Source organism: Dromiciops gliroides, chromosome 3 (assembly GCF_019393635.1).
Source record: "Dromiciops gliroides isolate mDroGli1 chromosome 3, mDroGli1.pri, whole genome shotgun sequence".
Classification (NCBI taxonomy): domain Eukaryota; kingdom Metazoa; phylum Chordata; class Mammalia; order Microbiotheria; family Microbiotheriidae; genus Dromiciops; species Dromiciops gliroides.
In genome coordinates, this window is record NC_057863.1 from 450885935 (window position 1) to 451174010 (window position 288076).

At 36.5% G+C, this 288076-nt stretch overlaps 1 protein-coding gene across 3 annotated transcripts; it reads left to right on the plus strand.

Moving 5' to 3' along the window:
- The first annotated feature begins 26582 nt into the window (after positions 1-26582).
- Positions 26583-212195, plus strand: COBLL1 (cordon-bleu WH2 repeat protein like 1). Of its 3 annotated transcripts, none has more exons than XM_043996060.1 (15): positions 26583-26685; positions 27632-27746; positions 139644-139829; positions 150191-150392; positions 155232-155460; positions 156296-156334; positions 160188-160285; positions 160427-160663; positions 170989-171142; positions 172531-172605; positions 183527-183761; positions 185296-185381; positions 191659-193247; positions 203318-203494; positions 210878-212195. In XM_043996060.1, exons 2-15 carry the CDS (start codon positions 27676-27678, stop codon positions 210962-210964), a joined length of 3465 nt encoding a protein of 1154 aa, XP_043851995.1. In that variant the 5' UTR covers positions 26583-26685; positions 27632-27675; the 3' UTR covers positions 210965-212195. The 3 variants fall into 3 exon arrangements, with proteins under 3 accessions (XP_043851995.1, XP_043851994.1, XP_043851996.1); XM_043996059.1 differs by lacking the exon at positions 26583-26685 and adding an exon at positions 26765-26832; XM_043996061.1 differs by lacking the exons at positions 26583-26685; positions 27632-27746 and adding an exon at positions 27989-28213.
- The last annotated feature ends 75881 nt before the right edge of the window (positions 212196-288076 follow it).

Here is a 288076-nt window from a genome sequence, read left to right on the forward strand (position 1 = left end):
AATTGAAACTGATGTGTTTCTCACCCCCAAATCTTTCTCCTAGAGACACTGTAAATGAATGAGTTGTGTCAGCATCTAATATATTCATGCTATTGCCTGTCTTAGCCTCAAGCTCAATTCGGTTTCAAGCCAGAAAAGCCTACAGATTTTGGCTGGTTTTTAACCTCATCTAGAAAAGCAGATGGTGTGGCTGCCTGAAGTCTAAAGAAAGTCTTTTTTAATAGTTTCCTCAGTTAGCATGAAATAGCACTTGAGAGGAACAAATTCTATGACTCAAACATTTCAGAAAAAAAAGTATGCCTATTTTATAATATTTTTGCTTGTACTTTTCATTTCAATCTATAAGAATATTAAAATGGTTAGCAATTAAAGTTGATCAATAAATTGATCAACAAGCTTTTATTAAGCACTTAGCAGTGCTGTATCCTGAGGATACAGCTAAAAAGGCAAGATAGTCCCTCACTACAATCTGTTGGGTGCCATTCTGAGCTTGTTTGGTGAAATGTGAGAGATTATCAGTGTGAAATACTTCATGTGTGTATGTGTGTAAACACATACACATATATAAGTATATATACACATATATGTATACACACATATCCATCCATCCATCCATATACTGTCAGGATAGTTTTCCAATTTCCTTTTTAATATTTATTATAAAAGATGACTACCTGGGTAAGAGACTGGGCAAAAATACATTTGGAAATTCATGTGATATTTTTAAAAGTATAACTAAAAATAAGATAAATTCTTTTTGGTGGCTATAGTGCTGGTCCTGAAGTCAGAAGAACTAAGTTAAAACCCAGTTTTCATCATTTATTAGCTTCTAACTTCCTCAGCTTCCTTATTTGTAAAATAGGTCTAATAATAGCACTTATCTTCCAGAGTTGCATTGAAGATCAAATAAGATATTTGTAAACTACTTTGCAAACTTTAAAGCATTCCATAAATACTATCATTATTTATAATTAGGAAGAAGAAGAAGAAGAAGAAGAAGAAGGAGGAGGAGGAGGAGGAGGAGGAGGAGGAGAAATCTGTGTGCCTGAGGAATAGTAAAGAGAGTATCTTCTCACCTCATCCATAATCAGAGAAGAGAGGAATATTTCTCCTTGTCTCATCTTAAAAGGACATGGAATCTTGTCCTTATTCTCTATGCAATTACTTACTTCCTATACACAGAATTAAGGTATCCTCCATATAAGATACATGAGCCTCATGCTGTAATTCAAGGTCGTTCATAACATGACCCCTTATTCACCCACATTTTATATCCCTCTGCTGCCCAAAGTAAAAGCAAATCCATTTGGAATGATCTCCTCTCTGTCCTTCAAACCTACCTCCATGCGATTGCTTAGACTACTTCCCCCAGTCATAAATGCCCTCCCCATTATGTCCTATCTATTTGAATTCTATCATTTGGGTTCTAGCTTAGCTTCTACCTTTGCCATGAAGCATTCCCTGAAGTATTACAACCTAGATAGATATCTCCTTTCTCAGACTACCTCTAGCATTTATGGTGTATGCCTCATTTTATCCAATTATATAGCCCAATTATAGCATCTTGTCTAATGTTCCACTTTACAAATGTTTAGCTTGTAATACCCTTAAGATTATAGGCTCCTTAATAATGTCTTACATCACTTTCATAGACCTAATGGCACCTAGCACAGTGCTAGGCATATGGTAGATGCTAAATAAATACTTGTTGAAATGAATATGTCTGCTTAAAGACCAAATGCTAGTTAATAGCAACAGTGAAAGTCAACAAATAAATGTATTAACTCAATCAACAAGCATTTATTAAGCAACTACTATATGCCAGATGTTGTGCTAGACGTTAAGGTCCTCTTTGTAGCTCTATTGGCAAAGTTTAACTATCAGGTTTTGTTAAAGCTCTTAGTATCTCCCATTTTCAATACTTTTGTGATTTCTAATCTGGGAATGCTTTCTGGAATTTCACTGGGGTAGGTACTTCTACCAACAACAAAGATTGCAATATCTCTATGACTTAGTATAAGGTCTTTATGAGTTGCGGTTGAAAAATCCATCATACTTTATCCAATCTAAGGATGAGTCTCTCTACTACCAGGCCTAAGTGCCAAGCCTTTCTACCTTGGTAGGACCTGTCAAAGTTTGTGTTCTGTTGACATAGCCTTTTTCCAACCTTAATGAGGCATCAGAGTGGGACTCTTTTTGGAAGTTGTTGATAATGATAAATAAAAATTTTTAATTCACAAAGTTTGCATTTCATAGTAGGACCAGATTCAATCAGTACTACTCTAATCAGCATTAATTAAAGCAGTATAACTTGAACTCACAAATTCCTTAAAGAAAACTTTAAATAGAAGCCCAATTAGTTAATTTACTAATTGTTCTAATCCACTAATAGTGGATTTTAGTCAATCTTCAGTTTCTAGTGCCTTTTACATCTTCACCTTAAAACATAAAATAAAGGTCTAATGTATATCAAAATATTCATAGTAGTGCTTTTTGTGACAGCCAAGAACCAGACACAACATTCTCCATCAATTGAAAATGGGTGAAAAAAGCAACCCCAAAACTGTAGTGTGAGAACATAAGAGAATATTATTATGTAGTATGAAATGACAAACATCAGGGATTCAGGGAGCGATAAGAAGATGAATATGAACTGATACAGAGTAAAATAAGTAGAACTGGAAGAACAATACACGAGTACATCAATATAAATAAAAATATCACTTAAAGCATTGGTGTCAAACTCAAACAGAAATGACTACCACTAAAGCCACATATAAGTCCCTGTGGGTTGCATATTAACCTAGTTTTAAAATGTAATATTATCTATGTTTTATTATATTTTTATTTATTTTGTTAAATATTTCCTAATTATATTTTAATTTGGTTCCAGTTACACTCAAGACACATGTTTCCCACCTCTAAAAAAGGAAGTCAAATTGTGATTAACATTCCCAGAGAACAGAAAATGAAACCTACCTGTCTTCTCTCAGCCAAATGATATCAGATTGTCAGATGGGGTAAGTGTTTTAAATGTTTTTGCTAAATTGTTTTTCTTTGTTCCAAGGCAAATTTCAGTGGCAGTATTTAGTCATTAATATCTATGATAGTGATATCAAATTAAAAAATCAATACATTGTATTCTTTTAAATAATTCATATATCTGTATTACATGTATTATTATATGTGTGTTGGCTGTTTTTATTTTTATTATTATCATTTCTATCAATGAGTATTTATCAAGTTCATATGTGGTACCTCTTACTATACTAAATGGTATAGTATTTTTTAAATTGGATATGTTGAAATTTAATGACATGCAGTATGGTTCACAATCCTTCTAACACTCATGCCAATCAATGATCTATTTCCCTAAACTGAACTTTTCCCTTTTTACTTAACAAAAGCAAATGATTCAACAATCTGTGAGTTTACAAAGGTAAGATTAGCACTAATGTTTAGAAGAAAACAGAAAACTCAAGTTATTTTTTGAAGATATAGGCTACTATAATGACCATGATGAATAGATGTTTGTGATGTAGTATGTCCTATTTTTTGGGGGGGTGGGGCAATGAGGGTTAAGTGACTTGCCCAGGATCATACAGCTAGAGTCAAGTGTCTGAGGCTGGATTTGAACTCAGGTCCTCCTGAATCCAGGGTGGGTGCTTTATCTCCTGTGCCACTTAGCTGCCCCTTTAGTCTGTCCTAATAATCATGACTCTACCAGTTGAAGAAATTTTCCTTGGGGTTTCCAGAATAACCATTTAAATTTTTAATAGAATCACGCTATTGAATGTACTAGCAAGGGGTTTGTACATTTCTCATTTTATAATGTAGGTTATCTGTGCATGTCTTTTTTTGTACATTCTCCCTTTGGAAACTTATTTCACTAAGATAATTGGCTATTGTGATGACAACATTTTTGATAACACATCATATGCCATGTGATAATCAATAAATAATAAATCAATAATGGTCAATGTTGAACATGCTAAATGTATTATTGTCTGTTTTCAGTTGACTTTACAATTAATTTGCCCTATTAAAATACCACAAATTGCATAATATTCCTAAAAACCAGTAAGAAAATGTTCTGACATAATTGCTGGTACTATATAGTACATAACAAGTGTTTGGAGTGCTCGAATGGAATTCAGAAGACTTTGATTCTCCTCCTCCACTAACCTGTGTGTCCTTGGGCAAAGCATTTCATTTCCATGAGCTTCATTTTTTTCATCTGTAAAACGGAGATAATGATACCTTCTCTTTGCATTGTATGTGTTGCAAGGATTAATTAGATCTTAAAAATCCATAAAGCTCTTTAGAACCTTACAAATAGATAGAGTGAATACGCAGACTATTATTACTTTAGGATTTTTTTTATCAGATATTCTTTATGACTTGCTGGAAGGCACCATATGTCTTAGTATTTCTAATAAAAGTGTCTGTTAGAGCATATAAATGTCCTGGATTTTTTCATGTAAAATTTCTTATTTTGTAGGTTTGAGGAATGTTTTAGGCTGAAGGAAAGTGATCAATTGGAGTTTTCTTTGGTTGATTCTGACCCTGATATAACAGGACCCTTTTATAAACTCAACAAAGCTTAGAGGTAGAAAGGATCTTAGAAATTATTTAGTTCAGTCTTTTCCCCAATCTTGTCAATGAAATCCCTGAGAGCTAGTTACTTGGCCCCTTCTTGAAAATGTTTAGTATTTAGGATGCATACTATCTTACAGGGCAATCTGTTTCATAGATCTAATTTTTGGGAAAGTTTGTTCTTATACAGGCATATCCCAAGATTATTAATTGGTTTTATTAATGCATCACATTACATGAAATATGATGATAAATGGCATCATGTGCCACAAGAACACAACTGAGAAAAACAGAGTTAAAGCCTCCACCCCAGAGGGGAGAGAAGAATGAGGTACAGAAGATAGAACCATCATTTCAGGGGGTGGGGTGGGGTAGGAACCAGAGATGCTTCAGAAGGGAGTTTAACAGTATCATCATGAAGTATATTTATAATGTTCTAACAGATATATTGCAAAATGCTAATGGTTATGAAAAGTTTCATGTTAAAACACCCTTCTTTCATCTGAATTAAGAAAAAGAAAATCATAAATGAGGAATATTACATCCTCTGTCCTTTGCAATTAATGTATTAGTCAGTCAATACACATTTGTTAAGTATCTAATCTGTGGCAGACACTGTACAAAGTACTAGAGATACGAAGAAAAGCACAAACGTAGTCCCTGACCTCAAGAAGCTCACATTTTAAATGGTGGAGACAACAAGCAAATAACAGGCAGACAAGTTACATACAGTGTAAATGGAAAAAGTAATCTCAGAGGGAAGGCACTAGCAGCGAGAGTAATGGGGAAAAGTCTCTTGTAGAAGGTAGGATGCATGCAGGTATCAAACATTAAGTGCCTATTTTCACCAGGAACTATGCTAAGAGCTGGGGGTACAAATACAAGCAAAAAGAAAGTCCATTCTATCAGGAGTTTACATTCTTATGGGAGAAGACAAGACAAAAAAGGGAGAAAGGAATGAAAGTATTCTTATGAGTTGAAGTCTAGAAAGTCAGGAGGGGAATGAAATTTGGTTGGCCTGAGTCCCTGCCCAAAATGGTAGCTCCCAGAGGATCTCAGCATTTGAAAAAAGGGAACATCATGGCAAAATATACATTCCAGGGTGGCAGAGGTCTTAGATGCTAAAAGAGTTTTTAGGGACACCCTGCAGCTGAGGCATGATCTTGAAGTCTGGGAAGTCAGAACAACCAGCAAAAGGGGAAGTCTTGAAGAACTTCCAGTGGAGGAGATATAGATGGAGAACATTCCAAGGATAGAGAACAGCCAGTGAAGAGGCACAGAATTGGAAAATGGAGTGTAGGATGAAGCAACAGCATGTGGGCCAGTGTCATTGGACAGTATAAGGAAAAGAATTGAAGAAGATGGGAAAGGTAGGAAAGGGTCAGGTTGTGAATGCCAAGCAGAGCGTTTTATATTTGACCCTAGAAGTAATAGGAAGCCATTGTTGTTTATTGGGGGTGGGGGTTAGTGGCATAATTAGTCCTGCACTTTAGGAAAACCACTTTGGGAGATGAATGGAGAATGGATTGGAAAAGTGAGAGACTTGGAGTAAAGAGTTCAACCAGAAGACTATTGCAATAGGCCAGTAGTAAAGTGATGAAGACTAAAATAAGGGTAGTAGCTTGTGAGAGTAGAGAGAAAGAAACATATTTCTGAGATTCTATAAAGTTAGAATTGATGAGAATTAGCAACAAATTGGATTTATTGTTTGAATGTGAGTGAAGAGTTGAGGATCACACCAAATATATGAATGTGGGTGACTAGCAGAATGATGGTATACCAGACAGTAACAGGAAGAGTTGTGAAGAAGTGATGTTCTGGGTTAGATGGTATTGCTTAACTTTCTTTTTAATGTAAGCTACAGTTCAGTTTTTGGATTATTTGTTGTCTTAAACACAATGACTCAATAAAATAGTTTTTAAATGTCATTATTTAGAGCAATGTTATGTATGTCTTTACTGAGATGAAAGTAATATTCCCAAAACTCTCATCTACTACTTCCGTTTCTTGTCTTGTCTTCCAGGTGATAGCCCTTTGAACATTTGATGATTGTTATGGTGTCTCCAAGAAATATTCTCTTTTCACATATAAAGTATTACGATGTTAGATCTTTCCATGGTTTCCATATAATATTAGCCTGTAAAGTAGCTATTAGAAACATTGTGGTATAGTAGAAAGAGCTCTTAATTCAGGGGTAGAAAAAGTGGGCTCACTAACTTCATATGTGAACTCAAATACTTACTAACTGTGTGACCCTAGGTAAGTCACTTAACCCTGTTTGCCTCAAGTGTCTTCATCTGTAAAATAAGCTAGAGAAGGAAATGGCAAATAATTCCATTATTTTTGTCAAGAAAACCATGGGGTCATGAAAAGTTGGGCACAACTGAAACAACTGAACAACAATAACAAATATATATTTAAACTTAACTTAGAAGTCAAACAATTAACTTCTATGATCCTCAGTACCATTTTTTGTAAAAAAAAAAAAAAAAGAAAGAAAGAAAGAAAGAAAAGAAAAAGAAAAGAAAAAAAAAAGGTGGGGCTGTGGATAAAGCACCTGCCCTGAATTCAAGAGGACCTGAGTTCAAATATGGCCTCAGATGCTTGACACTTACTAGCTGTGTGACCCTGGGCGAGTCACTTAATCCTCATTGCCCCACCAAAAAAAACCAAACAAACAAAAAATGGAAGGAAGAATGAAACAAATGGAAGCAGTAATATTCAAATTACCTTCTTCACAGGGCTCTTTGGAGGAGGAAGTGAGATAATGCATATAAAGTACTCTGTATTTACATTAATGAGTTTGTTATTATTAGTAATGTTATTCACTTAATTTCTTTGGGCCTCAGGTTCTTCATGTGCAAAATTATTAGAGTTGGACCAGAAGATTTCTAAGGTTTCTTCCCACTCTAAATACTCTTTTTATTCCTATCTCCTAATACAGGTGTTTTGAAGAGGTTCCACTAAACATGTATAACAAGTTTCCCACTTAATTCTGGAATTAAACTGCTATTTGAATTTGATTTTTGAGCTTAGTAATATAGCATCTAATTTCATTTAAAAACACAGCATTTAATCAGAACAAAATGGCAAAGTAAATAGCAGAGAAAGTCAAGTAATAGAACAATTCTTAGGTGTCCCATACCTTCGTAAATAGATGCCTACACAGACTCTCATGATGATAGCCCAGGAAACTCACTGCGTATAGGGGTTCTTAACCTAGGATTTCTGAAATTGTTTTAAAAAATATTTTGGTAGGCATATTTCAATATAATTGATTTCTTTTGTAATTCTATATAATTTATGCATTTAAAAGCATTAGTTTGAGAAGGGCTACATAGCTTTCATCCAAAAACAAAAGCAGTGCATGACTCAAAACAGAACCCCTAGTCTAAGTTTTTTGTTTGTTTGTTTGTTTGGGGTTTTTTTGCGGGGCAGTGAGGGTTAAGTGACTTGCCCAGGGTCACACAGCTAGGGTCAAGTGTCTGAGGTCAAATTTGAACTGGGGTCCTCCTGAATCCAGGGCCGGTGCTTTATCCACTGCGCCACCTACCTGCCCCCTAGTCTAAGATTAAAAAAAAAAAAGATTTTCATTGCTCAAGCAAGCTGAGTTCTCAAGATTCCATCTCCTAGTCATCAGTTATGTCTGAATGATTCTTGACTGCCTCACTTGGCCTCCTTATATATTTCTTTAGCACTTTACATTTGTAATAAGGCTTAGTATCCTCATCCATTATTATAATAATTAAATAACAATGATAGATTGGATTTATTTTTAGGACCTTTCCTTCCCACAGCACAAAGCTTCCATTTTAATACTAAATGCACTAAATTTACTTAATCTGGGTATTATTCTTGACTGCCACTAGCTAGCTGTTTAACATCTGGCAAGTGGTTTAGTCTCTGGGCTTTGGTTTTCTCTTTTATAAAATTAAAGTATTTTACTAAATGATTGCTACAATCTTTACTAGTTCTAACATGCTAGAAAGTCTATGGGAAAAAAAGTTAATTTACCATGCCTAAAGCAGGGGAAGTAATACAGAATTTAACAGTACTATTTTGTTCCTAAAGACTTGAAATCCAAAATGGTACAATAAGTATAGGTTTAACATATTTAACTCATGTAGATAAATAAATGAAACTCATTTTAAAGGGTATATTAGAATATAATCCAAAGCTGTCAAGTTTATAGAGAAAAAAGACTTGCAAGTTGAATCTGAATGATTCTGATTCTGGTTTTAATATACTAACACTTGGTTAAAATGTTACTATTGCCAAAAAAAAAATGGTTTTAATTTGACTAAAACAAGCTTGAAGGCATGCTCTAGGGATTGGCTGTTCTGCTATTAAATTTTGTAACAATGATGCCCAGTTGAGCAATATATGTTTTGGCTCCAATAGAAGCTAGAATCAGTAAATGACTAAACCTTCCAATTGCATTGAGGCTAAAAGCAATTCAAGATTTAGTAATATGATTCCAAACCTTTCACGTGAATGTGGTGAACTGAGGTTGGAGATTTCATCAGTTTTATGGGGAAATGACCCTTCATTTTTTTCTTAAAGGTGCTTTGACTCCTGCAGAAGTGAACTATAAACTCACTGTGCTGTAGACACTAGGCATTGGATTGATTCCATTCTTGCCTCTTCCACTAACTAGTTGTATTCACTTCAACAAATAACCTCATCTCTGTGGGCCTCAGTCGCCTTATGTATAAAATGAGAGACTTGAACTAGATGATCCTTAAGTTGTCTTAGAGTTCTAGAATTCATGATCTTATGACTCTATAAGGAGGAAAAATAATCTTTGTCCTATACAGTCCCATGTGGTGATTGTTCTTTATTCCAAATCTTAGAAGTAGATCAATTGAGTAATATATTCTACAGATTATTATTTTGTAGATAAAGAAAAGGAGGCAGAAACTTTAGCTTCCTAAGTCATACAACACACATATTTCAAACTTGGAATTAGGAGTCTTAGCCCTTGTCAGTAAGAGACTTACCTAGTTACACATAACTGAAATGTCTCTGAAATTTAATAGGCAAAGTAATGATGAAATCCATTGATATTTATTGTTTTTGACTAGGATCCCAAAACCAGTGTCAGTACAAACATGGAACCCATGTTCAGAGGAACTGTATTCCAAAACCACTACCATCATGTTCCACCAACTTACATCCTAAATTCCTTCACTTCCGCCAACACTGAAAAGCCGGAATGTGTGCAGTGCTTCATAAAGTGTTTAAAGGAACATGCCAACTGTTGTTGAAATATTATTTGCCATATATAGCTCCAGAGCACTAAACAGCTGGCAGTATTTATAATGTTTCCATGTAAGATTCACTTCGGATGCCATGTGGCAGTATCTGACTGAACTCAGTGAAGAGGACTAAGGAGAGAATGGCCACAACCCTTTCCTAGATAAGGGCAAATTTTCTTCAACCTTTTATGTAAACAGTCACCAGTCATTAGAAATTATTCAATGATTTTAAAAAAAGACATTATATGGCCTGAGAAAGTGCTCCTACTCTGGCATATTTCTTTCTACCTACTCTCTCCATTGTCCTGGATCAAAGCTCAAGGAAATTCCATTTTGATTATTCTCTCAAAGCTAAGTGTACTATTTATCAGGGTGATACAGAGGGGCAGCTTGAACTCATTCCCAGGGATCTTTGCTTCCTAAGACAGGTAAATACTTCAATGACCAAAGTTGATTTTAATAATTCATTATACATATAGATATATTATTTGATAGTATATGTTATTTAATATATTCACAGACTATTAAGTAGTTAGCATATATGCCCATTATGATAGTTCCTATGAACATATATATTCTTGTTTGTGGGGCAATGAGGGTTAAGTGACTTGCCCAGGGTCACACAGCTAGTAAGTGTCAAGTGTCTGAGGCCAGATTTGAACTCAGGTCCTCCTGAATCCAAGGCCAGTGCTTTATCCACTGTGCCACCTAGCTTCCCCCTAAACATATATATTCTTGTGAAAACATGTTTAATAGGGGGGGAACTCACCCAGGAAGAAATTTCAGCTTCCTACCTATCTTTTGATATCTAAGGAATATTGAATAATAAGAAGTAAATATCTCTTGAGGACCTGAGTTCAAATTCAGCCTCAGACATTTGACACTTACTAGCTGTGTGACCCTAGGCAAGTCACTTAACACTCATTGCCCCACCAAAAAAACAAAAAGGTAAATATTTCAACCAATAATGCTTTGTCCCTCCTTCTCTAGAATTCAGTACAGTTTTGAAGCAGTGCTGTATTGATAGGGGCAGAGTAAGCCCCAGAGAACTACCTAGTTTCACCCAACTGAAAAGTAAAGATTGGAAGCTCTATTTGCCAGTATTAAAGAAGACATAAGTTTGATATATACATATAGTTGCTGTTGTTAATGGTGATGATGACGATGACAACGTCAACAATGATTATGCTGACTGTACTGGTAAAGTGTAGGACCTGAGTACAAATCCAGCTTCAGATACCTACTAGCTGTGTAACCCTGAGGAAGTCACATAACCTCTGTTTCTCCTTGGTTCCTCATCTGTAAAATGGACTAGCAATTCCCAAAGACTCATAGAATGTCAGAGCTAGAAGAAATCCTGGAAGTCATCTAGCCCAACAGCTATTTTAAAGATGAGAAAACTTGGGCCTTAAGTAGATAAGTGACTTTCCCAAGGTCACATAGTTAATACAGGGTTAGGATTAGAATTAAATTATTCTAATTTCCAGTCCAAGGTCTTTTTTTTTTTTGGTGAGGCAATTGGGGTTAAGTGACTTGTCCAAGGTCACACAGCTAGTTAAGTGTCAAGTGTCTGAGGCCGGATTTGAACTCAGGTCCTCCTGAATCCAGGGTCAGTGCTCTATCCACTGTGCCACCTAGCTGCCTCTGAGATTCTTTTTTATGTTTTATTTTCTCCTACTAGATTGTGATATCCTAAAGGATAGGGGCTTCCTTTTGCCTTTCTTTGTATCCCTAGCATTTAGTACAGTGCCTGGCACATAGTATGTGTTTATTAAATGTTTATTTGATAGACTGTCCAAACAGTTTTCCTCTAATAGTGAGTTCTTGCCTCAGTAGCTGGGGTATTTGGATTTGTCAAACACTAGGTTTGTTTATGTTTGCTTATTTATGTGGTGTACCAAATCTGTTCCTACCACCTTCCTATTAATTAAAATGACATTTTTTAAAAGTAGGAATCAAAGGGGGCTGCATATATGTGCCACAGTGTCTTTTGAAATTTATTCAGATACCAAAAAAGTTTGAGAATCCATGATTTTTTTTCTAATTCCAGACCACTAAATCTTTCTACTCCTTGCCACTTATAGATATAAACAACAATTCAGCCATTTCAATTTACTTTCAATTTTATTTCTACTTTGGAGGTGTTAAATATGTTAGAATATGTCAGAACATTAGGACATTAGAATATATACATATACACATATATACACATGCACATATACATATATACATATAAACATGTTGCCAATGAAATTGACCTTGAAATTTCAATTCCCATGTGAGTCAGTTTCGAGTTGCTTCACAAAAATCTCTATCAGAAAATAAGAAAACAAGCCTTGAGATATATTCTTTGATAATGGTAATCACACATGACCATCACATATGATGGACAGCACACTTCTGAAAATATTCTCTTCTATATGATCAAAGAATAGCATGCTTTGCATCTGTATGTTTGGAAGGAAGTATGTTGACAGGATCATGGAACTAAAGAGCCAATGCTAACTTGTCTCCTCCAATTCTATTACTGATTTAAAATTTTTATTTATATTACCCAAATAATTCCACAGAAACATTTGCAGTATAGTTATAATCTCTGTGTCAGTCATCATTAAATTTTTCAAAATGTGTCTTAATTATATTGTACACCATCAGAATTCAGGTAGTCATTCAAAATGTACAAATGCAGACTAATGAGAGGCCAATATGAATTAGTAAAAAGTCTGAATCACAAAACATTTTTGAAAGAATGTGATTTTTGATAATATATAGTCTTACCTTTTCATTTGTAATGAACACATCACAGCATCAGCTTGGGAATTAACCTTTGCTTGTGTTGCAATCTATTATTAAATTTCATAAGTATATATGTAGCACATAGAAAGTACAAAGTACTGTGACAGGTGGCATGGGGGATTTGGGAAAGTAAGATGTAGGTTGGTATAGTGGAAAATGAACTTGGCTCTAAGTTAAGATAAAAGCCAGGTGAGGGAGTAGAGATGCAGATGGAGATATTTTCAGATATAACCAATGTGTTGGTTTGTTTTGTTTGACCACACATTACATAAAAGGAAGAATTTTTATTGGAGAAGAGGCTAGTTAGTGAGAATATTGGGGGAAAATAAGGGAAAAGGCATCAATAAAATATTAAAACTTTAAAAAATACACAGAAGAAAATTAAAAGTTCAGAAGGGGAAGCAGGGGTCAATTTTTTTGTAACCTTATTAAATTTAATATATATTTATTTTAAAACCATGTAAAATGCATAGTTTCATATTTTTTGTTCTTTGTAAAGTGAAATTTTTGTATTTGTTGATGATTAAATTGATAACAAAAGAATAGTAAAGATAACATTTGTTAGGAGATATGTGTTTTGATTCCTTTCTGACACTTGCTCTGTAACTGTAGACATCACTTAGTATCTTGGAGTCTCATTTCCTTATCTGTCAAATTGTGATGATGCCTAGAGCACCTACTTTACAAGGTTGTTGTGAGGATCAAATGAAACATTATAGTTTAAAAAGAACTTTGTAAACTCTAATGGGCTATATAAGTTTCAGCTCCTTTATTTATTCAAGATATAGTCCTTACTTTTGTAAGATCATTGATTCAGGGCTGAAAAAGACCTGTAAGTTCACCTGGTCCACCCGCATGAGGAAACTGAGGCCCTAAAATGTTAAGTGATTTGCCCAAGGTCATAAAGGTGGTATGTGGCAGAGCTGAGATTTGGATTTACATGTCCTCTAACTCCAAATTAATTTCACTTTCCTCTATTGTTGTTTAGTCATGTCAGACTCTGTGACCACATTTGGGGTTTTCTTGGCAAAGATAGAGTGGTTTGTCATTTCCTTCTCCAGCTCATTTGACAGGTTGAGGAACTGAGGCAAACAGAGTTAAATGACTTGCCCAGGATCACAGAACTAGCAAGTTTCTGAGGCTGGATTTGAACTCATAAAGATGAGTCTTCCTGATTCTAAGCCCCATGCTCTATCCACTTGCTGCCCAGTTCTCTCTATACTCAACTATCTGAAAGAACTTAGATTTCAGTTTTACTGTTCATACTTAAAATAGTTACTTGAAGCAGTTCAACTTTCCTGAAGATTGATCATTATTAACTTAAATCTCCTTACAGTGAAGCTCTGACTGTGCATTTTTTGTCTCCTGAATAGAGCTTGCTATTACAGAATAAGCAAGGACAGATTAAGTTCAAATACCAGCTAGTGGTGAAGTTCAGTTAAATTATAGAATTAATGAAGGGGAATAACATGATGGCTGAAAATGTAGGTTGGAGTCAAATTGCAGGGAATTTGTCACATATGGAATTTGCAGAAGCAAGTTATCCCAGAAACAATACTGAAATTGCTGAAGTTTTTTTGAGAAAAGTAATATTATGCTCAGGCCTTAGGATGATGATGGTGGCAGCTGCATGAAGGATAGATTGAACCTTGGAGAGACTGGAAGCAGGGAGATAAAGTCCCAACTTCTCCCCTCTGAGCTTGGTATTCAGCCCCTCACGGGCCTGAAAACCTAACCTCTCCTCCAGCAGGCATGGATGGGTTGGGATCTTCACTGCAAATTACCCCTCTTCAAAACTTCCTATTTCTGTTGAGGGCACCAACATGCATCTAATTATCTAGGTTCATAACCTCAGGGTCATCCCTGAGTCCTCTCTCTCTCTCTCTCTCTCTCTCTCTCTCTCTATATATATATATATATATATATATATATATATATATATATATATACACACACACACACACACACACACATATATATATATATATATATATATATGTCCAAGCAATTGTCAAATGTTATCTTTTCTACTTCCACAATATCTCTCAAGTCTGTACCTGTTTCTTTACTTACACAGCCCCTATGCTATTTCAGGCCCTCATTATCTCTTGACTGGATAATTTAAATAGTTTTTAACTGCTTTTACCTTAATCCAATTCATTCTCTATAAAGTTGTTAAAAATGATTTTCCTAAAGCACAGGTCTGATGAAGTCTGTAACCCACTCACTAAATTCGAATTACTTCCCATTGAATTTAGGCTTGGATATTATACTAGCTTTTTCTCATCTTTTGTTAATTTCTATTTTTGTGTTTGATAATTATATATAATTATTAGTACTTGCAGATAATTCATAAATAAGTAAATAAACATATATTGGGGGGTGTGCTAACTTTCTTTCTTTTTTTTTCTGATGGATGCACAATCAAAAAAGTTTAGAGACCATTAAGAACCTTAGAGACTTTGGGACACACAGCCCTTACGTGTCAGTTACAGCACTTGGACCCAGGTCTTCCTGGTTCTGAAGCTAGTTCTCTATTCAATATATAACACATTACCTCGTACAAGTAGAATGGCTCCTAGATTAAAATGGGGCATGCCTCTTCTACAAGTCTTCTGTTATCCTTAGGGGATAGTCCAGGAGCCTAAACCCAAGGGCCTTGGGAATAACAATGCTTCCAGCAACCTCAGACATCATCCTAGGAAACAACCCCAGTGGAAATGCCACTTGGCAATTGTTCCTGCAGGTGTTAAAGGCACAACTACCGAAGATCCAATAAAGAAAGTCCTTGCCGTCAAAGTTCTTGGAACTGTCAAATCATTTAACATCAGAAACTGATAGGATTTTATCTGAAGAAATGGCATTGTCATTTGCTTGGGTGCTACACCCTAAGGTGGAACTTTTCCATTTGACTTTCATATATGTTGTCTCCCTTCATTAGAATATGAGCTCCTTGAGAGCAGAGATTGTTTTACTTTTCTACTTAATAATAATAATAGCTAACATTTATATAGAACCTATTTTGTGCCAGGTGCTATGCCAAGCACTTTACAATTCTTATCTCATTTGCTCCTCACAACAAGCTGGAGAGGTAGATGCTGTTATTATCCCTGTTTTACAGATGAGGAAACTGGGAGAAATAGAGGTTAAATGACTTGCCTAAGGTAACACAGTTAGTAAATGTCTGAGTTTATATTTGAACTTAGGTCTTCCTGACTCCAGGACCTGCACCCCTATTCACTGTTATACCTTGTTGTTGTTTAGTCATTTTCAGTTGTGCCCATTATTTTATGACCCCTTTGGGGGGTTTTCTTTGGCAAAGATACTGGAGTGGTTTGCCATTTCCTTCTTCAGCTCATTTGACAGGTGAGGAAACTGAAATGAACAGGGTTAAGTGAGTTGTCCAGGGTCACATAGCCAGTGAGTGTCTGAGCCCAGATTTGAACTCAAGAAGATGAGTCTTCCTGACTCTAGGCCTGGCACTCTATCTACTGTGTCACCTAGTTGCCCAATATATGACATTTGTATCTCCAGTGCTTAGCACAGTGTTTTGCACACAGGAAGCATTTAATAAATGTGTCTTTCGTTCTTTCACTCATTCATTCTACATGTGGTTACTGAGAGCTGTATTCTCCTGATCCATCACTTCAGGAAAGAGATAAACTTTTATCTTCTCAAGATGACTCATCATGTCATGTGTGTATTAAGTACTGAAGGAAGAACAAGTTTTATAGTAGAGGTGAATTATTATTTAGTGTATAATGAAGCCATAATTATCAAATCTCCTAGGAATAAAGTTCCTTTTTTATATTACTCTGTTAGATCATCTGAGAACTGCCAGACTAAATCAAAACTAAATCGCCTTCTTTGGACACCTAGTTACTAATATGGAATTGGCTGATTTAACAAGTACCCATCCTTTGTTTCTTATCTAACATTGTATTTCTGCTATCTGTCAAATTTGAAGATGACACCACTGGTGATACTCACTACTAATATGGGCTAAAAGAGTCCATGTGAAGAGCAGTTCTTTTTAAAAAGTGCTCTTGAGGATGCTGTATGATTTGTGCTTTTTGAAAACCCATTGGCAACTGCAATCCATAGCTGACCCAAAGCCTGAATTTAAAGACAACATGCCCATTCTTGATGATTGCATGCCAGATTAATTGAGTACTGGCCACTCCAAGAAGGAACTTGGTGAAATAATATACCATTAAAAAGTTATTGGGGCATCCCTATACATGTTCAATCTAGCAGAGTTGTGTCATTGATCATTATTTTGACGATGTAGATACTTTACAGTACATTATTCTTAGTCACCTCATCTTTTTGTTAATGTTCAGATACTTCTAGAATGATCAGGAACCTGAATTTTGCATCTTTGGTAGAGCCCAGATTTAGTGGAAAGGGCTGAATTAAGAAATTTGAATTTTAATTCCAGCATGGCTGTGTACAATTGACCTCTCTGGCCTCAGTTTCCTCCTCTATAGATGAACGCTCAGATTTCTTTCAGCTCCAAAGTTCTATTATTTTATGACTCTCTGAAGATTCCAGCATGGAAAATATAGATCAATGGAACAGAATAAAAATCCAAAATGAGAATCAAAGGCACATGTCGCATACTAATAATATTACATGTATTGGTTTTTCTGTTTGTAGTGTCTCTCCTTTTTAACCTCTCCTCACAGCTGCCATAATAATCTTTCCCTGTTACTTCACTATAACAAAGGACAAATATGAAGAATACAGGAAAACTTAAATGAACTGATGCAAAACTGAAAATAATATATGCAATGACAGCAACTTAAATGGAGAGAAGACACTAAAACAACTCAAACAGAATATTGTGACCAAACTTGTCCCCCTCCCCCCCAAAAAAGAGAAGTGAGTGTGTACATTACTCTCTAATTTGCTGAGGGAGTAGAATACTATTTATAATGTCAGATTTGATGTGTTGTTTTGTTTGGTCAATATGCTTTTATTTTCTTCTTTTTTTGTTTGAAATGATGTCTCTCTGGGAAGGGATGAGAGGAGGGATATACTGAATATAGGTGATGCTAAAATAAAAGATATCAATAACATTTTAAAAGAAAAAAATATATGTTTAATGCTATAAACAAAACCAAAAATAATGCAAAAACTACAGTGGTTCCCTCTTACCACTCGAATAAAATACAAATTCAGCATAGTATTTAAGGCTCTCTGAAATCTGGCTCTAATCTACCTTGCAGACCTAATTAATATTACCTTCATGAAGTCCATCAAAAATTGGACAAAAACCATTTCATCAAAACTGGACTACTAGTTGAAGCCCAAACTTGACATGCAATTTCCCTCTCATTCCATTGGAATAGGCTATCTCTCAATGTCTGAAGTATATTTTTTCAGAAGCCTCTTCATCTTTGAAGGTTCAGCTCAGTAGGGCTGGAGCCAGCTCTAACCCATTCCCAAGAGTGAGCATTTTACCTCAGAAACTGACAAACTGTTTAATTTAAAGTTGTTTGGGATGGTTACTGTCTAGGTTATCAAACAACAACAAACTAAAAAAAGAAAAAAAAAGTAAAAACCCCAACATGACAGTAAGTTCGGCTAGTTTCTTAAGAACTTTATGTATATATTAAAATAAGTTGTTGTTTATTCATTTCAGTATTGAATGACCCTTCATGACTCCATTTGGGGTTTTCTTGGCAGAGATACTTGAATGGTTTGCCATTGCCTTCTCCAGCTCATTTTACAGATGGGGAACTGAGGCAAATTTAGTTGAGTGACTTGAGGGTCACACAGCTATTAACTACCTAAGGCCAGATTTGAACTCAGGAAGATGTCTTCCTGAGTCTAGGCCTAGCACTTTACTCCATCATCAAGCTGCCCTTTTCTTGACACATTTACATACAATAGAATTTAGTTTAGATGAGCAAGCTTTTTGTTATTTTTTAAAAAATCTTGTTAGAGAGCAAGCTGCTCAGTTTTTGCAGGGTTGTTGATTTACTTTCAAATCCCTAGGGTTCTTTCTAACACAATTGTGTTAAAACAGGCTCTAGGGGCCTATAAGGACCTATTCACTTCCAAAAATGGAATGTTGTTATCAATTTGGTACAGTGCTCTGGGGTTACCATTTATTCATTGAATTAGCTTTCTTTTTTTAAAATAGTATTTTATTTTTTTCCAATTATATGTAAAGATGGGTTTCAACATTCATTTTTGTAAGATTTTGAGTTCCACATTTTTCTCCCTTCCTTCCTTCCCTCCCCCATTCCCAAGCAATCTGATATAGGTTATACAGTACAATCATGTTGAACATATTTCCACATTAGTCATGTTGTGAGAGAAGACTCAGAACAAAAGGGAAAAACCACAAGAAAGAAAAAATAAGAAAACTTAAAAAAAAAAAGTAAAAATAGCATGCTTTGATCTGCATTCAGACTCCATAGTTCTTTTTCTGGATGTGGAGAGCATTTTTCATCATGAATCTTTTGGAATTGTCTTGGATCATTGTATTTTTGAGAAAAGCTAAGTCTATCATAGTCGATCATCATACAATGTTGCTGTTACTGTGTACAATGTTCTCCTGCTTCTACTCATTGAATTTTCAAAAATCTTTTAAGGAAGCAATTCAAACAAGTAGATTTCTTAATTTTTTTGTACTGCTATAGCTAATTATTAGGTAAAAGTCTGGAATCCTAGGGCAAGTATTATGAATTTCGATGGGTCTAAAAACTTTGCCCTCATGCCCACAGTAATAAATCCTGCAGCTGTGTACATGCAGGTACATGCTCCCCCAAGCCTCACCTACACTCTGGAATGCAAGGTTTTTGTTTTTTTTTAAAGTCTTTGAATAGGATGATACTTAAGCTTTTTGATTTTGTTCAAATATGACTTAATTTGTAGGATGCTTCTTAAAGGGTTAGAGAATATTTCATCCACCCACTTTTATCTTTAATTTAGATAGAATACCAAATATTTTTGTACAGCAAAAGAATTACAAATTCTACAGTGATAAATATACAAGACCTTTTGATCTCAGATTTAACTGGGAAAAAGAAATGTCACAGCATCTTTTCTTGAATATTCCACTCCAAGAAGGAACCTAGTGAAATAATATGTCAGAATATGTATAATATAATGAGTAAAAAGGCTTATTGAGGGAGCAGCTAGGTGGCACAGTGGATAAAGTACCAGCCCTGGATTCAGGAGGACCTGAGTTCAAATCTAGCCTCAGACACTTGACACCTACTAGCTGTGTGACCCTGGGCAAGTCACTTAACCCTCATTGCCCCACCCCCCAAAAAAGGCATATTGAAACACTATAACTCAACACATCCTATCTAGGCCGTTTTATTTTCTAGGATACACTGTTTTCTTTCTTTCTTTCTTTCTTTCTTTTTGGTGGGGCAATGAGGGTTAAGTGACCTGCCCAGGGTCACACGGCTAGTAAGTGTCAAGTGTCCGAGGCCTGGATTTGACCCCAGGTCCTCCTGAATCCAGGGCTGGTGCTTTATCCACTGTACCACCTAGCTGCCCCTTAGGATACACTGTTTTACATGACTGAAAAGGAATAAAACATTTTCACAAATCAGGAAAAGTAAACCAATGAAGATATTTGAAAGAAAAAAATGTAATTTACATTTTCCCTTCAAATAGGATTATGTTTACTCTTCCCAAACTTTTGTAAATATCTAACATTAAGCTTTGTAAAAGAAAGGAAAATTCTGTTAAGGTTTAGGTCACAAAGCATTAACTCATTCCTCTATTCAATAGTAGAGAAGGGAGTGATTTATTTAAAAAAAAAAAACCATATATTTTTTCAAGCATCTTCCTGTTCATAGAGTACAAACATTGGGTTCTAGGAAATACTAGAAGCTTAAATAGGGAAGATAAAATAGGACCCTTTACCCTCATGGATGATAACTATATAAGAGTTAATAAACAAAATGCCTAATAATGGGGGAAACCATTACTGACCAGGGGATCAGGGAAGGCTTTGTAGAGTGGGCAGTATTTGAATAGGACTTTAAATGAATGGTCGAAATTCAACAGGCAAATTGAGGAAGGGATAATGTTCCATGCCTAGGGACCATAGCAAATTCACTGAGGTGTAAGAGAATATGACATGTCTGGGGTGGGGCTGAGCAAGGCACAGAGATAGTTGCAGGATTTATAGCTAGAAGGGACTTAAGGATCATCATCTAGATCAGTGTTTCCCAAGTAACCAATCAATGAACTTTTATTTAATGCCTACTATGTGCCAGGCACTGTGCTAAGAGGAAAAAGGCAGTCCCTGTCCTCAAGGAGTTTACTCTGAATGGGGAGACAACATACAAACAAATATATAGAATCATATATAAAGCAAGATATACAAATATATACAAAGTAAGCTAAATACAGGATAAATAGGAAATAATTAAAAGAGGGAAAGCAGACAGCTAGATGGCGCAGTGGTTAAAGCACTGGCCCTGGATTCAGTAGTACCTGAGTTCAAATCCGGCCTCAGACACTTGACACTTACTAGCTGTGTGACCCTGGGCAAGTCACTTAACCCCCATTGCCTTAAAAAAAAAAAGAGGGAAAGCACTGGAATTAAAAGGGGTTAGGGAAGGCTTCTTGTAGAAGGTGGAATTTTAAGTTGGGACTTGAAGGAAGCCAGGGAGGGGTATGGGGGACAGCTAGAAAAAACGCCTGGAGTGAACAGATTCAGTGTTTTGTTTGAGCCTGGAGTCCTGTGTCACTGGATGGGAGAGTACCCATAGGGGAATAAGGTATAAGAAGATTGAAAAGGTAAGATGAAATGTCAAACAGAACATTTTGTCTTTGCTCCTGAAGGCAATAGGAAACCATTATTATTTTTTCTTTCTTTCTTTGGAATGACGCCACCTACTGGAGACTTACTGTAGGAAAGCTCCGCCATGAGGAGAAGGCGGCTAAGGGCAAGACATGTAGCTTTTCTTTGGCATCAGGAAGTGACATTTGTTCGTGGGAGGAAGAGGGGGTGAGGCTGGCACTCTCGCTTTTTTTTCCCGCCAGAACTCTCATGGAGAGCCGAGCAGAAGTGTAGCTCCCCGCGATAGATAGCTGAATCTAGGCCTCTTTCTCTTTCTCTTCACCAAATTCTTATTCTCCTTAATAAATGCTTAAAAGTCTAACTCTTGCTAAAGCTTATAATTTATTGGCGACCACTCATTAGATATTTTAGACAGATTAGCTAGAATTTTAGCCCCTTACACATTTTAAGGAGAAAATGATTTGTTAATTATGACTGATTCTGGAATAAACTCCTGTCTTTACTCTTGGTTCCTTGCTGTGATCATTGGATTTAGTCTTTAAGTCACAAAAAAATGTAAACAGAAAGCAAGTTTTGGCTGAAATTATGTTGCTTCTAAGAAAAATAAATCCAAAGTCCAAAATAAGGCTTTTATTAAAAACTGGGTGCTTCCCTAAGATTTTGTTTTTTACTGTTTAATAAAACAACACTTTCCTTATTCTCAAAACAAAAAGTAACTTGATAAGAGTCTTTCAATACTTAAAAAAAATGAATTGGTTGGTACCTATTGTTGACCTTTTAGATTACCAGGATATCTGTGTTTCTTTTACCTTAACTTCCATTTAAATGACTTTTTTTGACTCTTTTCTTCTGCTTTTTAAACCAAACAGAAAGTTTCACAGATTTAGAGCTGAGACTTCAGAATTCTGCCTAGTCCAACCTCAAGGTAATAGGTTTTTTAGTTAACCAGCATAACAACATTGTTAGGAACATTTTTTGAGAACTAAGAGGATAAATAAACAAGCAAACAAATATATAAATAAATGTGTGTGTACACACACATATATATACATTTCTAGTTAGTTTATAACAACTGAGTAAACAAAAAAATTAGATTTCTTCATTTATATTCATATTGGTCTCTTCCACATTTCCCTCCCTAGCTAGCACACGTACTATTCATATAACCTTCTTTACCAAATCATAAACTAAATAAGGATTTTGAAGTTTAGGTGAGTTTCATTTTATTTTGTTTCATAAATTTTTATTAAATTCATACTATGTACAAGATATTGTGATAATTAATGGGATTACAAAGATAAAAATTTCCATTTACAGACCCTACCAAGATTGAGCAGTATTATGAAGTATCTGAATTCCAATACCACTTCTGAGGAATAATAGATGTGTGACCCTGGGCAAATGACTAAATATCTCAGTTCCCAGGCAATTTTCTAAAACTGTAAGCCACAAAATGATTACAGATCTGAACTAAGTGGGAGTTTCCCCACTGGTAGTTCTTTGTATATAAGGGCTTAAACTTTTTCCACTCACAACCCCAAGCTATACATAACCTTTTACTTGTTGACACCCCCCAACCCCATATTCAGTTATGGACCCCATATGTGGGTCTTGACCTACAGTTTAAGAAGTTTTGTTTTACATCAATGAAATCACAGATCAGGACCAAAAGAACAACAAACCAAGATTCAGTAAGATATTAGCTGACCTAAAACTTCCCCAGATATTCTGGAATTCAAGTCCTACCCAATACAGGTCTTTTCCTTAATGGGATAATCTCTACCTTCTCTTTGGATATAAATAAATCTGGAGGATGAGACACACCCCTCTTGAGGTGGGGCTGAAAACTCCTCTTGGTAAGTAAGGCCTTTCTTAGCTAAAGGCTTCCAGCCAATTAGGTTTTTCCTACATCTGGAGGTTCTTCAATTTTTCTGTTTAAACAGCTAATAGTTTCTTTGGGTTGATCAATTCGGAAAGCCTTTGGGCAACTCCCATAGGAGAGTGGGATACCTTGATGGTTACTCTTATTTAACATCTTTAGAAAGCAGCTTACAACAATGTCCTCCTTGTGCCCTCTAATGCCATCTTTGTCAATGGATTTTTTTTTTTTAAGAACACTAACTTGGTTCAAAGCTCTCTAGACTTGTTTTAGGGAAACAAACCTATGTAGCATAACACAGTGTGTGCCACACCTTGCTACCTCCTCAACTTTCTTCAACTATTTTCCCCGTAGACATTACATTCTCTGAGGGAGTATAGGGGGAAGACATTCCCATTAGAGTTAAATTCAGTTATCTCAGAGGAAATTTCTCTCACTTAGAACACCTTCATGCTTGCCTAAGATGCAGACTACTTTTTCCCTTGCATATTGAAACATTCCTGCAGAATGGAAGCTTTGAGAGCAAAGATGGTTTGAGAACAAGGAGAGCAAAGAGCCTTGGAAACAGTAGCTGCCTGATCCATGTTTTGCCATATTAAATTGAATAATAAAACTATTATCTCAGGATATATCAGTTTAGAACTTAAAAAAATAAGTTAAACATTAATTCTGTTGAATTAATGGCTATAGGGAAAGGCTATAGGGAAAACAATTTCAAAAGGTTGTTTAAACTATATCATCAAGTAGTTTTAAAATACTTTTTACATAGAAACACTTGAGAGGGTAAGTAGAAATCATTCTTATTAGTTCATTTGCACACTCTCCCAAGGTATTGTATTTTTTAAATCCTCTTTCAAAAAATTTGGACCTTTGATTTTTGAACTAACTGAACTCCCAAAGAGGAAATTCAGGAAGAATTTAGGGATATTAGGAAAAACTAAATTTCCAGGCCTTAATTGTTTTTGGCTAAGGAACATCTCAATATGAGATCTCTACTGAGTACTTTGTAATTTATACTTTTAGAAAGTTATCTGGGTCACTTATTTGTCAGACCTGGGACTTCCTGGCTCTAAGGTCAGATCTCCATCCTCTAGTCTTATGCTGCCAAGAAATACTTAGCCCTATGTAATTGAAAGTAATAAAAGTACATACTTAATACTTCCAGGAGATATAATTTCCTAGGTGTGGGCATTCCCTCCATGAAAGGAGCTTGAAACCTTTCCTATGACTTAGGCTGATAGTTTTTGAGACAGACCATAGACACAAAAGTTTACTCAAGCTACAGACAAAGGAATGGTAAACCTTGATGAATATGACCAACCTCTTCTTTGAACAGCCTATTGCTGGCTAGGACACAAACCCTTTGCAGCTTGTTAGGATTTGCCAGGTCTTGTGTTCCTTAAAAAAAAAAAAATCTTTTTTTTGCTTGTGCTCCATTTTCATAGCCTTTGAGAACCTTGGATCACATACACCACGAAAAGTGATATCTGAACAGGCCTTTGGTGGAGGAAAGATACAAGAACCCTACAATTCTTAAAAAATATATATTCTATAACTCATGCCTCTCAACAATTAAGATTAACCTTTTTCTAAATTAGTACAAATTAGGTTATTTTTAAATTTAATTTAATTTTTTTTGGTGAGGCAATTAGGGTTAAGTGACTTGCCCAGGGTCACACAGCTATTGTTAAGTGTCTGAGGCCAAATTTGAACTCAGGTCCTCCTGAATCCAGGGCCAGTGCTCTAACCACTGTGCCACCTAGCTGCCCCAAATTAGGTTATTTTTTTAAAATATTTTTTTCACCTTAATGCAAAGAGAACAAAATGCAAACACACTGATTTCTACTGTCATATTTTACAAGCTTAATATAATGGGGGGGGTGGTTTAGTAGAGAAAAAGACTAGATTCTCCTGGTGACTCAGAAAGTTCTTACTTGAGTTATGAAAGTTCCATATGAAACACAGGTCTGTCTTACCACTTGTGGCCATTAAGGCCTATAATAATACTAGTATGACATAAATTAAAGGCAGAAACTAATTAAGTGTTTAATCTTGATCTTGTGATTGAAACAGTTAGGAACTTTAAGTAGTTTCACTGTTACTCAATATTTTGTTTCAATGTCTATGCAGGCAAATTTACAAACTAGTTATTTGGAGAAATGACTGATTCATTCTATTACTTTTTATGCTGAACTAAAGGATTTAAACATGAAAACCCAGACATTTAAATAAAATCAAATTGATTACCATTGAAAATATAATAGAATGATCTTAAAAATCCCTGTTTAAAAATAGGTATTGCCCAAACACTATGGTTTAAATGGGCCACTCCTACTTCAGGTTGGGAGATGGTTATCAGAAAATACTTATTGTCACAATGGGTGGAAGGGCTGGCTCATTATTCACGTGGTGGGATAATCTAAGAACGCATCAGTTTATTAGGTTTTGTTTTTAAATAGCAATTTTATTTTCAGATGTCACTATAGCAATTATAAAACGACATCTATCAGGGTTGAGTTGGTTGTTATGGGCCAAATCCAGTTCTTTCCTCTACTACCTTCATTGGGAACTGTTTTCCTGTTTTTTATACTGCGAACTGCTGTCAAATTAATTTTGCAGGTGAGTTAATCTTCATGTTCATCAAAACAGGTACCATATTAAAACATGATATGGTTTAGCATTTCTATTAAAAAAAGATAGGTCTTTTTCTATTTGTCAGCTGTGAAGATTTACTGGTAAAAGGACCAGTGAGGATACCGAAGCAAACGAAGAAAACACTCCGGAATTTAAAATATAACAACCTAAGTGCTAAATTCTTAAGAGTTTTTTTTTTTAAGCTGGGTGAAACTTTCAAGGCAGATAATTCCTTTGTACTCCGAAGAACTTTCGCTGCATTTTTCCATTGGCCTTATTTCCATGGCTCTGTCGTCCCTGATGTGGAGGCGGGTCTTCCCATCCTGCCTAATTGAAGAAACAAATTGGGATCCACTCCCAACCGGGAGAAACCGGGAAAAGGAAAACCTGTAACACCACTGGAAAGGTCACACTGACACTCAGGTACACTGGTCTCAGGCAGTCAGGGGAAAAGGACTTCGCTAAAAGCTGGGGTCCAGGGGAAGAGAGGCACACTGCATGCTACTAAATGACTCGCCTCGCCTTACTTCCGAGGGGCCGGCCTCCTCCTCCTCCTCCTCCTCCTTCTTTCTCTCTCTGGCTCTCCCACCTGTCGGGCTCTGGGGCTGGTAGAGGCTGCCTCGGTGACTCCCCTAGTGGTGGGAATGGGAACGCCTCGCCCTAGAGCCGCTCTCGATTAAAGCTTCCCCCCCCACCAGACCCCGAAAGGCAAGAAGCCCCGGGGGGAAGGAAATTCCTCCTCGGTACGCACCCACCCGTGCCTTGGCTCGTGCTCCTCTTTTCTTTTCTTTCTCCCTCCCTCCCACATTCCCTCAGCTGCCTGGGAGGCACCCGGAGCCAGAAGAGCTGGCTGCGACTTTTCGTGCTCTAGGATAGGGGCATGGGGCAGGGTGGGTGAGCCGAGAAGGAAGGCGCGCGCGCTGCGCCTACTCCGCGTCTGGGGAAGAGTCCATCCTGGAGGGGGCGGGAGGGGGTCGTCCCTGTAGAAAAAGCTGCGGCTTTTCCCTTCAGGTCAAGTCTGGGCTCGAGAGCCCAAACTACAGCCAGAGTGGGATTGGAGGGGGGGAGGGGAGACTGGGAGACCGAGCCTGGGGAAAGAACAGGGCAACCTCTGTCTCCCTTTGAAAAGGCGGCGGGAGCCTTGGGGAAAAAAAGGACGGGACAGATTGCTAATTTCCCCTCACCCCCCCCCCTTTTTTTTTGTAAAGAGAGAAAAGTTTCATTTATTTATTTTGCTAGGTGGTGGTGGGCTTAAACCACTCCAGCTATGCTTACATGAGGGAGGGGGTGTGCATGCATTGCTAACGCAGCAGCTGCACCTCCTAGAGCTGCTCACGTCGCAGTCCCCTCCTCCCAGCCGCGGCAGCCCCGGGCAGCTAGTCTCCCCGCGCGCCGCCATATGGCTACAGTGTAAACCCCACGGGGTGGGAGGCGCAGCGCCGCCTCTCGTCGTTGCTCGCTCCAGCCTGGGGGAAAAAAACCTGCCTCCAGTTGCAACGACCGTTCTTTGCAGCCTGGGCGGTGAGAGCTGGTTTTCCCCACAGGTGAAAAGAGGAAAAAAAAAGAAAGAAAAGGGGAGGCGGCGGGTGTATGGCTCTCCCGGTGCCCATGCCCATCTGCGCGTAAACCTCGGGGCAAGCCTTCCCAGGCTGCTTTGACCCAGCTTGGATTTCCCACTCCCCGCAACAGCTTGCAGAGTTGGACGTGGAGCGGGCGCCACCAGCTGCGGGACGATGGACGGTCGAACCCGGAGAGCCGAGGAACCCCCGGCGGCAGCACCCCAGCCTATTCCCGCCTCCTCCGGGTAAGCCCCGACCAACCCACCCGGCTCAGGGAAGGAGCGCAACTGGGGAAGGGCGAGTTCAGCGAGGCCTAACTAAACTCGTTTACCTGCCTAGCCTAACGATTGCCCTGCCAGCTGTGCCAGGGTGAGTCACTGGCCAGCCAGGGGGACCAACCCAGAGAATACTTTCTTTTCTTTCTTTCTTTTCTTTTTGTTTTTTCTTTTTCTTTCGGTCTCTCTGGATTCTGGCCGGTGGTGATGGTTTTGTAGCTTTGCTTTGTTTTAAACTGGGGCTGCGCTGGTAACTTGAAGCTCGGTTCAATGCCAGGGATTGGGACTGAGGAGTCCGGCGGGCGTAAAGATCAACAAAGGGCCCTTGTCAGGGTTCTGGAGAAACAGCGGGCAATACCTGTAAGCGAGCTCCCGGGGGGAAAAAAGTTTTCCTTGGCAGAGCCGAGTGGCTCAGGGAGGAGGAGACCCGGGTCAAGGTGACTCTGGGTTGGGGGCAGGGGCTTGGAGTGAGCGTTTGGAGGGCGAGGGAATGCCTGCTGTCAGACCGCTTGACAGCTGGGGATTGATGGGGGTGGGGTGGGAGAACCTGCTGCTTGTCTCGGGAAAGGTGCAGTGATTTGGGGTTGGGGTGTGGCGTGCCAACCGGCCTTCTGTGCCAACTAGCTCTTGACGAAAGCGATTCTTTGGGGCCAGAGGAGTGCAAAAGCAAACGGAAAATACCTATAATTTTCTTTGCATCCACGTGTGCTTGGTGGAGAGATGGGAAGGGGGTAGACGTCACATGATGAGTTAATATTAAGGGAAGAATGTTTTCCTACCAGATATGCAAATGGTGACTGTTCTCAGCGTTTGTGTAAACAGACCTGAGAACAGGTAGTTCTGCTAAAGATGACAAGAACTTTTAAAATAACTTAGGGGTTTTAGTAGCTAAAGTTTTAGTAACAGAACGCTCCTTGGGTCCTTGAAATAGAATACTACCTGTATGTAGTTCAGTGCTTCTCGGACGGTTTTTTCCCCCTTCCTCCCCGCCCCCCTTCCCTCCCCCCCCCCCCCCCGCCCCCCGCCAATTTTTCTTTTCCTCATTCATAACCAGTCTGTTGCACAGAAATGCCTAAAAGAGAATGAGAATATGGTGAAAATAGGAAAGTTAAGGAAAATTTATAGTATGAGTTGGTGAATGAGAGTTGTAAGGCTTTTTCCCTCTTCATTTTAATGGATGCACAAGTCATTTTTTCCCTGGAACATGACAGGAGTTTCCTTAGAAGCAAGTCACAGCATGTTTATTCATCACACTGGCCATGTGAACATTGGCAGTTGAATAGGGGAAACATGGAAAATTCTCAAAACAATATGACTAATCTGAAAGATATTTAGTATGATGCTTACATTTAGGGAATATGTAGTATGTGAATTAATGCTTTCATTTTGCTTCAGATAACTGCCAGATTTTCAAACAGTTGTACTTTTCAGTTTATTCCTTTTCTCCTCCCTTTTTTCTGTTCACTTCAACATTTAGTGTCTGCTAATATGGATAGCCCTAGAGAGGAGCTTATGAAGATGAATCAGACTAAGTCCCCAGCCTTTAGGAGTTTGCAGGATAGTTGGGAGGTAAAATGTAGACAAATAATATAAAGACGATAAGTGCCATAGAAAAAGTAATAACAACAGCTAGCATTTAGTTGGTGTTTTGTGGCTTTGCAAAAACCCCCCACAAAAACACAAACTTCAATTCAGTAACAGCAAAACATTGGACTATACATTGTTTCTTACCTTTTGCAAAGATTATTCCTCATACCTGGAATAGTCTTTCTGCACATCTGTTTATGGAAATCCTCTTTCTTCAGAATGATTGCTGTACCTTGGCAAAATTTGTTGTCATTAGCATTTGCCCCCTTTTCTTCTGCTCATACTCGGTAATACTAACTCATCTCTCTCAAATTTTTTGGTCTCCTATTCTGATTTAAAGTTATTTGTCTTCTCCCCATTCCCCTAGTTGTAAACTCCTTGTAGTCAGGGATCTGTAACCAGTTTTTTTTTTTAATCTTTGTATCATCTTTGTAGCATATTACCTTCAATCTACTAGGCAATTTAGGAATCTATGCTGTTGAATTATACTTGTAGTACACAGTTACACATCACTACCGTTTACAAAGCACTTTTCATACCATAAGAGTTATTGTAAATAATACAAGTATTATTATATCCATTTTATAGATGAGATCTGAGGCTTAGAAAGTTAAAATGATTTGCTCAGAATCATACAGCTAGCAGGAATGAAGGAAACATTTATTAAGCACCTATCATGTGCCAGGCACTGTGCTAGGCAGCTAATTGAATAGTCAGGGAAACTGAGGCAGTGGTTAAATGATTAGTTACACAGCTAGTAAGTATCTGAGGCCAGATTTGAACTTAGTACTTCCTGACTCCAGGTCCAGTACTATCCATCCTCCTCTTAGCTACCTAGTAAGTAGTTGAGCCAAATCCGGTGGTTTTTCCAATATACCAGAGTGCCTAGTATGTGCTAATTGGTGGGTGAGAGTATGAGAAAGAAAAATTACTTTTATTGTTTGGGGGTTAGCACTTCTGTGACTCCTGTAATGATAAAATTTTGGCAGAAATGGGTCACTCCATGTGGTGTAAACAAAAGGTACAGAGGACAGAGAATGTAAAGTAGTCCAGTTTTGTTGGAGAATAGGATCTCTGGGAATAAAGACTTTAAAAAATACATTAAGGGCCTCAGCAGACAGTATAGTCTGTGTGTGTGTGTGTGTGTAGGAAACAAGGTAAATTTTAAAATGTAATTATGCTAGATTAATGAAGAAAGTATTAATTTATAGTTGTAATTATGCATAAGGAAGGCTTGCTTATTAGCAACTGGAGTAAAAACCATTCAAATTCTCCAAAACCTCAATACCTTTATTGTCTGAAACCTAACACAGGGCTTAGTATAATATGTTGACTGATTTAATTTACGTTGGGTGACCTAGAAGTGAATGATCATAAATCCTTTTATATGTATGTTCCCATTTTGTTCTTTGCATAGAGCAAACGAGTTAGAAAATAATCCCCAAAATTGTATTTTAGTCAGAATTGGGGTTGTGCTTCATTTTGCTAATTAGTATCCTACCCTGCTTGCCTCTGATAACTGGTTTTGTTTTTACTTTATACCTAATCAGTTTTGCAGTTTTTTGGTGTACTTTCTTTGTAAAGAAGATTTTTTTAAAAATTTGACATCAGAAGAAATGTATTTGCCCCACAATTAAGGGCCTCTAATATTTTGTTTATAAATCGGTTTTTCAAAGGAAACTGTATTTACATTGAAGTTACAGAACTGAAAAACTTGGTATACTTTTACCTTGAATTAGACAGCAGGACTCATATCTGTCCAGTTAGTGCTTTACTAACTAGTACTGAGTTCTGTTGCACTTAGATGGACTAGGCAACCTAGATGTCTATCACTCATTGAGATGGTGATGTAGCCTGGAAAGGAAAGTTGGACAACAGTCTAGTCACTCTTTTCACTGGACAGCTATATCGTACTGTCTCATTGCTATTTTATTTTCTCTCTTAAGAGTGTGGCCAAAGAATACTTTTATCTATGCAAGAACAGCTGTTTATAATGTTTCTGTAGGTAGCTACAGATTTCACTTAAATATCAAGCATTTATTTAACCCTTGATATGTGTCAGACAGTGCTAGGGACTGGGAGTACAGAGACAAAAATGAAAGAGGATTTAAAATCATTGTTAATTTTTATGCGGATTATTTCATCAGTTAAGAGTTTTTGGGGATTTAAATTAATTTAGTGTGTGTTTTTTTAAGTTTAGATTCATCAATTAAAATTTTCTTTAAAGTAAAACATGGACCACATATGACAATGTATAACAAATTACTTGGACTTAGTGTTGCGACATTAAGATCTTATCTGTAATATGCTTTTTTAAAAAGTAGGAATTTGGGTTACCAGAGATGATTGAATTAAATGGTTAATGTAATTCCCACAGACTTCCTACTTGTAAAATGAGATTGTAGGAAAAGTTGTGCAATCCATAAAGCATAACATCTGAATTAGTTATTTCCTCTGAATGAGTTATGGAATAATTGAATAACAGCATTATGGCCTTTCTTATGCTTGTAGCACCAGGTGTGGTTGATAATGCTATTTCCCTTGTTGATCTGGAAAACAGCCTCATTCAAGTAAAATGTTTTATTTAGACAATCAACAGAATCTGTTGACCCCTACTGTAGGCTGAAATCGTTTCTACTGGGTCCTGTGCATACCTGTATGTTCTTTGCTCTCAGAAAGAAAATAGGCTATGTCAGAAAAGGGTAAATGAATAACATTAGTCAAGATAAGAGAGGCTTAGAAGAACACTTAATATCATGCATATTCTTAAAGCACACACATGCCTTGCTTAAGTAAGATATGGCCAAACTTATAAACCATGTTAATTGTGTAGTGATGGATGAATGAATGAATGAATAAGTGAATGGATGGATGAATGAATGAAAGAAAGAAAGAGAAAGAAAAAAGCATTTATTTTGTGTTCACTATGTGCAAAAAGTATGGTGCTAAATGTTGGGGAGACAAAATAGAGATACTTCCTGCCCTCGAGATGCTCATACTCTAAATAGGAAGAACACATATCGGAAGTTTTAGCTGCAGGACAGATGGAAACGCCTAATGATTCTTAGCTTGTAACAGCAAGGCAGTTCAGAATACATCTTCTTTGGTGTTATTTTCCATTTTTTTTTTCTAGTGAGGCAATTGGGGTTAAGTGACTTGCCCAGGGTGACACAGCTAGTAAGTGTTAAGTGTCTGAGGCTGGATTTGAACTCAGGTACTCCTGACTCCAGGGCTGGTGCTCTATCCACTGTGCCACCTAGCTGCCCCCTATTTTCCATTTGTTAAAAACATTTCTGATGTTGAACCATTTGGTGGTAAGAACGTTCATTTTGAGGTCTTCAGTTGTGTTGCTAAGAAGGAAGGGGCAGCAGACCCTGCAAAGAAAGTTTGCCAGGTAGGATCTCAACAGGAGTTGCTTTATAAAAGAGTTCACTTTTACAAAATGATTTGTTGTAGGGTTCTTTTAAATGTTGAGTTCTTGGATTTTAAAACACATTTAAAACAATATTTCGTTAAAAGAAAGATTTAGGGGGCCTCAGACTTACTAGCTGTGTAAACCTGGGCAAGTCACTTAACCCCCATTGCCTCACCAAAAAAAAAAAAAAGATTTATACACTCTTTCAAGAGGACATCAATTACATAAAGCATATGCATATGGAGGACTATAGGGAAATATTTAGGGAAGGATAACCAGCAAACTGGGTTAGTGAGAGGCAATTGTACCTAGCGGCAGGGGATGACCTTGCAAGGATAATTGTATATCAGGATGTACTCTGTGTGTGTGTGTGTGTGTGTGTGTGTGTGTGTGTGTGTGTGTGAAATTTAAAATTATTTTGGGCTGTTTTTGTGAGCTCTAGAAAGTACTCAAAGATGTATTTTCATTGTTGCTATTGGACTTTGCTATGACTTTTTTGTGGAATTTTTCCCCCCATCTGTTATACTAAAAACAAACTTTAAAGGGTGGGAGAGAAAAGTTTCCCATGATTATTTCCCAAGGGTCAAATGTCTACAGTCTCATATAAGGACTTCAGCTTATCTAAGGAAAATTAATCCCTTGATAGACTACCAAAGATTAATATAGTTGGTTTTGGTAACATTAGAAAAATGCAGGGTGAGTTTGATTGCTTTCCATTTCACTCAGAGTAAATACATAGTGCTACGTTTGTAAATTTTAAAACCAGATGAACAAATCCTTATTGTTTTCTAGACAAGAATGTGCTATGTAGTTGAGTTGTTTTTCTTTTGACACAGAACAGCAAGCATATAATTTTTGTTACAGTAAGAAAAATAGAAAATTAATTTAAAAGTACTATTATAGCCAAAGGAATTTTTAAAAAGTAGGATTAGAATCTTTTAACAATTGTGGGAAAAGAATTAGTTCATCAACATTTGCTCTGTGTCAGGCACTATGCTAGGGGCTGGAGATAACACAAAAGACAAAGATTTTTTAACTACTTAACTTTATAGGTGTAGATCATCACATTTGAGTGTCTGCTGTGGACTACTGAATGTACTAAGTGATGTAAGCTATAGGCTTGCCAATTCTCATTTGACCAATTCTTTGACCCTAGTTCAAGGCTGAGAGAGAGAGAGAGAGAGAGAGAGAGAGAGAGAGAGAGAGAGAGAGAGAGAGGTGTAAGCTAAGAAAGAACTTAGTACCTTATCTAGGTTGGAGTGAGTGATACTTAGTTTCTTAACTTTCTGTTCATCAACACAAAAGTAGGGTCTATTAAGGGAACTATGAGTCCAAGGCAGTAACTCTTTGCCTCCCTCATTAATGCCCAGCTCCCTATCAGAGACTCTAGATTTAATTGAACAATTCAATAAATATTTATTAAATACTAACCATTTACATTCTGAATAAAATTGGAAGTTTAGTTCTTTGTGTCATGAATAAATAGCTAGTATTTCCATAGCACCTTAAAGGTTTGCAGAGCACTTTACACATCTTATTTGGTCCCCACAACAGTTCTGTAAGAAGGTAGGTACTCTTATTATCCATTTTCCAGATAAGGAAACAGGCTGAGACACTTGGGTGTCTTGCCCGGGATCACATAGCTAGTAATAGTCTGCAACAGGATTTGAACTCAGATCTTCCTGATCCTAAGTCTAGCTCTCTATCCACTGCACAACCACCTACACAGGATGGATCTTATGTTTAGTCTAGCTATTAAAGTAATCATTTTTTATGATACCATTATATGGATAAGGAGAGTAGTATGTGTGTGCACTGGTGTTGATAAGGGTGGTCATTGAGGTATAAATAAGGGGTCCTTTTTGTACTCTACCTCTTATACACCACAAACTGGATATACCCAAATTAAAGTTTGATTCCTTCCCTTTTATCTTCTTCCTACTACTGTTTCTGAAGAAATTGGAAATCAGATAAATTCAAGGCACATATTGGTAGTGGCAGCAACAGTTTAAGCTGCTGTTGTTTCCACCATTTATTGCTTCAGATGAGTTTAAAAAGCAATTAATTTTTTAGCTGATGTAGAAGTGGTGGTTATTGCTCCTGATTTCTGGCTTAACCTGCATCAAAATTGGACACTTAAAACTGGATTTTAGGCTTCTCATATGTGGCTTAGGTAGACACTGAAGCCCCGTGTATGTGTAGTATTCTGCTATATCATAGGAGCACTCTCCTATCTTTTCTCCTCGAGCTCTCTCCTCCAGTGCCCCATTGTAACATCCATTTTCTATCCGGCAAGATACTTGTAGGGCCTTTCAAAGGACCTTGGGCTATTTCCTCCCTCCCTGGTTGTTTGGCTTGCTTGCCTCAGAATCCTGGGGCTCAGCCCTGCCTGGCATTTCCTACTGGCTCTCTGCATGTTTCCTGGGCCAAGGCACTGGAGGAAGTTAGGTGCCACCAGTTGCCAGTCCTTCCCTGGTTTCTTGGAGCGGCATGATTTATTCTCCATCTTTCCTGGCATTGTCACTTAGTCTTTACCTTATTGTTGAGTGAATGCGGGGAGAGCCTCTACATATAAAATACCCCTCTTGGCTTAAAAACAACTTCTTTCCTCCATCCCAAGCACAAATCTGATTATTCTAGGCCTTTCACGGCACTTAAAAAGTCTGTATGCCTATGTTTATTGGCATGTTTATATCTGTGTTGATACATGTATACACACACATATTTATTATTTTTTTAAAGGGTCCCTTCCTAGGGGGGAAATTCATTTGCTTACTCCCATTAAAGCTAGCTTTAGAAAGACAGAAAAATTTCTATAGACAGCTTAGTTCAGCTGGAAAGAAACTGACCTCAAATGAATCACTTTCCCTTCTGTCTTTTTTTTGGTGAGGCAACTGGGGTTAAGTGACTTGCCCAGGGTCACACAGCTAGTAAGTGTTAAGTGTCTGAGGCTGAATTTGAACTTAGGTCCTCCTGAATCCAGGACCGGTGCTCTATTCCACTGTGCCGCCTAGCTGCCCCTGTCTATTTTCTCTTCTTCAGCTTTAGTCAGGGAGAAAGTCAACTTGTTTCCTATCCTCTTTTAATCAGAGGTTAAAACCTATAGTGGAAAGAGTTCTAAATTTGAAATCAGATGGCCTGGGTTTAAATTCTGGCCAGAATGTCTTTACTAATTCATACTATCATTGGAGTTGAGCTACATAATCTCTAAAATCATTTCCACATATAAGTAGAGGATGATACATTTATTCTTTTAGACCAGGCCCTTCCTTATGCTGTGCCTGTATCTTAGCTTGTGGTAGAGTAGAAAAGAACACTAATCTCATTGGCTAAGACACTTACTCAAGATCTTTAGATATCATTTGCATCATCTTTAAGTCTGGGAAGTTTTTGGAGTCAAATAATCTAGGTTCAAATTCCACCCTTGATACATGCTGTAAGTGTGGCCTTGGGCAAGTCACTTAAATCCTCTGAGGTAATCTGTGGAATAAAGATTGAATTAAGTGATCACTAAAACCCCATCCAGCTTTAATTAGTGAACCTATTATGTTTGGTAGAATTGTGAGGAAGGGGGGCAGCTAGGTGGTGCAGTGGATAGAGCACTGGCCCTGGAGTCAGGAGTACCTGAGTTCAAATCTGGCCTCAGACACTTAACACTTACTAGCTGTGTGACCCTGGGCAAGTCACTTAACCCCAATTGCCTCACTAAAAAAAAAAAAAAAAAAAAAAAAAAGAATTGTGAGGAAGGCAGGCATTCTATAAATTTTGGTGTTACAGAAATGTGAGTTGCCTTAAAAAAAAGTTCTATAGTATAAAACCAGCTATCATGTATAAATATCATGTATTTGTGATTATAAATGCTTATATATGTTCTTTTTTCTCAGTAAATATCCCTTTATTTAAAGTTTTGAATTCCAAATTCTATCCCTTCTTCCCTCCCTCCCTTCCACCTTCCCTGAGGCTCTAAGCAATCAGATACAGGTTATACATGTTCAATTATGTAAAATATTGCCATATTAGTCATTTTGTACAAGAAAACTTGAATAAAATTTTAAAAATGAAAGTGACCAACAGCCTGCTTCAGTCTGTGTTCAATCAATATCAGTTCTTTCTTTGGAGGTGGATAGTACACTTCCTCATTAGGCCTTTGTGATTGTTTTGGATCATTGTATTGCTGAGAATAGTTAAGTCATTCAGAGTTCTTTATCAAACAATATTGTTGTCGCTGTGCACAATGTTCTCCTGGTTCTGCTTACTTCACTATAAATCAGTTCATACAAGTCTTTCCGGGTCTTTCTGAAATCATCCTGCTTGTCATTTCTTATATCACAATAATATTCCATCACCATCATATACCACAGCTTGTTTAGCCATTCCCTAATTGATAGGCATTCCTTTGATTTCCAATTCTTAGCCACAACAGAAAGAGCTGCTATAAATATTCACTGTTCTTATAGCCCTTTGGGCATAATTTCAAATTGCTCTCCAGAATGATTGGATTTTTTTAGAACTTCACCTGTTGTGGATTAATGTCCCACTTTTCCTACATCCCCTCCATCCAATATTTTCCTTTTTTTTTTTTTTAAATATTTGCCACTCTGAGGTATTACATATATGTTCATTGTGGTTACTTTTCCATATCTTTCCAGATTGGAAAAACAGGTGTGATTTTTTTTTTAGTATGAATAGTATTTAACTTATTTGTACAGAATTGAGAACATTTACCAGATTAGTGGTTTTCTGGAAAATTTTCCACTCTGGCACTTTATGCCAATTTAATCAATCTGATCTGTAATCTATATCAAGTTACTACAAAGCTTTATCAAAGTACGATTTGGTCCAAACAAAGTGGAACAGATGTTCAGCAGTACAATCATGGTTAGAGCTTTATTGTAATTAGACAAAACTTTATATGGCATATAAAATAATCCAGCTTCTGTATTAAAAGGATGGAAGATCAAACTTGCCTGATCCTAAGAGGAAAGTTTTTCGGAACTCTTGTTTTTAATTAAATGTTTGTGCTGAAATTTGGAAGTTCTGAACTTATGTCAAAACAAGTAATGTGTGAATTTTCCATTTTCATGGATTTAAAATATTTTGGCTACTGACTGGTGTGTATAAACAGATGGTAAACTAGAAGAATATGGGACTTTGAGTATAAAATTTGTCTCAGACACTTGGCAGTTGTATGATTGTCAGTTTCCTCATGTGTAAAATGGGGATAATATCACCTACCTCACTGGGTTGTTGTGAGAGTCAAGTGAGATTACATATGTAAAGCCATTTGAGGATCTTAAAATGCTAGTAAATGTTGGTATTCAATCTTTTCAGTTGTGTTTGACTCTTCTTGACCCAATTTGAGTTTTTTATTGGCAAAGTTATGGGAGTGGTTTGCTATTTCCTTCTCTAGCTCATTTTACTGATGAAGAAGCTGAAGCAAACAGGGTTAAGGGACTTGCCGTGGGTCACACAGCTGAGACTGGATTTGAACTCAGATCCTCCTGAACTCCAGGCTTGGCACTTTATCCCCTACACTACCTAGCTGCCCAAATAGCTAGTAAGTGCTAGATTATCATCATCACAATATACCATGTAACTAGTGAAGTTATCTCAAAGGGCATTGTGAATCTGTATTGTGATTATGGATTATTACCGCAATCCATGTTGTTTTTTCCCTACTTCTCAGAGTGTTATAGACACTAAGGAAAAGGTTGTCAACTGGATTTTTAAATGGGTGGAATTGCATTCTGGTGCAATGCAGAAAAACTATCTAAATTACCCTTCTAGAAATTTCAATTAAAAAAAAAATGGTTGTGAAATTCCAAGGGCCAAATTCAAGACCTGTAAGAGAATTTATGAGAAATAGGATAAAAAAGAAAGTGATAGAGATGATGGTTGCAACAGATTTTTTTGGAAAAGATAGTAGCTGCAAGGATAACTGGGATTAGAAGCAGTGAAGTTGAACAGAAGATACTTGAACAATGGAGAAAAGAGATACAAGATAGACTGAATACCTGCGCATTATGCAAGGTTGGATAGCAACCTCCATCTCTAGTGGCATAGGAGCAATAAAATTCTGGTGGGGAGGGTATCTACAAGTGAAGTAAATTGGATACTTCAGGGCATTATCTACACTCCCCCCCCCCTCCAATATCCATTTAACAAAGTCATTAAGTGTTTGCTGTGTATTGAGAGAGGCTGTTTGGTATGGCATCTAGAGGCAACTTTGGATTCAGTCAGGTTCTACCTCTGATAGAAGCTGACAGGTAGCTCTGAACAGATTCTTCAAGTCACAGATGAGTTGCTGGTCTGCAGAGGGAATTTACATACTGGAAGTCCCCCTACAATCCACCAGTGAAATCAAAGGTCTGAACAAAAAGCAGTCTAAAACAAAACCTCACTGTGCAAGGAAGCATGGTCCATAGAGACTGTGTTGGACAAATGGGGTCTTACAATTTGCCCTTGGTGCCCAGAAGTTCTAGGTACATAATTTGTATCTTGGCATTTTGTGGAGAATTTTGGCAGAGCATTAGTCTGATTATATAATCACTATTTTGATAAGAAAAGCAGTATGGAAGGGCTAGGATAATTACCCAAAAAACTACCCTTCAATTTTTATTTACCATGTTCAATTATATCTTTTCCCATTATCTCCCCATTGCCTTTCCATTGATAGTTTCATTTTTAGGTTAATCTTTAAGCAGGGTTAGTTCTTAAAGATGGCTTGTTAATTCAGTCCCAGTTTACTGCTCCAGCACCCTCACAATTCAGTTTTCATGCATGGATCTTTTTCTTGTTCCCCCTCAGTGGCATGTATCATAGGTAACAATTTGCCAAGAGTAGCGCTATGCCTGACCTGGGGGGAGAAGGGAGAGACAGACAGACAGACAGAGACAGAGAGAGAGAGACAGAGAGAGAGACAGAGACAGAGAGAGAGACACACACACACACACACACAGAGACAGAGACAGAGGATGAATGAATATAAGGGGCATCGAAGAGGAAGATAGTGCTAGACTTCTGATTATCCTAGGAAGTTTACCCTGCATTTTAATTTTTCTTTTGGGGGTGGGGGATGGGCAATGAAGGTTAAGTGACTTGCACAGGGTTACACAGCTAGTAAGTGTCAAGTGTCTGAGATTGGATTTGAACTCAGGTCATCCTGAATCCAGGGCTGGTGCTTTATCCACTGCACCACCTAGCTGCCCCCTGCATTTTTTTTTTTTTTTTAGTGAGGCAATTGGGGTCAAGTGACTTGCCCAGGGTCACACAGCTAGTAAGTGTTAAGTGTCTGAGGCCGGATTTGAACCCAGGTACTCCTGACTCCAGGGCCGGTGCTCCATCCACTGTGCCACCCAGCTGCCCCTACCCCCTGCATTTTAATTCTTTATCTGACAAGAACAAAATACATTCCATTGATGCTTTTAAAGCTCTGGTGACCTTTGGCAGCTGTGTATTTTTTTTTTATTTTTGTTTTGGGGTCCCTACCCCTCAAAGCAGGTAAAAACTATAGGGGAAATTTCTTCTTTTTTAATTTTCAAAAGAGTAAGAAATGGGATTATTTTTAAGCTTCCATTTTTAATTTCTGATGTAAACATATCGCTATTCTATATGCAGTATATATTTTTCTTTTCTGAGGGCTTCTTTATTACTTCAAACAAAAGGATGGAAATGTGTCAGAATATCCGTGGTGTTCTGAAGAGGATGTTGTAATATCTTTTCCTTCTGCATTAATGGACATTTTTATATTATAGAAATAATGATATAAAATAATGATTGTATTTGGGGACCAAAATGGGGAAAGGATCAGGAGGAATGGACACAATCAACAGGAAAAGTCATGATAAGAGATTAATTCAAGGTCACCTCCCAAACACCCATCTCTGGTCATCTTTACAACTTTTGTGTCTTCAGTTTGAGATACATTCTCTCTGCCACCAACTTCTGGTGCTTATATGTTTAGTAAACATAAACTTGTCCTAATAATGTTTTTTATATTCTTTATTTTACTTTATATTTACAGAAGGAACAAATGTTTGGCATTTACAGAATAGTGATTTAGTAATGTTGAATAGAAAAAGCAGTGTGGTTGATTAGAAGTAATCTTATCCAGTCAGAAATAGCAAGTTGGCCATTAGTTAAGTTTGATTTCACTGTTATTCAGCTCATTGAATGTACTGTGAATTTACTTCCTTGCATGATTCTGTACTGAAACGAGCTTTTTTTTCTTTGGAGGTCTATCAGCCAGTTGGCAGATGTGCAGATTCATTTGGAAAGGCTCATGTCTGTATATATGTATTCATTTTTGTGCCTTTAGAGATAAATCTGATCATTAGTAAACTTCAAGATGTAAACCTTCTGGATTGAACTAATTACAATAAATGGTTCATTAATTTAATATGGAAACAGCTATATGCAGGCCTTAAAAAAACCACCTATAAATGTATTCATGTAGGGTACACTTTATCAGAGCATTGTTGCTATGAAACTGGCATATGACATTTATTTAAAAGTTTCAGAGGTTATAGTTAATCTGAGAATGCTCAATTATGAAATTTCTCCGTTGGCATAAGATCATTTTACAAGCAATGTTCTCTGCAGGGGTATTTATGAAAGAAATGTAAAATTCATTAGTGCTGTAAGTGAAAATTCTAGGAATACATGCTTTCATTTTATTTGCACAGAAAACAGAAACGTTGAGTTATATGTAAACTGTTTGATTAATAGCCTCTAAATATTACATATAGTCAGAGCATGAGTACCTGAACCTTTTTAACAGCATGTCATTTGGATTACTAAACAGGTTATGCTTTCTGAGGTAGAAAAAGGGAATTAGGCATTGATCTAAAACAATGAACAGGCACTGCATAAGAATTCTTTCCATTTCTTCTCACAGTACCCTGAAATCTTGACTGTCAACACTTTTGTCATAGTTCAGGTCTCTAATAAGACATTGTGCACTTGAGAGTAGGGCAAAACTACACAAGTTAGTTCCTCTCACTGATAAAAGAAGAGACTTGGTTTTTAGAAATGTCTGAAATGAAACACTGTTAGAGAATCAAATAGGTACTTTAAAGAAGAATAGAATATATGCTCCTTTAGATTTAGTGGATGAGATACTGTCCTATTATAAATTTCAAATGGGAAATTTATGAAAATATAATTGTAAATTGATATGTTTTCTTGCCTCATTGGAGTTTTTATTTGCATAAGAATAAAATGAAATTCTAATACAGAATTTATTAAGAATCATTTCAGTGTAATGATAACTCACTATATGAATGGTGGAACTGATTTAAATCACAGTAATTCCAGGAAGTGTTTTTCATGGACTTTCTGTGGACCCACTTAAACTTGAAGAGTATCTTATAGTCTGGCATAGTGAGCCACTATCCTTAATAAATTTGCATTTACAGATTTGATTTTGGTTTTCAGCAAAATTTATTGGGCCACAGATCAACAACTATGGGATGTTAAAAATAATTAGAAGTGATGATTTGGCTCATATTCATTGAAAAAGGGATGCAGTATACATCAAGGGAAATTTCTTGGTTGGAAAATATGTATAGTATGGTCAAAGAAAAATGAGAGGATCATATGTAAATAATGAACAAATCTAGATTAGATTCTTATTTCCTTTCACATGATGAGATCAGCATTAAAAGTGTTATTTTCAAAGGAAAGTAGTGTTAATAGTAGACTAATTTGGAGGGATTTTAAAAAAGGTATAAACAGTTTATTTTGAATTTTTAAAATACTATACTATATTAAGACAAGTTCAAAGAGTAGGGGAGACCAAGGCTAGTTTCATGTGAAGATAGGTGAGAATAAATATTATAGCTACAGTGTGCCAGCTGCAATTAACTATTTCTGATTGCAAAACATTAATAAACCTTAATGAAAATTACATGGCCTTTTAAAGGATAAAAATGAACTTTGAGAATCCAGAATAGGAGAATAGGGTCTGTTGTAATTCTAATAAAAAATGATCATATCTCATCATAATTCTATAAAAATGCCTCACCTTTTGTCTACCCCAATTGTCTCATCTGTAAAATGGGTATAAATGCTACATTTCCAATTCTTCCTTATGAAGACAAACAATGCATAGAAAGCAGTTTGCAGATTGACTGTTTATTAATGTTCACTGTTTCACATATAATCCCTTCGTGTTATACAGGAGATGCTATTTTTATTTGATATTTAAGTGCAAATAAATAATTAGAAATACATTAGAAGAATAATAAATTGAATATATTCACCAGAACCAAATTAAAAAGAGAACAAGTGATAGTGCTTGAGATTTATTTTAATTAAGGTTAATTGAGAAGAAATGATACTTGAAATGTTGAAGAAGTTTTAGGTACCTTATACTGATGGATTTTAAATCCCCCAAACATTTTATTATATCCACTGATTGATTTCCCCTGTATAGCAGAAATGAAAAAAGATGTGTGTGTGTGTATGTATATACGTATGTATAATTTTTTTCTCTATACCAAAAATGAAAAATGAGTTTATTGCTCTTGAAACTTAAACATTATTCCTTATTGCATATGTCCTACTGTGGCCATAAACCACTATAGAATTTGGTGGGAATCTAATGGTTGAAATTAAGGCATCAGTGAATGAAGAAGAGTTTAAATAATTACTCCTCAATCCCTTCCTTCTCTGGACATAAGACCAGCAATAAAGACCTTAAAGAAAACATTGCTTGAAACTGTCCCCTGAAGATTTTAAAGCTGTAATCATTTGGGTTGAGTTCTTTGTGGTATCTGAAGCATAGTCTGACATTAACCCTGTACCTATAGTTTGCTAAGACCCTTAAGTAATGTAGCTCAATATATTGAATTGTTCATTGATACTTTCAGAATTAGTCTCAGAAGCAATGGGATGTTCTTTTCCCTTTAACTTTTGCATGAAAAAGTGGAAAAAAATGAAATGTTTTGATAATAGTAACAAATATATAGTATCTTTACTATCAATATAATATCAAAAGTGGAAAGTGACATTTTTGCCAACCTATAAATTATGCTGCACTGTTCATTCAGTAAACATTTATTAAATGTCTTTTGTGTGAAAAGTATCCTGTGGAAGATGAAGCTAACAGTCTAGTAAAGTACAGGATTTAGTAAGCTATGTAAGTGAAGGCTTTTGAGCATTTGTATTTTAGTACAAATATTTATATTTGAATAAATATAGCCCTAGTAAGCCACCCTGGGATGCTGAAGGCGGCCAGGTGTTTTATGTGGAGGGATGGCATTTCTGTCAGGTGCATCTGGTTTTCTATCTCTGCTATCCCAAGTAGTGAAACACCAATTATTGAGTTTGCATCAGGCATGGAAATACCCATATGGGAGTGAGGTGGGGAAAGAGTGTTCTAGAGAAAGGGCATTGTACACTAGGAAGGAAGAGGGGGTGTTTCTTGAGTAGAGAGAGCCTATTTTGAGAATGGCTAGATACTCCCCGATCCCAAACCAGAGATTTTTTAGGTTACCACTTGCCTTAGTGCTTTGTCAGCATAGATTGGTGGAAGTTCATCACCATTGGGTAACAGAAGTGATGAATTGAACAAATACTTTAAATATTTGCAAATATAGCTAGCTCTTATTTGTTGGAATGCAAAAGTTGTGAATTGCCATTGCAACAGTTGTGAACAGAGAGCACTTAAAAACAGTAGAAGTTCCAAGGATACATTATTTAGCCAGAAGCTAAAACTACAACTTTAGATTTAGCTGGCATTTTGGCTGGGAAATCTGGTCTTTGGCTTCGGTGAATATGATTCTCTGGCTTGTTTTGCAGCTGACTGTGAACCTGGGTGGGGTGGGGTGGGATGGGATGGGGTTGGGGAGTGGAAGGAGCAGTTTACCGATTGGCTATGAAGCTAATGAACTGTGGTATTCTTTGGGTTATATCTGAGTTCTGTGTGACTCTCAGAATGACCATTTGAGAAGGTGCAGGAACTGTTTTGGAAAGGGGCATTTTGATTTAGAGATGGAACAACAAAGTTACCAGAATTCTCTATTATATAAAGTTGTGTCCTAGTCCCAGGTAATTGTGAGCCACCTCTTTCCTTAAACATGGTGACTTGATTTTTGACATCCATCTGAATCCAAGAAGCTTGGCAGTGTAATGAGCCTTTGTTACTGCCTAGTAAGGCATGAGGGCTGAGGATAATCAGGGATCTTAGGCCACTGGATCACTGTACTTTGGATCCATATTTTGAAAAAGGGGTCTTTGGGGACTGAAATTAGTTGTCAAGGTCTTTATTATATTGTAATGCATCATTTGCCAGCAGCTCATCTGTAGTTAGTTATTGAAAAAAAATTAATATATGGTACATGGAAATTCTATCTATTCTAAGAATATAATTGTTTTTCTTAGAGTGGAAATCGTATTGTCTTCCTAAAAAGAAATCTTTGAACAACTTCCAAAGCAACACACACACACACACACACACACACACACACACACACACACAGAGCTTCACAACTTGCTGGTAGAATAAGGAAAGTAATGATCTCAAAATTTCCAAAATTCCTTTGATGATAGGTTTTAATCTTTGTGTCCTATCTTGTTTGAGTAACATTTTAACTGAACTTTGAAAAACTGTGAAGTTCAAGTAAGGCACCACATGACTGGAGAACAGACCTCTTAGTATTTCCCCAAAAGAGAAGAGAGTGGAATGTGCAAACTATAAGCCTACATTCATAGGTTTTTTTTTTTTACCTGAAACTGAAATCCAGGGAGTTTAAATGGTGGAACTAAAATTTGGATCCTGCTTCCATGAATTCAAACTTAGTTTACAGTTTAACTTTGATTTCTTGAAAATTTTCTGAGACATACACTGAAGGGAGGGAAAAATGTATGGGAAAAAAAATGGTGATCACAAAGAGCCAATAGTTCATTTAGAAACAGGTTGCACTAGACTAAATCTTATTTCCTTTTGACTGATACTTCAGATATTTTGTCTTAAATGAAAACTTTTAGAAACTTGCTAAATATACTTTCTTGACCATTCCTCAGTTAAGAACCTCGCCCCATATTTCACTAAAAAAAAAATTAAAGCCATTGGCTGAGAGCTTCCTCTTCTCCCTTTCTGTTTAGCTTATATCTCAGATGCTGTCACTTACCTTTTTCACTCCTGAAGAGGTGGATTTTTTTTCCTTGCCAATGCAAAACCTACTTGCACACGTGATTCCATTCTATCCCATATTCTCCAGCAGATTCCTCCCTCTATCATCCTGACTCATTTATTTTCAGTCTCTCCTTCTATACCAGCCACTTCTCTTCTGCCTACAAAATATGTCTTGTTTCTCCATCTTCAAAAAATCCTCACTTGATCCATTCCCACTAGGAGTCATCTCATAGATCTCCCTGTGGCTAAATTCCTTGAGAAAACTCTATTACAATAGATGTTCCACTTCTTTCCTTTCATTAACTCTCATCTTAACTCTATAGTCTGGCTTCTGATTTCATCTTTCAACCAAAACTGCTCTCTACAAAGTTAACAATGATCTCAAATCGTTGTCAAATCCAATGGCCCTATTTCAATCCTCATCTGAAGTTGTTGATTGTCCTTTTCTCCTAGCTAGAAATATCTAGAGTTTCATGACATTACTACCCACTTCTGGTTCTCCTCCTACCTATCTGATGCTTCTTTTCAATCTTTTTTGATGGATCTCCATTCAGGTCACAGCCCCTAATCTTGGGTGTCCCACAAGACTCTATCCTGGGTCTTCTCTTCCTTCTATACTATTTCACTTGGTGATTTTTATCAGTTCTCATGGATTCAAGTATCTCCACACTGATCTTTCTCAAATCTCTTTATCTTGGCTGAACTCCATCTGTCATCTCCATTTACCTTTCAGAAGTATTGAACTGATAATCCAGTAGTCATCTTAAACTCACCATCTTCAAAACTGAACTTATTATCTTTCTCCCTTACTTGACTTCTTTCTAAATTTAATACTTCGGCCCCAGTAGTATTTTCCCTTCATGGAATCACAAAATTTGATCATGGAAGAGACCTCAGTGGCCATCAAGTCCAACCTATTCCTGAAAGGAATCTTTATTTACCCAACAAGTAAGTCATCTTCTGCCTTAAGACCTCCAAGCATCAGGAAATCACCATTGCCCAAGACTGCCCATTGCATTTTGGGGTAGTTCTAATTATTAGTAACTTTTTTTTCTGATATCTAATCTTAATTTTCTTTGCAACTTGTACTTATACAGAATATACCTAATTCTTCCATGTATTTTTGGTTTCCCAGGCTAAATATGTCCAGTTGCTGCAGTTGATTCTTATATGACATGAACCCAAGACTCTTTCCTATCTTGGTTGCTCTCCTTTGGACACTCCAGTTTATCAGTGTCCTTTTTAAATTGAGGTGCCTAGAATTGAATGCAATACATCAGGTGATGTCCAATGAAGAGAAAATATAATGGGGCTATTGACCACTTATTCCTGGAAGTTCTTCCCCCTTTGATGCACCCCAAGATCATATTAGTTTTTTTGCTTCCACATTACACTACTGATTGATGTGAAGCTTGCCATGTAGTTAAACCCCCCATATCTTCCCCCACCCCACTCAAAACAACTGTTATGTAACTATGTCTTCCCCATACTGTATTGGCAAAAATGAATTTTTTTATACTTGTGTCAGACATTATTATTTATCCTGATTTAATTTAATTTTTTGAGTTTCAGCCCAGTTCTTTATACTGTCAGTATTCTTTTAGAATATTGTTATCTATCCTTCCCAGCCAGTGACATCTGCAGATGGGATGAGTATGTGATGAATATACCATCCATGCCTTTAATTCAGGTCACTGATAAAAATGTTGAATAGCACATGGCCCTTCATAGATCTCTGGGGTACTCCACTGGTGACCTGCTGCAACATTGATATTGAGCCATTAAGGAGGGAAGGGAATAAGTATTTATATAATGCCTATTATGTGTGAGGCATTGTGCTAGTCACTTTACAAATATTAGCTCATTTGATCTTCACAGCCCTATGATGAAGGTGCTGTTCTTGTTTCCATTTTATAGTTGAAGAAACGGAGGCAGTCAGAGGTTAAATGACTTGCATAGGCTCACATAGGTAATAATTACTTGAGACCAGATTTGAACTCGGGTCTTCCTGACTCCAGGTCTAGTGCTCTATTCATTGGTCATTCTTTAAATCTGGCTATCCAGCCACTTCTCAATCCACCTAATTGTATTATTATCTAATCTGAATTTCTCCAACATCTTCTCTGCATGGTGAAGAAGAGATACTTAATTAAAAAATCACGTTGCTGAAATTTAGTTAAATTATAGGGTGTTCCCATAAGCTTGGTGTAGTTTTAAGTTTTAATAATTTTTAAAATGGCCCTAAGACTTTTGGGACACCCTGTATATCCACAGCATTCCCCTTAGCTGCTTTTTTAGCAATCCTGTCAAAAAAGGAAATGAAGTTAATCTGGCATGAACAATTATTCTTTTTATTTAAAATTTTTTTTTAATTTAAAATTTTTTAAAATGACCAATTATTCTTCATAAAGCCATGGTTGGTTATTTGTCATCACCCATTCCTTTTCTAGGCATTTAGTCTTTTTGAGCATTTTCCTAACAATTGAAGCAAGCTTATGCCTGATTTTCAAAAAAGTAATGTGATTTCCTTTTCTACAATTTTAAGGTACCCCTCTCATTTTCCATAATTTTTCGGGTATCACTGACTGGATTCATAATCATGCCTTCTAGGTCTCTTGGAACTTGAGGATGTAGTTCATTTAGGCCAAGTGACTCGGATCCATCATAGGCAACTGCATCTTGTTTTACTATTTCCTTACTTATTATCATGGTTAATCATGCCTTGTTAATCATTTTTGTCATTTCTAGTGCATTGCCCTTGTCAGAGAAAATAGAAGCAAAATAAGAAATGACCAATTCTGCCTGTTTTCTGTTGGTTATCATTTTTCTACCCACAATAATCCTTTTGCTCCCAATTTAATTTAGAGGAGAGTTTTTTTTTTTTTTTTTTTTTTTTTTTTTTTTTTTTTTTTTTTTTAGGCAATGGGGGTTAAGTGACTTGCCCAGAGTCACACAGCTAGTAAGTGTCAAGTGTCTGAGGCCGGATTTGAACTCAGGTACTCCTGAATCCAGGGCCGGTGCTTTAACCACTGCGCCATCTAGCTGCCCCCCCCCCAATTTAATTTAACAAACAAAACTCAGCTTCATTTGACATCCTCAGCTCAGATCTTCTTTTTTTTTTTTTTTTAAAGTGAGGCAACTGGGGTTAAGTGACTTGCCCAGGGTCACACAGCTAGTAAGTGTTAAGTGTCTGAGGTCAGATTTGAACTTAGGTCCTCCTGACTCCAGGGCCGGTGCTTTATCCACTGCACCACCTAGCTGCCCCTCAGATCTTCTTAGAGTTAGAATAAAGAAGTAACATTCCTCAAATCCCAATTTATTGTAGCTGCTTATCCACAGGATAAACAAGTTAACTAATAATACCTAGCACTCGTGTATTGCTTTGAGGTAGGCAAAATGCTTTACCCATGTTTTCTCATTTGATCCTTACAACAACACTGTAAGGTAGGTTTTGTTATTATCCTCGTTTTTCAGTTGAGGCATAGAGACTTTAAATGACTTGACCAGGCTCACAGAGTTAGTAAAAGTAGCTATGGCAGGATCCAAACTCGGGTCTTCCTGATTCCAAGTCCAATATTCTATCTACTGTGCCACTCTGCTGCCCAATGATACTTAAAATGATAAACCTTATTTGGGGGTGGGGTAAGGGAGTGGGAGTAGACAGCAGGAGGAATGAGTAGGAGGGAGAAAGGAAGGGGTTGGGGTTGGATGATATAAGACCAGAATAAATCTGTATCATAATCACTTAAGAGAAGGATACAAACAGATCTTTGGATGGGCCATATTCCTCAGAGTACCATCATGGCAATCTAAGCCTTGGTTGAAATGATATTCAGGCCACGATGGGAGGAAAACAGGGAAAGTTGATCAAGTGAGAGGCCTAGCAACCATGTTATTCCTGGCTTTCTACATTCTTTCCATTTCCAACCCATATCTGTGTTGACTGACAGCTGCTGTATTCAGAGATGCTGAAGAAGGCCAGGTGTTTTATGGGGAGGGGGAGGAGGGGAGTGGTCTCCATCAGGTGTGCTTGGTTTCTTATCTCTGATGTCACAGGCAGAGAGCAATTTTTGAGTTTGCATCAGGTATGGAAGTTTCCATATGTGGGAGAAGTGGTTCAGAGGGAGCAGGATGGGTATACAGGGCAAGGGGTTGAAAAGGCCTATGTAGAGTAGAGAAAGCTGTCCCAACAGTGGCTATGCAGATATCTTCCCACTTCCTTTGCAATCAAACTAGAGGTTTTTCAGACTACTACTCTTAGCCCTGTTCTCTGTCAGAATAGACCTGAGCATGTTCTTTTACATTGAGTTGTAGAAGAGATGTGAGGGAAGGTCAAGAGAGATTTTGAGAGGAATTAGGGAGGCATGTGTTTACTGGCTATGGGGTGTTCCTTTCTGGCTCTGTTCGTGCCCAGAGCATATACAGAGTTAGATGGGGCAGCTAGGTAGCACAGTGGATAGAGCACTGGCTCTGAAGTTGGGAGGACCTGAGTTCAAATGTCACCTCAGACACTAACTGTGTGACCCAAGGTAAGTCACTTAACCCTAATTGCCTTAAATATCTGAGGCCATCTCCAGTAGTCCTGATGTATATCTTGCCATTGGAGCCAGGTGGCTCTGGAGGAGAGAGTGACGCTGGTGACTTTGCATATCCCTCCTTAACTTAAATTCAATTCACTACAAGTCATAACATCACCCCCATGTCATGGTCCTCTTTGATAACGAAGGACAAACAAGAACAAAGTTAGACACATTAACTGGGATAATTCTTTACCCTTCCTTCTCACTTCCAATTCTACTTCATCATAAAAATATTTATGCAGTCTACTTATCCCTAGGTGAGATGAGACTTGAATTCAATAACTTTAGTTATAGCTAACAGTATCTTCACATGAAAAAGACAAAACAGCCATCTCATTTTTGTAGTTAGGAACGCGAAGAAAAATCTTTATTTTAGTTCTTATTACTACTTATAATTTTTTGGATAAACTAATGAATTTCTAAAGACTTGTTTACTTTGGCAAATGGAAATGTATCATTATTAAAAATTATTCCATTAATGTTTAGTGATTTTGGCTTATAGTATAATTGTTCATTAAACAGTCAAATAATTACAGTTAAGCTATAGTTGTGCTGTTTTGTTTAAAGGAAGGAAAATTAGCTAGATGCATTCTGCAATAAACTGTAATTCCTATTAGCTTACTTGCTAATTCATGGAATGTGATTTTTGGTACCAGGTTTTCTGGCCATTAACAATGATTAGAAAAGTTCCTATTGGGTAAGATTAGAGACATTGAGAGTACAATGTGTATATTGTAAACCTTTATTTCTGCTTCCTCAATAAAAGCAAAATAATCAGTTAGTCAAATATGTTCTTTTATTGGAGTTTATTGTTAGCATAGGAACCTAATGGAAAGACCTTATCTCTGAGCTTACATGACAGTCTCCTCTTTTATAAAATCGTCTAGATTATGTTTTGTGCTGCCTTTATCCATGGCTCTGTTTCCATCTTTTGACCAGAGTGTTGCAATAGTTAGAGTAAAAAAAGAGATTTTGGAAATCACTAGAAGACCTTTGATTAATACTTGATTTCCACACTTGCCTCTTCTAGATCATATGACTTAAGGTGAAAAGCATCAAATCAACTACTGCTTATTACTGATAAAATTAGTAACGTGAAAAAGATGTACTATCAGATTTATGTAAATTATTCTTTTTCTTTATATTGAGATATTTATGAGATGCTCTTATGCATAGAGGAGAGGCCTGGGTTAGTGGAAAAAGTACTAGATTTGGAGTCAGGGAACCTGGGTTCAAATTCTTCCTTTGCCACTTAGTCTCTGTGTGATCTGGAACAAATAATTTAATCCCTATGAGCCTCACTTTTCTTAGCTAGAAAATAAGGAGTTTGGACTAGATAACCTTTAGGGTTCCTTCCTTTTTAATCTAGGATACTGTGGTCCCAGTTGGGAGTGACAATGATGACAACATTTTTTGCTAAAGTGACAGACATTTTATGTGGATATATTCACACTCCTAAACACCAACAAACAAGCCCAGCTGTTGGAACACTTCTGTAGGAGGGCAAATAGTTAAATGGACAACTCAGAAGGCTTCATTGTGTTTCTAAATCACTGAGTTATCGATGTTTACCCCTGCTGGCCATAACCTGTCAGAAATGGATAAAGAACAAGGAGGACATTCAAGAGGTCATTCAGGAAAACTCTGAGGGCAAGGCAATCGGTATGTTTAGATCTTAGAATTGGGTAATTTTAATGCTTCTGCAGGGATCACTGGGTTAGTGTGATTATGTCATTTTGCATGTGATATAAAAATACTAGTATTTTTATTATGGCACAAAATAATCTGTTAAAAATAATGTTATTTTTTTTAAGAGCTTAATAGTTTAGGGGGAAAAAAACCCAACCAAGTGCCAAAGCTGGCAGTAGCCTTTTTTTTCCTTCCTCCAAACCAAACAAAAACCTTTTCAAATCTGCCAGCCTTTCAAGACAAGGACACATTTTAAGTGAAAGTCAATGGAAACCTGGCTTCAGTGTTATAAGCAATAGAGGCATATCTGGTTTCTCACCAATTGTTTCCTTCTTCATTTTATTATTCACTTTGTCTGATATTTGGGCAGATTTCCTGGCACCAACTGTATTCTTAAGTCTTCATAGCTCCCTTTCATGTTTAAATTTGATTTTATGGGGACAGATTCTGTCCCCACCTTTTGTATAATACCGATTTAGCTGTTTGTCACTGTTAAGGGGACACTTTGCAGAAACACAGCTGGTCCCTGAAAGAAGATATTTTAAAATCCCATTTATTCAAGGGTCAGTCTTTGAACCACCCCATTCTTTTAGAACCTAGTCCTAAAGAGTAAGCATAGAAGATCACCTGAGTACCCAAAGTAATTGTAACAAAGCCTCTGTACTATTTTGGCATGTGTTTTAGTTCTTGGGCAAGGGTCCTCTAAATATAGTTATAGAGAATATCATCGAGAAGCTTAGTGTAAATGGTTGATTAGGAGCTACCAGACAGCGGGCTGGCATTTACTTTTCTGATTAATGAAATAGTGGCAACCAACTGTGCTGTTCTCTTCAGTGGGAATTCTTAAGATGCACAGATATAGAACTGTAAGATTTAGAGCTTGAAGGAGCCTTTGGGATTAATGAATCCATCCCTCACATTTTATAAATGGGGAAATTGAAGTCCAGAGAGAGAAATGAAAAACTAGTAGATAAATTTAAAAATTAGCAGAGAAATAATTCAAACCCATACTAATTTGAAATCATTACTACATCCACTTAGGGAGGTGGGGTGAAGCGGTGCAACCAATAGCAGTGTTGCTTTCCATTGGGAATCTTTACAATTTAGCAAATGTATATAAAGGGTTACTATGAGTAAAGGCACTGTCCTAAGGACTATAAGAAGATAAATATAATTGAGACCCCATTCCTAAGTAAGTTAATGGGACAGTTTAAAAGAGGAGAAATGTCATGGACACAAATAATAATGAAATGTAACAAGTTGGGGAGAGGTCAAGGAATAACCTTCTTGGTGAGGAAGTGAAGGTAACAAACATAGATTTACACTTTCTCCTTGTTTGATATTGATGAAGAGGAGAGAGGATAACTTGATGATAATATCCAGATCAAGGGAAGGCTGCTTCAGGTCAAAGGAGACCTGAATATGTTTTTAAATATGAAAGAGGGAGTATAGCAAGGGCAATCAGCTTAGAGATCTGTTAGATAAAACTTCAAAGTCTACTTTTACATCATGATTTGTTGGTTTGGATTCTGCCTTTGGCTCTCTCCCAGAGTCTTATTTAGCAATTTATAAGAAACCCAATGAATTATTTTGCAAGCCCACAGCATCTAAAAGTAGCAAATGGTTAAAAAAAATTTTAAAAAAAGGAAAAGAAAGAAAGAAAAGAAAAAAAAGTGCTATTAGTGACAGATACCATGATAGGAGAAATGGCAGCTTGATAGCCTGACTTTGAGAAAGGAAAACAGAAAATTGTTGAAGTCCAAACATTGTCATTGCATAGTTCCTTAATATATGTTCTTGCAATGGCCAAGAAAAATTCTAGAAGGCTGATGGTAAAGCATGTTACCCACCTTCTGATAGAAGCGATGAAATCAGTGCAAAATGAGACCTTTTTTGGACATAGCTAATGGGGCAATTTGTTTTGCTTGGCTTTGCATATTTCTTTTTGCAAGATGATTTTTTTTTCTTGTTTTCCCCTGAAGTGAGGAATTATAAGAGAGAGAAAAAAAATTTGTTATTTGAAAAAATTAAATTTATAATAGAAAAATAATACATATTACTTGGTCATCTGTCAAAATTAAATTATATTTATTGTTCTATTTTTAAGAGGTCATTTTGAGAAGTCACATTTTGAAAAAAGTTTTTTAAAATAGTTTTGGCTCATTCTTGAAATGGGTAAATTTAGAGTTATATGTAAAAATTATGTGGAATTCCTCATTTTACAATGATAATAGGTAAATGAAATGTTGCTGTAGGATATTTGTTCAGTGTGCCAGCAAGTGAAATCATGACCTATGATGCTGTTTTTGTAGTTATCACTTTGCAGTCATAGCTTCTTTTCTCTCAAGGAACTTATACATATTTTAACAGAGCAACTCTTTGCATATAATATGAATACAAGAGGATTCTTTTATGAATACCATAGAAAGAAAACAAAATGCTATAATTTCTTTTTTTTTTTGGTGAAGCAATTGGGGTTAAGTGACTTGCCCAGGGTCACACAGCTAGTAAGTGTTAAGTGTCTGAGGCCGGATTTGAACTCAAATCCTTCTGAATCCAGTGCTGATGCTCTATCCACTGTGCCACCTAGCTTCTGCTGTCATTTCTTAATAATCCATGATAACCGAGAAATCAAAAAAGTTCTCACACCTTATTTCAGTCAGAAGTTAATCTACTCTATTGCATGTGTATGTACATACACAATTCATTACTTCAATGGATTGAGCTCTCTTCAGTGTGATGACAAATGCAGCCCATAACCCACGTATGCCTTATGGTTGGGAGGAAAATACATTGGATTTGGATTTATGAGAAACCCAGGTCTGATTCTTCATGGAGAAGTCACTCAATCTCTTGAAGCTTCAGTTTCCTCAATTGTAAAATGGCTATAATTGTAATGCTTACCTCAGGGTTGTGGAGATCAAATATGATAATGTTCAAAAAGTACTCTAACCTCAAAATGTTATATGCCAGCTATTATTGCCATTTTAGTATTATCATCCTGTGCTATTCTTGTTTCTTTTCCTATGAGCCTAAGTCTTATAACATTTTGTGGGTACCAGGACCACACTCAGGGCCCATCTGTGTATCCTCCTTTCTTGCTTACATGTCCAACCTGCCTCCGTTTCTGATCATATATTTTCTACTTTTCTACTGGCTTTTATTTTACTTCTTTCACTGTACTTGAATTTTATGAACACCATAAAAAACCCCAACAAGCTTGTAATTATTTTAAGGGCTGATTTTTTTTCTATGCTGATTTGCAGACTGATATTCCCATTTCCAACATACTAGAAAGACTTCCCTTTCAGAATGTCTACCCATGCCTGCAATTTAACCACTAGAGATTCATTACTTTGACTGAACGTTTTATATTACTAGGTTTTTTTCCATTAAAATGCAAACTTCCTATAGGAATTTCCCATTAAATTTTTATTATCATTGACTAGTTTTCTAGCTGGTAACTTAGTTTCTCTTTAAGAAAATAAATGCAGAAGTGCTGAATCTTGAGTTGGAGGACATGGATGCAAATCCTGGATTTGCTGTTGTATATCCCAGTTACCTTGGCAAATTATGTAACCTAACTGGGTCTTAGATCCCTCATCTGTTCAGTGAGAGCATTGGGCTAGGCAGCCTTTTGGCTTTAGATTCTATGCTAGGTGAGAGGGAATGGGACACATCACCAGCAAGTTTGGCTAAATAGTAGAGCAATGAGGGAAAGGTCTAGCATAGGATGTTGGCCTAACAAATGAAATGTCATAGCCGGTGGTTCTAGCCAGCTAGATTTGGTTCTAGGAGAATAAGAGTTAAGAAGGGTAAGAGTAACCTTGAAAAGGAAGGTGAGAGGGTGACACAACTTCGTATTATTGCCCAGCCTTGGTACTGAGCCTGTGCGCTCACCAACAAAACAACCTACCATGTCATAACTGATATCCTTGAAGGCAGTCTTCCAGGTAGAACCAGAATTATATTGCTTCATAGTATTTTTTTTTGCTTTTTTCTAATTTTGGTTCTTGCTTGTTTTAAGGCCAATAGCATGCTCTTCAAAGAAATATTAAGCTATAAACTTTAGCAAATACCATGAAGATCAATCACTCTATCAGAGTTATTCAGATATCTCAAATGAAACAGTAGCTTTATTGATGACAGGTAATTTATCTGTGGCTCTTCAGGGTAGTGTGGTCTGGTATAGTTTTTATGTCAGTATTCAAGGCTGTATGGAATGACTCTTGTAGCTTTTGGGGGAGTGTGAGGGCATTGTATTCTTGAGATCTATCTAATAAGGTCATTTGTTCGAAAACTGCTTGATTATACAGAGTGAGAGGACAATCTTTTGAGACACATTTGACCAGCCCTGTGCAAATATACTTGTGACCTTTTTGACTATTTCATATGTATAAGTATGAGTTTTTATGTTGGGAGAATTCTTATGGAAGCTTCTGTGCCTTAAAGTTTTTTAGGAATATTAATCAGAAATTTTAAGAAATGTGGTAGATATTTGCCATGTTTCTGAAATGAAGTGGCTATTGAAAAGTTACAATTTTACATGGTCTATTAACTAGGAAAAAAAAGAGCTGGTGATCAGTTGGACAAATAAGGAAAATGTACATTTTACCAGTTATCTTAATGAAACTGTTATCGAGAAACTTTGTCTTCTATTTTCCTGACTAAAGAGGAAATCAATAAAAGCCTTATGTTTTAGCCATCAAAATTATAACACAGTTTTATATTATCTGGTTCTGAACTCTTGTAATTCTAGAGAAAAAATATTTCCTCACTAAACTTCACTATGAGAACATAATTTATTAAACATTTATATTAATAGGAATGCCTTCCTTAACAAAGAGGATGAATTCAATTAGTCAGTCAACAAGCATTTCACTGTCTGCCATGTGTCAGACCCTGTGCTAAATGCTGGTAGAATATAAAGTAAAGTAGAAAATAACCCTTGTTCCTAAGGCACTCACAGTCTAATGGGGGAGACAACATATAAACAAATGTATACAAACAAGATTCATAGAGGATAAATTGGATATAATCCATAGAGGAAAACTACCAGCATTAAGGAATATTGCAAAAAGCTTCTTGTAGAAGGCGAGACTACAGCTGATATTTGAAGGAAGCTAGGAGTTGGAGAAGAGGGGGAAGAGAATTCCAGGCATGGAGGACAGTCAGTGAAAATGCCTGGAGTTAGGAGGTGTGGAGTATTTTTGTCAGAAGTTTCAATTAAAGGGAAGAATAAAAGAAAAGCTAGGAGGGCAAATTGAACAATTTTACCTAGGTTCAGTTTGTTTATCTTCTTCTAGGCAATTTTTTTTTTTTGGCAGGGCAATGAGGGTTAAATGACTTGCCCAAGGTCACACGGCTAGTAAGTTTCATGTGTCTGAGGTCAGATTTGAACTTAGGTCCTCCTGAATCCAGGGACAGTTCTCTATCCACTGTGCCACCTCTAGGCAAAATTTAAAAACAGTTATATGTGGAATATTTCCATTGAGACATGAGTGTGGGACTCTGATTTGCATGATTTCTGGAGGTTTTTTTTTTTTAAACATGGCCAATTTTGTTATAAAAGGGCTTTGTTTCCACAAGATTTGTTAATCAAGGTATTACTGTACTGAAAGGTAAGGAAAGAGGAACCTTAGTATCTTATTGCAGAGCTGAGTGTAAAGTAGCAGAAGGTTAAAGTGAACCTCTGATCCGATAACCCAGTATTACGTGAAAATCTAATCACACTCAAATAGAAAAATAAATTTATCTGTAAGAGAGTTCCCATTCATTAACTGTAGAACATAAAAGCAAAGACTTCTCTTTAAGTTGCCTTTCTTACTTTGGATGTTGCTGTTTTGTTTTATTTTGGTGTCTTATTAGTGCTATTATTAAATAAATGTAAATTACTGTGATAAATAGTAAATATTAAGGGGAACAATGTTAAATAGTAAATGATAATGATATTTTATCATGCATTATTTGGCTTTTAATCAACTCACCATTAAAAAAAAACCTAAAATCATTATTTTTACTCTAAAAATTTAATATTTTAGCCAGGAAAAATAGGATGAAATTAACAGGATGTGATTATGTAATAATACATCACACTAAATTTCTTTTTTTTGGGAGTAAGGCAATTGGGGTTAAGTTACTTGCCCAGGGTCACACAGCTAGTAAGTGTCAAATGTCTGAGGCCGGATTTGAACTCAGGTATTCCTGACTCCAGGGCCAGTGATCTATCCACCGTGCCATCTAGCTGCCCACACTAAATTTTTAAGTGGTTTAAAACATTCCTTTCTGTAGGCCCCTTAATTGATAAAGCAATAGATTTATATGAAATGCTTCAGACCTCAGCAGCAAGATCTCTGTAATTTCAGGTGTTTCTTTTTACCACCATTAAAAGAAAGAAACATATGAGTGTATTATTGGTTAGGTTGTCTTCCTGTGAGAATCAGAATAAATGCCTGAGTTGGAAGGGGCCTCAGAATGTCTTGTCCAACCCCCCTGCCACCATTTCAAAGATGAGGAAATCAAGTTTTCAGGTGGTGAAGTTAGCCCAAGGTTGGAAATCTGGGACTCTAACTAGGTTTGCCAATTCCAGTGTTCTTTTCATGACATTATCACTCTGCCTTTGCATATCAAATGATTTCAAGATGAATAACACATTTCAAGAACATTTCTTTTTCTTTTCTTTTTCTTTCTTTCTTTTTTTTTGTGTGGGGTAGTGAAGGTTAAGTGACTTGCCCAGGGTCACACAGCTAGTACTTGTCAAGTGCCTGAGGCTGGATTTGAACTCATGTCCTCTAGAATCCAGGGCTGGTGAGAGCATTTCTATTAATTGTATCAGGGACTGCTTTCTTGACATTTAGAAAGGCCACCAACTCTGTTGTCAGTCAAGCAGAAGTTACCATTTATGTCTGTCTATAGCTTTAAATATTGAAAATCAGGTTGTGTACGGCTAGAGGAACCAAAGCCTTCGTTTTCTTGGGATGTGATGAATATTAAGTTCTGATTGTTGACCAAGTCCTTGACTTAGTAGTAGGTTTTTTCAGTTCTTGGTTTCACTTTGTAACATTTTAACTACTCCACAAAGCCTTTTGAAGGGTATATGTGTGTTTATTTAGTGGCTAAAGTAATTGTATGCATGTGAGATTTTTGTTGTTGTTGATTAAACAAAGATGTCATGTTCATATGCATTTTTCCACATTGCCTTGCTGTGTTACCCACAATCATTACCTAGATTTAGAAAGCTAAGTACCAATTGAATATTCATTATTTTTCTTAGTTCCAAAAAGGTAAAAAAAGTGGCACGTTAATGCAAAATTTTATTAAAATTTTCATTTATTTATGATTATACCTTAGTATTCAATAGATCTACTCCAGGGCAGCTAGGTGGTGCAGTGGATAGAGCACCAGCCCTGGAGTCAGGAGTACCTGAGTTCAAATCCAGCCTCAGACACTTAACACTTGCTGCTAGCTGTGTGACCCTGGGCAAGTCATTTAACCCCAATTGCTTCACTAAAAACTAAAAAAAACCAAAAACAATAGATCTACTCCAGGAAAACTACATTTTAGAAATCAAATCCTAGTAGAGCTTTGTTGTAGAATTTTGGCATATAAAATTAATTTTGTAAGATGCACATTCTAATTTTTATGTCCAGATTTTCATAAATTTAGTAAAAACTATATCTGTGGAGAGGTGGACTATTGAAACCCCCCAAATATTTGGGGATTACTTTGAGTCATACATATGGAATATAACTTCATGTGAAATTATATTTGAAATAAAAAATGACTTCTAAAAATCATAAGTAATTTATTGAATGGAATCCTTAATGTTTGACAAATATAATGACTGCAGTTTCTATTTTGCTGCAGCCTCAAAAAAAAAAAAAGCCTATTTATTGTCTCATGAAGATTTAAAAAAAAAAACTTGTGAAAATGGGATGGTTATTCTGTGCTGTTTTGGCTCCATATTTTGAAGGAATAAAGAAAAGGGCGGAATTGGTAATATCATTAGGTTCTCACATGACCAATATTAGTCTTTTCTATTTATCTTACAAGGGGGACAATGGGGGAAATGTCTTGATTTTCTTATTTGATTCATCGATTTTATTGATTTACAGATTTTGTTTGTATGTGAATTAAAGCAAGCTACATATTTAAGCAGGTGTGCAGCCTTACCCAACACAGGGAAAACTTTTTGCAGAATGACCAGGGTGGATGCCTAGGTGGGATGGTGGGAAGTACATGACCTGTCTTGGTTGTCCAAGACTAGCTTAATGTTTTGGCCTGTGAGTTTAAGCTTATTAACTCGCCAATCAAGACAGCTCATCCTGAGGTACAAAGTGGAATGAAATAATTATTTCTGGGATTGTTGAAGTTCTGGTCTATATTGTTTTCCTGGTTCCTTTTTATCCTGTATCAATTCATTTACATCTTCCCCTTGATCTGTTTGTTTGGAGTTTGTTTTGGTAGCATTTGGTAGTAATATTCCATTCTGTTTATTTGCAACAGTAGTAATGCCCTTTTAATGACTAGCACGATTCCTTGGATGTTCCCATTTTTCTATGAATAGTATATTTTGTAGTGGATAGAGGACTGCTGGTTTTGCAATCCAGATCTGGATTCAAGCCCTGTCTCTAGCAGTTTGATTGCTGGCAGATCATTTAACCTCTTAGGGCCAGAAGCAAATCTCTAAAACTCTTAAGTTATAAATGGAGTGAGTTTCCACACTTGGAGTTCTTTTTTCTTCAAGGTCTGAACCCACTCCCTCCAAAACCCCCCCAAAAAAAACAAAAAGAAGTACACATTTTCTAAAGATTGTGCTTAAGTACCTACTTGTAAGTGAAATGTAAAATGTATTACTCTTTGTTCTTAGATGCCTGTGACTTAGGAACCTGATAAAAGATTAGATTCCAGCATTACCTGCATTTTCCAGATTTTTTCAGCTGCTGTGGAATTTTTGCTTTTGTGAAAATCAGCTGAGGGCAATAGCTTTTTTGTCATGTGTTCATGTCCAATAATTATTTGGGGCTTTTATTGTTAATTTTTATTGTGACCAAAACCCAATTAAATGTTTCCCCTCATGTAGTTCTTTGAGAGGTCAGCTTTTTAAAAATATTAAAATAACTTGATATCACTGTATTTCTAATGTAGAATTAAAAAGACACTTTTGTTTCTTTATGATTATAGTTATTATTTCTAGCTTAAATTGAGTCTGTTATAGGAATTGTCTACTGCAAAGAGAGATCCTTTTTTTGTGTCTTGCTCCTCTTTGGTGAACCTTGTTGGACCCCTTCTCAGAATGTTTGTTGCCTGGAGGAAATGCTAAAAGTTAATGAAAATAAAGTAACCTTTCTCATCCATATTCATGAACACTGTGAAATAGATTACATGGACTTGGACCCCAAGTTAGAAATCCTTGCTCTGCTTTCGTTTTGTGAAGTAAAGAAATTATTTTGAGGCAACAGGATTTATTCATTTATCCTGAATAAAAAAATTTACAAATTATTTTCTACATATCCGAAATAATTTACTTATTTTTCCATTAAAAGATAGTATAATTTTGGAATTATTTATATATACATACACATGTATATGTATATATACACATGTGCACATATGGATATGTACATTGAAATATACATCTTTGGAGGGAGAGGTGGGAAGAGAGAATGAAGGAGTTTGGAACTTCATAGTACAGGGTGGGCCAAAAGTCATGGTGTTGTAACGACTTTTTGAAAATTATTTTTTCTTTTGTTTTTTGCCATTTATGAGATTTGATTTTTCACATATAATATAAATTCATTTCTTATATATACTGCATTTGATACTATGTATTGTAAATTAAAAAAACAAAAAATAAAGGAATTATGAAATATTGAAACCCCTTTGTGACTTTTGGCCCACCCTGTACATTGCACAGTGGATTGAGTGATGGACTTGGAGTCAGGAATACTTAAGCTTAAATCTTTTCTGACATAATTTGTGTGACCATGGGCAAGTCATAACCATTGAGAACCTCAGGTAATTCCTAAGACTAAGTTTTATGTGAGCTGCTTTCTGCATTGATGAGAAGGTGGTTATTCATATTGGTAAGATAACATGTCCTTGAATTATTTTCCATTTCTAGCTAAATATAAACATTAAAGTTTAAAACATTATAACTTGATACCTATTATTTTACCCACTTTCATGCCACACTTATATGATCTAAGACTTTCACTTGTTGTTTGTACTTTATGTAAAAAAATGTTTGGCAGATGGATAATTGGATCATTTATTGCTGTTGAATCATTTCAGGTGAGTATTTGTGACCTCATTTGGGGTTTTGTTGGCAAAGCTAGTGGAGTGATTTGCCATTTCCTTCTCCATCTCAATTTTTTTTGGGGTGGGTGGGTAGGGCAATGGGGGTTAAGTGACTTGCCCAAGGTCACACGGCCAGTAAGTGTAAAGTGTCTGAGGTCGGATTTGAACTCAGGTCCTCCTGAATCCAGGGCCTGTGCTTTATCCACTCTGCCACCTAGCTGCCCCCCAGTTCAATTTTTACAGGTGAGGAACTGAGATAAGCAGAGTTAAGTGACTTTCCCAGGGTCACACAGCTAGTAAGTTTCTGAGGCTGAATTTGAATGTTAGGTCTTCCTGACTCCAGGGATAGTGTTCTATCCATTGGATCATAGGGTCCTATAGATTGAGGAGGGACCTTAGAGGTCATTTAGTACAACCCCTTCATTCTAGAGAGAACTGAGACCTAGGAAGACCGTGTCTTATCCAAGGTCACACAGTTAAAGTAAGTGTCAGAGTTGGGATTTGAACCAGTCCTCTTTTTCCTAAACCATACTCATGGCTTCCATGTCTTATTACTTTTCATAAACTAGTTTCTCTTAAGAACAGAGACTCCAGACACTGATGCTGGTAGCAAGGGATAGGAAAACAGGAAGAGGAAATGAATTGTATCATATTGGTCCTGTAGATCAGAGGTGTTAAACAGGTAACTGGAAACACTTGAGTAAGGCAGGAACCAGATTGAGGAATATTTAACGAAATAAATAAAAAAACATAGATAATGTTTATTTGTGTGTGTGTGTGTGTGTGTGTGTGTGTGTGTTTAAGTCAACATGCAGGGCCCTGAGGATCCTTGTGTACATTTTAGTGGCTCCCTGTTTCTAATTTGAGTTTGGCACCACTGCTGTCAGCTCTACTTTGACTATAATGCTGGTTCCATATAGTCAGCAGGAGGGACAGTGTTGTGCATTTAAGAATGAATGATGGGGAAGATAAACCACCTGAATAGCTGGGCTTAGGAACTGATTATCAGGCTATGCTTAGTTTCCTTTCTTTTCTGCTTTTCACCTTCCTGTCACCTCTTGATCTTTTGTTCATGCTGTTTTTCACTCATTGTGATTGCCACCCTAAAATAATTCAATAGGGGCTCAGTTGGAAGTGTTGTTACCATTACAGCCAATCTGAAGAGGACTAAAAGAAGATACAGGCCAGTGAAAGATAAAGTGGTTCTCCATGTATATCACTTCAGGATGGAATGAAAAGACAATGATCCTTCTCTTCCTTTCCTAAAATTCAGGACCAAATGATCTGAAAGTGCTGCAAATCACTTAGTATAAAAAAGGTTTCCAAGTTCAAAGTAGATGTATAAAAAATGTAGCATTCTTTTTAGCAGTATTTCCTACATCAATCTAGCTATACACTACTGGTTTGTAATAGTGTCCCCAAAGTGTTAGTGCAGTTTTAAACTATTCAAGATTAATAGCAGCATTTCCCAAATTAATTTGACTATAGAATTCTGGCTTTTTTTTTGGGTGAGGCAATTGGGGTTAAGTGACTTGCCCAGGGTCACACAGCTAGTAAGTGTTAAGTGTCTGACTCCAGGGCCAGTGCTCTACCCACTGCGCCACCTAGCTGCCCCCTCTAATGCACTTTTAAGCCATTAACCTACAGTAAGATTTTTGGGACACCTTCTGTATATTGGTGGAAACCATAAATACTGGTCTGAAACTTCTATAGATGTAGAACACACTGGGAAATAAAAGATAGATCAGGGAAATTTTGGAACAAAAAATAGAGGAACTGAAGCTTGTTTTCATGCTGAAAAGTTGCTGTATATAATAAATGTTTTGATACTTAATATAGATTTACAATTAATAAACACAGTAGAATCTTATATTCTCTTCAACTTTTGGGGTTTTGTTTTGTTTTTTTTAATTTTAGTGAGGCAATTGGGGCTAAGCGACTTGCCCAGGGTCACACAGCTAGTAAGTCTTAAGTGTCTGAGGCCAGATTTGAACTCAGGTGCTCCTGAATCCAGGGCCAGTGCTCTATGCACTGTGCCACCTAGCTGCCCCAACTTTCAGGTTTTTAAAAAAGCACTTTAATGTTGAATTTTTAAATAGTATTTATAGGTATTATAAAATAAGTAAGGGAACTCTGATTTTGTCAGGGCAGGGAAACTCCCTCCTCCAAGTCAGCCCATCTATAATTTCTAGTTTTAAAGAGTTACCTGAACATTTACTTAACCTATCCCATGATCATCCATATTTCCCTCTCAGATATTTCAAAAATGGATCCCTGAAGGCTTTCAGATTTTGTTGCTTCTATCTAGTTAACATTTTTCTCTGTGTCCTTGGAAAGGATATTAAAAATGTCATCAGGAAATGTATATTAGAAAAGGGTTTGGTCTGGTCATGGGGATAACAAATGGGTAGCACAGGTACCTATAGAATGTTGAAAGACTTAGAGAATGACCTTCAGAGAGTTGGGAGATCCTTTGTGGATGATTTATAGGAAGACATAGACAAAAATGGCACAGGTTGGGAATGTGTGGCTGTATCATTAGATGCAGTGCCCATGTGTAGATAATAGATCCATTGAAAGTTAATTTTGTATTTAAAACTTAGTATCTAGCTATGTCTAGCTAGCATTTACTTTCAGGAAACTTTGACAAATGCTACATTGTCCTGTAGGGGAGAATATGCTTTAATGGCTGTACTTTATCTTATTTAGGTTTGGGAAGAGGTTATTAATTACCAAGTCTAACTGGGAAGTCATTGGCATTATAACAAAACTCTAGGATATTTCCTAGTGAGGGCTAAGTAATTTATTCTTTTGCTTGTCTTATTTTTATTTTTATAAAGGAAAGTATCTGTGATCCTGGAATAGTAATCATTTATATAAACAGTAACCAGTGGTCTGATAAAGCTATTTCTTCTCTTGCGTCAAATGGGGTTGTTATATCTTATGAACCTACAGAAATACAAATACAGTGGATTGTAGAGAGCTTTGGGTAGAATTAATTGGTTGGCCCAATTGAAAATGTTAGCAGAAACAATAAAAAGATAAACAAAAAAAGTGGAGACTGCCAAGAGTAATTGTAAATTTAAGCTATAAATCTCACAGCTAGTAGTTGAATGACCTCATATTATTGATCAGCACTGATTTGGGAGAAGAAGAGAAAAATATTCTTCTGAATGTATAGTTGTTAGGATCTGGGCACACTCATTAGCCTTTTGGATAATATATGCCTGGATTTTGTTTAGGCCCTTCTCCACCCCCCCTCCCCCTTGTTAACTTGCTTTGATGGAATGGCTAAATTTCATTGTAAAATGAGTAATTCTGATATAGAGAGTTTTCTAGTTATCATACAGGCTAAAATTGAATGCTTTCATAATTATAGAATCATAGAGCTAAGAGAGAGTGATCAAAAATCAGTTTGGTCCATAGCTTTGTCTTTAGACAGATAATTATCCAGGACGAACAGATAGTAATGATTTTTGAAACTACAACTAACATATTTCAGGGGAAGCTTTGAATCAGAAAAAAAAATCCTGTTTTTAAAAATGCATAAATTTAGTTGGTTCTAAGGTTGCCTTTTGTTTATGCCAAGGAACTAAGGATAAATTGAGATTTATTTTACGTAGCCTGGAGGCAGTTTTTATCACTCAAGTCTGCTAAATCTAGGAATTTGAAATCTGAAAGGGGATGTTATTTTCCTTTAGTTTACTATAATCTGATTAACAGCATCACAGTCTCAGAGTTGGAAGTTACTGTGGAGGCCATCTACTTCAATTGGTATTACGATGAGACTCTGCAAAATAACCTTCAAAGTGTTATCCAGATTTTGCTTGAATACCAGAAATGGGAAGGAACCCATTCTGTACCTCCTGAACCAGCCCATTCTCTTTTGTTGGTGGCTCTGTTGGGAAGGATTTTCTTACGTACAGCCTAAATTTGCAGCTAGGTGGCGCAGTACATAGAGCACCAGCCCTGGATTCAGGAGGACCTGAGTTCAAATGTGACCTCAGACACTTGACACTAGCTGTGTGACCTTGGGGAAGTCACTTAACCCTCATTGCCCCGCCCCCCCCAATTCTATGCATTGCTATCTGTTTTGTCCTCTGAGACCATGTAGGATTAGTTTATTCCCTCTTCCCCATGGTAGCTCTTTAGATATTTAAAATCAGTTACACATCCTTCCTTAGGTCTTCTCTTCTCTCAGCTAAACACATCAGTTTCCTACATAGAATACTTTCATTCAGCATATACTTAAGGTCTTTCACCTTTCTTGTTGCCTTTGCTATCTGGATATCTTCAAATTTGTAATATCCTTTTTGGCAGCCCAAACTGAACACAATTCTTCCAGATGTGATTGCACAGGGCAGGGTACTGAGGCACAATCATTTCCTCATTTCTAGAAGTTTACATTTATTTTCTTGGCTACTCTTTGAATTTGTTGGCTCATCCCAAATTTGGACACTAAAATACCCAATTCTTTTTCATAAAAACTGCTGTCTAGCCATACTCTCCACACCTCCCCCTCATTTATGAAGCTGATTTTTTTTTTTTGCATCTGTATGTTAGATTGTACACTTTTCCCCATTAAATTTCATGTTAGCCCAGTGGTTGTAGTTTATCAAGGTCTCTTTGAATCCTGACTTTCATTTACTGTGTCAGCTCTGCCTTCCAGCCTTGTGTTCTGTGCTCATTTGATAAGCAAATCAGCTATGTCTTCATCCTAGGCACTGATAATCTTTAACCAGCCTAGGGTCAAATACAGACCCCTGAAGATTCCATTGGAAGTGGCCTTTCAAGACCCCTTAATGATTACTTGGTAAGTATAGCCTTTCAGTGAATTCCAAAGCCACTGTAATGTTATCTTTCCCATTTATCACAAGAAGAACATGAGATTTTATCAAATGCTTTACTCCCTGGCATATAATCTATATCTAAAGCAGTCTTCTGATCTAACCTTGTTAAAAAAAAAAAAGGAGGAAAGTGAAAGAAAGAAAAGGAAGAAAACAAGGAAGGGAGGGAAGAAGGAAAGGAATTTAGTCTAATACAGCCTACCTTGATGATACCGTGCTGGCTCTTTGTAATAGTTACTTTTTCAGTAACCACTTTTTAATAAAATGTGATTCGATTTAAACTGTCATCATGCTGACCTACGCTTTGTAGAGTCCTTTGTCTTCTCCATCCTACTCCTTTTTAAAAAAATTGACACTTGCCTTACTCCAATCCTGTAGTACTCCTATCCAGTGACCCTTCAAGGATAACTGAAGATGCCCGTGCAGTCACATCTCTTAATTCCTCCAGTACCTAAGGATGCAGTTCATCTAAGCCTGGGGACCTGAAATCATCACGGGCAGCTTGGTGACCTCTTACTATCTCTTTTCGCAGCTTGGGGACAAGTTCCCTATTCTCCATTCTTTTGCTATTTCTAGTTCCCAGATCTTTCATTTTGGAAGGAAAAACAAACAAACAAAATAGGAATAGCTTTGCCTAGTATCTGTGATCATTTATCTTGCTCCTATTCACCCTGAGCCTGTAGTCCCATACCTCCCTCCTCCCCCAGCTCCTTTGTTATTCTTAGCTTTTTTTCACCATCAGCTAATTCTGAGCTTTTGCATTTTTGGCTCTTCTTTTTTTTTTCCTATAGAATGTTATCATTTATGTATTCATCCTACCTTAGCTGCTTTTCTTCCCATCTTCTATGCATGCCAATATGCCTTTTAAAAATATGTTAAATGGTGATTACCCTTTGTCTTTCTCATTGATTAGAATTATTACTGATTGTGTTCTCAGAATTTTATTCTTGTGGGGTAGGGGGGTTAATACTTTTCCAGCTAACTTGCCTTGTACACATGTAGCTGTGTGAGATCCTTTTAATCTTTTTGAATATTGAAACATTATTTCCCCAGATTTAGGGTATATGTTGACTATTACTCTGCTTTCATCTCCTCGATTACAAATTTGAAGATAGTCACTTCATCTCAAGGTCCTCTTCATTTCCATTTGTTAGCACCTCTGTACACTTGAGAATCCAATCCCAAATAGATTTTCCTTTTGTTGGTGCTTCCACCTTTTGAAGGATGATAGTTTTGTGGAGGAATGCCAAGAATGAGCAACTACTTGGTTTTAGTAGAAAGAGCTCCTGAAGATAACTGGATTTTCAAAGCCCTACTTTTCTGACCCATGTTCCAGTCATTGGTCTCATTCTACCAAGTCTGTGGTTTCTATGACATAAAATGTCTCCCTTTGCATTGCTTTAAAATTTCTAGTTCATCTTGCTTGTTACACATGTTTTATGCACTGCTGGTGTTCTTTTTGTTGTTTCTACCACAGAATTCGCTCCTTAATTTATGGAATCAGAGAATCAATTTAATTTCATAGAGATTGGAATTTAGAGATTAGTTAGTGTTATTATTCATTCATTTTAGTCGTGTTTGAGTCTCTGATTCCATTTGGGATTTTCTTGGCAAAGATACTTACTTGAGTGGTTTGCCATTTCTTTCTCCAGCTCATTTTATAGATGAAGAGACTAAGGCAAACAGTGCTAAATGATTTACCCATGGTCACACAGCTAGTGAGTATCTGAGGCCAGATTTGAACTTAGATCTTCCAGATGCCAGGCCTGGCACTCTATCCAGTGTGACACTTGGCTAGCATAGATCAATTAGTACATACTCCTTATTTTTTAGATGAGGATAAAATAACTGAAAGAAATTTAGTAGCTTGACCTAGGTTATACACATAATTTATGCCTGAATCAGAATATAGACTCCTGGGTCTTCTTACCTTTCTAGTCAAGTTCTTTCTACTTTACCATGCTCTAGGAGATTTATTATTTTGTCTTCAATTTTTTATGTCAGATTTAAAGATAGTGTCAAACACAGGTCCATAGATACTCACTTTAACTGAAACTTTCAAGAACAACATAGATTTAGAGCTAGCAGGAAACTAAAAAAAAATCATCTAGTTCAATCTTCTCATTTTGCAAATAAGGAAACAGATTCAGAGAGATCAGGTAACTCTGTCAGGGTTGTACAAGTGGCCAACATGAGATTTGAAGCCAGGTTCCCTGGCTCAAAATCTTTCTACTATACCATGTTGCTTCTGATTCAGGTCTTTAACCATCTTCTTGCCATTCTCTTATCCTCCTGCCATAGCAAGGCAGAATGAAAGGGCCAGCCACCTGTTTGACTGCCAGTATAGATTGTAGCCTCATTTTTTTCTCTTTACTTCCTTTACTTCCATCTAATTATCATATATATATATCTGTTGTTGTTGGTGGTAGTAGTAGTAGTAGTAGTAGTAGTGGTAGTGGTAGTGGTAGTAGTAATCATTTGCTTTACTCTTTAAAAAAAGTAAGGACTTTTCAAAGGACTCTAAAAAGAGTTAGCAGCACTTATAAAGAGAAGAAAGAAACCATAGATTCATAGATTAGGTGGAGTTCACAACTTGTGCCAGACCTCTGGCATTTAAAATCCTCTCTTAAGTAGTCAGAAGAAACTCTCAAAAGTTAGGGTTTTGAGCTTTTGTCTCTTCTCTGAATCTTGAAAGGTTCAGAAATTAAGCTTCAGAAAAAGTATGTCTCCTAATAGGCATTTTCTCTGAAAAGTAGTTTATGAGAAAACCTTTTACTTTTTATCTCTAATTGCCATTGGGAAATTGAGTATTATAAACACTTAGTTGGTTCCCCCTCCTTCTATTCTTTCCTAAATCTTTTTTTTTTTCAGAGTAAGTCTATACTATTGGATAAATATAACACTTCAAAAAAGAAAAGTCTTCTTCAGGCAAATACTCCAAAATATGGATCTTTCTTTAGTCAGAAATTTATATGTCAAAGGTCTTGAAAGGTTATAAGAATTTCAATAAAATCTTAGATTATAAAGCATGCTTTTTCATCATTATTTACAATTTTTGTTACTTTTTATATTATCTAAGCTAATTATGCTTAATAGTGGATACTTAGATATTTTCTCCTAAATTGATTTCCATTTTCTGTTGTTTTTTAAAAAAAGAACAGAAGTGATTGTAAAAATGGAATTATTCAACTTGAAATTTAAAAGCTTTTGCTTAAACTGTATCTTTAATAGAAATTTAAATGGTTGTGAATATATTTCTATAACCATTAATAATTGCTAATTTAAACTAATCTTTTGGTTTTAGGAAAACTAGGTGATCCTTAACAAAAGGAGAAGTAATAAGAAATACATTTTAATGGAGAAAATTACTTAATAAAGCTCCTATCTTTTATTTACACATGGAAAGATCACAAAATCTTGTGAATTAGATTTTGAGCACTAATAGGATAATTTGGATTAGCTCCATGTACGAACTTTCTTAATCAAATTCAAGGAAGAAGACATTTATTCCTTAACCTAATTTTCTCTAAGGTTAGTTATTCATAACATTTTGATGGCAGCTGAAAAAGTCATTTGGTGAGCTTTTCCTCAGTAGTTAATGTTCATTTGAGGATTCTGAGGAAAGACCAAAATTTGCTATAATTGAGCTACTCAGAGGCAGAAAAGAGAAAGTATTAACTAAGTTAAATTTTCCTTAGCAGAAATTCCTATTTCCTCCACCATTAGTTCAATAGATCAATAAGTATATATTAACTTCTTACTTATACAATCAATTGTATAGTTGATTTAATTGAACAAGTCACACACATCCAGCGAGAGAGAGAGAGAGAGAGAGAGAGAGAGAGAGAGAGAGAGACAGACAGACAGACAGACAGACAGACAGACAGACAGACAGACAGACAGACAGACAGACACAGACACACAGACACACACACAATTTGAAACAGTGAAGGCACCACTGTTTCATTCAATGATTGTCTCCCCAGAGTGAGTGAGATGAGAGATGGGAATCTGTTTTTCCCTCATTTGGTCTCAGTTACTTGTGCCTCTCATAGTATCAATATTTCACTGGGTGAGTGTGATTCTTGAGTCTCCTTTTTGTCGTAACCACAAATGCTCTATTCATTCTGTTTAGACTGAGATAGATACAACCTTAGTTGGCCTTCTTAGCATTCCTGGGCAGCTCAAGGCCCCTGCTGTGTTTCCTTTGACTTGCTTGTGTCCTCATGTCCCATGGTGATGCAGGAAGAAATCATAGTTATGTGGAATTGTAATCACTCTCAAATATAATCACCCTTATGTGTGAAGCCCTTTCAAGAATATTGTTTTCTCTAATCATCAGCTTTCCTGCCCAGCTGAGTTTTTTTACCTGTTTTCTGTTCTCTTCTACTTAAGACTTGATTCCTGGCTGTCTTTTGATCAGCAGCACTCCTTGTAAGAGTTGTTTTCTTCATTGTGTTTGTATCTCCAGAACCTAGAATTTGGCTTTTAATAAATGCTTGTGGATTAACTGGATAGATTAAAGATAAAATGTACATTCAATTGTTTACATAGTAATCTTCTCAAATCTATCATACTATCCTGCCTTCTTTTAAAGAGACCATAACCCCTTTCCAAATGTGAGCAATTTGAAGAATTTTCAAGGGTAATTTTTGACTGTATATTATTTTTCACTTGTGTACTGATGTTAGAATTTACACCGATTCATGTGATTCACTTTATTACTTCAAGTTTTGAGTATGGTATATTTAATAGGCTATTGTACTTTGCACTGTACTCAGTAAACTCTTAGTTTTCTATAGCTTGTAGAATCCAATGCAGTTTGCTGTCTTTCCAGCCTAATCGTTTATTATTCCCCCATCCACACTGTCCGTATCAGCCAAACTGGCCTTCTCTCTCATTTCACAGGACACATCCCATCTCCTCTCTTTCTGCCTTTGCACTGGAAGGTCACCATGCTAGGACACTACCTCTTTACCTTTGCTTCATAGAATCTGACCTTTTCCTTCAAGACACTATTTATGCCTGGGTTTTGTTTTTTTTTTTAAACTCGAAGCCTTTCCTGATCTCAACTGCTAGTGTTCTCTCTGTCTCAAACTACTTTGATTTAACTGCTTAAAAAAAAAAAAGTTTATGTATATTTATTCTGTGTGCTTTATATGTCCTTGTCTCCTTTGTTGGGATATTAGCTGCATATATGTAGGGCTTGTTTCATTCTTTATATTTGTATTCTCAGAACCTATTACAGTGCCTGTTACATAACAGGTGCTTGATAAATACTTAAAGCTTGACTGAACTGAGTGGAAGAAAATACATGATTTAGGTATTTCAAATCAAATATAGGGTTTTGTGATAATTTAACAGAAAATAGCCGATAATTCTAGTTAGAGAATTTAGGGATTTATCACCTTGTTCTTATTAAATTGTTCAGTTGTATTCCACACTTTTGTGGCCCCCAGGGGATTTTCTTGACAAAAATACTGGAGTAGTTTGCCATTTCCTTCTTTAGTGGATTAAGGCAAACAGAGGTTAAGTGACTTGCCCAGAGGCACCCAGCTAGTTAATGTCTGAGGCTGGATTTGAACTCAGGTCTTCCTGACTCCAGACCCAACACAATATCCACTGAGTTACCTAGCTGCCTCTGTTATCACTGAAGTGTATGTAAAAGAGAAAACGGAATGCTAATTATCTACACAGTAGAAACAAAAAAGTTGTATTAAATATGAAAAGTTGATATTGCTCTTTGAATACCTATGCATCCAGTAAACTAATTCCATATCTTAAAGGATCTCTGTTTAAATCTGTTAGAAATTCCTAAATTAAAGAATTCTTAAATTTGTTTTGTGGCTGCCATATTTTGTAGAACGAGAGATACTGACTAAACTTGTGAAACATCTTAATAACAAAAAGAAATCTTTATAGTTATACATTCACTATGAAGTTTAGCGCTCCCAAATATAATTTTAGTTAACATTATATTGTTCTTTCCTAAAGACTATCAATTAATGATCAATTAATTGCATATTTCAGCCCTTTTAATCTTTTAGATTTAGAATTGTAGAATTTTGGATTTAGAAGATAACTTAGAGACCACCCATGTTTAGGCTCACGTATTACAGATGAAGAAATTGGGTTGAATTCTTTCATAGTGATATTTTTCTTCTGTAGGCAACATGGTGATGTAGATACAGTGCTGACCTTAAAGTTGGAAAGACTTAGGTTTAATTCCTACTTCTGATATTTACTGGCTGTGTGGTCCTGGGCTGGTCACTTAACTCTCTTAGTGCTATATATAGACTACTCTCTAAGACAGAGGTTCTTAACCTTTTTTGTGTCACAGACCCCTTTGGCAGCCTGAAGCCTGTGGATCTCTTTTCATAATCATGTTTTTAGATAATTGGAGGAAATATGAAATCTCATTTAGAGGCTAGCAAAAATAGTTTTTTCCCAAACCAAGTTCATGGACTTCCTAAATGCTGATGCTTTATTAAAGTATGTAGAAGACGGGGGCAGCTAGATAGCACAGTGGATAAAGCACCGGCCCTGGATTCAGGAGTACCTGAGTTCAAATCCAGCCTCAGACACTTGACACTTACTAGCTGTGTGATCCTGGGCAAGTCACTTAACCCCCATTGCCCTGCAAAAAACAAAAAAACAAAAAACAAAAAACCCCAAAACAAAAAAACCTATTAAAAAAAAAGTATGTAGAAGACTATGGATTCTTGAAGTCCATGTCAGCAGAATAAAAATCCTAAAAGTTCCTGCAAGCCTTGACATCTGGCAAGTCTTTGAGAATGGGCCTTAATGGGATATATGTGTATCTTCTGCAGACAAACCTTGTTGAGTTCAGAGAGGCTCATCGAAGATTTAGCTATGCTATGATGAGCTTTTCAACTCATGAAGATGTTAGAGGGATTGTGATCTGTTTTGGTGAAGGGAATACCCACACTGATGAGATCATTGAGTCAACCGGTCACCAAATTGTGATAGGCATTGTAAACACTGAGGGATACCAAGAAAAAGCAAATAAGACGAAACAAAAAATAAACAGAAAAGCAACCCGAAACCAAGCTAAACTTAGCAGGAAGGTATTAATAGCTGCAGCATTGAAGTACATGTGTGAATATGCACACATATATACATATACATGTACATACATATATAAGTGCATATACTTTAAAAACATTTTATGACTGTGCTTGTATAATTCACATAGTTTCTTTCATATGTTAACATATATACATGTTTATAAATAATGTAATACATTTAAATATTATGTTACACATGAAGTACTTCCTAAAATAAAGAATTATTCAAAGATATAATGATCTACTTTATAAAACAATTACTTCCCTATAACTGGAGATGTTTAAATATTTTGGGTTATTGTATAAAAAAATCTTGTTACTTTAATATTGTTTTCCTAAAGTACAGGTCTGGGCTTGTCATCCTTCAACTTAGTAAACTCCAGAGGTTCCCTGTTATTTTTTGGGTCAGTTATAAACTCCTCTGGCTAACATTTAAAGCTTTTTACTACCTGGCCTCACCCAATATTAAAAGTTACTCCCCTACATTTGCTCTACATGCCAGCCAAAGCAGGGCTTCTTCAACTTTTTCTACTTGTGACTCATTTTTGCAAGAAGTTTTTGTGACCCCTGGTATATAGGTATATAAAATAGGTACACATAATCTTTTACTATTATTTTTTTATATAACCTTTTACTATTGCCAAATTTTTTACAACCCCCACATTCAGTTACAGGACCCCATATGGGGTGGCAACCCACAGTTTAAGAAGCTTTGAGCCAAAGTAACCTTATTGCAATTCCTCATTCTTGACACTCCATCTCACATCCCTTTGCCTTTATCCTAGCTCTTATCCTCCATGCCTAAAATGTACTTCTTCCTCATCTTCACCTCTTTATCCTGATTTCCAGTTTCTTGCTCCCTTCTGCCTGGATTTCATACTCTAAGGATTTTAGATTTTTGTCAGAATTTCATAATCTAGGTGGTACCACTATTGTTAATCTCCTATGATTTGGGCATGGTGGGAAAGCCTACATGAGCAAGTGGCTAAAATGAATGACCTGAAAGATGCCTTCTAATTTTTAAGATTGTGGTTCTAATAAAAATTTAACCTTCTCCCTTAAACTTAGAATATATTATGCTATTTTAAATAGTTATGGATAAATAAATGCAAAGTCTATACAGTGTGTGTGAGTACTAATAACTGGGGTGATCATGAAAGCCTTATGTAGAAGATAGCCAGGTTAGGAGGGGAAGAACATTCGAGGAATGAGGAAGGCCTATGCAAAGGTGAGGCATCAAAAGTTATACATGAAAAAAAAAAGTTACGTATGGTAAATAGGAAATTTGGCTGAAAAATAGAGGGGAAATAATATGAAATCAACTTGGAAAGATAGCATACAGCTAGATTTTGAAGGGCTTTAAATGCCAAAGAGAGGACCTTATATTTTATTGTAGAGTAATGAGTCACTGAAGAACAGGGACTGACATAGACATACCTGTGCAAGACATATCACTCTGTGTAGAAGATACATGGACAAGAAGATGAGACTGGAAATAGTCAATCCAATTAGAACAAAGTTGCAATAATCCAATTGGGAGAGGTGATAAGGGATTGAACAGTGGTGGTGAATAGAGAGAATTAGAAGTAAGAAAGATTGTGAAGGCAGAATCCACAAAACTTGTCAACTGGTTATATGTGGATAGATCATTGGATCTTGAATTTTGAGCTGGAAGGGTGTTCTGAGTTGAGCTGGACCGGTGTTCTGAGCTGAGCTCTACTCATCTTATATGTTTGATATTGGAGGGAAATGAGACACTCAGATCATTTAAGAGTTAACAGAAGAAGATTTACTTAGCTGTAGCAGTAAAAGGATATTCAATAAGGATGTGCACTGAGGAAACCCTGAGCTGATTCAGCTGAGCAAAGTTCATCTGCTGCCCCTAAGCTGATGGTTGGGGCATGCCAGGCAAGCATTCAAGCACAGCTGGAGTGCCTTGGGACTGTTTTGTACTCCCGTGACTACTGACTACTATGAAGTGTTGCCAGTAACTTGACCCTTTAGTTCTCTGATCCAATCAAGTCTCAAGGATAGTTTTAATACCTTTTAAGGAAATACTAGTCTAACTTGCGTGGGACATAGGGTGAAAATGTTCTCACCACAGATTCATAAATTATTATCTTATAGTTATTAAAGAGAGTCTAAAAGGTCATATAACTCAACTGTCTTATTGTACAGATGAGGAAACAGAAGCCTGTAGAGTTTCAGTTTGTCTTATCCAAGGTCAAAAAGGAATTAAGTGATAGACTTGGGATTTTGATCCCAGAGTGGGGGTGGGGAAGAAGGTTAAAGTCGGGAATGATTTCAAACTTGTGAGCTTGGAAAGTCAGGACATAGGGCAAGTTTAGAGAGAAAGATGAGTTTTAATTTGGACATTTTGAGTTTGGAATGTCATTTAGAAGGCAGTTGGTGATTCAGGACAAATGAGGATTGGCTTTATTAATTTTGAAGTCCACTGTATAGCTGAACTTAGGGGTTTCATGACAAAGTATAGAGAGAGGACAGAAAACCCCAAGTTACACCTGTGGTTGAGGGATGGTGGTATAGAATTATAGAGAAAGGGGAAGTTATGAAAGATGACAAGAATGAGGAAAGATGGAAATAGGTATTTATTAAGTACCTACTATGTACCACCCACTATGCTAATCACATTACAAATATTATCTCATTTGATCCTCACAATAGCCCTAGGATGTAGGGGCTTTTATTATCTTCAAATCCCAGTTGAAGAAATTGAGGCAGATAGGGGTTAAGTGATTTATACAGGGTCACACAGCTAGTAAGTCTCAGAGGCTAGACTTGAACTAAGGTCTTCCTAATTCCAGGCCCAGCACTTCTATCTAGAGGTTTCCTGCTGACTAAAAGGAGGTAGTGATATAGGTATATTTGGAAGAGATAAGGAGTTTTGGAATAACTTCTGTGCAGAGTGCATAGGGAGTCAGTCAGGGAAGAGCAAGAGCAAAAGGATTGGTTGAGTACTGAGGACCCAGTTGAGATCACATAACATAAAGAAATAATAAACCTAATCAGTATTGTCCCATAACTTCCTACAGCCATGGTCAACAGCACACAGGAGTGGAGAAGGCAGATAGTGAGATTAATGTAGTATTGAAGCTTGGTAATAGACAAGGGGCAAAACATCTGAAGGAAAAGAATGATGTCATGTTGAACTAGTTAACCAATGTCAAGGGCCAAAAATGAGGTGAGAACAGAGGTGATGGGCACTGGGAAAGCCCCAAGGAGTAGAGCTACTAGAGGTCAGATGAGGTCTGAGAACAATTTTAAAAGGAATGAGGTGTGCATGTGGGTAGAACCTTTCATTAATGGTAATATCAAGTGTGTGTGTGTGTGTGTGTGTGTGTGTGTCTGTATTTTAGTCTGTTCTCAGTGCCTTAGTCTTCTGGCAAGCTTTCGCCTTGACTTGTTGAAATAGCTCATTAGAGTGTTGGTCTCAATGCTATTTTGTAATGTATGCCATGGGAATGTTTAGTGACTGATAATGAAAGTGATACATTGTTCAAATAGAAAAAGAAACATTGTTCATACCACTTAAAAATATTTGAGTGGGTTACAAAACCAATGGATTCGATTTTTAAAAATAACTTCTTTTTGAGAAAAGTACTTACGTTGCATATATTGTTGATCTTGACCTACCTTTGGGTTTACTAGTGAATACCAGCAATTTTACCTGGTGGTTTTCTTTGCAGACTACTAGAAGCAAGTCTCCATTAAAAGTACTTATTAGGGGGCAGCTAGGTGGTGCAGTGGATAGAGCACCAGCCCTGGATTCAGGAGGACCTGAGTTCAAATCCAGCCTCAGACACTTGACACTTACTAGCTCTGTGACCCTGGGCAAGTCACTTAACCCCAATTGCCTCACCACGCATGCACAAAAAAGGACTTATTAGTAATTAAAAAAAAAGTAGTTAGTATTTTCTTTGAAGCTATAGAGCAAGATTTCCCTTTTAATTTTTTTGCTTTCTTTTCTGTCACCTTAGTGGCAGATACTTTTTGAAAGATTCTAGGTATATTTTAATTCCACTCGTTTAGAACTGACAGAAGATCCAGAAGAGAAAAATCAGTCAATAAACATTTATTAGGTGCCTACTAAAGTACTAGGCACTCCTTTCCTCTTTTGATAGAGAAGATAGGAAGACTGTACTTCAATCACAGGAGGCCTGCTCAGTCTCTTAGGGTATTTTATTCTTATTTTCAATGAATTTGGTAGTCTAGTTTCTATAGGCAGCTACATTCATTATAGCGAGAATTGACAGCTGATAGCAAGGGGTGGGGGTGTTTGATTATAAAGTGCTAAAAATTAAGAGAATCCTCAGCTTTCCATGGAACTTGGGTATGCTAAATCACTTAGTTCACTAGGGTTCCAAAGAGTCAAATTTTTAGCTATAATTATTTAAGGAGGAATATTCATGTTGTATACTTTGAATATAAATTGTATTTTAAGCATAATATTTGCAAATGTGTACAACATAGGTCAAGCTTCATACACATTAATCTTATAAAATTATTTTACGTGTACTTACAAATGAAATATCCATTAATGTGTTGTAAGCATTGAAAAAGAGGCTATTCATCACTGACACAATCTTTTTTTTGTGTTCTTCCCCTCCAGTTTTGTCAGGAAGGGCAATTTCATGAAAAGGTCTTTGTTGTTTAAGTCATCTGCTCTTTTCTGTCCTTCCTCATTTGATACCATTATTCTGTTTGTGACATGGTGGTAATATGCTCAGCAGTTTGTTATAGTATCGAGAGCAAGGTAACGTCAAAGGAAGATTAAATGGTCCGGTTGGGATTTCTTAAACATCCTTTCCTGTTTTCATGTAAACATCATTATTAAAACCACTGGAACAAAGTATGCTCCTTGGGCATCTATCAATTGTGATCAGAAGGCAGAAGTCCATTTGGTGTGAGATTTTACACAAATCTTATTTTGGGCTGCTCTTTGGTCTCTATACCAGTAAAGGAAGCTCGGTAGCATAGTCAAAGGCCAAAAAGACCACTTGAGTTGAGATTTGATCCCAAACTCCAGAATTCCAAATTCTATCTCAATCTTTGAGGCACGTTAATTTTGACAGTCCTTTATTCTTTAAATTCTGCCTAATTCTTGGTCATCTATTCTTACTGCCTGAGAGGTAAGGTCCTATATAGGCATACCTCATTTTATTGCTTTTTGCAGATAATTGTGTTTTTTACAAGTTGATGGTTTGTGGCAACCCTGCTTGAGCATGTGCTCACATTGTGTCTGTTTCATACATTTTTGTAATTCTCACAATATTTCAAACTTTTTCATCATTATCTTTTTTATGGTGGTCTGTGATTAGTAATCTTTTTTCTTAATAAATGTTTATTGATTTATTGGTTGCATGAAATATGTACACCATCAATGTGATGAGAGACAAAACGCAACACATGTGGAGGAGGGGCACACAAATAGTGAATACATATGACCAAGGCTCACACATGGGAGGGTAAATCATGATTTCAGTGATTCCAGACAGCTGAAGTGCTTCTTCTTCCTCATAGGAAGAGAATAGGTTCTTCTGTTACTTTTGTTGGTTGAAGGGCAGAGGGTTGTTGTTGTTTTAGGCTCCAGCTCTGTTGATGGGGCAGCTAGGTGGCACAGTGGATAGCACTGGCCCCTACGTTGACAGGACCTGAGTTCAAAATGACCCCAGACACGTACCAGTTGTGTGATCCCAGTCAAGTCATTTAACTCCAATCGTCTTAAACATCCAGGGCCATCTCTAGATGTCCTGATCTATATCTTGCCACTGGACCCATATGGCTCTGGAGGAGAGAGTGAGGCTGGTGACTTTGCACAGCCCTCCCTCACTTAAACCCAATTCAGATCAGTGATCTTTGATGTTACTGCTGTAATGGGGCACCATGAACTGTGTCCATATAAGATAGTGAACTTAATTGATAAATGTGTTCTGACTGCTCCACTGACCAATGGTTTCCAGTCCCTTTCCCTTTTTCCTATTCTCTGAGACACAGCATATTGAAATTAGGCCAGTTAATAACCCTACTATGGCCTCAAAGTATTCAAGTGAAAGGCAGAGTCAATCCCCGTGGCAAACTCCTTTGTTGTCTCATTTTAAGAAATTGCCACAACCATCCCAAACTTAAGCAAGCAACCACCACCATGATCATTTAGCAGTTGTCAACATTTAGCAAAACCTCATCCTCCCCTCTCTTGCAAGAAGCAAAAAGATTATGACTCGCCCAGTTGATGATTAGCATAGTTACATGATACTATTGTACACTTAATATACTATGGTATAGTGTAAATATAACTTTTATATGTACCAGGAAATAAAAAAAAATTCATGTGACTTGCTTTATTGTAATATCTGCTTCATTGTGGTGGTCCAAACCCACAATATTTACAAGGTCTGCCATCTCTTGCACCCTTCTGAAAAGCCCCTTATTTTTCTTTAAGACCATTACATTCTGGATTGACTCTACTAGCCCATTCTTGAGCGTTCTGTGGACTGCTTCCTCTGTTCTTAACAAACTTGCCAACATTCCTGATCCTTTCAATCAAAAACTTTCTTTTTCTTTCTATAATAGAAATGAGGATTTGCCCTGAGGTTACCATATTCATTGAATCCCTTTTTACTAAAGACCACTCCTCCTACTCTCCCAAACTCTTTTTTTTTCTCCCAAAGTCTTAACAAAAAAGGGCTGGGGTGGGAGTGGGGTTTATGAGGTCATAATTCTAGAGCTGGAAAGGACCTAAGGGGCCATCTAGTCTAACCCTTTCAGTTTCTAGGTGAGAAAACAGGTCTGAGACATTAGGTGACTTGTACAAAATCAAAGGAAGTAACTTACAATGAACTCAGGTCTTCTGACTCCAAAGCCAACATTCTTTCTACTGTACCAGACTAGGGAGGTTTTAGCATCCTCCAGTTTTCATTGCTACTTCTATACCATCCTTCTAATTTCTTTCTGGAAGTATTTGCATTTAAGCCACGTTGTTGCATCTCTTTTTGATTCATAACTTTACTTGACTCAGTGTTGTTGTTTTTTGTCTGACCCAACCCCAAACTTTATCCATATTGACAGTCCTGTCAACAACTGAGCCACATAATTTGTCAGCCTCTTCAGCTCCAGTAACTTCCTTCATTCCATTTCAGTGATATACCCTTAATTTAATTCATGACAACCCTATCATTTCCTAGTATTGTTTAATCTTCAAGATTTTGAATGTTATAATTTTGTTCTGATTGCCTCTCCCTGTCACTTACTCATTTGAAATCTAATTCTTTTTCTTCATTGTTATTTCCATTTAGTTATTCTACTGGTACTTCAGATTCATGGGGTCCTAAACCAAGTGTATCTTTTGACCTAAACTATCTTCTCCTGCTGATTTAATACTTCTTTCAGTTGTACTACCATTCCCTTGGTTTTCCTTGTTTGAAACTATGGTAATATCTTTGATTATTTCCTCTACCTATCCTCTCATCCTAGCTTTCACCAATTCCTATTCATTCTCTTGTTATAGCATCCTCCAGAATTGAACATTAATTTCAATATTCAACCATTCTCTAATGGTACATGGTTTAAGACTAGTAAATGATCTTATTAGCAACTACTCAACGTCCTAAGTTGAAGCAGGTTTCCCACTTTAGTTTTCTTCCCTTCTATCTATCCTTCATAATGTTTCTACATGAATAATCTTCCTTATAATGTCATCACTTCTTGGCTCAAAAATATTTGTTGTTGTTTAGTTGTTTTCAGTTGTGTCCAACTTCGTGACCCTTTTTGGGGCTTTCTTGCAAAGTACTGGAATGGTTCATCATTTCCTTTTCCAGCTCGTTTTATAGATGAGGAAACCGAAGCAAACAGCATTAAGTGATTTTGAGGTCCCAAATCCAGGTCCAGCAATTCACAGGGCCATCTTGCTACCCCAAAATATTTATTAACCCTTTTGTCTACTGAGTAAAATTCACACTTTTCCTTGACATTTAGGGCTCTCCACAGTTAAGCATGTCAGGGTCTGTGATGTTTGTGTCTGGGCATGGTGATTTCACTATCCTTGATACAGAAAACAGTTTGTTGTAGTAAAGCAGATTGAGATATTGGGGGAAGGTTAATTGGATCATTGATTTTGAGCTGAAGGGAAACTTAGAGGCCATCAAATCTGTAATCCTCTTTGTGTGGATGGGGAAAGTGAGGTCCAGAGAAGTGAAGGTAATTTCTCAGAACAGGTAACTAGTATGTGTCTAAGGTAGAATTCAAGCCCAGGTTTTTCTTCTTGACTTGAAATCCAGTTCTCTAGCCAGTCTACTACTCTGCATCTCTAGAGAGAAAACATGGCTGCAAAAGTGTGTTGTTGTTGTTGTTGTTGTTGTAGTTGTTGTATTAGTTTTCCGTTCACATTTAAAAAGTTCAAATGGTTTTAACTTACCCTACATTATTGTAGCTTTTGAGATATACTCTGTGATTATAAATGAATCAATGCAATTCAACAACTAATACTTATTAAACATCTGTTTTATTTTGACCATTGTGCTGGGTAAGTACTGGGAGATATAAAGATGAAAAGCAGTACAATCTCTGTCATCAGGTAGCTCACAAAATAATAGGGGATATACATAAATAAAGGAAGAAGGAAAGCAAAGGAGCTCTTGTGGAGGGTGTGGATTGGAATTCAGGGAGACTTCAGAGGAGGAAGAAGAGCAGATAACATGTCTTGAAGGAAGGGATGAATTGCAAATGGTGCAATGGAGAGGGAAGGTATCCTAGGCATGGGAGTTACAGCCCCTGTTAATACATAGACCAGAATGTAATAGGGAAAGAGCTAGTCCAATTTGATAAGGAGACACAAAGCATGAAGAGTAGAAAAGAGAAAAAAATTCAGGCTCAAAAGATGGGTAGGAGCCCAATTGAAGAAGGCCTTGGATTCTGGGCTTAGTTGTATTTTATCAGATAATTAGTTGGATCCTGTGAAGGTTTTTGAATGACATGGCCATCGTGTCTTAGTTTATTTTGGTGGTTCTGTGAAATAGATTGGACAGGGGAGACAGACTTTTTGGAGGAAGAGATTTCACCTAAGTTTGAAAAAAATATAACTAGAGCCTAATGAACTAGAGAATCCCAGGTCTGAGGAACAAGGGTCACATTCTTTTCCCATAGAATTAGATACTTTGAGATGTTCCAGATTTTTTTTTTTTGAGTAGGGCAATTGAAATGAACTCTTTAGTTGAGTGCCCCGGTACAGTTGCTTATTAACATGTTCTTGGCTTCAGTAGAAGATACTTCCTGTGTCAGTGTATTTTTCCATGTGGGAAATCCTCAGCCCTGGTTAAATTTTTTTCAGGGTTCTGTTGACTGCTAGTTTGACATCCAACAAGACTTAGCAACTACTGTTTTGAACAGAAGCACCTGCAGAGGTCCTTGATCTCTTGCTGCTTTTCATGTGACATAGATCCCTAATCAATTGCACCTGAGATTCTCAGAGGCTGCTTGCTATGATCCAAACACTCTTAGCATCATAGTTTTAGAGTTGGAGGGAACCTTAGAGGTCTTCTAGACCAGAGGGATCAAAAATAGCCTGTGGGCTGCATGCAGCCACAAATACTCACCAGTGTGACTTGAACCAGATTAAAATGTAATTGAGAAAATATTAACAAAATGAATAAAAATACAATAAAATATGGATCATTACATTTTAAAACTGTCAGTATGTGACCCAGAAGAATCCTTATGTATGGTTTAGTGGTCCTGACTTCTATTTGAGTTTGACATCCCTGATCTAGATTAATCCCTCTTATGTTATAGATAATGAAGCTAAGAAATTGGAGATAAAGTGACTTGCTCAGGTTCTCACAGGTACTTTTGGCAGAGTCAGATTTGCAACTCAGGTCCTGTTTAAATTAAAGTGGCTTTTTGCCTTTACTCCATCCTGCCTCCTCACATCAGTTTGTCTCCAAATGGTTAAAAAAAAAAAGCAGTAGGAATCCCTTAAAGATGGCTACAATGCCATTTTCAATTGAAATTGTATTTTAAAATTTCATTTGTGAGAGTGAACTCCCCAATTTAAGAGTGTTTCCCTCATAGTTCACATACTTTATATTTCTAGATATTTATATCAATAACTGAAGTACAAATTTGCATGTAATAAAGGCATAAAAGAGTTCAGAGAGAGGTAGGAGAGACTGGGAAGTGGGGGGGGGGCGGAGAATCACTTCTGTATGGGCAGGTATTAGGGAAAGCTACATGAAAATAGGGACAGAGAGAAGGATTTCAATAAGTAGATTCGAGGATGGCTGGGCATTATATAGTCGAGGGAGATGGCCCGGGCAACTTCAGGGAGGTAAGAGAAGGGAGGATGACATCAAGCAATAGCTAGTAATTCAGCTTGGCCGGCACATGAAGTGTGTGAAGGGAAGTAAGTGAAATAAGGTGGGCTGTGGAGAGCCTTTAATTCCAGACTGGAATTTCTGTTGTGCCTCTGAAGGACTTCAGCCCTCTGAGGTACTATAGTATAGAAAAGTGGGGAGGTCTGTCATCTTGCTTCTTATCTCATCCCTCTGAGCTACTCAGAAAATGGATTAGATAGCAGCAGGATCTCCCTGAAGAGGAGGCCAAGGCAATTTGAGGAGCACCTGCCATGCTTTTCTCTTCCTGTGTCTTTTTTTGATTGGACATTGAATCTTTGAAGAGTCCTTTCTTTGGTTTTTAAAAGACTCAACATGATCTTGAGAGTTCTTTATTAAAATATGATTATCTATGACAGTGGCAATATCTTAAGCCTTTACAAAGTACTTATTAGTTATGGGAAGACAGACGTTTAACTGGCATCAAGGCACTAAATAGAATAGAGCACAGAATAAGAAATGCCGTTAGGAAATGGGGTGTTCTAAGGGGAATGATGGTTCCCAAAGAGGTCATGTGAAGGAATAAAGATAAATTTTTTCATAGTTTTGCTTCATGTTCTGGCTAGGATAGGTTTTTAACACAGCTTTTGCATTATATTGTGTAGTCTCAGGTGTAATTTATGATTTGTAGCCCCACCCTCACCCACAACCTCTATTCTTATCTGGAGACCTAATAATTTGGGGAGGAAGAGGATGGAAAATAGGTTACTGAATTTGGATTCAAGTCAATTCAAACATTTATAAAACCCTTCTTATTTGTTGGGCAATTTGCTAAACACTGGGCATAAGAAGAAGGACAAAAAGCAGACCTTCCTCTCAAGGAGTTCACAGTCTAATGGGGAAAGAGACACAAGATTTAGGTTTTAGTCCTTTTTGTGCTTTTGCTATTTTGTTCATTTGTGTCTGATTCCTCGTGACCTCATTTGGGATTTTCTTGGCAAAGGTACTGGTTTGATATTTCCTTCTCTATCTTATTTTACAGATGAGGAAACTGAGGCAAACAAGGTTAAATGATTTGCCCAGGGTCACACAGTTATTTAGTAAGTGTATTTGTTCTTGGGTTTTTTGGGTAAACCAGTTAACCTCTGTTTCCTCAATTGTAAAATAGAATGGTCAAAAGCATTAGGCTATAGTGAAGGAGAGTAGTCTTGAGGGACAAAGAAGGAACTTAAGAGTAGGGCTTTGGACTTGTGGTCACATATTGAAATTTTTGTCTGTGCTTTGTGCTCTGTTTGAGGTGAGGGCCTTAGGCATTACACATGTTTTTGTATTTCCGCGATTCGTTGTACACCATTTGAAGTTAACATTTGGTTCACATTTATACATTTTTAAACAATCATCTGTTCAGAGTAGTGATGAAAATAACAGTAACATTTTTTGAAACTCCAGAATGTGAGAAGATTATTTAGTTATAATAACCATCATTTAAATATGTTACCCAACATATTAAAATACTAGACCATGTAATAGACAAAATAGAATCTATATATGTACACATTTAAAATTGTTAGATTTTTCTTTCTCTTTTAAGAGTTAATTGGGGTCAAGTGGCTTGCCCAGGGCCACACAGCTAATTGTTACCTTTTTCACAATATTTCCTGACCCTGTGTAAAACTGGACTGCTTTATCTTTCTGCCTCCTCTTTGAGCTGCTGAAAAGATGGGATAGCAGCACTACATCCATTCTTAGACAGCTGATATCAATATATCAGAGGTGGCAGCTAAAGAGCTAGTCTGGGAGTCAGGTCAGTTTGACAACTACTGGCTGGCCTAGGCAAATCACTTAGGTTCTCTGTGAATCTGGCAACTAAAACTGTAAGTTGTAGAGGGAGCTTCATACATGAGTGAAGTCACAGGTCTCATAAAAACAAATGAATTAAAAATGCTCTGTTTGATACTTAGTCTGTCATTGAGTGAAAAAAACAATTACTGTCTTTTAAACCATATTTTCCTAGTAAAGACTTCTTTTTTTTCTGTTGTGTTTAAATTTGGTTTGTACCAAAGTGAAAATGTCATATATGTGTAGGTATGCAATCTGGAACAGCCTAGTTGCTTGGAACCTACATTTGAAGTTCAGTTGGAAATGGATTAATTGTACATTACTACTTTCCTTGAAATAAAAAGGTCAAAGTACATCATGTATATTACATAACAACACCTTTGGGCAAAGTATTGAAGCCTATCTCCATTAGGCCAAGGTAAACATTCTCAGGGAACAGAGAGAGAGGTTCAAAGGGCTAGGCTCTGCTAATGTGCACATAGTCAAGGGACCTTTAGACAGAAAAAATTTGTAGGTTTGTGATGGAATGTGGAAAGAAAAGTGCTCCCCAGAATTCCAGTGGATCTGTATGGATCAATATGGAAATTCCCTTCTGACAATGCAGGTGATGACCCATCTGTGCTTGACCATTTTGTGCCACTTTCATCTCCTTTCCCATAGGTTGACCCTCCTCTCTTGACAGTGATGGGATACTAGTGGAGCATGTGGACAACCCACTGATTATCCTTCACTTTCACTAGCTACATGATGAGCCCAAGTATTTTAGCTATGCACTTTTTGGACATCCTTTATACCATTGCTTTTGCATATTTCCTTTTTTATGATAATAGCTAACGTTTGCCGAGCATTGTGTGTAAGCATATATTATGTATATCAACCCACACACGTATATCTCAATACCTGATTTGAACCTCACAACATGGTAAGAGGTAGGTACTATTATTATCTCCATTTTATAGATAAGGAAATTCAAGCTTAGAGAGTTTAAGTGACTTGTCCATTGTCACACATTTATTAAGTATTTGAGGTAGGATTGAAATTCAGATCTTCTGAGTTCAAGTGCTGTACTCTTTGTAATGTGTTACAACCTGTTCATCCCACCATATACCTCTTCATTTTCCTTTTGGTGATCCTCAACTCTATTTGGAGACCACAATGTCCCTTGACTCAGATTGATATATCATTGGAACAGTACCGGTATTCAATAAATGACCCTTTGACAAGGCATGTCATAAAGAGATTTGCTCATGAGATGTGTTTACCAGAATCATATGAGATGTCCAAGTTGAAGAAAGATTCCCTAGAGATGTTGATGTTCTCCAGCTGCTGCTTTTTGAGGATCAAGTCCCAGAACATTGCAGAGCTTTCTGAAGGAGATCCATAACTATTCAAGAGTTTGACCTAACCATCCAAAACATAGGGGGAAAAAAAGAGAAATAAAAGAAGTGAATGAAGAATGCCTTTCATACTTTCCATCAGACTACATATAATAATCTGTAGAGCTCAGTGATCAGCATTTTGTGTAACATATTTTTGAAATTACCATCTCACTTGTAGCCTATGTGGGTGCTGGTACATCTCTCATCCTGCTTCTTGACTCATTCCTTACTTTATTAATTCTCTACCTCAGTGCAAGGTGCTCAGTATCAGAATAGAGCTGATAGTTCCTCATTAATGAATTATCTCTATATAAGGATCTGATTCAAATTAATAAGAACAAGAGTTATTCCTCAGAAGATAAACAAAGGATATAAAAAAGGAATTCTCAATGAAGAAAAGTAGAGGCTATCAGCAGTCATTTAAAAATGCTCAAAATCACTAATAATTAGGGAAATGCAAACTAAAACAACTGAGGTTCCCCCTCATATCCATCATATTGGCAAAGGTGACAAAAGAAAATAACAATTATTAATAGAGCTACACCAAAACTGGAACACAAGACCTTCACCACTTATATAACTTTTGGCTTCTTAAGCCTTTCTCTCTTGTACTATTCTCAAACCAGGGATCACATGCCCCCTGCATCACTGTCCATTCCCTGCTTCAGTAAGTCCTGCCACAGTACCATCTTCAATTGCCCCTACATTCTCTGGGGACAAGACCTATTATACCTCCTGCAGGCAAGACACCTAAGTTTCCTGACCATGCATCCTTCTGCTCTGAGGCAATTCTCATGGAGCCTCACGGGATAAAACATGACCATATAGTGCCAGGTTGAACCTCAGGTCAGGATCTACACAACCTAATCTTGTACCTCCCTCAACTGACTTCTCTCCAACTGTTGATAGATCCTCTGCCTGGGCTCACTCCTCAATGGTAACCTCTTTCCCCTTATACCTACCCCATTCCAGTGATTCTGAAACTCTGGCTATCATAGTAGAAATCTCATTCCCCATTTGCAATTTGCCTGCCCACCTGAACCCTGCCCCCTTCCCCCACCCCCAAGCTCCTACTGACTGCCCTTTCTATTATATCTTCCCTTTCCCTCCCCTTCTCTGCATCTTCACTATATCATGAAAAAGTAAGTAATGCCCACTAGCATGTTTGATGGAACCCATGTGGCTAATTTATGGCACAGCATGCACAATATTGGCCCAAATGGATCAGTGAGAGAGAAGTAATGACCTGCATCATTGGGGGAAATATTCTTCTTGACTAAATCGCAGATTTATTTCTGTATAGAATATAGTCTACATTGGAGACACATTTATATTGTAGAGGAAGAAATGCATGTGGGTATACATACATTTATTTATGTACCTTTTTTCCCCTTTTCAGTCTTTTTCGTGTTCCATTAAGTACTCTGAGCAATGTACTCCACTAGAATTAAAGATAATACTCTTTTCAAGGAGCTGGGTGACATCAAAGAGATAGATATAACTTGGAAGAAGTCAGTAGATTTATTTATTCAACTGCACTAGTAGTTTACGGTCTTATTAGAAAATTGAAGTTCATGTCATGCACATTTTAGTTTCAACTCCCATTTCTTGGCAATGAAAACTTTGCCTGTTGTTTTTTCTCATCTTGCTCATATTGGCAGTACTTTTAAAGGAAGGCATTTATGATCTAAAAACAATAAACAGAGAACAGATGCAAAGCTCTACACCCAAATGACCCAGAGAACATTATTTCCCATGTTCATTTGTTTTCTTTTCATATGTGACAGATCATAAATTTTACTTTTATCCTTTATTTCAAGGGAAACTGTGGTTGGATATTTAACATTGAACCTGAAGCCAGTCAGTAAGTGCTACTTCCTACTAACAGGGAGATGTTCCTGCAGTTTTTCTACTTCATTAAATAAAATAAACCTGATTTTATTTTATTTTACAACTTCTTGAGAAGAGTTTCTTGTGTAAAGAAGTTCTGTTTAGTGAGAAGTTAATGGCTCAAGTTGGTAATTTGGTGTTTCAGATGCTTTTGGGTTATGGACAGAAAAATTAAGAATTTTTGTTAATATTATTAAAATATTATTGTTTGTTTTTTATCTTAAAGAATGTTCAGGAGGCAGAATTGATTCCCATATGGATAATTAATTATGATGATATAAGTAACACAAGCCAATGGACTAGATGTTCCAGCTAAAAGTCTTCATATTTCAGTGCATCTAAGGATAGCTATCTGGATTCCTCCTATCAGTAACTTTCTCACTGGCCTTGAATTGTGCTGATTATTTTTCTGGATCTCTTTGCAAAAAAGGAGATGAGCAATGAAGATAATATTTATACTATGTTTGATAAATTAACTCATTCCCTTATTGCATAAGCTGAGCTTTGTAGGATTGTACAGAAGCAAAAGTACAGCTGGCTCCCTTACTGGAATTCACAAGAACATGCCATTATGTAACTGATTAAGCCATCCCTATGCATTTATACAGTAAGAGAATTGGGTTTGTTACGTCCTATATAAAACTCGTGAAATTATGCATTCCTACTTGCCAAGTCAGTTGGACTTATATAAGTGAAAATTTTGAAATATTAAAAAAAATTCACTTTAATTTTTTTTGGTTCATTTTCAGATGTTTGTTTAATCGTCTCAATTTCTTTGCTTTGCTATAAGTACTGGAATTTATTCACCACCAAGTGAGAAACCTCATGTATCTTGAGTGTTTCATTTGAGATCTGCTATATCACTTTGTGTGACATTGGCTAAGTGAGATTATTTTTCTTACCTTTGGTAACAACTATTCATTCAACAAATACTTGAGTATCTTGCATGTCTTAAGCAGTCTTCTAAGCATTTTTGTCAATATTATGTAGAAGATAATAATTACAGTACAAGGCAATGCACGGCAATTGTTCAGAGGAGAAAGGAGATCTGTTATGGCTAGGGTTTTCAGGGAAGAGGTAACATTTGAGAGGGACCTTGAAAAACAGGTAGAATGTCAATATATGGAGATAAGGTGGATGACATTGTAGCCATAGGGAAATAGCATATAGGAAAGCATGCAGATGGGAGATATATATTCAGTGGATGATAAGTTGAGAATTATGGATAACATTTTTTCTTGTAGAATAAAATTCAAAACTCATTGATAATTGTACATTTTTGGAAATGGAATTAGGAAGGTTCCTGTTTGTCCTTGTTTTACATATGATTCATGGAGTGGTATATCCATATATGTGATACTTCAACACCATAGAAATATTCATAGGTTTAGTGGTCATCTGGTCCAATCTTTTTTTTTTAAACAGCTAAATTATCTAAGGACCAGAGAAGGGAAAAATGGTGCTCTTTCTTCTGTACAATATTTCCTTCCAAATTTTTTTATCATGTGTATATATATATAATGTATATACAGATATAACATATATATGTATGTGTACAAATACACATGTATATGCCATCATCTAAAGGGATGAATTAGAAAAACATTTTATTTACCAAAAAACTAAGGCATGATGATTTGGTAATATAAATAAATAGTAGCAGTATCATTTTGAAATCAAATATACACAGTATCATCTCACAGATTTATTTATATTTTTTTCATTTTAGAACTTTTTCAACTGACTGGTCTTAGGAAAGTAAAATTAACTTACAGCTTGTGTTGGTTTCTTTAAAAGATTGAAGAATATAGTTGTATCATATTTAATTTACAAGTATATAATTGCATTAGACTAAGCATGCAAAAAAGTCCCATTTTATTTTCCTTTTTTAAAAAAGGAACTTTAATTGTCACATTGTATATTTCCAAGTTCTTCTTGCATGACAGGTATTCCTTGTTTGATACTGACAGCACAAAAAATTTGGAAAATGTGCAATTGTTATGGTTTTTTTGGTTGTTGTTTTTAAACTGATTGAATAGTCAGTGACACAAATGAATAGGTCTAACTGTAGGAAGTTTCTGTAACTTTGTCTTTAACTGATGAAGTTTTTCTTCCTGTTAGAATTGTATATTGTGCTTTGATAATGAATACTATATTTACTTGCATAATTTCTCAAGTCTTTTCTGACACTCTCACTTCAGAATGGGGGGAATGGCTTATGAAATATTAGGGGGGTGATCTTAGTCTCTTGAGATCACTCTTCATGATTTGCATTTCTCATCTCTATTCCACTCTTCTTGTTTTTAAGCAGTAGCCCAAGTCAATCAAGTATTTAACTTGTATCCTTGAGAAGCAGTATAGCCTAATGGATCTGGAGCTGGCCTCTGAGCCTGGAAGGCCTGGGATCAAGTTTTGCCTCTAATCCATATGGGGCTTTTAAAGTTTGGACAAGTCATTAACTTATATTATTGCTTGAGGCATTTGTTTAAGACTGTAAGTCACAGAGAAGGTACTGACCTGCATTGGGTAGAGAGAATTTCCTTACCAGAAAATCCCATATACCAGTCCAACCCATATCTGGTCTAGTTCCTACACCCTCTTCCCTATTTACTGTACAGGGTGTCCCAAAAGTCTTAGTGCTCATTTAAGTTTAATAACTTTGGAAGTATAAATGCTAAAAGACATTCAGAAAACAACATCTGAAAGATTAGTTATTTAAATTGTTAAATATTGATGTTTTAATTAAAATTTAACACAACTACCCTCTTGTGTTATATCTCAGTCTAGTCAATTTTTGAACTTGGCAAAAATTTTCATCACCTGTTAATGGAAAGGATTACATTTGAAATTCTAGCCTTAAGATCATCCAAAGGTTTTGATACATACATGACAGTTCATTGTGATCTCATAAGAAAAATTCTGATGTAGATTCTTCTCACCAATCCAATCGTACAAGAAAGTTCCAAAGGACTCATGATGGATAAGGCTCTCCAAATCCAGGAAAAAAAAAAAGAAACTGTGGAATATGGATGCTGATTGTACCATACTATTTCTTTTGTTTTTGGTGCTCTTGCTTTTCTTTTTTGAGGTTTTTCCTTTTTGCTCTGATTCTTCTCTTATAACATGACTAATGCAGAAATATGTTTAATGTTTTATATATATATAACCTATATCAGATTACGTGCTGTCTAGGGGAGGGGGGAGGGAGGGAGAAAAATTTGAACTTGGAAATCTTATATAAACAAATGTTGAAAACTATCTCTACATGTAACTGGAAAATAATAAAATACTTTTATTTAAAAAAAAGAAAAAGTCTAATGGAGGGAGATCAGGCCATGGAGGCCTAGCAACAGCCCCCAACCCCATACCAAGGTATGGGTTTGAGAAATTGTTATCTAGAAACTATCACACATGTGATATAATGTGACAAAGTACTTCATCTTGTTTAAATTTAAATTGTTCAATATTCACAAAAATAAATATGTTTTAAAAAATTTAAATAACGTTTCTAATGATGTTTTATAAGTTCATAGTATTTCTACTTCTGGAGTTATTAAAGCTTAAAAGTGCATTAAAATTTTGGTTCATTACTAGTCAAAGACTTTTCTCCCAGTCAAAAACTCTTTAGCTGTTTCACTGGGTTTTATTTATAAAGTTGCCTGCCTTGGAAGAAATAACTTTTTATGAGGAAAGAAAATGGCATAACCTTTAACTGAAATGGTTGTATTTCAGTATATGATATTTTTACCCGCTATTTTTTTATTATATGTCCTATTAAGTCTAGGAAAAGGATTTCATCACAACATGATCTAAAGGCATCCAAGATCATTGTTGCTAGTAACCACTGAAAATTATAAAACATATTGGTTTTTGAAAAAAAGAAAAATGTATGGGAATTAATGGGATTAAGCATTTTTCTTGTGAAATGCCTAAAAATGGTTGGCAATATTAAATAAAGGATGGTTACAAATATATGGCTGACTTTGGATCTACCTCTCTTGACTACATACATAAAGTTAGGGATAAAGAGCCATTAAAATTTAAAAAGCCCATGCTATGTAAATAATGATTTATCTAGAGTGCCACCATGTGGCATATTTTGTCTTTTGGTGTCATAAGAAGACCTGTTTTATCTTTTACCAGAGTTTCTGCTTTGGCAACATTGGAAGTATCAGTAATGAAACTAGGCCAAATACTTTTCTCTAAAGGTTATCAGTCAGTTTTACATTCGAGGACAAGTGTGCCCAATACTAGCCTGCATTGCTATTTCTTGCTCTGTAGTTGGCAATAATAAGAGGTTTTCAGCTTATGCTTTAATAATGTCCTTAGTTCAGCATAGAAATTCAGTTGTAGCTGGAGCCTCAGCTGTCACTAGGTTTTAGAAGCTACTGGAAAGTTATTCTCTTGGCACGATGAACATTCTCTGTTACTCAGACTTTTAAAAATCCACAAAACATTCATTAAGTACTATGTGCAAACCATTGTGCTGGGGTTATAAAAGCTGATATAACACAGATCTTGTTCTCAAAGAGCTTTTAGTATAACAAGGGAAAGGACATATACACAAAAAGTTATGATACAAGAGGGAATGCAGTAACAAGTGTGTTAAGAAGAGGTCCTGGCAAAGTATTATTAGAAACTTAAGGAAGGTGGCATTACTTTGAGCTGGATATAGAAAATGATGTCTATAAAGCATCATGGAAATGCATTATATTATAAATACAGAGATGCAAATTTGAAATTAAAAAAACCCATTTTTATTTATAGTTTTGGGTTCCAATTTTTATCCTTTTCCTCCCTTCCCTTCCCTTCCCCCTCCCCGAGGTGGCAATCAGATTTGGGTTATACATGTGCAAATTTGAATCTTGACCAGTGGACCTCAGTATGATGGTGAAGGTTGGTGGGGAGGCAAAGAGCCCTGGGAAAGAACCAGGGAAAGAGAATCATGTAGTTTAGTTAGGATGTCCCAAAAATCTTAGTGCAGTTTTAAGCTTCAATAGTTTATAACTATTAAAATGATATAGAACCAAAACCTTGTTCTTTGTGAAGGGGAATCATATGAGTGAGGCTGGTGGCAACCAAATGATAGAAAATCCTTGAGTGCCACACTCAGGAGTTTATAATTTAATTGGTAGACCATGAGGAGCCTTGGAATTTAATTTTTCTTTTAAGTGCGAAGGGAAAATAATTGTAATGTCACATTGGACAGTTTGTTGAAATATGGAATGAAGAGGGGATATATTGGTCAGGAGGAGGGTTATACACAGATTTAGGTGAATGGTAATGAAAGTCTACATTAGGGTATAGAGGTTGCAGTTTTGGGAAGGAGAGATTACGTATAAAAGATCTTGCCAATATAACTCAATTTAGAAACTTGGGTGGCTGAGCAGATGATTATATCATGTTGCTCTCCTGCTCAAGAAGCTTCAGAGGCTACCTTTTGCCTTTACAGTAACTTTACACTCCTCCATTTGGCATTTCACATTCTGACTCAAACTTATCTTTCCAGATTGCTTATAGATTACTCCTCCCTCCCTATCCTTATGCACTTTATTTTTCAGCCAATATGATCTACGTGCTCCTCTTTTCTCTGACATTCCATCCACCTACCTTCATGCCTTTGAACAGCCTGTTCACTGTGCCTGGAATGCTATCCTTTACCTCAGTCTCTTGGAACCCCCTTTTCTCTTCAAGATTTGACTAATGGCACCTCCTCTAAATGGCCTTTCCAGATTGCTCCAGTTGTTTGTCATCCTCCCCCTGCCCCCAATTTCTTTGTATTTATTTCATATATGACTTACATATACTTAATCTCTGAACACATTTTACTTGTTCTTGTCCCTGTAGCCCCATGATCTATTGCCTGCTTTTTGATTAATAAGGATACCATCAAAGGAAATAAATTAGTTAAAGGCACGGGGCAGGATTTGGTGCTGTTGTTGTTTTAAAGTGAAATGTTTGATTTTAACATTCTTGGATTGCTGGGAGACTATGTGGAATTATGTAATTGGCAGCTGTAAATATGGGACTGAGCTCTGGGTAAAAGTTTTAGGGGTGGGGATACAGAAACAATCTTGTGAGTTGTTCCTCTAAGTGCATATCAGCTAGTGGTGGTGTAATGGATAGTGTGTCATGCCTGGAGTCATAAAGTTGTTGTTCAGTCATTTCAGTCGTTATCTGACTCTTCGTGACCCAATTTGGGATTTTCTTGGCAAAGACACTAGAGTGGTTTGCTGTTTCTTTCTCCAGTTCATTTTACAGATGAGGAAACTGAGGCAAACAGATAGGTGACTTGCCCAGTATCACACAAGTAATTAGTGTCTGAAGCTAGATTTGAACTCATGTCTTCTTGACTACAGACCTAGCACTCTATTCACTGTACTACTTATCTACCTCTAGGAAGGATAGTTCCCACATTCCCTCCCCAATTACCATTTGTTTTGTATGGGGGCATCTCCCCTCACTCCCTTCCCCACCCCTCCCCCCCATGTAAACTTGGTAGGAGAGTTACTACTGTAGCCTTTTTAGAAAAGAGAGTTACTTCTATGCTGTAATAAGACATGACCATCATACGACTTTAGTAGCTTAACTTGTAGATAAAATATTTAGGAGAAACTGGCTTCTAGGAAGTTTTTAGAAGGATGATGGTCTTTTGTATATATGAATTACACTATTTTTTTATTCCTTCCTTCCTTCCTACGTTTATTCATTCATTTATTTATTTTTGTATGTGTATGAATATAGAGTGAGGTAATTGACATAGATGTTCTAGTCTCTTATTCTTATTCATTCTAGTGTAAGTCATAGGCAGAGCTGTAACCTGTAGTTCTGACTCCCAGGGCAAATTCAGCTTAGTAGAGGCCAGATTTCAGGAATCTACCTGTCAGGTCAGATACCAGTAGTACTGGGAGAGAGGAACACTCATCATCACCTAGAAAGGTCTGTCTGTGATCTCCATAGCAGGGCCAGACATCAATTCCCCAACAAGCCCAGGGAGATATGTGAGAATAGTCAGCCAACAGGTAATGGTGACAATATATATAGCATAGCTGAGGCTGTCAGAAGATCAAAAGACTAGGGCAGGAGAGTATAATGGGTAGATAACTGTTACAGGGAGTCAGCACAGGCTCCCTCCTCTCCTGCTGAAGTTCTTTCCTTTTTCTTTTTTTTTTTTTTTTTTTGGTGAGGCAATTGGGGTTAAGTGACTTTCCTAGGGTCACACAGCTAGTAAGTATTAAGTGTCTGAGGACGGATTTGAACTCAGGTCCTCATAACTCCAGGGCCGGTGTTCTATCTACTGCACCACCTAGCTGCCCCCCCGCCCCCACTTAAGTTCTTTGACAAATTTATGGTCCCCTTCCTGCTCTGGTCATATGAATAGTGTTATAAACTTAGAAGAATTAGCGGAAGGGAAAAGGGGAAACTTTGGAACTAACTCAATTATTTTTTAATGTATATATGTGTCATTTTTCTTCAAAATATTGAGATAATAGGTAAGGTAAGTCATTAAAATTCCCCTTTGAAGAACTGTGGAAATTTGGTCAGTTAAGATATAGTCTTGATAAAATGGGATATCAAAGTATTGGGTAAAGACAAGCATCCCAATTATAAATTACTATTGGTATCCAGTGAAAATGTTGATACCATTAATCATGGTAGTATCCCTCATTTTGAATGTTTGGAGAGGAAAAAAAAAACTGTGATAAGGCAGTTGGTTTAAATGTAGCTGAAAGGAGCCTTAACAATTGACTTTCTGTGATTCTATAATGTTAGCATGAAAGGCCCAGAAATAGTTTGTCAGCTTTGTAACTGACCCCTAGCCTCTTAAAATGTTGTATAGCATTTAATTTAACTGATATTTGAATTTAAAAGACTAATAAAATGTAGTTGAAATTGAACACATAGTTGTGAATGGATACCTTTTAGTAGTATATCAGGGGGCAGCTAGGTGGGGCAGTGGATAGAGGACTGGCCCTGGATTCAGGAGGACCGGAGTTCAAAACCAGCCTCAGACACTTGACACTTACTAGCTGTGTGACCCTGGGCAAGTCACTTAACCCCAACTGGCTCACAAAAAAAACCCCAAAACACACACACACACACACACACAAACCAAACAAACAAAAAGTATATTAGAATTGTGAGAGCCAAATTGGATATATAGAGCATTAATCTCCCCCTTTAAATTTTCCCATATATATATAACATCTCACAGACCAATAAGAAAAAGGAGCTATTGAGCTTTAATCTTTGAGGGATCAGTTTTTTTGTTTGTTTTGTTTTGTTTTTTATTGCTTGGGAATTAATTAGACAACAAGAGCTGAAACCAGTTAGGGAAATAAGGAAGGAGAAATACAAATGAAAAATCTTAGATCTAAGCTTAGTCTATTCCTTTATAAAGCTCACCGAATCCCAAACTGCCCACCAGAGCGCAAACCCCTGAAAAGACCGAACACCAAAACAGTGCACTCCTTTCAATCCCACTCTGTTGCTGCTAATTTCGCCGCCAGAGAGAGCGAACTTCCATTCCTGCCTTCACTTTTAAGTTGGTGTCCCGGAAGTTCCTCGTGTTCTCCTCCCCAAAAGGGAGGTCCTTCAAAAGCCGCTTCAGTAGCATGCGCAGTCTCTCAAATGATTCAGCTAAAACTTCCGATATTAATTTTTACCACATTCCCCCCTTTGTTTCATTTGAAAGATGAATGAGTTTGTTCAACGAAACAGCCAAAAATGATATCCTATGCTAACAATATGTTAATATCAATATAGAAAAGAGAGAGAAAAATTTTGTCCAGAGGAGCAGTCCCTCATGAACGCGACACTTTGACATTGGTCTTGCAGAGGGAGGGCCTCTGCAGAAAGCACATGTTACAGATGGTATATAATAACAGAAGGAAATAACAAAAACCAACAAAGCAAAACTGTTCATATAAAGTCTCTGAATTCTCCTGTCTTCTTGAAGTGGTAAGATGTCATCAGGAGGAAGCTAGATTCTGGTCTGGAAAACTGGGCTCTGGACTCTGGACTGGAAAGCTGGATTCTCTTCTTTAACTGTTTGAATTGCTAGATTTTTTACTAAACCTTAGCATAGCATTGTCAGTGATCAAATTAATAAATTACATTACAGAATGGATTTGATTTTCAGATGATGGTTCAAAGTTAAAGTCCCTGTGATGACAAACCCAGTATGTATAGCAATGGATAGGGCTATAGTTTAAGGGAAGTGACTGCACTCATACCTGCCTGCATCCCTATTTCTGCTACTCCCTTCTCTCCTACGCAGGGTTTCCTTCCAGCAGAAAAATACACCACCACTCACCACTGAACTTTGATAATGCCCATCATTGAAAGATCTTGAACTTTTCTACTTCCTGTTGAATCTTAGGTGACATGAATAAAATTCCTCAATTCTGGTGTCTTGTTTTCATTTCTCCCGAACAACAGCGTTAACAACTGTTCTGACTTTATGGTGATTATCTCAAGTAAGATACACTTTCATTTTTCATTTCCAGAAAGAAAATTTCATTAATGCAAGTGCCCTTTTCCCCCTTTCTCAGAAAGCTGTCAACCCTACCTGAGATTATTACCATAATGAGACTTTCTAAGAGTTAGGTCAGCTGGCCAAGCTACTTCCTTCAAGTTTAATGCCAAAGCTGTTCTATGAGTCTGCCAAACTCTCCTCTTTCTTCAGAGGTTTTGTATCAGTGACAGTTGGCAGACTCCTACATTTTGAATCTGAGAAATGATCATTTTAATGAAAAATCATTTATCTTTTAAGTTGGATTTGTGTCTCTCCACTGAACCTCTGAACTATGATGAGAAAACTTCATTTCCTGAGACATAATATGACAAGAATTTTGTATTTTAAAAATTGCCTACATAGCAATAGTTTATTGGGACTCTGCCCAGTGAACAAAGTAGTTAAGAAATGAGTAAAGATCAGGTGTTTAATACTTAAACTTCATAATTCTAGGCCCTTGGCCTCAAGAAAATAATAAAACATCTTGGGTGAGACAGTTTGGAACTAATTTTAAGGTGACCTTTAAAAATCATGAATAGGCCCCCAAATCTTGAAAAGGCCGTGATAACGCTTTTATGCTGTTATATTTAGTGGTAACCAAGGCAAGAAACATTTATCAAGAACTTACTATGTGCCAGGCACCATGCTAAGTGCAGGAGATACAAATATAAACAAAAAGTCAGCATTTAACCTCAAGTTGTTTCATAAAAAGGAGCTGAAAAGGGAGGTTAGATAGGGATGGCTTCATACTCAGAAAATCAGAAGTAGAGCCAGGAGGAAAAGACAGGTTGGTCAGCCTGGGACTAACCCCCCCTTCCCCTCCTCAAAAAAAAAAAAAAAAGTTTGAGGCCCTAGGAGTGACTTGCTAATGGGAGAAGGGGGTCAGCATAACAGAAGGATTCTGATAAATGTTCCAGGAGTAAGTGAGAAGTCCCCAGGCTTTGAGAGAAGTTTCAGGGTGAGATGACTCTTGAAGCATGTTAGCAAAAAATTAGAAAAAGCCAGTTGTGGGGTGGTGAGGAGAGGGGAATAGCTTTTGAGATTATCACAGGATAGAAGAACCACTCCAGAAAAAGAGATGTCATGAATAAATGTGAAGGAATACTGGTAGAGCTATTAAAGACAAGGTAATATTTACAACTTTAAGTTTTATGAACTTTTGAGAGTTCCCATATATTAATAATATTTGTAGGTGTGCCTAGTGTCATACTCAAATGTATATATAAAAATAAAATCAAGTTTGCTTAAGTTGTTGATAATAATTGATGACCCATAGAGTGATTTGAATAGTATATGCACTTAATAAATGTTTGACTGGAGCTAGCTTGAAATGAGCAGTTTCAATCCTTGCTATTGGATGCTTGGGCAATTTTACTTTTTTGTTGGGTGGTTGGTTGCAAATGAAATCTATGTTCATGGCCCAGTATTGTGTTTGGAACACAATTCAAAGTTTTTGGGATAAAAATAATAATGTAGCCCAGCTTTTTGAACTTCTGTATTATCTTTTTGGAAGTTGTTTAGATAGATAGTTGTGTGTGTGTGTACACACACACACACACACACACACACACACATAATTGTATTTATACTGCAAGCATAGATGAGAAAAATGTTTGGGGGTAGTTTCCCTTTCAAAATAAACATATTTGATTACTTGATTGTGGAGCCAAGGTTTTCCTACAGATGAGAAGATGAGAACAGTTGTAGAAGGAAGTGAACTTGGAGAGGAGAAAGGCAACTGTGACAAGTATTCCTCACAATTCACTTTTGTTTGTGTTGGCCTTAGACATTAGCATTGATTTAAAAGCTTTTAAAGTACATATTCTTTTTTTTTTTTAAACAATACCAAGTCCCATATTAATTCCTATAGGAAGGGGGGGAAACCTGTGAACTTATTAAACTATTACTTTTTGTTTTGGTAGGAAATGAACTTGATCACTTTTCTAAGAGCTTGGTACAGAGGATTTGTGTTGCTCTTGACCTACAAACTTTTATGTTTGACTTCAAGTAACTTAGCCACACACTCATATTGTCCTATCCTCTTTCCTCTGTCCTATCCTTTTTCCTCCTTCCTTTTTAACCTGTTCTTTCAGAAAGGGTGTGTGTGTTGGCTACATGGGAATATACCATACATGAAATGGAGTGTTTATGCAAAGAGGGCTGAACTTGAGTCTCAGGATCTGAGTTCAAGTTCCAGGTCTGATGACCTCAAGCAAGTTACTCAACCTCCTTGGGCTTCTTAGGATCATAGCTTTAGTGCTGAGAAGTACTTCAGAAGTCATCCAATCCAACCTACTCATTTTATGGGTAAGGAACTAGCTGAAGGTCCAGAGACTTGTGACTTGCCCATGGTTACACAGGTAGAGGTGGCTGAGTCAGAATTTGAACCTAAATCCTCCAACTCCAAAGCCAGTGGTCTTTCCATCATGTGGAACTGCCTTTAGTTTTTGTTCTCAAGGACACACTCAGAAAATCAGACTCTGGAACATGCTACTGTATAATAAATCATCTCGGGTTTCTACATTTGCCCTTAAATTTTTTTAAAACACAGAATTTTCCCTTTCAGAGGGTGTGTACTTTTAAAATCTGGGCAGGTTTCTTGTTGGTTCTCCCTCTCCCCCAGTCTTTCATCCAATCAGTGAATCTTATGCTGTTGCTTCTTTCTGGCATTTTTCAAGTACATGAAGCCATATATTTGTAAATAGCATTTATGACCTTGTAGAAGTATGGCCCTAATCACTGTTAAGTCATTAAACTTTGTAATAACCTTGTATGCTTTAGCCTTCTGGCAGCAGTGCATTTTAAAATGTGAATTTAAAATGTGAATTTAAAAATAACTCTGGAACATAATTGAAGATTACTTTCTGAGAAGATTGCCCCAATAATTTTCATACCTAATAAAAGTTTACTCTGGAATATCCCACTGCTTATTAGTTTTACTATTATACAATATGACAATTTTCCTTAGTGCTACTTGCCACTAAATAGATACTTAATCATGCTTTTTAATTTCTAAGAATCCCTAATAAAGGGCTCTTTTACCAAAAGTTTAATGGAATAAAACATGGTTTTACATTTCATAGCACAGACTTGCAGTCATAATATTTAGAAGAGTAATTCACACCTTGAATTGTACTGTCATGAAGCAGGTGAAAACATGACAAGAAGTCTCAAAATGAGTAGACTTTTATCTAAACATTTAGTGTACCTCTTACCACCTGTGATAGTTAGGAGGTTCAAAAACATGGCTAAATAAGGATTTAAAGTGAAAACTACAAAAGGATCCCATTTGCCCCCATATTTTTAAAAGGGAAAAAGTGTCAAGAATGGAAAATCCATTCAATATTATAAAAAACAAAACAAAAAAAACCCCAAATCTCTTTTTTGATAGTAAATATTTGGTATTACATCTTGTAAAGAAAATTAGCTATAACCTACTAAAAAGAAGGAAAAGATTAGAAGTTATTATTTGAAATTCGATAAGATGTAGCAGTATGCCATTCTGTTTTGTTGGGGAAAGTGGGATGTGAAGAGGGGGACACAGGACCCGAAGCTATCACATCATCCTTGAGCTCCTTTGGAATTTAGGTTCATGGGGGTGAGTTATTTTTGATATTATCTCCCTGGGTGGTGTAGTTGAGAAAGAAACATGTTCATAGAAAGAAGGAGAGGATCAAGTGTAATCATGGCCTGTGTTGGAATGTCCATTCCAAGGATACTTTGAACATCATAGATGACTATGCAAGGAATGGGATTTTCTCTGGGATGGAATTGTATCCCCAGGCATTGATAGTAGGACAGGGTCTAGAAGTGGCATTGTACCTATAGATAAGAATATATTTAGGGGACAGTTAGGTGGTGCAGTGGATAAAGCACCGACCCTGGATTCAGGAGGACCTGAGTTCAAATGTGGCCTCAGACACTTGACACGTACTAGTTGTGTGACCTTGGGCAAGTCACTTAACCCTCATTGCCCTGAAAAAAAAAAGAATATATTTAGGAGGCAAAAGCGATCTTATGGTAATATTTTTTTTTCCCCTGGAGTTTTCCTGGAGTTCCTGGATTCCAAGAAGGATCTTGTTCTGTGGACTGCTCCCTTCCAACATTATTTCCCATTCATAATAGTTATGCTTCTCTCTTCTAGATTTTCATTCATTGATTGATATGCAGCAGGTGTTCAGTTCTATGGATTTATAAAGAAGTTGAATTTTTTCATCCCCTCCCACTGCTTCTGTATATTGCTCATTTTTTCTAATGTGCCCAAGAAAATACCTATCTTTTCTATATACCAACAGATGGAAGTTAGAACTTAATGACAAAGATTTCTACAGGAACTTCCTCATTAATGTAAGGAGTTTACGTTAATTGTAAAGCCTTTCTGCATTTTATAGTTTATGCTAAATTTGGGCCTGATGCTAAATTAAACATTTTTATCTTAACCTTCATCATTCACCTTTGTGTGCATTTAAGTTTGCAAAAGATATTGACCTTAAATCAAAGAGCAGCTGGCTGTTCTGGAAATCTTAGCAGTGAGGTAATGGGGCCCTTCTGTGTTAGACAGTCATCGAGTTAAGAATATTTATGGTTCTGTACTTTAGTTGAACACTAACATTACTATGCAATACATCTGGCATATTCCTATAATCCTTTTGCTTATTTTACATAGTGTTAAGAAAAAAGGTAATTGTGGACAGAAAAATAGCTTAGAATCTACAGCCATGGTCTTCTATTTAGAAGCCAGATAGAAGTTTTTAGGAGAATTGATATTTAAAATACAAATGGAGTTATTATTTCTTTTTTTACCTAGTCTTAGAACTAAAAAAAATGTTGCAGCTCCTAGGAAAGTAAACAATTAGCCAAATATCACTTTTTATAATTATTTTCTTCATAGTCTTTTGTTTATTCTTTTATTGGGGGGGGCAATGAGCGTTAAGTGACTTTTCCAGGGTCACACAGCTAGTGTCTGAGGCCAGATTTGAACTTAGGTCCTCCTGAATCCAGGGCCGGTGCTTTATCCACTGTGCCACCTAGCTGCCCCCTCTTTTGTTTATTCTCACTATAAGCTAACTATAAGTAAAATGTCCTTATGCCCTATACATTTGTTTCTTATTGCCTATGGTTCCATGATGAAACCAATTTTCTAGAATAGGGTCAGGAAGAAGGAATTGGATACAGTGAGTGCTGAACAGCATCACTAAAAAATTGTCATTATCTTTACAAACAAATATTTGGTTGCCTATGTGGTTGTTGTTTCAGAATTAGCTCAGGTGCAATTATATTATCTACTAGTTAGAGCAGGGGTTCTTAACTTGGAATCCATGAATGTGATGTTTTTGTTGTTGCCATTAGTGGTGCTGGTTTTAACTATATGCAATATAATTGGCTTCCTTTATAATCTCATGTCTTTCATTTTATGCATTTGAAAACATTTTGGTAAGGGGTCCACAGGCTTTACTAAACTGTAACAAGTTGTCTGTGACACACACCAAAAAGAGTAAGAACCCTTGAATTAAAGTAATCAACAAGATTTTTATTGTTAGGAAAATGGCAACTATATAACTGCACAATCTGGCCATCCCAACCTATTTAAGCTGTTGATTTTGAAACCTGGCAAGTGGATATGATTAAAGACACACTTATTCTGGTTATTGCCATTTTTAAAAGAAAAGGGTAACCAATATAAAACAATTACAATAATGAGTACAAAAGGAGGCCAGAAATTGCTAGGACAACAAAATACTTGATCACCTTGCCAAGTGGCAAGAGATGGCAGCTGTCACCCTTGCTCACTAATGGACCCTGAACTAGCATCATAGTGTAACTAATGATTTAGTTTTTTCTTTGAAAGACTGGGACTCAGGTGATGGGGCTTTTTTTCTTGCTCTGGCTCAAATTTCAGTAAATCTTCCTCTCCCCCACTCCAACACTGAAGAAAGAATGGGAATGCATGCTGATGCAGTCAGTCAGAGAAAGCTTGCTTTTTTTGCTTACCATAGCAACTACTGCTAACTATTTTGTCACTGACTTGAAGCTCTTTGCTAGTGTGAAAGTCACTTTGTATAGTTTCCTGTTAATTAGACTAATAATAGCTAGCATTTATATAATGCATACAATGTGGCAGGCACAGTGTAAGCACATTACAAATATGATCTCATTTGATCCTCACAAGAATCCTGGGAGGTAGGTGTTATTCCTATTTTACAGTTGAGGAAAAGAGTACAAATAGGTTATGTGACTTGTCCAAGGTCACACAACTAGCAAATGTCTAAGGCTGAATTTGAACTTTCTGACTTCAGGTGCCAGTGCTCTATCTACTGCACAAGCTTGTTTTCAGCTGCCTCTAAGCCTTGGTCTTTTTGCACAAGCTTGATTTCAGCTCCCTCTAAGCCTTGGTATTTTTTTTTTCTTCTTTTTCTTCTTCTTTGGAAGTCCTTATTTTGGGTATAGTACAGAAACTTCTTGAGAATGTATCCCTTTGCAAGGATATCCTGTGTATAGCTATAGGTATAGGCATATATGTTTCATAGAATCATAGAACTGAAAAGAACCCAGAATTTCATGTAGTCCCTACTTGTTCATTTTACAGTGAGACACCTGAAGTTCAGAATCGTTAATACTAGAAATGCAATTTAAGATCAAATGACCAGTTTGCACATATTGGTTCAACGCATTCTTTATGGAAAAGAAAATGGGTATAAAGGTTAATTTCAAGGGAAAAAACCTATCTATTGATATGAGTGTTTCTTCTAGTGTTAAGGTAATAGAGACTATGAGGTCTGACTAGGCAAATGGACATATACAGTATTTAGAGAAGGAAACATAAACAATTGACTCTGCCCCCTGACTCTATTTTCTAATTAAACATAGTGGAAGGAGGGCCAGATTTGGAGTCCAAATACATTACCTCCACCACCTATTACCAGTGTAACTGCGGCGTGCTATTTAGCCTATCTTGAGCTTCAGCTTCTTCATTTGTGAAATGTTGGCATTGAACTGGATGACCTCTAAATTCCCTTCCCAGTGTGCTCAGCTCTGTGCCGGCTACATTGGGGGCCAGAGACAATCTATTCTCATTGGAACAGATTAGATTTTAGGCTTGTCAAACTCCCCTCCTTACCCCTTATAAGATAGAGATTAATGGAAAATGAGGCATCATCACTACCATCATCATCACCACCACCATCATCATCATCAACAACAACCCAGGTTTCTGATTTCAAATGTCAACCAGAAGAAACACAAAGGAAAATAACCTTTTCAAAATATTCAAATTTTTTCAAATAATATGATGCATCATTTTCCAGATCTCCTATAATCAGCATTAGTTTTTATTACTTGCTTGTTAGATAAAGAAAGATTTTTTTAAAGCCTCTTTGTGATTTGGAAATGACATTCATTATACCAGATGGAAGGGATGGCAATTGGAGAAGAAAACACAAAGATGGGGGAAGATACAAAGTGAAAACTGGGAGCTGATCAGAGGCTCATGGATTTAAAGTCAGATGGGACCTTAAAGTTCCACCAAGTCTAAGCCCATGATTTTAATCAAGACTTTCTGTGCATAGGAAGTTTATAATCTAGTTAGGAAGACAAAATTGATACGTATAAATGATAAATCAAGACATAAGTGCAAAAGGAATGTTGCAGATGGACACACATATATTTAAAATTATTTTATATCTTTTAAGCCTTTAATTACCATGGCTGCCAGAATAACCTTTTTCCTTTTATAATTTTTGCCTGGGGGTACTTCCTTCTTTAAATTCATATGCTACCTTTTATCACAATCGTTCCCTTAACTTTCACAATGTTCTTTTCCTGCCTTGGCTTCTATGGACTCTTGTCTTGATCTGCCCAGACCTGTTCCTTGTATTTTCACTTTTTCTTCATTGATTGTATGATCTATTACTCTGTGAATCAAGATTGGTTATTACAATTACTTTTCTTTTCTTTTTTTTGGGGGGGCGGTCAGGGCAATGAGGGTTAAGTGACTTGCCCAGGGTCACACAACTAGTAAGTGTCAAGTGTCTGAGGCTGGATTTGAACTCAGGTCCTCCTGAATTCAGGGCTGGTGCTTTATCCACTGTGCCATCTAGCTGCCCCCTATTACAATTACTTTTCATTTGGCTTCCTTTCGGGGTTATTTTCATTTATGTTATTGTAATCATCATACATATATTGTTCTCCTAGTTGAGGTAATTTTAACTTTTCTCCAGCTAGATCCTGCCTCTAATTCTTTTATCCCTAGATCTGTAGTATGGTATAGATAAATGGACATTATTTGACATGTGGCAGTTTTTTTGCCAGATTCTTCCTCAGGCCCGAAGCTGGAATAGGATGACAATTCCTCAAAATCAGTTGTATCTCTGTACTTCAAGCACCTAAGCATGGTGCCAAAATGCATGCTGAATTGTGTTGAACTATATTCTTAAACTCTCTTATGCTATGAGGATCTGTGCTTTTGTAGGTTACTCATTAGGTCAGCAAGCATTTATTTAAAACTTTGTTATGTGCCAGGAACTATGCTAGGTTGATAAAGACACCCCCCCCCCCAATGAAGCCATCTGTGCTCTCAAGGAGCTTATAGTTCACAGAAAAAGAAATTGTACACATATAAATGAAAAATGAAATTCTTGGAGGGAGGGTGATGGCATTTTAAGTTGATTTTTTTCAAGAAACTAAGGTTTTTCAGAGGCAGAGTTGAGAAGGGATTGAATTCAAGACTTGACCAAAGGCAGGGGTTTAATAAGAGATGGCTCTCCCTCCAACAAAGCAAGTTACAAGTCCTTTAAAAGTTAGTAAATAGTTTTTGTTGTTGTTGTTTTGTTTTTGTAGGGCAATGGGGGTTAAGTGACTTGCCCAGGGTCACGCAGCTAGTAAGTGTCAAGTGTCTGAGGCTGGATTTGAACTCAGGTACTCCTGAACCCAAGGCCAATGCTTTATCCACTGTGCCACCTAGATGCCCTCTTAGTAAATAGTTTTTAGGAATTATTGAAAAAAATCCATCACATTGCAGAAAACCTAATGATTTTCATCTTTGAATCTGGCCAGATTGTTTCTCAGAGGATGGATTTCCTCTATGGGCTATTGGCAAAAGAGACTATTGTGAAGAATTCATCTATTAGACAATAGGTGATTGCCAATCAGTATCAGTTAGGCAATAAATGTTTATTAAGTGCCTACTGTGTGCCAGGAACTTATCAGCTTGGATACTCCTTCCACTTCAGAAGACCTTTCCTATTTACTAGATCCTTCCAGCTACTAGTCTACCCCCAACCCCCCAATATGGTTACTTCCATCTGTTCTATATATTTTTTGTATGTACCTGTTTATACACATGTTGTCTCCCTTAGACTGTAAGATTCTTGAGGTCAGAGTCTGGTTTTGCCTTTTATTTATCAACAGAGTTTAGCACTGTGCCAGACACAAAGTAAGTGTTTAATGAATGGTAGTTGATTGATTTATCATAAGGACTATTAATCATACTGTAGTTGGCACAGAATAGTCGAAGAATAGACCTTCTTTACTCAGTTAAAAGGGAACATGTGGCAATAAGGTTTTTTCTATATCTTGCTAGACTAATGTGTAATAGATTTTTTTTTGTTTAAAAGTTGAAATCATTAGAATATCAAATAGTAAAATTAAATGTAAGCATATTGTATTTACATACACAGATACACTTTAACTAAAGTTAGATTGCCATTTAAAACATGAAAACTTTTACCATGAAAGTGAATAAGATGCATAGAATTATACATAAACAATAGTAAAGTAAGATTATGATATTTTCTCAGGTCTTTAATTATTCATTTAACTACCTGACCTTACCTAAATGTTTTTCTAGCTTTTATAATATGTGAAAATAGAAAAATACAAAACATAAACCAAAAGCATTGAGATATGATGAACATTATTTTTAAATTCCCATGGTAAACAAACAAACATACTTTAGAGACTTTCTTTGCTAGGTTTTGAGTCATTATGTAGTGGGTTTTTTTTTCCCTTCACTATTAATGGTAGATTACTTAATTGAGAATACCATAACAGGGGGAAAAACATTCCTCATTGCTGCAGAAATCTTTTCTTTTCTTTTCTTTTTTTTTTTTTTGCAGGACAATGTGGGTTAAGTGACTTGCCCAGGGTCACCCAGCTAGTAAGTATCAAGTGTCTGAGGCTGAATTCGAACTCAGGTCCTCATGAATCCAGGGCCGGTGCTTTATCCACTGCGCCACCTAGCTGCCTCATTGCTGCAGAAATCTTAAAGCTTTTCATTTTCTTTCCCCAAAGCTGAGCAAGAAATATCCAGGGATAAATGTGTAGTTTTAAGGTAAAATTATTTTTAAAGTGTGTTCTGTTCTCTAGGTGAAGTAAATGGTAGAGCAGATTATTGACTCAGAATATTAATAGCTTGTCCAGAAACCTCACAAGGCGACAGCATGTCTCCTTTGGAAACACAGCATGTCCAGTGTCTGTTTGCCTTCTCCTGCCCACTCATACTAAAGGCATAATATTCCCAAGCCATTGGAAATATCACCCCATGTATATTGCACCAATTGCTTTATAGATAAGCTCAGAAGCTTAAAAACAGATTTCAAGACAGAATTCAAGCAGAATATTTGTGGCAGAATTAATAAGGAATGCTTACTGTCTATAAGTTATTGATTCTAAATAAAGCAGTTAAATAAATTCCTAAGAGGGGAAAAATGAAAATAAGATTCAGGTGCTTCATATACCTCATTCAGCCACCTAGAAGCCTTGGACTTCACAAGTTCACATTAAAACAAAATGTCTTTAAGGCTGTCTTGACATAGGACCCAGTTGAGTGAACCAGTATATTCAATTTTTCACTGTTGAATTTACTGGCTTTTAAAAAAAGTATTTTGTAGAAACAGCTTCCCTTTCAGAGAATTAGAGAAGTGTTGGGTCTCACTCACTCTCCAAGCTGCACTGCTGAGCCACAGGACTTTCTCTACCATGTCCCTAGTCTAAATTTTCCTTTGCCTTCTCTTTTCAGCTCCCTTTTCATGTGTTGCTTTCTCTCAATTAGAAGGTATTCAGTATTTTTATCTCTGGTGCTTAGTGTGATGCCTGGCTCATAGTAAGTGCATCATAAATCCTTATTGACTGAGAAATTTTGAAGTAGTAAGAAGGAGGGAGTAATATGCTAGATTAAAAAAAAATAACCTGCTAAGAAAATAAAAACAAAAAAGGAAGATTATAGGTAACCTGGAATGAAGAGCTTTTAATTATTTTACCTTTTAACTTATAAAGGCTTGAAGCAAGCCTTCACACTTCCTGTACTTCAAATACTATATGAAAATTCACCAGGGGAGCAATTAAGGTGTGGCCCAGCTTATGTCCCCCACTGATACATCTTTTATTTTCCCCTTTCCCTTCTTAATTTCTCAACTAGCTCATCTTCTCTCTCTTCAACTATAATTTTTTGTCCTGGAAGAAAATGTTGGGACCATATCTAGTTTGGAAAGATGTGAAGGAAAGTGCTAACCTCTGCCAGTCTTTAATTGGGAGAATGAATGAAGAACCTTGATTATATAGAGGGTTTATATGAGATCTTTTTCTTCCTCTAACCAAACACACCTGTCTGAACATGAGTGTGTGAGATTGTGCAAAGCAGTATTGTAATAGGCTGTGTGCCTCTGGGAAGTGGCACAGGTGGGGTGGATCAGCTCATTAAGAGCTATAAAGAAAAAACCTGCTTTTATTGAGTTTGATTCCATTCCCTGTTGAGTATATATTGGTTTTTCTTTTAAGGGGGACTTGTACACATAGTATTGTGACTCTCAGTATTGGAAGAGAGATTATCAAACATTGTTCCTCAAGCTAAAGGGGGAAAAAGAGACATTCTGATTCTTACTCTTATTGGAAAACAGAAGATTGGAAAAATATTGTAATGTATAAAGTTTTGCCTAGGCAATTGATGCAGTGAAGTCCTGTTGAAGATAGAGAGGGTAAATATTTTGACTTTGTATGTCACTTTTTCATTCCTATTTAAGCTTTCCTTTAGAAATGTTAAGCAATGACAAATTTGGGGATTTTTTTTTTTTGGTATGGAGTAAAGCTAGTTAAAACAGTTAGCAATTTGCAATTGTTTCTAGTACTTTTTTTATATATGGATTTAATCTATATCCATCTCTGGAATGGTCATTGTGATAAGATACCTTCATCCAATAAGCCTATAAAATCCTATTAATATTAAAAATGTTTATTATTCAATTTGTTAGGTATGTTACATAAAAAACAATGTTACATAAAAAAAATGTTGATGCTTTGACCTGGATGATGATTCAAGCTAGCGATAAATGGGGGAACCAGAGACTCCCCCCCCCCCCCCCCCCGCCAAACCCCAGTTGTGCTTAGAAGAGATTAGCTGAATATTTAAAACCTATATGCCAGTGGAAAGTGTGATCTTCAAAAGAAATAAGATTATCAAAAACAAACTGAGCATGTTTTAGATTGCCTAATGAGTTCTTGTTGTCACCTAGTCTTTAGCTATATGAAGGTAAATATCCTAGTACTGCTAGAGAAAATACATATTTTTTAAAGTATCAATATGAATGAATGTGTTCTGAAGTATACCTGTGGTTAAAGTAGTGTCATCTTTATTGGGATTTTTGATTCAGTTTCTCTTCTGGTGGCAATGGAGTAAAGTAGGAATTGTCGCACCAGTAGTCATATTTATGCCAGTTACCTTCCATTATCAATTCCTGTAAAGGCCAGGTCTATAGATTTGATACTGCTTGGTTTAATATTTATCCAGAGCTGAGCAGGCAATGTTGTTGTTGTTTTTTTGTCCTTTGTTCTCGAAGAGAACCATGACAGATGTTGTGATTTGCAATGAATTGGATTTAAGTGTGTTTCATTGAGCAAACTCATTCGTTTTGCAAATGAAACAAAGGGGGGAATGTGACAAAAATGGAAGTTTTAGCTGAATCATTTGAGAGTTGAGTGCATGCTACTGAAGTGGCTTTTGAAGGACCTCCATTTTGGGGTGGAGACTGCGACGAACTTCCAACTTCCAGGACGCCAGCTTAAAACTGAGGGAGGAACAGAAGTTTGCTTGCTCTCTGGCTTTTCAACTTAGCCATGGCGGAGCATGTGTTTTGTGTTCAGCTTTTGGGTGTGCTGGTTCTCGGCCTGGCAGGCAGTTTGGGATTCAGTGAGTTTTATAAAGAAATATAGACTAAGCTTAGATATAAGATTACTCATTTGTATTTCTACTTTCCTATTTCCCTAATTGGTATCACCTTTTGTTGTCTAATTAATTCCCAAGCAGTAAAAAACTAATCCCTCACTGATTAAATTTCAGAGGCTTCTTTTTCTTAGTGGTCTGGGAGATATATGAGGGAAAAGTTAAAAGGGGGAGTTTAATGGTCTTATATCCAATTTTAAATCTCACAAGTGAGAAAGGGCTCTGCAAAGTCACCAACATCACTCCTCCAGAGCCACCTGGGTCCAGTGACAAGACAAACAACAGGACAGCTGGAAATGACTTTCGATGTTTGAGGCAATGAGATTAAGTGACTTGCTCAGGGTCACAGAGCTAGTAAGTGTCAAGTGTCTGAGGCCAGATTTGAACTCGGGTCCTCCCGACTTCAGGGCCAGTCTCTAGATTTAGCTTTCTTCTTTTACTACTAAATTACTCTAGTGGTAGAAACTGGTTGGGTCCTGGCTACTGCCTAGTAGATTTTGGGAGTGCAGACTGAAGTGGGGCATTAGTCTTGACTTTCAATTTCCTTTGTGTAGGGAGTTTCACTTGGTCTATAAACATATATTATGTACCTGCTATGTGTCAGGCACTGTGCTATGCTTCAGGAAGGAAACTTCCTTTACTTAATATAGACATTACAGTATTGCCTGGGGCACTGAGACTTTAAGTGACTGGAGAATGATTTTACCACAAATATATAACCTAAGCCATCTCTGATCCTCTATCTACTCTACCAGTGGTTCTTAAAGAATGATGTCTGGACTTCCTGGGGGTCCCTGAGGTAAAAACTATTTTCGTAGTAATACCAAGAAAGTATTTGACTATTCAATCACATGTCTGTGGGAGTCAGGATTTTCTTTATACATTTCAACCAAACTAATATATTGAAACATTAAATGCAGAAGCAAATATAAGCAAATATAATAATCAGCTTAGCCAGGATTCAGAGATTTGCAAAAATATGTAAAGTACATATAACTCTTCTTGGTAATTTTTTTTTTTTGGAAAATAGTTGTTGGTTTTGTTTTGTTTTCTTTACAAAAAATGGGTTTATTATTTTAAAATGAATTAAATATTTTAAAATGTATCCACTTAAATTTCTAATATAGTACATATTAACATATATGTGTGTATATACATATATACATTTATATATAGATATATATAAATATAATATATCTATATATAAATTTACATTTATATATAAATTTACATCAACAAAAGCTGTTTGGGATCCTCATTAATTAAGAGTATAAATGTATCTTGAGACCAAAAAACTTTGAGAACCACTGTATTACATCATTTTGCCTCTATTTTTTGCTTAAAGTTAGAGGCTACAAAATAATGTTTACAACAGGATTTTTGTTCTTGACTTTTAAAAATGTTAACAACTGATGCTATTTCCTTTATTTTTCCTCCAAGTTTTAAATAAATAAATACATGGGTTACTTTCTTGTAAGGTACACAATAATATCATTTGAGAAATGAGGAAACTGAGGCCCTAAGAGGTAAAGTGACTTGCTAGAGGTTATATAGGCAGCAAATAGGAAGAGCCAGAATTCAAACTGATATCTATTCCTTTATTACTCTCTAGTTGATTTTAAAATATTTTCCCCTTAAGGAATGTATTACATGTAATCTTAAATACTGTTTAAGTATTTTGGTACTTATTTTAAAAAATCCGTTTTCTGGGTAGATAGTAGAAATTTTTTTTTTTTAGTGAGGCAACTGGGGTTAAGTGACTTGCCCAAGGTCACACAGCTAGTAAGTGTTAAGTTTCTGAGGCTGGATTTGAACTCAGGTCCTCCTGCTTCCAGGGCCAGTGCTCTATCCACTGCACCACCTAGCTGCTCCGATAGTAGAATTTTGAAATTATACAAACACGAGGTAAAATAAGATCATAAAAGCAACAAAATTATATCTTCTATGCAATTCAAATAATTTATCTGGTGGAAGGGTTTTTTTTTTTTGGATTACTATGGGGAATATATTACTTTTTTAAAAAAAATGCTTGTGAAAGTATTACTTCCAAGAAGAATTTTGTAAGATCATTAAATTCCTTTAAAAAAAAAAAGATATCTGCTAGTGTTAGGAAGTGCCTGGCACTTACTAATGCTGCTGTTTATCATAACAGAAGCAGACAGTTGGTCTTGCAATCTCATATGCTGGGAATATCCAAGTGAATGATACCTTTTTTACGAAGACTTGTAGGTAATTCTGTAAGTATATAGAGAAATATATAGAGAGTTAATAAGGTTTATCAAGTTCAGGAATTTCATTTTATAATTTGTTGTTTAATTTCATTCTAATATGTGTTTTTAAATGAAAAAGAAAATTTTAAGTGAAAGGGGAAATTTGACATTGTTATTAGTTCAACTGTAGGAAAGACTAGAAAAATATCTGCTGTTGTTTTTTATTTCTTTTTGGTATTTAAGGAGGTTCCATGTAATCTCCTTTATTTTTGGTTAACATTCTCACAGTGGAAGAGAAGAAAGAGGAAGAATCTCCATCTCTTTGAATCAGTATGTTTGAGACTTAATTGTTTGTGTTATCTATTGTTCCTTTACAACATAGAAAAGTCATGCACTGCCCCAGACTTCATTTATATTGTTGGGGAGTGTAAAAGGCTATTTCTAAATGTCCGCCTTGTTCTCTGAATTACATCCAAGAACAACAATTCCCTCCCCCCCCCAATTGAATTAATGTTATCTCTTAGACTTCTTTCAGAAACTATTTTAAGAGGCTTTCAGAGGTAGAGCCATGGTACAGTTCTTTATAAAGGGCAGCAGCAATGTTTATAAATATAATACTCTTGTTTGGAACTTTTCCACTTAAAGTATGCTTTTACTTTTATGTATGTCGTAGAGTTTTTAGAACTGGAATAAACTATATGATCACAATAATCCTGTGACATAAGGATTGTGCTCCTATTATCCATGTTACAAATGAAAAACAACAACAACGAGATTCCTAGGAGTTTAATAACACACCCAGGATCATTGATTGGTTGGTGCTGAAAATGGCATGAGAATTTTGGTCTTTTGACTTCCTCCAGCTCTCCTTTCATCTTACCTTGCTTTCATTATGACATGGTGCCCAAAGTTATTCTCCTGAATAAATCTTATAAAGCAGCATTTATTCAGAGCTCTTTTAATCTTTTAAAATATGTGAATATCTTTTGATTGGAGCAGAAAAAACATTAAGTTTAGTGTCAGGAGATCACTTTTTTTTTTTTTTTGCGGGGCAATGAAGGTTAAGTGACTTGCCCAGGGTCTCACACAGCTATTGTCAAGTGTCTGAGGTTAGATTTGAACTCAGGTCTTCCTGAATCGAGGGCTGGTGTTTTATCCATTGCACCACCTAGCTGCCCCCAGGAGATCACTTTTAATAGGGGAGCAGACAGTGACATTTTTGCGTTGCTTTGTCCTGGCTTTTAGAACTTCATCTGGGAACACATCCTACTTTGCTAACTGACTGAATCTAAAGAACACAACATGACTTGTCTTTCCAGCTAGAATTATGGTATTTCTATTTGTGCAGAGTTGTATGGTAGAGATTCTATTCTATTACAAACCATACCAATGCTACTTCATAAGTATATGCCTGGTTTGATATAAATGTCAGATGAAACCTGAAATTATAGTGAAAATAAATGCCTTCGCAGATGCTAATATTATTTGAGTGAAATAGTTGTGGGTAGTCAAAAGATTGCCTTAGTTAAAACCCCAGCTTATTTTGGTTGGAGGTTCTTGCACCTCAAGAAGAAAGGAGAAAAACAGAGAAAATATTAGTATTTTTTGGTGGAATTTTTCTCTCAGAATCCATTTTCGGATTGTGGGGAATACCAGAGTTCCAGGGAACTCAGTTTGTGGAACACTGATCTAAGTATTCATTATTGCATAGCTGACTTGTATTTAGCAAAAAGAAGAGGTTTCTTTAGAAGTAGGAAGATAATGAAAACCTGACAGGGTGGAGCCAAAATGGCAATGGTCAATGTATCTGAAAAAGTATAGCCTTGTGATTTATTCTGAAATGACAATGTAAAATCAGTTGGCTATGGCAATATAAAAAAAATACAATTTCATGTTTTTTATCTAAATATTTAAGTTCAGAATTAGCAGAAGGAGGCATAAGTTACTCACAATCACATTAATTACTTTAAACAGATACTGTCAGGATTAACAACAGTACAAATCCAGTGATATATGTGGGTTGTGAGTTCAGACAGTGAGATTATAAATAGATTTAATGATGTCATTAGTGTGGAAGAGGAGGGGGGTGCATCTGGAAAGCCTTGTTTCCTCCCTCTGATTCATATGTCTTTTGGAAGAAAATCACTAGCTTTGATAAATGAAGAGGGGAAAAAAGAAATCTTGGACATATGAAGAAATTTACCCTTTTGAGCATGTAATATAAAAACAAAAATAAAACTCGCTCTTTGGAAGTCATAGGTAGTAGCTTTATTGTTAAATCGATTCAACTTAGATGTTGTAAAAAGAATATATTTATGTATATAATCCACTTGGGGTCTTACTTGAGAGTTTTTAAACAATGATGTTGACATTTGAAATTTTATTGGATAGTAGCCATAATGTGCAGTTTGAGATTATCCAAATGTCTTTATTCCTACGGTCTTGAATGTTCCATTATGACTTGTTTAAAAGTATGTCCTCCAAGCATGCCCATTCTAGTGGACAGAAGAAAGGTTTAGATAATCAAAAATTTTATTTATACTTGGCTCCTGAATACAGATTGCATTGAAGTAGAAATTTACATTCACACACATAAACACAAACTACATCTAATTCTGACCACATTCCTCAGTTGATCATGTTGTACTGTGGTGCAGAGAAGACTCAAGTCATTTCGGAATTAAGAGTTGACATTATTGTTAGACTATTTAGCAACTAAGGGGCTATTCTGAACTTGAATTCTTTTACATATGTCTTGAATATATACCCAAGAAAAGAATTGTCGTACTCAAAGCATATTGCAAATTTATACATATATACACAAAATTGAACACTTTAAATACTTTTGTAGAAGGTGCTTCTGTGATGAATGAATTGCAGCTGGATTTGAATTTTCTTTTACTTCTTCAAACAGAAACTCTAGAATACAAATTAAGGGGGCCAGTTGGTATGTGTGTGTGTGTGTGTGTGTGTGTGTGTGTGTGTGTGTGTGTGTGTGTGTGTGTATATATATATATATATATATATATATATATATATATATATATATTGTTAAGGGCTAAAATTCTAGCTAGTCTGTCTAAAATATTTAATGAGTGGTCGCCAATAAATTATAAGCTTTAGCAAGAGTTAGACTTTTAAGCGTTTATTAAGGAGAATAAGAATTTGATAAAGAGAGAAGAAAAGGCCTAGATTCCTATCTATTAAAGGGAGAGCACATTTCTAGCTCCCTTCTCCGCCAGCGTCCTCAGGAAAGAGCCCCAGAGTCAGCGCCAGTCTCTTCCTTCCTCCTCCCACTAGCCCGCGTCACTTCCTGACTCCTGGTCTTGCCCTCAAAGACCTTCGCTTCATGGGCAGAACTCTTCTACAGTAAGTCTCCAGCAGGTGGCGTCATTCCAATCGTTACTATATATATATATATATATATATATATATATATATATATATATATATATATATATATATATATATATATATATGTAGTGTGTGTGTGGGGGGGGGGCAATTGAGGTTAAGTGACTTGCCCAGGGTTACACAGCTAGTAAGTGTCAAGTGTCTATTTAATGGAATCCATATGAGATTTGGTATTTGTGCCACCTTTTTTTAAAAAAAAAAACCACAACCACAACAACTTAAGGTTCCTTAAGTTTCACATTGAAGAGAAATGGTTAAACATCTAAAATTGGCTAACTACTGGACATATGCATATGGTAATGAAATATTCAAGTGGATCTGTGATCACATAAATGGGGCTATTCCCTCCAATGACACTGCCATTTATTGCTTACTGGTTCTAGTTGCTCCTTCTAAATTAACATTTTGCTTGATTCATAAAATGAGGGGAACCTAGGTGGTACAGTGGATAGAGTACTGGCCCTGAAATCAGGAGGATGTGAGTTCAAATCTGGCCTCAGACACTTGAAACTTAATAACTATATGACCCTGGGAAAGTCATTTAACCCCAATTATCTCAAATATCTGGGCCCATCTCGTCATCCTGATGTATATCTTGCTACTGGACCTAGATGGCTCTAGAGGAGAGAGTGAGGCTAGTGACTTTGCACAGCCCTCCCTCACTTAAATGCAGTTCACTGAGAGTCATGACATCACCCACTGAGGCCATGTTACTCTTCAGTAACAAAGGACAAACAAAAACAGCTAGAATGATGGTTTTTCTGTTTGTTTGGAGTGGTATTGTAGAAATACTGGGCAAATGCTGTGAGGAGATAGCAATCCAAAAGTCAAGAATTTAACAGAAGTAAAGAAGGAAAATTAGGTTCTGGACTTAGCCTAGCACTGAAAGTAATCTAACATACTTTGTCTCTTCCTTCCAGTTCCTTCTTAGTTTGTGAAGGAAATCTAGTTTACAGTGTGTTAGGAAACAGTGGAAAAAATACTGGGTTTAAAGTCAGAGGATTAAGGTTTGAATCTCTAGTCTTTTATTACCTGTGTAACTTTGGATAAATTAATTCTCTGGGCCCCATTTTCCTCAACTGTCTAAGTAGGAGGTTGGCTTTATGATCACTGAAATGCCTTCTTAATGAACTTAAGATAGGATAAAAATATAAAGGTAATCCATATGAATAGTACCTAGGAAATTTTGTGGGACAGGTAGGTTACTTAGTAGAATTATTTTTTGTGTGCAAGATTGCTATTGGAAGTATTTTAAATATTTCTAGTTAATTTTTATCATGAGGGCAAATGAATAAGTTTTTTTTGCTTTTCATTATTGGAAATTGTTAATTTATAATAATATAGCAAGATCTATTATTTGAAAGACTGAGAGAATAAAGAAAAATGTTTAGAATATTCAGTAGCTATTTCTGAACAAAGCCTCTTGCTAAGAATCTGAATATGGTCCTTTCTTGAGCAGGGGTATTTGGCATAGCATATAGGTCTTTGTTTCTAGACCCACCTATTTCCTCATACATATTCTCTTATCATTGTGAATACTGTATATTTCTTTGTCACTTCCTTCTGTTGTTTCTAGGCCAAAAATAAAGCCAATGGATTTTAGAATAGTTCTAAGCTTAATATAAATTAACTCACTTTCTCTTGGGACTGTAAGAATGGGGAAGGAAAAAAATTATATATATATATATATAATTCATAATAAAATACTTAATCATTTCTTTGGTCTTTTGTTATATATACATGCACGTATGTGTATATATGTATGTGTATAGATAGATATATGTATATATCTATCTATACACACAGATATATGTATACACACGTAACAAAAGACCAAACAAATGATTAAGTATTTTACTTATGTGACAGATTGTTGATGGTTTCTGTTCTAAAGGAGTCAATATAAAGTTTTAATTCAAGAAAGGAAGTTTTCCAGAATATGAGATGTTAGTATTCCAGTGTGTCATGGTTTCCTTGAGTTTAGTTTTTTCTAATGTGATACTTCAGAAAATATTAGTGCTAAATTTTGCTAGGTGAAAAAATATTGTCACAGGTCATGTTGTATGTCATGTAGTAATGCTGTCTTAAATGCAAATTAGATCTGTTACCAAATCAGAGACAATGTAGGCCTTAATAAATGCTTGTTGATTGATTAAAGACATTTCAATATAAAGGGGGCAAGAAGTAGATGTATTTTTAAATTATTTTTAAATTTTTATTCTAAACAAACATTAAATAGGATGGACATTTGCATCTATCTAATAGAAGGGAAAAAAGAAAATTGCAGGAAAATGGCAGGTCTTGTATCTTGCTTTTCCTTTTACATAGATAATCAGATCAATCTGTAGCTTTAAAAGCTGTCCCACTTGCCTTCCAAAGTAGATAATATTCTAAAGATATTACTGCAACCACAGAATTAATTGAATTTTTAGAGCTGGGAGGGGAGCAGTCAGATTTTAAAGGACCCTGATTGGAATCCTGGCTCTGTTGCTTACCATCTGTGCTCTGGGCATCCTTTCTCATGTGTAAATTGAAAGGGTGGACATCTAAGTTTCCTTTTCTGGTTCTCAAACTATGTTCCTCCCATCTAGTTAGGAAACAAGGATTAAGCCAATTTCATTCTGATATTTGATGGTAGGCCAGTGACAAACCTAGAACATCTTATTCTGTCTAGTGCTCTTTCTTCTATCCTGTTACTTTCATATTTTATTCAGTTATGTTTTCAAAATATGATTATCTTGGATTTGAAAATTGGGATATTTTAGTAGTCTAGTTTGTGATGGCTGGGAAAAATTATATTATGAAATTCTCTGATTACAAAATCATTTGTTAAAATGGATGTTTCCTTTTTTATCTCATAATTGGGAAGCATATTCAATAAAACAAAACTATTTATCATTTACTGTTTGCAAGGTACCATTCTAAGCTCGGGGGCTGGAGGGGGGGTGCAGGGGAAGGGTTAGGTACAAAGATGAACCATTCTGGCCCTCAAGAAATGTACAGTCACACAGAGGGGAAAAGAGCATATCCTTAAATTACTACAGTGCCAGGCCAACTGTGTTAAATGCTACAGGGAAAGTATTAGATTTTGGAGCACAAAGGAAGAGATCCATTTCACTTCAGGAGGAAGGTAAGGTTGATTGAGGAAGGAGGGAGGGGGGAATGGATGAAACCTGTGGTCCAGAGGCCCCATGGGGTCATTATACCTCATGAGTATAGTTATCATTTGGTGACATCAGCAAGATGTAATGTAAATAGCACAAGCCTGGCAGGAAGGAATCAGAGGACCAGTGTTCATATCTTGGTACTGCTACTTTCTGCCCAGGTGATGTTGAGCAAGTAACTCAACTTCTCTAGGACTCGGTTTCCTAAGCTGTAAAATAAGGGATTTGAGTTAACTTCTCTTTAAGGACCTTTCTAGTTCTGTATTTATGATCCGATGATAACCTTCAGTAACTGTGGATTAGTCAACAATCCTTTATAAATGCTAGATCACCAAGAGAAAACATGAAAACAAAATTAAATAATCCCAACTCTCAAGGGGCTTACATTCTACCAGATGTAAATAAGCTCATATAAAAGGTTCTTTGGTAGTTGTTAAAAAGCTACTTACGAATGGGGAACCTTATTCTTATTTGTATCCCTAGCACCTAACATAGTGCCTGACACATAGAATCTCTTGAATGATTGAATAGGCTATATCTGAAAGAACAGATGAGCTTAAAATTTTTTTAAAAGCCACATCCTGAAGCCCAGTATGGCATGTTGATAGTATTGTCTGTGGTGTAAATTATGAGTGAGAACTTCTGGAAGGGAGTCAGCTGAATTTAACTAAAAACAACCCCTGTGACTGAATCAACTGAACTAAGTTCCCATGGATTTAATTACACTTCTGTGCTGATGGTTTTCGAATCCACCTATCCTTTCCTAATCTCTGTGCTGACCTTCAGTCTTGCATCTCCATCTGCCTTTCAGACATCTCCAACTGTCCAGTAGACATCATAAACTCACTATGTCCAAAACAGAACTTATCTTTCCCCCTTCTTTCCCTACTTTCCCCTTCCCTTTTATCATAGAGGGCAACACCACCTCCCCAGCCCTTCAGGTTCACAACCTTGGAGTCACCCTGGATTCTTCATTATTTTTTTATCTCTCTCTACCTACCTCCCATAGCCCCCCATTGAGTGTTGCCATGGTCTGTCTGTCTCACCTCTGCAACATCTCTTGTATACACCCCCTTTTCATCTGGCACCACCACCCCACTGGTGCAAGTTCTCATCACCTCATGCCTTGATTATTGCAATAGCTTTGGATGAATCTGCCTTTCTTAATTGTCTCCCCAATTCAGTCTGTCCTCCAGCCACTAAAGTGATTTTTTCTATTATTGACTGGCTGGATCCATATCTTTCTTAGAAGCCATGCTTTTTATACTTTGTTGCAGAGTCCCAGTATTAGCTGCTGATTTGTGAAGGCTATATAGAAAAGAGAATGTTAACCTTAGAAAGACCTTGATTCAGGTCCCATATTAGTCATTGATTAACAGTGTAACCGTCAGCAAGTCACTTAAGTCTGTGAACCTGTTTCCTCATCTGAAAAATAGGGCTAATACCTGTAGTGTACTTACCTGTCTAGGCAGAGTAGATTAATGGATAGCGAGGCAATCTCAGCCTGGAAGACCTGAGTTCAAGCCCTACTTATGACACACATTATCTGTTTGACCCTAAGCATGTCACTTAAGTTCTCATTGACTCAGCTAGCTCTCCAAGTCTGAGAGTAGTTGCTGATCTGTGTTAGTAGATGAAATTTGTAGGGAGTTTCCTGTAGCAATGAAATAACATGTCTAGACAAAGAAAAAAGTATCTACCTACTCACAGGATTGTGAGGTTTAATTGAGATAATGTATATTAAGTGTTTTTTTAAACTTTTAAATGCTATATAAATGCCAAGCAGACATTGGATGGTTCCCTCTCAGGAATTTCTATTACTTTTTGTTTATTCTGAACTTAACAGCAAGTAAAACAAGTATTTCTATATCCAAAGTAGAGCAGGTAATGAGGATTGTATACAAAACCACAAATCTTACTTTTCTTTTAAAATATATAATTAATTCAGTCTTAGTTTCAAAGCTGTCCTGCTTATCAGTTTCCTTCAGAATTTCCTTCTCTTCACCTCTATGCATTAAGAAAAAAACCAAAAAAACAAAACCAAAAACACTTCAATGACCCTTTTTTCTTTCTTTTCCTTTTTTTGAGGGGAGTAATCATTCAGATATCCTCTCCACATTCCCAGTTGGGGAAAAAAAGGAAAAATAAAATCCTTCTAACAAACGCATAGTCAAATAAAACATCTTTCCTCCAGATACTGGCCATGTCCAAAAATGGTATGTGTCATTCTGATCTTGACACCATATCTTCATTTCTCTGAAATCATGGTGTGTCATTTCCAAGTTTCTGAAGTCCTTCAGAATTTTTCTTTACATATTATTAGTTATTACTGTATAATTAGTTCCCTTACTTCTGCTCATTTTTCTCTGAATCAGTTCATAAAAGTTTTCCCAGGTGCTCCTGAAACTGTCTTCCAACATTTCTTTCAACACTGTAATATAATATATAATATAATAATATATTATATTATTATATATAATATAATATAATATATAATATAATATATAATATAATATAATAGTCACATGCCTTTATTTGTTCAGCCATTTTCTAATTGATGGATTGCCCCTTAGTTTTCAGGGGTTTTGCTACAACAAATTGAACTGCTGTAAATATTTTTGTGCATATAGGTTTTTCCTTGTTTGTTTTTCCCTCTTTGATCTCTTGAATGTTGTGGCCCAATAGTGGTATTCTTGAACCCAAGGATATGTACATTTTAGTGACTTTGTGGGCATAGTTCCAAGGTATTTTCCAGAAAGGCTAGGTCAGTTAAAAATTCTACTAACACTACATTACTGTGCCTCTCAAGGACATTTTAGAGCACTGGTTGTCAAACTACTGCTTGTGGGCCAAATCTGGCCTGCTGACTGTTTTTGTATTGCCTATGAGCTAAAAGGCAGCAGGCCAAACTTAGCCCATGGACTGTAGTTTTCTGACTCCTGTTCTAGAGGAGATTCTTGAACTGGATAGATCATAGATTTAGAGTTGAAAATACTTTGGTGGTCATGTAGTCATGGAGAAATTGATTCTCAAGAAAGACTTGTTACTCTCCCAAGATCAATCACATGGGAGATAAGAAGCAGAGGTGAGATTTGGACTTGATTCCTATAGCTCCAGATGTAGCCCTCTTTCTGCTGTTCTGTGGTGGATAGGATATTTTTTTATTTTTTATTTTTTATTTATTTTTTATTTTTTTTTTTAGTGAGGCAATTGGGGTTAAGTGACTTGCCCAGGGTCACACAGTTAGTAAGTGTTAAGTTTCTGAGGCCGGATTTGAACTCAGGTACTCCTGAATCCAGGGCCGGTGCTCTATCCACTGCGCCACCTAGCTGCCCTGGATATTTTTTTAATAAAAGTATTTTATTATTTTCCAGTTACATGTAGAGAAAGTTTTCAGCATTTGTTTTTATAAGATTTCCAATTTCAAGTTTTTCTCCCTCCTTCCCCTCCCGTAGACAGCAGGTAATCTGATATAAGTTATATATATATATATATATATATATATATATATAATGACATCAAACATATTTCTGCATTAGTCATGTTATAAGAGAAGAATCAGAGCAAAAAAGGAAAAACCTCAAAAAAGAAAAACAACAGCACCAAAAACAAAAGAAATAGTATGGTTCAATCAGCATCCATAATACACAGTTCTTTTTTTTTTTTTCCTGGATTTGGAGAGCCTTTTCCATCATGTGTCCTTTGGAACTTTCTTATACCATTGTATTGGTGAGAAGAATCTAGTCTGTCACAGTTGATCAACACACAATGTTGATGATACTGTGTATAATGTTCTTCTGGTTCTGCTCATTTCACTCATCATCAGTTCATACAAGTCCTTCCAGGTTTCTCTGAACTCCTTCTGCTCATCTTTTCTTACAGCACAATAGAATTCCAAATTGCTCTCCAGAATGGTTGGATCAGTTCACACCTCCACCAACAATGCATTAGTGTTCCAATTTTTCCACAGTTTCTCCAACATTTATTATTTTCCTTTTTTGTAATTTTAGCTAATCTGATAGGTGTCAGGTGGTACCTCAGAGTTGTTTTGATTTGCATATGTCTAATCATTAGAGATTTAGAGCATTTTTTCATATGGGAATAGATAGCTTTGGTTTCTTCATCAGAAAACTTCCCCAACAGGCATTTATTACAGACCTGTTATATGCAGGCATTGTGCTAGATACTAGAAATAGAAAGATTAAATTGAAACAGTTCTAGTCCTAAAAGACTTTACAGTAAAAGAAAGGGGAGCTGGGTACTTCTATATAAAATAGATACATGATACAAGGCAATTTGAGGGGCATGCATTAATCCATTGGGAGAAATCTTGAAAAGCCTCATGTAGAAAGTAGAGCTTGAGTTGACTCTTGAAGAAAACTAAGGATTCTATGAGATAGATGAGGAAGGAATTCATTGTAAACAAGGAGTCCCATGTGGTCCAACTCTTAAGAGCTTGTGAATTCAGATTGTATTGTCCAGAGAAAACAGTATGGGTTAGAGAGATAGGCAACCTGGGTGACATTTCAATTGACATCAGTGTTATGGCCAGGATCCACACTAAACAGACTCTGTGATTTATATTTATGTGTGCATATCCTTTGTTCTTATGGAGCTAATCTTCATGTCCTAATTCCAAGCATATTCATCATCTGTGCCTCATAACTGGAATCTCTTTCTTCACGTCATCTCATCCTTCTGATTTCCCTGGGTTCCTTCAATCCCAGCTGAATTCCCACCTTCTGCAAAAAGTCTTTTCCAGTCCTCTTTAATCTCAGTGTCTTCTTTCTCAGACTACCCCACCCCCACCAATTTATTGTACATGTATTGTTTGTACATAGTTGTATGAATGTTGTCTCCCCCATCAGACTGTAAAATCCTGGAGAGCAAGGACCTTCCCCGCCTCCCTTCTTTGTATCCCCAGCTCTTACCATTATGCCTGCCACATAGTAGCCACTTAAATGCTAGTTGACTAATTAACAACTTTATAGAATAGGTTCCACAGTCCCTCCCTCTATCATGTCCCCAGTTCCACATTTTCACTTTACCTTCTCTGTTATTACTTGTCAGATTTGTTTTGTATATAAGGATTTATGCATTTAATATGTCATGACAGTGATCCAGCTTGCATATCTTAGGCAGAGGCCTTCAAATAACTGAGCAAAGGAGGCTCCAAAGATTCACATGACACATGCAACTCTAGGAAATAATCTGTTAATGAAAAACTGTGCCTCTCTGTCTTTTGAGATGACACAAATTTGTTATTAGAAGTAACACATTTATATAAAAAGTTAACATCTTTGTTGTTAGACCTTAAATTCTCAGATGCTCCTAAAATATTTCTAAGTGCTCCTAGCTAATCAAAATGTTTCACAAATTGGGGAATATTAATTGCCCATAAACTACTAATTGATAAAGATAGATTGCTTTTCCCTGTGAATATTTTTCTTCTATGGAAAGAGAACTTACATTTTTTATTTAATGGAACCCTATAATAAGAAAATATTTGAAAATGTGTAGTGTTATCTTAAGTCAACCAAATCTGTAGTTTAAAAGAAGTTCCCACAATAATAATAACTATTCATTTCCATAGCATTTTACAAAATGCTTTTCTCATAGCCAACTTGTGGGGTGGGGCAAATAGTAATAAAATGCTCATTATAAAGATGAGACTACTGAGACCCAGAGAAGCTGTGATTTATTGATATGCTGTTACCACAGCTAAGGTCAGATCGAGCATTTGAATCCAATTCTCTGTACTATATATAGTCCAGTGTTTTTTCTAGACACCGTTACTACTTGTTGGAGTTTCAGGTTAATTTGCACCTATCAGAAGTACTTGCTTTGTTATATCTTGATTCATACTATTTATCTTGTATCTTTGTATTTAAGTTTTTATTCACTTGTCTGTATTTGTGTATATATGCCCCCTTTTCTTTATGCTTTAGTTTATATTGTAGTGATTTTAAAGTCATACTTTACTTTTGAAAATCCTTTACTTAAACTTGGTGTCTCTACCATTCTAGAGAAAAGAGTGGGGGGGAAATGTGTCATGTAAATAGCATTCATCTATTTTCTTGCTTAAAAATAATACTTTGATACCCTACACATCTTAAAGAGCAAATATTTTAAGTTTCCACCTATGTAACTTCTGATATGGAGACACTTCGTAAAATCTTTTTGCATTCACTAGACTATATTTTTATTTCAATGCCAATATTGTATCATATTATTTCTCTTTCTTGATCTTTTAGGAATTCTGGTGAAGTGCCTCAGGGAGTATGTTGCAGTGTAACTTGAAACTTGTTTTAAGGTGGCTTAGAATTTTTAAGAGCTTTTCTTGGTTGGATTTATCTTTACATGTCAATTTTTATAGCTGAGAAAAATATTTTTGAGGCACTAAGTCTAAGTGAATTATTGCTTATTTAAAAACTTTTTCTGAAACTTTTAAAAGAGATTTATGTTTTTGTCTTATCAAGGTGTCAAAATCCCCTTAGAATAATAGTCTGGGAAAAATAAATTTATCTACACATAAAATCACAATAACAAAAACCAATCGCTGAATTCATATTATCTTTATGCAGTGGTTTCCTGGATATATAATGTTCATTCTAGATAGTGAAGTTCCCTATGCTTCTAACAAATGATTAGCTTGCTACATATAGAAAGCATTTATTAATTGCTTTACTACATGCCCCAGGCACTTTGCTAAGACATAGGAAAGCTAAATGCAAACAAAACTGTCCCTACCCACATGGTGGGGTTAGGGAAGATTCTAATGGGGTAGGATAATATATAAAGGATACCTGGAAGGTGATTTAGTGAGGAAGGGAAGAAATTATTCTGGAGTAATGTGGCCTTACCAGAAAAGTGTTCCTGGGAGGGAGTCACTAATCAGAAGAGTCAGTCCTGGGAGTGGAAGTTTCCAGGGTGGGGAATGTGGTTGGCAAGGAGGAGAAATCCAAAAAGTGAGTAGAGACAGAGGGAAGTTATTAAATACTTGGTTCAATATGATGCACACAGTGTTAATTATAATGTGTGATTCATACTGTGAAGAGTGTCTAGCTTCCCCAAATATTTCTATATTGTGTCTATAAAAGTGTTGATGACTTTTTCGAAAGTGATTTTATTTGTTTTTTTTTTTTTTAAGAGCAACGGGGGTTAAGTGACTTGCCCAGGGTCACACAGCTAGTAAGTGTCAAGTGTCTGAGGCCAGATTTGAACTCAGGTACTCCTGAATCCAGGGCTGGTGCTTTATCCACTGCGCCACCTAGCCGCCCCCCTCGAAAGTGATTTTAAATATATACCTATTCAGAGGCAAGAAAATATATGTATCATTAACCTAGAGAGAGTACTCTTTTTTTCCCTATGACCATCAGGGTGATTGTTTGATGGGACAGGCTTGAGTGATAAAACCGCTGAAGTACAGGAAAAATAGGCAGGTGTAGAATAGTGGAAAGACCCATCAATTAGGAATTGAAAGACTTGGGCTCATTCTACTAGCTTGGGATTTAGGATAAGGTTCTTCTAGCAGAAATCAGTAATCTTTTAAGATAAACGATTTCATTTTTGCTTTTTATATACCTCCCCCATATATGTATAAGTATATATACATATACATGCACACATGCCTATAAAATAAGGAAGTGTGTATATATGTGTGTACACACACACACACACACACACACACACACACACACACACATTTGTATGCAGTTGATGCCACCTCATTTCTACTGACATTTACTTTATACAAATGAACACAGGGACTAAAAATGTAATTTGTCTCCTGAAGGCCCTTGTTCTAATGGATTACTGGCCCAGAAAAATGGAGAAAAGGCCCTCAGGAGTGCCCATAATTTTTCACTAGTTTTTCATCTTGGAAAGTAGGAAGATCTGAGCACTAAAAGGGAGACTGGGGTGGCGGGGGGGGGGGGGGAACGGACATGGGTTGGAGAGAAAATAAGAAAGGCATATAGAAGACTAATAGGATTTCAGGGAGGAGCTGCCAAATGTAGATAACATGTAAGAAAAGAAAGCTCAAGAGGGACCACCCTCCTGGGGATTTGTTTTGGGCTGTTCAAGGAGGATCTGTGGGGGAAAAGAACTTTAGGCTTGAGCCTTTCCCTCCTCCAAGGCTAGAGTCATGGTTTGTAATTAATGAGGTGAGTCAACACACAGGTACAGACTCATTTATTTTTGGCCAAAAGTATGTCTGATAGGTACTTAAAGAGCAATATGCCTTTCGCTGCTGGTGGCAGATTACATCTTAGTTGATCTCTTTAAAAGAGCTAGGTTTCTTTTAGATGTAAAATTTTGTTATTTCTGTTTTGTTGAGTGGTGGCTTCATATAATTCCTCAGGTTACTGAGGAACAGGTCTTCAAGTCAGAAAAACCTGGATTCAGAAGTTTCACCTGAGACACTTACTAGCAGTATGACCTGGGAAAGTCACTTAACAATAAGTAGCATTTATATATCAATTTAAGGGGACAGCTAGGTGGTATAGTGGATAAAGCACTGGCCCTGGATTCAGGAGGACCTGAGTTCAAATCCGGCCTCAGACACTTGACACTTACTAGCTCTGTGACCCTGGACAAGTCACTTAACCCTCATTGCCCTGCAAAATATATATATATCATAGAACATGTGAAAAGGAGCAATATGGGAGAGTGTGGAAAGATTGAGCAGAACCAAGTTTTAGAAGATCTTGAAGAATGCTGAGTGGATGAAATAGAATTTGATATGTAGGTCATTGGAAGCCAGTGAGGGTTAAAAAACAAACGAACAAAAACAAAACAACCCAGTGAGATGACCAAAGCTTTGCTTTAGGAAGAAAGCTCTGGTCAAAATATATTGATTAAATTAGAGAGAAGAGGAGCCGAGGCAAGTGATGTTTAGGCTACTTTATAATTCAAGAAGTAAGGAGGGGACGATGGGCTCAATGGGAATGCTAAGGTAGATTTGGCTGCAGAAATAGAATTCATAGGAATTGGCAACTGATTTGATGTGTAGGAACTGTAAAATAATAATAACAACAATAATATCCCTTTAAATGACTCATACTACTTTATTTCATTAATGTGAATAATGAACTAATACTATTAGCTGTTATATCATTGTATAAAAGTAAGATAATGTAGGGGATATTTGCCTTTGGAAAACCTAATACTTTAAGGAATTGTTGAGACTATTACAGATCATCTAGAAATTATTTATCACTGGATGTAAAGAATCTGCATCCAGAGAAAACTAATAATAGAAATATGTATAGAATGATTTTACATACATGTATACACATACACATATATTTGTATCTAATGGTAGCCATCTCTAGGGTAGGGAGGGGAAGAGGGAAGGGAAAAAAAAAGTTACATGATAACTTTATGTTTAAAAAGAACAGCAAGTTATACAAAGTAGATTTATAGTTTCATGTGTAATCTTTTCATTATACTACATTATAGTCATGCTTGTCTTATTTCACAAATTAAAAATAAAATAAATGAGTTTTTTTTTAATTTTAAAAAGAGGCAGTGGAGGATTCCATCTCAGTTAAGTCTTATCCCTGACTACTCTCTAAATCTGAGTCTCAATGCAGAGAAGCTTGAAAATTATCAGGGTATAAGATTCTGTGTAAAGGGTCCTAGAGCTACAGATAAACCTTCTGCTAAGCATATGTGTTACTTGTATGCTTCATTTAATCTTAGATAAAATGATGAGGCAACCTAGCATAGTAGGATAAAGAACATGGTAGGAAGATCAGGTTTCAAACCCTACCTCAACTGTAAGATGCTAAACAAGTTACTCAATCTCCTTGAGCCCCAGATACCTCCTTTCAGATACTTGAGGTGTTCTGTGTATTTGATGTAGTTCACAAAAGAAGGCTGGCACTTTACAGTGAATATGTTAGGGAGACTGGAACTTGGGCACAGAAATACGAGTTTCTTGAAATAGAGCAAAACCTTTGTATTTATTGCTTTACTATATAGACTGTATATGTTTTTATATGTACTCATATTCCCCATTGGAAGTTCCTTATGAGTGAGGGTTATTTCAGTTTTTTGACATTGTGTCACCAACACTAAGAACATTGCCTTTACATATATTAGATGCTTAAGAAATACTTGTCATTGACATGGAAAATATCTAATAGCTGGGTGAAGGATGGTTGATACAATAACACTGGGAATTGGGAAGGCTTTAAGAGGCATTATAGGTCAAGGCATATTGGAATAAAGGCCTGTACTTGGCTCATGATAATAGAAATAGAGAAGAGTTGGGTTGAGATATATGTGAGAAAGATTTTTTTAAGTAGAAGTATAAGACCTTGGCTTTAGAGTTAGGTTGGGGATTTTTTTCTCTTGAAACATTACTTGATTTAAATAGTACAACAGAATTTATCTTACATAAAGTCACATTAGCTAAACAGCTTTGCAATGGAAATGCATCAGATTTGTTGAGATTAGATGACTACCTGGTTATCTTGCTTTTTTGCTATTTAAAATAAAAACATAATTATATTGTACATGATAATTTGGGGGGGGGGGACAGGGCAGGGCAATGATCATTAAGTGACTTGCCCAGGGCCACACAGCTAGTAAGTATCACGTGTCTGAGGCCAGATTTGAAATCAGGTACTCCTGAATCTAGGGCAGGTGCTTTACCCACTGTGTCACCTAGCTGCCTCCATGTACTTGATTATTTTAAAAGGATAATGTGTACCTGGGGGTATTTTAGCCCTTTATCTAGTGTCTTGTTAGTGACTTTCAAGTTACTGAAAATACAACAGACAATAAATTACCATTCAGATGAACGTTTCAAATTAGAGTGGAGCCTTTTTTTTTTTTAGTCAACAAAACTGCCTGTTTTGATTTAAGAAATACAAAATATCAGGTTAATAAAGCCTGATGAAGTACAACAGAACCCTGTTCCAACTTGCACAGTTCATTTACATGGATTAGGATATAGTGCAAGTCAAGTCATGGCCTCTCAGGGAAAATGAGTACCTTATAGTAAAAGTCTAATCTAGTATGGTTAGTCATATGCTCAAAGACTAGTATTTAATAAATAGTTAAGCAGGAAAGAGGTGTGATTTGACCTAGAGCTTGGAAAGTTGGATAGAATTCAGACAAGAAGAAATGCAGCTATATGTAGATGAGTTCTCAAGGAGAATAATGAATGAGGAAGGGTAAGGAATGTAGGAATGCAAGCAAAATATGCTTTTGTTTTTGGAAGAAACGAGCAGACAATTTGGCTAAAACAGGTTTCTCCTGAATGCTAGAAGGTAATAAGGTTGAAAAGATAGATTGGGGTCAGACTGTGGAGGATTTTCAATATTTTGCCTTTAAGTAATTTAACAGCTTAGCCAGTGTAGATGACGCATATAAAAATAACTACAAAGCAATATATAAATATTGTGCAGGTCCTATAATTCTGTTAAAATGTAAGTTCTTTGAGAGTAGGTGTTTTTCATTCTTCATATTTATATCCCCATTGCCTTCTTGGATAGCGGTTTTAAGCACAAAGGAAACACTTAATAAAATGCTCATTGATTAATATAAAGTGCTTTCAGAATTGGGTAGAAAGCAATAACTAGTGGTCATATGATTTGAACAAATAGTTCTCAAAATAATTACAGACTATTAAGCAACTACATGAAAGAATAAGGGAAAGGCAAATTAAAAATACCTTAAGCTTTCAGTGTACTCCAGTGAATTGTATAAGATGATAAAAGTTAAGAAGACACTATTGGAGGGGTTGTTGGAAGATAGATGCATTGTTGGTGGTACTCTGACTTAGTATATAACCATTTGGGGGGGGGGCAATGGGGGTTAAGTGACTTGCCCAGGGTCACGCAGGTAGTAAGTGTCAAGTATCTGATGTTGGTTTTGAACTCGGGTCCTCTTGAATCCAGGACCACTGCTTTCTCCACTGTGCCACCTAGCTGCCCGCAGTATATAGCCATTCTGGAAAGGAATTTGGAATCATGCAAATAAAATGGCTTAAGATGCCTGTACACTTTGACTCAAAGATTCTGGTAGAAATATTTCCAATCAGTTCATTGATTAAAAAAAGAAAAGAGCCCCCATATATACTAAGATATTTATAGCAGAATTTTTTGTGATAGCAGAGAACTGGAAACAAAGTATTATGTTTATTGATTGGGGAATAACTAAATAAATTGTGGTACATAGATGTACTATAAGAAATGACCAATAAAGTTAATGAAGAGAAACATTGAAAGACTTACAGAAACTTATGCAGTCAAGACGGCAATATGTATATTCATATATATATATATGTGTATAAAAACATATGTATATAGGTTACAACATTGTAAGTGGAAAGAACAATAGCCACAAGTCAAACAAAAAGAATACAAATGTTATGAGATTACAAAGAACAAGCATGACCCCAAAAGAAGACATGAGATCTCCAAAAATACAGTGTTCCCCAAATATGGATCACACATATAACTCTTGTGCTCATGGACAAGGTGAGGTCTGTGGTTGGGAAACACTGCATATATTGGCAACATTTTTGATATATTAATGTTTTGCTGATTTTATCTTTATTTTTTTAAAAAATTCTTATATGGGATGGCTCTTTGGGAGAGGAATGCAAAAATAAAAGATATCAAAAGTTTATTTTAACAATGTTAGGAGAAAAGAAAGGTAACTGAGATGCGGCATTAAAGGATAGTTACATTTTTACAAGTCAGGGAACCATTTAAAGCATGTAATAAGGATTAAAAAATACCAAATAGAAAAGTCTGAACTCTAAGGTGCCACATAACCCCCATCAGATTAACAAGTATGACATGACCAAAAAAAAAGGGGCGGGGGTGAGATGACAAATGCTGGGGGGAAAGGGGTTGGGAAAACCAGCACATTAATAGACTATTGGTAGAACTGATCCTGACATTTTTTATAGCAAGGTTTTGGGGGGGTTTGTATTTTTTTTTTGTGGCAAAGAACTAGAAAACTGAGGGTATGACAATCAATTGGGGAGTGGCTGAACAAGTTATGGCCTATGAATGTGATGGAATACTATTATGCTGTAAGTAATATAGATGGAGCTGGTTTTAGACAAACTTGAGAAGAGTTTTATGAACTGATATATAGAGAGAGGATGAGAAACAGTAGAAGAGTACAATACAAATAACTTTGAAAGACTAAAGAAGTCTAATCCAAAAAATGATCATCCACAATTCCAGATCCATAATGAAACATGCTACCCACCTCCTAATGGAGAAATGAAGGACTTGGAGTGTACGTGAGATATGTATTTTGTGGGTATGGCCAATGTGGGAATTTACTTTGCTTGATTATACATGTTTGAGAGAGGAGTTTTATTTTTCTTATTTTTCTTATTTTCTTAATGAGGAGGAGGGGAAAATAAAAGTAAAAGGGAGAGAAGATAGATATTTGTGAAAATAAAAGAAAATTTAACTTAAAATAATTTTAAAAAGATAAGTCTGGCTGAAACACAGGGTTCCTTTAAGAAAATAATTAGAGATAATATTGGAAATCTGGTTTGGAGGCAAGATAAAAATGTATTTGAATGCCAGGCATAGAGTTTAGTCTTTTTTAGGTAGGCACTGGGGAATAATTGAAGGGTTTTGAGTAGGGTAGTAATGCAGTTAAAGACAGTACATCAAGAACCTTAATCTATGGGAACTTGTGGGATGAAATAAATGGAAAGAACCTGGTGTCAAGAAAACCTATTAGAAGACAATTGTAGCCATCCAGATGAGAAGTAACAAGGAAATGGAAAGGAAGGATGATCATGATGATGACATTGATAGGACTTGACAACTCATTGTGTGTTAAGAAATAGGAGAGTCAAAGAGGGTGAAGTTTTCTAGGCCACTGGACTAGAAAAATGACATTACCATTAAATGCTAAGTTTTGCTTTAGACATAAGTTTAAGGTGTTGGTAGAAAATACAGTAATGCATTTTTTTCCCTGCATATATGTTCAACCTTCTAACTAGAAGGTTCTTTCAGCTTCTGGAAGGCAGACTCCTTAGTTCTCTACATTGAGAGAGTGGAAAAGACTGAATATGGATTTGAGAATCATTTTACAGAGGAGCAAGAGTTGGTATTGTTGTCAGTAAGCCACTAGAAAGAAAACGTGGAAAACACCAAAGGGAAAGAACCTTCAGAAAAATAAGAACTTTGGAGGCAAGAGGAGCAAAAGGGGCCAGTGGAAAGAGGATCAAGGCAAGAAAGAGGTCTTCTTTTCTTTTCTCTTCTCTTTTTTTTGTTTCTTTTGTTTCTTTGTTTCTTTCTTTTTTTTTGCAAGGCAATCAAGGTTAAGTGACTTACCTCTAGTGTCACACAGTTAGTAGGTGTCTGAGGCTGAATTTGAACTCAGGTCCTCCTGATTCCCGGATCTGTGTTCTATTCACTTTGCCACCCAGCTGCCCCCAAGAAAGAGGCTTTTTTGTTTGTTTGGTGGGACAGTGAGAGTTAAGTGACTTGCTGAGAGTCACACAGCTAGTAAGTGTCAAGTGTCCGAGGCTGGATTTGAACTAAGGTCTTCCTGAAACCCGGGCTGGTGCTTTATCCACTGCACCACCTAGCTGCCCCCAATGAATACTCTTAAGCCAATGAAGATAAGACTTTTTCCATAAACAAGTAAATGTACCCGTAATAGATATGTTGCTAATGTTTTACCTAGTATCTGATGGTCTTTGTTCATTTTGGGAGCTACAATGCTGACAACCATACAAGACCATTGATTATTTTAAGTTAAAACATTTGGCTTTGAATCCTTTTTTTTGGGGGGGGGGCAATGAGGGTTAAGTGACTTGCCCAGGGTCACACAGCTAGTAAGTGTCAAGTGTCTGGGGCTGGAGTTGAACTCAGGTCCTCCTGAATCCAGGGCCAGTGCTTTATCCACTATGCCACCTAGTTGCCCCCTTGGCTTTGAATTCTAAAAGGATGAAAGAATAGACATTGGAGTGAAGTTCTCTTTGGAAAAAAGAGCATTTGTATGTGTTTGCAAAAACCAACAGCATTTGTCTTTAAAATAATATTTATCAGACTGAAGTACACATTTTCAAAATTTCTATTTGGTGTGCAATTAAATTTTAGGCCAAAAATCATATAAATAAGAAGTTATTTGAAGTTGAAGCTACCCTTTTCCATGTCATTTGACTGACCACCAGTTTATTAAATTGACTTGAGCAATTTAAAATGTTGTCAGTTTTAGTTGAATGAGTGAATGGAAAAATATATAGAAGTCATGGAGAACAAAAAATTCAGTGTTACTTCATAGCCAGTAAGACAAACAAGCAGGTATATTAATTAATGTATGGAACAGTTAGGTGGTGCAGTGGATAGAGTGCTGGGCCTGGAGTCAGGAGGACTCATCTTTTAAAATTCAAATCCAGTCTGTGTGACCTTGGGCAAGTCACTTAACCCAGTTTGACTTAGTTCCCTCATCTGTAAAATGAGTTAGAGAAGGAATTGGCAAACTACTCCAGTATCTTTGCCAAGAAAACCCCACATGGGCTCATGAACAATCAGACATAATTGAAACTACTGAAAAACAACAAAGAAATCTGATCATTTTACTGAGTCCTGGAAACGAATAATGCCTAGATTTGGACCCTAAAACTAGTGACCCATGGAAAGTCTACCGAATGAACACATTTCTTGCGTCTGAACTCTCATCAATGAAGATATCCCCCTCTATTGGGATTGCTCATGGCCCACCTGTCTTCTCATCCTGGACAATCCTTATCCATGCCCTTCCATAAACCAACATAGAATAGCTATCCCACATTCTGATGGCCCATGAGTTTTCTAATATTTTGAAATGGTCATGCAGCATTCCAGTCATTATTCCTCACTCTCACTTCATGACTAACTCACCTTTTCTTCATTGGTAGCATCTTTTAGCCCAGAGGTATCAGGCATGGGACCCACCAACTGGATGGCACATGCCTTTGAACCAGTTTAAAATGCAATTGGGAAATATTTAACAAAATATATAAAACACAATAAAACATAGATAATAACACATTTTAAAACTGTCAGTATGTGGCCTGCAGGGACCCTTACGGATGGGATTAGTGGCCTCTGGTTTGACACCACTGTTTGATACCATTCTTTCATTGCAAAATATTTCAGTCTCACATGTTCCTTTCCATTTTCCTTTGAGCACTCCACAACTTTGATTCTTCTGTGGTTATGATATTCTATGAGTCAAAGCCATGTGTCATTGCTAGGATTTTATTTTAGGGGAGAGAACTGCCTACATCCATGATTTCATAGCCTTAGGGTATATGTGAAAGGAAGGAAATGACCAAGGTAAATAAGCTGCCTCTCTGTTAGGAACATTGGTGTTAAAAAACATTCTTTGGTAGCAAGGAGCAGCTTTGGATCATCAGCAGCAGCATCACACAAGTTCCCAAATGTATTCTAGTTTAGGTTTTGTTTAATTCCCTCCCCCTTTTCCCCCATTACTATTAATTCTAGGCCCAGCTCATTGTCTATGAAAGATGAACTCAGTGGGCTGCTCATACAACTGCATGTCTTATTTTGAACATTCTTTGTTCACTTGCTTTTTTTTCTGCCTTTATTACTGGGCTGATCATTTTGGCATCACTGTGGGTCTTACTGAAGAGGCAACATGGGGTTTGGAGATTTGATAATAGTTGTCACCAATGTCATTCATGAGCAGGAGCATCTGGGCTGGGATGAGCTTGATTTGTAGGCATCCTTCATTTTTGGATTTTGAATAGAACATAGAGTGAACTTTTTGGCAAGCCTATATGCCTATATTTGTTTTTCACTTGTTATAATAATCAGAGGATGCTTGAAGAGTCATCTTCATCATGACTGTTAGCAAAGAAATGATCTTTCATTCCAGGAGGGCATTCCATTCTTATCTCTACCTCTCAGCATCCTAACTTCTAATTCCAGTTCTAAGCCCCGTGTTATCTTTAAATTATATGATGTTATATTTATTTGTGTATGCTGCATTCCTCCAGTAAAATGTAAGCTTCTTGAAAAGCAGGATTTATTTATTTTTTTGTTATAGCAATGGCATTTAGCACAGTGCTTCATATATATATATATATATATATATATATATATATATATGTATATATTAGATGCTTAATAAATGTTTGAGTTCAATTGAGGAAAACCATTTACTCCTATAGAAGTTCAGCTAACAAATTATCCTATTAAATAGAGTTTTAAAGTAGCATTTAAATAATTACTTTTAATCTTTTAAAATCGCACTGTTGTAAAATTTGACATTATCAATCAGTATTTAATGAATGGTTCTTATTTTCTTACTACTCTGCTAAATAGTATATGTATATGTAGGTGTGCATAGCAGATACAAAAGTTTCCCATCCCACATTAAAACACTGACAGACTACCTGGAGACAGGAAATTATCACATAAGAAACTATATACTATTAACTATAATAATAATAATAATAATAATAATGATGATGATGATGATGATGACAGCTTACATTTTAATAGCACTCCAGCATTTTTGAAACTGCTTTCCTTCCAACAACCATATGAAATTAGGAGTGCCAATATGATCTTCTCTAAGTATGATGAGAATTTGGAAAATAATAATGATAATAATAATACTTACACTTGTATAGAATGTTAAAAACGCTTTATAGATATTATTTCTTTTTATACTCACAAAAACCTTGGGAGGTAGGTGCTATTATTTCCTCCATTTTCCAAATGAGGAAACTGAAGCACAAAGAGGTTTCCCAGGGTCATACTTAGGAAGTATCTGCAGCTAAATTTGCACTCAGGTCTTCCTAGCTTCAACTTTATTCCTCTTGCCACATGGCAAGAAGTGGGGTTCAGTTGGGGTGGGGCAAGAGGATCAGCTTTTTTATAAAGTCTACTATATGCCAGGTAATATTTTGAGTAAGCACTTTACACATATTATCTTATTTAAATAGAATATTATTAGGGTAGACAGAGAAGATTTTATGGAAGAAATGCATATGAAAGATGGATAGGAATTTGATTAGGTTGGTAGAACCAAAGCAGGATGTTCTAGTTGGGAATAGCATGGAATATGATGGGAAGGAGGGAGGGCAGTTCATTATGTGAAAGATGAACATATTGATGCTGTTGATTTACTGTGCTAAAGGATAACATTTAATCTTCATCGATGTTCAAATAATCTCTTAACCTAATGCTATATTTGTGTTGCTTATTAAATGTAATTAATATTTCCTATTCTCTGTTTTTTTGTTAGAAGAAAAACTAAAGGCAAGGCACCGCTTCCTCCAGCAGAGGCTAAATGCGTTGAAGGTCCTTCATATGAGCCAGTAGAATCCTCTAATTTCATCATGGAACAGAAAGAAAACATGATTGACAAAGACATTGAGCTCTCTGTGGTTCTTCCAGGGGATGTGATCAAATCCACTACTGTTCATGGCAGGTATGCCGCAGTCTAATAGGATGCTTAGATGTGACCTATTTCAGTGTTACTAACAGTGTCTTTATGTGGGATGGTTTTTGGTCATCTTATTCATCTCTCATTTTAGGAGTATTTTATTAATTATTTCCATAAATAAGTAGGCCATAAAATGTCTGCTGAATAATTTTTCTCTAAGTCCCCAGCACTCTCTATATTTTGAATTTTTCTACATTCTAGTCAAAATTTATTCCGTGCATTCAAACCTATCTCTCATATTTTTTGTTCTAAACTTCAGAAACCTGAAAAGAAAGCCTCTTTTTAGAGAAAAGGTCCACAGGCATGCTGGTATTTTGCTTTATTTCGGAGTTGTGTTTTTTTGTTAAGGTTACACATGTAAAGCATATGAACTGCATTACAGCAACTTTGAAATAACAAAAACCTTTACTTCACTAACTCTTCATTTAGATTTAAACTATTTCTTTCTGCATGTGTAAAAATAATCTGTATGCATAAAAAGAACTCACAGACTTTTGCCTCTTTGTTGAACAGTTTAGTTAATCGTTCACTATATGTAGGTAAGTTAACTGGAAAGATAAAAATAAAACTTTAACAAAGCAGCAGATGAAGATTTGATTTAGCCCACTGATATTCTTAAAACCCACATAAAAATTAAAAAGTGGGACAAAGCCAAGTCTGAGTCGCCATTCCTTTCTGATGTGGAAAATTACTTTGAACAGACAGTGTTCTTGGCCTTGCCCTTCTTTTCAGCTTTGACTACCTGAATATTATCATTGAGGGTGTTCTGAAGACATAAGCTTGCTAAGCTGCCTTCATCTTAGCATATTCACAATTATAGTACACAATAAAAACTAGATGAGCAATAAAGATGGGGTATTTAATTCTTGTTTGGGCTGGTTCTATCTAGGAGAAACATGTTCTTGAGATAACATGACAGCTTTCAGCCTGCATTTTAGGACTTATCTCCATAATTAGGTAGAATTTTGAGTCATGGAAAGTAGGTGAGAATAGGAAAATTAAGATGTATCTTTTTTTCTCTCTTACTAGACCTATGGTTTTAGTCATATGAGGAGCTTATGGTGAGAAATTTCCTCTATCCATGCAAAAGAGCACCTCTTCTCCAGTTTATAAAGTTAATTCCCAGGCCACTAAAAGGTTAAGTGACTTGCTCAAAGTCACATAACCAACATGTGTCAGGGGCATAAGGCCTCCTCTATTTGCTATTCCATGTTAGCTCTTGTGCATAGTAACATGTAATAAGCCAGTAGTTGTCAGAGACAGAATTTGAACCCAGGTCCTCCTGACTCCAAGGCCAGGTCCTTATCCACCATTCCACAGTGCCTTGAATCATCTAGTCCTGAAAATGCCTGGCGCTCAAAGCACAGGGCCCATACCAACTTTCATCAGCATTGGGCAGTTTTTCCTGAGATGGGAGTTAGGCCACAATGAGTGGGAAGGTCACTGAAGTGTGCCTGAAAGGCAGTAATAGTGTAGTCCCAGTAAGTAGCAGATATTCAGAAGAGAACTTTAGAAGCTGAAGTGGAGGAGTCCATATAAATAACAGGTGTGGCTAACCATATTCAATTTCCTAAGTTAGAAAATCTTTTATTCTCAAATGCTTTTTGACTGACTATCAGGGCTAACAGGAGTCTGTTCTCTTTAGAAGTCTACACTATCCAGTTAAACTACTCTCTTTTCATTCTTATCGTTATCATCCACTGAGTTCCAGAAAACTCTCCCATATTTCTTGACTGCAAAGTCAAGCATTGGAATTGGAATCTGTGAGATCTCAGTTCAAATTCTGCCTTGGAACTTGCTGCATGACCATAGGGAAGTCACTTAACCTTTGTCTTCTTTGATTTCCTGAACTGGAAAATGGGAACAATGATAGCACCTATATCCCAGTGTTGTTTTTTGTTTTTGTTTTTTTTTGGGTGAGGCAATTGGGGTTAAGTGACTTGCCCAGGGTCACACAGCTAATAAGTGTTAAGTGTCTGAGGCCAGATTTGAACCCAGGTTTTCCTGACTCCAGGGCCCATGCTCTATGCACTGCGTCATCTAGCTGCTCCCCCCCCCCAGTGTTGTTTTAAGAGTCAAATTAGGTAATATTTGTAAAGCACTTATCACAGCACCTGCACATAATAGGTGCTTATTTAATCAATGCTTGTTTCTTTGAGTAAGTTCCTTGGGAGTATTGAGATAGGAGTAAAATTGTTGTGTTTTACCAGGGACTGGTGATAGGGGTGTGCTAGGAGTTGGGCTGATGGTTTCTGTTTTCAGAACAAAACTGCAGATATCTAGGTTAATTTTAACCATATAACCAAAGTACCCCAACTTTCTTTCCTTTATTGCTTTTCTCAGGCACTGTATTTTTTCCCTTTTAAAAAAAATCTCTGTGGTAGTACTGAAGGCTTTGTGAGAGTGATATAGGGAAAATGCTTTCCTGCCATTGCATGTAGCCTCCTTGGTCACACAGAGCAGTCCTTGACAATTTAAGCAAAAGAAGGGAAGAACTGATATCAGTGTTTCCTGCTTTTATAGATTTCCATTTGTCTGGGTTCCATTTTTATATTCTATTTCAGAAAACACCACCTCATGTAACCACACAGATAGCAATGTTAGCTTTACCAGCCCCAGTAGGGACTAAGAAGAAGCTCCATATGCAGTGCTGAGTTTGGGGTCCTAACTGGGTTGAAATCTATCTCCAAAAGACTTACTATCTGTGTATGATTGGTCCAAGTCACTTAGCCACTTTTCTGCCTTAGTTTCCTCCTCTGAAAAATGGCATTATTATTCTACCTACCTCCTAAAGTTTCTTTGAAGAGAATAATACAAATAATACTTGTAGAGTGCTTTGGAAACCTTAAAGTACTATGTAAATGGAACAGTGGATAAGGGCACAGGGCTTGGAGTCAGGAGAACCTCAGAATCCTGCCTCAGACACTCCCCAGATGTATGACCTTGGGCAAGTCACCTAATATTTCTGTGTTCAGTTTATTCATCAGCATAATGAAGATAATTATAGTACCTACTTCACAAGAGTTGCTGTAGGCATCAAATGAGTTAACATATATCTAGGGGGAAAATATTTTGTGAAACTCAAAGGGCCTTATAAATGCTAGCTCTTGCTTGTTTGTTTTTAATGTAGTGTGAATGAGCATGTGACCAAAGCCATTCCAGACATCCAAGAGAACTCACAACTGTCGACCTAGAACCACAACCCTGTGTTTTCCTGTACTTATCCTATTTCTTCCTTTCTAATTCACAGCCATGCTTTCAAAGGCAGCATCCCTGTTTAGGAAATACATGGACAGAAGAACCTTTCTACCCATACAAGAGAATTCAGGGCCCTTTTTCTACCACTGTAAGCCTGTGGAAGGATTTAGTCCAGAGAGCTACACCAGTATATATACTTCTTTCCGTACTTTGAAGTGAAGGAGGAGTGGAACCAACATGATGATCTTTCTTTTTCCTCTTGCTCTGCTTTATACTAGACTTGTTTTTGTGGAAAGCAAAGTTAAGGGTGGTTTATATTGTGGGATACACCCTGATTCTCTCATCCTTGTGGTACAATAGTAGCCATAGTCTTAGTGAACAAATGTGTAATTTTGACTAGTAATGGCTAACTGGCCCAGCCATTTCAGATGGAGTACAGTGCCATCTGTTGGCTAAAAGTAGTATGCCAAAGAATTGAGTTTTGAGAGTAGGGTGGATGTTACTTCCTTTTGGAAGAACGGATTTAAAAGCAGGGTCTGAAATCTGAGAATTTCATAGTAAAAATAATTATAATACATTTTATAATAAAAAACATTTATATAGTGTCACTATGTGATAGGTGCTTTATAATCATCTCATTTGATCCTTATAATAATTTTGGGAGGTAAGTACTAATATTAGCCCCATTTTAAGATGAGGAAACTGAAGCAGACAGAGGTTAAGTAACTTGCCCAGGGTCACATGGATAGTAAGTGTCTGAGGCCAAATTTGAACTTGGCCAAGCTCATCCAGTGTACCACCTCCAAAACTTATTTCAATGATAGTAAATTTGTTATGAGTATATTCAAAGATTTCTTAGAAGAATTGTGAAATTATCCAAAGAACAATCTAACAAAATGGGGAAAATATATTCAGATATGGTCCTTTCATTTATTCAGGAAGCATTTATATAACAATGTTACATGCCAGGCCACACTGCATAGGTGGGGATAGAGCCCAGTAGACTTAGGTTCAGGTCCTCACTTCTGACAGGTACTAGCTCTTTGACCCTCAGCAAATCATTTAACTTCCCAGTGCTCAAGGCATACTTTTAAGCCTCAAAGTTAAAAAGAAGGTGTCATTCTTCAGGGGTCTAGGAAAGTCTTCAGTGAGAACTCTATATCTGGATTATTTATTTATTCATTCAGCTATCTATCTATTTACTTGTTTGTATATTCATTCATTTATTTATCTATCTATTCATTTATTTTTGTGGGGCAATGGGGGTTAAGTGACTTGCCCAGGGTCACACAACTAGTAAGTGTCAAGTTTCTGAGGCCGGATTTGTACTCGGGTCCTTCTGAATCTAGGGCTGGTGCTTTATCCACTGCACCACCTAGCTGCCCCTGTATACCTGGGATTTTTAATTTTTTTTTCTTAAAAGTCACTTCTCAGAATTATGTTTTTACATGCATAAGATTTAAAAGGAAATCAATTATATGGAAATACAATTATCAGAATATTTAAAAACAAAAAGCCTATGTGAAGGTTAATACCCCATTGCTCAGTACCAGCAAGGTTACATATCCAGGCCTTTGAGGCACTGTGCGTGGTGCTAATACCATAACAAAATATTAACTGGTCTAAAGGAATTTATTATGCCCTATTCAAAGAAAAACAAGTGCCTAGAAAGTTAAATACAAAATACATATGAAGTAATTTCCAGAAAGAGGTTACTAGTAACTCAAGAATCAGGATCCACTTCCAGTATTAGGCTGCACTTTACTTCATTCAAAGGAAGGTAGAGATGCTAAGGGAGCAGCTTGGTGGCATGGTGGATAGGGTGCTGAGCCTAGAGTCAAGTAGATTTGGTTTCCTGAGTTCAAATCTGGCCTCAGACACTTACTGTGTGATCATGGGCAAGTCACTTAACCCTGTTTGCCTCAGTTCCTTATCTGTAAAAGGAGCTAGAGAAGGAAATGGCAAACTGCTCCAGTATCTTGACTGAACAACAACAAAAAGGATTGCTTAGGGGTCAAGTTGGGAAGAAAGTGCATTGGCAGACATACAAGCCAACCAGTTAGGTTAGATTGAGGGAGAAAAATCTGCATGTAATAAGCCTAGAAAGGTAGGCTTATGCTTACTTTGTGATGTTCTTAAACTTTCCATATTAGCTTAGATTGTAGACCCACTCCTATTTATTAGAAGTGAACATAAATTGAGTGTACTGATGGAAATGCAATAATGTTGTTTAAAATTTTGGAAAAGTAAAGGATTCAATTCATAACTAGTATCCCTTGAAAATTTTGGGAGTTAAGTGTCAACAGACATTTATTCATTGTTGACTGTTGCTGGGCACTCTGCTACGTTCTGGGGATGCAAATAAAAGAGTCTCTGCTCTCAAGAAGCTTATTCTTTAGTAGGAGAAGACAACAACAACAACAAAAAAAGATGAAAAAGTGGGAAAAGCTACCCATGCATGGGAGAAAAAAGCGTAGAGTGTCAGGAGCAGAGCCCAGAGAGTAATGAAAGAGTGAACATGGTTGTCCTAGATTCTTACTTAAACTGGGGGCTCTGGGAGGAACCTACCAATCAGAGGAAGGGACCATGGTGGAGGAAGGACCTCCCAGGTTCACAAGGCTGCTGGGGCATGGTAGAAAAAGAAATCAAGAGAGTCGAATCCATAGAGGAGTAAGAATGGATACTGCACATGTGATAGTTATTTTGAACCTGGTTGAGGAGGAGGGAAACTGTATCCGTGTGAGTATCTGAAAAGACTGATTAGGCCAGAGGAATATCATGCCTAGGAGTGTTGTCTTGGGACTCTGGTAGTCTTGCCTTCTCTTCTCCCAGCATCAGCCTCTTGTAACAGAATCCTTTTGGAGAGGGGCAGTACCGTTAACAATAATAACAGCATTTTATGTACTGCTTGCTATGTATGAGTCACTCTACTAAGCACTTTAAAAATAGTATCTCATTTGACTTTCACCACAATGCTGGGAAGTAGTTACTGTTGTTATCCCCATTTTACAGTTTAGGAAAATGAGGCAGACAAAGGTTAAATGACTTTCCCAGGGTTACATAGTTACTAAGCATCTGAGGTCAAATTTGAACTTAGGTCTTTCTGACTCTAGGCTTAGTCTACCCACTGCCTCAACCTTAGAGAAGGTACTGATTTGGATCAGTTAGAGGTAATTTCCTCACTAATGAATTCCCTAAACCAGTAGTGTCAAACTCAGACACTACTATACTTATACAAGATCTCTACTCTCAAAAAGCTTACATTTTTTTCCAGGGAAGACAACATGTAGTATACACATGCACATTTGCATATGTATGTATGCACATAACACAAACATATATGCACATATACACACAAAGGTGTGCTCATAAATGTCTAACAACTGGCTTTCAGGGGGATAAAATGTAAGCATGACACACTTTTAAATGTAATCTGTATTAGCATTTTCTCCAACATTTTCCTAAGTTTAGGCCATCAACAAAGTAAAATCGAGCCCTGATCTGTAACATTTGCTGATTTCTGAGGTGTACATGTTCTGACTGAAAACTTGATAATTTCCTTTCAAACCAGATCCAGTTGGTTCTAACATACCCTTGTATATAGAGTTCAAGGGTAATTTCCGCAGCAGTGAATTCCTTAGAACGCAGTTTCCTAGAACACTGCTGTCAAACTCAAATGTAAACAGCAACTAAACTGTACCTAAAGATCCCTACAGGCCTCATGTTGTCTTAGAAGACTACATACTAATATGCTTTCTTGCATTTTTTAGTTTTTTGTTAAATATTTCCCAATTGAATTTTGATCTGATTATTTAGGAGTATTGCTGCCTGCTGAGTTTTTGATATGTTTCTCACAGACCATTAAAATCCCAGATTTGGCATCTACCCCAAACCTGTCTAATAGGCCATGAAAAATTTTTTTTTAAAAATTAAACAAAATGGGGCAACTAGATGGTGCAGTGGATAAAGCACTGGCTCTGGATTCAGGAGTACCTGAGTTCAAATCCGGCCTCAGACACTTAGCACTTACTAGCTGGGTGACCCTGGGCTATTCACTTAACCCCCATTGCCTTACCAAAAAAAGAAAAAAAAAGAAAAAAAATTAAACAAAAAAAGAAAAATATTAAAATTACACATCATACCTTTGCTATTATAGTTCTCCCTGAATGAGAGTTGGCAACTTTGAAATACTGTCTTGAAAGGGACATAAAATAGGTTGGTTTATAAATTAGGTACTTAAAACTTCTGAACACTAATTATAAGTGTCCAGTAAATAATATCTAGAAATGATAAGTTTAGAAAGGTTGAGTCCCCGTACTTTTTTTTTTTTTAAATACGGGTTGATAAATTATCATCTCTCTAGGAGTGAACCTACGTCATACCTCTGCTTAGAAAATTTCAGTTGTTCACTGTGGTTTTGAAATAAAAATAAAACTCTCTTTTGGCATTTAAGGTCCTCCCCCAGGCGAGCGCCTAGTTACCTTTCTGGTCTTTTGTTCATGAACTCCACATTCCAGGCAAACTGAACTAGGTAATCACCCCCCAGATTCAGCACTCCATCTCCAATATCAGTGTTCTCTTAACTCATCCTCTGTGCATGTAATGTTGTCCCTCCTTAATTGCATTTCAAAACTCTTACCTTTTTCTATGATTCAGTTTAGATGTCACATCGTCCAAGAAACTTTTCTTAATTGTGCTGGTGTTCTTGGTACTGCACTTGAGATCCCTGGACTCATAACCTTCTTCTCCTAAGAGCTTCTGGTGTCCCATTGCAAAAAATATCCTTTCTCCCTCTCTCACCTCAACAGTACCTGACATTTCCTGCCTCCAGGCTGATTCTTGAGGACCACTGGCCAAAATAGTGGCCAGGTTTTTATTTTTAAATACCATCTCTTGCTTCTTGACCTAGCTCCCAGACTCTTCAGGATGTAACTCTTCCTGCTTATGTCTGTCTTGATACAAGCTTCCCAGTCCCTTACAGGGCACAGCTAGACAGCCTGAAGTGAGGTTCAGCACCTTGAGGGATAACCTAGAGCCTTTGAATCACCCACTTGCCTCAGTGGACCTCTCCCTATACACCGATATTCTTCTTGGGTTTTTGCCCCAGTACTTCCTCTTCTCACTGCAGTGGAAAGTATTGAAACCTGAGACTGCCTATGACCATACCCTCCCCTAACCAGTCCAGCTGTACATTCCATCATTTCGTATTCCACCTCAACCCTGCGTCCCAACTCCAGACCTGTCTTCCCCTTCCATGGTGTCCTCTGGGATTCCTGCTCCATAATTACCAAATTTCTTGTGTTTAATCCCCTTCTTTCTCACTCTTTACTCACTAAGATCTAGCTTCTCTCCTGATGCTGCTGCATCCATGGCCATCCTTTTCTATGCTGGTTGCACATTCTCTCATCACCATGGTCTCACTGGTACACCATGAGAAAATCAGAATAATAGTCCTTTCTTTGAAGTTTCCATTTCCACACTTTCCCTTTACTGCCATCACTTGGCAACCTTTCTCCTCCTTTGAGATTCATCCTATACAAAGTGATCACCTTATCCAGTCTGGGTAACCATTATCTACCATCCCCAGGACATTGTCCCTTCTTTCTCAGTTAATGGATAACTCTGTTCTCCTCTCCAATCCAATTTCTTTCCTTATACCAGGGAATTTCTACTTCAAATGAGATAATATGTAAAGCACTTTGCAAATCTTAAAGCTATATATAAATGATAATGATTGTTTTCATCTTCATTATGGTTATTATTGTTTGTGTACATATTGATGTTCCCTCAAATACCATAACCTAGCAGTTCCTCAACTTATTTAGCTACCCGGCCTAGTCCTCCCTACCTCAGCTATACATAAGTTGTTGTTGAATTATTTGAGTTGTATCCAACTCTTTGATCCCTCTTTGTGGTTTTCTTGGCAAAGATACTGGAGTAGTTTGCTATTTTCTTCTCTGGCTCATTTTATAGATGAGCAACTGAAGCAAATAGGGTTAAGTGACTTGCCCAGGGTCACACTTCTAGTAAGTGTCTGAGGCTGGATTCAAATTCATGAAGATGAGTCCTCTTAATTCTTAGTCTGGAGGGAACCGATTTTCAGAGAAGTGAAATAACTCATCCAAAAATGGTGGTTGAGCCAAGGTTTTCAAATCTGGTATACTTCCTACTATAGACACCTCATTAGTGGTTTAGATACCTTGCCTTTATGAACTTATTAGATCCAAACTTGCCCCTTTATTGGCCTGGTTAAACCTCAAACTGGCTCTGAAAAAACTCTGATTTTCAGTGGTCCTTACTATTGTAAGGGCCACATTTAATATGGGGAAATTAATTGGGCAGCTCGCTGTAACATTGGGGTAAGAAAGGAGATTAAAAACCTCTTTCAGAAAAAACAAAACAGGGTTTATTGATAGGAACAAATTTAAAACACAAGTAAGGTTAATAAAAATAGGGACAAAGAAAAAAGGAATAGGAAAAGGAAAATTATACAACCTGCAATCACTCCACCTCCCGGACTCAGCAGTTCCGTTCATACCAGAATGAATCTCTCTTCTCTTCTTCTTCCCAGAAAACCCCCTCTCTCACAGGAAACAGAGCGGCCACTCATACACATCCCTAAACTAATTGGCTGGCAGCCCTGATTGACAGAATTAACAGGTGGTTGTAGAACTGCCAGCCTCCCCAGCTTCCAGACGCTGAAGGTCACCTGACTACCCTCACCAGGCTTCTAGTCATGGTAATTTGGCTAGGCCTATGTAGGCATCGGCCTGTGGTGATGATGTGAGCTGCAGCGCCATGGAAGCAGCCACAGCCGGGTGGATGGTGCACTGTGCTGACACAGAGGGGGCATTGCCTGAAGCTGGCTGGGGCATGCGTCGGGGCTTCTAGTTTTAGCCAAAGATGGGGTCATAGAAACCTCAAATCACAATTAGTTTTTTTTTTTTCGTTGAGGCATTGGGGTTAAGTGACTTGCCTAGGGTCACACAGCTAGTAATTGTTAAGTGTCTGAGGCTGGATTTGAACTCAGGTCCTCCTGAATCCAAGGCCAGTGCTCTATCCACTGTGCCACCCAGCTGCCCCCCCCCAATTAATTTCTTACATTATGGAGTATGCACCTAGTGACCATAATTGTCCTTATTTTGCAGCAAACCCATGATGGATTTGCTAATATATCTTTGTGCACAATACCATTTAAACCCATCAAGCTATACAATTGACCTGCTATCCGCAGAAAAAACTCCAATTAAGTTTAAACCCAACACACCAATTGGAATGCTGGAAGTGGAGAAGGTCATTCTAAAAGCAAAAAATCTGGATAAGAAGAAGCCTACACCAGTGATACCAGAGGTAAGAACCATCCTTCTGGCTTTGATGTCATAATGTAAGTTAAGAGAGATGTCATATCGTGCATGGTTACTTTTTAGTTATTAAAAACGCTTTATTATAATTTAATTGAAAACAGATTTGGTGAATGGAATGTGACTAAAAGGTACCATTAAGTCTTAAGTGTATAAATGACTGGGGGGAAAATGGTTACTGAGAGCCACATAGAGGCAGGATTTGGGAGAATCCTTTCAGGTGTTATGCATCTTCAGGCCCAAATCAGATCATGCTTTGCCAGCTTTTCAGATTAGTTATAATACAACCATTTTCTCTTAAGAAGAATTCAAAGTAAATATTTACTATTCTAAAACTTCTTGAAATATTGCCTTAACTAGATAAAAGAATAGTCTTTTGATTAACAACAGTAAACCATAAATGATTTTCAGGGTAGGCTATTCTATTGACTATATAATTTTCTTTATTATATGTTTTTAAAAGTTATATTTCATGTCAGTCACCTTTTTGTATTCATTTTCTGGATAAATTGAATTAATCGCTGTGTGCAGTGAGATATAGGGACTTATAAAATACAGAAAATTTAGTCGTCATTAATTATATAAATCTATGTTACTTTATGGAACACAGAAGTTTGTATATTCAACAAAAATAGCATTGACAGAATAAAACTTATGGTATGGTATTTATTTGATAAACATAATTACTTTAAAAAACTTTTCTTCTCAAGCTTCCTTCATTTTTAATAAAGTGAGTTTATTTTTAAATTATATTTTGATGTCTTTTCTCTTTCTATATCACATGTGTTCATGGATCTATCCCATCACCACTCCTTGTAACTAAGATTTTAAAAAGAAAGAAAAAAGCAAATCTAACCAATACATTGAACACTAACAATATATAGACTGTTTCATACTGATAATTCCCTCACTTCTGTTATGAGGTTCATTTTCTCAGTTTTTCTCCAATCTAGGCTGATTCATTCAAATTAAACAGCATTTGATTTCATTCTTTTCCCCCCATTTACATTTGGAATGGGGTGTTCAAGAAGGACTAGCACTTCTGGTGTGAGCCTTTATTAAGGCAGCTTATCCACTTTTGATGTCCATGTGGTCACCCAACTCTCATCTGTGGCTCCAAGAAACCGTAACATGCACAATAGCCACACCCCAGTAAATGGTTTTGACAGACAATATAAAACAGGTTGAGGGTATCTGATGGGCCTCAGACCCACTGGGGGATGTCTACTACCAGCACACTTTCCCGAATGGAATGGAATGGATGTATGAAAACAAATTGTTGCAGTGACCATGAAGGCGGCTGAAGCCGGCACTGTGGAGCACATAGAGCTTAGTTAGACATTGAAAACACCAAGATCATCCACTGCATCCCAGGCTATCACCAGTCCTCTTGAGTTTTGTCTTTCTCCTTGACTTTGATGACTCTGGAAGAGAGAATGAGGCTGATGACTTTGTGCAACTCTGTTTCACTTAAATTGAATTCATGCTTGAGGTAAGGCATCACCCTATGATGCCATTGGTTCTCTTCAAAAACAAAGGACAGGGGACAGCTAGGTGGCGCAGTGGATAGAGCACCGGCCCTGGAGTCAAGAGGACCTGAGTTCAAATCTGGCCTCAGACACTTAACACTTACTTAGCTGTGTGACCCTGGGCAAGTCACTTAACCCCCAACTGCCTCTCTAAAAACAAAAAAACAAAACAAAACAAAAAAAACAAAGGACAAACAACTATATTTTGTGTAGTCATAGTGTATATTGTTTTCCTTGTTCATGACCATTGTTTTTTTTTTTTGTGGGGCAATTGGGGTTAAGTGACTTGCCCAGGGTCACACAGCTAGTAAGTGTTAAGTGTCTGAGGCCAGATTTGAACTCAGGTCCTCCTGAATCCAAGGCTGGTGCTCTATCTACTGCACCACTTAGCTGCTCCATGACCATTGATTTTTGAAAACATAAAACTCCTTTGAATTCATGAATATAACCTGGAAGGACAAAAGCAAATTATATACAGAAAAATGGAAAAGATTTGCCAGTGTTTTTCTACTGTCTATTCTCATCATCAGTTGCAATGGAACCACTGAATCTGGACAGTCTAACACCTCAGTCTACTACTGAAAGAACTGGTAATGACACTGAAGAAAATGAAGTGGAAAAGAGCAGCCAGATCAGACCAAGTGCACACATAGAAGAAATAATCTGTGCTGAAGACTTACATCCAACATCACTAAAGAACTAATTTTCAAGATAAATTCCTCTGTTTACAAAGGATATACAAAATGTTTGAGGAGGAAAATTATATGAAATATCTTTAGCAAATAAAATGAGCAGATCTCAGCAATTATCATTTATATGCTTACTTTCTCATCTCTATGAAATCTTTATGAAGCACTGCAAAAACACTAAGTAAAACAGAAATAGAATATGTTACTGAATTTTAAAAAAGGGTAATTTGTCCCTAATAACCAAGTAGGATGGATAATTGGATTCATATCCATATGTTGGGGGGCAGCTAGGTGGTGCAGGGGATAGAGTGCTGGGCCTGGAGTCAGGAAGACACTTACTAGCTGTATGACCCTGGGCAAGTCACTTAATCATGTTTGCCTCAGTTTCCTCATTGGTAAAATGAGCTGGAAAAGGAAATGGCACACCACTCCAATATCTTTGCCTAGAGAACCCCTCCCCAAAGGGGTCACAAAATGTTGGGCATTGCTGGGAAAAAAACAAACAAATTAAATCCATACCTTACAGCACATACCAAAATAATTTCTACTTGGATCATCAATCAAAACATATTTTTTGAAATTCTGTAAAAACTTAAATAAAAAAGAATAATATATTTCCCAACTATGGAGAACATGGATTACTATATCAATTCATTTCAAGAAGTATTTACAGAATATTTGTATTCTAGGTAATTGGAACAAAAATACCCATATAATCTCATTACACAAATGAGTATAATACGAAGAAAATTGAAGTGGGAGGAAATGTTAACGTCTTAAAACGTCAAAGAATCACATGGAAAGAGGCATTTGAATCCAGCAAGTATTTGACATGGAGGAAAATGAAGTTTGAAAATCTTTTTATAAGAAGGTCTTTCTCATGCGTGTGAAGATCATATGATTTTTTTTTTCTTTTTGAAAAAAGAACTTTGGGAGCATCTAGGTGGCGTAGTGGATAGAGCACCAGCCCTGGAGTTGGGAGGACCTGAGTTCAAATTGGGCCTCAGACGCTTGACACTTACTAGCTGTGTGACCCTGGGCAAGTCACTTAACCCCAATTGCCTCACCAAAAAAAAAAAAAGAAAAAAGAAAAAGAAAAACAACTTTGAAAGACTTAAGAACTCCAATGCAATGTGTAATCATGTCTTTAGAGGTTCTATAATGAAGTGTGTTAGCTGGTTCCTGGCAGAAACATGTTGGACATAAGGTGCAGAAAGAGTTATAAATTTTTGGACTAGGTATAACCAGAGTGAACTTTAATTGATCTTTTCAAATATAATAGATGCATATGCTCACCAAAGGTAGTCAGCAAATTATGAAAGTGATGACATGCACAAAGTCTTAAGAGAAAGAAAGGTTCCCTTTGGATCTTATGCAAATTTTCTATGTACTTTTGTAGATGCTGTTGTGTTTTTTGCATTGGATCCCAGTATCCAAAAAGACTTCTTCAATGAAATAAATATCTGTTGCTACTCAGAGAAATCAGTCTAGTCCATATAGGAGAGAACCCCCCCTCCCGAAAAAAAAACACACAAAACCCCTAAAGAAATAAAGATTGCCTGTTTAATTTATACTGACATGAATTAGGTTGGCAAGGTATATTCTCTGAGTATTTGTGCAATGAAAGTACCCAGAATAAATTGATAGTTCACACCTAAATATAAATACAAATGCAGATACACATAAAACACTAAGCACCTAAATTAGAAGAGACCTCATATAAATCTATTAATTAGTAAAGCATTAGCAAAAAATGTACTTCCTGAATAAAGAGTAAAAAATAACTTTATCTTTGTATGTTTTCTAAATTTAAAATAATAATATAAAACAAGATAACTCATTAATTAATCTCTCTTAAACTTTGTTGAATCAGTCAATCAATTAGCATTTATTAAGGGTCCATAATGTGCTGAGGAAATAAATATATCTCGTGGTTTGATGTTAAAGTGCTATATATTATACTAAATTGATACCTTTTGGCTTAAATATTCTTTTATAGAACTAGGAAAAAGTTGATCAAAATAACTTTTAGAGGGGCAGCTAGATGGTGCAGTGGTTAAAGCACCGGCCCTGGATTCAGGAGTATCTGAGTTCAAATCAGACCTCAGACACTTGACACTTACTAGCTATGTGACCCTGGGCAAGTCACTTAACCCCCATTGCCTGCAAAAAACCCCCAAACAAACAACCAAACAAACAAAATAACTTTTAGATATGGGTATTAATCATGTGGAATAATTGCTAGGAAGATGAATTCTAGGTTTCCAGGTCATTGAAATACATTTGGTTCTTTTATTAGTTTTTAATATTACTCTGGCTGTTAGGTGACAGAGTGGATAGAACAGTGGGCTTGGAACCAAGAAGACTCATCTTCCTGAGTTTAAATCTGACCTCAGACACTTAACTAACTCTGTGACCCTGGCCAAATCACTTAACCCTGTTTGCCTCAGTTCAACATCTGTAAAATGAGCTAGAGAAGGAAATGGCAAATCATTCTAGTATCTTTGCCAAGAAAACCCCAAAAGGGGGTTACAAAGAGTCAGATACCACTGAAATTACTTGACACAACAAAAACATTACAATGACTTTAATTTTTATATTTTATTTCAGCAAACTGTACGAGTAGTGATAAACTACAAAAAAACACAGAAGACAGTTGTGAGAGTTAGTCCACATGCATCCCTTCGAGAACTCACCCCTATTATCTGTAGTAAATGTGAGTTTGACCCTTTGCACACCATATTGTTGAAGGACTACCAATCTCAGGAGCCTCTTGACCTGGCTAAGTCCTTTAATGACCTTGGACTACGAGAACTCTATGCAATGGATGTTAGCAGAGGTAGGACTATTTTGTTTCATTTTCATTTGATAGTTGATATATCATGTGTTTTCTCTATTTAACTGGTAAATTAATAAATTTTGTATATACTGTGGGACAAGAAAGTAAGGGAAACTGAACCATAAAAACATCACTGATTTTATTTCATGAAACTGGAATAAGAAACTGAATTTCTCAGCTAAAGATGATAATTTCCATTTCTCATCAACTTAAAATTTTTGGCTAAGAATGGAATAGCTAACACAGCTTCTTGAATTTAAACAGAAAAAAAAATTGAGTAACATCTTGTGAATTCCTTGTTCTTCTAATAAAGTGTGAACTGCTATTGACTGACTAAAGTCCCATCTGTATCCATTTATTTCATTTAAGTTTAACAATATCATGTTAAAAATGTCTCAAACCTAGCATCTGACATAAGCTGGTTACAAATGATTTTGTTAAATATATACTTGGAGACCTAAAAAGAAGTATTCCATGCAACTTTAACAAACAGCAAAATAATTTCATGTTCTAAGATTTGAAGATTTTTAAAGCATGTTGGTTTGGCATGCTTTTATAAAAGTTTCCAATGTATAAATGCAGGCATATGTGTTCCTAATAAATACTGATATTATTGTTTGGATTTATAAAATAATTTTCGTCTTTGTAGCCTTTTGAAGGAAATAAATTTTGAAGAAAGAAAACAATTATTCTGCCTTTAGAAAATATTAACACTTCCCCTAAGAGGGTGTTAAGATATAATTTACACCCCTTTCTTTGACACAGCAACATTTTGAACTTGAACAAAAATCGTAATTATAGTCAACTTACCCTTTTTTACCCCCTCCCTCTATAGCTCCTTCTGTTACTGACTTCAGTTTATCATCTTTACAAGGTAAGAGCTATGGATTTGGGTTTTTAATATAACACACAGTAGGTAGATCTGCGTCACACCATGACATTTCTACTTATTGGTCACTGGGTAAATTGAAAGTCTATCTAAGTTCTAGAATACTTGCTGAGCTTTCACAAATTGTTATCAACAAGGGCACAACCAGCATAAGTGCTCTGGCAGCTTATGGATTTTAATTTAGAATAGCATTGATTTCATTCACTCAAATGTGCTTTCAAAAGTTACCACTCAGATTCTGAAAAATGTGTTATATACCCTCTCCTCACTTCCTGAACTTGTTGTATCAGAATCTCCGAGCTAGAAGTCACCTTCAAGGTTTTTCTGTCCAGGCTCCTGTGCAGTTCAGGAGCCCTGTTGACAATATGTTTGATAGATAGTTAGCCTCCTGTGGAAGGCTCACTACCTTATAAAGCATACCATTCCATTTTGGGAATAACTTTAATTGTTAGGAAATCAACCCTTTCTTGCTGCTTCTGATTCTGAGAGATGACAATACAGTAACCATAGATAAAAATTTGCATGGAAAGTATTACTAAGAATATCTGGTTGGCTGGACAGGTTGTGCTATATTCCCAGCAAGTTTTTCTTCTATTTGTCTTTCAATTTATCCTCAACCAAATGCTTTCTGCTATTCATATTTCCTTGGGCTAATGGATGCCTGTGTAATTTACCTGAAATTTCCACACATATGGGCATTTAAGGGAAATCATTCTAAAATGAAAGGCAAATGCTATTTTTCTCTCAAAGGCAAATTATACAAAATAATTTTACTGCAGATCTTTTTAGCTCTTGTGGCTTAGTGGAAAGAGGGCAAACTTTGACTCCTTGAAGACACATGTGTATAAACATGTGTGACATAGCATGCCTCTATACACATACTAGCTATGTTAACTTTAAGCAAGTCACTCAGTGTTTTTATATAACCACACATATTACTAAGCAGATAAATTAGAAGGTGCTAACCTATATCAGCAGAGAGATTTTCCACACTGGGAGTTTCCTACACTGATAAACTTACAGGTCTGGCTGTATAAATTAAGTTATAGAATAGAATTAGTTTCATATGAAAGGATCTTAGTTTTTTAATCCCCTTTTGAATACCTAGGAAATCATCTCGTTCTAGCCAGATGAGTGAGAACAAAATTTAAAACATTTTTCTTTCTTTCTTTCTTTCTTTTTTTTTTTTGTGGGGCAATGGGGGTTAAGTGACTTGCCCAGGGTCATACAGCTAGTAAGTGTCAAGTGTCCGAGGCTGGATTTGAACTCACGTCCTCCTGAATCCAGGGCTGGTGCTTTATCCACTGTGCCACCTAGCTGCCCCAATTTAAAAGATTTTTAAAAGCAGAATGAAAGGAAGAAAATATTAACACTTTGTGGAGAATCCTTTTTGCTTTTCTCTTAAAAAATAATTTATAATGATAACAAAAACAATTTGTTCTTTTATGTTAGAAGTTAAGACATTATAAGCTCTATCTTCTTCATTTGTAAAACTGGGTAAAATGATCTCTCAGGGACCCCTTAATCTCAATTTGTAATTTGAGAAACAGAGAATATAGATACTGATAACTGGTAAATTAGAAAGGTTTTTGTTGTAGATCATTTGACATCTCATCCACTTTCACCTTCACTCTTCTCCAAACCTCAGTTGGAGACTAAAGGTCATGGTGTAGACTATCCTAATTCAAGTGGTTGGTACCTTAGCCAGCATCAAGTGTAGATTAATTGGTGATCTCAAAAGAGAGTTAGATGTAGAATTCCAAGTATTGTTCAGCTACTCTCCCCCATTGTTCTTTCTTCTTGTCACTGTTATGGCTCCCTGGGAAACCCCCCACAAATATTGGTCAAGGGTTTGCTTTAGGAGAAAGGAAAGTATTAGAAACTTGGGAGCCTAGTTCTGTGTCAACTTTATCTTTACCTCATGGTAACTTCTGTTACACTTCCCCACCAAGCTTTGTGTTGCTTAAAGTTAAATACTAATGACTGCCAGTTGTTCCAACTCTTGAGAATTTTAGTCCTCATGGATTAATAACATTTCAAAATCTAAATTAATTATTCAGCACTGATTCTTTGCTTTCTTTATTGGTTTTAAAATTCCATGTTGCCATTCAGGTTTACTTTTTTTTTTCAAGTTTCTCATATGTATTGTATAAATAATATTTGGTTTAGTTATTACTCAGTGTTGGTAACCTCAATATATAGAACAATTAACAGCAATTGGACATTAGGGAACAAAATCTTTTTATGTCACTTGAAATCACAAATTTTAGAATACTCCAGTAGACAATTATGTCCACTGACAAAGTCTTAATATTGTAGCCCACCTACCTTGGAGATGTGGCGCCAGAAAGGGAAAGTCATGATATTCTAGAAGCTGTGATGCTGAATGGTGAATGAAATTTATGTGTGTTGGGTGGAGCTGAGGAGCAGTGAAACTGCTAAAGTGTTCTTCCTCATCCCACCTTGAGTTTTACCTACTTTCTCATTTTTTCCCCTTTCTTTACTTTCTCTCTTTCTTACTGTCCCTTTGTCCCTTCTTGTGTATTTCTCTTCTGTCTCATTCATATTCTTTTTTTCCCTCTCATGCTTCTCCCACATGTCTCTTTTTTAATTCACCATGATATTTAATTATTTTTTAAATTTGTTGTACATAGGAAATAAACATTTTATTTCCTATTAATCATTTTAAAATAAGATAATGGAATGTCTTAGATTTTTAAAAATACCCCCCTCTAAAACAAAACAAAACAAAATCTCCAAACTCCAACCCTCAATTAAGTTATTTAATTTTCTTATGGCTACTCCCTCATTTGTCAGAATTTCTCAATAGAAAAGTTACCCTTCTGAGTGAAAGGAAAAGCTGTTTGGCAATATTTTAAGATAAATTATCTTTAAATAATTTGATGGTGCTATAACTGTTCCAACAAAGATTCTTTATTTTAGTGTCAGAGGTATACATGTCCTACATTTCAGATTATAATTGAACTTTGGGAAGACTTTACTTCCTGCTAACAGATTATTACTTTTAGATAATTAAGAAATTAATTAGGGGGTATGGCTCTGGTAATTTTATTAAAATAAAATTAATTGTTGAACTGAAAATAGAGAAGATATGCATCTCATCAGATAAAGAAAGTTCATGGGGGAAAGTGTCAAGTGTTTGAAGCAAGTCAGTCATTTGGAAAATATGAAAACCAAAATGTCACTTTTAAGTTTTCTTTAATATTGATGGCAACCAAAAGTGCTTGGCATCCGTCACTAGTAAAATACCATAAGAAAAACCAGCAGCCAATCCCTCTCATCATCTGTTATAAATCTTTTAGAAAGTCTTGAATTGTATTTTTACTTCTTAAATTCATATAATTTGTTACATTAAGAAAACACTTGTTTACATTAGAGATATCTTTAAAAAAACTAACAATAATATGAGACAACATTTAAACATGTTTATGCATAGACCTAGACAAATTTTATTATTCTATAATCAAAGTCTTTTCTAATTTAAGTCTATGCTTGAAGCATATAGTAATAACCCTGAAGCCTTTTGACCAAGTGTTCAATAATAATTTGGATTCATGTGTTTTACAGAATACAATGTTATTTATGATAACTTTAGTTATGAGCCAAAAGCATAAATTAAAATGAGAAAACAGTAATATGATAGATACTTTTCAAGGCCCAGTTAAAACAACTTTTGGGCATTTACTTTCTTAAATTTTGTAGTTATTATTTAATACACACATTTTAAAATGGACAGTGATAGAAAGAAACCTAAGGAAATGGATGTCTGAGATAAGGAAACAAACAAAAAGAGTAATGTGTCTTTCTTTTATTTTAGACTCCTGCCAAATATCTCCCAACCTAGACATTATGAAGGAAAAAGAAAATAAAAAGTTTTTCAGCTTTTTTCAACGCAGCAAGAAAAGAAGAGAGCAAGTAAGCAGTTTTAAAGTTCAGGATGCAACTTGTAACGTTACTTATAAACTTTAAAACAAGGCTCAGTATTTTATTTTCTGAAGCTTCACCAATACTTATGGTATTTTCCCCCCTCTCCCCAACCCTTTTTTTCTCCATAAGACTTCAAGTGCTCCAGCAACTCCATTGATAAGTAAACCTCGGCCAACTTTTACAAGATCAAATACCATTTCTAAACCATATATTTCAAATACATTGCCGTCTGATGTGCCAAAAAAGAGGAGAGCTCCCTTACCTCCAATGCCAACCTCTCAGAGTTGCCCACAGGATCTTGTACATACTCAGACAAGACCAGCTTCCTGTGTAGTGAAATCCATTAGTGTGGATGAAACAAATAAGGTGAATTATTGTTATTGTTGTTTTTAAACTATTCTTTCTTCTTTGGTTACTAATACTCTTGAGAAGGGAAGATCTAGCTACTGGGGGAGGGGTAGTGTCAGGTAATGTTGCTAGGAATTCAGCCTATATAAAGTTTTGTATACATAATATATGCATGTATAATATAAAGTTTTATTATTATATGATGTTTATATGGTTTATATAATTCTTTTTTTTTACTATAAGCAGAAATATGTGACTAATGACCAGAAATTTTCACTTTGAAGAAAATAATTCATTCATTAATATGAGTTATCAGAAAGTACTGAGAAGGTTCTAAGGCCTATATTATGACCTTGTTCTAATACTTGGACCATGCTTGCTCACAAGCTAATGTATATATGCTCCCTGTGAGGCTCTTATGTTGGGAACTCCTCTACTACTATCAAAATGACCTATGTACAAATTTTTAAACATTCCTCATCAGATCAACAGTTGTCATAAGTGACTTTGTTGACTGCCTGCTGGCTTTACAGTAGCATCCCAGGTGTTATACAGAAATTACACTAAAACAAAATGTGGGCATGAGGAAAATAAATGCTTGAATTTGTGATTAAGAGGGGAAGGAAAGTAACTGGAACCAAGTTGTTATTGCTTTGTTCAGTTGTTTTTCAGTTGTATCTGACTCTTCATGACCCCCTTTGGGGTTTTCTTGGCAAAGTTACTGGAGTGGTTTGCCATTTCCTTCTCCAGTGGATTTAGTGTTTTATTGTTTATGAAGTTTTTTCCCCCTTTTTTCCATTTATTTAAAATTTTATTTTTCCCCAATTACATGTAAAAATTTTTAACGTCCATTTTTAAAACTTTGTGCTCCAAATTCTCTTTCTCCTTCCCTACCTCCCTTATGTTTATAAAGTTATTAATGACTGTCAGTAGCATAATTGAATATTTGTGATAGAAGATATTATTTTCATGAAAGTATGATCACTTTCTTTTAAAATTCTTCTAAATGAAAATCATTTTTCCAAACCATACCCCTTTCCTCTCAACCTCCTTTTCTGGGGGGTTTGTTCTCCAGTCAGTGGTACTATATTTCCTCTATTACCTTGGCTAAGAACTTGATACTCACTATTCACTTTGGTGCTACTTACTATGTTTTCTCTGCTTTCTTGCCTTTAGGGATTCCCTCCTTACCTGATTTTTCCTTTTCTAATTATTTCTTCTCCGTCTTTCACTGGTTGTTTGTTCTTTTCCTCTAATGCCTTTAAGTTAGTCTTTCCCCATGAATCTGGCCTTGATGTTCTTTCTTTTTCTAGCTACACTCTCTCTTTTGATATTTTCATTCACTCCCACCACTAAGCATGTGAGCAATTAGGGAAATTTCTACCCCATCTCTTCATCCAAGGACTGGGTGGGGGATAACTTTATATCATTCTTGTCATTTAGCATGTTATTTTGCACAAAGTAGTTGCTTTATGAAAGTTGAATGAATGAATACCTAAGTCTTGTCTCCTTGGATAGGTGATTAATTTCTTGAGGATGAGGACCTTGGGACATGCTGAATTAAAAAAAAAACAACAACTCCCAGGGCATTGAGCACAATGCTGTAAACATAATAGTTGTCTAATAGATACTTGTTGAATGAATTATTTCATGAATATCACAATCAGGACATACAAAGAGAGGGGGGAGTGACCTGTGCCACTTAAAAGGTACAATTCTTTTCAAGCCTTTCATTTGTATTTAATATATGTTTAAAACGTTTAACATATCTAATATAAAAACAGGTTGACCACATGTGGCAATGCATAGATATTAGGAGTATGACTATACTTTCCATTTTGGGGAGAGGAGGACCATAGCCCAGTGGGGGTAGGGTTGGAAGGATCCAGGATTGCTTGTCTCTGGGCAATCCCTTCACTCTTTTATCTCCAAATATTGGACTAGAATTATATGTATCTATCACACATCAAATATCTATTGTCCAAGGTTATGATAAGGTGTTTAGGAAAAAAAAACAGCTTCTTTTCCTTGTTTTCATGGGGAGAGGAGATGGAAGGGAATAATCATTTATTAAGGGCTTGCCATGTTTGAGGCACTGTACTATTTGCTTTACAATTCTATATAATTTGATCCTCACAACAACCTTGTGAGGTAGGTGCTATCATTAACCCCATTTCACAATTGAGGAAACTGAGGCAGGCAGACTTTAAATTACTTATCTAGGGTCATACGTTCTGAGGTTGAATTTGAATTTAGGTCTTCCTGACTCCAACTCCAGTGCCCAATCCATTGTCCAATCTTTCTTTTTTTTTTTTGGTGGGGCAATGAGAGTTAAGTGACTTGCCCAAGGTCACACAGCTAGTAAGTGTCAAGTGTCTGGGGCTGGATTTGAACTCAGGTCCTCCTGAATCCAGGGCCAGTGCTTTATCCACTGGGCCACCTAGCTGCCCCCTCTACTTGCTATCTTGCTACATCTAGGTGAATCATAGTTTGCTCTCACCAGTTTGGCCCCACCCCCCACTAAATGGTGGTTTCAAAAATGACAGTTATCACTAATTAGTATACCACCTCTTTATCAAAGTAAGAAATAAACAGGGAAATCAGGAAGGTTCATTACCGATTAGATGAAAGCATATACAACAATAAATGAGCATCTTACTAGATGCAAAGTAAGATCTCAACTAAACTGAGAAGGGAAAGGATGATCTCACATTTAGAGGGAACTTGGTTCCTAGTAGTCTCTCTGTTTCAAAAAAGATAATGGAGGAGCATATTGGAGGCTAGCTTTCCCATGTGTGACTCCAGGGAGATCTATAATCCTTCATCCAAAAGTTTGCACTTGCCTCTTTTGACCACTACCTGTGAGGTACCTACCCCTTCACCAGGTAGTCAGTGACATCACCTCAGAGTTCTCTTGGCCAATCAGGAGTCACAACTCCCTTCACACAAAAGCTTCAAAGAGCTGCCCCTCAGGAAAATCATCCAAGACTTGGTAGGAGTGGCGTTACATAGATACTTCATTTTTAGAAGTTGTTCAGTCATTTGAAAATTCTTTTTACTCTCTTTATTATGATGTCAGGGCTACCATTCTAGCTATATTATTTAAAATCTAATGAGTGGTTGCCAATAAATTATAAGCTTTAGCAAGAGTCAGACTTTTAAGCATTTATTAAGGAGAATAAGAATTTGGTGAAGAGAGAGAGAAAGAGGCCTAGATTCAGCTATCTATCTCAGGGAGCTACAGTTCTCCTGCTCCACTCTCCACGAGAGTCCTGGTGAAAGAGAGCGAGCCACACCTCCTTCATCCCACAAGTTTCCTGTGAAATTCGTCACATCCCATCCACATGCACACACATCTCCAAGCTAATTGGCTGGTAGCCTTGATTGATAGTACCCATGAGCAAACGTTACTTCCTGACTCCAAGGACCTGATCGCATGGCTTGCCCTCAGACGCCTTCATGGTGGAGCTTTCCTACAGTAACTCCTCAGCAGGTGGTGTCATTCCAGTCATTACAATGAAAATGATTCTTTTTTTTTTTTTTGGTGAGGAAATTGGGGTTAAGTAACTTGTCTAGGGTCACACAGCTAGTAAGTGTTAAGTGTCTGAAGCTGGATTTGAACTCAGGTTCTCCTGACTCCAGGGCTGGTGCTCTATCCACTGCGCCACCTAGCTAACCTTAATGAAAATGATTCTTAGCAATATCATCTGTAAAATCTTGCCTTTTGGAGGAAAAAACTACAGAATTTTACAAATAGATCTTTGTAAATTCAAGAGACTTCAGCTGAAAGTAAATATACATTTCCCAATGAATTTTAATGAAATTAAAACTACAGCATTTAATTGTTTAATGTATACATCTAACAATTACATAGATCTAACAATTTCTGCCACCTTTAGCTAAATAGACAATTTAAACACATTGCTGTGTTAGGTGATATCTTGATGAGTTTAAACATAGGTTAATTTTAGCAAAGGATCAAAGCAAATGTTACCAATGTAAATCTAATCTTTATATATCTATATTTCTTGTTAGTTTTGACTCAAAAATTAAAATTATCATTTAAGTAACTTAAACAGAATACCAAAAGAGATAAAATGTGACAGAACATCCAGTTTCTTTACATATCCATCTATATAGAATCTGACTAATAAGTAAGCCCTGATAGCTGTTTATCCTCAAGAGAACATTTCCTTTTTTGTATGAAAATAAACCACAAGAGAGCGCTGTTTAACAAAGTTACAATCCTTTGGGTTTTTTTCTCAAAGTTTTTTTTTCTTCCTTTTAAGTGAGAAGAAAGCATACTTTAACAAAGGAGATGAGAAATGTTGACCACTGTCTAACTTAAATTTTATGGGAAATTTATATAACTTAACAATTTTATAAGTTTATTTAAGTATTTTGTAGCAGAGAAAAATAGATTAGCAAATGAGGGTAATTGATATCTAATGATGGTTTACAAATGACTTGAAGTTACAAAAGCTGTTTTTTATTTTGGGCCATGTTCCATACAAGTATTTTCTCATAGTTTTTGATAGATTCATAGACACACAAATGATATTTCAATATACGATGTCTGCCTCAGGGAACAGGCTTTTAGGTGGTAGAGTTAAAGATCTATAAAATGCCATTCCTCCTCTCTCCACTGCAGAAATGACCATCCACATTTCACTTGTCTGTCAACATTTAGTAAGTTAAACATACTCCTTTTCAGTTAGCACTACATCATCTAAGTTACTCACAATACTAATCATTCTAATGAGAAAATTCAATAAAAAATTAGAAATTAAAATATGTCCATTCTGATTTGAACCTCACAGCCAACATCAGAGGTAGTTGCTATATATTATCCCCATCCTACAGATAAGGAAACTGAAGCTGAAACAGAGCCAGCAGAAACTAGACTTGAATCCAGGTCTTCTTGATGAAGCTATGTATCTATTATATCACTTGCCCCTCTCATATGATAACATTTCAATCATCTGAAAGATATATCAGGCTTAGCTTATAGTACCAATTTACATGTAGTGTGTGTGTGTGTGTGTGTGTGTGTATGTGTGCGCGCACGTGTGCATGAGAGAGCGAGAGCCAAGACATTTGTGATTGTCCTGTTCTTTCTTTATGGGGAAGACCCTAGTGTTTTCACAAAGGAAAAAAAAATTTAATTATTTTATTTCATGATTTATTTGGGTATCAGTAATTGCTCTTTAAAATAGGATTGGCAAACTGAGGATTCTGAAAAGTCCCATTTGAGCTTAGCTATTTTGGCTCCCATGGGAATACACCCTGGAAAAGCAACTAGTCTTCTAAGCTAATTTTAGTGGATGATTAAGTAGTTTCCACAGAATTACTGAGGGGAAAAATACTTTTCTTTCCCAAAACTTTTTCTTCAAATTTCTCATTGGAAATCCATTTTTTTAGTCTTGAAAACAAGACTGAGAACAGAGTATGGTGGTGGGAAGGAGCAACTGTCTCTTCCTTAAAATTCCCTAAATTCCTAATTTCCTAAAATTAATTGCAGAAAAATAAAGCACTTTTCAATCACCTCAAGTATTCATTCTTATTCTCTTCTTCTTGAGGTTTTAGACTGGCATTAATTTTCAGTTTAAACATGGGCCTTTATGCATGAAATTTCATTGAGGAAAAAGGGATGTAGAAAGGTATGCTGGGGAAAAATTGAATTTGAACTAAGTTACAAGCATTTATTAAGTGCCTGCCATGTGTGAGGGGCCTTAACTAGACTGCTATGGAAGTCTTTCCCAATCTCCCTTAGTTTGAGTGCCTTCTCTGCTGTTTATTTCCAAGTTATCTTACATATGGCTGTTTGTACACAGGACTGGCTTTTGCCTTTCCTCTGTGTCCCCAGTGCTTAGCACAGTGCCTGGTACACAGCAGGTGCTTAATAAATGTTTATCTTCTGACAATAATTGAGTTATTTCTAATCATTAGACTGAGCTTTTTTTTTTTTGAGTAAATCTCAAGTATTTTTTCTTTTGTACACTTCATTTTACAAATGAGGGAACTGAGACTCAGAAAGCGATTACTTACCTAAGATTATATATTGAGTGATATATTTGAAGCCAAGTATCCTGATTCTAAAACCAGTGTTGTTCCCATTATATCACACCGATAGTTTGTTCTATTTTTCTTAAACCTAAGTAGACTTAACTGAGTCAAGAGGGGAAAAATTCTCATTAAGCTTATGTAAATCTGAATTCTTGTTTCTTTAGTATCAAGATATGGTAGCATAGGAAGAGATTCTAATGTCTAATTTCAATTAAAGACTTTCCCCAAGGAGGTAGTGCATCTTCTTACCTAGAAAAAAATAGCTCCTTTTGTTGATAATCTTTATCAAAAGGCTAATGATCCAGATACCCTACTTATATTTTCCTCTTTAATTTGTCCTCCTTAAGACTGTCTCCCAGTTGACTGTTGGATTTCATGGTTGGAGGGAAGTATAGTTAAAGTGTAGTCATTACTCATCACCTGAAACCTAGTTATGACATGTCACAGCAGGCTAACTCAGACTCCTTTCTGACAACTGTGTCCCTCCCTTCCCCCCCAAGGTAAGCTCAAGTGTGATTGTGCCTTTTATGGATGTCTTTTTTGACCACATCACTGCACTAGTGATGAACATTCTTTCCCTTTCATGCCCTACCTTCTCAGTAGCAATAAAATTACCCTGAAAAAATAAGGTTATAAAACCTTTACTGTATCCTACCATGCATGCTGATTTTACCACTCCCCTCCCAGTTGCCATCGCACAGGCTGAGCATCCATTCAAGCCTGTTTTAACAAATGTACAGAATAAATTGTATCTTAATGTAGAACTGAAACCTGGCTCTTTGTGGCAGACACTAAATCCTACATATATAGAAAAATAAATATCCTGAACAAATATGTCAGCTTATTCTAACATGGGATTGTTGCAGAGGTGTAGGTTGATAAATGTGGCTGTGGTTATTTGACAAGGTCACAATTCTACTGTCATTGAGTTTTTGAATTGTGGAAAGATCATAAGAAGAGATTTGTGGGTCTATTTATGCCAATTCTACTCCTTCATATTATTCTGTGTGAAGCCGTCTGCTTAATTGAGGCACAAACAAAAGTCCTTTGAAGATGACCTCCAGGTCTAACTCTCAAGCAGATATTACTCCTGAAGAAATGAATGTCATGGCTGGATTTTATCAGGTAATAGAAAAGACAAGTGACAATGATGGAGAAACTGACATCATTGATCAGCCAAAGAAGGAAGATTCCTTCATTGTGGAACCCTAGAATAATAATACCTAGCATTTATGTAGCTCTTTACAACAACTCTAGGAGTTGGGTACCATTATTATCCCCATCTGTAAGATGGGGAAATGGAGGCAAACAGATTAAATGAGTTGCCCAGCATCACACAACTAGTAATTGAGGTTGGATTTGAACTCAAGTCTTCCTGACTCTGGGCTTAATGCTCTGTGCACTATGGCGCCATCTAGCCATGCTGCTATCAACACAGGGAAGGTGATGTGAATCCACAGTATTATTGAACCTCTGAATAGTAAAAGCTTCACAATAACTATTAGTTTTACTGTATTTTTTTTGGTTAATCCCCTAAAATAAGGAATTGAGACTGGTCAAGAAGTAACAATGCCTTGATCCAGCAGTCCTACTAGGAGGCATATACCCAAAGGTATAGTCAAATACAAATGGGGTCCATTATATTCCAGAATCTACATAGCTAAAATTCTTTGTGGTAGCAAGGAACTAGAAACAGAGCAGATGCCCATCAATTTGAAAATGACTGAAAAAAATCCGATCGAATATGAATATCATGAAATATTATTGCTCAGTGAGATATTATAAATACAGGTTCAGAGAGATGTATATGAACTGATGTAGGCAGAGCCAAGAGAATAATGTTTGTGCTTGAAGCAACACAAATGAAAACATCATGAAAAGTCAAGCTCTGAGTAATTGACAAATTGAAGGCCCTAGAAAATAGATGGTAGAATATGCCTTCTGCCTCATAGCAGCAAGTCAGGAGGCCAGTGGTGAAGAATATGGGACTAGAATCTCTAGTAGATGCTTATGCCTAAATGCTCTTTTTCAAAAGAGTGGTTTGGTCTGAAATAGAGAAGTAAAAAAAATAATGGTATAAAGACAAATGACATCAACTTTAAAAGTAGTTTTCAAATGCCATGTACATGAATACATTTAATAAGAAAAGCTCTAGTTGAATGTAAAGGATGATAACAAGAATGAGCTTAGAAATCTTTTTTAAAATGGGTCTTTAGAAATACTTACCTGTTTATTAAATAGTGTTGTTGCAATTAATTTCATTGGTGTTATTTCTGCTGACCTCCAGTCTCACATCTTCAACTGCTTTTCAGACATCTCAAAATCAACATAGCAAAAACTTTACTTATCTTTCCCCCTAAACTCTTCCTACCTCCTACCTTCTCTGTTACTATAGAAGGCAACACCAGCCTCCCATTCCTTCATGTTCACAACATTGATTTCATCCTTGATTCCTCACTCTCTCTCACCCCTCATCCCCCATATGCAATCTATTGCCCAGGACTGTGGTTTTCACCTTTGCAACAGCTCTCAAATATGCCCCCTTCTCTCCTTTGAGAATGCCAACATTCTAGTGCAGGCCCTCATCATCGCATGCCTGAATTGGTGGGTCTGCCTGCCTTAAGACCCTCCCCAGACTAGTAGTCCATTTTCCATTCAGCCACCAAAATGATTTCTAAAAGCACAGGTCTGACCTTGTCAAACCCCTACTCTATAAACTCCAGTGGATCGCTATTGCCTGCAGGATAAAATATAACATTTTTTGATTTTTGTTCAAAGCCTCATTATAATCTACCTGTTCTTCCTCATATCCATCTGTCTGGTCTCCTCCACCTTGCTCCCCATTACATACTCTTCTATATAATGATACTGGCATCCTTGCTGTTTCTCAAATAAGACAGTCCATTCAGCTCTGGACTTTTTCCCTGGAAGTTCTCCATCCCTGGAGTGCTTTCCCTTATCTCTGCCTGTTGGCTTTCTTCAAGTCCCAGCTAGAATTCCATTTTCCACAGGAAGCCTTTCCCAACCCATGTTTTGTGCCTTCCCTCTGATAGTTATCTCCTACTTGTCCTGTTTATGCCTTAATTGTATATATTTGTTTGCTTGTTGTCTCCTCCATTAGATTGTATGCTCCTTGAGAGCAGGCTCTGTCTTTTGCCTCTTTTTGTATCCCCAGCACTTAGCACAATGTCTGGCACATAGTTGCTTTTAAGAAATGTTTTTTGACTGACTAGTACTTGCTTTCAATGTTCTTCCTCCCCCCACCCTTTTTTTTTCTCAAAAAGTTAATTACATATTCACAGGATCACAGACTTAGAGTTGGCAGAGACCTTAGAGTTCATCTATTTATACTTACACATTTTACTGTAGATTTTGCCCATGTAACTTGTAGAAGAACTGAGACTTGGACCCAGGTCCTCTGACTTTAAACCTGATGCTCTTCCCATTGCACCATGCTGATTTAATTATTACCCTAGGCTAGAAGTGCTTAATCTGGGATCCATGGACTACATTCTCCCTTTTCTCCCACCCTGGAGTCTGTAAACTTATTTGTTGTCATTGTTTTAATTTTTTAATTTTAATTTTTTTTTACACTTGGGTAAGTTTCAATGTATTTGGTTTCCTTTGCAATCTTATGAATTTTATGAATTTAAAGACATCATGAGAGATCCATAGCCTTCATTTCCAAAGGATATAATGGTTAAGAACCCCTGCTCTAGTCTTTCTCTGTTTACTTTTGGTTAACATGGGTTTGGTTTATGTAAATTAGTGTGACATTTAAACTGAAAATTAACTGCCGAACATCATTTTGTGCTGTTTTTTTTTGGGGGGGGGGCTCAGGGCAATGAGGGTTAAGTGACTTGCCCAGGGTCACACAGCTAGTAAGTGTCTGAGGCCAGATTTGAACTCAGGTCCTCCTGAATCCAGGGACGGTGCTTTATCCACTGTGCCACCTAGCTGCCCCTGTCGAATATAATTTTAACTAGTATTTATATAACACTTTAAGGTTTGCAGAGAGCTGTACACAAGCAATTTCATTTGATCCTCACAATAACCCTAGGAGCTGGGTGCTATTATTTTCTCCATTTGACTAATGAGGAAATTGAACCTAAAAGAGGTTAAAGTCCAGGGTCACACAGATAGTTAATGTTCTGAGGTGAGATTTGAACTGGAGTCTTCTTGATTTGAGGTGCATTGCTCTTTCCATTGTTCTGTAGCTGCCTCATAAACCATCAGTAGATAAAAAGATGACATGTTGTTTGTTCTACTTTTCTTAGGACCATTCTGGAACAAGCATAGTGAGGACAGGATCTCTGCAGCTCAGCAATACATCCTCAGCTAATTCATCTTTGAGGAGGACAAAGCGCAAAGCACCCTCTCCACCTTCTAAATTACCTCCAGATCAAAGTTATGAGACCAGTAATGTGACAGGTGATGATGTGGCTTTTTCCAATAGCAGTGTTGCAAGATTTTGTTTTTTAATTAACCCATAGAAAGCATAATAAAGTGGCATTTAAGCTATATCTTTATGTTAAGAAATAATTTTCATATTTATTTCTTAAAATTTGTTCTCCAGTTATAAATGTTTATTTTTTTAAATAAAAATATTTTATTATTTTCCAGTTACATGTAGAGATAGTTTTCAACATTTGTTTATATAAGATTTCAAATTTCAAATTTTTCTCCCTCCCTCTCCTCTGTCCCCCCCCTCCCTTAGACAGCAGGTAATCTGATATAGGTGTTTTTTATACACACACACACACACACACACACACATATAAAATAACATTAAACATGTTTCTGCTGTTATAAGAGAAGAATCAGAGCAAAAAGGAAAAACCTCAAAAAAGAAAAACAACAGCACCAAAACCAAAAGAAATAGTATGGTCCAATCAGCATCCATATTCCACAGTTCCCTTTTTTTTTTTTCCCCCTGGATTTGGAGAGCCTTTTCCATCATGAGTCCTTGGGAACTTTCTTGTACGGTTGTATTGGTGAGAAGAATCTAGTCTATCACAGTTGCTCAACACATAATGTTGATACCGTATACAATGTTCTTCTGGTTCTGGTCATCTCACTCATCATCAGTTCATGCAAGTCCTTCCAGGTTTCTCTGAACTCCTCCTGCTCATAGTTTCTTACAGAACAATAGAATTCCATTACATTCATATACCACAACTTGTTCAACCATTCCCCAGTTGATGGGCAACCCCTCAATTTCCAATTCCTTGCCACCACAAAAAGAGCAGCTGTAAAGATGTTTGTGCATGTGGGTCCTTATCCCTTTTTTTATGATCTCTTTGGGAAAAAGACCCAAAAGTGGTATTGCTGGATCAAAGGTTGTGCACAGCCCTATAGCCCTTTGGGCATAATTCCAAATTGCTCTCCAGAATGGTTGGATCAGTTCACAGCTCCACCAACAATGCATTAGTCTTCCAATTTTTCCATAGCTTCTTCAAATAAATGTTTATTTCTTTAAAAAGAAAAGTCAAAGTAATGAACTCTGGAGGGAGAAAATATGTAGAGAATTTTTCTATTATAAAATGCATGTGGGAGCCAGATTATAAATTTGTTGTTCGTTTCACAAAAAGTACTGGTATTCTGATATATAGTAAACTAAAAAGAAATGGAAATTCAAACTTAATTTGAAGGTCATGGAGCTGGCTAATAACATTTGAAAATAACACACACACACACACACACACACACACACACACACACACTTTTAGATAATAGTATGCCAGAGAATTAATTAGAAATTTTATTTTCTTTGTACTTATGACATATTTGTGATGATAACTATTTTCTCTTCATTCTAGCACCAAAATCAGTAGAAGCAATTCCAGGAGAAAGTATTGCAGAAGCAAATCCTCCCGATGTGCCACCTGATTCAGGTAGTTTATGCCCTGTAAACTTAAGGGGTTTGTGAAAATAAAAATTATGTGTGACAAGCTAAAGTACATAAAAAGTAAAATTCATACAATAAAATTACTAGGGATTACTATGAAAAGCTGTGTGGCATGATAGATTGAAATCTAGTCTCTGGAAAAAAGGAAGAACTTGCTTTAAGTCTGAGGAACAAAATTATGTGTAGTTTGGGATTCCTTAATGTCATTAATTTTAAAAGCCAGTACTGGAGAATGATTAGCTTTTGTTTTTTTAAAATTTCTTTTATTTTAATTTTTTTTAAATCATAAAAGTATTTTATTATTTTCCAGTTACATGTAAGGATAGTTTTCAAAATTTGTTTTCATAAAATTTTTAGTTCCAAATTTTTCTTCCTCCTCTCTTCCCACCCCCCTCCCAAAGACAGAAAGCAATCTGATATAGGTTATATATGTACAATCACATTAAACAAATTTCTTCATTAGTCATGTTGTGAAAGAAGAATCAAAACTAAAGGGGAAAACCTCAAAAAGCAAAGACAAAACTAGAAGCAGTATGGTTCAAGCTGCATTCAGAATCCACAGTTCTTTTTTTCTGGATGTGGAGAGCATTTTCCATCATGAGTCCTTTGGAATTGTCTTGGATCATTGTATTGTTGAGAAGAGATAAGTCTGTCACAGTTGATCATCATACAGTGTTGCTGTTACTGTGTATAATGTTCTCTTGGTTCTGCTCACTTCACTCATAATCAGTCTTTCCAGGTTTTTCTGAAATCTGCCTGCTCATCATTTCTTACAGCATTCTTACACACCATTACATTCATATACCACAACTTGTTCAGCCATTTTGCTATTGATGGGCATTCCCTCGATTTCCCATTCTTTGCCATCACAAAGAGAGCTGCTGTAAATATTTTTGTACATGTGAGTCCTTTTCTATGACCTAGTAGTGGTATTACTGGGTCAAAGGGTATGCACAGTCCCATTGCCCTTTGGGCATAGTTCCAAATTGCTCTCCGGAATGGGTGGATCAGTTTATAACTCCACCAACAATGCATTAATGTTCCACTTTTCCCACAGCTTCTCCAACATTTATAATTTTCCTTTTTTGAGTGACTAGCTTTTGTAATGATAAAAGCCATAAAAATCACTTTCAAAGCTTCAGGCTATTATTATTAGTTATCATTATTATTAGAGCATAAAGCTTAACCTCTCAGTGCACTGGGCACATAAGACTAGTTGCAGAGAAGATGCCATTCCGCATTGGTAGAGGGAATTTAAGCACCTTGGAGTTCTTATGCCAATGAAATCTTAAGTCCAACTCCTGTTAACATCTCTTTACTCCTAATTATTTATTGGGGTGTTGGGGGAGGGTAATTTTTTTTGTGATTTTTGTCAGCATGGGTAAATCCTAATGAGGGAACTCTGTGCCCTGTTCCTTCCGGTTTCTTAAACAATATACTCATCCATGTGCATTTTTTTCCATATGGCACCATGGGATGGGTTAGCATTATTCACCTCCTTTTCTAACTGACACATGAGGATGTGTGAAGTACTTGAGCTTCCCAGAAAGTAAAGTTATGAAGGTTTAAAGTACCATTTCTTTATGCCATTTTAATTGTTGGAAATTCAGATTTTGGTTATCAAATCCCTTCGTAAAGAATAAGGTTACAACATAAACCTCAGCAAAAAAAAAAAAAAAAGGAGATGGAGAAAAAGATGCTTCCACCTGCAATGGGTGATATCTTTATGCAATAATAATCCAGTAACATAATTTGAACTTTTATTAGCATATCTATAAACCCATTTGATCTATAAATGCTTTCATAAACAGCAGTTAGACATCCATTGGCATCAAGAAATATAATAGATTTACTTGATTGATCTTAGACCTACTAATTTGTGGAAAAGGAATATAATACATTGGGAAGGTCAGGAATAAAATGGGGTGCTTCTATTAGCACCTGTGTATCTTAGGGATAGTGTGAAGATGTGGTTTCCCTGGTATAGTGTGTTTTTTGAAATATATTGGGGGTACCTATCCCTGTCCTAAGATATTGGGGAACTTATCTGGGGTTTCTAATATATTACTACTTATAAATTAGAGTCTATTGCACCAGTTTTGGCATTAAGCATTTATTAATCATATTAAATATTCACCTCAGTTTCCTCATCTGTAAAATAAAAATGAATAATATCTAAGGATCAAATGAGATAATTGTAAAGTATAGTGCCTGGCACATAGTAGGCACTATATAAATGTTGGCTATTATTATTGTTTTTGTGATGATGTTGTTATTAACATGGGACTTGAACCCACATCTTCCTGGTTTCAGAGATGACTCTCTGTCCAGCACCCAGTGTTGCCTCTATTATTAGAATATTGTATCAATGAAAGGATGTGTTTGAGTATGGCATTATAGAGTATTATGGAATTATGTTTTATATGACTGATTAATATGGAAATATATTTTGCATGATTGCACATGTATAAACCATCAAGTTGCTTGCCTTTTTATTGAGGGGGGAGGGAAAGGAGGGAGAAAATATGGAGCTAAAATTTTTTAAAATGTATATTAAAAATAGTTTTTACATGTAATTGGAAAAAATTAAAATATTTTAAAAGATATAAAAGAGGATGGCATTATAACCACTATAATAATGCCCTACTATAGAATCATAGATATTGAAGAAAAAATATGACTGTACTTTCAAATATGTTTATTTTTATTGAACGGTAGTTTAAATTTAAAAGCTTTTATTGTACCTGTGTATTTACTTCCTATAATTTTTTGATCAATTTGTAAATAATTGAAAGCACTGGACCAAGTGTCTGGGGATCAGAATTCTAGACAAGTCATTTCATTGTTAAGGACTTTACATTTCTCCTATATAAAAAGAGGAAATTGCCCTAAATCAGAGATGTCAAACACACAGCCCAAATGTGACCCACCACAATCCTGAGTACAGGAACCAGATTAAGCATAATTGGGAGGTATTTAATAAAATAAAAAAGATAAAACATAGATAATATTAATATGTGGTTTTCTAAGTCATTATGTGGACCACAGGATCCTTATGAGTTGTTTAGTGGCTCTCATTTCTATTTGAGTTTGATACTACTGGACCACACACTCTTTAAGGTGTTTTGGTTGTGGAAAGGGCAATGAATTTGGTGTCAGAAGAATGAGGATCAAATCCCAGTTCTGCTACTTGCCTATCTCTGTGACCTTGGGCAAGTCACTTAACTAGTTTGAGACTTACTTTTCTCATCTATAATCAAGAGGATTAGAATCATTCTTTAAAGCCCCTTCTAGTTGTAAATATATGAACCTATAAGGGCAAGTCCCTTCTGATTATGTTTTAGACCCCAAGAAATATTTGCTTTATGTTTTTGGTTTTTTTTTTTTTGGTTTGGTTTGGTTTGGTTTGCGGTACAATGAGAATTAAGTGACTTGCCCAGGGACACACAGCTAGTAAGTGTCAAGTGCCTGAAGCTGGATTTAAAGTCAGGTACTCTTGAATCCAGGGCTAGTACTTTATCCACTGTACCATCTAGCTGCCCCCGTTTTGTGTCTTTTTTTTACCAAACTATCTAGCACTGTTCTGTGGACCTAATAGGAGGTAATTAAGTATTAAAATATATAATTTAGGGTAGCTATGTGGTGCAGTGGATAGAGTGCTGAGCCTGGAGTCAGGAAGCTGCTTCTCCCTGCGTTTAAATCTAGCCTCAGACACTTACTGGCTGTGTGACTCTGGTCAAGTCACTTAGCCCTCTTTGCTTTAGTTTCCTCATCTGTAAAATGAACTAGAGAAGGAAATGGCAAACCACTCCATTATCTTTACTAAGAAAATCCCAAATGGGGTTACAAAGAGTCAGACATGACTGAAATTATTGAACAACAGCAACATAATATGTACTTCTAAAACTGGTCATTGTGGTTTGTATGGGGAAAATTGAGATTAGCCTGCTGAATTTTTCTCTGTCTCTTTTGTGGGAAGGAATCCCAAATCACTTTGAAAATTCTATGCCCAATTCTTCTTCTACAAAGGACACATCTTAAAAAAAATAAAATGTTGAATACTGTGCCTCTGTTCATTTCAACCATGAAAGTGAAATGAAAAGAAAAAAATAAAGCATTTGGAGAGGGCATATGCATTATTCTGGTTTTAACATCTGCTTCCTCTCACTGGCCCTGTTCACCTTTTTCCTTGTCCCCAATTTGCCTTATTTTTATTTACATGTGATTAGAATCAACTTTTTTGTTTTGGCTTCTCGGTTTTTATTAACCTTTAATCTAAGCGTTCTTTTTTTTTTTTTTAAGTGAGGCAATTGGGGTTAAGTGACTTGCCCAGGGTCACACAGCTAGTAAGTGTTAAGTGTCTGAGGCCGGATTTAAACTCAGGTTCTCCTGACTCCAGGGCCGGTGCTCTATCCACTGCGCCACCTAGCTGCCCCCAATCTAAGCGTTCTTACTCCTAAACTACTTCCTTGACAGATGCTTCCCTTTGCTTTGAACTACCTGGTCATGGACTGAGTACTGTCCTGACACTGGCAGATGCTGCTGCTTATTCTGATTGTGCCAAAACACTTGAGTTAACCCTAACATCACTGAAATATAGGTCGCAGGAGGTTGTTTCCCTAGACTTCTTTGCTTAAGATAACATTTATCAATTGCTTTCACTTGCCAACTTTTGTTTCTTAGTAGAAATGAAGCTCCTTGCTTCCATTTATAATGTGATGCAGGTTTTAGTCTTATTTGATTTTTCTTCCAATCAGGCTTGATTTCAACTTTGTAGATGGAAATGGCCATCTAAGATGAATGAAATTCATGAATCTGAATGATTTCTAATTTCCCTTCTGAGCTTAATATTTCTGCTTTCTTTCACACTAGTTCCTGTTTGATAACATTTGTAACTTTCATTTCTATAGGATATTGTATTCAGGAACTTGCCTTATCTAACTAGCTCTGAATTTTTTCACCTTAGACTTTGGCTGCCTGTTGGTTTTTTTCTAAGTTAATTACTGGGATGTTTTTGTAAGAGATATCAAAAATTCACTTTTGATTAGTTATGCAATTTTTTTCCTATCAAACACTTCAAAGTGATTCCTTAAAAATACTCCTAAAAGTCATTTTAAAATACATCAGTAAAGTCTCTAGTAAGTACAGCTTCTGCATGAATTTCTTCCTTTGATAAGGATATTCTTTGAAAATGTAAAAAATTTTATTGATGGGATGACATTGACTATAATCATAGAATTTTAAAATATCTTAGAGGCCATGTAGTACAATCTGCTAGCCAATAAAAGAACTCCAGATATTTAGATTAGAGAAGGGAACATTCAGAGACAGAGATGAAAGCTGTCCTTATTTATCTGAGGAGCCATCACTTATTAGAGGAATTTGACTTTTTGTCTTTGGTCCCAGAAACAACAGATAGAAGAGACAAAATGGCAGATATAAGTCTGATGTCAAGAAAAGCTCCCTAGTAAGTAGAACTATACAAAAAAGTGATATATTTAAGAGATTAATTATTTGAAAGAGGGCTGTCTCAGGAGGTAGTAGGTTCCCCCTCCCCGGAGGTCTTCAGGCATAAACTAGATGTGTACTTCAAAGGTGAGTGGGACTCTATAGCTCCTGAAATTGTTTCCAGGTCTGAAATTCTGGGATTCTTTTTTGTGACCCCAGCCATTTAGTTTCACTACTCTTGTTTTTTGTATGTAGGTCTGAAATTGGGTCTACAATATTTACTAAAACAAACCAACCTTTATATTTTCAGAGTCTATGGAAATTTGTATTGAGCAAATGGCCAAATTGCAAATGTTCTTTTTGAACAAAGGAAATACAATGGAAATTAATTTTTTTTAAGAAAACATCATTGCAACTTAAAAATAAATACTTTTCAAAATTTCTTGACAAGCCATAAAAGTGCTATATATGTCAGCTGGTGGTATTATTAGAACAAGAATGTTTCTTGACATAAAAAAATTACTTAAGGCACCTCAGGGTGCATCTCTGGGTAGTGAAGAAAAATTTAATTCCCTGATAATAACTTGAACCAAATGTTTTTTAATCTCACTCTCAGACCTTCATAATTTAATTCATTGAGCCCAGTTCTACTAGTGAGTACATTTTACCTAGAAATAAGTTTGCTTCATCAGAAACCTGGGTTATTAGGATAGGTCATGAAAAAATTTCACAAATGATACTTAAGTACCTTGAAAAAGTTGATGAATTTTCTAAATCATCTTATTTACTCTAGGCACAAGTGTGTAAAAGAATCTGGCTGTTAGCATGCCTTTAGTAATTTCATAGGTCAAATTAGAATAATCAGTCAGTGGACTTTTATTAAGACTCTATGTGTTATATACTGTTCTAGGCACCCAGGATATATATGTAAGGAAACAGTATTTACTACTGACACATAGCTTACTTTGTAAGGGGGAGGTGATAATTATAAAACTGATATATAGGTAAATAGAAGATGGTCTAAATGTATAACTACATACAGAATAAATATATTGAGAATACACAATTAAAAAGTGGTTAAACAATAGGTAATTTTGGAAAGAAAACTCTTGCCTTCTTGTAGTTGCCTAGGAGATTCAGGAAAGGCTTCATATAGAAAGTTATACTTGAACATTTTCTTGAAAGATTTTATGAGGCAGGTGAGGAAGAAGTACCTTTTAGGCATGGGCACTGACCAGTGAAAATGCATGGACACAGTTGAAACTGTGTGGTAAGAAGACTAGTTTGTCGAAATCTCAGGAAATCTCAGGATTGCACTATTGTATAGTGGGACTGGGAAAATAAATTAAGATGCAAGGTTGTGAAAGGCTCCAAAAGCTAACCAGTTAAGTTTATATTTGCTCTTAGAAGCAAGAAGGGGAGGCACTGGAGGTTAATGGGGAGTGGGATGTCTAGATCCTAATGTAAGGAAAATCACTTTGGCAGCTAAGTGTTGAATGGACTTGAGTTTAGAAGGTCAAGTCAGGAAGACCAAATAGGAAGCTGTCACAATAATCTCAGCCAAAGTGGATGAGGGCTTTAATTAAGGTGGTAGTTATGTGAGTAGAGAGGAGGGGTTGGATATCAGAGATACAGAGCTAGAGATGAAAGTTGATTGTATATGTTCAGTAAGGAGTCAAAGATAATTCAGTATTATACACCTGGGAGACTATAAGAATGGCGGTATCTTTAATGGAAATAGAGAACTTTGAAAGAGATAAACACTTTTACAGTACTTGCTACATTCATCAATCAGGCATTGGTTGAGCAACTGTTGTGCTAAGCACACTTGGTATATAAAGACAAATGAAGCAGTCTGTGCCAAATCAGGAAGCTCATCAGGAAGGACAACATGTACACATATGAATATAGGGATGTGGGAACAGTAGCAGCAGGCATTGAAATCAAGAAATGGCTTGTGTAGGATGTATTCTAGTGAAGCTTTGAGAGAACTAGGGATTTTGGAAGAGAAGGGAATGCATTCTAGGTACGGGAGATGGCCAGACTGGACATAGAATTTGTGCATGAAGAATAGCAAAGGGGGGCAACTAGGTGGCGCAGTAAATAAAGCACTGGTCCTGGATTCAGAAGGACGTGAGTTCAAATCTAGCTTCAGACACTTGACACTTACTACCTGTGTGACCTTGGGCAAGTCACTTAACCCTCCTTGCCCAGAAAAAAAACAAACAACAAACAAACAAAAAAGAATAGTAAAAGGACTGGTTGCTCTGCACTATAGAATATGTGAATTAGTGCAAATAAGCACTTTATTTTATATGATGGTAACTTCACATCTTCCTCTGGTAAAACTGTACTCTGATACCTTACTTTGGTGTGGAAGAGACCCTGGCTTGTCAAAGGCAGTGGCAATAAAGCTCAAACTCTGCCTAGTCCTAGGAAGCTATAGAGGCTGCGATGTGATGTCAGACTTGGCTTGATTAAAGGCTATATGACTGTCTACTGGCTGCAGGATGATGAATTTTACAGCCACAGCATTCCTCAAAGACCTTCTACTAATCTGTTAATGGTTTTTTAATACTTGATATTTTATATTAAAATGTCATTTAGTAAAAAGGAAACATAATATGTTTTGGAAAGCCTTACTTGAAATAAATTTTTTTTTGTCTTTGAATGTTTTTCTTCCCCAACCCATCTTAATTCTAGTGCCTTCCCTCTGTTAGTTATTTCTTATTTATCCTCTATATAGCTTGTTTTGTATGTATTTGTTTGCATGTCGTCTCCCCCATTAAATTGTAAACTCCTTGAAGGCAGGAACTATCTTTTGCCTTTTTGTATCCCCAACACTTAGCACTATGTCTGGCACATCAGAGACACTTAATAAATGTTTACTGATTGGCTGAACCTGAATAATACTGTCTTATGAAAAAAAAATTTGTCCCATGTATTTTTATATGTGAAAAGCTTAACTATCTCAGCTTTAAAATTCATTGCCCCACAAAAACAAACAAACAAAGAAAAAATGATCCTGTAAAGCAGGTAATGCAAATATCACCATGCACATATTACTGATGAAGAAGCAGCTTTAAAGGATTTCATACAAATATACTTAATCTTTGATTGGATTTTTTTGCTTGTATTGGTTTCCATGACACATAAACCATACATATTGTTATTTCCTGTTCTATTATTCCTTCCTTTCTTCTCTTCCTCCACTACCCCTAAGAAAATTATAATCAAATCATCGCTACCATTGCCTTTGGATAAGGCATATTAATGGACCCACCCTATTATTCTACTCACCAATTTTGTGACTTCCTGGACCATGACTCATTTCCCTATCCACCACTCCCCTAAATGCATAGTACTTGGCATGTAGTTAATTTTTTTCAAAAAATGCTTTTCATTCACACATTTATTTACATCTGTATTATGATCAAATAAAAATTTTAATAACTATTTTTTTCTAATGGAGGAGATGAATATCAAATTCAGTAGAAAATCGAAAAGTCACTTCAGCTTTCCATTTTGACCTTTTTTCTCAACTAGTTTTAACAGAGCTGAAAAGACCCAACTTTTCCTTTCTCTTTTTGGCTTACCTCTTACCAGGTGGAAATGCTGAGGTGCAACAAAGAAAGGAGAGGGAACAAGGAGAAGGGGAATGAAGCTTATTATTATTTTTGAAGAATTAAAAGTTGACTATCGTAGTCTTTGGTATTAGCTTAAGTAGTCATACAAATTTGCATGCTTTCAGAATGTTCTTAATAAATATATAAATTATTTGATTATCTAAAATAAATTTCTTAAATATTATGTAATGTTTTTACTATCTTGTTTCAGGTATTAAATTTACTTTGTTTTGATATTTCAAGAATAAAACATTTAATTAAATTTACTTCTCAATTTAACTTTTTGGGAATAAATGTGTTAAATAAAGCATTGCTTAAAAATTTTAAATATATATACTTAGATATGTTAAGCATGTTTATATTATGAAACGTATTTTGAAAGCAGCTGTCTTTTCAGTCTTCCGACTCTGAATTCTGTAGCCTTTGACTCTGGTAACTACTCTCTATTCATCAATTATAGTTCATCATTTAGCATCCATGAAGCTGTTCTCTCCTTGTTTTCCTCCTACCTATTGAATGTTCCTTCTTTCTCCTCTTTGCTGGATCATAATCCACTTTATGCTTCCTTTGTATTGGAGATCCCCAGGGCTTTGGACCTGGGTCTACTCTTTTCTCCCCTAACTTACCTTCAGTAATCTCATCTGTTCCATGAATTCAAGTATGATCTCTACTAGGTGACTCCCTTGTCTCTCCTAAATGCCAATACTACATTGTTAGCTACTAGCTAGATACAACTTCCTGCATGGGGCATATACATTTTCCCACACAAAACATTATCTTTATACTCAAATCCATCTTCCCAGCCACCCCAATTTCATAATATCAGAGTTATTTTCTGCTCTTCTCTCATTTACCCTCATATTATTGATTCTATCTCTACAACATCTTTTGCATCCTTCCTCTTCTCTCTACTGACATGTAATACCTTCCTAAGTAGATTCCTTGCTTCCAGTCTGTCCCAGCTCTAATCTATCCCTCACACAGCAGTCAAACTAATTTTCCTTAGGTCTGACCACGTCGTTCTCCTTCTCTTCTTCTTTTTTTTTTCGTTCTTTCTTTCGTTTTTTTTTTTTTTTTTTGTGGGGCAGTGAGGGTTAAGTGACTTGCCCAGGGTCACACAGCTAGTAAGTGTCAAGTGTCTGAGGCTGGATTTGAACTCAGGTCCTCCTGAATCCAAGGCCGGTGCTTTATCCACTGTGCCACCTAGCTGCCCCCATCGCTCTCCTTCTCAAAAAATTTCAATCACTTCTTCATTCCCTCTAGAATAATATATGAACTCCTCAGCCTAGCATCTAAGGCCTTTTATTTGCTGCTGCTAGCCTACCTTTCTAGCATTATTTCATATGCCTTTCTTACTCACTCTCCAACCCAATCAAATTGAGTTACTCTTTGCCAAATTTCACCTCCATCTCTTACTTCTCATCACTGGCTGTCCCATGTATCTTGAATACATTCTTTCCTCATCTCTCTCAGAATCCTTGCTTAATTTGAAGGCATAACTTAGATTCTACTTTCTCTAGTGTAACCAGTTTGTGCTATCTTCCTTTTCCTCTGCAAATCTGATTGTATTACACTTACTTTTTTGTATATTGTATTATCTACTAACCTCAAGTAGAATGTGCATACTTTAGAGGCAGGAATTACTGTTTTCTTTGTTCTCTGATGGCCTAGCCTAGACACTTGCATATAGTAAATTCTTTATAAGTGATGGTAATGGGGTTGGTTATTGAGTCAGATTTAGAAAAAGGTTAGTGAAGCATAATTTTTCTAAAGTACATTCAGCATAATTACATGTAGTAAATATTTTACTAGTTATGACCATATTTGTTGCAGCTGGAATTATCTCTGAGTTCAGCCTTGAAGGAATAGATGAAAAAGAAGAATTGAATGTTCTCCATAAGGAAGAGAGTGAAAGTGTTTCTTCAAAGTCACAAGAAAATTCTTTTATATCTATGGATGTAACAAAGAATGAAAAAGAAGATACTACATCAGAATTTGGCATTGTTACTAGAGAGTGCCCAGAAAGCTCTAAGGAAGAAAAACAAGAAAATAGAAACACAGATGGAAAGTAAGTAACCTAGATACTGCAAATGTTGTTGGTGGTTTATTTTATGGATACCAGGCTCCTGAAATCTAGATTCAATATTTAAAATACAAATATCTTCCAAATAGCCAGCTTACTGATTTAAAATACTTTATAACTTCTATCATCCTTATTTAAATATTTATTAAAAGCCTCTAAATGGTGGGGTATTCAGCTAGGAAAGGTACAAACCAGAACCAGGGGGGCAGCTAGGTGGCACAGTGGATAGAGCACCGGCCCTGGATTCAGGAGGACCTGAGTTCAAATTCGGCCTCAAACACTTGATACTTACTAGCTGTGTGACTCTGGGCAAGTCACTTAATCCTCATTGCCCTGCCAAAACACACACACACACACACACACACACAACCAAATCCAAAACCAGACTCTAAAGCACTTGCTATCTTGGAGTCTTATACTTTAAAATGTGATTGTCTCTTAGTCCAGCTTATCATAGTCTCTTCACTTGCATCTGGGCAGCTAGGTGGCACAGAGGATAAAGTGCTGGGTTGGAGTAGGGAAGATTCATCTTCCTGATTTCAAATCTGGCCTCAAATTACTACTCAGATTACTTACTAGCTATGTGACCCTGGGCAAATCACTTAACCCTGTTTGCCTCAGTTTCCTCATTTGTAACATGAGCTGGAGAAGGAAATGGCAAACCTCTCCAGTATCTTTGCCAAGAAAATCCCAAATGGGGTCACAAAAAGTTATACATAAGTGAAAAAGGCTGAAGGACTGAACTTCCTTCTGAGTCTGGGCAGTGATCATCTATCCATTTTTAAAAAATGAAATTCCCATTTGAATATCTTGAGGCATCCTGGTATTAAAGGCCAGCAGATAGTGACAGAGACGTTATGACTGAGTAAGCTGCTGAATCACAAAAGGAGAATTTATGGTCTTAGAACACTTCCCTCTTAAGAAAAGGAATTAATAGCGATACATTCCCCTTTGCCTTCAGCATACAAGATATGGTGTGAGAATGTTTCTAGTAAAGTTCAGTGCAAAACAAATTCTGTGCCAATTTAGTAGGGCTATTATAACCTGTTTTAGGATTTCATCTTCTGGACAAAACTGTTCTGTGAGAGAGCAAACAGAACCAAAGGCTTGTAGACTTGGACTATTTGAGCTGGAAGGAAACTTAAAAGATTGAAGAGAACAATTCATTTCACATATTACGTGCCTGACCTTACCACATTTGAGTTTGAATCTTTCAGTCTCTCCCCCTTCATTTTAACTGAGTTGGAAAATTGTCCAGTATACTAAGCTCTTTACTTCCTGCTCTCTATTGGTACTTCCATCTGAGATATAATGTTTCACTGCAGCATTTCCTCCCAGTTGTATTTTGTTTTATCAAGCTATTACATTTCCAGTATTTGGCAGAAACAGATGATTATTTTAGTCCATCTGTCTTCAGTGTGCATTGCCAATTTTCTTGTTCTTTGGGAGTCTGTGTGCACGTGCACTTGGGAGCATGTTATTGATATCAGCATACAATATACATTACTATATTTTACAGAGAATTACAGAATGGTACAAGTAGTAAAGAAGCAGTAACTGAAAATGGAAGAAACTCCAAAATACTAGATCAAAATAAGAAAAATGGTGAGTTATTCCAACAAATTATGATGTCAGGTAGTATAATGCTAAAAATTATCTTGAATGCTTACCTATTTTGTCTCCTGGTTTATAGTCATATAAAAAACATACAATTGTTTACCCTATTCTTAAGTATCTTCCCTATTTTCATTGTCATTATGCTAATATAAACCTTTTATTACTTCCTACTGTTATTACTGTAACAGTCTTTTAACTGGCCTCAATTCTAGTCTTTGCTCACTCTTGTCTGTCTCACTTTTTGATTTCCATATCCCAGCCAAAAAATACTCCTAAAAGAGTCCTTTCATCATATCATATCATTCCCTTGCTCAGAAGTCATCAATTTCTTATTTCATTAAATCTAAACTCCTTCAATTGGCTATCAAACTGTGAGCTCCCTGTGAACAGGGATTGTTTTTGTTTTGTTTTTGCCTTTCTTTGTGGCTCCAATGCTTGTGCTTAATAAATGCTTTGTGTCTTGACTTCAAACAATTTTATGAGCTGTCTTTGCTCATGGGTCACCTTTGCATGTTATCTCTTTCGAGGCTCAGTTTTAAATTCCATCTCCTCCATAAAATTTCATGTATTTCCTATGATCCCTATATTGTTTCATAAGTAACCGTTGTTACCTCAACTCTATTGTAATCATCATCTTGATGGCTGAAATTATTTCAATCTTCTTCTGAATGACCTATCATGTGTAACCAGCAGTGGACACTTAGTGGGTGCTCAGTCAGTACATATTGATTGGCTGTTTTTTTAAAAAAGAGATTCTTTTTAAGTGCAATGATTATTGTAAAATATTCTTCATGGTTTTCTAAATTACTTCAAGTCTTCATAGAGCCATGATTTTGTCAGTGTGGTTAGTCCTTTAACCGATGTAGATCAAATCTCCCCATTACTTATTGAGATAGTTTGACCACAAAATCAATTACCCAGTGGCCAGAAGATGGTGATATGTCTCTGAAACTCTATACTAGTTGTCCCAATACAGGTATATAGTCTAGTACCAGACTCATACTAAATGCATCCTTAGAATAGTAGAAACTTCTAGAATTAATTCACTTAGAAAAATCTACCTTCATGCCGCAATAAGACATTGAAGTGGAATTTTAGTGATGGTTTCTGAGTTAATAAGGGGAAAGATAATTTGTGTAATCCTGTAATCCACATTGTTTTGTTAAGCTATGACAACTGAGTCAAGCTTGTTGGGAAAAGAATATAGCCATCTTTCAACTATTGAGCTTAATGGAGGGGGGTTGTGGATAATTAAACATGGCAGAGAGTGAGTGAAGCATGTATGTTTGGTTTTAAGTATGCATATGGTGTGATTGACCTGTTAATTACAGAGAAACTACCTGTGAATATCTGACTCAGGAACTGAAAGAATGATTTGTATAGTTTCCTTGTCCTGCATTTGCCTCAACATAATCCATAATAAGAAGAGATCCATCTACCCACTTCTCCCCTTTTCCTCTGTCTTTCTTGCATCTCTGATTTTTCTCACTAGATCAAGCATTTATTAAAACACCTATTCTTTGTCAGGCACTGTGCAATGTACATGTGTGTTTATGTATACAGCCTCAAGGACTTACTAGCTGTGTAACCCTAGACAAGTCATTTAATTTCTGTTTGTCTTCATTTCCTCTACTGTAAAATGGTGATAATAATAGCATCTACCTCCTATGGTTGTTGTGAGGATTAAATAAGGTAATATTTGTTAAATCATTTATCATAGTGCCTTGCATATAGGGCTTAGTAAATCCTTCTTTTTTTCCTTCCTACGTAACCTAGGGAAGGGAAAAAGGGCACAGGGCAGAGCTTTGAGGTATATCCGTGGTTAGGAAGCATGATATACATAGTGCAACAAAAACTCCCGAGGAGGAGAACCAGAAAGTAAAAAATGAGGAATAAGACAAGACCATTAGATTTGGCAATAAAAGATTATTAATAACTATTTCTGATATTGAATCATTTGTCAGTGCCAAGACTTTATTTTCTGTATCTTCCATATGTGTAGCTTTTGGCAGCTAGATGGCACAGTGGATAGAGCACTGGGCCCAGAGTCAAGAAGACATGAGTTCAAATCTGTCTTCAGATATTTAGTAGCTGTATGATCTTGGGCAAGTCACTTATCCTCTGTTTGCCTCGGTTTCTTCATCTGTAAAATGGGGATAATAATGATACCTACCTCCTAGGCTGCCATGATGATCAAATGAAATGATAATTTTAATGTGTTTAGCATAGTTATCCTAGCACATAGTAAGCATTATATAGATGTTAGCTATTTATGATGATGGTGGTGGTGGTGATGGAGGCAGGGGCTGTAGCAGGCACAGAAAGTTTCTCATCCTTGGTTCCTTTTGGGGATGATGGCTACAGAGGCTGGTTGGGAGACTAATTGTCTAGAGGCTGAGTGGGGTGAATGCCTCCATTTCTAGGGTTTGCCTCCCTAATAGTAACAGTTGGTGAGCAGTTGGTGTTGGTGATAGCAAAGAAAGTGAGCCCCTTTTCAATATTAATTATTTCACTTACTAATGACTCCCAGAGCCTGGGCTAGAAGCAAGGCCAATAGTCTTTGGGTGGAGGGTTCTGTGCTTCCCAAGGCTTTGGGGTTCAAGTTCCTTGGCTATCTGTATCAGAAGCTGAGGGAAGGGGGCAATCCAGATGGAAGTGGTAGTTTGATTTGTCCTGTAAACATTGCTTCCTATTTGTTCCTTGGGGTCCCCAACTGCTTAATTAGATTAATTTGCTTGCCTTCTTTGTAGGTGGCAATTAATTGGCATTTGGTAGATATAGCTGGAGCTTTGATATGTTCACTGGCTGTCCACTGTTGACCACATATGTGTAAAAATAAAATTGAAAATTGAATTTATAACTAAAGTGATGGAGGGGCAACTAGGTGGCACAGTGGAGAGAGCACTGGCCCTGGAGTCGGGAGTACCTGAGTTCAAATCCGGCCTCAGACACTTAACACTTACTAGCTGTGTGACCCTGGGCAAGTCACTTAACCCCAATTGCCTCACTTAAAAAAAAAAGTGATGGAAGATATTCTGCCAATAGAAAACAATTAAAACCATTTATTCGTGGTACTTTTAAGTCATGAGTTTTAGAGATGGAAAAGACTTTGGAGATCATCTAGCCCAACCTCTTTCTCTTAAAGTTGAGGAAAATGGGGTTCTGGAGGGTATAGCTACTTGTCCAAAGTAATGTGGGAGGTGGTAACAGAAGAGACCAGGTTTAACTCTTGACTCTAAATACAGGGCTCTTTTCCACTATAACACACTGTTTTATCCTACATCTTTTCTGAAATCACATCAAAAGGTGGTTACCACTTTTCAAAAGAATAATTAAACTAGCTATATTTACTAAGTTATTTCAGGATTTTGATATAGTTATGAGAATCCCAGATGTATATGCATAAAAACTATACTTCCAAATTGCTTTCAATAATGTCTGCATATATTGACTAGTTAATGTAATGAGACATTTTCAAATCTTTAAAAGAAAAACACCACATTATTGTTATCTTTAAACTAGTTAGTTATTCATTCTCTTCTCCTATCTTCCCCAACCTCCCCCAGCCACAATACTCATAATCACTTCATTCTCATCAAATCATTATTTAATCAGATCTTCTGCTTCTCACTGTCTAAGGGCTAATAGAAGGAGGACAGGTTGCTTACAAAGCCAGCTTCTTCCTTTACTGGTTAGTCATAGAAGACAGCTTAGTTATTAGCTTTTAAATACATTTGAATTTTATGAAAGTTATGATACACCGAATAAAGCCCATGTTTCTTCTAGGTCGCCAATCTATGGGTAAGACAAAAGAAATCTTTGTCAGACAGTAGTTGGAAAATGGTGTCTTGTCCAAAACTGTTGATATTAATATGGAGGTAAAGATGTACCCTCCCCCAAAGAAATCATGTTAAACAAAAAAAGTGACAAAATAGATAAATAAGGTATTAATCATCTCATTATTTCATTAAGTATTCCTCAAATGTAAAAAATGTTTAACTTTCATTTAAAAATTTTGTGAGTTTCAAATTCCTTCCATTGTGCCCCTACCTTACCCATTCAGTTATATATGTGTGAAGTCATGTAAACATATTTCAGTATTAGCCATATTGCAAAAGAAAATACACAAAAAGACAAGAAAAAGTTTAAAAGTTTGCTTCAATCTGCATTTAATGTTCATGAGTTCTATCTCTGAAAATGGATAGCATTTTTTATCATAGGTTCTTTGTAGTTGTCTTGCATCATTGTCTTTCACAATTGATCATCCTTACACTATTGCTGTCCTATGTACAGTGTTCTGGTTCTACTTCAGTTCACATAAGTCTTCACAGGTTTTTGTGAAACCAAACTGCTTGTCATTTCTTATATAACAATGGTATTCCATCATAATCATATACTACAACTTGTTCAGCCATTCCCCATTTGATGGGCATCTCTTCAGTTTCTAGTTCTTTACCACCACAAAAAGCTGTTATTTTGTACAAATAAGTACTCTTCCCTTTTCTTTGATTTCTTTGGGATGCAAACTTAGTAGTGGTAGCTCCAAATCGTTCTCCAGAATGGTTGATTTGATTCACAACTCCACCAACAGTGCATTAGCATTCCAATTTTTCTGTGTTTTTCCATGTTCCCTCCATCATTTGTCATTTTCTTTTTCTATTGTGTTAACCAGTCTGATAGGTGTGAGGTGGTATCTCAAGAGTTGTTTTAATTTGCATTTCTCTACTCAAGGTTGGTAGGTGGCAAAGTGGATAGAATGCCAGGCCTGGAGTAAAGAGAACCTGAGTTGAATCTGGCCTCAGACTTATTGGCTATGTGATCCAGGGCAAATCACTTAACCCTGTTTGCCTCAGTTTCTTCATCTATAAAATGAGCTGGAGAAGGAAATGGCAAATCAGTCTATAAACTTTGCTAAGAAAACCCAAAATGGTGTCACAAAGAGTCTGACATGACTGAAAAATGACTGCACAACAACAATCAGTAATGATTTAGAGCATTTTTCCATGTGACTATTGATAGCTTTGATTTCTTATTCTGAAAACTGTTCATATCCTTTTACCATTCATCAATGGGGGAATAATTGTTATTTTTATAAATTTAACCCAATTCTCTATGCATTTGAGAAGTGAGACCTTAATCAGAGAAATTGTTTGTGCAAAATCTTTTAAATTTCATGTAATAAAAATTATCCATTTTACTTCCCATGATCCTCTCTATCTCATTTGATCCTAAACTCTTCCTTTAACCTGTATCTGACAAGTACATTTCCCCATATTCCCCTAATTTACTTATGATATCACCCTTTATGTCTAAATTATGTATCCATTTTGATTTTTATCTTAGTATATAATGTGAGATGTCAGTCTTTGCCTAGTTTCTTCCAAAATGTTTCCAGTTTTCCCAGCATTTTTTATGAGTTCTTACCCCAAAAGAACATTCCTTCCCAAAAGCTTGATCTTTAGATTTATCAAATACTAGGTAACTATAGTCATTTACTACTGTGTATTATATACCTAACCTATTCCACTGAGTCACTGCTTTATTTCTTAGCTAATCCCAGATTGTTTTCATGATTGCTGCTCTGTAACATAGTTTGAAATCTGGTACTGCTAGGCTGCCTTCCTTCACATTTTTTTTTTCGTTGATTCCCTTGGTATTCCTGACCTTTCGTCCTTCCAGATGAATTTTTTTAATTATTTTTTTTAGCTCTATAAAATCATTCTTTGGAAGTTTGATTGGGATAACACTGAACATATAATTAATTTTAGAATTGTCATTTTTATTATATTGGCTCAGCCTACCCATGAGCAATTGATATTTTTCCAGTTGTTTAGATTTGTCTTCATTTCTGTGAAAAGTGTTCTGTAATTGTGTTTATATAGACCCTGGGTTTGTCTTGTCTGTTTGTTTCATATCTTTCACGGCATTTAACAGTATTGTATTCTTTGTAGATGACAGCAGATGCTCATTGACCAAAGAAGGGGAATTAAAACAGCAAAGAACAGATACTGCTTATGTGGTTTTTTTGAAAATACTTCCTTTGAAAATGATCCTGTGGGATCTTTTAAAAAATTAAATAAACTCATATTAAGTATTAGGATTTTTAAATTATGTGTAACATGGTAACTGTGTTATAGATAGCAATATAAGAAAAAATATGTAGAGCTCAGGCCTATTGTATATTACTCATTTGGGGTAGGAATTTTCTTTTTTTCTATGTATCAAACTATTATTTACAAATTATTTTGTGTTGTTTTTCTCAAAGATCAAAATGACATGATGCTCCTTCCAATGGACTCAAATGAAGCAGTAAAAAATGGAGTGAGGACGGTAGAAATTGGTGTAGCTGATGTTACTGAAAATAACAAGCTTGAAACTGACAGACTATCAGATCCTCAGGCATATAAAAATGACGTTTCTGTAGGTAACAAGGAAAATCCTCAATCACTTTTACCAGTTCAAGATCAGAAGCTGAGTCAATCTAACCTGGAAAAGGTAAAAACTCAGGATGCAGCAATTCAGACAGCTCAGTCCCATAACAATTTGGATAATAATATGCTAAATGAAACAGCTGTTCACCTGGATCATAATATGTCAAACTTCAGAGGCAATGAAAACATAGAGTTTTCAAATAACAGTAAATCATCTCAAAAGCCATCTTTCAAATCGCAGGGTTCTATAGATCCCTCAAGAGAACTCAAGAACCAAAGATCACTAAATGGGCAAGAAGATATACTGAATCTCAAAGATGTAAGTCCTACATGTGGCAATGATGATCCATTTGTTCCAGTAGATGGAACTGATAAAACTCTATCCAATTCCTCTACAAAGAGTTATCCCCTTTATAAACCTGATCACAAAACAAAACCAAAGCCATCTAATGAAATTACGAGAGATTATATACCCAAAATTGGAATGACGACTTATAAAATAGTACCTCCTCGGTCCCTGGACATACTGAAGGATTGTGAATCAGAAACTACACGGTACAGTAAAAATGATCAGGAGATGCATATTTCAGAAAATTGTAAGCCGCGTGAACAGCTGAAGGAATCTGCTATCCAAACTGATGATATTATTTCTGAAGGCACAAGGGAGATACAGGCTGACATGAACTATGAACCCAAACTGGGAATGGAGCATCATATCCGAAATGAAATAAGTATTACTGATGGGACTGTATCTTCTACAAAACCGGCCTCCGTAGTAAATAAAGACAATGGTGCAACTCCATTGGTGCTGAATTTAGAACACCTAAATAGTATTATGGAACCAAAAGGAAGATCTAATGTGATAAGTCCCCAGACGAAACCTAGTTCTTTTTTCCTACAGATGCAGAAAAGGGCCTCAGGTCATTATGTTACATCTGCAGCTGCCAAAAGTGTCAATGCTGCTACAAGTTCTGCTCAAAATGAACTGAAGCATAAAGAGGTTGAAAGGAAGTTATCATCTCCCCAAGAGGAAACACTTTCTCCTTCAAATAAAACAATTAACTCCCTTTCTGAATTGCATGACAAACAAACTGATCATGACATCAGCCAGAGACACGTAGAAATCCCAACTTTTCCTACTAAACCCTCCAAACCGGTGAACCTTCCCTCTACTCAGCCATCAGCATTCAGCCTAAAAGCCTTGAGGACTTTTGGTGCACCACGGCCGTACACAAGTTCTACTCCTTCTCCTTTTGCACTTGCTGTAGTCAAAAGATCACAGTCTTTCACTAAAACATGTACTGTCCCCAGGCAGTCATCCAGAGAGGAACCATCTTCTGGACCACCTTCATCAGCTTCCAAAGAGGAGGAGGGAAAAAATAACCCATTAGATAAGTTAGTGGGAGTTCTACAGTCTGACAAGGTAAATATTACTTTACTCTCTTTTTTTTACTGGTTTTGGTTTTTAAAACTTTATTTATGTGTTTTGTTTTTAATTTACAAACACTTATAGTTTACCTACCATTCTGTGAGAGGGATCTTGTAACAAAGTTAAATAATTACATAAAACTAATAATACAGTGACCTCAACTGAAAGTGCATGCAATCCTCCACATCTGTAGCACCACCCCCAATACACCTCTCTACTTTTTTTTTAATGAACAAAAATCTGTTTTTTCCTTCCTTTCACTCCCCACCCAATTGGAAAAAATAAAAACAAATTTCTTGTAACAAATATATAGTTAAGTGTAACAAATTCCCTCAATGTCCATATATGTATATCTGTATTTATAGGTGTGCATATACATTTATATGCATGTATCTATGTGCACATGTATGCATATGTGTCTCCTGTACTATAAATACATTACTTCTCTATCAAGGATAGGATATTTCATCATTTTGTAACAAAATTAAACAATTACATAAGACCAATGATAAAGTGACCACATCTGAAAGTGCATGCAATACTTTTTATCTGGGGATATTACCTCTCTGTCATGGATAGTGAGCTTCATCATCAGCATTCTGGAATAATAAATGGTCACTACATTGTTTTATCATTCGCTAGTCAGATCTGTATTAGACATTAAATTAGAATTGACAAGTACTGTGGAATATATTTGTTTGACATGAGCTAGGCCAAATAATCGACTTAGTTAAAAACAAGCAACAGCAATAACAAAAAATAAAAATTTTAACTGATTGTTTTACATGTTCTGCACACAGGTTTAATGACCATTTCCTACTTGCAACTCCTAAATTCCTTCTTCACATAAGTGATTGATTAAATGGACAAAAGATATTCCCATTGTACTGACAGAGATCCCATTGCTAATAAGTACTTTATGTATGGAAATGTCTTGTTCTTTCTGTTGACAAAAACGTATATCAGAAATAAGTTCATAGAAAAAGACCCAAGGAAAAAATTCCTTTTATAATAAAATTATTTACATGCTCCTTTCTTCATTTCCCACGAGTAGATTTACTTGTTTGTGTGTTTCCAATAAAATCATAAATGTGATGTTATTAATCATACATCTATCTTATCAACACTCGGCAGAATCACTTCACTAACAACACATTTGTCTTTGTCATGACTCTATTCGCTTCTTTACCTTTATAATTATTTTAATAGTTATTTAACAATAATTATTTTTACAGTGGTATGATTTTAATTAAAGGAATATGGCTTAAATAGAAACAATATAGTAAATTTGAGGTTTCCCCACTATAAATAAAATTAAGTGGAATAATTGAACAAGCAAGTTGGATAGGAGCACTGGGCTAGAAGGCTGGAGACCTGAGTTAATGTTACAGCCATGCCATAAGTTTTCTTTGGGACTTTGGGCATGATGCAGTAAAGTAGACTTAATTTCTTAATCTTTAAAAGTTCATGGGAGGCAATTCGGTGGTGCAGTGGATGAAGCACCGGCCCTGCATTCAGGAGGACCTGAGTTCAACTACGGCCTCAGACACTTGACACTTACTAGCTGTGTCACCCTGGGCAAGTCACTTAATCCTCATTGTCCCCCCCCCCCAAGTTTATGAAGACAGTTGTATTAGGTTCTAGGGGAGATAACAGTTTATGTAAGAAAATGTACATACCACAGATGAGGACAGATGGCTCCCTGTCTTTTCCTCAACTCCTGCCCTTATACTAGGAGAAAGGACTTCAACATGAATGGTTATTTTTGGTGAGGCAATTGGGGTTAAGTTACTTGCCTAGGGTCACACAGCTAGTAAGTGTTAAGTGTCTGAGGCCAAATTTGAACTCAGGTCCTCCTGAATCCAGGGCTGATGCTCTATCCACTGCGCCACCTAGCTGCCCCTTAACATGAATGTTGATCCCCTGTCAAATTCCTTAACCTGGAAATTCCTCAATCTTCTTAAATCTCATTCTGCCTTACAGGTATGGTCATATACCTTGGACCTTACTATTACCCCAAATGTTCTGTTTCCTTAAAGCAGTGCTTAGCCCAGTCCCTGGCACATGGTAGACATATAATAGAGACTTGTTGACTTATTGACCAGAAAAAACTGAGCGCCCTCTATTTCACCATAACCACTTATCATTTCATCTCTCCCCTAAAACTATTCATTTGGTTTTTCAACATGACCTCCAGGCCTTTCCCTCAGTGCTTTTCTTAGGCTACTGCTGTTAATGTTAATACTACTAATGATGATGATGGATGATGATGATAAAAATAAACCTTTATATAAGCCTTTAAGGTTTATAAAGCACTTTACAAATATTATCTTGTTTTGTCTTTGAGACAGCCGTAGAAGGCAAGTACTATTATTAAGTCAAGAAGCATTTAATAGGAGCCTTCTCTGTTTCAGGCACTGTTCAAAGTATTTCTCATCCCCATTTTATAGATGACAATACTAAAGCAGATAAAGCTTACATGACTTGCTCAGGGCTACACTGCTAGTATCTGCTGCCAAATTTGAACTCAGGTCTTTCTGAAAAAGCAGGAAGAAGAAAGCAGTATGGCAGAAATTATTTCATTTTCAGCATCTCAAATCATATACAGAGATAAGCTTTAAAGGCATACATGGATTAGGCATAAAGGGTAATATCCTAAACAATTTAATCATGGAAGAAATTACTTTTCAGATCTATGGATAGGGGGAATTTTGTGATGAAACAAAGGGTAGGGAGGATCACAGAAGATAAAATGAACAATTTTGATTATATGAAATCAAAAAGGTTTTGCACAAAGAAATCCAGTGCAGCTAAAATTAGAAAGGAAATGAATAACGGGGGAAAATTAGAAGAGAAATGAATAACTGAGAGGGGGAGGATCTTTGCAGCAAATTTCTCTGTTAAGGGGTCTCATTCCAAGATGAACAAGGAACTGACACAAATTTGTAAGACTAACAGCCATTCCCCAAGTTCATGTAATGATGTGGGCATACCCTTTGACTCAATTATAATACTCCTGGTTCTATACTCCTCAAAAGATCCAAGAAAAATGAAAGGGGCACATACATACAAAAATATTTATAACAACTCTTTTTGTGGTGGTAAAAAAAACAACAACCACAACCCTGGAAATTAAGGGGGTCCCTTTCAATTGGAAAATGGCTGAACAAATGCATAATTGAATACCACTGGGCTATAAGTAATTATGAAATGGAATGTTTCAGAGAAACCTTTTGTATGAACTGATTCAGAGTGAAGTGAGCAGAATCAGCAGAATTATTTATACAAATAAGAATAACATTGTAGACTTAGCTTTAGATCAACACAATCAGCCATAATTCTAGATCATCTATGATGAAACCTTGTACCCATCTCTTAGCATAGTGGGGGTAGACTCAGGATGCAGATTAAGACATATTTTGTGGATGTGACCAGTGTTAGAATTTGCTTTGTTTGACTATTCATATTTGTTTCAGAGGTTTTGTTTTCTTATTTTCCCCCCAGTGGGGAAAGGGAGTATAAAGGGGGGAAATAGATTGGTTGTTCATTGAAAAAAATTAATTTTTAAAAATGGATAAAGAAGGGGGAGTAACCTGGGAGCTGGTTCACAGAAGCTACTGTGATTTGAATAAGGTGGAAAGTTTAATCAAATAAATTTAAAGCTTTTCCATCAGGCCTCTAAATTCACAGTTGGTCACTATATTGATCAGAAGCATCTCAATGCTATTTTCCTTCATATTACTTTACATATAATATTACATATTATTTTCATATTACTTTGTATAAATCCTGGCCCTGCTTTTTTGGTTCTATTTCAGTTCATACAAGTCTTCCTAAATTCCTCTGAGTTTTTCATATTTATCATTCTTTACAGGACATTCTATGATGGCCAAACTGAGGGGAGATTCCTGGCAAGGGATTTTTTTAGGGGGGAGATAGTCTTTCCTCTGTCCACCCTTGCTCTTCCCCAGTGGGTACCACCCAGTAGCCCTGTCCTAGTGCCCCCATTTATGCCTAAGGAAGGAGACCACACAGGTTGGGTCAAGGCAATTAAGCCCAGTTCTTTGGATACTCACAGGGAAAGACCATGCTAGTAGCAAGAAGGAGATTCATCATTCACACTTTAATAAGGAACAGAGTAGAGAGGCAGATGGGGGGGGGGTTCCTGAGGGGGAGGCAGACCATGGTGGGAAATGACTGGTGGGAGAGGGGCACTTACATAACTGCAGATGAGAGTTGGGAGCACTAAGCTAGCAGGTGGAGGAGTGTTCAAAGGGTGTGGTTTTGGGGGATAGCCGGACTCTTATCTTCACCACCTAGGGATTTGTTTTGTTTTTTTGTTTGTTTGTTTGTTTGTTTTTTTAGTGAGGCAATTGGGGTTAAGTGACTTGCCCAGGGTCACACAGCTAGTAAGTGTTAAGTGTCTGAGGCCAGATTTGAACTCAGGTACCCCTGACTCCAGGGCTGGTGCTCTATCCACTGTACCATCTAGCTGCCCCATTTGGTTTTTAACATAGCAATATTATCTGAACGTTATCAGTGCTAGTTTAGGATTCCTTAATTTGCATAATGTGTCTCCAGTTGCATATCATGGCTTATCTGCAGTTTACAGACCTAGGGGCCATTATTGGGGCATAGGTGGCTTCTCTTAATTTGACATTCTCCAGATGTAGTCTTGATTAATTTAGAAGGCAGTCTGGGGCAAGTGGATGCCATGTTCCACTTTACACTCTTAATTCCTGTTTCCTATTTATTGTTAGCTTACACAGGTTACTTATGCATCTACTTTCTCTAGTAACTGGTAGGATGGTTGAGGGGACCGTAACAACATATAATTTCAGCACACAGGGCAGTAATGCTCCATGACATTCATATACCATAGTTTGTTCAGCCATTCCCCAATCCATTATTGCCTTTCTAGTAGGATATCCTCCCTCCAACAATAAACCACGGGAAGGAAATTTCAAATACAGCTTTGATGTTGTTTAGCCTTTTTATTACCCCCCCCAATAACCTCTGGAAGCCACTTCTTTTTGTTCTAGTTCAGCCTGAGCTTCTTGAATTTATATTCATTCTAACAAAAAATGTGTCCAGTAAAGCCAATGTCACATACTGGCAACATCCTATTTCTGAAGCAAGAAGTTATGGGCCTGGGTTTTGGTAAGGAAAAGTGTGTTTGGACTTCATGGCATGATAAATCTCACTGCAGTGAGATTTCCTTTATTATTATTATTATTATTATTATTATTATTTAAATTTTTTTGCAGGGCAGTGAGGGTTAAGCGACTTGCCCAGGGTCACACAGCTAGTAAGTGTCAAGTGTCTGAGGCTGGATTTGAACTCAGGTTCTCCTGAATCCAGGGCCAGTGCTTTATCCACTACGCTACCTAGCTGCCCCTGAGATTTCCTTTTTGTACTTCATGGCCTTTTAGTATGCTCGTGTAGACTGTATTTTCTGGTTCAGTTTAAAGTTCCAACAGGATTTTAAACGACTTCTCTAAACATCCTGAGTTTGACATAACACTAAGCACTTTGCCAAGTTATTTTATTCTATCCAGAAGGCTTTCCCCTTTCCCCATATATTCCATGTTTGTGTCCTTTTGTCTCACTGGACAGTTATTATAAAGAGTTATCCTCCTCCTCCCCCTTCCCCTTCCACTTTTCCTCCTCCTTCCCCTTCCCCTTCTCCTTTCCCTGCTCCCCTTCTTCCTCTTCCCAATCCTCTTTTTCTTCCTTTTCTTCTTCCTCTCCTTCCCCTTCTTCTCCCCCTCCTCCTTTTCCTTCTCCTTCTAACAAGTGTTTTCCTTTATCGTGAGAATCTCAAAATTACATTTGCCCCTGTAATAAAGCTTATGGTTTCAAATACCGAACTATTTACAATGTAAAATTCAGAGTTTTTAATTTTTAATAAATGGGGGGTTAATTTTATTTCTTTCACAAAACTTTTAGGAACATTTAAAAAAATATTTTATTAATTCTTTTTGTATTTGAGCCACATCCTTCTCCCTTTCCTTGAAATGAAGACAAATAGCTAAGCAAAACGTACTGACACAGATACCATGTCTGACAGCATATATCAAGTTCATTGGATAGAGACTCCTGGAGGCACGTTTTGTTATCGGATCTTCAATACTGAGATAGGTCATTATATTTAACCAGTTTGAATGCTTTTGGTATTGTCTAATGTACATTATTGTGATCATCATATTATTGTTCAGGTTGTATATCACTTCACGTTTAATAGTATTTGTCTTAAAGTAATATATCTAATATTTTGTACCAAACAATAATATCCCAATTCATTCATAAAATGAACTTTTTGTATATTTTGCTTTTAGGTTTGCAAAGCATAAATATTTTATCTTCACAATAACCTTAGGAAGTAGGTGCTGTTATTATTCCCATTTTATAGATGGGAAGACTGAGGCAGGCAAGTTAAATGTGACTTGCCCAGAGTCACACGGCTAGGAAGTATGTGATCCCATATTTGAACTCAAGTTTTCCTATTGCAGATTCTGTGCTTCATTTTGGGCATTTCCCAGTTGATGGATACATACTTTGTTTCCAATTCTTTGCTCCCACAAAAAGGGCTACAATAAATAATTTTATATGCATCAGGCTTTTCTTTTTGCCTTTTACCTCCTTAAAGTATATGTACAATGTGGGGAACAAAGAGTATGAGCAATTAAGTGATTTTTTTTCACAATTTCAAATAGTTTTTCAAATTGGTTGGTTAGACCAGAGGTGTCAAACTAGATTGGGGTTGGGGGAGAGAAGGGGGAGGATTGGGAAATGTTTAACAAAATAAGTAAAAATACAACACAAAACAGATAATGTTAATTTGTGGTTTTCTAAGTCAGTGTGCTACTGCAGGAATCAATTTCTATTTGGGTTTGACTGCATTAGAGAAATTCAAAACTCCCAACACAGTAAGTGTACCTATCTTTTAAGCTCTGCTAACATTGACTATATTAATTTTTTTATCATCTTCCTTACATTGAGAGAAGTGAGAAAAGACTTCAGGGTTGCTTTAATTTGCATTGCTCTTAATATTACTAATTTGGATCAGTAATATGGTTGTTGATAATTTCCAAACAGTTGGTCGATATCCTTTGCCATTTTATCTGTTAGAGAATAGTTCTTGATTTGATTCATATACACACACATAGATGTGGCCATCTCCAATTTCCCTGATATGTATCTTGTCATTGGATCCAGATGACTCTGGAGGAAAGAGTAAGGTTGGTGACCTTGCAAAGCACATGCGCACACGTGTGTGTGTGTGTGTGTGTGTGTGTGTGTGTGTGTGTGTCTTTGTGTTTTGGAGTTTTTTCAGAGGTATTTGGTTTTTGGGTGTTTTTTGTTTGGTTTTTTTTTTTGGGGGGGGCAACAAGGGTTAAAGTGACTTGCCCAGGGTCACACAGCTGGTAAGTGTCAAGTGTCTGAGGCTGGATTTGAACTCAGGTACTCCTAAATCCAGGGCGGGTGCTTCATTCACTGCGCCACCTAGCTGCCCCCTTTTTCAGAGGTATTTGATGCAAAGATTTTCATCATATCTGACAGTTTTTCTTACTCTAGCTACATTGATCTTATTCATGTAAAAGTATTTAAAATTTTATATAATAAAAATTTTCTATAATTATCTTTCATGATCACCTCTATTCCTTGTTTGGCTAAAGATTCTTCTCCTAGCTATGGTTATAAAAAGCATTGCCTTCTGTTCTCTTTTATAAAGTGACCTTTTATATTTAGTTTACATAGCTGTTTGGCACTTATTGTTTATATATGGTATAAATTGGTGGTCTCAACTTAATTTCTGTCAACATGATTTCCAGTTTTTCCAACAATCTTATCAAGTAAAGGAGACCTTCTCCCAGGTAGTTTATGTTCCTGGGTTTATCTCATACTGGAGGGTTATATTCTATTGCTTTTGGATCTTGTTTATCTGGGAAAGCTAAGTAGTGCAGTGGATAGAGTGCTGGGCCTAGAGTCAGTCATTAAATCTCTGTTTGCCTCAATTTCTTTAATTATGAAATGGGGATGATTACAGCATCTACACTGCAGGGTTGTTGTAAAGATCATATGAGATGTTATTTGTAAAGCATTTAGGACAGTGGCTCATAATAGATTCTCTACAAATGCTTGTTCCCTTTCTTTATCTGGTCTGTGTGACTGGTCTAATTTTCAGTTCTTTAACTAGCACCAAATAGTTTTGATGATTATATATTCCAATACTCAAAGAATCTGTGACCTCATCAGCATTGGGAGCTTCCCTCAGGAAAATAGATCTATGACTTAATAGGTAAGTACTAGAGAGATCACATTAAGTGATTTGCCAAGGGTCACAAAGCTAGTAATTTGTTAGAGGTAAGACTGATACCCGGGTCTCCTTGACTCTAAGCTCAGTGTTCTGTTATACCACCCTGTTTGCAATTTGATGTTAATTTTATGAATTCTATTTTATGCTAATTTTTATGCTATAATGTGAGATCTGGTAACCATCCTAGATTGGACCTTAGAGATCATCCACTCACCTCATTTCAAAGATGAGGAAACTGAGGTCCAGAGAGTTTGTGACTTGCTCAAGAACACATAGGTAGTAAGTAACAAATCAGAATTTGAACTTGGGTCTTCTGTCTCCAAACCTAGATCTTTTTCCATTGTACCACTGCTGTTGCCTTTCATTCTTGCTTCCCCCTACTTCCAGTATTTCCTTTGAGGTTCCCTTTTGTTCTTTCAAATCCATCTTATTGTTATTTTTGTTTAGTTACATAAAATATCACATTGGCAGTTTGACATAGCACTAAATCTATAAATTAATTTATATAGTATTGTCACTTTTCTTATACTGGTGTATCCTAACCATGAACAGTGATGATTCTCCAGTTATTTAAGTCTTGCTTAATTTCTGCGTAAGGTCTTTTATATTTTATTTATATAAAAGCACTTAAAATGTTTTTAAAAAAATTCTAAGGCTAAAATTTCAAATACTTCTTTAAGAAGAACTTTTTAATTGGTAATTTCTAAATTTTTATTCCTAAAATTTTCATTAGTGTTTGTATCACTGATACTGATAGTTTGTGTTTCTTTTTCTTTTTAGTTTAATCTTCATTCTACAGAACAGAAAATATGTTGAATTCATAGAGTTCTAAATAACTTGAGCCCTGTGCATTGTCAATAGAATATCTATTATGTGCTTACTATATGTATCAGGCACTGTGATAAGCAGTGGTTTCAGGAACACAACAAAAAAATTGTGTGTAGTGATCTAATATGTCACCATGATCCTTAAATTAGACAATGTATGGTATGAGGTGTCCATTTTTAGAAGTGGCCTTTTCTTTGGATTGTGGGACTCTTTTCTAATTTGGTTGCTAATAAAAAGCTAGAGAAAAAAGTGAATTTGTTGTTGTTATTATTTTATTAATATATTTTAATTCTAGCACAATAATCTTATCATAAAATGAATAAGATTTCCCTTCTGTGATAACCTGAATTTAAGGGAAGAAAAGATACCACCCTTGCCTTCTTTCATTTTTATTGTTTTCTGCTTTCTATTGCCAGTAGTTAGTGGCACAGAGGATGGAGTACTAGGCTTGGAATCAGAAAGACTCATCTTCATGAGTTCAAATCCAGCCTCAGACACTTAACTAGTTGTAAGATCCTGGGCAAGTCACTTAACCCTGTTTGCCTTAGTTCCTCATCTGTCAAATGATCTGGAAAAGCAAACAGCAAACCACTCCAGTATCTTTGCCAAGAAAACCCCAGATGGGGTCACAGAGAGTCAGACATGACTGAAAAATGACTCAACAACAACAACCTAATATTTTTCACACTTAAATCCTAGAAGTAGTTAATTTAGCAAATAAAGTAACAGAGGAATTAATGGAGGATGATTATGGATTAGAAGTTCTGAGAATAAAAGAACTGGAATGTGTCGCTGTTCCCAAGTGTACCATCACTTGCTAGTGATCTCCCATCATTTCTCCTCCTCTACTTCTCTCTCCTTCCTCCTCAATTGTGCTCATGAGGGCCATCTAAAGATTTTCTATTTCCTTGCATAGGAACCGAGCTGTGTACACAATGAACAGAAATGCCAGATACAGTCATCAACTGACCGCCCATCATTCACCCTTAAGAAACAAACTTCTTTAACATTCCAAAGTGCTGACCCAGAACAGATTCGACAAAGTTTGCTGACCGCAATTCGCTCTGGAGAGGCTGCTGCCAAATTGAAAAGGGTAAGCTTACTTTCATTAGATGGATAACAGTGGACTTATTTTCAACATTGTCAATTTAGGGGAAATTGTTCCTGACATTTAAACCTAAAAAGGACACTGAAAGTGACTCCTTTCCATAAGTTTTTTTTTTTTCCTTGAGGTTCAAAATATATATACTTAATTAGCAAGAATTCAAGTTTACTACCCCTCCCCACCAGGTATGTTTGGTGTGTTTGTTTTTAAATTATAACTTTCCTCCCACTGCTTCCCCCTCAAAACAGTTTTGTTTTGTTTTTTAAGCCTCATTTACATAGTCCAGCAAATCAGATTCCTACACTGACCACATCCAAATACACATGTCTCCTTCTGGATTTAAAGTACATCGCTTCTCTGATAGATTGGGTAATTTATTGTCATTCCTTTTGACTTGTGGTTTATCTCTACATTAATCACAGTTATAAAGTCTCTAATAGTTGTTTTTCCTTTGTACATATCTTGGCTATGAGCCCTTTAACAAAGAAATTTAATGTAAAGTTTTCCCCCTATTTACCTGTTTATATTCTAGTTTTAACTGCATTAGATTTGTTTGTTAAAAAACTTAAATTTTATTTAATCAAAATTGTCCACTTTTTTTCTGTGATCTCCATTTCTCATTTAGTCATGAACCCTTCCACTATCCATAGAGCTGAAAGGTTATTTCTCCCTTGCTCTTCTAAATTTATGTTGCATTTTATGTCTAAATCATGTATTCATTTGCAGTTTATCTTGGGATAGTGTATGAGATGTTGATCTATTCCCAGTTTCTGCCAAACTGCTTTCCAGTTTTCCAAGCAATTTTTTTTGTAAAATAATGAACCCTTACCCCGCTAATTGGAGTCTTTTGGTTTAGTGAGCACCATGCTCATAGTTTACTTGTTGCTTGAATCTATTCTGCTGAAGGACCTCAGCATTGTTTTTATCAGTATCAAATTGTTTTTATAATTGCTGCTTTATAGTACATTTTAGGATTATTTTTCCAAAATGAATTATAATGAGGTCCAGGTACAAAATGCATTATTAGTAGCTAGTCTGACCAGCTACTGATAGGGACTTACTTAATTCCCTTCTCTTCTCTCGACCTCACAGTCCTATTAAATGAGGGGATTAGACTAGATACTCTTGTATTTTACATCTTTAAGTCTTTGATCTTATTTGAACAAAAAAAAATTCTTCTCTTTATTTTGACCAATTATTTCAGACAAGTAGAAAGCCATCTTTGAAAAGAAATCAAAAAACCCAAACAAACAAAAAAAAAAAAAGAAAAGGAAAAGAAATCTTCAGAGAGGCAGTATTGTATAGTTTTTAGAGTGGGCCATCAAGTTAGGAATACCTGGGTTGAAACTTAGGCACTAATAGATATCTGTTGCATTATAGGGAAGTCATTTAACTACTGTTGTAGTACTCTAAATTGACATGCTAACTATTTCCTAAACCTGATATTTATTCTATTTCCTCCCTTTGTGCTCTTGTATAAGCTGTCCTCCATGTCTGAAATGCATTTCCTTTGCACTTCTCCCTCTTAAAAGTCAAGGATCAGCTTCTAAGCAAAACTTCCCAAATCACCCCTTCCCCTCTGTCCCTGATTATTAGTTTTGCTCCCCAAATTATCTTGTATTTACTTTTCTGTGCACTTTACACTTTAACCCTAAAATGTAAGATTTTAAAGAGCTCTTTATTTTTTCTTTGTAATTCTTTGCACCAGTGCCTGACACATAGTAAATATTTAATATGTGCTTGATGAATTGAATTGAACCGAATTGAATTGAATTGAACTGAACTGAACAGAACAAAACAAAACAGTTGGTTCAACATAAGGAGCAAAGGCACTTTGCAGAGAGAAAACAAGGCAGATGCAAGTGATTCTGGGTAAAGCATCCTAGACATTCTCAATTCTGTCAGTTTCTTCTCATGGGGCAGAAGGTTGGCTACTTTGGAGGCCACTACAAAAGCATCTCTGGTTTACAACTAAGCAAGTGTGGAAATTATTCCAGGTAATTCTTTTGGGTCCTTGGAAGAAAATATGAAGGAGAATTTCAGAAGCTTATGTTTCATTTTTAGAAGAGATAAAGTAAATGATTTTGAATATTTTATATTTTTATTTGTAGGAGTTGTCTTTTTGTCTCAGTAGCGTGCTTTCTAATTATTAATTCAGTAGGCAATTAAAAAAGAAAATTTGTCATATGTTGTATTGTGATACATTCAAAAGGTGTAGGAGGGGGGAAAAGTATGTTTTCTGAGGTTAACAAGATTGGATGTCATCATTTGAGTAAAGTCTTGATCATTTCTTATCCTAAGAAAGAAATTAGAAATGATCCCTCTTTTTAGTGTACCCAAGACCCACACAAAGTTATACCAACTATAGGATTGCTCTTGATGTCTCTGTGTGAAATCAGTGGGAATGTTCATCATTTTCCATGAATTAAGTTGGAGCTTTTACAGCCTGCAAAGTTAAACTAATGGGCCACTGTACACTCAGTATGTTAAAAAGCCCGATTTGGCAGTGTTCTTTCTAAAACAAGGTTTTCACCGATTCAGGCATAGGCTAAATGAGAAACAGATTTTAGAGAGCCAGGTTTTGCATGTCTAGATCTTCTTACCACATCAGGCATAATAGACAACAAAACTAGTTCACACTTAAATGCCTATTTCTTATTTATAAATTACTTTCCTCCCCATATCTTTATGAGGTAGGAAGGGAAAATACTATCCCCTCTATGAAGAAACTGAACCTCAAAAGGTCAAATAACTTTTCTAAGGTCACATAGATGGTAAGTGGCAGAAGAAGACAGGACTCCCAACTACAGATTTGGTGTTCTCTTCTCAATATTCATTTCTTTAGGTTTTTATTGCCTAGGAAACATCCACCACTTCTAATAGAAGACTAAAGTCATAAAGTGTTAGCGGGAGAGAAGACTATAGAGATCACCTAAGCAAACCCCTGAATTTAGAGATGGGGAAACTGAGGTCCAAAAGTCACACAGAGTTAAATGAAAGAATTGGGATGAAAAGGTAATACTCTATACTCTTGAATCCTACTCTGGTGCTTTCTCTATGCAACCACATCAGTAGTTTTTGGCCACAGAACCACTTTACACTCTTAAAAATTATTGAAGACACCACCCTCTAAGAATTTTGGTCAATACACCACTTGTGCCTGTTGCCAAGCATTCATATAAAAGAAGACCTTCTTTGATGATTAGTTGGTACTAATACTGGATGATCACAAGTAAAACAACAAGGCCAGCACATTTATAGATTCATCCATTTGGGGGGCAGCTAGGTGGCACAGTGGATAAAGCACTGGCCTTGGATTCAGGAGGACCTGAGTTCAAATCTGGCCTCAGATACTTGACACTTACTAGCTGTGTGACCCTGGGCAAGTCACTTAACCCCCATTGCCCCGCAAAAAAACAAACAAAATAAAAAAGCCTCTAGATTCATCCATTTTTAAGGCAAAAGCACAATTCTGCAGATGAGGGAGTAAATCTTCATGTTTGCAGTTAAATTTTTAAATCAGATGTCCTGTAACCTCCGGAAAACTCCACTCTATGCTTGTAAGCAAATGAGAATGAAAAAAAGCAAATAAGATCTTAGAATTCTGAAAATAGTTTTGACTTTGGGGACCCCCTGAAAGGAACTTGGGGACCTCCAGGTGTCAGCAGACCACACTTGAGAACAATTACACTGCACTCTGCTCCTACCATAGCTGAGTGGTTCTGCAGTGCCAGTGCCCATTCCTTAGAGAAGCACCTTAGGTCATAATCTATTGTTTTTTAGTAAAAATCAATTAATAACCTGCATGTATCATTAAAAGTGGACAGGCACTCGAAGGGTCAAATTCCTCACTCTGGTCTGTGCTTATATGGTATGTAACCATCTTTCTTATACCAGTACACTGAAAATTTTTCTTCGTTTGTTTCAAATGATGACATTTCTTTTATAGAACAACAATTATGTTGCCAAATAAAAGCTCTAGTGATTTTGACAGTGAGTTTAGATGTTCAGCAGAAAGTTGGCTCTGGGTTTGCCTATGACTTGGCTCCTAGAATGTTCAATTTAACTTCAGGTACCAACCTGCCTTATGGCTGATGTTCACACCACAGCAATTAACCTTAATTATAATGGTTAGATTCACATTAGAGCAATTATCTGGTTGATTGCTCTAGAGAGGATATAGTCATAACTGACATAGCATGGGCATGTCATGGATTTCGTACCCTAACCTTTTAAAATTCATCCCCTACCCTGCCCCAGTGTTCAACACATTCATAAAGGTCATTCTCCCCCCATCCCTCTCTCCCTGACCTTACCTACAAAGTAGGGCTGATGATTCAGTGGGTGATTTATAAGCTGATTTTGTTGTTAGAACTAATATATGATCAGCATATCCTTTTAGATTCAGTTGATCCCAGCTGAACTAATTTTGAAACAGAAGGTTCCTTGAGTCATATTGTTTATAAGACACCTGGTGGCAGAGTATTAGGGTTTTTTTTTCTTCTAATTATGCACATGTCTTTTCATATACCATTTTGAATTAGAATACAATTTTTATGAATATATCAAACTAAGAAATGATTTTTATTATTTTATCTGAAAAGTACTATTCAGTCTTGGAAGCATTCCAAAACTACAGCATAGACTAGAGGTAGGGTGTTGTGGGGCAGACTTGTCAAGGAGCTTAGTCTCCTGCTGATTTCTCTCATATTTCCTTGGGTTGTTTTTTAGCTATCAAAAGCACTCCTAATAGCAATACTTTAAAAAAAAAACAACTTACAAGTTTAAAGAAATTTTTTATAGTTTCACTGTAGAAAAATAGAAATCTTTTAATTTTCATGACAATTCATCTTAAGAACTTAGCTATGAAATATATTTATGCATCAGTAATTTTACTAATGGCAAAACCTGTTGAATCCTTATTTTACTTGAAAAAAATAACTCAGGATTTAAGTTTTGGCCAAAACTGACTTTTTGAATCCAACCATTGCAAATTAGATGAAAGCAGTATTGGGGGCAGTTTGGAATCTTATTGATGGAAAGGACCTATTATTAGCAAATGCTGTTCATTTCAGTATGACCTATCTTAAAAGCCCAATTTATTATAAACAGTGAATAAATTATTTTCCCCCTTTAGAGACTTCGGCTAATAGTTGTTCTCCCCTATCCCCAAAGTACATAAGCTTCAGAACTATCAGTCAACAACAGTACACAAAAAAATTTCCTGAGAATAAAAATACATATGATAAGGTAAGTTTGATCATAATTTTAAGTGATCAGGAGCTCTTAACCAGGGGTCCATGGATTTTTAAATATATTTTTATATCTGTATTATTATCATGTATTTGGATTCCTTTGTAATCACATGTCTTTTAATTTTATGCATTTGAAAACATTGTGAGTAGGGTTCCGCAGGCTTCAAAAGATTGCTAAAGGGGTCCATCACACAAAACTGTGCTGTAGATGAATGAAACCTTTTTAGATCAAAGAAAGGAACAAAACAAAAGAAACCAACTCTAAAGAAAAATTTACTCTCAGCTTCTCCCCCAGGTGAGGAGATTATCTCCTCCTTTACTGGCACTTTATCAGTTTAACATATTTGTTCCATTGCTCCTGTTTCAGAAGCTGTTGAGCCACAAATAGGGGTTTTCTGATGGAACATTAAGAGAAAACTTAATGATTAAATGTGATTTACTGGTCCTGAAATAGAATAACTGCATTTGTTTCCACAATCTTGTATGTATGTACACACACACACACACACACACACATACACACACACACACACACACACGATGCTTTCACTAGTAAATATCAGTGACATTTGACAAATCTTCTATCATCTGAATAGCCTCCCCTTCCCCAATATTCTCAAAAGCTGATTTTTGCCCATGAAAATGTCAACTACAGTGTAATTATCACTGGGACAGAAACACACTGTTACTAAGGCTTGTGAACAGGAGACATTTCAGCTGGCTTAGTTCTGGCTTCCCTGAACTTGGCATATGCGAAATCCAGAAACCTGATTTTTAATCTAGATGAAATCTGTAGATGCCCTATGAGATGTTCTTGATTTTCAAGCTCCTATCTAAAGGAAATAAGAGAAAAATTGAACCACAGTGGCCCAAGGCAGCCAATTTTCTTTTTTCTCTTGCCAAAATATTTGCCCAGGAAAAATAATATGACCTTTTGTACAACAGATCTTTTTCTAATGGGGAAAAAATCCATTGTCTTTGTCAATAATTAGTAATCTAAGTGGAGAAAAATCTTCATTTTTTTCATGATTCATGTCTATTTTTAAAATTTCTCTTTGATAATCTTATAAAATAATAATAATAATAATAATAGTTGGCATTTATATATAGCACTTTAAAGATTAGCAAAGCCCTTTATAGAAGTTACCTCATTTGAACCTCACAACAGCTCTCTAAGGTAGGTGCTATTAATCATCCCTGTTTTAGAGATGAGGAGACTAAGTCGGAAGGAAGTTGTGACTCTCCCATTGTCACACAGCTATTAAGCTTCTGAGGAAGGATTTAAACCCAGGTCTTCTTGACTCCAAGTCCAGTGCTCAATCCACCATGCCACCTAGCTAGTTGCATTTCTCCCAATAGGTTTCTTCATTTAGGCGATTCTAAATACATTTCCTTTTAAATGATGAAGATGATTAGGAAATTCAGGTTTCGTTGTTGTTTTTATTTTCATATTCATTCATAGTGGTTTCATTCAACTGTTAACATGATATGTTATCTCATAGGAACTTATTAAACTTTTGCTAATGATCAAAATCTAAATTATTTTGATATCAATTATTTCCTTTAGATAGGAGCTTGGAAATCAAGACAAACATAGAAATAGCTGTTTGATTTTTCTGTCATTCAAGCATATGCATTCTTAAAATACAAAAAAATAGCCTTTCCCTATAAGTAGGAGGGGAAGGTCAGGGTGAGAAAAAGTCAAAGTCCACCTTTTTAAAATGATTTTGGAGAATTCACTGTATTTTGCTGCATTTTCACTACCATGTTTTAGAAGCCAGAATTAAACTCACGAAAAAAGCTTATTAACAGCTTGGATTGCAGTCTGTGTTTGTGCTCCTGTCCTTTGAGTTGGTTTAGTCATTTTATAAAGACTATGATGTGTTAATGGATTATTTAACTTGTTTGTTGTGAAAATAACAAATCTCTCATTTTTAATTTCATGGATGAGTGATCGTTGATTCTTAATGATTTATACTTCATTGAACAATAAAATCCTAAATGTGAGTGCTTATAATTGAAAGCAGTAAATAAAATGTTCTAGTGAATGAAAACTTGAAATTAGGCAGCTGTATGTTTCTAAGTGGAAAGATATGATCATGTGTCTCTCTTTTAGGTTACTGTTCCATCCAATACCATATCTGTAAATGGAAGACCAAGACTCAGCTGTTCATTGTCCACAGAAACACAGTCTGACCATTAGAGATGTTACACCAGCTATTTTGCACTTTACCACCACCTCTTATATAGGCCAACATAATACTAATTGAGATTTATTGCAAATGTAAATTCAGGTGTATGTTAATATATATTGTTTATTAAAACGTGTGAGTTTTGTGTGATGGCTGTTCATGCCAAGAGAAGAATTATTGGAATATGTAATTTTAGTGATATTTTTGTGTGTATGCCTTAAAAACTGAATATGCTGCTCTAGGACTTTTAAGATGAAGTGCAGATGAGTTTCAGTTTTTGAAATGAAAAATAATCACATTTTGTTGATTTTGTTGAATTATTTGTAGAAACATACTGAACAATGGTGATTTAGACAAAAGGATAAGTTTTTAATATATAATATATGAGTTAATAAATGTCTGCCATATGCTGCCTTGATGTTACTGTTAAATTAAAAACTTGTAATAAGCGTACATTCCAAACTTTGCATTCTACAGAAAGAACTAACTAAAAATACTAGTGATAACAAATGACTGTCTTCAGTTGAACATTGGTTTTAATTGTTGAATCATTTTATACTCAAGATTCTTCCTCTTGTACTTTTTTTTTCCCATGGGAACAATGAAAAATCAGATTCTACATGTTGGGATCCTCTTAGTATTTTAATATTATAGTAAGTCTCTGCTTTTAGTCTTTAACCTTTGAAATGCACAAAAGAAATTTTTATTATAAATGTTTTTCTGTATATAATTCTTATAGTATCAGGGCACAGACGAATCTTACACACATACCTGTTTCTTGTACCAGAGGCCTTAAAATATCCTTTGTCAAAATATTGATTCATAGTAATAGTTATTTTCTTTTCAATGTATGGGGCCCAAAAAAGTTTAGAATATGTCTAGATTAAATACCAGTTGGCCTATTTTAATTATAGTAATGTGATGTAATAGTAAGACATTATGAAGCTTATTTAAGATTGAGATACTATTATTCTAAATATTAAAAATGAGTAATTTAATGTTGGAACACTTAAAGAGGTGCCTAATTGGTAGGGGTTGGGGGGTATACCTGATTGTTAGGCTTACAGTTTTTATGTGATACTTGTTTGTCCACAGAAGGAATTAAATTGTTCACTTATCATAGCTTTTGGTCAGGCAAAATGATTGTGAATTCTGGTAGATTTCTACTGCTCCTGGTGAGATATTTGCCAGTTTTGAAAGTATGTTGATTCTTTTCCAGTTAAATAAAAATTATCTTATTTATTTTTGAGGACTTTTTTTTCTTTCAAGGGTGGTTTCTATCATACAGATGTACACATGCATGTTGAACTTTCTGTCTTATAGATATGCTAGGGTTGGGTACATTAAGTCAAATATGGATCCTTTCTCTAAGAATTTTCTATCTAGGACATAAAACATGCAGACAACTGAATACTGTATTTAACTTCCCTGACCTTGCGTTTCCTTATCCAAATGGGTTGAATAAGTAGCAGTGGTTGGGGAGAGGGTTGGACTATATCACCCCTGAGATTGCTTCTAGCTCTTTATCTGTGACCTATATAGAAACAAATATTGAAATAAAGTGTATTAATAAAGAAAACCTTCCATGAATATTGTGGAGATGATAAGTAAAGACAAACTAACATTTGGAAAAAATGGAAACCAAAACATTTAAGTAAAACAATGAAAGTTCTTATAGTTGTGTTGCTGTTATAGAACTCCTTAGGCATAAAGTTTATTTGACACACAATTCTAATAAAGTTGGTCGCCTAGAGTGACTTGAATCAGAAATAACACAATTAGTTGGTGGGAGGGACTGTTAGAGTAAGGCAAAAACTTCAAGAAATAAGACTTCTTTCCAGCTTTGCAGAGGTGAGGTACTGTGACATAGTGTCACATACTACACCATCAGACTCGGTTGATATGTTTTATGTTTGGTCAAACCATTCTTTTTCTTTTTATTGTCTGTTACAGGAAATGGTTCTCTGGGTAAAGGGAAGGAAATATTTGGAAATTAAGGTGATGAAAAAACAGTTACCATAATAACTTGATAACCTAAAGAGCTAGGGAGGAGAATGGGGCCATATTTGAACTCAGGTTTTCCTGACTCCAGAACTAGCACTTAATCCACTGAGCCACCCAGCTGCCTCCAATTATAAATGACAGAAACACTCAAAAAAAACCTTAGCTATCTGGGGCCAGTTAGTGTAGGATCAAGCACAACTTAGCAATGTATTACTACTTAGCTCACAGTCTCTCAGAATAATAATTGAATTAAAAAAAAGTTTTAAATCATGTTCACTAAACTCTAATGTATTAGATTTCCATTAAAGACTTTTTTTTTTAAGGCACACAAAGTGATAATAAGCTGCAGGAATATAGACAATTCTTTTAGGTAGATTACTTCATTCTCCAACAATTCCAAGTAAATTTACCTGTTATGTAAACTGTTTAAGGGATTACATCTGATTATCACATCTGAAGTTGAAGTTATTTCTGATAAATTTTAAGGGAGAGTAATTTATTCAGTTAGGAAGACAAAAACATGTACAATTAGGAGTTGTCCAATGTGCTAAGAAGAAGGGAGAACCAAACTGTGAGGTTAAAGCAGAAGGAATTTGAAGAGAATAAATGGATGTGAGAAGTAATAGATAGTCTTTGATCAGCTACGTTTTCCATGAATATTTAATACAAAATGGCAAAGTCATCAATAATGAGGTAATAGAGTTCAATCAGTCAATTGGTATCAAGCCCACACCCACTACAACAAAGCTTTTGGCTAAACTTAGGAGGAATATAGATTGCAGTAGGATACTTAAGGAAGTATTCAGTGAACTCATTTGTGCGTTGTAACTGTATGCGAAGCTGGTTACAAAAAAGAGAGAAAGAAAAGATGACAGGGATAAAGTTGTAGTTTCAGAAATCAAAAGGAAAAGTGGTTTAGAGTATATGTGGACCTTACGGAGATGGAATAGGTGGCTTGGTTTGAACAACAATATTGTAGCACATATAGGGCAATCAGTAGGAGCCAGGGATAAGTTTAAATTTGGAATATAGCCATGGCTCACTACCAAAAGGACCAAATGTCACTCTGTTTACTAATTGAATGTCACAGCACTTTTCATTGGTCACATCCAAACTTATGTAAGAACAGGTATGAAAAGTGATGGATTAGAGTCAACTCTAGTTGTTCCATTTGAGGGCTATCCTAACTTTTTCGATTTTACTCTTTTTCAGTACTTGTACATTTCCCTGTTAATACTTTTCATTAGTTGGGGAAAATAAGGGGAAACCAGACTAGCTAATTCTTCCATTGTCATCGACTGAGTGAGAAAGGAAAACTAGCAGTGATCAAAACAGAAATTGCTAATATCACTTACCCTGGCTCAGATTGAAGTGGTTGTATTATATGATACACTGCCCCCAAATAGAACTGTATATCTCCTCCCTTTTATCAGGCAAAAGGACAAGATCTACAGTGCTCAAGTATGCTGTCTCCTTAATTGGATATTCTTCACTTTCTTTTAAATGTCGCCACTCTCTTGAAAAATCTTCTTTTGCAACCTGAGTGCTTCAGATTCTTACAACTAAGCTGTATTTCTTTTTGTCCATGACAAGGGAAAATGTCAACATCTCTTCTCTATACTGATAAAGGAATAATTTCTGACAGGTATTTATGGAGGGATTAAAACCCATTCCCTTAATTTGTAAAGGACTACAGCTATTCTATTTCTTAAATGGACGAATTCTATTTGGAATTTTTGTAGATTCCTCTGCTGCTCCTTGAAAAGTCTTCAATTCCCTAAAACCAAATTGCTCCATTTCTCTTTTGCATTATTCTTCAGTCCATTATTTTCTTCCCTATTCATCCCCTCCCACAAGAAACTCAAAAATGTGATGAGTGCAAAAGGTATAATATGGACAAAATGCTTAAAGAAAATTCAAGGGGAGAGAGATCACTTTCTACTGGTATGTGGAGGGGGTGAGCAAGTGAAAACTTCATAGTGATTAGACTGGACATGAAAAGAAAAGGATTTCAATAAATGAAAATGTAGAACGTGCTTTTCAGGTGTGGCATTTGGTCTATACAAATTAATTGGAGATGGGAAATTTGAGATTTTCAACTGGAATGGAAATTATCTAAAGGGGAATAATGTGACAAAAGACTTTCCATAGTGAATATGTGACCAAAGGTTATAAATAATAATTTCAAAAGAATTCCTGTCTACATCAATAAGACATGCAAATAAAAACAACTGAGGCTCTACCTCACATGCTGCAAATTGACAAAGAAGACAAAAAAGATTAGTCATTATTGAAGGACTTGTAGAAAGACAGGTAAACTAATATATCATTGGTGGAGCCAGGAATTGGTTCAGCCATTCTTCAAAACCACTTGAAATTAAACTAAGAAAGTGACTGAAATACACCATATACTTTGACTTGCTATTAGCCACATTCTCCAAGGAGGTAAAAGACCTAAGTAGTTGTAATAGCATAATTTATAGTTTAAAAACAAACCTGGAAACAAAATAGATACCTATAGATTGAGGAATAGCTAAATACATTATGGTCCATGACTATAATAGAATATTACTTTTTTATATGTAACAATGGATATGAAGACTATATGAGAGGAATGTGAAAACTTACATGAATTGATTTTTTTTAAAAGTCCTTAGAGCCAGGAAAACAATATGTCCAATGACTATAAAATTGCCAATAAAAATAACAACAATAAAAATCCCAAACTAACAACTGACCCTGAAGAAGGGTGAAAAAGCATTTTCTTCCAGTCTTTTCAGAGATGAGACACCTGTGACCATGTCACATTGCATATATTGTACTAATAGACTTGGTTGACATATTGGTTATTTTTGCTCAATTGTTTTTTGTTTTTTTTAAGTGGGATATTATTTATCTATTTGTTTGTTCATTTATTTATTTGTTTATTTCATTCATTTATTTGTTCATTTGTCTATTTATCCATTCATTCATTTAATCATTTATTCATTCATTTAATTAATTAATTAGATTGATGAATTAAGTTTGTTATGTTGCAGGGCAATTAGGGTTAAGTGACTTACCCAGGGTCACACATCTAGTAAGTATCAAGTGTCTGAGGATGTATTTGAACTCAGGTCTTCCTGAATCCAGGGCACCACTTAGCTGCCCCCAATTGTTCTTTTTATTATCTGTTATAAGAGATGAATCTCTGGGGAAAGGGAAGAAAATAATTGGAAATGACTAGTAAAAAAACAATATTTCAAGAATTTTTAAGGGTTAAATACATCAAAGGCCAGGACCAAGACTCTGAGTGGCTTTTTAATTGTATTTTATGTGGGGCAACAAGGGTAAGGTGACTTGCCCAGGGTCACATAGCTAGTAAGTGCCAAGTGTTTGAGGTCAGATTTGAACTCAGGTCCTCCTGAATCCAGGGCCGGTGCTTTAATCCATTGTGCCACCTAGCTGCCCCCTCTGATTTACTTTAAATGCCAGGCTAAGGGTTTGGATTTTAGGCTATTAAAAAAAAAAAAAGGCAGTCACAACTTCCTTGATTTCAGAGACTATTACTGAGACAGAAAAAAAAAAAAAGAGTAGCACCTGCACCAGCCAGATTTTCAGGCCCAAGGAAAGAAAGGGACGATTTTGTGGACAAAGGGAGAATCACTAGAGGTCCCCAAGAATGAAAGGCTAGCTTGGGGGTCAGATTGTTGAGGGCCGAACTAAGGAGTTTGAATATTACCCAGTGAGTGTCAGGGAACCACTGAGGGTTTTTCAGCATGAAAGTAGTGTTATGTTTAAACTCTAAATGTGATGACTAAAAATCTAATGTGTGGTCACCTTAAATTAGAAGCTTATATAGCACCAGTCTTTGGGCATTAAGCATTTTTTAAAGTAGAAAATTAGCAAAAGAGAGAGGAAAAACACATGGAGTTCAGAAAGAAAAAGCCTAGCTACCCTGGCCCTCCACCCGGACCTCCAACTGAAAGAAGGATCCCCTTTTTTCCCAGAGCAGAAGCTCCTGTGGGACCGAAAGAGGGGTGGTCCCCCCCACCACACACACACAACTCCAAGCAAATTGGCTGATAGCATTGATTGACATGGCTTACAGGCGGTTCTATGAATAGATGTAACTTCCGGATGCTAGTCACATGCTTTCTCCTCAGGGTGGTGTTGCCCTGGTTCTCACATTGTCTTTGCGGGTGGGGGGGGGGCAGCCTGATTCTCACAGTAGCACGGTTAAAGTTAGGATTGTCACTCAGGCAGCAGAGTTTAGCATGGATTGGCTGGGGAATATTCAGGAGGCAATATCAGTTTGAACAGTCAGAACTAGAATGGTGGCAGGGAGAATTGAAAAGAAGGAATGCATATGAAATACATTATGGAGCAGTTGGCAGGCTCTTGTGTTTGATCTGGTATGGAGGGCAAAAGAGATGTAGGAATGACATTCAAGAGTCAAGAAGGAGTCATGCTTTCTTTTTTCATGACTTACTCCATTTTGGTGGATTTTTTCTTTTTCAAGTGACGACCAGAACTTTCCTGGGAATTGTAGAACAAATTATAGAACAAGGACAAGTCAATATGGAGATTTAAATAGTTTAGAGGGTACTCATGATGATAAACTGCAGCACCTAATTATAACAGCTAGCATTTACATAGATCTTTATGGTTTGGAAAACGCTTTGTAACATATAACATCTCATTTCATCTTTACACATACCCTGGGAAGTGGGTGTGATTATTATCTCCATTTTGCAGATGAGAAAACTGAGCCTCAGAGAGTTTAAGTGTGTCTTGATTGGAGTCCTTCAGCTAGAAAGTGTCATTCAAGATTCAAACTCAGATCTTTCACTACACAACCTTAGCCAGACTCAAGCACCTGGAGATTCGTGGAGATTCTATGAATATCTGCTGAATTCAATAATTCAACTGAACTGAACCTGTATAAGATTTAGGGGACTGAGGGTTACATACTACCTTCCCTTAGTTTCTCAACAATTCATTTAAATTATATTGCTCGGGCCAGCTAGGTGGCGCAGTGGATAAAGCACCGGCCCTGGATTCAGGAGTACCTGAGTTCAAATACGGCCTCAGACACTTGACACTTACTAGCCGTGTGACCCTGAGCAAGTCACTTAATCCCCATTGCCCCACAAAAACAAAAACAAAAAAAATTATATTGCTCCCAAGGTCCTCTCCAAGATCTAAATCTTATGAAAAATGTGCCCATTGGATCATACTCTTGGACATAGAAGGGAACTGCTAGGTCATCTAATTCCATACTTTGATTTTACAGTTTGAGGAAACTTGAGATCTAAATGACTTTACTTGCTCAGTGTAGGACAGATAGGCAGTGGCAGAGAAAGGATTTGATTGATCCCAGGTCCTTTGAATCAAAATCCAGCTCTCCTGCCACTGTACTAGCCCGCTATTGTGTGGAAACAACCACCACCGCAACCATCCCCTGTGCTAATTGCTAGTGGATAAAAAGTCTAGGTTAGACTTACTACCTACCTTCATGGAGCTTATAGGCTTTGCTGTTTGCTGGACTATTGAGTAAGGGCCAGAGCTCGGGAGCTCCAAACACCTCTTGGATAAATAAATAATGGATTACAAGGAGCTGCGGCTCCCGTATCAGACTGCACAGCCACACTGTGGCCTGTGGCTCTTCAAGGCGCTGATCCATGGTCCTCCGCGACTGGCGACTGTCGGAAGCCTACTATGGGTGGGGGTGGTGGGGGTGGAGTTAGAGATGTAGGTGGAGGTGGGAGAGATTAGTAAAAGATGGAAGGTGAAGTCTCAAGGGGCAGGAGACTTAGCACGTGAAAGGCTAAGGAACTGTTTTTCTATATCAAAGTTAATTTGTTAAAAGGATGAATGTCTGGGGCAGCTAGGTAGCACAGTGGGTAAAGCACCGGCCCTGGATTCAGGAGGACCTCAGTTCAAATCTGACGTCAGACACTTGACACTAGCTGTGTGACCCTGGGCAAGTCACAACCCTCATTGCCCTGCCCCCCCCCAATATGAATGTCAAACATACTTAAAATTCAGAACCTCTTGATATATCTACAATTCTCTTGAATATTTAAGTACTTATCCAATTTCCTGTATCTGACAAAAATATTAAATCCTATTAGTACCTTCAATCCTGTGGGTTGTTAATCCCTGTACTCTATTTATACAAATATTTTTCAAGTTTATTACCTATTTTTATCTTGTCCTTCAACTGCAGTATAGTTCAGGGTTGCCTATTTTTAGCAGCCTCAAGTACCACATCATGGAAATGCTAAAACACTTCTCTGTCTAGTCATGAAAGTCCTGGACTAGAACTTATGTTGTAGCAGGCAGGCAATGATTACATTTCCTGTCACTTACAGTCAAGACATGTCAGAAAGTTCCCATTCACCTACAATAGATAAGTGTGAATCTCTTCCCAAATAAAAAAAAAATTCCAAAGATATGCAGAGAGTAGTCTCCATATACTAAAGGCATAAAGCAAGATGCCCTATTTTATTTAAAATGACAGGTGCCAAAGGTTATTAGACACTTAATAAGATAGTTTTTCTTTTGGAATGAGCCAGAAAATTGGCCATCATTTTTTGTTATTGCTAATAATTAATATTTATATAACACTTTAAGGTTTACAAAGTGCTTTACATATTTTATTTTATCAACATAGCAATCCCAAGGGAGGAACTAATCTATAATAATAACAATAATAACAACAATAGAATATTTATATAGCACTTGAGGGTTTACAGAGTGTTTTATATGTATTATCTCATTTGACCCTCACAGTCCTGTGAGTTAGTTGCTTTTATTATCCTCATTTTACAGATAAGGAAATTGAGGTTGAGAGAGGTTAAATAAGATGTACTAAGGGTCACACAGCTAATAAGAATTGGAGCATTTAAAGAATTTAAGGTAGGATTAAAATTCAGGTCTTTCAGGCTTCAAGTCCAGTGCTCTATCAACTACAGCATCTAGCTGCCACCAGATGGGTAAGATATAGTTTGAAAGGTTATTTAAGTCTTAACTAGCTATGTAACCCTGGACTAGTCACTTAATCCCAATGGCCTTAAACATCCAGGACCATCTCCAGGCCTCCTGATCTATATCTTGCCACTGGACCCAAATGATTCTGGAGGAGAGAGTGAGGTTGGTGGCCTTGCACAGCCCTTGCTTACTTAAATCCAGTTTAGTGTAATTTATAACATCACCCTGATGTCATGGTCCTCTTGGAGAACGAAGGACAAACAGTGACAACAACAACAACAACAACAATATTAAGCCTTTGTATTTTAGAAGACTTTCACTTACCCTTTCTAAAAGAGATTCTATTGCCACCAGGGCATAGAGGTTTTAGAGATCCCTAGATCCTTCAAAAACCCAGTATAAGCACCACCTTCTTACATCTGACCCTCTACTCCAGTCAGAAGTTCTTCCTTTTCTTCCCACCCCCTTCCAATTATCTTGTGCTCATTTTATGTTTTTCTATGTACATGTTCTGTCCCTCAGTAGAATATGAGATCTTTGAGGGCAGGGACTCTTTATATCCCCAGCATGTGTACAGTACCTAGTATACTATAGGTGATTAATAAATGCTTATTGATTGATTCATTGATATTGGACAAAAGTTATTGGAAATGGACAAGGACCAAAAACATCATCCCATTTGGAGTACAGAATTAAAGGGGAAGCAAATGAATAAGTAATCCTGCTTGAGATCTAAGTCTTGGATTCAGAGAAGAACTCTGGTTGGTTAAATGGGGAATGTACTTTTTTTCCCTTTTTTTTCCCTTTCAAACCCTCAGGCTGTTAATGCCATCTGTTGCACAATGTGAATAACAACTGAGCTTCCCTTCAACAAACACTGGCAGTTGGTCTTTTAATTTCCTTCTCTAGAGTACTTGTCTTTAACAGAAGAAAGGTGTCTGAAATCCTTCAAAGATATGTGCCTTAAGAAAGAAAAATGAAATTGGATTCACTTTCTTGAATCCATAAGTGAGATGAATGAGGATGAGAGTGATGATAGCTGAATCTAAAAAGAAAAAAAAGAAAAACATATTATGGGTGTCTCTTTAAAAGTTTCTGAATGTGAACCTTTGCCCTATATTTAGCTAAAAGCTAAGCAGTAACTAGGGTGGAGTAATCAGAGCTCTGACCAAAGGCACCACATTTAAAGGGTGCTGACAGCACCTGCTGTCCCTCAGCTGAAGAAAGAGAGCAGAGCTTAGCACCTACTTATCAAGACTAATTAGTTAAAATAAGAAGCTACTACATAGTAGACTGGGGTGAGCTGCTCTCCTTTTTCTCCCTCAGCTTCCCCAGCAGTAACTTCTGGCCTATAAATCCCTAACCTCATTTTGAACATCTGCCCCACAGACTTGCTGCTGCATTTCCTAAGTCTTTTTTGTCTTACTTTGAGCACAAAAATTCTTTTTTCTTTTTTTCCTTTTTTTTTTTTTTGTGGGGCAATGAGGGTTAAGTGACTTGCCCAGGGTCACACAGCTAGTAAGTGTCAAATGTCTGAGGTCAGATTTGAACCTAGGTCCTCCTGAATCCAGGGCCCATGCTTTATCCACTGCGCCACCTAGCTGTCCCCCCCAAATTCTTAATTGCAAAAATTCCTCTATTTTAAAGAAAACAATTTGTCTCAAAAAGACCATATATTCAGAGACAAGGCCACCTGGCACAGAACATTAATAAAAAGGAGGCATTTAGTAAGTGCCTACCAAGTACCAGGCATTGTATTAAGCCCTGAGGATATAAAGGCCAAAAAAAGTACCTGTTCTCAGGAAGCTCACAATGCAGACACTATGCAAACACTATATACAAACAAGATAAATTCAGGGGTAAAATCAGAGGAAAGGCACTAATTTTTTTTTTTTTTTAGTGAGGCAATTGGGGTTAAGTGACCGAGGTCAGATTTGAACTCAGGTACTCCTGACTCCAGGGCCGGTGCTCTATCCACTGTACCACATAGCTGCCCCTGGCACTAAAATTAAGAAGAACTGAGACAGGCTTCTTGCAAAAGGCAGGGCATTAGCTGAAATGCAACAGAAGTCCAGGAAGCTGGACTTGAACTCAGGTCCTCCTGAATCCAAGACCTGTGCTTTATTCACTGCACCACCTAGTTGCCCCTGTCCACAGTTATTTTAAATGGAATTTCTCTTTCTATCTCTTTCTACTAGGCTTTGGTGTTAGTATGTAGAAATTCTAATGATTTATATGGATTTGTTTTATATCCTACAACTTTGCTGAAGTCGTTCATTGTTTCATCTAGTTTTTTAGTTGGTTCTCTTGGGTTCTCAAAATATACCATCATATTATCTGCAAAGAGTAATAGTTTTGTTTCTTCATTGCCTATTTTTATTCTTTTAATTTCTTTTTCTTATCTTAATGCTATAGCTAGCATTTCTAGTACAATGTTGAAAAATAGTGGTTATAACAGACAACTTTGCTTGATTTCTAATTTTATTGGGAAGACTTCAAGTTTATTGCCACTGCAGATTATGCACTCTTGGTTTTAGATAGATACTACTTATCTCTGGTTTAGGTATCAAAACTGTATTTATGTCATAAAAGGAATTTAACAGGACTCCTTTATCTATTCATTTCAAGTAGTTTATATAGTATTGGGATTAATTGTTTCCTAAATGTTTGGTAGAATTCACTTACAAAGCCATCTAGTCCTGGGAATTTTTTTTTCTTAGGCAACTCATTGATGACTTGTTCAATTTCTTTTTCTAAGATAGGTTTATTTAAGTTTTTGTTTCATCTTTTGTTAATCTGAGCAGTTAATACTTTTGTAAATATTCATCCTTTTCACTTAGATTGTCAGTTTTGCTTGCACATAAATGGGCAAAAAAACTTCTAATAATTGTTTTGATTTCATCTTCATTGGTGGTACATTCACCCTTTTCATTTTTGATAAAAGTAATTTGGTTTTCTTCTTTTTTTAAATCAAATTCACCAATAATTTATCTATTTTATTATTTTCTCTTAAAACCAGTTCAAAGTTTTGTTTATTAGTTCAATGTTTTTGTTTTTTACTTTCAGTTTTACTAATCTCTCCTTTGATTTCAGGATTTTCATTTTGTTTCTTTTAGTTAAAAACTGATGCTTTTTAATTTGTTATTTTTTCTAGGTTTTTTTTTAGTCTCATGCTCAATTCATTGATTTGCTCCTTTTCTATTTTATTGATATCTTCATTTAGACATATTAATTTTCTTCTGTGTACTTTGGCTATATTCCACAAATTTTGGAATGTTTTCTCATTGTTATCATTCTCTTTAATGAAATTATTAGGGTTTTTTCTAGGATTTGTTCAACCTACCAATTCTTTAAGGTTAAATTATTTAGTTTCCAATGAACTTTTAGCCTATGCTTCCACAGCCTTTTATCAAATGTAATCTTAATTGCATTATGGTCTGAAAAGGGTTCATTTAATATTTCTGCATTTCTGCATTTGGTTGTGAGTTCATGATTGCTATGCCTGCCTTTTTAAATTTCAGCAAATGCACAATGGATTGTGCTCCAGCCCTTTATTTTAATTCTATATGTGTCTCTCTATTTCAAGTGTGTTTCTTGTAAGCAACATATTGTTGGATTCTGGTTTCTAATGCCTTCTGCTATCTAATTCTGATTTATGCGTGAGTTGATCCCATTCACATTCACAGTTATGATTACTAATTGTGCATTTCCCTCCATCCTGTTTTCTTCTGTTTATTCTTCTCTTTCTTGTATTATCCTGCCCTTCCTCTAAAGTATGTTTTGCTTCTTAGAACTGCCTTCTTTTGTCTGTCCACCTCCTCCTTTCTTTTATCTTATTCCTTTCTAGATTTCTAGTACCAAATGAGTGTGTGTGTGTGTGTATGTGTGTATGTATGTATGTATCATGTGAGGGTATTTTACCCCCTCTTTGAACCAATTTAGATGTAAGTGAAATTCTAGCACTGCCTGCCCTGCCCCAACCCCAGAATTTTCCCATCAAATGTAAAAGGTCTTCCTTGCACATCTCTTTTGTGAGATAATTTCCCCATTCTTCTACTTGCTTTTCCTGTTTCCCAGGGCAACCCTCTTTCTTGCCTATCCTTTTTCCATCTAGAAAGGTAAACAGTTTAAACTTATTGACTCCCCTATAATTTCTCCTTATTATGCTACTCTTAAATCTTGTACTTTAGTCATATTTTCTATTCAGCACTGGTCTTTTCATGAGGAATGTTGAAAAGTCTCCTATTTCATTAAATATGTATTTTTCCCCTTAAAGGATTACACTTAATTTTGCCGGCTATGTTATTTTAGGTTATAATCCCAGCTCTTTTGTATTGTGGAATATCATATTCCAAGCCCTCTGTTTCTTTAATGTGGTAGCTGCTAAATTTTGTATGATTCTGACTCTGGCTTCAGGCTTTTTCTTACTACTGTTTTCAGAGCTGGTTCTCAGGATTTGGAAGTTTTTGGTATTTCCAAGATGGTGTGATCTGGGAAGAGGTGTGGTCACTGCTTTGCTGCTTTGTACTCTGGTCCTTACCCAAGAAAGACCCTTGTTTCCTTGCAGTTGGAAGTGACCCTAACTTTAGGACTTTCACTCCCTCTTAAATGAAAGTGATCCTCTCTGTCCTTGAACTATGATCAGAATTTGGAATAGGCAATGTGGTTGCCAAAAAGCATCTGGTCTTATGACCAGTGCTAGCACAGAAGTCCCTTGTAATCTCTTTGTGACTAGTTGCCAAGTCCCCTTACCATCCCTGGCTTGAGAACTTTCAAACTTGCTGTTTCTGTCACTACTACCTAGTCTCTCCAGTAGCGTTTCATCCACATGGCCTCTGGGCCAGGCTTCTACTTTTCCATATCACAGTTCTCTCTTTCTGAACTCCTATGTTGTCTTGGGCTGGAAGAATGTCTCACTCTGATCTTTTATTGCTCCGACACTCTAGAATTCTCTTTGAGGTGTTATTTTTAAATTGTTTGGAGGGGAATGTTGGTAGAGCTCAGCTGAGTGCTTTCTCTACTCTGCCTTTTTGGCTCTACCCCTGGAAGTCCCCATGATTAGATTGTCTTAATTTGAATGCATCATACCAGGTAATTATAAACTAATAACATTTACATTCCAGGTTTCGTGACCTTACTTTTGTGTTGTGTTTTTTTCCTATGGATTTTGTTTTTTAAAATAGCATTTTATTTTTTTTCCAATTACATGTAAAAATAGTTTTCAACATTCATTTTTGTAAGATTTTGAGTTCAAAATTTTTCTCCCTCCCTTCTCTCCTCCCTCTCAAAGCCAGCAATCAATCTGATATATGTTATAAATTACAATCACGTTAAATATATTTCCTCATTAGTCATGCTGTGAGAGAATCAGAACAAAAGAGAAAAACATAAGGAAGGAGAAACAAAACAAACAACAACAACAACAAAAGTGAAAATAGTATGCTTTGATCTGTATTCAGACTCCATAGTTCTTTTTCTGGATGGGACAATCATTTTCCATCATGAGTCTTTTGGAATTGTCTCAGATCATTGTATTGCTGAGAAGAGCTAAGTCTATCATAGTTTATCATCACACAATGTTTCTGTTACTGTGTACAGTGTTTTCTTGGTTCTGCTCACTTCACTCAGCATCAATTCATTTAAGCATTTTCAGGTTTTTCTGAAATCTGCCTTCTCATCATTTATAATAGAACAATAGTATTCCATTACATTCATATACCACAGCTTATTTAGCTATTCCCCAGTTGATGGGTATCTCCTCAATTTTCAATTCTTTGCCTCCACAAAAAGAGTAGTTATAAATATTTTTGTACATGTGGGTCCTTTGCCCTTTTTAGAATCTCTTTGAGATATAAAACTAGTAGTGGTATTTCTGGGTCAAAGGGTATGCAGTTTTATAGCCTTTTTTACATCATTCCAAATTGTTCTCCAGAATGGTTGGATCAGTTGACAACTCCACCAACAATTCGTCAGTGTTCTAATGGTTCCTCATCTTCTCCAACATTTTCCTTTATCATCATGTTAGCTAATCTGATAGGTGTGAGGTAGTAGCTCAGAGTAGTTTTAATTTGCATTTCTCTAATTAGCAGTGATTGAGAACATTTTTTTTTCATATGGCTCTAGATAGCTTTAATTTCTTCATCTGAAAACTGACTATTAATAGCATTTGGGGAATGACTTATTTTCTTATAAATTTGATTCAGTTCTCTATATATTTGAGAAATGAGGCCTTTATCAGAAACATTGGCTATAAAAATTGTTTCCCAGCTTTCTGCTTTCTTTCTAATCTTGGTTGTATTGGTTTTGTTTGTGCAAAACCTTTTTAATTTAATGTTATCAACATGATCCATTTTGCCCACAACTTTCTCTATCTCATCTTTGGTCATAAATTTTTCCCCTCTCTGTAGATCTGACATATAAACTATTCCTTCCTCTTCTATTTTGCCTATGGTATCACCCTTTATATCTCTATCATGTAACCATTTTGACTTTACTTTGGTATATGGTGTGATCTTACTTTTGAATAAGTTTATTTAGTTTCCCATCATTAATACCACAAGGAAATGTAATTCTCATGAAAAAGATGATGGTATGTTATCAAAAATCTTACTCTATATACGTATACAGTGCTCTAGAAAATAATAATCCAGAATAAAAAAAATTAAAGGCACCCCCCCACACACACACACATACACACACACAAAGTTAGTACATACATAAATCTCACTCAACCTCCTTTCCATTTGTTTGTTTGTTGAATGGGGCCTTCTATTATGCCTTACCTCTAAAGACACCAGGTATTCATATCTCCTCAGGTGATAGGCAGTCCTGAAATACACAACTTTTGCTCAGAAAAGTCATCTACTAATGTTCTATCACATGGAGCCCATTAAAGGCTCCCATGTGTCCCCCATCCCTTGTGAGAATATTCTTTGACATGGTCCTTTAATTTTTCCTTCTAACCCTTGAACAGTGTTCTATTGCTCCCCTTATACAGTCTCTCTCCCATCAGTTGCTCTTGTACTACTTTCCCAAAGGCTCCCTCCAATGTTTTTCCTGAGATACTGAAATAATTACTCTCTTCTCTGCTGACATCCATACTGGAGAGTAGTGCCTCTCCAACAGCCTTCTCTCTCCTCCTTCTCCTCTACCCATGTGAGAAAGTTCCCCTTGTATTACCATCCCCAATGTCCACACCTACCCAAAGATATTGATTCATCTATCAGGCAGCTTGAAATATAGTCCATGAATATTAATTCCTTCTTTTTTCCTTTTCCTGACTTTTTAAGATCCTCTTAAATCTTCCGTTTCTTAGATCATCTTTGTCCTTTGATAATCTCTCTTTGTTCTTACATTTACCCTTTGATCTAATTCCTTTTTAACAGTATCCTAGAAATGTGAGACAATTGATTTCATCACTTTAAAAAATAATTATATTTATTTCATAGGATCATAGATTTAGAACTGGAAGAGACATCAGAGGTCATCAAGCCCACCTCCCACCCCCCTCATTACACAGGAGGAAACTAAGACTTAGAGAGATTAAATGATTTGTCCCAGGTCACACAGCTATTAAGTATGTGTTGTGGTTTGTAAACCCAGGTTTCTTTGATTCTAAGTTTAACACTATTTACTATGCCACACGGTTTTCTTATGTTTCTCATGTTCAAAGTGTTTCCAAATTGAACAGTCAGCTCACCTCTGATCTCTTAGGCAGAAATACTCTTAAATGGTCTTTTTTATGAAGGCTTATCTTTTTATATTGATGATTAGTCTTGGCTTTGCAGGATGTGTGTTTTTGGAGATAAATCTCAAGTTTTTTGGGATATCTTATTGTAAGAGGCAGAGCCAAGATGGCAGTTGAAAGGGGGAACTACAGCTCAGTGCTTCCCTCCCAAAATACACACATGTGCATGCATACATGCACGCGCATGCGCGCGCGCACGCACACACACACACACTCACACACAAAACAAAACTCCACAGAAATCTGTAAAACACACTAAACCAAGTCTTGATGAGAAAATACAAGGAGAAAAAAAAACCATGGTGCCTCATTTTTTTCCAGCCCAGGGCAGCAAAAGAAGATATACTGAAAGGTTTGAAGACACTGGGGACAGGGTTTAGCTAGGAATCATCATCATGCAAGAGCATTCTAGCTCAGGATCACAGATCCTGAAAAGAGGGGCCTGATTTTGTATAAGGTGAAGGAATAGGTGCCAAGTGGTTGCTCTGTCACTTACTACTCAGTTCGCAGTTCCCAGATCCAGTGCAGTTGAGGAGGGAACCTGTATTTGGGAAGGCATTCCAGGGTAAAGAACCATTACAGGCCCTAGGTTGCATAAATAGTAACCGTGTGGAGCAGCTAGGTGGTACAGTGGATAAAACACCGGCCCTGGATTCAGGAGTACCTGAGTTCAAATCCGACCTCAGACACTTGACACATACTAGCTGTGTGACCCTGAGCAAGTCACTTAACCCCCATTGCCCCACAAAAAATAAAATAAAATAAAATAATAACCGTGTACAAAGGGATCTCAATTCTAAACTCCAGCCCAGTCTGAAGCCTCCTGTGGAATAATAAAGAAAAGAATCCAAGACCAAATGGGAGCTTATAGTTCTGTAGCTCTGAACCAGAAGAACTTTCCAGTTGGCTGAAGGTGACAGAGTCTAGCAACATTCTACCTGGAATGCCAAGGCATAAGCTTAGACCTAAACCAAGGTCAGAAATTAGCAGCATTCAGACGAGAGGGACAATGATCAGATTTTGCCCTGGATTGAACTACTTTGGGAGCACTGAAATCTTGCAGGTCCCCAAATTGAACTGTTTCTGAGAGCCTGGAATAACAACATTCAATTCTCTCAAGAAAGCTGCATCAGGACTAGCCCAGATGTTACTTCCAGATATGTGCAGAGTCTAGTTCTAACATAAAATCCAAAATAAATAAGTAGGCTGGAACAATGAGCAAACAAAAATAATCTCACCATAAAGGTTTGTTATAGTAACAGTGTCACTCATGACACAAACCCAGAGGAAGGGAATGATTTGAAAATATCTACAAGCAAAGTATCAAAGAAAAACACAGCTTAGGAACAAGTTCAACTAGAATTCATATGAGAAATGAAGGAAAAGCAATTTTAAAAGTTTTTTTCTTATGAGAATTATGGAACAAAAGAATTAGAAATAGGATCAGCAGCTTGGCAGAAGGTACAAAACCTTACCAAAGCAATATTTAAAACAAAGTCAAAGTGCTGGAAAAAATAGAACAAAATGTAAAGTAATTCATAGCAAAAATAACCAACCTGAGAATGATTGGACTACCTGAAAACCATGACAAAAAGAGCCTAGGCATCATAGCCATCATATTTCAAGAAATCATAAAAGAAAGCTTCCTGGACCTCTTAGAACAACAGGGCAAAGTAGAAATAGGAAAAATAATCACTCATCTCCTTAAAGAAACCTCAAAATGAAAGCTCACAGGAACATTATTGTCAAAATCAAAGCCTCCAGGTCGAAGAGAAAATATTGCAAGCAGTCAGAAAGAATTCAAGTACTGAGGAACCACCATCAAGATCATACATAAGAATCAGCAGTCACCATTATAAAAGAGCAAAATGTTTGAAATACAATATTACAGGGGGCAAAGGATACAAGTATAGAATAGTAAGAATACTCAGAAAAACTGAGTTATAATACTGCAAGGGAAAAAATGAATGTTTCATGAAATAAAAAACTCCTTAGCATTCCTGATGAAAAGATTGGAACTGTATAGAAATTTTGAAATACAAACATAGGAATCAAGAGAAACATGAAAAGTTAAATAGGAGGGAATAATCATGAGTAATTATAGGAGCTAAACATGATCAAATTATTTATATTTTAATAGAGATAATACATGTCCTTTCAGAACTCACTTGTTATAAGGGATTATAGAGGGAGTCTAATTAGACAGAGGGCCTCAGAGTGATTTTGTTATATTTTGATAAAACATATAAAAGAATCATAGAAAGGAAGGCAAAAGGAACACATTAAGGGGAAGGGGAGAGAAAAGGGAAATTAAGCTTACATTATTGGGGTATGTATATAGAATTATATGCAAACAAGGAGAAAAGAATGGGGAACAGGCAACATTTGAACCTCATTTTCATTTTAACTGGTCAAAAGAGAGAATCCACAGATATAGAAATGCATTTCATTCACCATCAGAAAGAAAATCAAAAAAGAATGGTAGAAGTGAAGGGGGCAATAAAAGAGAGTGTAATCTCTCTTAAAACAATTCTAATTTAGGAAGGTGGATCTTTAAGAGAGTCTTAAAAGAAAAAAAATGGGCTTGACAAAATATGCTAACCATGTCCAGGTAGAGATGGACTCACAGTGCAAATTTAAATATTTATTTTGGACATGGCCAATGTGGGAATTCTTTATAAAGAAAAATTGTCTTATTTTACTTTTTTCTATTATTTCTCATTAATTTGGAGTAATCCTCCTCCCTTTTCCCTCTAATAAACACTCTTTCATAGCTGAAGGCCATTGTCTTAGATGCTTTAGTTTTGGACTTTGAAATTATGAACTTTAACTATTACATGTCTTGGAGTTTCAAGTAAGGATTTTTCTCTGATGGTGATCTTTGGTTTATATCAAGATGTTATCTGTATTCAAAAGTTCTAGGTAGTTTTCATGTATATTTTTATAGTATAATATTCAGGTTTAAAATTTATTATGTTAATTTATATTTGGAAGACTACATAACCATTAAGTTATTTTTATGTATTCAATCTTAAAGATTAGCTGCTTTGGCGAGTTGTTGTTCTTTTGCTTCTCTCTGACTAATTTTCCTCCATTTCTGTGTTTTTAAGTTCCAAATCTGCCATTCTCTTTCTCAGAGCTTTTACTACTTTGGAGAGAATTTTTTTGTCATGTGTTCTAAGTTGTCCACAATATTGTTTGTCTTAGTTATTTCTGTTTTGAGAAGTCTAACTTCTGATCTAATTTCCATCTAAACATCTTTTTATTTCTCTTTTGAATCATTCTGGAGTTTTTAACTGTGCATGATGTATATTATTCTATAATCTTCAAGGAATATGCAGAATTTTCTCTCTCATTATGGGTTTTTGATTCACTTTCCCTCAAATTATAACAAATTACAATCAAAGCATAACATTTCTTGTGTCACAAATGTTTTATTCAATTTTTTCTTTCTGAGTTTTAAAATCTGTTTTGTTTTATCTGCTTTAGAGTTAAGCTTATATTTTGCCTTTCCCTCATGGAATATGTGTCTTTGAGACTTTTTCTTGTATTTCTGATAGCTTGTCTCTATCTTGCCTTTTCATTTTTTGTGGGGGGGGGGGCACCTTTACCTTTCACTGTTGTGATATATTCCTTTTATTTTATATAGATTTTCTTGCCTGCATGGCCTCATCTTCCTCAGATTGGAGGTTGTAAGGGCCCATCTAGGACCCTTCTCAGGCCAAACACTGTAAGAAGAGGATTGATTATAGCTAGATTTTTAGGCACGTTTCCCTTGGACATAGAAGTCACTTTCCCTCTAGCTGGCTCAGTGCTGCTGAATCTACTATGCCTCCTTTTCCCTTTCCTTTGCATATGTGGGCAATCCCAATGCATCTCACCTTTTTTGTGTAAGAAGAGGGGGAAGTTAACACTGAGAATCTGCCACCAAGGAATAGGTAGGGTCTACCCATCCAGAATCTAAAACACAATGCTTTAGACTTTCAAAGAAGTTTTACTTCCAACCTTGTTTTCTGTCTTCTTATCTTATTAATTAACGCTTAATTATTAAGTTGTTAATTTAGAGAAGTTATACTAAAAACAACTTCTACCATCTTGCCAATCACATCTATTCCACCTGTTTAAAAAAAATCTTTTTTTTTTCAGGTCTTTGCCCTCAATAATGAAGCAAACTCAGGTAGAGCTCTCAAAAGGAATTTATTGTATCACCCAAGGCAAAAGTGCTTTGAATATGGCCAGGAAATGAGATTCAAACCCGGTGCTGTTTTAGTCCTAATAAAGGAAAAACAATCCTGACAGGCACACATTTCTAAAAGGGAATGGACTAGTGCCATAGCTCCTCCCTTATTGGGGCATCATAGGGAAATTAGGCTAAAGATAAGGATATGGGATGAAAGCAATTTATGCAGATTGGAATGTACTACAAAGGACATGGGGATGGGGTCAAAGTACATGCTATCTTTTCCTACAGACTAGCTGACACATACTCTGGAAAATAAGCAAGATTGGAAACAATGGGGTAACTGGGACTGTACCATTTCCCTACAATTGTCCCATACATGGTGCAAGTTCTCTAGGTTAAGTACTGTGGCATAGTGAAAAGACACTGGATTGAGTGTCTCTAAGACACTATATTTTAGTCCTTTGTTATTCAGTCATTTTAGTCTTGTCCAACTCTTCCTGACCCCATTTGAGGTTTTCTTGGCAAAGATATAGGAGTGGTTTGCCATTTCCTTCTCCAGCTCATTTTACAGATGAGGAAACTGAAGCAAACTGTTAAGTCACTTGCCCATCTAGGAAGTATCTGAGGCCACATTTGAACTCAGGTCCTTCTGATTCCAGGCCTGGTTCTTTATCCAGGCTGCCCTAGACTTTTTTCTTTCACTAATACATTGTGTCCAAATTAATAACTCTATGGGATTCAGTTCCTCTTCTATCAAGACTGACATAGAGTTAGACAGTAAGACCCTCTTTAGCTCTAACATTCTTTGGAGCTGCCTAGGACCTAGAGATGGAGGAGAGAACTTGCAGTAGTGTCTGTTCTGATTTGTCTTAGTGTAAAAGAGGCTTGTGTCTGTCTAGGTGGCCAAATGAATAGAATACTGGATCTTGAGTAAAGAAGATTCATCTTCCTGAGTTCAAATCTGGCATCAGACACTTACTAGCTGTGTGATCTTGGGCAAGTCACAATCTTATTTTTCTCAGTTTCCTCATCTGTCAAATGAGTTGAAGAAGGAAATGTCAAACCACTCCAGTATCTTTGCCAAGCAAACCCCAAATGGGGTCATGCATTGTTGGACATAACTGAATGACAACAAAAGAGAACATGCTGCTCTGCCTGAAGATTCTATCATCTTTTGTTGACTAATTTTTTAGAACAAATAAGATAATATTTGTAAAGCACTTAGCACAGTGTCTGGCACATAATAGGCTCTATTTAAAACTTTGGGAAGATTTTAAGGCTCCACCCTTCAGCCCTCCAATAAGAGGGATCTTTACAGCTCAGACCTCAGATTCTTATTTCTGGTTCTTAGCCCCAGACCAACCAACCACACATACACACATTTAAAAGAACAATCTTGTTTAAAGGGAGGAGGAGAGGGATAGAAAAGGCTAAAGCACTTTACAAATATCTGATTTGATCCTCACAACAGCCCTGGGAGGTAAGTGCTATTATTATTAACTCAGTTGAGGAAAATGAAACAGTGGTTAAATGACTTACCCAGTGCCCCATGGCTACTAGGTGTCCAGGGCTGGATTTGAACTTTGGTCTTCTTCACTCCATGCTCATTGCTCTAACCTTTGTGCTACCTACTTCCTAAAAGAGAGATCTGTTTTAGATATGGACCTCCTCCAGAAGGCCAGTGAGGTATCCCTTGAACTCAAAGGTCAGATTTCCCAGGCTATGGGAGTGAGAGGTGGGGAAGTTCAGAACTGAGTGGTCTACACTAGTTTAGATTGGAATCTAATCCCCTTGAGACCCTTTTAGATAAGAAATTCTGAGGTTCATGAGTGATAAGCCCTGATGCAGAATTTAGGATTGGAAGATAGCCCATGCCTGAGGCAAACTCCTGGCAGATCCAGGGATATAAAGAACAAAGGGGGCACCTTTTGATGTCAAATTCTATTAATATTTTACTTGCCTTTCTGATTTTTCTATGTATTTAGTAATTTTGCTTCAGTCCATAAAACATTTATTTCTAGGTAATTATTAACAGGCCAGCAGAAAGAGAATTTCAACAGCTCAAATTTAGAAGCAAGTAATTGAGCTGGGTGGCTCATGGATAGAGCACTAGTTCTGGAGTTAGGAAGACTTGACATTAAATCCAACCTCAGATGATTACTTGGAAGTCACTCTGCCTTAATCCACTAGAGAAGGAAATGGCAAATCATTCCAGCACTAACAAAGAATATGACACAACTGAACAACAACCACCACCTTCTTTTTGGGGTAGCTAGGTGGTGGATAGAGTGGATAGACTACTGGGCCTGGAGGCAAGAAGACTTATCTTGCTCTGTTCAAAATTGACCTCAGACACTTCCTAAATGTGTGACCCGGGGCAAGTCACTTTACCCTACTTGCCTCAGTCTCCTCATCTGTAAAATGAGCTTTAGAAGGAAATGGCAAACCACTCTATAGTATCTTTGCCAAGAAAATCCCAAATGGGGTCATAAAGAGTCAGACATGACTGAAACAACTGAACAACAACAAACTATGGATAAGAAATTTGAGTAGAACTGCTTTAGAGGAAAAAAAAAGTAATTCATCAGGCTGAATTGCCCTCTGGGAAATGACAGGGAGAAGGCTCTGGGCCAGGCTACATGTATAAGCCCTGGGAAAGTGATGTGATGCAGTGGATAGAGAAATGAACTTGGAAACATAAGGCTCCAAGGCCTGACTAGACCACTGACTAGCCATGTACTGTTGTGGGCCTGGAGTAGGTCATCTGTATGTAAAATAAGGTTGAAATTTTCACTACCCAACTCATAGGGTTGTTGTAAGAAAAATGATTTTAAAATCATAAAGTACTTTATAGATGAGAGCTACTCTTATTATTGTGAGTGGAGTGAACTCTACTTTATAAAATGGAACTTCTTTTCTTTATTACAAAAAAGGAAAGAAAACATGGGGCAGTAAGGAGAAACAGACCCCACTGGAGTGTACAACTTTCCAGCACACCAAAGGCTAGAGTAACATTGGTCTAACAATAGTAAATATGGTTTCCAAGAAACATTTAATCTATTGGCTGTGCTTTAGAAGGAAAAATGAAAGGACCATATTAAAGAATGTCTCTTCACCAAGGCAGGACTAAGCCCCTCATTCCAGCCCTTTCTCTGGGGTTTCTGAGTGTTTAATAAATGTTTATCAAATGAATGGGTGTGGTCGTAGAATGGTGCTGCTGAGAACAACCACTCCTGAGCTCTTTTATCCTTTCGTCAAATCTTCATTACAAATTAAGTCCTGTAAGTGACTTCACATCATTTGAGAGGCTACGTGCTCTTCATGGTGAAGTGGATGACTAGAATTGTTCCTTAACGTACTATAAAAATGTATAATTTTCAGTTCCATCAGAAGAAAAATAGTTCTCTTTTCTTCTAAATTCATCTGATTTCAGTGACCCCATTGTACCCTGATGTTTACTATTCAGGCATCTCTTTTTATGAGTCTTTAGGTGGAAACTGTTTTTCTTCTTAAGTGTGTGATGGTTCTGAGTCTTTAACATAATAAATAAAAGTGTAAATTGGGGTTTGCACTAAGGCTCCCTATACTGTACTGTTTTCTTTTTATGAGTCCATTTTTTGAATTCCATCTTTCTTTCAGAGTTTATAGCATACCATTAAAGTATTATAATGACATTCATTATACTTTTAGAAATAAGACCTTGGCTTCACACATGGTTGTCCCATTTCACTTCCCTCTTTCCTCCCATTCCTGCCCCTTACAATCAAACACTATAATAGGTGCTGAGATACAATGTTAAATTAAAGTTTGGGGAATAACCTTCAGTGAATTCTTGAGTAATATAATTAAGTTGTAAGTATGTTGGGTTTTTTTTACATGTAAATGGAAAAATAAAAAACATACTTTGCATGGTACTGTATGATAATAAAGTAAGCCATTCTCTGGGCCTCAGGATCCTCCTCTAAAAAGTGTGTTTGATGAGATTATCCCTAAGAGCTTTCCCAACTCTAACATTATATAATGACTTTTGTTTTAGAGACAATAGGAAAATGTTGAGGTTTTATAAGCACCTGCTTTCTAGGTAAAAATGATCATTTTAATGTTTTCATATGGACTCAAATTTTATATTTCATCTATTTTAAATAATGATTTTATAATAGTTTACATTTCACCATCTGGAATTTAGCATAGTGGAATATAACTACAATGACTGTATTCTCTATCAAAAAATGGGACAAGTTCTAATAAAGACATCCTCTTTACAAAGTCCTAATAAACACATTGTCTTCTTGAAATCAGGGCAGTCCTAAAACAATCCAGGACATATGATTTCTATAAATGTAATCGGAATGTTGAGTGTGTCTCTATGTATACATATGGTATATGTATATATAATTATATACATATACATGGAATGGGGGGAGAAAGAGAGAGCACAGAAGAGAGAGAGAGCTTGTAATTTATTCTACCAATTCCAGTCATTGCTTTGAATGGTCAAGTAACTAAGTCAAATAGCTAGTAGGTATGAGAAGCAGGACTTCCTGGTTCCAAGGATGACTCTCTATCCAGTGTTCAGTTTTGTCTGTGTGTGTGTCTGTACACATATAACATAAAAATATATGTGTATGTATTATTAAATTTTGTGCAAAAAAGTAAATTTTTAGATTGTTCCGTGTTCTCAGAAATTGAAATAAGGTTTTCATATTTTTTCAAAAGAACAGGAATAAAAGGAATTTGTAGAGAATAAAACCTTTCTACAAGAAACTAAGCACTATACAGCATTGACTCTATTTCACAATTTAACAAATATTTATTAAGCTGTTCTTTGTCACTCTGCATTTTCCCAGGTGTTAAGGATAAACTGATTAGAGCTGAAAGAGATATTAGAGACAACCCAGTCCAATCTGCTAATGTTATGAATAAAGAAACTGAGGCCCAGAGATGTAAAGTATCTTGCCCAAGGTCACACAGGTAGTTCAGGGACAAATCTGACTCCAAACTCAGTACTCTTTCCAGTACATAAATTCAGATCCTATGGCCCGAGCTGAATGCTCTCTCCACTCTAACAATCTGATTTTAAAAAGTAAATTAGAGTCATAAGATATAGAAATGGGACGTTAGACATCATTGAACCACAGTATTGGATAAGTCTAACATAAAGATAAATAAAAGGAAAAATATGGAACTGAACAAATTGCAGAAAAATTACTGGAGAAAAATTGCTAAAGAAAAGACTCATGCTATCTTCTAAATGGGATAGCAAAAGTATATACTTATTTCTTAGCACCACATGGAACTTTTGCAAAAATTGACTATGTACTAGGGCACAAAGTTGTTGTAAAAACATGTAAAAACCAGAAATAGTTAATTGCATTCATATCTACCATAAAGTAATAAAAGTAGACATTGGTTTAGGGACCTCAAACAAAAGATACAGACCCAAATGGAGATTAAACAATAAAATCCTAAATATAAGCGAGAGAGCAAATCATAAAAATAATAACTAGGTAAATGTAAATGATAATGATGAAACAACATAAAATTTCTGGGAGGCAGCTAATGCAGTCCTCAGGTGAAAATCACATCCTTAAAAACATATAATAACAAAATAGAAAAGAAAGAATTAATGAACTTATTATGCATTTAAATAAATTAGAAAGCCAACAAGTATACTAACCTAAAATTAGCACAAAAGAGATTTTAAAAATTAGAGGGGAAATAAAGTGGAAGCAGAAAACCCCCCATGGAAATGATAAATAAAACTAAAAACTGGTTCTTTAAAAAGACTAATAAAACTAATAAACTCTTGGATAATCTGATTAAAAAGAAGTCAGAAAATCAAATTGATAAAATTACAAATGAACAGGGTGAAATCACAGCAAAACCAGAAGAAATAAAAAGAATAAGGATAAGCAGAACATAATACGTACATTTATATATTAATAAAACTGAGAACACAAAATAAATAAGAGGCATACCATTAAAAATATAATATACCCAAATGATCAGAAAACCAGATAGAGATCTTAAATCACCCAATCTCAGAAATGGAAATAGATCTAGCTGTAAAGGAACTACCAGAAGAAAAAAAAATTGATCCTATTGGATTGATTCACAGGAGAATTCTATCAAGCTTTTAAACTTAATATCTATGCTTTACAAATTATTCTCATAAATTGATATGTAAATGACCTTATCAGAACCCTTCTATGAAAAAAAATATAGTCCTAATACCCAAAACAGGAAAAGACAAAACATGGGGGGGGGAGTACATTAGTCAATATAATTATTTAAAACAAAATCATATCAAACACACAACAGCTATTTATCCAAGAAATCATTCATTATGATCCAGTGGGATTTATACTAGAGATGCAAGGCTGGTTCTAAATTAGAAAAATAATCAGCATAATTAATCATATTCAAAACTAAAGCATCCAAAACCACAGGGTCATTTCAATAGATGCAGAAAAAACCTTTGACAAAGTGTAATACTCATTTATGCTAAAAAGCCTACAAAATATTGGCATAGAAGGTCATTTTTAAAAACTCATAAACAGCATGAATCTAAAACCAAAAAGAGGCATCATATACAATAGGGATACACTAGAACCTTTTCAATAAATAAGAGAGAGAAGCAATGATGCCCACTCTCTCCAATATTATTTGGTATAGTTTTGGAAATGCTATGAGGTATGACAAAAGAAAGAAATAAAAATAATGATTATAGATATAGAGAAGATAAAACTATCCCCATCTGCTTATGACTTAATTGTTTATTTGAAAAACCCATAGAGAATCAGGAAAGATACCAACTGATACAATTAATATCTTAAGAAAAGTTAGAAGCTACAAAATAAATCCTTAAAAATCAACATCATGTCTACATGGTGATAACAAAACACACACACAAAAATAAGGGATATTCCATTCCAAATAACTACAAATTACATAAAATATCTGGAGATCAACCTCCTGAAGCACACACCATATATACATATACATATATATGCACATACATATATTCAATGATTATATATATATATATTTTTTTTTTCAATTGTACATACACAATGACAAAGTGTTCCTTAAAGAAATAAAGAACAACTTAAATACCTAAAGTAATACTTAGTGCTCATGGCCAGGCTGTGCTAATATAATTTAAAATTATACTTTTAATGCTATACCAATCAGAATGCCAAGGGGATATTTTACAGAATTTGATTAAGTAATAAGAAAATTCACTTGGAAAAGCAAAAGAGCCAGAATATCAAGGTAAATGATTAAAAGAAGTAGGAACAAAGGAGTAATAGCACTTCCAAGTCTCAAGCTATATAACAAAGTAACAGTCATCAAAACCATCTGGTACTGATTAAGTAATAGAAAAATAGATCAAGGAAAGAGACTTTAAAAAAGGATAATCAGAAACAATAAAGCTCAAGAGCCTATTGTTGAAAAAGTGGACAACAAAAATTACTTAGGCAAAAACACCCTGTGTAATAAAAACTGCTGGGAAAACTGGAAAGTAGTCTGGTAGAAATTAGGCTTACACCAACACCCTGCACCATATTCAATAATACATCCTCAGTGGATATATGATCATAATATTAAAGATTATACTATAAAAGTATTAGAAGAGAAGTAGATCACAAACCTCTCATACAGCTATGGATAGGAGACATGTCCTTAACTGAGTAAGAGACAGAGGCAATTTTAAAAGGTAGAACAGATAGCTTTGATTACTTGAAACTGAAAAGCTTCTTCACAGACAAAATTAATGCATTTAGGATTAGAAGGAAAGTGGGGGGAAAACTTTTTATCAAATTTCTCTGATAAGAATTTGGTATCGGGGGCAGCTAGATGGCACAGTGGTTAGAGCACCGGCCCTGGAGTCAGGAGTACCTGAGTTCAAATCCGGCCTCAGACACTTAACACTTACTAGCTGTGTGACCCTGGGCAAGTCACTTAACCCCAATTGCCTCACTAAAAACAAAATAAAAAAAAAAAGAATTTGGTATCCAAAATATATAAATAATAGCCATTTTCTTAATAGATAAATGGTCAAAGGATTCTCAAAAGAATGCAAAGTATTCACAATATTGTGAAAAATGTTCCAAATTACTACTAATAAGAAAAATGCACTTTAAAACGTGGTGTAACCCCATGCTGCAAAATGACAAAGATGACAAAAAATGATAGTTGTCAACAATGGAAAGATTGTGGATGGATAGGCACACTAATACATTGTTGGAGAGGCTGTGAAATGGTACAACCATTTTGGAAGGCAACTGTAAATTATGCAAATAAAGTAACTAAAATATCCATATCTTTTGAACCAGAGACTCTATTACCAGGCAACAATAAGAAGAGAGTCCACATATACTCCAAAATACTAAAGCAGCACTTTTTGATAGCTAAGAAATGGAAACCAAGTAGATGCCATCAATTGGGGAATGGCTAAACAAATTATAGTACATGAATGTAATGGAGTATTTACTGTTCTATTAGAAATGGCATGTGTAATCAATACAAGAAGCATGGAAAAATATATATGAACTTATACAAAGTGAAGCAGAGCCAAGAAATAAATTTATACAACAATGTAAATAGAACCAATGACTACAACCAAAAAATCAAAAGTAGGGGCATCTAGATGGCAGAGTAGATAAAGCACCAGCCTTGAATTCAGGAGGACCTGAATTCAAATCTGGCCTCAGACACTTGACACTTACTAGCTGTGTGACCCTGGTCAAGTCAATTAACCCTCATTGCCCCCCCCCAAAAGCAAATGTAACAACATTTTAAAGATTAAGCAGGACTTGAATGAAGAGATATAAGATACCCCTCCCCCAATCCAACCTTTCATAGAGGAAATTGTAGGAAGTCTACAATTTACACATTGCAAATATTTTTAGACTTTTTCAATCTATTGATCAGTTGTACAAGTTTTTTTCCTACTCTAAAAATATAATTTTTCATGTGGGATGTCTGTGAGGAAGGAATACTTGGGATAATTAGGGGGATGTAAGAAACAGAAAATATAAATAACTTATTTTAAAAAAAAATCACAGAGTCAGGGGCAGCTAGATGGCGCAGTGGATAGAGCACTGGCCCTAGAGTCAGGAGTACCTGAGTTCAAATCTAGCCTCAGACACTTAATACTTAACTAGCTGTGTGGCCCTGGGCAAGTCACTTAACCCCAATTGCCTCACTAAAAAAAAAAAATCACAGAGTCAGACCTCTTTTATTTTTAGATTGCAAAACTCATACAGAAAGGTGATTCGTCCAAGATCACATAGGCAACAAGTGTCAGCAGGAAGAAAGGAGTAACTGAAGGCTACCTGAAGAAGAAGACATGTCAGTTGAGCCTTGAGGCATATGTAAGGGGTGCAACTGACAAAGGTGTGAAAGCCATACCTCTTCAAATAGTGGGCCTGAATATCTGTTGAAATGACATGAAATGGGGGTGGAATGGCAATTTAATCATAGGAAATAGCTTGAACAAAGAAACAGAAGCAAGAAATCCTGGAACATGTTGAGACAACAGAAACGTCTTGTTGTGGCTAGAGCACTAGGCATATGAAGAACAATAATATGAGTTAATGCTAGAAAAGTTGGGACAAAATGATTCCCCAAAACTTCAGCCTTTAACAAGAGAGAACCAAACTACTTAACAAATAAATGATCAAATTTTTTTAAAAAAAGAAAAGTTGACTAAAGCTAGATTCTGAAGGGTTTTAAATGTCAGGACTGAATCAATTTCAACCTCTGACAGTTTTTCAGCAGGGTTGTGAGATGATCAGACTTATAAATTAGGAAGATTAATTTAACTTTACAACATGTTCTGAGTTAGAGCTAGGAGTGTAAGTCAGGAGGTTGTCGCAATAGTCTAGGCAACATATTAAGAAGGGTTATTGCAATGGGAATAGGAAAAAAAGTGGCACATGCAAGAGATGGAATTAGTAACTGATAGCTGGCAACAGACCAGATGTGGAAGGTGGGAAAAATACAAAGTTATGATTCTGAGGTTTCATTGCTATGCCATTAAAAGAACAGGGAAGTCAGGAAGAAATAAAAAGTGTTTGGGGCAAAGATAATTCAATTTTGCATAACCAAATAGTGCTAGTAGCCTGCCCTGGAAGCAAGAGGCAAAAATCATGGGGTTATACATGTGGTTCCTACTTTGAGAAACTCATAAGACAAAAATCCAAACTTATAAAAACAAACCTCCAATAAAGTCTTATGAACTCATGAAATACAAAACAGACCAATCACCTCCAGATGTAGCCCACTGCATTTCTGAATAACCCCAGTTGTAAGGAAATTTTTCTTTCCATTGATTTTAAATTTGCCTCCTTATGTCACTGGAGTGTATTCCAGACCACCAGGACAGAAAGAGAGATTAGATGAGGAGTTTGGTTGAAAGGTCATCCATACAGATGGGATCCAGATTGGAGAGGAAGTAGTGATGACCCTTTTTACAATAGATGATTAGTATAAGGATTAAGAACAAAGGGAAATTATTAACATTTGTAGGAATGCTGTTGACTTGTTCAAATATGTACTTGATCTTAAATTATTTCTGGCAATGATCTCATAAATGACATTTTAAAATCTGATTCACTGATCTGAGTGAAATGCCCAGACTTGATGATAAGAGTTTGAGTCTTTTCAGTGATAGGCATTCATTAATTAGTGCCTCCATGAAGTGTAGTTTTGATGAAAATGCCTATGACAGATGCATTAATACAAAATAAATTGATGAAAATTAGTGAAACTTTTGTGACTGTCACATGAATCAGCAATGGTGAGGTGTTTTGTTATACCCAAGTGCATTGTTTTTAATTCATGTATAAATGCTTGGAGATTATGTTTAACATGTCTTTAGGAAATCAGTTTTTGTTTTTGTTTTTGCAGGGCAATGAGGGTTAAGTGACTTGCCCAGGGTCACACAGCTAGTTAAGTGTCAAGTGTCTGAGGCTGGATTTGAACTCAGGTCTTCCTGAATCCAAGGCCAGTGCTTTATCCACTGCACCACCTAGCTGCCCCTAGGAAATTATTTTGGGCCTTTAATTGAACTTTTTTTTTTCTGTGACAAACTATACTGTATTATCTCCATTTTACAGCTGAAGAAATTGAGGCTTTATGAGGTTGAGTGACTTGCTTGTGGTCATACAGTAGTATATTGATAGTAATAGTACTTACCTCATGGGGCTTTTGTGAGGAAAAACTGAGATAATATTTGTAAAACACTTAGCAAAGTACCTGGCACCTAATAGGTTCTAAATAAATACTTGTCCCCTTCCTCCCACTTGTTCATCAGAGTCAGGACTTTTTGACTCTATGTCTGGCCCTCTCTTTAAAAAACAAACAAAAACATATAAATCTTTTAAAGCATAGATACAATGCTTTCATTTGTTAGTTTGTGATTTTTTTTGAAAAATGAAATACATTTATCACTTTCTATTTATTAGCTTTAGTGCATTTTTTCCCTAGCTAGGTGGCTAAGGGAACTAGAGTCAGGAGGACCTAAGTTCAAATCTGGCCTCAGACACTTACTAGCTGTGTGACCCTGGGCAAGTCACTTCCCTTGTTTGTCTCAGTTTCTCATTTGTAAAATGAGTTGGAGAAGGACATGGTAAATCACTTCAGTATCTTTGCCAAGAAAACTCCAAATGGAGTTACAAAGACTACAACAACAATTATCACATTGAATTGAATTATAGTCACTCTGTGCGGTAGAGACTATGGATATTGTGATTTCCATTTTCCATACTTATATATTCATAATTTCATCCATTATGCCATACAGCCTCTATATTTTATGGTTATTCAGTTTGTCGTGTTCTGGTGGCGAGGAGGTAATCTGTACCAAAGACAAACGTGGGCTGTGTCTGCAAATAGTTTATTGCCACCACTTATTTGCCAAGTATCCCTTGAATATCCACAAAACTTTGAATTTTCCTGGGGGTTTCTTGTGGTTTAGACCAAAACAAGACCTAAAAAGTGTCTGGTCTCAGGAGACAGAAGGAAGGAAACAAGCAATTAGACTAGTTCAGAGGATCAGGTGTTTCCAACATGTTATGACAAAACCCTGAAGATTTTGAGTTCATGCTGTCTTTCTCATAACTTCCTTGTAATTAACTAACACCCAGCAAAGCCCTGGATCTTACCTAAGCAGAATCCTCTAGGCTTCTCAAGTCAGTAAACTCTTAGGTTTTAAGAAACCCTTATTAAAGGCCTACTATGTAGCAGATCCTCTGCTAGGTGCTTCACTGAAACTTTGAGTCATGGTGCATACTCCAGGCCTGCTCTGGGACTGATACTTTATACAAACCATCAACCACCATAATTTGAAGTTTGCGACTTATATATTTAGAACTTTCTGGCTATTTTTCACTAAGGAAACCTGTGGAGAGTGGGGAATCTTTGTGGTAGCCTCTAGAGACATGAGCAAGAACTACCGATTACTTGCAGGCTTAGTGGAAGCAACTGATGCTTGTCAAATTGATCTCATTCTCAGCGATGAAATTGTTCTCATTGAGATTTTAGATACATCATTAAATCATATCAGAGTTAAAAAAAACACTAAGTAAGGACAGGACTAGGAGTCCAAGCAGACCTGGAGGGTGAGATAAATGCCAAATGTCTGAACATGAAAGGAAGGCCATGGGTAGTTATTTTAGGATCAGTTCATGGGGGGAAAGGACAGGCAGGACATGGGTAAAGTACCACTAGCTTAAAAAATCCAGACAGAGTCCAAGTTCCAGAAAGACTCTCCAAGAAGGGGTGGGGCATTTACTTTTTTTTTTTCCCTTTCCTGGTTCTAATGTTAATCAACACATTGACAGTTGGTCATTATGAAATCCAGCTCTACTAAGCTCATTCATTTTCTGTAATCAAAGTCTCATTTGAAGAGACTGCCAAGCATAAGCAGTTTGTTGAGTCAGCTAAAGGGAAAATGAATGATTTGGTTATGTATACCAGAGATTTGGGGACAATTTTATATGTCCTAAACATACTACATTTTGACTCTAAATAGCTAAAAACATGAAAACTGCCTACCGTGCCATAACTGTTAAACCTACAGTAGGAAATAATATGTTGGGCAGATAGATGGTGCAGTGGAATGAGCACTGCGCTTGGAATTAAGGAGACATCTTCATGAGTTCAAATCTGGCCTCAGACACACTCGCTAGCTGTATGACCCTGGGCAAGTCACTTAATACTGCCTTGGCAAACCTCTCCAGTTTCTTTATTAAGAAAACCTCAAAATGGGGACATGAAGAGTTGGACATGACTCAACAACAAGGGAATGTTATTGTAAATTAGGAATCATGTTGCAAATGATTCCTGAGGTAAATGAAATGTCATTGGCAGTCTAAGTCTAAACTTACCTTTTCTTAGAACTGGATGATAGTATGGATTGTAGGGGTTTCTGAATTCCTCAGGATTAGCCACATATGAATGAGTGTGTATTCTGAGAACTAATGAGTTTGCAGAGTACACCGATGAGCCAGCCCAGTAAAAGAGAAAGACCTTTTCCTGCTGTCGGAAGGAAGCTCTGTCTCAGGAGTCCTCTTGTGCCAGTGCAACCTTAGAAAAGTGACCTTTCCTCCAAAAGCTGGTGCCATTTTTTAGGGGTCATACTTGCTGCTGAAGGGAGATTCTTATCTGCTGAGACAGTGACAATTATTTCACTCTTCCTCCTTCCTCCATCTGTCACTACTCACTGCTCCTTTTTTGGACCGAGTGACCATGTGGATTTGATTTCAGCTTACAAATCTAAGTCAGCTCTCTCATGCCATTTGAAAAAAGACTATCTCCTTTATCTGCTCATTCTACCAGTACAGCTAGATTTGGTAGTCAGATATTTTGTATAAAGCAAATTTAGGTGAAGTGAGATCTAAAGCCATTGACTTTAGAGCTTTGAGGATAAAATCAGAGAAGGGTGAACTTGAAAAATTACAAGAGAAAGATTTTGGTAAGGAAGGAGTTAATATAGTAATCAATATCATGATATTCTATCTATTCAAATTCATCCTTTTCTCTCTGAGTACTTTTAGGCCTTTACAATACTTTCCTAAAACTCAAACCTTCCTTTTACTATAAGTCAAACCCTATCATCTCAACTCTAATCCAACAACTGCAATTCCTCCCATAATTTGACCACTCAGGACACCATTTCCTCTTCTTGCAAAACTTTTACCATACTTCATTATATAATTTCCCATACTTTCCCACCCCTTTTCTCTTTTTCTTTTTCTTTTTTTTTTGGTGAAGCAATGAGGGTTAAGTGACTTGTCTAAGGTCACATAGCTAGTTAAGTGTCAAGTGTCTGAGGCCGGATTTGAACTCAGGTCCTCCTGAATCCAGGGCTAGTGCTTTATCCACTGTGCCACCTAGCTGCCCCCTCACCCATTGTCACTATGAAAAGTATGTGTTAGCTGCAGACTCCTATTCTGCTTCTGACTTTTAGGGTCTATGGAACCTTGGCTAAGTCACTTAATTTCCTTGGGCTTCAATTTCTTCATCTATAAAGTCGAAGAGGGTGGAATTAGCCACTGAGGTTTCTTCTATCTCAAAATCTATGAGCCATGTACCTGTGAATGTCTCTTAACTTCTTAACTTTGCTACACCCCTCAAACTATTGTTCATCTTTTTTTAATTTTTTTTACTCTCTCTCCCTTCTCCAGTTGTCAAGTTTTATGGAATCTAGCTCCCCAATGTTTCTGGCATCCACTCACACAAACATTACCTAACTCAGTCCTTCACCTGGATCATTGTGACATGTTCATAAGTAGTCATCTTGCCTACTGGCTCTGCCCTCTACAATCCATTCCCCTCATGACTGTCAAAGTGACATCCCTAAATCACAGGTGTGACCACATCCCACCCCTTGCTCAAAGAGCTCCAGTGGCTTCCTTTTACCTCTAGGATAAAGTACAACCCCACCTTTTTTGGTATTTAAAGTCCTTCACAGTCTGACTCCTGTGACTTCTCTAGGTTTATTACACATTACTCCCCTTCATGTACTCTGTGCTTAAGCCAAACTGGCCAGATTCCTGTTCCCAGTACAGGACATTCCATCTCCTTTTCTGTACTTTTGAACAGGCTGTCCCCAATGACTGGAATGGGATCTCTCCTCATCTCCACCTCCTAGGATCCCAACTTCCTTCAGATCTTAACTGCTTGGCTAATTCAATTCAGTAAATATGCATTAAGTTTTTATTATGTGAAGACACCAAACTAGGTTCTATAGATTAAAAAGCAAAAAGTTAACTGCCCCTAACATCAAGGAGCCATGATATGAAGAGGCATCTTGGCTTAGTGAATGGTATGATGGACTTGGAATCAGGAAGCCATGGGTTTCGATTCTTTCATTTACTAGCTGTGGAACCCTCTGCAGGTCTTTTATTTTCTTTCATCCTCAGTTTCTCCAACTGTAAAATGAAGAGGTTGAACAATATGGCTTCTAAGATCCCTTCCAACTCTAATACTAAGATCTTATGGACACAAATTAGTGCTGTACAAAAATAAATGAAAAGAGAGCACCTATTGATCACTTATTCATTCTTTAAATTCTTTTAAAAAATATTTATTTTCCCCCAGTTACAAGTAAAATAACTTTAACATTCTTTTTTCAAATTTTGAGTTCCAAATTCTTTCCCTGCATCTCTCCCTTCCCCCTCTCATTGAGAAGACAATCAACTTGACACAAGTTACACATATGTAGAGCATATCCCCTCCAACATTTGTCATTTCCCTTTTATGTCATATTAGCCAATATGATAAGGTGTGGTGTTATATCTTAGAGCTGTTTTGTTTTTAATTTCTCTAATAAATAGCGATTTAGAGCATTTTTATATGACTATAGATAGCTTTGATTACTTCGTGTGAAAACTGCCTATTCACATCCTTTGATCATTTATCAATTGAGGAATGGCTCTTATCTTTATAAATTTGCCTCAGTTTTCTATATATTTGAGAAATGAGGTCTTTATCAGAAATTTGCTGTAAATTTTTTTCACAGTAATGAATACTATGTATTTCCCTCCATCTTATTTTCCCCATTTATCCTATCCTTTCTCTCCTTTCACCCTGTCCATTCTCAAAAGTGTTTTGCTTCTGACTTTTACCTCCCCAATCTGCCCTCCCTTCTATCAACCTCCCCACCCCTTCTAGTTTCCCCTTCCCCTCCTATTTTCCTGTATGGTATGATATATTTCTACACTGAATCAAGTGTGTATGTTATCCTGTCTTTGAGCCATTTCTGATCAAGTAAGGTTCACATACTCCCCCCCCCCACCATTTTTCCCATTTCCTCCTCCACTGAAAAATATCTTTCAAGTCTCTTCCATGTCAGATAATTTACCCTATTCTATCTCTCCCTTTCCCTTTCTCTCAGTGCATCTTTCTTTCTTATGCCTTAATTTTAATTTTTTAGATAATAATCCCATCATATTCAACTCACATCTGTGCTTTCTGTCTATGTATACTCCTTTTATTGCCCTAATAATGAGAAAGTTTTTAGGAGTTACAGGTATCATTTTCCCATGTAGGAATGCAAACAGTTTAACTTTATTGAATCCCTTATGATTTCCCTTTCCCATTTTTGAGTCTTGTATTTGAAAATCAAATTTTCTATTCACCTCTGGTTTTTTGTTTCATCAGGAATGCTTGAAACTTCTCTATTTCACTGAATATCCATTTCCCCTTGAAGAATTATATTAGATTTTACTGGGTAGGTGATTCTTGGTTATAATCCTAGCCCTTTTGCCTTCTAGAATATCATATTCCAAGCCCTCTGATCCTTTAACATATAAACTGCTAAATCTTGTGTTATCCTGACTATTGTTCCATGATATTTGAATTGTTTTTTTTAGCTGTGTGCAATATTTTCTCCTGGGAGTTCTGGTATTTGGCTATAGTATTCCTGTGAGTTTTCATTTTGGGATCTTTTTCAGGAGGTGATTGGTGGATTCTTTCTATTTTACCCTCTGGTTGTAGACTATCAGGGAAGTTTTCCTGGATAATTTCTTGAAAGATGATGTCTAGGTTCTTTTTTTTTAAATCCTGGCTGGTTGTGAGATTAAAATTGGATATTAGATCATAAATCTACCCTACTTAACCTTTCCCTTAATTTATCTCCCAGACTAGTAAATGGAAGAAGCTTCTGGTTTTCTAGATAGAGCTTTTATTTGTATGGTAGTCACAAGGTGATGTTGATTAGAAGGATAGGAAAGTAGAAATACAATACAAATCGTCTTAAGTCTAGGCTTAGTCTATATTCCGTATAAAACTCACCAAAAGCTGAAGGCCACCTTTGGGGAGAGAGACCGAGTCAAGCGCGTGCTGTTAACCGAGAGCCAGGCTGAGTCAAACTCCAGTCCGCGTCTGTCTGTGCAGCGCAGCCAGGAGACCAGCGGAGCAGGAAAAAAGGCCCCACTTCTGTTCTCTCCTTGCCTTTTAAGCTCGCACCCCGGAAGTTGAGTGCTCAGCAGGCAATCTGGCGTGCGTTGCAGGCGGATTGGTGTGCGTAGCTCATGCTGTTGGTCTCCTCCCCAAAAGGGTAGTCCTAAAAAAAAACTGGCATCTCTCCATTATCTAACCGACTGTTAAAACTTTTTACCACATGGTAGTCCTATAGTTCTTAAACTATATCTCCTGGATATATTTTACAGGTCAGTTGTTTTTACAATGAAAATTTTCACATTTTCTTCTATTTTTTCATAATTTTGATTTTGTTTGTTTCTTGATTTCTCAGTCATTAGCTTCTGCTTGTTGAATTTAATTTTTAATGAATTATTTTCTTCAGTGAGCTTTTGCACCTCCTCTTTGTATATCTGTTTCCATTTGGCCTATTCTGCTTTTCAAGGCATTCTTCTTTTCATTGGATGTATGTGCCTCATACCATTTGGCCTTGTCTGTTTTTAAAGTGGTGTTTTCTTTAGTATATATTGAGGTTCCTTTATCAAACTGTTGACTATTTTTTCATGATTTTCTTATATCATTCTCATTCCTTTTCCCATCTTTTCCTCTATCCCTTACTTAATTTTAAAAATCCTTTTTGAGCTTCTCCATGCCCTGGGGTCAATTCATATTTTTATCCGAGGCTTTGGATGTAGGAGTTTTAACTCTTATGTCTTCTTCTGAGTTTGTGTTTTGATTTTCACTGTCACCGTAGTAACTTTCTATAGCCAGGAACTTTTTCTGCTATTTGTTCATTTTCTATTTTATTTGTTGACTTTTAAGTGTATGCTAAAGTGGGGCTCTTCTTCTGGAATGGAGAAGGCACTGTTTTAAGCTTCAGGGTTCATTTGTTTTTTGGGGGCTTGGGGGGGCAGCTGTTTTTAGAGGTAATTCTGGGACCTTTACGTTTTCAGTTCTTCCAAAGTGGTATGTTCTAGGGAGAGATGTATCCATTATTTCCTGTACTGTGCACTGGTCTGTTAGTAACCACAAGTACTCTCTTACTGCCTGGAAATGTGACCAGGGTCTCAGTTTCCCTGTGGCCCCAAGCTCTGGTTTGCTGGTGCTCCTCCTTGCCCTGGGAATGTGGCACAGGATTGCAACCCAGATCCGAGTATTGATAATGCAACAGAGTCCTGCCCCTGGTGCCAGCAAAGGGACCCCTATAATCTTCTTCTGACCAGTTTTCTGACCCCCTTATCATCTGTGGGCTGAAAGGTTTGGGAACTGTCATTGTGGCCACTGATTCATTCACCCCTAAGGCATGCTCCTGGTTTGCTGGGGCCCTTTCTGCACTGGTGTGGCCTGCATGTCACTCTCACTCTGGTATGACAGACCTTTCCTGCTGATCTTCTAAGTTGTCTTGAACTGGAAAATTGTTTTACTTTTCTGTCTTGGTCTAGAATTTGTTTTGAGGCTTTATTTAAAGGGGTTTGGAGGGTTTGGGGGAATAGCTCAGAAGAGTCCCTGTCTATTCTCCTCCATCTTGGCTCTGCCTTTCATTATTTAAACTTTTGCATCCTTCCATCTTGCTATCATTTTATATCTCTTCTGCATTTTGGAGCTAAATTCCTTTAAAAGCATTATACAATAGCTGTCTCTGCTTTCTCCACTCACACTCTCTTAACCTTCTACCATCTGGCTCTTGACTTCATCATTCCATGGAAACTGCTCCCTCCAAAGTTAATAATTAACTCTTTTTAAAAAAATAATGAACTCTTAATTGCCAAATACAGTGGCTTTTCTCAGACCTCATTCTCCTAGACTTCTCTGCAGCCTTTGAAACTCTTTTCACCCTCTCTTCAACCAATCAATCGGTACATATCTATTAGACACCATCTATGTGCCTGGCATTATGCTAAGCACTGGGTCACCAAAAGAGTCAAAAGACATTTCCTATGTCCTCAAGGAGCTCACAATCTAATAGGAGGAAAAACAAACAAATCTATACAATCCAGTTATACATGGCATAAGTAGGAAATAATTAAGAGAGGGAAGGCACTAGAATTAAGAGAGATTGAGATTTTTGTTAGAACTTAAAGGAAACCAGGGAAGGCAGCAGATAGAGATGGGGAAGGAGAGAATTCAGGCATATGTTATAGTCCAAGAAAATGCCCAGGTCACTGAACTTAACTGAAACTACTATTTCCAAGTTCATTCATGACCTCTTTATTTCCAAATTCATTATCTTTATTATATTCTCATTGTCCTTGATACTGTTTCTCACTGTCTACTTTTTTATGTTCTCTGGCCTGGGGGGAAGTGGAACATGGCCCTCAGTTTATTCTCCAAAAACTGTATGATGCCCCACCCCCAACACAATTTTGAGGCCCTTCACCAATGTGGCTGCCCCTTTCTTTGTGCCCTCCAGTTTAGCAATGTTCCTCCTAAAATATGGGCCCCCAAATCAGACATAATATTTCAGATATGTTCTGACTAGTGCAGAGTATAACAGTACAATCAACTACTTTGTTCTGGACACTGTGATACTCTTTAATGCATCATAATATCACACTGGCATTCTTGCCTCCAATATCATAGTGTTGACTCATATTGAGGTTATATTCCATTAAAAACCCACAGTTTTTTCAGACAAACTATCTTTAAAATTCCTTCCTTTTGTTTTTCTGCAATTGTTTTTTGAACCCAAGTAAATGACTTTTGATTAATTCCTATCAAATTTCATTTTATTGGATTCAGCCCAATGTTCTAGCTTGTCAAGATGTTTTTGAACTCTGTCACCAAGTATGTAAGTCTTATTTAATTTCCCAATGAGATTTTAAAATTTCTTTGAGCTCTTTTATTTGTCATGTGTGTTTTTTAAAATCAATGCCAATTATTGCTTAGTTTATTTTATATTAGTAAGTTGTTTATCCATTTGGGGACATCTCTTGGGGCATTTAGTGTGGTCTCTTTTCCAACTCATTGCTTCAGCTGATTCATTTGCTCTACAATATTTTATTGTTTATTTGTTTGTTTTGGGGATTTATTTATTTTATTTTTTGCAGGGCAATGGGGGTTAATTGACTTGCCCAGGGTCACACAGCTAGTAAATGTTAAGTGTCTGAGACTGGATCTGAACTCAGGTCCTACTGAATCCAAGGCTTGTGCTCTATCCATTGTGCCACCTAGCTGCCTCCTGCTCTATAGTATTTTAAATTGTATCAGCATTCTTTTTTGCTCATCTTTTATTTTGATTGGTTTTCATTTTCTTGTGAGTTTTTTTTAGCCATTTCTCTTCTATTTGGTGTTGGCTTATTAGGTAGGGGTTTGTGAGGAGCCTGGTTCCCTTGGATTCTCTCATTCTGGCATCTTGGATCTGATTCCCATGAATGGTTTTTGAATTGTTGAAATACTTATCGAAACTTCCCACCTTCCATAAAGCAGAGCAATCCCCACTTCCTAAAAAGTGTTGCTTAGGAAAATGATTTAACTGAGAAATTGTAATGGCAAATCCTGTGGGAAGGTGTCAGAACATTTATGCCAGTGTGTCTGTGAAAGAACTGAAAGATGGTTGGGAGTGGGGATGGGGAAAAGGAGTGAGAAAACATTTGTGAAAATGTTTGAAAGGTTTATATTTAGTAATAGTTTAAAAATTCCAGCTTTGATGCTATGGTCCAAAAGAGGATCTGTAAGTTATTGCAGCCTTGGGTCATTAGTTTAGAAGAAGAGTTCTTAACCTGGGTCAGTGGATAGATTCCAGGGATGTGAACTTGTTTGGGGAAAATAATTTCATCTTTATTTCACTATAATTGGTTTCCTTGGCAATGTCATGTATTTTATTTTATTCATTTAAAAACATTATTTCAAGGAGTCCAAAGACTTTTCCAGCCTGCCAAAGGGGTTCATGGTACAAATAAGTTTAAGAAGCTCTAATCTAGAGCAGGATTGAAAGTGAATTATACCCCCAAACCCACATTGAAAAGGATCATAACTAACTTTGTTCTTCAGACAAGCCTGTTCTGTGGAAATCACTATGTACTGATAGGTAACCTTAATGTTGGTTAGTCAACTGCTATAACATCTAACTCATACAGGCCTCCTACAGCCTTATCCCAAGGGATTTAAGAGTGAGATTGTAGGATAAAAAGGAATTGGGAATGAGGTAGCTAGGCAGGGGCAAAGTGATTATATGACAGTGACAAGTAGTTGCTTGTTTCTACTTCTTTAATTTAATGTTTCAGCTACTCTGAAAAGGAAAAAGCATGCTCCACTCTATAGGAGAAGGTTTCCATGATAAATTAATTAGATTCTATGAGGTTAAGCAGAATAAGCCTTAGGTTTCTATATGTGTGTAACTATAGGCACAAAACCCATTGCATAAGACTGTTCATTGGTGGAGATTGATTATTTGATGCTAGGTGTTTGCATGCTAAATTTTTGAGGAGCAGAGTAAGGAAGAAGAGAGACTCTGGTCATTTGGCTTCAAACTTCAAAAGAGAATACATGTGGTTCCAGATTCTTTTCAGGGGGAGGTCTCTGAAGGGAGAGAAAGAATCTGGAAAGAAGTGGATATATAGAACACCTGGTACCTGGATCATGTCTCTAACCCCAATTTAGTACACTAGAGACTTCAAGTAATTTCCCTTTGGGTGAGACCTGGGACTTTCTCTCTTGGTTGGGAGAGTTCATTTTCTCTGGGTAAACTCTCATCTGTACAACTCCAATTACTATTTGCTATTTGTGGTTGTTCTTAAGTCATTTTTCTGTCATGTCTGATTCTCCATGATTCCATTTGGGATTTTCTTGGCAGAAGTACTAGAGTGGTTTGTCGTTTCCTTCTCCATCTCATTTTACAGAGAAGTAACTGAGGTAAACAGAATTAAGTGACTTGCCCAGAGTCACACAGCTATTGTGTCTGAGGCAAGATTTGAACTCAAGATGAGTCTTCCTGACTCTAGATCCACAGTCTATATCCACTGCTGTCACCTAGCAGTCTCTGCTGCTTGCTATAGACTTGGATAAATGGATTTGTTTGCTCTTCCCTATAAGTGGTCTTTGTATAACTAGCATTTGGTGGGAAGAGAGTCAAGCTTTTGGATATATTGCTTGGGGTACTTCTTCCTGTTAAAGGCAAGAGATATACTTTGAACCTAAATTTATTTCCCCTAGACTAATAATATTTAGGGGGAGGGTCAATAAGCATAATTCAAGCTCATAGAGCAGATTTGAAGCCCCAATCTCTTGCATCCCCTACTGCTAGGAACAGAAATCACCCTTGGAGAAGGGTGGGAGGAGGAGACTCTAGCGATATCAATTCATCCCTCCCTCCAAGCCATATCTAGATAAACCCATGTTGGCACACATTACCTATGTGAGCAACACACAAATGCAGGAAGGAGAGAAAAATCAATGATTTTGTTTCTATGCCTTCTCTACTTTCCTCCCAACTCATTTGCTTGGGATTGTAGAAGGGGGTTGAGGAATGGAAAAACTGAAGGAATCCAGAATCCCAGGGCCCTTGGCAGCATTGGGTGAGTAGTCTTAACATGGATGATGACCATTTGTAGTATGGTCTTTAGAGATTAAAATTGGAGGTATATCAGCATAAACCAGGATGAGGTCAATTACAAAACTCAAGCCCAGTGACTAGCATAATTCAGTTCAGAAAGCCAGATAAATCTATGGGCAATAGGGATGTAGCTAGAAGCATCTCTGCTCTAAAAAAATCAGCACCTGGGATGGATAATATTTTGCTAAATATGAGGACCCCTATAGCTGAGGCTGAAGGGAACAAAACTAGTCACTTGGTAAAGGAAAAAAAAGAAAGATAATTCTCCCTAGGGGAGTCATTTGCTAGGCCATAACTGGGGAAGCCATTTTTTTCTAAAAAACTTTTAAAAAAGGCTCTGGTTTGGAACCATAAGAACACAGCAAAGCAAGGATTTAAGCTGAAGCCAGAAAATGGAAGAAAAGAGAAGTTACATGACCATATCCCAGTGGGGTTTTGGCTGGCAGTGGCCAAAGGAGATTACATGTCCAATGACAGCATCTAGTGGAGATTATTTATCTGGTCAAGACCAGAAGGTAAGTGGGCCCAGAAGCATATTGCTATAACCAGAAGATGTCATAGGTTCCATTGTATGGTGTTATCCTTTCACATGTGTGCTTTAATCATACATGTTCTCTATTTATGCCTATTCCTTATGGGATTTCTTTTCCTTTTTCCTTTGGCTTTTATAAAGGGCTACCTACTGAGAAGTTATAGTAAGCACTGAAGGACAACCACATCTTCCCCCTTTCCCAAAAAGAAAGAGTTCTTTGCTCTATACATCCACTCACTCCCTGAGAAAGTAGACTCTAACTTGAAATGCTTGCTACATAACACTCCTACCCCTGCAACATGGTGAGGTGAAGGGTGGGGGTGGGAGGGGGAAAGACACTGACCCTGGAAGTACTTTTTCTCTTTGCAGAGTCTCTACTCAGTTTACTTCTGGGTGTGGTGGTGGTAGTAGTGGTATTCATCTTTTGTTTTCAAAGAGGACAAATGGCATCATGAAAGTGATATCTTGGTTTGGATGGATGTTCCCTTGCCTGGCTGGTCTGTCTCTTGGCTGGGCTGGGTAGAGGAAGTGACTCCTTAAAGCTGCTTCAAGTTCTCTGAAACCAGACTCAGCTCCTGTTGCCACTAGCTCTGGGATTTCAGTTGCCCAGAGGAACTCAGCTGACTTTAATAAATCTCCTTGTATTCCTGGACACCTGGGCACTCCCATCTCAGAATACTCATTCACCTGAGAGGTAAAGAAGAAACACATCAGAAATAGACATGCCACGTGTTCAAGAAAACATGGCCACTAGGTGGGAGGCAATGTAGCCAAAGGTGCTGCCCTTCCTCATGAATGGAGGCTTATAGCAGTTCTTCCTCAAGAGCCACCAGGAAAAAGTGGGCAAGAATTTTGAGGAAAACTTCATTTTTTTCCCTCAAAACATACAGGGCTGAATACACAAATAAATGTGGACATTTGGGTACTACGACTACAGTATGCTGCTAAAAGTGATCATTCCTTAAAGTGTCAATAAATGTTGTATTGCTTGACTTAAGGTATATGGATTTAAAAATGTACTATAAAAATAAATGTAATGAATAGTTGAATATAATTACCTGATTTATTAATTGTGTTTAGACTATAAGCTCTTTGAGAATATGAATTATTTTTATTTTTAAAAATTTGTATCCTCACTGTCAAACAATGTCTAGAGCAAAGTAGGAGATTAATAAATGGTTATTGAATTATATCACTTAACAAAATCAGTCTTGGGTCTATTTTTTTAAAAATGATAAGTCTAACTTCCTTATGTGAATTAAGAAAATTATTAATTTGAAATATACTTCTGATATGCCAAAGATCTCTTAATTGCCAATTCAAAAGACTTTTTCTCAATCTTCATCTTTCTTGACTTCTCTGCCTTTGTCACAATGTTCAGTATTAGTTTTTAGGTTTTCCTGACATTTTTTTTGTGGTTCTTTGTCTCTGCTGGATCTTTATCAAGGTAATACCTTCTAAATGTGAGCATTCTTCAAGACTCTCTTCTGGGCCCTCTACCTTTTTTCCTTTATATTTTCTCTATTGGTGATCTCATCAACTCTTATGGATTAAAATATTACCTCTATGCAGATTTTTTTTGTTGAGGCAGTTGGGGTTAAGTGACTTTCTCAGGGTCACACAGCTAGTAAGTGTCAAGTGTCTGAGGCCAGATTTGAACTCAGGTCCTCCTGACTCCAGGGCTGGTGCTCTATCCACTGTGCCACCTAGCTGCCCCTATGTAGATAATTCTTAAATCTATTTAGCCAGCCCAAACCCTCCTGAGTTAGTTTTTATATCCTTTCAGACATCACTAATTGGATGTCTCATAGGTATCTCAACTCATCATGTCCAAAATTGAACATTATCTTTACTTTCAAATCCTCTCCTGTTTTACATTTTTCTATTACTGTTTTTTTAATAGTAATTTGGGGGAAGATATTTTATTTTTTTTGTGCTTTTTGTTTTTTTTGGTGAGGCAGTTGGGGTTAAGTGACTTGCCCAGGGGTCACACAGCTAGTAAGTGTCAAGTGTCTGAGGCTGGATTTGAACTCAGATCCTCCTGAATCCAGGGCTGGTGCTCTATCCACTGTGCCATCTAGCTGCCCCTCTATTACTGTTTTTTTAGAATTATTTAGAATTTAATTTTTCTCAATTACATATAAAATAATTTTCAAAATCCATTTAAAGAATTTGCATTCCAAATTCTCTCCCTTCCTCCCTCCCCATCTCCTTTTTGAGAAGGCAAACAATTCAATACAAGTTATAGCTGTGTAGTTATGCAAAACATTTCCATATTAGCCATGTTGTAGAAGCCTATAGCAGTTGCTCTTCCTTTTCACCTAAAAACTGGCATGGAAGAGAGTTTGTCCATCTTTTTAATATTTTGTATGCACTTCCATTTCTAGCTCATTAGCTAATTAGGACTTTTAATCACCATCCAAAAAGCTGACAAGAAACAGTCAGATACCTGCACATTCTCTGAAGTAGGGAAAGGGCTCTCTCTCATTAAACATTCCCAGAAGCAAACTCATCAAGCTTTCATGTGAATTGCCACCAGATACAGCACATTCTGCATGCTCTAAGCACTAACTCTTCTTTCTTTTTTTTCCGGGGCAATGGGGGTTTAGTGACTTGCCCAAGGTCACACAGCTAGTAAGTGTCAAGTGTCTGAGGCCGGATTTGAACTCAGGTACTACTGAATCCAGGGCCGATGCTTTACCCACTGCGCCACCTAGCTGCCCCTAAGCACTGACTCTTATTGGCCAATCCCCCCATTACATAAGGGAGAAGGTTTTTGAATGATTAATGTTGGACTTTTGTTTACAATTCTATATAAGTATTAATTCATAAAATTAGAACTACAGCCTATGACAATTAGAGGGAACCTTAGAGATCATCTAGTCCAAGACACACTTGAAAATAATCTCTTCTACAAAATGTCCAACAAATGATAGTCCAGCCTTTGCTTGGAGACCTCTAGTGAAAATGAAATCACCTCCAGACTGGACCTGACCCTGAATCAGATCAGTCCTGTGGTAGTTTCAGTTCAATATTGGAACTAAATGAATATTTAAAGGTTTTTCAGCAGTTAAACCAGGGGAAATTAATTTAGCTATAGCAGAAGGATATTAAAAAGGAGTAGATATTGGGGATACTTCAAGTTGACTCTCTTGCCTGAATTTTCCATCATTATTTGACAACCAGAATGGTAAGTCATTCAGAGATTCAGAGTGCCTCTGGAACTTATTTTGCTTACTTTGTATTTAAGCAAACAGGAAATAATGTCAATAGTCTGAACCTTTAGTCTGACAAGTCAAGAAACACATCAAGATGATAACAAAGTCTTTTAAGGAAAAAAATAGCCTAACTGGAATAGGGACAGTAGGTAAAAGCACATTGCTTCCAAAGTTAGTACATTTCACTTTTCAAAAACTAATTATTGTGAAGTTTTTCTTTACATTGGTCCTAAATCTATCTGTCTAATATTTCTATCCATTAATCCTAGTTCTGCCACATGGGGCCAAACAAAATGAATTCCAATTACTTAAACTAACTTTAGATTTGTAATGGGAATTTTTGATTTTTGACTTTTGTTTTTTCTTCCTGCAACTTTTGGTTAACTGAAAGCCTGTCTTTTGTTAATATTAACCTCACCTAAGCAAAACCAGAAGAATTTTGACTGTCCCTCACTTTTTTGCAACATGTAATTCTTCCTCCTCAGCCTATTTGCAAACTCTCTAAATATTGTTTAATTTGTAACATGATTTACCTATAGAGTTTGCTTGATGAAGTTTCTTTCCTTAATGGATTATGAGATTATGACTATTCAACTTTCATGACATTGAAGGAAGTATCCTATTATATTTAAATGTCTTTTCTTTAACTTTCATGGCCTAAGGGGAAAGTGGCAGAATGTAAAAGATAGCAGTATATAAAAGAGTTATTTCTCTGTTACTTTTACATAATTTTGCCTATAAGAGGACCTATTAGAATCCTAATGGCTGTTCAAGTTAATGGTTTTCTCTGAGGACTAAATTTGTGCTTGAGCAAAATAATAAAGCCTTGTTTCTTACCTCTATAATTTCTTTTTGTTGATATTGTTATTTAGCCATTTCAGCCATGCCCAACTCTTCATGACACCATTTGGGGTTTCCCTGGCAAAGATACTGGAGTGGTTTGCCATTTTCTTCTCCTCGTCATTTGACAGATGAGAAAACTGAAGCAAACAGGGGTAAGTGACAGGATCACACAGCTATTGTCTGAGCCAAATTTGAATTCAAGAAGATGGGCCTTTTTAATTCCAGGCCCAGTATTCTATCCACTTTACCACCTAGCTCCCCATATAATTTCTATATTGTGGTAAATATATTTGGCAGTAGTTACCTACCACATTAACTCAGAGAGGATATGTATATCTGCAAATAGATATTTAAATCTGGTTATCATAAGTAACCTTCATCTCTACTCTTTTAAAAAATTTAAAATTTTATTTGCGATATATAATTATATTTTATGCATATATCAAACATACATATAATATACACAGATACATATATGACATATATAATGTAAATTTTCTACATTATTGCATTTATATATACCTAGATATATTCCATGACATATAACTTAGTATTTTATTTCCTTAAATAACTGTTTTATAAATACCAAATACATATCAATTTATGGAAATAACTTATATGACATTTCTACTCTAAACATCCTCCTTTCCTTGAACCTGTCTTCATTCATGATCTAGATAACCATCCTTTGACAATTCTCCACTTTATCAATGACTTTCCTTTTTTAAAAAGTATTTTATTATTTTCCAGTTATATGAAAAGATAGTTTTCAACATTTGTTTTCATAGGATTTTTAGTTCCAAGTTTTTCTCCCACCCTCCCTTCTTTCCCCCCTCCCCAAGATGAAAATCATTCTGATATAGGTTATATATGTACAATCACATTAAACATATTATTGTGAAAGAAGAATCAGAACACAAGGGGAAAACCTCAAAGAAGAAAAAAAACAGCCAAAAGTAGAAACTGTATGGTTCAATCTGCATTCATAATCCACAGTTCTCTTCCCTGGATGTGGAGAACATTTTCTATCATGAGTACTTTGAAGTTGTTTTGGATCATTGCACTGCTGAGAAGAGCCAAGTCTACCACAGTCGATCATCACACAATATTGCTGTTACTGTGTACAATGTTCTCCTGGTTCTGCTCATCTTACTCACCATCAGTTCATGTAAGTCCTTCCAGTTTTCTCTTAATTCCTCCTACTCTTTGTTTATTACAGCACAATAGTATTCCATTATATTCATATACCACAACTTGTTTAGCCATTCCCCACTTGATGGGCATGCACTTGATTGCCAATTCTTTGCCACCACAAAAAGAGCTGCTATAAATATTTTTGTACATGTGGGTCTTTTCCCCTTTTCTATGATCTTTCTGGGATAGTAGTGGTATTACTGGGTCAAAGAGTATGAACAGTCCCATAGTCCTTTGGGCATAGTTCCAAATTGCTCTCTAGAATGGTTGGATCAGTTCACAGCTCCACCAACAATGCATTGGTGTTCCAATTTTCCCACAGCTTCTCCAACATTTATTATTTTCCTTTTTTGTCATATTTGCCAATATGATAGGTTATCAATGCCTTTTCTAAAATGTGGGGCCCAAAATTGAATACAGTATTCTACATGTGGCCTCACCAGTGCAGTGGATGGAGGGACTGGAACCTTCCTTGTTCTGGATACTCTATCTCCCTTAATGCAGTCTAAGATCATATTAGCATTTTTTGGCTGTTCCATTTTCCTGTTTACTTATACTGAGTTTACAAAGCTCACTGAGATGCTGATTTTTTTTCAGACAAAATGCCATCTAGTCACAACTCTCCCTTCTTATACTTGTGAAGGTGATTCTTTGAACCCAGCTATAAGACATATTTATCAATCTTCTGTGTTGTCTCATTAGGTTCAGCTCAGTGTTCTAGTCCATTGAGATCTTTTGGGATTGTGACTGTTATCCAGTAGGTTAGATTCTTCAAAGAGCTTTTGCTTTATTTAGACAAAAAAGTCAAGATCTCAAAGTTTCAGTCCTCCCTCTGCTCCTTATTGGCCACATGACCTTGGCACTGTCCTCTCCTGCATCCTAGTTTTTTCATATATAGAATGGGGTTCACCTTATCTCATAGGGTTATTGTAATGGATACACTTTGTATAATGCAAAGTGCTATATATTTGTGAGAGCTTTAAGTGCTGAAGAAATATAATCAGATAAGTATAAGAAAAGCCAGTTGTAAGTATGGGGTTTTGTGATGATTGGGTGAGAAAATGGATATAAAAATACTTGGGAAAACTATAAAAGTGCCATTCAGATATAAAATATTAATAGTAGGCACTTAAGAAATATTTGTTCAGTTGAATAATAATAACAGTGTATCTGAATAGGATGGAAATTAGAAGTAGTATAGTATAGTAGGAAAAAAAAGTAATGGATAAGAAGGCATCCTAAAAAATAGGTTTCAAAGGTTTAGAGCAAGCAGAGGTTTCCCAGGCTCTTTAGTCCAACCTTTGGCATGGTGGATATACTTGTTTTGGAGTTAAGAAAGTTTAGCTTCAAATCTTGCTTCTGACACTTACTACATGATTTAATATCCTTAAATTGAACAATTAAATTACACACCATCTAAACCCTGAGATATTTAAATCTATTTTCATAGGTGTTGAAGGATTCATTAATTAGTGGTAGAGAAGGATTTGCCCTATTGCAATGTCAATAAAGATTTAATGTGTAATAAAATGCAGTAATTAGATGATACAATTATTTTCTCTTAGAGGAAAAATCTTTTACAGATTTATAAAAAGAACCAGCATTTCAAAATTGTGGGTGCTTTGCAAAAGCATGTCATTGGTTGATGGTAAAGTTTAATCAAATTTCCCAAATTGTTAAGTAGTTAAGAAGCCATGTATTTTAAGTCTAGTATGAGTGGGGAACATGAAAGGAGGTTCTGTTCTTTGCATTTTTTGGAGGTTCTGTTATTTTCAGTTCTAGTGTGTTGAGATTAGTGTCCTTTTGGCCATATTGGGGAGAATTAGTTTTATTACAGTTCCCTTTAGGGACATACACATCTCTACTTACCTGCTCTTGATTATTCCCAAAATAACATCTACGTGCAGGTTCTCAATTTTCAAGTATTTTAAAATAATGACACTAAAGGCAACTAAGTGACACAATGAATAGGGTGTGGGACTTGGGGGTCAGTAAAACCTCATTCAAATTCTACCTCAAACAGTTGTGTGATTCTGGGCAAGGCACTTAAACCTCTCTTTGTCTGAGTTTCCTTATCTGTGAAATGGAGAGAATAATAGCACCTACCTCCAAGAGTTGTTATGAGACTGGCATGAGTTAATATATGAAAAGCATTTTGTAAACCTTAAAGCACTATATAAAAGCTGATTAGCTATTAATAGATTTTCACCATAGGAGCTTGCCCTTTAAGAGAACATCTCTTTCTAGCTTGTTCCATCATTATTCAAAGATATTTATTCATTTATAGAAAATCTTAGCTTCCATCAGAATATAATTCATTTTTTTACCTCCTACAAGATGTCTTTCCTGATCCCTCCAACTTAGTACTCTTTTCTTTTTGAAATTAGTATGTACATGCTTTGTACTTAGAAAGCTTAAGGAGAGATTCCCAATAGTGAGGTGCTCCAGATGGCCCTGTGTGCAGACAATGTTGGGATAATTAAGTCAAGGCCAGGAACATTGCAGAACCTCCTAAGTGAAACCCATATTTACTCAAGAGTTTGACTTAACTTTATAACACCAATATTGTTCTAAGTGTTATTGTATGACTATGAGTCATGAAACACCACAATTTCTAATGAACTGAATTGTTGATTACCCAAAGAGTTATGGAGAAGCAGATAGGGGACATGTGCAGATCACAACACATCACATACAGGAAAGTATGTAAGAGAAACAGTGTAAACGATCTCATTAAAGAAATGTCTGATTGAAAAAGAAGATGATTTGATCACATGGAGAGAGCATAGGATAACAGATAGATCACATATCTACTGATGTTCTCACAGTGTCAACAAAAACTACAAAAGTCCTCTAGCATATTGCTTGGGTCTCATTTTGGTGATATAGAGAATATCTATATGTAGAAAGAGAACATATAGGATATAGAGAAGAATGACTCTGGATGGGCAGGGATGAATGGACTGTGATTTTCATGGGTAGAGAGAATACCCACCTTGGTGAGATCATAGAATCAACAAATTCAAGGCACATATACTTTGCATTTGCTTATCTCCTGTCTGTAGATGCAATTGAGCATAAATTTCTTGAAGATAAAGACTGTTTCTCTTTTGACTTTATATCCCCAGGATCTAGCACAGCTGCTTGTGCGTAGTAGGTACCTTGTAAATATTTGTTGAATTGAATTAAATTATTGTCAGAAAAGAAAGTGCTTGAAGAGATTTTAAAGATTATAGCTATACTACCCATCAACTGCACGACTTCGGATAAGTCATAGAACCCCTTGGCTTCAGTTTCCCCTCTGTCCATGAAGAAGTTGGAATAGATGATCTCTAAAGAACCACGAAAGCACAAAGATTCTATGATTATCACCTTTATTATTTTATAAAAAGGGTTGTTATTATAGCTTTTTTATTTAATAAGCAATTCAGAAAACCATTTATAGAAAAAAGGAACAACATGCTACCCTCATTTCCCAAGTTTCCTAAGGGAAATTCTTCTTTTACTTATAAAGTCTCCTCGTGTATTTTTTGAAAGTTGACCAATGTAACTTTTAATCTTGGAAACAGTGCCTTTTAAAAACAACCTCCCCTCCTTTTGCCCATGGGTGGGTTATACAGTGCAGGAGATTCCTCTTCTTAATTCTTGCCCAAACCTACCCCAATTGTTTTTGCTGAAAAGTGATTATCTAGGGCTTTAGCACCTCCTCTGTCACAAATCTTTCATGTTCCAGTGACTATTTCTGATTATGTTTCTGCTGTAACTTGTTCTGGAAAGCTCTGTAATGTACAAACTTCTTCTGGTAGCTAACAACCATGTTGAGAATCATAAAGAAATATCAAACAAGTTAGCTTTACCTTTAGTAATGAGACTTTTTTATTCTTTCCTAATGATGGCTTCTTCTATAAGTGATTCATCTTATGGCTAATGACTCAATAATCACTTTGAGGACAGGAAAAAGGGCATATTTCAAAAAGCTATTGACTAGAATTGTAAGAGATATAGGCCAAAGCACAATAGATATGCTAAGGAAAAATAGTTTTTAGAAAACAAAATGCACTTAGGTGCTTTAGGGAAATGAATAATGGATGGGAGAAATTTGTTCTCAAAAGATTTTCCTTGCTTTCAAAGAGTATCTGAGGGCCCAGTTTTATTCAATATATGCACTGAAGGAAAGACAGGCTTTTGGGTAGCAAGGCCTCTACTTGGGATTTAGAATAATAATAACAGTAATAGCCCACATTTGCATAGAACTTCATAGTATCCAACATACTTTTATTTACTCATTTGATTCTCATATCTAATTTAATGCTCCAAATACCTTTGTGAAATAGTCAGGGAAGAAACTGTTATTCCCATTTTAAAGATGAGGAAAATAAGGATTAGAGAGGTCTAGTGATTAGTTAAAAGTCATGTAAGCATTAAGTCAAGGAGCCAGGTTAGAGCCCAAATCTACTGACTCTTAATTCAGTACTATTTATAGCATAATGTTCTGTCCCTCTCTCTATTCCAGGAGAGAGCTAAGCAGTATCTCTCACCTGCTTCTTATGAATTCTCAGCATCTATATTGACGTTTCTCAAACTCTGTCTCATAGACTCCTTTGGCTCAAATACAAAGTCCCTTAAGTCACTTGCTGAGACAGTGCATATTCTTCTTGACTGCTCTTTACCATCTGACGCTGTTGACCATCACTTATTGCTTATAGATCTTCCCTGGTGGGTTTTTGTGGTACTACTCTCTCATGGTTCTCCTCCTCCTGTCTTGGACAGTCCTTCTTCTTCTTCTTCTTCTTCTTCTTCTTCTTCTTTTTTTTTAATGAGGCAATTGGGGTTAATTGACTTGCCCAGGGTCACACAGCTAGTAAGTGTTAAGTGTCTGAGGCTGGATTTGAACTCAGGAACTCCTGACTCCAGGGCCAGTGCTCTATCCACTGTGACACCTAGCTGCCCCATTGGACAATCCTTCTTAATCTCTTTTGCTATATTACTATCTGTGTCTTTACTCAGATATGCAATTTAACTGCAAGGATCTTTCATGGACTCTCTTCTTTCACTATATTCTGTCTCTATGACCTTATTGGCTTCCACAGACTCAACTATCATTTCTTTGCACATGACTCCCACATCTATATCTCCAGCTGCTTAGTGTTTCCCCTGAGCTCCCCATTACTATTTGCTGAATGGACATCTTGAATCAGATGTCTTATAGACATCAGAAATTCAACAAGTCCAAAGTAGAACCCATTAAACTTTCCCCAAGAGAAATTCAACACAACTTCTCACTTCTTATTTCTATCAAGGTCACAAACATCCTTCCACATGCTTCCAAGTTCACACCCTACAGTCATCCTTATTTCTTCCCTCTCTCTATGTACTGTCATATCCAATAATTTGCCAAAGCTTGTTCATTCTATGTCCACTTCTCTAACACTCATCCCCATTTTTTCCACTCATAGAACTACTATCTTAATAATGTTACAATGGTACCATTGGTACCATTAGTTATCAATGGCACTTGATGGTACTAAGTATCAACAATACTTAATAATAGTAGTACAATGGATGAGTAGTGCACATGGAATCAGGAAAATCTGAGGTCAAATCCTGCCTTAGACACTTACTAGCTCTGAGACTCTGGCCAAATCACAGTGCCTCAACCTCAGTTTCCTCATCTATAAAATGGTGATAATAATAGAACCTACTTCCCAAGGTTGTTATGAGGATAAAGTGAGATAACGTGCATAAAGCATTTTGCAAATTTTAAAGCACTACAGAAATGCATCTTCTTGTCATCATCATCGTCACTACTAACTACCACCACCACTATTGCTGCTGCTGCTACTACTACTACTACTACTACTACTACTATCCTTTTCACCTAAAACTATTGCAATAGCCTCCAAAGAGGTCTCCTAGTCAAAGTATAAGATGAAGATGTCATGGTTAAAGAGCAGTTCTGAAAAAGATCTGGGAGATTTAGTGAACAGCAAGCTCAGACTGAGTCAGTAGTATGATGTAGCAGCAAAAAAGCTAATGTGAGCTTGAGCTGCATTTAGAGAGTCCTAGCTTGCAGGAATAAGGAGGCAATTGTCCCATGGTACTCTGTTCTTGTCAGACTTCCTCTAGAGCTCTGTGTTCAGTCTTGGGCATCTCAGTTTAAGAAAGACATTGAGAAGCTGAAGATCATCCAGAGAGCAACCAACATGTTGAAAGACCTTGAATTAATGTCATATAAAGACTGGTTTAGGGCAGCTAGGTGGCGCAGTGGATAGAGCATCAGCCCTAGATTAAGGAGGATCTGAGTTCAAATCCGACATCAGACACTTGACATTTACTAGCTGTGTGACCCTGGGCAAGGAACTTAACCCTCATTGCCCCACAAAAAAAAAAAAAAAGACTGGTTTAAGGAACTGGAATCTTTGGTCTGGAGGAAATAAGATTCCAGACAGATATAACATGGTAGGGATATTGAAGTACATAAAGGGCTCTTATGAGAAGAAGCAATTAGACTAATTTTGTTTGGCTATAGAAGACTCAGGAACAATGGGTGGGAGTTCCAAAGTTGTACTTTAGGCTTGATGTCAGGAAACTTTCCTAACAAGGAGAGCTTTCCAAAAAGAGAATGGGCTGATGGGTTCCCCTCTTTGGAGGTCTTCAAGCAAAGGCCTGATTATCACTTGTTAGGTGTGTTGTGTTGAGGATTCTTTCCATGTATCAATTACTCAACATGGCTGCTACTTAAGTCTCTTCCAATTCTCCAATTCTATGATTCTGGGAGGCATTTCCCATTACAAATTTATTCTTTACACAACCACAAAATGAATGTTTCTAAAGCAAATATCTGAGCATGTCTCCCCAAGAAGAAGCAATGAATCCTTTTTTGCCTCTGGAATAAAATACAAGCTCCTCTAGCATTAAAGACCTTCTGAATCTGGCTTGAGTGGAAGATAATTGAACACTTTCATTCATGCTATATTCCTGCCAAACTGGCCAATGTTCCCAGCATACAATAGTGTATCTCTTGTCTCCATTGCTTTGCACTGTCTGTTGACCATGCTTGGAAATGCATTTGATCCTAACATCCATCTTTCTGAATCCCCAGCTTCTTTCAAGTCTCAGCTCATTGTTATCGAAGGCTTTTCTTGATTAGGCAGCTAAGTGGTTCAGTGGATAGAGCCCTGGGCCTGGAATTGAAAAGAGCAGTTCAAATACAGTTTTCTTCCTTCCTTTCTTTCTTCCTTTCTTTCTTTCTTTCTTTCTTCCTTTTTTTCTTTCTTCCTTTCTTTCTTCCTTTCTTTCTTTCTTCCTTCCTTCCTTTCTTTCTTTCTTTCTTTCTTTCTTTCTTTCTTTCTTTCTTTCTTTCTTTCTTTCTTTCTTTCTTTCTTTCTTTCTTTCTTTCTTTCTTTCTTTCCCTCCTTCCTTTTCTTTTTTTTTTTTGCATTAAATACAGTTTCAAATACTTATCAGATATGTGACCCTTGGCAAGTCACTTAACCTCTGTCTACCTCAATTTCTTCAACTATAAAGTGGGGATAATAATAAACTTACCTTCCATTTGTTGTAAGGATCAAAGGAGATAATATTTATCACTGTAATTAGCACACTGACTGGTACATAGTAGGGATGTAATAAATATTTGTTCCTTTCTTGGTCCTCCCAGCCTACCTTTGATCCTTCCCACCCACCCCAGAAATTACTTTGTATTTCTTTTATACTTACATAGCCATGTTGACAACTGCTGGTGGGGAACTGGTTGACCCCTTCCAAGTCCAATGCTTGTATTAGCAAAAGCAATTCTTGGGTGAAGGAACTGAGTAAAGCCAAGTGAGACTGCTGCCACCTAAACTGGATTGTTGCTATTATTGTCATTTCATTGCTCTCCGAGTACCCATCCCTTCCTGAAATCCAATCTTTTCACTCTTCATCACTTGCCATTTTGACTTTTTCTCCAATCTCTTCTGCCCTTCTGCTTCTTCCTATTGGGCACATCATACACCCTAGATATTCTGGGACATTCCCTGTTACATATGTTTTGTTCTCACAAATATGTGATCATGTGTCCTAAGTTTTTATTTGGAAAATTCAATCACTGTAACATGTTTTTCATGTCTCTCTAAGGGTAATTAGGGAGGGAAACTAGAAGGAGGGAGCCCTCCTACCCACATTTTTAGCTTTCAGTGTCCCGCATTACACCCTCAGTGGAACAGGATTGGCCTCTCTCTAATCCAATCATCATTTTAAAATGAATTTATTTTCATCTGAACCAGTTAAAAGAGAATAGGACATACACATACACACTCACATATACAAAAAATGGTTTTATATATTTAAAATACATTCAGCTCAAGAGAGTTATAGGAGAGAACTGGGAGAGTGGAGAATCAAGGAATAAGAAAGAGAATAGATTCAAGGAATGGGTAGTTATACAGGCACACTTGATTTTATTGAGCTTTGCTTTATTGTGCTTTGCAAATTTGTGGCAATCCTACATTTAGCAAAGCTATTGGCATCATTTTTCCAACAGCATATTCTCACATTATGCCTCTATGCCACATTTTGCTAATTCCTGAAATATTTCAAACTTTTTCATTATTATTATATTTGTTATGGTGATCTGTGTTAAGTGACCTTTGATGTACCTCTTGTAATTGTTTTGGTACACCACTAACCCCACCCATATAAGATGAGGAACTTAATCAGTAAATGTTGTGTATTCTGACTGCTCCACAGATCTGCTATTCTAGTGTCTCTCCCTCTTCTTGGGCCTCCCTATTCCCTGAGATACAAAAATATTGAAATTAGGTCAATTAATAACTCTACAAAATGGCCTCTAAGTGTTCAAGTGAAATGAAGAGTCAATCATTGTGGCAAACTTTATTGTTGTCTTATTTTAAGAAATTGCTACAGCCACCCTTTAGCAACCACCACCTTTATCAGTCAGCAGCCATCAATATCAAGGCAAGACCCTCTACCACCAAACAAGATTACAATTTACTGAAGTCTCAGAATATAGTTAGTATCTTTTCCTTTCCTTTTCTTTCTTTTCTTTTTTTGCAATAAAATGTTTTAAAATTAAGGAATGTACATTTTTTTCAAAAGCTATAACACTATTGCACACTTAATAGAGTACACTATAGTATAAACATAACTTTTATGTACACTGGGAATGCAAACAATTTGTGTGACTTATGATATTCAGTTTATTGTGGTGGTCTAGAACTGACCCACACTATCTCAAAGTATGCCTATAAGCAAAACATGAATCAAGAGATGGCCATGAGGGAGGAAGGGTAGACAAAAGGAAAGAAAGAAAGGATAGGAACCTATGATCTCAGTCTAGGCAAGAGGAAAGAGCGGAGTAGGATTTCCACATTCATAGTTATCATTCCTCCCCTTCGTAAGGAATATTTATGAAGATACATATTCCTTTTCCCTTCCCTTTTCTTTTGACTCTTAAGATCATAAAAATGTAAAAAAATATCCCTGGACCTCTCTTTTATTTATCTACTTCATGACATAAAGGTTGTGGGGAACATCTGTTTCTTCTCCCCATATCAGAATATAAATACCTCTACTTGTTTAAATGTATTTTCCCTTTTTATGTTGCTTTTGACTCCTGCATTGCATTTCTTTTTTCTTTTATATAGAATTTTATTTTCCCCAATTACATGTAAAAACAATTATAACATTCATTTCTCAAACTTTGTGTTCCAAGTTCTCTTCCTCCCTCCCTCCCCACCCTCCCTTAAGTACTCAAGCAATTCAATATAAGTTATACATGTGTAATCATGCAAAACATTTCCATATTAGTTGGGTTGTAAAAGAAAACAGACAAAAACACTTAAGAAAAAGAAACAAAAAAGATTCTTCAATCTGTATTCAGACACCATCAGTTCTTTCTCTGGATATGGATTACATTTTTCACAAATCTTTCAGAGTGTCTTGGATCATTGTGTTGCTGAGAATAGCAAAGTCATTCACAGCTGATCATCTTATAATATTGCTGTTACTTTGTATACAGTACACCTTACTTTGCATTAGCTCATATAAGTCTTTTTCCAGGTTTTTCTGAGAGCATCCTGCTCATCATTTCTTATAGCTCAATAGTTTTCCGTCATAATATCATCCCACAATTTGTTCAGTCATTCCCCAAATGATAGGCATCTCCTCAATTTCAAATTCTTTGCACCAGAAAAGGGCTGTCAAAAATATATTTTGTAAATATATGTCCACTAATTTTTAAAAATCTCTTTTTGGATACCAACCTAGTAGTGTTATTACTAGGTCAAAGAGTATGCATGGTTTTATAGCCCTTTGGCCATAGTTCCAAATTGCTCTACAGAATGTTTGCATCAGTTTATAACTCAATCAACAGTGCATTAATGTCTCATTTCCCCCGTATCCCCTATAACATTTGTCATTTTCCTCTGCTGTCCTTTTATCTAATCCAATAGGTATGAAGTAATACCACAGAACTGTTTTGACTTGCATCTTTCTAATCAACAGTGAGTTAGAGCATTTTAAAAAATCTGGCTATAGATAGCTTTATTTCATTGGAAACTGTTCATATCTTTTGATCATTTATCAAATGGGGAATGGCTCTTATTTTAATAAATTTGACTTTGTTCTCTATGTGTTTGAGAAAACAGGCCTTTGTCAGTTAAACTTGCTTCAAAATCTTTTTCAGTTACTATTGAGAACTGTATTCCCCTCCATCCTTTTCCTTCCCCATGAGACTTACTCTATTCTCTATCTCCTTTTACCCTATCCTTCCTCAAGTGTTTTGCTTCTGACTGCCCCCTCTCCCAATCTGCCCTCCCTTCTATCACCCGCTCCCCCCCGCCCCAATCCCCTTCTGCAACTAATTTCCAGCAGGGTAAGATAGATTACTATACCCAATTGATTGTGTATGTTATTCCCTCTTTGAGCCAATTCTGATGAGAGTGAGGTTCACTCATTCCCCAATACTTCCCCTATCTTCCCTTCCACTGTATAAGCTCTTTCTTGCTTCTTTTATGTTACTTTACCCCATTCCACCTCTCCATTTCCCTTTCTCTCAATACGTTCCTCTTTCACCCCTTGATTTTATTTTTTAAAATATATCATCCCTTCATATTCAACTCACACTTCTGCCCTCTGTCTAAATATATTCCATCCAGTGGCCCTAATAATGAGAAAGTTCTTATGAGTTACAAGTATCATCTTCCCATGCAGGAATGTAAACAGTTTAACCTTTTAATATCCCTTATGATTTCTTTTTCCTGTTTACCTTTTTATGCTTCTCTAGAGTCTTGTATTTGAAAGTCAAATTTTCTATTCAGCTCAGGTCTTTTCATCATGAATGCCTGAAAGTCCTCTCCTTCATTGAATTCCCATTTTTTCCCCTGAAGGATTATTCCAAGTTTTTCTGGGTAGGTGATTTCTTGTTGTAATCCTAGTTCCTTTGCCCTCTGGAATATCATATTCCAAGCCCTATGATCCTTTAATGGTGAAATTGCTAGATCTTGTGTTATCCTGACCATGGGTCCACAATACTTGAATTGTTTCTTTTTGGCTGCTTGCAATATTTTCTCCTTGACCTAGGAGCTCTGGAATCTGCTATAATATTCCTGGGAGTCTTTATTTTGGGATCTCTTTCAGGAGGTGATTGGTAGATTCTTTCAATTTCTATTTTACCTTCTAGTCTAGAATATAAGGGCAATTTGCCCTGAATTTCTTGGAAGATGATGTCTAGGTTCTGTTTTTGATCATGGCTTTCAGATAGTCCAATAATTTTCAAATGATTTCTCCTGGATCTATTTTCCAAATCAGTTGTTTTTCCAATGAGATGTTTCACATTACCTTCTATTTTTTCATTCTTTTGGTTTTGCTTTATTGTTTCTTGATTTCTCATAAAGTCATTAGCTTCCATTTGCTTGATTATAATTTTTAAGGAGTTATTTTCTTCAGAGAGCTTTTATGCCTCCTTTTCCATTTGGCCAATTCAGTTTTCCAAGGCATTATTTTCCTCATTGGCTTTTTGTACCTCTTTTACCATTTGGCCTAATCTGGTTTTTAAGGTGCTATTTTCTTCTATTTTTTTGTGTGTTTCTTTTACCAAGCTGTTGATTTTTTCCCAGGGTTTTCTTACATCACTATCATTTCTCTTTCCATTTTTTCCCTCTACCTCTCTTACTTTATTTTCAAAGTCCTTTTTGAGCACTTATATGGCCTAAGACCAATTAATATTTTTCTTGGAAGCTTTGAATGTAGGAGCTTTGACTTTGTGATTTTCTTCTGAGGGTGTATTTTGATCTTCCTTGTCACCATAGAAACTTTCTAGGGTTGGCATTTTTTTTCTTTTTGCTCATTATCCCAGCCTATTTCTTAACCTTTAACCCTTTGTTAAAGTGGGGCACTGCTTCCAGGGTGGAGGGCGCACTGTTTCAAGCTTCAGAGGGTTTGTCCAGCTATTTTATGAGATACTTCTAGGAATTTCTAAGTTTTTAGTTCTTCCAAGGTGGTATGATTTAAGGAGAATTATGTTTACTACTCTCCTGGCCTGTGCTCTGGTCTGCAAGCAATGATGGGCCTGCTTCTCTGACCTAGAACTATGAACAGAATCCCACAACACTGTAGCCACAGGATCCACGGTGCTTATGCTTCTCCTGTACCTGGGACTGCCACCCAAGACTGTGACCTAGATCTGAGTATGGGCAAAATAACAGGGTCCTGCCTCACTGCTGGCAAAAAGATCCCTGTAATCTCCTTCTGGCCATTTGTTTGACCCCCTTACTATCTGTGGGCTAAGTTCTAGCCCAAGCAGCAGTTGCTGCTTGCTGCTGATTCAGAAGCTTCCAAAACCTTCTCCTGGTTTGTTGTGACTGGGTCTGGGCCTCTGCTTGGCTGTGCCCCACTCTCATCCAGTACAACAGACCTTTCCTGCCAACCTTCTAAGTTGTCTTTGGCTGGAGAATGGTTTCACCCTGTTTTTTTGTGGGTTCTGCTGCTCCAGGAATTGTCTTATGGCAGTATTTGAAGTGATCTTGGGGACAGGTCAGGCAAGTCATTGCCTTTCCTCCACAATCTTGGCTCTTCCCCCTCCTACATTGCATTTCAAAATTTTACTCAGCTCTGGTCTTTTCATTGAGAATCCTTGGAAGCCCTTTTCCATTAAAGGTCTATTTTATGCCCCACACTTATATAGCTGCTGTGTGTATCTTGGCAGGCAAAATTTCAAATATTATATATATTCTGTAGTTATTTTAAATGGAATTTTGCTTTGCATTTCATTTTGCTAGGTTTTATTAGTAACATGCAGAAATGCTGATAATTCATGTGGATTTATTTTATACTCTGCAGCTTTTTTGAAGTTATAGTTTCAATTAATTATTAGTAGACTCACTAGCATTCTCTAAGTAAACTACTATATCACCTACAAAAGTGATAACTTTATTTGCTTTTTGCCTACATTTATTTCTTTATTTCCTTTTTCTTGTCATTATGAGAATTAACATTTCTAGCATTATGCCAAATAATCTTCCTCATTTTTGTTTAAATTTGGATAGGTCTGAAAAGGGTACATAGAGGGACCCCACTATCATAGGCTTGTTGTTTAGTTCTTCCTATGCTTTGTTTATTTTTACTTTTAAGTATTTAGTTGCTATGGATTTTGATGTATATGTCAACTTATTATTATTAAATTATTTTTAAAGGTACCATAGATAATAAATTGATATCAATACTTTATTAATATTAGTATAATTTTCCTGTTTCTTTCAGTCAAGTCTATTTTTGTTGTTGCTTTATTTGAGATTATAATTTGAGATCCTGCCTTTTTGTTACTTCAGATGAAGCATAATATATTTTTCTATAGCTCCTTATTTTCTTTTCATATGAATCTTTATGTTTCAAATGTGCTTCTTATAAACAATATATTGTTGGAGGAATTAACTTTCTAATCCATTCTGCTATTCTCTTCCATATTATAGGTAAGTTCATCCTATTCAAATTCACAGTTATGATCATTAATTGTATATTTCTTTCCATCTTATTGTGTTATACTTTTTTCCTCTTTGCTTCTCACATCTTTAGTGGGGAAAGAAAATGATATTGAGTACCATATATACTAGATTCAATCTGCTTCAGTTCCCCTGCTCCCTTCTTTTTCCCTTGCTCAAAGCCCAATCACAGGTTCTTACCCTTTCTTTCTATTCCTTTAAACCTCTCTTTGTGATTCCTTCTTTGAACTTAGGATCTATTTGCTTTAGGAATGATTCCTCCTTCTTCTCTATCACCATTCCCTCTTGATTTCTTATTGAATGAAATGTACTTCTGTCCCCAGTACCTTGTATATATGTATTCTCCTGTGAGGGCCAAAATTTGATATACAGAACATTAACTGGGTCACTCGCCAGAATATTGGGGTCCTGGAAATATGAGGGACCTTTTAGGTTCACCCTCCCCCTCTGAACTGCCCTTTTTAAATATTTTTCCCAGGCCAATAAGAAAGGAGCCTTTAAGCTTTACTTCACAAAAGGATCAGATTTTATTATTTGGGAATTAATTAAACAACAAAGGTGAAATTAATAAAAATCAAAGATAAGGAAATAGGAAAAAAAAAGAAATACAGATAAATACTCAACTCTAAACTTAGCCTATGCAATCCTCAGATCGTTTCCAATTAAGCTAATTCAAAGGAATTTAGGGTTTTCCATAATTAACTCATCAATACCTGGAAAATCTACAGTTGCTTGCACAACCTGAAGGGCAGAAGTCAGAGAGAGTGAGAGCGAGAGAGTTCGCATTCCCGAAAAAGCCTCCGCTTCCTCAGGGAGCGTTCAATCTTTCCTCCCTCCAAAGGGGAGGTCCTTTAAAAACTGCCTATGGAGAGTTCTTCTTCTGACCTCAGTAGCATATGTAACTTCAGGGTGGGCCAGGTGTGGTCCCTCCCAAATGAGTCAGCTAAAACTCCAATAATAATTTTTACCACAATCCCCTTTTTTGACCAGTTCAGAATAAAGCAAAGTTCAAGTGTCACCTACTTTACTTTCCTCCTTGTTTATAGTCTTCTATTTGTCCACCTTGATGATGTAAAATGATTTCTCTCCCATTTCCCCTAGTATAAGTTGTTTCTTTTCTCCTCCTCCTCTCCCTTCTTGCTTTAAGATAATTAAAGCATAGGAAAACCACTCCCAGGCCCTCTGTCTTATTTAAAATAATCTGTGACTCTTTTTGATGTTAGGATTCTGGGAAACACTTATATCATCTCTCACTTGTATCTGCCTTTTTATGTTTCTCTTGAATACTATGTTTTTATTTCAAAGTTTCTATGGAGCTTTGGTTTTTACATCAAGAATGCTTGAAAGTTTTTTTGTTTAAAGGTATATTTGGTTTTGGTTTTGTTTTTTGGCAGAGCAATGTGGGTTAAGTGACTTGCCCAGGGTCACACAGCTAGTAAGTGTCAAGTGTCTGAGACTGGATTTGAACTCAGGTCTTCCTGAATCCAGGGCTGGTACTTTATCCACTGCACCACCTAGCTGCCCCCCTAAAGGTATATTTGTTTTCCCGTGTAGGATTATATTGAGTTTTGATGGGCAAATTATTCTTAGTGGTAAGCCTATATCTTTTGCCTTCTGAAATACAGTATTCTAAGTTCTCTCTTTCTTTATAATGGTACGAGCTAGCTGCTAAATCTTGTCTGATCTTGACTATATCTCCTTGGTTCTAGGACTCTCTCTGGCTACTTGCAGTACTTTTACTTTTAATTTGGAAGCTCTGGATTTTGGCAATGACTAAATTTTGACTGGGATTTTTCATTTTGGAGTTTCAAAAGGTCACTTGTGAATTCTTTTTATTTGGGAGTTCTAATAAGTCTGAACAGTTTTTGTTCTTTTTTTTTTTTTTGAGATAGGATATCTAGTGGTGTTGTTTTTGTCATAGTTTTTAGGCAGCCCAATGATCTTGTTTTGTTTTTCTCCTTGACATGTTTTCCAGTTCAGTTGTTTTTGATAGAAGATACCTCACATTTTATTCCATTTTTTTCAGTCTTTTGATTTTGTTCCAATATTTTTTGTTGTGCCATGGAGTAATTTTTTTCTCTGTGGTTCATCCTAATTTTCAGGAAATTTGTTGCTAGAATAGAGTTTTGCACTTCTTACTGTAAGCAGTTTCTTCTCCTTCTTCTCCTTCTTCCTCTAGAGCGTTGGTGTCAAATTCAAGTAGAAATGGATCCCCAAGGCCACATATTAACTTAGAAAAACACAAATTAACATTAGCTATGTTGAATTATATTCTTATTTATTTTGTTAAACATTTCCCAAATACATTTTAATTTGGCTTGGACCTTTTGACATCACTGAACAATTTAAAAAAAAATTTTAGTGAGGTAATTGGGGTTAAGTGACTTGCTCAGGGTCACACAGCTAGTAAGTGTTAAGTGTCTGAGGCCGAATTTGAACTCAGGTACTCCTGACTCCAGGGTCGGGGCTTTATCCACCGTGCCACCTAGCCGCCCCTGAACAATTTTTAATATTCTTTTTTTCAAATTTTGAGTTCCAACTTTTTCCCTCCATTCCCTACCACCTGCTCATTGAGAAGGCAAGCATTTTGACAGAAGTTATACATATGTTGTCATATAAAACACATTTGAATGTAAGTCATACTGTAAAAGAAAACACAGACAAAAACCCCCAAGAAAAATAAAATAAAAAATATCTTTGATCTGCATTCAGGCTCCACCAGTTCTTTGTCTGGAGATGGACAATACTTTCATGATAAATCCTTCAAACTGTTTTGGATCGTTGTATTGCTGAGAATAGCTAAATCATTCATAGTAGATCATCATACAATATTGCTGTTACTGTGTACAATGTTTTCCTGGTTCTGCTCATTTCACTTTGCATCAGCTCATGTTAATCTTTACAGATTTTTTTGAAAGCATACTGTTTGTCATTTCTTATAGCTCAATAGAATTCTATTATAATCACATATAACAACTTGTTCAGCCATTCCCCAATTGATGGACATCCCCTCAATTTCCAATTCTTTACCACCATTAAAAGAGCTGCTATAAATTTTTTTTTGCATATATAAGTCCTTTTCCTTTTTTTTAAATCTCTCTGGGATACAGACCTAGTAGTGGTATTGCTTAATCCCATTTCATTTTTGAACTCTTGCTTTATTTCTTCCAGGAATTCTTGTTGAACCTGTAGTCACACTGTGTTTTGCTTAAAATTTTGCCATATATATATGTATGTATATGTATATGTATGTATATATGTAAATAGATACACACGTATACACATATACACATAAAGCTATGTACACATAAATATTATGTATAACATATACAATATTTTATAATATAAGTATAAAATCATTAATGTCTTTTTTATTACTCATTTTTCCACCCTTATTTCCTGAATTGGGACTCTGTGTCAGGGTCAGGCTCTGAACATTATAAAATGAATGATGCAGCCTTCTTTAGCTCTGATTTGCATTACGTGTAGCTCTGATTCTTCTGGCTATTAAGCCCTGTGTTCTTCAAGAACCCCAGAGGTAGTTTGGGTCAGCAGGTTGCAAACTTTCAGTTCACTGAGTGGTCTTATCTAGGGAATGGTATGACGACTGTTCTCCTGATCTGTACCTTCCAGGCTCCTGACCTTGGTTTAGGGTCTAATTGATAGAGTTGTAAGCTTGCCACTGGATAAGCTCTTCAGTAGCCAACTGTTGGCCCTAGTGAATGTCAGCATGCTAGAGGGCTTTGCTGGGTCTGAATGACTGAAATTCAGGCTTTCTCTTGGTCCAAGTTCCCTGCCCCAGAGACACACCTGCAGGCCCTGGTCCCTGACTGTATTTCCTTGGTCTCAGGTCAGAGTGAAATAGCTACAGGCTGATCTAATCCCTGGTCAATGGTGTGTTCCCAGTGCCTAGTCCACAGCTGTAGTCCCTAACCCTGTAGTGTGGTCCACACACCAGAAGGACCCTGTGTAAGTTTGATAATTAGATCCCTTTTCCAGTACCCATAGACTTCTAGCTGTTTTCCTGTGTCAAGGTGGGATAGATAAAAAGCATCCACTGCAGTTTCTTCATGAATTTCACTATCACCACTAAGACAAATATACTTTCTTGATCTTTTCTAAAGTATTTATGTGAAAGAATTTTGCTGTAGGGCTTCCTCTCACTCCATCATCTTGCTGCTTCTCCCTTGAGGCTCTATAACTAAAGTCTGTTTGCAGACAAGGCTTTTGAAGAATTCCAGACAATCCAGGCCAGTAGTGCTTTGTGGAATGTGACCTCTTTGGGGAGAGAGGATGGGATTTCTCGTTCCTCCCCTCCCATTGACTATGGTATCTAGCAGTAGAGTACAGCTACTTGCTTAAAAGAAGACACTTCATTGAGCAGTTTGAGTGAGTTTGAGGTACAGTTGAGGGAGAAAATGATTAATATTTTCAGACATAGATCGAGGGGTAGTCATTAGAGACTGGAAGCAGCTTCAAGGAGCATGACCTCTGGTGGCAAAGAAGAGAACCAATTATGGACTCAAGAAAGAGCTAGTCTGGGTAATCAAGAGCTGGGCTTCTGAGAAGGATAGATGCTGAGAGCCTAGCAGGGAATATGTAAGGACTCCATCACTGTACTCAATTTTTGTCCACTTTTCTTATGTATACATTGTTTTTATTTGTGGGAAAGGGCCCTCAGACATTTATGGGGGAATAATTTAAATCTACTGTGACATTTTAGTAAATGCTTTTGCTTTGAGCTTGGATAACTCTGAATGGGCAACATACCAGATAAGAAATTGTGAGCTTTAGTTAGAAGTACACACACCTACAATCTACACTAGGACATAGCACAGTAGTTGTCCCCTTGGGAAGCAAACTTCAAACCCAAAACACCTATTTGGGAATTATCCAAGAGGGAGTGTAACATGTGGGTTTTTATACTGAGGAGGCTTGAAAATGACTATTACAGATGATAGAATTGGGTAGATTTCAAAGGATTTCTTATACAAGTTCTTACCAAAATTCTTTTCTACTTTTAAGGTTTTTTAACTTTGGCTGCAATCTGATACACACTAGGAATACTGTCTAAAAAGACAATTAGTAAATACAATTACATAAAGTACATTACAATTTACATGGTATATTCTTATTCTGTCTCATGAGACAAACAAAAATCAGCTAAAGTAAATGTGAAGATGAACCATTCTCAACAGCTAATGTAACAAACTCCTATCAGCTGCCCAAAGAAATTTCATCACTTTCGTCTTGTTACTTCTATTGTACCTACAACCCAAGATATTAAAGTTAAGCATTTTATACATTTTAAAATACAGCAAGGACATTATGAAAATCCAAAAGAACAAAAATTCCTACACTGAGACCTCAACCATTATTATTAATATACTTTCTGACTTTGGAGAATAACAGCGTGGTGGGTAGAAATTATGGTATTCAACTTTATTTCTCCCAGCACTCTTTCCATCATAGTCTCCTCTATGTCTCATAAACATGCCACATTCATTCTACTTCTGTGACTTTTAAAATTTTGTTATCCTTGATAAAAACCTACCCCTCAAAACCCTGTCAATACTTTAAGGTTGAGATCAAATAGCATCTCCTCTGCTTCCCTGAGCACTCCACTCTTTTCTGAATTCAATAATCTCAAAACTTCTCCAGTACCTTATATCTCTACCAGACCATTTAGCCCTTAATTAGATGTAGCCATATTCTTTTTTATTAAATCAGTCTTTCTTCTCTCCCTATGTAGACTATAATCTCTATGGAAGGAAAGGCAAACTCATATCTTACAACTCTATTTCTCAAAAGGCCTCACACAGCACAGTATTTAAATATATTCTATACGTGTGTGTGTGTGTGTGTGTGTGTGTGTGTGTATGTGTGTACCTAGTGGCAACAAAGTGGATCTGGCCTTTTAAGTAGTATCCCAATCCAGTGCAGCTGCTTTTGGAAATTTAGAGACAGAGCAGCCCGTAATACTAAAAACTGTTTTAGTTCATACAAAGAAAGAATATGATCTAACTTAAGATATCTGGAGCATAGGGTTGGGAAGGGAATAGAAGTTCATGGCAAAAGATACATCTGGATCATAGATGCTTGAGATATAAAGGTACCACTGGATGTCTGGGAAGGAAAGGAAATATTTGTGACTGCAAGAGAAAGGGCATGTAGATCTTAGAAAAATACACCCCAGCGCATGATAGGTGGGGGAAGGTAATTATCAATGCTCAGTGAGATGACAAGTAGTGAGGTTGCATAGGCATGGAAAATTTCTAGGTACTGAAAAATCAAGAAAAGAGAGGTGGTTCCTGCTAAGAATTAGGAGCAGTGTTATAAGAGTAGTAAAGAAAAGCTGATCTGGGCTATTACTGAAAATGAGGATTCTGGGAGGAATATCATTTGTACAATGCTTCCAGAGTTGTTGTGAGGACCAAGTGAGATAATATACAATAATTTGATTTGTAACCTTAAAGTACTCTATAAATGTAGGTGTAATCCCTGCAGGGAAAAGTTCTCAGCTCTGCAGTGAGGAAGCCCATAACCTCAGGGCACTTTCCTATTTTATGAATTAGATCCATAGGTGTGGATAGCTGGTGCAGTGAAAGCTTGTCTTTCTGAATAATTCTAGTACTTCTCAGCAGACATTGAGATAGTCCTGCTTAATTTGGGGGAGGGCGTGAATATATTTCTTTCAGGTCTCATTATGGCCTTTGCAGCTAGTGCCAGGGGCATGCAAATTACCCTGGAGTGTCACTTAGTGGCAGTGGTGGGGGTGGGGCATAATGAACTGGCAACCATTTTCTTGATCACTGCTTTCTTTAAATAAGTAGTAGGGCATTTCAAGAATGCCCTTTATAGAGCCGCTAGGCAATGTTGGAAGGAATGGAATAAAGAACATTTACATGGTCGGGCAACAAGCAGCATTGAGGTGACAAGCCCCAAGGGATTGGAGTTCAGTTTCTATCCTAACATCCTAATTATACACCTGAGAATTGTAGCCCTTAAATAAAAACCCCCTGGGATTGAAAAATAAAAATATGAACATTTACTGTAGCAAAATATTCTTAGGCCTCCCCCAGGAAAAAATATAAATTCCTAAGAAAATCAAAAGCAAATAGGAGGGAAAGACAGAGTGTATTAAGTCTCATTTAGGTTCACCTCAGAATTTTGTCAGACCTCTAAGCATGGGGAACAGCCATAAGTTCCACTGCCAATTTAGGCAGTGTGGCCTGAAAAATTTAAATCCAGTAGAACAATCTTCTATAGCATTTACTAGTGCCAATTTATTGTGATACAGCCATACTTTTTTTTTCTACTGAAACCTTTTCATTCTTTTCTATTTAAACTTGGTTCTGCCATAAGATGCTCAGCCTACTCATTTGATTTATTGGCAGGATTCTCTTTAAATAAGAGATGCCTCATTTGTTCACATTTTTAAAAAAATCAATATGAAGAGAATTACACCCTAGCCACTGGAAATAATAAAAGCTGAACCATAAAGTAGCTACATACTTTAAAATTTCATTTAAAAAGTTGTTGGTGGAATCACTGCAAGCCATCTGGAATTCAGGAGTCCAAGAGAGTGCACATTTTTTGATCTAATAAAGGCGTGCCACAGGTGCAGAGAGAAGCACAAGATTGAAAGTAGTGCTTCTAGGGCTGGAGAATAAAGCATGCTCCCTAGGGTAGTGTTGTGTTTTTCTTTTCCACTTTTAAAGAAATGAAATTATATTGAATGTAGCACTCATAAACGTGTCAGTCTGATAGGCCTGGAGCCTGAAATTTCTTCCAGCCACACGGCAAGGGCAACACAGGCAAGAGGGTAGAAAATTTACCATCTTGGTAATGGACCTTAATTGGGATCCAAAGAGAATGATCAAACAAGCAGGCCCTTTAACATGAATTGGGTCAAACTCTTCTCTGCCTTTGACAGGATGGGGAGGGGAGAGGTCATTTAACTGTGAAGTGTCTTAACCTTCATGGTGATTCTTAGGATCAAAGATCTAGAGATTCAAGAGACCTCCGAGGTCATCTCATCAAACCTACTTATTTGCAAATAAGAAAACTGAGTTAAGTTGACTTGCCCAAGGTCACACAGGTAATAATTGTGGGAGGAAGGATTTCAAGCCAGATCCTCTGTTGCCACAGCCAAGACTCTTTCCATCATACAATACTGACTCCATTTCTATTCCATTTCCTTTTTAAGGAGACAGAAAATTCATTTTAGAATGTCTAATTTTAAACATTTGATTGGAAAAACACTTGTTCAGGCTTACTACATCAGAAATAGGGTTGGCCCTACAAATTGGTAAAGTAGATGAGCACCTGTACAGTGTGATATGAGGGGTACCATGTATATAATGTATATAAAATATACATTTCCCCACCTCTGGTTTGTCATAGAGCCATTGTACCTTCTTCTATGGTCTGAAATTCCCACTACTAGTGTCTCTACTGGTTTGTATAACAAAGGTATGGGCATTATCTTTAGGAAGCTGCTGTTAGAATGCACTTATTACCTCAGTCTGAGAGAAGATCCCTGGTCCTCTTCCATTGCACAGATTAATTTATCAGACTAACTAGTCAGTCAGTCAGTCAATCAAGAAGCATCTATTAAGTGCATATTACATGCTAGGTACTGTGCCAAATGCCAGTGATAGAAGAACAAAAACAGTCCCTGCTCTCAAGGAGTTCATATTTTAATGGTGGAAACAACATGGTAATAATTATATATATATATATATGTATATATAAAATAGACACACAGAGTAGATGGAAAATGATCTCAGAAGGAAAAGTGCTAATTGTTGTGGGGACTCAGAAAAAACTCAAGCAGAGAACTGGACCTGAGATGAGTCTTGAAGGAAGGCAGAGAAATTGTGGCAGAAATTTGAAAGTCAGAGCTAGTTAAAGAGCCAGGAGAGGGAGTGTCCTGTCTGAGAATTAAGCTGGCTACCATTGGTGCTAGGGCATGGAGTTTGTGGAAGGTAGTAAAGTGTAGGAAGACTGAAGATAGGGGTGGCCCAGGTTATGAAGATCATTAAAAGCCAAACATATGGCTTTGTATTTGTTTCTGGAGGTGAGAGGGAGCCACTGGAATCTACTGAGTTGGAGTATGTGAGGTCTATGGTTGGACCTGTGCTTTGGAAAAATCCTTTTGGTGCTTGAGTGGAGAATCTATTAGAAGATTTGAGGCAGAGAGGACCTTCCACTTTCCCCACCGCACCCCTCCCCCAAGGTCATTGCAATAATAATGTGGGAGTAGAAATAAAGGGACATAAACAGTAGATGATGTGAATGTAGAAATGACAAGATTTTGTCACTGTGAGTGAAAGTGAAAGTAGAGGATAACACCTAGATTATAAACCTGGGAAAGTGGGAAGATGGTGGTACTCTCAATGGTACTAAGGAGGCTCAGAAGAGGGGCAGATTTTGGGGAAAAGGTTTTAGGGAAAGTTATATTTTTGATATGTTGAGTTTGAGATGCATTTGAGACATCAATTTAAAGATGTCCAAAAAGCAGTTGGTAATCCAGGACCATGGCTCAGGATAGAGATATGTGGATATGTATATGTAGATCTGGGAGTCATCTGCACAGAGATTATAACTGAACCTTTGAGCAGATGAAATCATCAAGTGAGCTAGTATAGTATAGAGTAAAAAGAGAAAGAGGGGAGCCTTAGGGGAACAACTATGGTCAGTGAGCATTGAATGGATGAAGAACCAATGGGGGTTCCCTACAGAAATGAAACCACAGATCTGGGCAAATTTGGAAGTAAATTTTCCTTTAAAATATTTTCTTTTGGGTGTGGAAATTGGGGTTAAGTGACTTGCCCAGGGTCACACAGCTAGTAAGTGTCAAGTGTCTGAGGCCAGATTTGAACTTAGGTCCTCCTGAATCCAGGGACAGTACTCTCTCCACTGTGCCACCTAGCTGCCCCCAAATCTTTAAAATCTTAATTGGCTTCCCTTATCACTTTTGAAACAATTTAACTAGATCATACAGATAGATGACAGTTAGATAGAAATATGGATGGATAAAACATTGATTAAGTGCTCATTAAGTTCTAGTCACTGTGTTAAATGCTGAAAATACAAATATAAGAAGAAAGAAAGAGAGAGAGAGAGAGAAGGAGGGAGAGAGGGAGGAAGGAAGGAAGGAAGGAAAGTTCCTGTTTTCATGGAGTTTACATTCTAATGGGGGGAGGGGAAGAGAGCACCCAAAAGGAAGCTGAAAAATGAGTATGGGAACAAGGTATAAAAGTCAGGAGAAGAACCAGGAGAGAAGTGAATATGGCTGGCCCCGAGAACTTTCTCCAGTTAAAGAAAAGGGCCATAGGGATAGAAGCATCTCCAGGTAAGAAGGAAGCCAGGACAGAGGTAGAAAAGTCTGGAGAGTCAGGAACAGAGCCAGGAGAAAAGAGGGACAAGAAGAGGATGAGAGGAGAAGGGTTGGAAGAACCTAGTGAAGATGTCCTTCTCAAGGAGTTTAGCACCAAATAAGAGGACAGATATAGTATGATAGTGGGGAGAGTAGGATCAGGTGAGGCTTTTTAAAGGATGGGTGAAGACATGGACATGTTTATAGACATCAGAGAAGGAAACAGGAAATGGATTGAATAGAAGAAAGAGAATGGGAATGATAATAGGAAAAATCTATAGGAGAAGAGAGGAGGAGATGATGGGATCAAGTTCAGGTTAAGGGATTGACCTTGGCAAAGAGGAGGACCACCTCTTCATCTGAGATATGAATGAAGGGGGAAATAGTGGAGAAGATGTCTTAGTGATATGAGATGAAGAGGAGAGAAGGGGAGCTTAAGGCAAAAGGAATTGTTTCTTTCCAGTAGAGTCTGGGGCAAGGGCCACATTTGAGAGGGTGACGGTTGGGGTGCCATGAGAGGCTTGAGAAGAGATGAAAGAGTTTTGAAGAGCTTCTTTGGAGAATTAGATAGTGAATAAATTGTGAAGCAATAGAATTTTTGCTTCCCTTCGGTGAAGGCTCAATTGAGATCAGATAACATAAATTTGTAGTGGACACAATTGTCATGATTTTGTGATTTCCCCCAGTTCCATTCGGCAGCATACGGATAGGAGCAAAGGAGACAGATTGTGGGAGTAATATTGGGTTGGGTTTTGGCAAGTGATAATTGGAGATAGGACAGGGGAGCCAGGTAATCAAGAGTAGACTTTAGTGCAGATTTGAGCTGATTCACCAAGGGGTCAAGATTGAGAAGGGAGCATGTAGGCAATGCAGGATGGATTGCCTGGCAAAGTACCAAGCTCCTTTAGAGCAGGGTCTGTCTTCTGTGTTTTCCCAGGGTTTATGACAGTATTTGACACATAGTAGGTACTTGATAAATGTTTACTCATTGGCTCATTGACAGTACTAAGAGGTGGAGGGAGTTATGGGAGTTGAATGGCATAAAGATAGGATAACAAAAGATTATGATTAGATAAGTAATTTCAGAGTTAGGATCTGGATTAGATGATTAAACAGAAGGCCTCACTCTAAGGCAGTAAGAAAAAAGATAGATTCACTGAGACAGGGAAAAGAGATGAGCATGATGGTAGTAAGGGGTATTGACAGGTGAGGATATTTGTTCTAGGCAGAGTGCTCCCCTATAGAGCACCCTGGATATCCAGGGTGGGGAAAAGCATGAGGAATAATTAAACACAATGGTTTTGGACAAAGGAAGATGGTGAAAGGGGTCAGAAGTGCCCCATGAGAAAGGTAATTTAAAGCAAATTGATGACTTCATAAATTTTAACTAGACTTGATCTTTGTCCAAAGTCTGGAATTAATCCAAGGAATCACATCTACCTTGTGTTTCTTGCTACTTCCAGGGCCCCTGTAAATTATTGTTGAAAATTACCCTTTTTCCCTCTTTTACTGTGAAATTTTAATAACTGATTTTTTGCTAGGCAGTCAGAATAACTTCCGGTTTTATGACTGCAAGGGTCTTTCTGTGGAATCTGCTCTTGTAAACCACTTAGAAATGTAAACTCATGTAATTTGTTTGCTCATGGGTTTCCTCCATGCGGATTATAACAACACCAGTCAGGCTTTGTAAAGACTATCAAGGTATTTCTGGAAGCAAATTCAATATTTTAGTGTCAATCTAGAAGACCCCAAGTAATTTAGGTTCTGGTTACCTTAGAAACCTTTTTTTTCCCTGAGTTGCTGTTGGCTGTCAAACACAGGACTGTTTTTGAAAGTCCCAAATTCTTTATTCCTGCAGCTAAGGAGAAACATTAAGCTTGCAAATGAACACAGTCGGGATTTTATTTGAAGGAAAGAAAGAATTCTATTATTATCTGGGTGGAGGGAGAAGCAATTTAGAGTCCACTCCAACTAACAAATTATATTTCTGAAGGTTTGAAAATTGAACTGAGTGGGAGGAGAAAGATACCATATTGAAAGCAGCTGGACTGCATTGACTTTGATTCTCTGCTCTGTTAACCTCCCATCTTTTTTTCCCTGCAACTTGAGGGGAGAAGGAAAGGTAAAGGAATATGGTGCGAATCTCCCATAGCCATCAATTTAGTTTCTTTTTCTCTGAGCATAGAAGTCTATTGCCAGGTTCTTCCCAGAAAATCCCAGGAAGGAGAAACAGCCTTTGAGGAGTTGGGAGTTAAGATAGAACGAAGAGGACAAAGCTTTGTAAAATGTATTCCCCTTTGATTTTTTTCCTTGTGAAATCCTAACTCCTCTTTTAGAAATTATGCTGACTCTGATCTACTTGTATACTTCCCAATATAGGCATTCCCTTACATATAGGTGAGAACAGAATGAAGTCTATGAATTCGTTCCAAGTATCCTGAGTACAGCCTTTTCCTCCTACATTTGGCCAAAGTGCTGGCTAGTCTGCATATCTGTTTTAGTTCTGACCCTGTCACTTACTGACCTTGGGCAAGTAATTTTCTTTATCTAGGCTTATGGTTCATCTATAAAATAGCATTATTGGGTTAGACAATTTCTGGTCCCTTCTAGCCTGAGGATTCATGTTGCAGTGTTTCTCAGACTGGGGGTGGGGTAGGATGAGGTGTCAGGGAATCTTAGCCATTAGGAATGGTTTACATTTACAAGGCTCAGGGTTTATGGGTTTAATTCTGGAGGCAAGATGTGTTTGTTTTGCACACTACTGGGTTATGTTGATCAGAAAGATTCTGGTGACCTTATAATTCAGACCATAAGAGCTGCCTAATTTAGAGAGTAAAGAGAGATTTAAAATTGGAGAAGCTTTGTATCATTTGGGGGGGGGGGGAGGGAGGAGTCATTGCTACTTTTAAGAAAATGCTAAACATTTGTTGTCTTAGCCTCTTTTTCAGTAGTACGTATTTCTCAATTTCATCGATATTTTAAAAGGAATTTTCAACTCTTCAGAACAGTAGGTGATGACATATATGTAAAAGTAACAGGGAGGTTTCTTTTTCCTTTCC

Coding starts and splice junctions, on each gene's coding strand:
- COBLL1 (XM_043996061.1), top strand. CDS start 28,047: ATGCCAGGGATTGGGACTGAGGAGTCCGGCGGGCGTAAAGATCAACAA. Junction 28,214..139,643: donor AGGAGGAGACCCGGGTCAAG/GTGACTCTGGGT, acceptor TTTTTTTGTTAG/AAGAAAAACTAAAGGCAAGG. Junction 193,248..203,317: donor GAGTTCTACAGTCTGACAAG/GTAAATATTACT, acceptor TTCCTTGCATAG/GAACCGAGCTGTGTACACAA.